The sequence below is a fragment of the Oculina patagonica genome, chromosome 1 (genome assembly GCF_052425735.1).
Source record: "Oculina patagonica isolate OP01 chromosome 1, crgOcupat, whole genome shotgun sequence".
Classification (NCBI taxonomy): domain Eukaryota; kingdom Metazoa; phylum Cnidaria; class Anthozoa; order Scleractinia; family Oculinidae; genus Oculina; species Oculina patagonica.
The window spans coordinates 34,630,612-34,912,577 of NC_135758.1; the positions used below are offsets into that span (position 1 = coordinate 34,630,612).

At 39.1% G+C, this 281,966-nt stretch overlaps 24 protein-coding genes, 1 long non-coding RNA gene and 2 pseudogenes across 36 annotated transcripts in view; 12 read left to right on the forward strand and 15 right to left on the reverse strand.

Moving 5' to 3' along the window:
- Window positions 1–5,325: 5,325 nt before the first annotated feature.
- On the reverse strand, window positions 5,326–15,690 carry LOC144666041 (uncharacterized). Its single transcript, XM_078527399.1, has 3 exons — window positions 15,542–15,690; window positions 12,491–13,511; window positions 5,326–11,440 (listed from the first exon to the last, which is right to left on the reverse strand). The coding sequence occupies exons 2-3, from the start codon at window positions 13,488–13,490 to the stop codon at window positions 6,711–6,713; spliced, it is 5,730 nt and encodes a 1,909-aa protein (XP_078383525.1). The 5' UTR covers window positions 13,491–13,511; window positions 15,542–15,690; the 3' UTR covers window positions 5,326–6,710.
- Window positions 15,691–19,465: 3,775 nt separating this feature from the next.
- Window positions 19,466–26,306, forward strand: LOC144666191 (octopamine receptor beta-2R-like). 2 transcript variants are annotated; one of them, XM_078527567.1, is made up of 3 exons: window positions 19,466–19,565; window positions 24,151–25,293; window positions 25,365–26,306. In XM_078527567.1, the coding sequence occupies exon 2, from the start codon at window positions 24,171–24,173 to the stop codon at window positions 25,251–25,253; it is 1,083 nt and encodes a 360-aa protein (XP_078383693.1). In that variant the 5' UTR covers window positions 19,466–19,565; window positions 24,151–24,170; the 3' UTR covers window positions 25,254–25,293; window positions 25,365–26,306. The 2 variants fall into 2 exon arrangements, with proteins under 2 accessions (XP_078383693.1, XP_078383683.1); XM_078527557.1 differs by having other exon boundaries at window positions 24,151–26,306.
- A 2,493-nt stretch (window positions 26,307–28,799) lies between these two features.
- Window positions 28,800–45,499, reverse strand: LOC144666052 (uncharacterized). 2 transcript variants are annotated; one of them, XM_078527414.1, is made up of 16 exons: window positions 45,360–45,499; window positions 38,504–39,364; window positions 38,265–38,312; window positions 37,963–38,115; window positions 37,533–37,665; window positions 37,264–37,349; window positions 36,691–36,732; window positions 36,038–36,147; window positions 35,196–35,380; window positions 34,801–35,085; window positions 34,083–34,296; window positions 33,305–33,524; window positions 32,610–32,924; window positions 32,277–32,323; window positions 31,720–31,882; window positions 28,800–31,628 (listed from the first exon to the last, which is right to left on the reverse strand). In XM_078527414.1, exons 2-16 carry the CDS (start codon window positions 39,302–39,304, stop codon window positions 31,191–31,193), a joined length of 3,240 nt encoding a protein of 1,079 aa, XP_078383540.1. In that variant the 5' UTR covers window positions 39,305–39,364; window positions 45,360–45,499; the 3' UTR covers window positions 28,800–31,190. The 2 variants fall into 2 exon arrangements, with proteins under 2 accessions (XP_078383540.1, XP_078383534.1); XM_078527408.1 differs by lacking the exon at window positions 45,360–45,499 and adding an exon at window positions 42,783–43,281.
- A 6,572-nt stretch (window positions 45,500–52,071) lies between these two features.
- On the reverse strand, window positions 52,072–71,587 carry LOC144666069 (protein zer-1 homolog). Its single transcript, XM_078527424.1, has 19 exons — window positions 70,802–71,587; window positions 68,483–68,718; window positions 67,911–68,032; window positions 66,758–66,904; window positions 65,423–65,481; window positions 64,541–64,612; window positions 63,608–63,662; window positions 63,105–63,158; window positions 62,031–62,141; window positions 60,926–60,976; window positions 59,934–59,975; window positions 58,926–58,977; window positions 57,623–57,693; window positions 57,399–57,446; window positions 57,150–57,211; window positions 56,295–56,427; window positions 56,136–56,188; window positions 54,863–54,960; window positions 52,072–53,779 (listed from the first exon to the last, which is right to left on the reverse strand). Exons 1-19 carry the CDS (start codon window positions 71,446–71,448, stop codon window positions 53,634–53,636), a joined length of 2,259 nt encoding a protein of 752 aa, XP_078383550.1. The 5' UTR covers window positions 71,449–71,587; the 3' UTR covers window positions 52,072–53,633.
- A 1,935-nt stretch (window positions 71,588–73,522) lies between these two features.
- LOC144666080 (uncharacterized) lies at window positions 73,523–75,995 on the reverse strand. The gene has a single exon (XM_078527430.1). The coding sequence runs from the start codon at window positions 75,736–75,738 to the stop codon at window positions 74,371–74,373; it is 1,368 nt and encodes a 455-aa protein (XP_078383556.1). The 5' UTR covers window positions 75,739–75,995; the 3' UTR covers window positions 73,523–74,370.
- Window positions 75,996–76,108: 113 nt separating this feature from the next.
- On the forward strand, window positions 76,109–81,609 carry LOC144666091 (selenoprotein F-like; annotated as a pseudogene). Its single transcript, XR_013573119.1, has 6 exons — window positions 76,109–76,376; window positions 78,859–78,922; window positions 79,216–79,265; window positions 79,720–79,787; window positions 80,535–80,913; window positions 81,105–81,609. The product of XR_013573119.1 is annotated as a selenoprotein F-like (transcript).
- Window positions 81,610–83,903: 2,294 nt separating this feature from the next.
- On the reverse strand, window positions 83,904–90,267 carry LOC144666099 (influenza virus NS1A-binding protein homolog B-like). Its single transcript, XM_078527452.1, has 4 exons — window positions 89,952–90,267; window positions 88,629–89,279; window positions 86,562–87,018; window positions 83,904–85,784 (listed from the first exon to the last, which is right to left on the reverse strand). The coding sequence occupies exons 1-4, from the start codon at window positions 89,970–89,972 to the stop codon at window positions 84,937–84,939; spliced, it is 1,977 nt and encodes a 658-aa protein (XP_078383578.1). The 5' UTR covers window positions 89,973–90,267; the 3' UTR covers window positions 83,904–84,936.
- Window positions 90,268–97,642: 7,375 nt separating this feature from the next.
- Window positions 97,643–115,274, forward strand: LOC144666161 (anaphase-promoting complex subunit 5-like). The gene is made up of 21 exons (XM_078527529.1): window positions 97,643–97,810; window positions 99,304–99,383; window positions 101,184–101,293; window positions 102,040–102,235; window positions 102,711–102,771; window positions 103,189–103,290; window positions 103,973–104,181; window positions 105,141–105,222; window positions 105,960–106,052; window positions 106,644–106,711; window positions 108,000–108,113; window positions 108,486–108,639; window positions 109,324–109,398; window positions 109,865–109,986; window positions 110,530–110,607; window positions 110,945–110,998; window positions 111,475–111,622; window positions 112,382–112,451; window positions 113,360–113,455; window positions 114,144–114,238; window positions 114,460–115,274. The coding sequence occupies exons 1-21, from the start codon at window positions 97,649–97,651 to the stop codon at window positions 114,577–114,579; spliced, it is 2,289 nt and encodes a 762-aa protein (XP_078383655.1). The 5' UTR covers window positions 97,643–97,648; the 3' UTR covers window positions 114,580–115,274.
- Window positions 115,244–125,933, reverse strand: LOC144666200 (ubiquitin carboxyl-terminal hydrolase isozyme L5-like). The gene is made up of 12 exons (XM_078527582.1): window positions 125,820–125,933; window positions 122,471–122,534; window positions 122,295–122,400; window positions 121,559–121,684; window positions 120,361–120,422; window positions 119,772–119,902; window positions 118,861–118,924; window positions 118,004–118,118; window positions 116,439–116,468; window positions 116,141–116,278; window positions 115,950–116,048; window positions 115,244–115,450 (listed from the first exon to the last, which is right to left on the reverse strand). The coding sequence occupies exons 1-12, from the start codon at window positions 125,893–125,895 to the stop codon at window positions 115,406–115,408; spliced, it is 1,056 nt and encodes a 351-aa protein (XP_078383708.1). The 5' UTR covers window positions 125,896–125,933; the 3' UTR covers window positions 115,244–115,405.
- A 42-nt stretch (window positions 125,934–125,975) lies between these two features.
- LOC144666133 (ribonuclease 3-like) lies at window positions 125,976–148,123 on the forward strand. Of its 2 annotated transcripts, XM_078527495.1 has the most exons (39): window positions 125,976–126,202; window positions 126,343–127,745; window positions 128,395–128,530; window positions 129,107–129,652; window positions 130,341–130,421; window positions 130,929–131,015; window positions 131,450–131,536; window positions 131,772–131,843; window positions 133,012–133,093; window positions 133,227–133,289; window positions 133,584–133,672; window positions 133,880–133,963; window positions 134,395–134,463; window positions 134,746–134,810; window positions 135,199–135,252; window positions 135,800–135,845; window positions 135,945–135,973; window positions 136,477–136,555; window positions 137,467–137,574; window positions 138,146–138,284; window positions 138,604–138,664; window positions 139,327–139,425; window positions 140,451–140,510; window positions 140,690–140,789; window positions 140,901–140,938; window positions 141,033–141,097; window positions 141,785–141,855; window positions 142,331–142,375; window positions 142,607–142,660; window positions 143,322–143,425; window positions 143,783–143,888; window positions 144,381–144,470; window positions 144,793–144,838; window positions 144,932–145,014; window positions 145,458–145,561; window positions 145,883–145,926; window positions 146,679–146,727; window positions 147,024–147,070; window positions 147,312–148,123. In XM_078527495.1, exons 1-39 carry the CDS (start codon window positions 126,155–126,157, stop codon window positions 147,749–147,751), a joined length of 5,073 nt encoding a protein of 1,690 aa, XP_078383621.1. In that variant the 5' UTR covers window positions 125,976–126,154; the 3' UTR covers window positions 147,752–148,123. The 2 variants fall into 2 exon arrangements, with proteins under 2 accessions (XP_078383621.1, XP_078383629.1); XM_078527503.1 differs by lacking the exon at window positions 139,327–139,425.
- Window positions 148,124–149,514: 1,391 nt separating this feature from the next.
- On the forward strand, window positions 149,515–169,370 carry LOC144666205 (ubiquitin carboxyl-terminal hydrolase 20-like). Of its 3 annotated transcripts, XM_078527602.1 has the most exons (31): window positions 149,515–149,798; window positions 149,917–150,054; window positions 151,022–151,075; window positions 151,235–151,297; window positions 152,429–152,566; window positions 153,572–153,632; window positions 153,851–153,920; window positions 154,149–154,262; window positions 154,927–155,005; window positions 156,088–156,265; window positions 156,986–157,348; window positions 157,951–158,048; window positions 158,304–158,352; window positions 158,854–158,974; window positions 159,419–159,489; window positions 160,050–160,083; window positions 160,328–160,373; window positions 161,121–161,235; window positions 162,379–162,459; window positions 162,786–162,863; window positions 163,318–163,366; window positions 163,750–163,813; window positions 164,254–164,320; window positions 164,754–164,792; window positions 165,175–165,256; window positions 165,356–165,407; window positions 165,527–165,583; window positions 165,730–165,829; window positions 166,222–166,290; window positions 167,079–167,242; window positions 167,764–169,370. In XM_078527602.1, exons 2-30 carry the CDS (start codon window positions 149,983–149,985, stop codon window positions 167,225–167,227), a joined length of 2,613 nt encoding a protein of 870 aa, XP_078383728.1. In that variant the 5' UTR covers window positions 149,515–149,798; window positions 149,917–149,982; the 3' UTR covers window positions 167,228–167,242; window positions 167,764–169,370. The 3 variants fall into 3 exon arrangements, with proteins under 3 accessions (XP_078383728.1, XP_078383736.1, XP_078383719.1); XM_078527610.1 differs by having other exon boundaries at window positions 149,515–150,054; window positions 167,079–167,252; XM_078527593.1 differs by having other exon boundaries at window positions 149,515–150,054.
- Window positions 169,371–171,937: 2,567 nt separating this feature from the next.
- LOC144666221 (sorting nexin-13-like) lies at window positions 171,938–176,345 on the forward strand. Its single transcript, XM_078527621.1, has one exon. It carries the CDS (start codon window positions 172,118–172,120, stop codon window positions 174,932–174,934), a length of 2,817 nt encoding a protein of 938 aa, XP_078383747.1. The 5' UTR covers window positions 171,938–172,117; the 3' UTR covers window positions 174,935–176,345.
- Window positions 176,346–177,828: 1,483 nt separating this feature from the next.
- On the reverse strand, window positions 177,829–179,245 carry LOC144666231 (torsin-1A-like). Its single transcript, XM_078527631.1, has one exon. The coding sequence runs from the start codon at window positions 179,234–179,236 to the stop codon at window positions 178,241–178,243; it is 996 nt and encodes a 331-aa protein (XP_078383757.1). The 5' UTR covers window positions 179,237–179,245; the 3' UTR covers window positions 177,829–178,240.
- A 139-nt stretch (window positions 179,246–179,384) lies between these two features.
- LOC144666238 (torsin-1A-interacting protein 1-like) lies at window positions 179,385–181,005 on the forward strand. Its single transcript, XM_078527643.1, has one exon. It carries the CDS (start codon window positions 179,710–179,712, stop codon window positions 180,655–180,657), a length of 948 nt encoding a protein of 315 aa, XP_078383769.1. The 5' UTR covers window positions 179,385–179,709; the 3' UTR covers window positions 180,658–181,005.
- Window positions 181,006–186,233: 5,228 nt separating this feature from the next.
- On the reverse strand, window positions 186,234–201,876 carry LOC144666257 (alkylglycerol monooxygenase-like). Its single transcript, XM_078527663.1, has 16 exons — window positions 201,729–201,876; window positions 199,857–199,970; window positions 199,160–199,287; window positions 198,634–198,785; window positions 198,217–198,320; window positions 197,716–197,811; window positions 197,010–197,076; window positions 195,900–195,932; window positions 195,724–195,756; window positions 195,451–195,533; window positions 188,879–188,938; window positions 188,417–188,491; window positions 188,084–188,200; window positions 187,443–187,525; window positions 187,003–187,091; window positions 186,234–186,510 (listed from the first exon to the last, which is right to left on the reverse strand). Exons 1-16 carry the CDS (start codon window positions 201,735–201,737, stop codon window positions 186,404–186,406), a joined length of 1,350 nt encoding a protein of 449 aa, XP_078383789.1. The 5' UTR covers window positions 201,738–201,876; the 3' UTR covers window positions 186,234–186,403.
- Window positions 201,877–203,217: 1,341 nt separating this feature from the next.
- LOC144666248 (alkylglycerol monooxygenase-like) lies at window positions 203,218–213,555 on the reverse strand. The gene is made up of 16 exons (XM_078527651.1): window positions 213,415–213,555; window positions 212,954–213,067; window positions 212,205–212,332; window positions 211,324–211,475; window positions 211,134–211,237; window positions 210,901–210,996; window positions 210,399–210,465; window positions 209,583–209,615; window positions 208,952–208,984; window positions 208,473–208,555; window positions 208,188–208,247; window positions 207,143–207,217; window positions 206,544–206,660; window positions 206,199–206,281; window positions 204,787–204,875; window positions 203,218–203,796 (listed from the first exon to the last, which is right to left on the reverse strand). The coding sequence occupies exons 1-16, from the start codon at window positions 213,421–213,423 to the stop codon at window positions 203,690–203,692; spliced, it is 1,350 nt and encodes a 449-aa protein (XP_078383777.1). The 5' UTR covers window positions 213,424–213,555; the 3' UTR covers window positions 203,218–203,689.
- Window positions 213,556–215,399: 1,844 nt separating this feature from the next.
- Window positions 215,400–221,046, reverse strand: LOC144650179 (uncharacterized). Of its 2 annotated transcripts, none has more exons than XM_078509847.1 (6): window positions 220,187–221,046; window positions 218,584–218,670; window positions 218,292–218,366; window positions 217,683–217,757; window positions 216,380–216,433; window positions 215,400–215,827 (listed from the first exon to the last, which is right to left on the reverse strand). In XM_078509847.1, exons 1-6 carry the CDS (start codon window positions 220,941–220,943, stop codon window positions 215,778–215,780), a joined length of 1,098 nt encoding a protein of 365 aa, XP_078365973.1. In that variant the 5' UTR covers window positions 220,944–221,046; the 3' UTR covers window positions 215,400–215,777. The 2 variants fall into 2 exon arrangements, with proteins under 2 accessions (XP_078365973.1, XP_078365966.1); XM_078509840.1 differs by having other exon boundaries at window positions 218,584–218,673; window positions 220,187–221,040.
- A 4,232-nt stretch (window positions 221,047–225,278) lies between these two features.
- Window positions 225,279–230,741, forward strand: LOC144666264 (calumenin-like). Its single transcript, XM_078527676.1, has 3 exons — window positions 225,279–226,027; window positions 228,289–228,455; window positions 230,097–230,741. Exons 1-3 carry the CDS (start codon window positions 225,427–225,429, stop codon window positions 230,286–230,288), a joined length of 960 nt encoding a protein of 319 aa, XP_078383802.1. The 5' UTR covers window positions 225,279–225,426; the 3' UTR covers window positions 230,289–230,741.
- Window positions 230,742–232,912: 2,171 nt separating this feature from the next.
- LOC144650195 (calumenin-A-like) lies at window positions 232,913–235,823 on the forward strand. The gene is made up of 3 exons (XM_078509852.1): window positions 232,913–233,458; window positions 233,899–234,074; window positions 235,008–235,823. The coding sequence occupies exons 1-3, from the start codon at window positions 233,009–233,011 to the stop codon at window positions 235,330–235,332; spliced, it is 951 nt and encodes a 316-aa protein (XP_078365978.1). The 5' UTR covers window positions 232,913–233,008; the 3' UTR covers window positions 235,333–235,823.
- Window positions 235,824–236,286: 463 nt separating this feature from the next.
- LOC144666271 (uncharacterized) lies at window positions 236,287–248,177 on the reverse strand. The gene is made up of 14 exons (XM_078527690.1): window positions 247,911–248,177; window positions 246,810–247,019; window positions 246,171–246,354; window positions 242,931–245,614; window positions 241,690–241,918; window positions 241,088–241,191; window positions 240,239–240,488; window positions 239,548–239,639; window positions 238,911–239,112; window positions 238,783–238,829; window positions 238,123–238,191; window positions 237,754–237,830; window positions 237,569–237,647; window positions 236,287–236,740 (listed from the first exon to the last, which is right to left on the reverse strand). Exons 1-14 carry the CDS (start codon window positions 247,917–247,919, stop codon window positions 236,453–236,455), a joined length of 4,524 nt encoding a protein of 1,507 aa, XP_078383816.1. The 5' UTR covers window positions 247,920–248,177; the 3' UTR covers window positions 236,287–236,452.
- Window positions 248,178–248,256: 79 nt separating this feature from the next.
- On the forward strand, window positions 248,257–252,709 carry LOC144666281 (uncharacterized). The gene is made up of 4 exons (XM_078527697.1): window positions 248,257–248,712; window positions 249,460–249,814; window positions 251,000–251,080; window positions 251,691–252,709. Exons 1-4 carry the CDS (start codon window positions 248,450–248,452, stop codon window positions 252,381–252,383), a joined length of 1,392 nt encoding a protein of 463 aa, XP_078383823.1. The 5' UTR covers window positions 248,257–248,449; the 3' UTR covers window positions 252,384–252,709.
- A 909-nt stretch (window positions 252,710–253,618) lies between these two features.
- On the reverse strand, window positions 253,619–255,254 carry LOC144650204 (uncharacterized). 3 transcript variants are annotated; one of them, XM_078509859.1, is made up of 3 exons: window positions 255,114–255,254; window positions 254,894–254,996; window positions 253,619–254,371 (listed from the first exon to the last, which is right to left on the reverse strand). In XM_078509859.1, exons 1-3 carry the CDS (start codon window positions 255,145–255,147, stop codon window positions 254,044–254,046), a joined length of 465 nt encoding a protein of 154 aa, XP_078365985.1. In that variant the 5' UTR covers window positions 255,148–255,254; the 3' UTR covers window positions 253,619–254,043. The 3 variants fall into 3 exon arrangements, with proteins under 3 accessions (XP_078365985.1, XP_078365990.1, XP_078365998.1); XM_078509864.1 differs by having other exon boundaries at window positions 254,894–254,967; window positions 255,114–255,251; XM_078509872.1 differs by having other exon boundaries at window positions 254,894–254,983; window positions 255,114–255,250.
- Window positions 255,255–255,617: 363 nt separating this feature from the next.
- LOC144666289 (ubiquitin-related modifier 1-like) lies at window positions 255,618–257,222 on the forward strand. The gene is made up of 5 exons (XM_078527699.1): window positions 255,618–255,791; window positions 255,888–255,958; window positions 256,281–256,362; window positions 256,937–256,985; window positions 257,083–257,222. Exons 1-5 carry the CDS (start codon window positions 255,721–255,723, stop codon window positions 257,149–257,151), a joined length of 342 nt encoding a protein of 113 aa, XP_078383825.1. The 5' UTR covers window positions 255,618–255,720; the 3' UTR covers window positions 257,152–257,222.
- A 2,373-nt stretch (window positions 257,223–259,595) lies between these two features.
- Window positions 259,596–261,723, reverse strand: LOC144646721 (large ribosomal subunit protein uL29-like; the record flags this gene model as incomplete). Its single annotated transcript, XM_078506405.1, has 2 exons — window positions 259,596–259,866; window positions 261,572–261,723. Coding segments are annotated over 2 exons (384 nt in total), but the record flags the coding sequence as incomplete, so codon positions are not given.
- A 1,049-nt stretch (window positions 261,724–262,772) lies between these two features.
- Window positions 262,773–263,798, forward strand: LOC144650228 (uncharacterized). Its single transcript, XR_013570051.1, has 2 exons — window positions 262,773–262,921; window positions 263,109–263,798. It is a non-coding gene; the product is annotated as an uncharacterized LOC144650228 (long non-coding RNA).
- Window positions 263,799–266,455: 2,657 nt separating this feature from the next.
- Window positions 266,456–272,623, reverse strand: LOC144666302 (uncharacterized; annotated as a pseudogene). The gene is made up of 3 exons (XR_013573164.1): window positions 272,118–272,623; window positions 268,531–269,649; window positions 266,456–267,689 (listed from the first exon to the last, which is right to left on the reverse strand). The product of XR_013573164.1 is annotated as an uncharacterized LOC144666302 (transcript).
- Window positions 272,624–274,322: 1,699 nt separating this feature from the next.
- LOC144666751 (transcriptional adapter 1-like) overlaps window positions 274,323–281,966 on the reverse strand; it is a 10,737-nt gene continuing 3,093 nt past the window's right edge. The window contains exons 6-10 of one of the 2 annotated variants that reach the window (XM_078528143.1): window positions 281,292–281,335; window positions 277,915–278,080; window positions 277,076–277,224; window positions 276,334–276,490; window positions 274,323–275,280 (exon numbers count right to left, since the gene is read on the reverse strand). In XM_078528143.1, coding sequence (XP_078384269.1) covers window positions 275,110–275,280; window positions 276,334–276,490; window positions 277,076–277,224; window positions 277,915–278,080; window positions 281,292–281,335 — 687 coding nt within the window. In that variant the 3' untranslated portion in view covers window positions 274,323–275,109. Of the gene's footprint in view, window positions 275,281–276,333; window positions 276,491–277,075; window positions 277,225–277,914; window positions 278,081–281,280; window positions 281,336–281,966 lie in introns of both variants that reach the window. The other variant, XM_078528134.1, reaches the window with a different exon arrangement.

A 281,966-nucleotide genomic window follows, 5' to 3' on the forward strand; every position in this document is an offset into this window, starting at 1 on the left:
TTTTAATTGTGTACGTGAGCAACCCATTTGAGCGCAGTGCAGCGATGTCAATCGTCTCTTTTGGAAAGAAATCTGTAAGAGGATTGCGACACTATTTTATATTGCTAGAAAGCAGAAAATTAACTAATAAGAAATTTCATTAACGCGCCATGAGTTTATTTTTGTCTGCCCCAACTGACTCAAGATAATTTGTTCTGCTGTGAGCTTTTTGTTGTGCGACACAGTGAGCGGTTAAAATTTTTCTAGCACCTATGGGCCACAGTATACTTTAAGTGCTTTGGCCACTTTTTTACCAGAATGGAAACATAATAAACACCAGTGAAAAATAAATAAATGGGGAGCTCCGCTTTCAGGCTAGCCTAAATCTATATATTGAATTTGTATCATAATTTATTCCGAAGTGGCAAAAAGTTGATGACTGTTTCGCGCCTGCGTTTGAAATGTAACTTGATTTAAAGACTAGCCAGCCAGGGATATGAAGTTTTATCAGAATTTATTTGTACTAGATGCTCTTGGAATCGTTGGAAGCGTCCTGTATCGCCATGTTTCAACTAAAATAATACATAACACGTTACCATTTACATTGATTTCTTTGCTGTTGAAACGCAGTTCTTGACCTTCCATAAAACCCTTGAGATCCCTGTGAATTAAAACTTGTATCTTCTTGTATTACGACAAAGCGTGTCCGTTACAAGAAAGAAGTGTTCTTATTCTTTCTGCCTCTTGAAGTCGAGGCGATAGTTGAGATAATGGAAATTTATGCACGGAATGCAAATCAATGATGATGATGATGATGATGATTACGCTGCTCTTCTTTAGGACAATTTTTATTTTTTTACTTCCGGTTTGCCCACCTTCATTCTATTAGTTTTCTTATTTTGGCGTATGGCAATATTTAGAGCTTCAAGTGCCGTTATAAAGGATGTAAGTGGGATTGACTGTTTAACGTATAACGTTTTATACTATCGTAACCGTATAAATAACAAATCTAAACTGACTAACGTAAAAAAGGAAGTCGCCTGTTTAGCGTATGCGGTACTCAACGGATCTTTACCTTGTTTGTTTGGAGATTTTCTAGGAAGAATAATTTCAATTCACTCTGACCCCTTCTACATTGTAGCTCTTTGTGAGAGGCTGTGTACGGACCTAATCGACCTGATCAGCGACCTGATTCTGTTGGATTTTCGCACCTTGCCTGCGGGATCTTGCTCCCAAATATTTAACTGGTTTAATATCCTGAAGAATTTTGCGGGTTGGAAAACCACCGTACCGAAAAAGATGGCGACTGGTACTTTTACCAATAATTCTTAGCGAGCGAAAGCGCTCATAAAAACGCAAAGAAAGCTCCAAGAACTTCAAACCCTGCACGTACAATGTTGTTAGTTCAAAGACGAATTTCGCAACAACACGGCTTTTAATCTGCCCTTTTGGCCCTGTTAGGTTCGCAATGTATTGTGGTACAACCGCTATAATTTTCCGTACAGTGGAATCTGCTGAATTATACCATAAAATCGTTGGTACATACAGAGGAGCTTTGCTTCAGTAGCGTACCCCTGGGGCATAACCCAGGAACACCCTTCGAGTGTACAGTCAACTCTCTCTTAACGGACACCTCTATAAGACGGACACCTCCATAAGACGGACACCTGGTTATGGTCCCTGCCGTTTTTCAGTCATTTTACTGTAAGAAAACTCTCTGTAAGACGGACACCTCTCTAAGACGGACAACGGACACTTTGAAACCGCCAACGGACAGGCACTAAAAGTTATTTTTTCGTGAATAATACTTCAAAACTTGTTATCGACATATAGCATAGCAGGTCAGCGCCTTTAGAATACCAAATTTACCAAAAACAATCCGCTAAAACGCATTACTTCTCTGCTTAAACTTGTAGATTTAGTTTTCTACTTACAGTATCACCGTTTGTTATTAACAAACAAGTCGAATCTCTGATATTATTTTTGTTCCACTTTATAGGTTTTGCTAACGTAAGCGACTAAAACAGACGTGTATTCGTTGTGCATAGCCGTTTAGCTTTATCGTCTCAAAGTTTCTGGTTTCACGTCACCTCCACTCTCTATAAGGCGGACACCTCTATAAGACGGACAGTTGGGGCCGGTCCCGACGGTGTCCGTCTTAGAGAGAGTTGACTGTATCGCGTTTGCTTTCCACTAGTAGCAACTTGAATCTATTTTAAACCTATAATAATTAACAGTTATTCCATGAAAAGGAGTTGGATGTGAGATGGTGGATAGCCAACTCGGCGCTACGCGCCTCGTTGGCTTTAACTATCTCATATCCAACAAGCGCGAGTGGAATAATGACAATAATTGTTTTATTAAGAACACCCAAAGAATTGCAATATTTGAGCTCCCCGAATGTTCTCGCTGACACGTACACCTACCATTTTTGTGGTCAATGGTATATGAGCTGATATACCATTGCCTAGTATTGCCTGTTAACCACTAAAAACTCTGGAATTGCAATATACTATTCTGACTATTGCTAGTTTTTAATAAACTTATTAATATACGTAGTCTGTGTGGGTTAATGCATATGTCTCCAGGCGGGAGTGTTTTGTGTCGGGTTTATAATTTAATTCAGTGTTGCAGTTGTTAATTACGTGTTGCAAAATTCGTTTTAAAAATTCACAACGCTATTAAAAAGACAGTTGAAATGAAAATGAGTTTGCTAGTTTTGTTTGCCCCGAATCTCGACATATCAAATGATATCATGTTCAGAAACTTTCCATTTTTCGTTATCTTATTTTGCTCCTTCATGGTCGGGGAACCCCGTAAAACAATTATCTTTTGTTATTGAAGTTATGGTAAAACATTTTAAATTCTTTCGATGAAAACGCATAAAACACTGACGAATTCATAGGTTTTAAACAAACTGTCTTTGAAACTGATGAATATTCGGCAGTGACGTAGTATCTGTGCTGTAATGTGCGCTTATACCGGCTAAACATGATCATATGAAACACAAGGTCTGCGACAAGCGGGGTCTAGCGCCGAGCTGATAAATGCTTCATTGCTTCACTCTCGATCAGGGTTTCAAAGCACACTAAAACAAACACACTAGTTGAGGTTTAAGTTTTACAGGATGCAAGTACTGTAACCCGTTTACAGCTTAAAAACTTTATTTTGACGACTGCATTGACAGGTTAACCCAAGATTTTAATTAGTGAAACACGTGAACACCTCAAAATCACACCTCTGCTTATTTCTCAGATAAGAAGGACATAGCTGGCAATGTTTTCTTTCTTTAGAGCAGTCTTTTGATATTATAAGACCTACCTTACAGCCTACATTTATAACTATTTCGATTACAAGGATCCAAGTTTTCGTCTGGCCTTTGGATTGGACAGATTGCATTGAAAATCGCATAACATCCAAAAGTACAAAAGTAATTTACCTCCAAAGAACGCCTGATCGCAGGTTAAGGAGTATTGGAGCTGAATGCTTTGCGGCTTCTTACCTTAAACTTGAAGTTCAAACCTCCTTAGCAAGCGCCGTTGCAATCTCCCGTTTTTCCACAAAAAACAAAGTCTCGAACTGCAAACAAGTGCAGATGCTTGAACATCTTAAAACTCGAAGTCACAATTGCGGAAGTGAAATGCAAATAAGATAACGATCGAGTGGCTCTGGGTACAGGAGTGTCCTTAGAGCCCCGGGGCTTAGAGCTCTTTTCCGTAGAGCCCCCATCGATTCTCGTTTCTTGTAGCTTTGAGACAACTAGTAATGGAGCCCTGTAGCCCTCTGTTTTCTATCTTGAATGCCTGGCTGCAGCTTGAGTATAAGTTATTCGAATTTGCCTTTGTTTTTGCATTACTTAGGTCATGTTCTATTGTAGCTTATGTGTAGCCGTACAACCCCCCCACCCCCCACCCCGAGGAAAAACGTTCTGGAGGTGGGTTCCGCTACACGTAAGCTAGTTCTATTTGGACCAGCCCGGTTCCAATCGCAACTGGTTGTGGTAAATATGGTGTACCCAACAGGACACTTTTCCAACCGTTTTCTGTTGAAACGGTTGATAACCGTTCGGCCCGTTTTCTATTCGGAACAACCGTTTTCGGTTGGCATGATTGTTGAATATTGATCAATCGTTTTACCGCAAATAGTTGAAAAGGTGTTCTACTGGGAAACTTCAACCCGATCAACCGCGTTTCAACCTGGTTTGATGCCTGTTAAAAAAGTTGACCAACCAAACCAATCGAAACGGTTTTTGATAGAACACGAAAAAATCAACCAATCTACAATGGCCGATTCCTCCAATAGAACACGACCTAAGTTTAGTGGTCTGTTAAAAAAAATACTCGCGCCACTTTATCAAATTATCAAAAGTAAAACCAAAACTAATGTTGGCTCACTCGCAAAAATTTTCCCGCGCTTCGTGCCGGCTATATATCTATTTTTGCTTCAAGTTTTGATTGGTTTACCAGATTGTCTGTGTCCTTTTTGTGATTGGCCAGAGCGATTACTTTGGTCACAGGGGACCCAAACGCTGTATTAGTTATTCATAATCTTAAAATAAAAATGTTCTTATTTACCTGCGTTCCTGTGTCTTTTTTCATCGGTTTGGGGCGATTTGAATCAGAGCGAAGGCGGTTTACGTTGCGAGTCTCAAACGGTAATCAGTCTGTCCCAATGTCAATACGACGCGCCTCAAGTTTCAGTTATTATTAACTCTAGTTACTAACACCATTAACTATTAACTCTCCTCGCGGGGAGTTTCGTGTTTCAATTTAACGGTGTTAGTGACTAGAGTTAATAATAACTGAAACTTGAGGCGCGTCGTATTGACATTGGGACAGACTGATTACCGTTTGAGACTCGCAACGTAAACCGCCTTCGCTCTGATTCAAATCGCCCCAAACCGATGAAAAAAGACACAGGAACGCAGGTAAATAAGAACATTTTTATTTTAAGATTATGAATAACTAATACAGCGTTTGGGTCCCCTATGCTTTGGTGTTGGTTTTACGACACTCATTCGCTCAATCGAAAATCGCTCTATATGACACGCCGGAGCCGCAAATGAATTTTCCTTCGGCGGAAACTACAAAGGTGGTAGTACTCAATCAACTGGAAAGCATCTGCGACGTCATTCTCGATTCTGTCATTAAGGGCAAACGGATAAAGTTACACATAGACTAGCAGCCACGTGGTACAGCACTCAAACAAAGTAATTGGTCATGTGCTTTAGTAGACAGAAAGAACCGTTCAGAGGTGACAAGGAGCATGGCGGGTAAATTTTGAGGGCTCGTGCAAAGAAATTAGAAAAAGAAAATAAATAGCGAACCTTCGCCACAGTTGCGCGAAGTTTTTAAACTGCCTTTAAACTGAGAATATAATGAGAGAACTAAGTATAAACGTACAAAGTGCGTTGTTCGCTGTTGTTCGTCTGTCATACTAAGTTTATGACGTTTAGTTTTTAACATTTAATACCATATTAATTCTACAGTTGCAATGAACTTAGTCCCCAACCCGTCCCGTTTATAAGACCACCAGTGTGTTGACAAAACATTTAATATTATATTAATTCTACGGTTACAATGAACTTAGTGTCCAACCCGTCCGGATTATAAGATCACCAGTGTGTTTACGAAAAACTTAACATCATATTAGTTCTTCACAGTTGCATTTTTGTTTTGGTGCAGACTTCCGTTTAAGATGAATCTTCGAAAGACTGAATAGGCTTGTCAGTGATGTTGTTCTTAATGAACATGATGTTTATGATGAATTCTGTGTGGCGTGTTGTTCTTGATGAATTCTCTGCGGTGGCTGAGAAGAGTACAGTTTTAATTTTGAAACCTTTTTTGAGCCAATTGACAATTTGAACGACGACGTCTATCAGGTTGTCGCTCAACAGACGCTGAAAGCAAAAAACTCCACTTAAGGAAGATGTACTGGATTACAAGAGGTTTCATAGTAGTCAATTTGCTTGAGAGAAATTCGATTCTTTGCATATGTGGTGAGCTCGACTGTAAATAAATCAGTAACCTGGCCCTCGCAGATTTCTTTAATGAAACCCTTATGGGGAAGGAATGGACCAATAGAAGCCACGTTGCATGTGAAGCTGTTGTATGAGTTTCCTAGTTTCAAAAAGATCAGAAGACTTTTTGACGTTGCTCTTTGTTTATCCCTTAGGTCGGTGTGAACATCAAATAACTGTAAAGTACATTTGTAGTTAGTTGTAATGCGGATCCGCCATCGTCGCATCCGAGATAATCTTGAAAAGACTGTCTATTTGTACATGATGCGTCTGAAGAGCCCGCCGTTGTTTGTCCGTGTAAACTGGAACGTAAGTGCCTTGCTCTATTCCTATCTGGAGAGTCTTTAGGTAGTCATACCGCCGAAAATGACCGAAGAAACGATTGACAAAAAATTTCAATGGCCACTCGATTAGAGGAAAAATATTAGCAACATGTCGAGGTCCAGAGCTGCCTGTAAACAGTTTGATTCGCTCGATAACAAAATCGGGATAATGAAAATAACCTCCAAAGAGTATGGTTTCCGAAATTCTTCGACTTCGGACGTGATGTACTATATAGTTTAGGAAGGCAAGCTGAAAGTCACTACAAATGTTGTTCAGGTAAAGTGATAAAGGAGGAGTTTTTTCATACTGCTGAATAAGAATCTTCAACCTTTTTCCATCTAAAAGTGGTTTAAACGTGTGAATTAGCGATTTAACACAGGCAAAACATTCAAACATTTCCTTGTGTCGTATCCGCATTTAGCAAGAGTAGATTTCTTTGCATCAAATTTAGCAAAACCAAGGGTTCCCAATTTCTCACCTTGAAAATGTTTTTCCAGTAAACCTGTTTATATAATGTTAATCTTGAGAGGTACGAGTTAAATTTCTTGTATTTCAGGAAACACCGTTTTATACCTTTTACCATTGAACACGGCGGAAGCTTTTCCAAATCTGAGAACTGTTCCGTCACCTCAGACCAAATCGATGTGATTAGTAAAGGATCTCCCATAGAATCGATTAGAGCAACGCTTTTTAATAGCCCGTCTAATCGACAATAAAATGAGTCGTTTTCAGTTTGTTCATACAAGAACACAAGGGATTTGACGAAATGACGAATATCTGGCCTAAGAGCTAAGGGAAAATCGGTAGGAATGTAGCCATATATGCGGTTGTGAATGACATTATACTCAGCATCTTTGGTTGGGTATCGCAACTTCCCCCCATGACTTTTAATTATGCTGATAATGTGTGCCCAAGGATTGTAAGTGCCACTGTCCACGTGATTTGCAAAAAGCTTTGCCAGGTACATCGGTGTTATCCTGTCGACATTGGGACAGTCTACGTTTAACTGGTGAGACGACCGTTCTTTAAATAATTCTTCTATGAACTCCACTAGACCACGCGAGGCTGCTAAATGATACAAAGTCAGTTCGGGTCTACTGGAGTCGCATCTGATCCGGTATCCACGTTTCTTTACTGCATGGCGGAGAAGTTCAATTGCTGCGTAAGAAGCCCGCGTTACATCCAGAAAATATTTCTCGGAGTTATTTAAGCCATATAATCGCCAAAAATTACTACCTGCGTGAAGAACAGCCAGCGATAACGCGTCATATCCATGCGGACTTAAAATCGAATCATCTGCGCCATTTGCAAGCAGGTAACGAATTGCTACTACATTGGCTCCTTGTGCAGCTCTGTGTAAAGGTGTAAATCCCTCGGCATCCAAACAGGAATTTATGACACTATGCTTCAAAGGGTGCCTTTCAATGGCTTCAGCTAGTGGACCCTTCCGCAGTTCATTTTCTGAATGTTCGCATTCACCGCCTTTGCCGAATCTATCGCATTTTTTGTACTCGAAGAAATTGTCGTCATCTATAGTTGGAGAGCGGTAACTTAAGAGATGAAACACTGAAACATTGAAAGGATTTCCACATTTTATAGTAACTGAAACGTTGAAATGCTTGAGAACCACATCTATCCAGTATCCGTCATTCTGAAGATAAACAAGAAGGGGTGTTCGACCAAAACTATCTTTGCATTTTAAACTCGCTCCCTTCAGCAGCAGTAGTTGTGCACTGTAAGGTTGTTCGTTTATGATTGCCCTATGTAGCAAGCTACTTCCTGAACGCTTACATTTCAAGAATGAGGCACCATGTGACAAAAGAAGATAAACAATCATCTCGTGATCACTTAAAGATTGTCGCAAATCATCTATTGTTGTTGCTAAAAAGAACGGTAATTGATTGGGTACGACCGTTGCATTTTCTACCGCGACTTCCAGTGCTGTTTTCCCTTGTTTGTCTCGTTTATTGAGGGTAGCGTTCCGCAGAAGAAGAACGTTGACAGCATCAGCTAAACCATTGTGAGCAGCAATGTGCAATGGTGTTCGTCCGCTTATATCAACAGCGTCAATGTTGGAACCTCTAAACACCAAACTGAGAAATGTATCTAACCAGTGGAAACGATCACTATTCTTGATACGATTACCCTTTTTAAAAAATCTAGTCAAGTGACCTCGTCGGTCTATTGTAACCAGTTTAAGAGATCCATTTGAAAGACTGTCATTCAGAAACGCTTTATGTTCAAGTTGGTTTGATTTTACATTGAGAATCGAGTAGTGTAATGGCGTCAAGCCATAATCATCAACAGCAGTGAGGTTTGCTTTCCAGCGAAGCAGATCATCAATGACCTCGACAGCGCCACAAGTCGCAGCACTATGAAGAGGGGTAGATCCGTTCAGCGTTTTGCTGTTGATATCGCCCTTAACCTCAGAGTGAGAAAATATAGGAACAAAGCCTCGCTGATTATGACAAGCTGCAACGTGGAATGGTGTCGCCCCACTACAATCCTGAGCATTTACTTGTGCCCCTCGGAGAATGAGGGATATACCGAGGTCTTCATGGCCATGCCGTGCTGCAAGATGGAGAGGAGTGTACCCACAATGACAGATATCTGTATGGTAATCAATAGACTCCTGAATACTAAGAAAGTCAGATAATAAAAATTTTCCTGGGGCAATTTGAGTACCCACATCTTGCCAGTGATAACACTTATAATGTATCTTGTGCGGTTGTTTTTCGAGCAAAATGTCAACTAACTTTGTATAGTTCTTGCGAACGGCTTCGTGTAGTGGAGATCTCCCTGTATAATCAAAGCAATTCAGTGCATTTGTTTCTTCAGAAATGAGTTTAGAAACAACATCTTTGTGTCCTGATGCAACAGCAGCATGAAGTGCAGTATGACATAAAATTAAATGTTTGTCGTCAAACAATTCTCCAAAATTAACGCCTTCTAGTTCTTCCCAATTTCTTTCCCAATCGATGCACATCTCAAAAATGCTAAGATGAAACTCCTCTATATCGGGGATACAGTTTTCTTTAACTGGGAAGTGAAACGGTGTTTGAGAGTTACTTTGTAGCCGGCGCTTTATCTTCAGCCAATAAAACGAGCCATCGCATCTCAGGCATGTATCTTTGACACCAATCTCTAAAAGGAAATTCACTACTTCCAGTCTATGGTTTGCTGCTGCATGATAAAGAGCCGTTTGATCTGCAACTGCCCCTGCTTCGTACAGAGCTTTAACAACCTCAACATGCCCATTTTCGGCTGCTAACTGAAGTGCAGTCTGATGGGCACTATTTAAAGTTGAAATGCAGGCATTGTTATCAAGGAGAAAACGAACAACGCTGATGTGCCCTCCCTGGGCGGCAGCGTGAAGCAAAGTGGCACCAAAAAATCTGGATTTAGATTGAAAGTCGGCCATGTGTACATGTATGTCGGGCATTTGAAATTGACTGGAACCATTGTTTGCCTTCTGTAAGGCTGCTTTTACATCCTTTTTGTACATGGCGATGACTGAGTTTGTTGTTTGATTAACGTTGGCTCCTTTTTTCACTAACAATGCCAAGTTGTCTACAAGTCCATGTTCTGCTGCCAGGAACGCAGGCGTCATTCCACGGTTGTCAACACAATCAATGGAGCTAAAATGCCGCAACACCAGTTCCAATATATCTGTACTATTGATTGTTGCTGCAAAATGCAAAAGAGTCCGGTTGCTTTGTGGATCTGAAGAATTGACAGTCTGTGATGGGAAATGCAGGAATTCTTGAACATATGCTTCTTTTAATCCCCCATAAGCAATGTGTTGAGCTAAAGTAAGAATGTGCTTGGACAATGTAGACTTATCTCCATCCCTAATGAGACTAAAGTAGTACTCACAGAATGTTTCGTGTCCTGTCTTTTTACTGACGCGAAATTGTTTGTTGTTGTCACTTGCAAGCCAGTTAGTTAAAGACAAGTGATACAGTGTTATTGTATTATTTTCTCCGTATCTCAGAAAATGCCCCAGTCCCTTCAATCTACTTTGAAATTCATATTCTTCTACTAGGTTCTTCTCTTTCATTCTAAGAATATCGAAGAGCTCTTTTTGTGTTAATGGTTCTAATGTAGCAACGAGTAATTCCAACACACGTCGAACAGGATTAAAACTTCCTTTACCAGTATCATGGTAAAGCCTTTCAAAGTAACTGTGGTACAGGTCTCCTAAGGTCTTTGGCAATGCATATGCATAATTTAACTTGTGTGTTGATAGTTCCCAATGAAGAAGCACTTCTTTAACAAACAGAAAGTTTCCTTGACTTATCGGCAACAAAGAAGAAACCAATTTTAAAGTACTTTTCACGCTGTCGTCTCCAAACCACAATTTAATATGATGCAGCAAAGGACTAGATTTAAAAAATTTCGAGGTCAAAAACAGCTCAATATCGTCAAGATTTCTTGGGTCTTCTGGATCAATTATTAACTCTTTAATTTTGCTCGAATACAGAGACGCATCAGACTCATTTCGTGATGTCATTATGAGCTTTAACCATGGAGGAAACCGAGGAATCTTGTTGTTCAGCAGATAAACAATGCTGTGACTTGTTTCACCTTGTGTAAGACATTCATCCAAGGCATCTATGACGATGTACCAATTTTCCTTTGGTCCATTCTTCAAGTTCCTTAAAGGGGTCAAAATTGTTTGTTCAAAACAACCTACAGGATCTTGATTTTGAATGCAGTCAAGAACAAATGAGCGCTGAATGTAGGAGTTGTTGGAAACAACATAGCCATACTCCGGCAGCCTGCGAGCTATCATTTCCGCTAAGTTTCGAACGAACTTTCCCGCCATTTGTGTATTTTTGTCGGAGTACTTGCACAAGTGGTAACCAAGAATATGAGCATGGATCACAGAACTTGACGTCCGCGAACAGATAAGTTGGGACAACAAGGCAGACTTTCCCGCACCCGGATCTCCTATTATCAGAATCCCAGAAACGTCGTTTCCATTGAATGTATTTTCCACTTCTCGGTAGAGCCACTGGCGTCCCATGAAGTCTTCAGCGCGCGCTGTATTTAAATAGTCGGACATGTTAATATCCTTGGTTTCAAAAGGTACGCTAGCGTCCTCTGCGGGGCAACCTGGGAGAGATGAGGTACATACATAAACAGTGCTTCTGGTGTTCATTGAAAACTTAAGCGCAGTCTAATTGTTTCTTCGTCCTGAAAAAGACTAGAACTAGACTAACTAGACTAACTCTCTACAGCCAATAAAAACTAAATTTGGTTTAGTTTACACTTCGAACGCATATTTAGAAAACAAGTGTGGAAGGATTGGGCAAGGAAAGAAGGTATCGAGGGAAATGCTAGCATGCTGGTTTTCAGGGAAAATTGAAGTCAGACGATCACTGAATAAAAACTGAAAAAGCAAGGACAAGGAATCAATGAAAATATCCAATGCAAAATACCAGAAAGCCTGCAGGGAAGTGAAACAGTGAAACAGCACGTCAGAAAAGACAAGAGAAGTAAGGCAAATAAACTGGCAGCTGAGGGAAGGAAACTTGAAAACACTTAACCAAGACTTTACCACATTTCAAACAATTTGAAAGGAAAGCTACAGAATAAGGAAAGACCAGACAAAAAAAGAAGAAAGGCTGTTGAAGACTGTTGATGAAGGGCCGAAGCGGTTGGGGAAGCACTCAACCTTCCATTGGAACCATCACGAAGCAAAGATCCGTGCGGCGGTGAAGAACTTGAAGAATGGGGAAGCACCAGATTAAGATAACTTAACTATAAGGCTCTAAGGTTGGAGGCAACAATAGGTGGACGGCTAGGAGAGTTTTTGCAATGTTTAAGCCAGTATGGACAACTTCTTCTTTTTCACAGCAGTAGCAGTAGCGGAACCACTACTGTTACTGTTACTGCTGTGCTGCTACTGCTTCTGCTGCTGCTGCTGCTGCTGCTGCTACTAAGACTGCTACTGCTACTGCTAGTCTGCCTACTGCTACTGCTACCGCTATGGTAGTGGTAGTGGAAGTGGTAGTAGAACTAGTAGTAGTAATGTTTCAGCATGTGTGCTTGTGGTTTCACTTGTCATGCAGAATACTTGATAAAATCATAGTTTGCATTTTCTATAGTTGCCTTATTTAATGACTAAAATCAAAAGTTCATATGCAACTCATTTCTGCTTACCATCGTTGTATGATCTTCGATCCAGAATGGTAAAACAGCCGCACAATAAGAGGATCACCAGCCAAGGAGTTAGCAGCCTTCCACTTATTCCACGAGAACATTTAATCAGGTAATTCCACGTGCACGACAGGCCATTTTGGACAAACCTTGTAAAAGTTAATCGAGCCTTCATTTTGTTGTTCACGTTTTCTAAGGTCTTTTGCATGTTATGAAGACGTCCCTCCAACTGGCTGCGTTGCTTTTTGTTACGTCTGGATTCCTTGGCCAAAGTACCCTTGATCCCAGACATTTCGTTTACAATCACCTCTTTAAACTGGGCTTGAACTTGGGCTTCAACGTTGTGCAAATCGGACACGCATTTGAGTGTCAATATCTCCCGCAGGGCCTTTTGAGCGTCTGGATCGTGGACTAATTGAGGGTCTTGGAGTAAATTTTCAATTGCGTCAAAGGCAGTCTTTTTGTCAGCATCGCTTAACTCTAGCTTTGGCACATGTACCCACTTTGTATTACGTGTTTCACGAACTTCGTCGATTAAGGCCTGTGAAACAGAAAACTTGTTGCACCAATACATGAGGTTCAAAATACCAGTGATATCCATGTCGTCCGCACTCTTTATGTTAGCATGTCCTCCCAAATTAGGAAGGAAGAGCTTAACAATTTCCCAAGGACCCACAATTGGATCCATCCATTTGGTAGCATCACTTTGTTTCCAGTTTGGTCTGTTTCGATGGTGATAACCCTCAAGGACATTAGCCCAAACGCAAGTGATGTCGTGGTACTGGTTTGGTTTTCTCCTTGGGTCATAAACACAGGTGCAGGGTCCAACAATCCTTGCCGTTACATTCTTGTAGAAGGTTTCGGTCTCTCTGTTTATAAATGGGCGAAGACCCTGGCAAAGCACGGTTGTTAAGGCATGGCCAAGAGCAAGCCAGTTACTATACTCTGGTGTAGTGAGTTTTTCCACAGGTACCACTGGTACTGGAGAACTTGATGCCGCCATGACCTTTCAATTTAGTTAAACCTTTGTATTAAGAAATAGAACATTTTAGACGTTCTTGCAGCACAAATTATGTATTACGCTGCTCATCTTTAGAAGAATGCTTGTTTCCTGATAACGGTTTGCCCACCTTTATCATGTTATTTTGGCGTATAGCAATATTAAGAACTTCAAGTGCGATTACTATAGAGGGTGAAATGGGGTTGACTGTTTGTTTAACGTAAATATCAAATAATTAACAACTATTTACTGAAGTGGAGGTGGAGACTGAGGTGAATAGTTGTTTTAGTATATACCCAAACAGTGAGATGATACAGCCCGAAAGGATGACTTTTGACTAGTTTATTACGTTAACGAGTACAGTTTTCGCGCGCAAGTTGCTCGGAGGTGAATAACAATATTCGGAGTTTGAGAAGCCAATCAGCGCGCGCCAAAAACGCTATCCACTGCCTGAGTATATACTAAAGCAAAATATGAACTGACTAACGTATAAAAGGAACTTAACGGATCTTGACGGCCATAGTTTGGTGATTTCCTAGGACGTATGCCGATGTGTTTGAGATACAAATGTAAATTCCAAATCACCCCGACCCCTTTTAGCTCTTCTTGAGACCCTTTGTGCAGTACTGATTACCCTGAGAGATCGGGGTCTGATAAACATGCTAAAGTAAGAGAATTCCTTTGCCCCCACTGTTGTAGTATACATTGGAAACGTATTGTTGTATGCTGTGTACTTTCGTGTGATTCCTTGTAGTTCTCTTCTTCACCCCGTTAGCCCAATTTTTCCAGATGTTGATCTGGTCAAATATTAAGACAGACAATTGCCAGGTGCTTCTTACTAAATTTATGATACATTACTTATAGCTAATGTAAACTTATAATAGAGTTAAATAAAGGTTTCCAAATAAGTTTGTTAAAAAGTAATGGCTAAGGTTTGTCCAGCTGTATCAAGAAACAAAATCTTCCATTTCAATAACATAAAATATGTATTTGTACGCTGCACTGTTACAAAAAAACCGTTAGATAAACTTATTATACTTATTGCTGAATTTGCATGAGTTAATTTGTTATAATACACTTGCCTCCGCCTGGGAACAGGTTTAACTATGTTGTTGTTTAATTTAATGTTGTTTTAAAGTATACGTAAGTTAGACAGTTCAATGTTACATTTATTTTGCTCATCCCTGGTCGGGTACCCCGTTGAAAAATTATCTTTTGTAATTGATTTTTTTCGTAAAAGTAAAACTGTTAGTGTAATTGTTTTGACGAAAACGTTTTAAACACAGGTAGATAACACAACTGTGTGCTGTGACGCGAGGGTCAGTGTAAACATTTATGACATGAAACACCGTCTGCGACAGGCGGAGTCTAGTACCGATGAATGCATCATTGCTTCAGTCTCGATCAAAGTTTCAAAACACGCTTTTACACTCAAACACAGAAGTTGAGATTTAGGTTTTGCAGAAAGCAAGTAACCTGTTTACAGCTAAACATCTTGTAATTTTGACGAGCGAATCGCACCCGCGAGCATCAACACATCCTATTGTGTGCTGTGACGTTGGGCCAGTGTAAACATGATCATATAACACACCGTCTGCGACAAGCAGTCTATTACCCATAAATGCTTCATTGTTGCTTCATTCCCGATCAAGGTTTCAAATAATCAAACACACTAGTTGAGTTTCAGGTTTTATGAAATGCAATTACACCTGTAACCCGTTTACAACTAAATAAAATATGACGAGCACATCAACGATTCCTAACATGATTAGTGAATAAAGATAAGTGAAACCTGCCAAAATCCGGCCACTGATCGAAATCCCTAAAAATGTTTCATTAAAATAGTCTTTCAATTAAAGACCTATCTTTTGGCCTATATTTAGATTAAATTCGATTACACGGATCTCTAACTTTTCGTCTGGCCATCGGATTGAACAGATTTTAACTGAGAAATATCGCGTAGCGTCCTAGAGTGTTTATATAAAACCTGCAAAGAATGCCTAAATCACAGGTTCAGGAGTATTGTACAAGCTAAATGGTTTTCAGCTTCTTACCCTAAACTTGAAATTAACACCTTCTCGGCAAGCTCCGTTGAAATCTACCTTTCTTCCACAAAAGCAACGTTCCGAATTGCAAGTAAGGAAGTGCAGATGATCCGCGAACGTCTAAAGCTAAAATGTCCTAAATGTGTAATCTCGATGCAGTCTCGATGCCACGGTAAAACCCGTGACGGTCTTACCGGACATGTTGTTCTTGACCGTCACGGGCCCGTCACGTGTCCTTCGCGTGTTTGTCACATACCCGTCACGGGGAGATACAGCAATTATCATGAAGGATATATATTTAGGACAAAGGAATCCGGTCACTGGCGAATCATTCAATCATTCTTTGTTAAGGTAGTGAACTTTAAAAAAAAATAATAAAACTTAAAAAATAAGTTTTTCGCAACCGCGACAATTTTGTGGACCCGCGACATTTTACCCGCGACACGCGACACGCGCCGATTAGATTATCTCATAATTTAGTCACTCTCAATCATCTAGCAGTCTAGTACCGATAAATACTTCATTGTTTCTTCTCGATCTAGGTTTCAAAACACGCTTTTATAATCAAACACACATCTAGCAGCCCGCACAAGGTATGTATAGCCTAAAAGCCTGTTCGCAGGCTAGGTATATAAGTCACGGATTATGACGGCCGTCACGGTTTGTGGCAGGCTTAGCCGCCAAGTGGTATGTATAGAGAGAGAGAAAAAGAGTTTTTTTATAGCTTTAACGTTTTTTATAACTTTTGCGAAAGTTAAATACAAATAATATACCGATCGAGTGACTCTGAGAACGCGACCAGTGAGAACGCGAATGGGTCAAAGTCCTAATCGGCCGAGAACAATAAGTTACTTTTGAGCCCGGGTACGCGGCCCAAGGACTCGCCCAGGGCTCGTCTTTTTAGACATTTTTAGAGCTAAGTGAGCTAACAACTATTCGTCGGAAATTTTTTCTAACATCCTAAAGAAGAAATTCTCCAATCCAACAACACATGCCATCCCTTCGCCATCAGAAGAACTTGTCCAAATGTGATGGGCTGCGCCTCAAGAGCATTCCAACACTTACGCTGTACTTCCATTCATCAATGGTGCCACGCAACGATCATGACTAATACACCACACGAGTACTACGAGTAACATACGGGTAACATACGAGTAACACACGGAACATACGGGTACATACGGGTACATACGGGTAACATACGAGTAACATACGGATACATACGAGTAACATACGAGTAACATACGGATACATACGGGTAACATACGAGTAACATACGGATACATACGAGTGCATACCAGTTCCTATTTCATTTCAAAAAGCTTGCGTGACGAGTCCAAAACAAAAGTAAGACACAAAACCATTTACTAGTAAAAAAAAGTCAAGATTTTGAAATGTTATAGGATCACGCTTATCAATCATACGATCGATCTTACCCGTAACATATGAGTAACATACAGATACCTACAGGTGCATACCAGTTATTTCATTTCACTCTATTTTATTTTAACTTTTTATTTTTATTTAATGCAACACAAGGAAACAAAACAAAAAACACGGGTACATACAGATAACATACGAGGTATAATAATCGAATAATAATAATAATAATTCCCCATTTATTAATGCAAGAATTTGTTGTATTGTAATGCTTTCCAGGCTTCGGTATTGGAAATTTGATAGACAATAGACACCATGTTAATCTAAATATGATTTACACATGAACAATAAATATTTTTTGATCCAGTGTTTAAGTAACGTCTAAAGTATTTGTTACAAGAGAAATACGGTTATTTATAATAAGTTATTCTGGTGTGATGAAATTCCTACCCTTTTCCTATGTTTTGAATAATTTTGACATTTCGTTAAATGAAATAAAATAGGAACTGGCTTGCAACCGTATGTTCCGTATGTTACTCGTCAATGGTTTTGTGTCTTACTTTTGTTTTGGACTCGTCACGCAAGCTTTTTGAGGGGAAGGGGGCGGGAGAGCATAAAATAAAAATGAAATGAAATAGGAACTGGTATGCACCCGTATGTATCCGTATGTTACTCGTATGTATCCGTATGTTACTCGTATGTTACCCGTATGTACCCGTATGTACCCGTATGTTCCGTGTGTTACTCGTATGTTACCCGTATGTAACTCGTAGTACTCGTGTGGTGTATTAGTCATGATCGCCACGCAACCACTAACAAGGATTCTTCGAAAGTACGACATTCGAGTTATTAATAAACACTACAAGACATTACAACAAGAATTCCCATCCCCTAAATATAGACCACCAATTGAACAACAACCGAACGTGGTTTACAAAATTCCTTGTGCTGACTGTGATTGGTGCTATGTGGGTGAAACCGGCCGATGTTTTGAAACCCGCAAAAAAGAACATGTCAGGAATGTGAAAACCTGTGCGAATGGCTCAAACATTGCGAAACATGCGTGGTCATTCGACCATCGCATAGACTTTGAGAACTCTAGTGTCATTGACAAAGGCTCTTTTCGCATTAGAAAAACTTTGGAGGCTTGGCACACCTATGCTACTAAGCATGCTGACAATAATTCAAAGCCCATTCCAAGCCAATACTGTATTCTTTTTAAAAAATAGCCTCTTAATTAGCACATTTTTACTTCGCTTTTGTTTTTCATTATTTCCTTTTTATCTCACCTTTCTTGTATATATTTCATTCATTTTGTATTTAATTTTTTACCCGTCGAAGGCTGTAGAGCGACAGCCGAAAGCTCATTACTTTTAATCTTTTTAGCCAGTGAACGTTTTTTGTTTTTTATTATGTCTCATCCTGGCTGCGCTTCAATCTTTAATCGAAAATAGTTACGTACAGAGCTTCACGCTTGACAAATTAATTACCGAATTTTTGATTAAACGCCGGGCTCCTGGTTCAAATGTTGGCGTCGGAATCACATGGTAAACATTTTTTAAATAATGCCCACAATGTTCATTCAAGGTTCCGGCGTTTTTATCATTTTTTTAACTTGAAATTTTTGCAGACGATTGTCGATAATCGTTAGATGTGCTCTTTTTAATACATTCATGAATTGCCCAACAAGAAATACCAGTTTGAGGTATTATGACAGCTAAAGGAAGTAACTGTACTGTGTGTACTCTACATTCACTTGCATGGTTCCAAATTTTCCCGCTTTGTTTTTTAAGTTTTTGTGACTGTAGACAAATCGACGTTGCTGACAATTTATTCGTGTTTTATTGATTTTTGGTTAATTTTGCTTTAAAATTAGCGGAATGACAAAAACGAGGCTGACAAAATTTTAAAAAAAAAAATCCCCGCTTAAATAATCGCCCGCATTTAGAATAAACACCCCAGGCTTTATATCAAGAACGTATGGAAGCTAAAATTAGCCATAACATCATGCAGAAATAGTTTAATACATATGTTTGCAATGTCTAAGACCAAAACATCAAAAATTTCATGTTAAAGGTTGTTTTTAATAAATTAAAAGCAAGCTCCTGTTCTGGTTCTAAAGTTGTCCGTTAATTACGAAATATTTGCCACTTAATTAACTGTCCGACACGAGTTTTCTTCCATCAATTGGCATTTTAAATAAAACTGGAGAATTATTTTGAAAATAAATGCAGGTGTCGGTGGGATATTCATCCCAATTGTCTGCACGAGTTTTAATTTTGCGGTTTTGAGTGAAGAACACGGCAAACCAATTAAATGTAAAGAGATCTTCTTTCATGAAATGTTAGCACGCGAGAGATTTGTCGTTTAGGTCTTTCTAAAGATTGGGGGCTTTTAGCGATCTCTAAAATGCAGCTAAATGGCATGTATCCCAGTAAATAAAAAGCCATATCATATACGTGTGGTGATAAGTGTGTCAAGTCTTTGTTGTAAATCACGTGAGAGTCGCGGACCAATTACAATTCATCGTCTTTTATTTGCAATTTGCCACACGAAAAACCAAATTATTGTGACTCATAGCGATTCTTGTCAATTGAGAAGCAATTCGTGCGCTACAAAGACAGAACAGAAGAGAGCTTTTCTCCAAGAAGAGGTGAGAAATTACCTTTCTTATTTTATTCCGAGAGCGCATTCGCGCCATGTCCCGTTGTTTAACAAGCGTTTTGTCCGGTATTAGTTTCTATTTTAAGGAAACTCCTCGTGTTATAAAAATTGGTAAGCCTGTTAAAATTCATTTGATCAATGCAAGTTTTCTTTCCTCCGATTTTCAGCATCGGTGCGAATTGCGAGCGTCGAAAAAGCAAAGCCAGATTGATATTTCCCTAGGCTACACGAAGTATATTTGGTATAGGCAAAAAATATTCGAAACGGCTGCAGATTTAAATATCGTACCGTTCTATTGATTTCAAAGTGCATTCTGTGCGAAATCATGAGTTGCCGTGAGATGGGAATTCAGTGTTTAGATCCGGTTGACAGTGATAGCTCTTTAAATCCGCTGGGAGCAGTCATTTCGCTACCAGTGAGAACTTATGTTTTGTTTTGCTTTTTGTACATTTGAATTATTCAAAAAGTAGGCTTTGAAGACAAAAAGTCATACCACGTAACAGCGTTGTCATGGTTTAGAAAGTTGTGTTAAAACAAAATAAAAATTACGTGTTAAATCAATAAATTTCGTGTTCCGCAGTCTTTTTTGGAAGTCTAGTTTTAGTCAAGTCATTTATTTTTGTTTTATATTTAAAAATTCACCCGACGAGTCGTCGGCAATGTCAAGTTGATTGTACACGAAGGCTTTTAAAAGTCCCGTCCCCTTGAAAAAGAAATGACTCAAGCCTCATCCATTATTGATGAACTGCAATTAACATGAACTGACAACATTAAATAGTAATGGCTTTCTAGTCGTCTAAATGACAGATATTAAAGAAACATTCAGTGGAAAAGCTATCAGCATAATCAGACGCGTTAAGAATTTAGCTCGTGCTGGGAACCGTGCATCGAAACGCCCTGCGGTGTTTTCTTCAATTCATTTCCTGACTTTTTTGTGACCAGTTGAATACAGCTCAGCGGTAGCAGCAAGCCTTTCACATGCTGTAATTATTCTGCCAAGATATTTGAATTTCTGATACTATAAAAAGAACGGGTTCAGCGCATAGCAAAACCCAGGTTAAATTTTGTGGCGGCGGGTTGAGATATCTTTTCGATCTTTTGTAGCTATCAAGACAGCACTGTTGACTCGGAGTGCATCAACATGCAAATTCTCTTTATTGGTCTCTACTTCTTTACTTTAGTACTATCTAGGAGGATTTCTCGCTGATCAATTTCTACAATTTTGTGATTTTCATGAACGGCTCACTTCGATTATCAGAATGTCGGGATATTCTAGGTGTTAATCGACCTCTTCTTTTAGGCGGGCATAAACTGCTTTAAGGGTTGACTGGTATCCAAACAACCACCCTCACTAACAAAGTATGTAAGGGACAAAAGACATTTAGCTGCTGTGTACACTACTCACTGAATTACAGACTGGACCAAGACAATTATTACAAATAAAATGGAATAGAGGAACTATCAGCTAACTTCGCTTGTAGGCCGTTTGACCCGGGTTGTATTTGAATGTGTCCGCCTGTATTTACACGTGTCCCAGTATTTATTATTTTTCTTAGTAAAACAAGCCCTGTCATACCGCTTTTCTTTCTAAACACCGAAAGCAAATAAGACTGATGATGATGAAAAAGTTGAAACGAAACTAGGCTTTTAACTTTGTTATCAGTTTTTCTGCAATGTAAATTAACCGCCTTTTGGGGGACAAAAAACCCGACATTTAGGCTGTACCATCTTTACCGATGCACCTACCAGCTGACTCCATAACGTTAATTGTTACTGTGGGGAATTTTTGACCACAAGTCAATTAACACGACAGTAAAATATTTGACATGGAAAATCCTTAAACAAAATAGTAATTAAACCGAAAGTAATCTGAAACGAAACACATGGGGGCTAGAGAACGTCTAAATTTTTTATTTTGTTTAAAGGAAACGCCACCGTGCAAATAAAGTCTGTGCGAAATTTAATTTGGTGTATTTATCAGTCATATACGACAAAATAGTTTTTAATTGAAGTTATATCATGCCATGATCCTCACTAGTTTCCTACATATATTATTGTTTCGAACGCAGACAGCTGTTTTGTTGTTGGAAACTTTATTGATATAGTCATAATAAACATCGATTCTTATCTACAAAAATTTTTTTTACACCCGACGTATTACTGTTCCTTCGTTCGCCGTTTTCTGCTCTCAATATTGCACTCCATCGATTTGTTCTTACGTTCGCCCATCACAACTAACATGTAAGCAGTAAGAAAGAGGAGGTGCAAGTTTTAGTTAATATTACACAAAGTTATATCTCGTGCGCGTAGCAAACTAAACCGCGAGAAACATTTTGCAGAAAAACGGCTGCTTTGATGTTTACACGACACACTTTGGGCAAAACGTTGTGGTTATGATGCCATTTAAAGGAACAGGTCCAGACGAACACTGTCGGATAAATTCAACCCTTTGCTGCACTTAGATAAAAATTAAAAATTCAATTCAGCATCAGAATAGAGTCTAGTCTCTTTACTCGTTTATTTACCCTTTAAGAAAAAAATTGAAGACAGTTATTTGAATCAATTAGTGGAATGGCCTCAGAATAAAACCATATCGTAATGTTTTTAAGCTGCCGATAGAGTTTTTACACTGAAATCATCTCCCCATTTTTCACAAGATTTAGAATTCGTGAACGCCTGCGAAATGGAGCAGTTGATGTTTTACAACCAGCATTATTACAATATGCAGTGAATCGCGCTGTTTGTTGTTTCTTTCTAACATTAATTTTGTAAATAACTTTTTAAATTTTGACTAGGAAGTTATCCAAAATAAAACATTCGAAATTAGAAAAAAGAGGGAGTGGCCTAGTGGTTAGAGCGCTGGTTTTGTAATGAAAGAAAAATAATGAAAATAGTCAAACGGTTGGACTCGACGGCAAGTCTGATAGCTAACTGGTTTGTAAGGGCAGTACCGAGCCAATTGTGTTGCAACTCCAGTTATAAATAGTTTTTCTATGGAAACCAACGATCTTGATTGTCTAAAATGTAAGGACTGTAAAATTACACCGACTCAATAGAATCAAGAAGGCCAATACAGCTGTTCGGAGAAGATAACATCACCCTTTTCTCTCGTTTCATTGATAGACACGCCCCCAATACCCTGTACGTGCTTCGGCTGTTATTCGACTGAATAAAACGTGCAGATAATGTTTCTTATCTGAAACGTTCGTAAAAGTACCTTATTACATAAAAATTTCGCGACACGTTAATTTCGCGATTTTTGAGGTGCGCATATTTCGCTTCACTTAAATTTCGCGATTTTGCGAAAATTTTGTATTTTGAATCACTTTAATTTCGCGTTTTTGGGTAAGACACAGTTTACATTTCCTTGGCAATATTATTTAACATGCCCTTGAATTAAATAAAAAGACTTCATCAAAGGAACAATAACGTTAAAATTAACAAAAACGCAAGGGCGAGACTAATTCTCGGCAATAGCAACTACAGAGCAGTTCTCAGAATGTCTATAAGTAGGTTATGCATGCTTGTACGTGCATGAATTGTTGTTCTTGAGTCAATTGAAGACAACATCCATTTACATTGAAAAATAATTCCTTTCTTCAGTGGTACAAAACCTAGTTTTTCTTGATTGTTGACATAATGTGAGTCACTTAATTTTCGCGTCATGTTATGTTCGCGACACTTATTGTTTGCGTCACTTTAATTTCGCGATTTTTTTGGAATCGCGAAATTCGCGAAATTAACGTGTCGCGAAAATTTCATGTAATAAGGTAGACACGTCTTCAGCCAGCTGCTGATTATTTTAACTTATCAACCCGAGGGATATGTATTAGCGATACTTTGCATTACAATTAGCCTGAAACACACTGGCAACATGTGGTTTCTAGAAGATCGCTGGCGTTCACTCGATCGCGTAAAAACTTAAAGAAATTCCAAACAATATTCTACCCCATGATATCCTTCCAGCATTCGAGATTCGAGATTGAGAAATAACTAAGCTCTTTCGCACACGCGCACACAAACGCCAAAGCGGCTTTTGTAGTTGTGAATAATTTAGGCTTCTTTGTGTCTGTGAAAAATAAAAAAAGTTTACAAGTCTTAACGATTTTAGTCCCAAGCTCAAAACACGAATTCTCCTTAGCTGATTGCTATACTTTTCTTGAAATTTTAGCACTGAGAAGTTTGTATTACATCAACGCGATATCACTTTACTGAAAATTTTTTTAACCTCTTGCCTGCTAGGCCAGTGTATTTGATATTAAAAAAAAGAAACACGGTTTTTTGCGCGCGCTTTCCTGCATTGTGTTTACTAATGAGGCCCTGTTAAGGGGGTTTAGGTTATCCCTTATCCCAATAATTTTGAGGGCAGTTATTCCTTATCCCTAAAATTACCAAAGCTGTTATCCTTATTGTTTTGTTTTTTATTATCCCTAAAACTTAGTTGTTAATGTGTTGTTATACCTTATCCCTATCATTATTTAAACATTTATCCCTTATCCCTAAAATATTTTTGTGAGTTATCCCTTATCCCTAACACCCCTCTCACTAATGTTTATTACTGATTCTTGTTTCAGGACCTAAGAACTCTATTTCAATGGAAAATCCAAACGCATCAAGGACAGAAGAATTTCACGCTTATAATCCTACGACCGACCGGTGGTACTGGACACTGCGAGTACTCCTGGCGGTTTTTACAATTCTCGGAAACGCGCCGTTGATATTCCTCCTCATAACAAGGCGCAGACTGCGACGAAACCTGTCAAACCGGTTTGTCCTGTCCTTAAATCTAGCGGACCTATGTGTAGGTTTGTTCGTGACACCGCCTGAGCTACTTTGCACATACTGGATGGAGTGTTCCAGACGGATTCAGCTTGCAATGTACGAGTTTTTCGTCTATACATCACTGCTGTGCCTGTGCGTGGTGACCTGGGACCGATATAAGTCCGTCACTCGTCCGCTGACCTACCCTGTTGTGATTGCCGTCAAGCAGTACATAATTCCCATCATCCTGTGCTGGAGTGTTCCTTTTGTGGTGACGATCCTTCACTTCACGTATCTGGTCGAAAAACCTGAAGATCAGGGGACGGGCATGAAGGTGTTTGCAATAGTTGAGACGGTTTTGTTTGTTGGGCTCCCTTGCCTTGCATTACCTCTGGCTTATTTACACATCGTCTGCATCATACAGAGACACAAAGAACGCGAAAAAAGAATCAAAGACCAAGTCGATTTTAATTATTCCACTGCCATGAGCGACGAAGATGCGTTAAGAGAAACGGAATTCACCGCTTCAAATCTAACCGCGCCAAACGCGAGGGACAGATTGCAAAGCGAGATGTCGAGTGTTGGACTGGACTCTGATATTGAACGCTCCACGGACGGCAGAACGGTGCCACTGAAGACAAAACCGAGACATCCGAACCATGATCGTTCTATCACTGTACTTGGTATTGTGATTATGGTGTTCGTTGCCTGTTGGGCGTTTGCAGCCTATCTTCATTTTAAACAATCTTTTAATGTCACAGAAGTGGCTGAGATCGCTCACTCAGCTGTAGACACGCCCATGAATTTGTCCTGGTTATTCCTTCTCGCTCACTCGGCCGTTAATCCTTTTATCTACGGGCTTGTTAAGAGAGACATAAAGAAGGAACTGACAAGATGTCTGACATGTCGGAAATAGAAGACGAAGAAATACATGCCCTTCAGGCGAAATTGAAAAAGTAAGACTAAAACTGCAAGGGACCGCAAACGATAATGCTGCTATTCCGCTATTCATAGGATCTACTGAGAGATCTGATCAGCAATAAAATGAAAAAACAAACAAGACTGGAAGGCTGATCATACTACGTGAAAAGTAGATTTTGCGAGACACTCACACGACTAGAACCGCTAGCGCAGGATTGCAATCGTGGACAGCTGTTTTGTTCTTATTGGAGCTCTTCAGCACGGTGTAGCAAATCTAAATGACACATAAATTGCCCAATAAGCCGTACATTGTATCAAGTTCCGTACTTTGAACTCACTCGCTTGTCTCCCGAATCACGCGTTGCCACATTACGTGTTTCGGGGGACAAGAAATCCAGTGTCACGATGTAGTCTTGCAAATAATAAATGGGCAGGATAACACCAGATAGTTGAAAAATATCAAAACGAGCTCCAGTAATTGACGGCGAATGAGATTATCAGATTACGCGAATAAATTATAAAAAGAACTTAATATATTCAAAATTATGCCTTCATAATGAGATATTATGAGATATCAATTAATCTTTAGATTCGGTTTCTGCATAACAACGAGAATATTATATAAATTCTTGATTAGCGCACCGAAACAGGATCCTAAACGCCAGGTTATTTAATCCTGCCTTATGCTAGAACGTCGAGTTTCGATGACTCGCTTCCCTGGACTGATTGCAGAATCGTGTTAATATTTAAAACTGGAGTTTTGTACAGTATAGCCGTTTTTGTCGTGCGTTTGTAAATGTTTTTCTACCAATTTTAGCGTCAAACTATAAAAAACTTGAATATTACTGAGCTTCGTTTCGGCATGTCGTGTATAAAACTGCGATGCTCTACACCATAGTTGATAGTAGAAGTCCTCTCTTCTAACTATGGTCTACACTTAAAAATAACATGGATAAATCTATTGCCTGTACATTGAATCTTTTACAACTTATTATGAGGAACTGAAAGAATTTGTAATATATAAACTATCGAATAAAGACGAGCATTAGAGAAGACGTGTTAAGAAGGGGGTCCATGTTATAACATGTAGTTAACTTGGACTTGGTGATGACACAAACTTTGACCAGGATGTCTCTCGCTACCATGCAAAACCTTTTCACTTTACCCTTTCAGTACGGAATTTACTCAAAAATACCGCATTTTTGTACCGTTTCAGTGTTTTTTTCCGGTGTTATGAAGCTTAATCTCCCTAAACTTCAATAAAAAACACACTTTTCTATACTAAAGCAAGATTCTAATGAAGAGTTACTGTTAAAATATACAATCAAAGAGCTCTTCGAGCCACGACTGAATTTTTTGCCAAGTTTAAAAGTTTAGTTTTCATTCCTTGTAAATTTATGAGCAGCAAGGTGATTCAAACATTCCTTTGATGCACATGATAACAGATAAACGGTGGAATGTCGATTACATGATATAAATATTTTCGTCTCACGTGACTAAGTACGTCTAAGTAGCGCAGTCGGGTAGGCAACTGACTGCGGATCGAAAGGTCGCGAGTTCGAGTCCCAGAGGGGGTTTATTTTTTTTCCTTTTTTTTTTCTTTTTTTAACCCAAAGCACTAAAATGGTTTTTTATTATATCGCTCCGTAGGTATGCATGCAGAATATTTACATGTAGGCTGTTAAGTAATAACGCTGTAAAAAAAAATATAATAGACTGATTCAGGTACAAATGTAATATTTGCTGTTTCATCTGAAAAGCTTTTCCTTTTCTTGGGAACAAGCAGCCACGCACTCGATTTTAGCCAACGCTCTGGTTTCTAGATAGATCCATCGCTTATGAAGCTTATGTGAAACCCGATTTAGTTTTCGAATGCTCCTACATTCGACTACATGTACTACGCTAGCTCGAAAGATAGACACGAAAGTCATCGATCGATTAATGCAGATTACTGGCTCTCAATGTTCACTTTTTTGGCGGTCGATTTCTTAATTCTTCACGTAATTGTCAGCCATATTTTGTTTCTTTGCTTCTGGTTTTTCTTGTAAACCCCTTTAAATTTAAAAGACCGCCTTTATACGGCCGCTTTTATACGGCCGCCTTGCTACACTATTTCTACAAGTAAATCTGCTGGTCAGCGGAGTTGCAATGAGAAGTCTACAGATGATGGACCAACCGACCAACCGTGGCTACCCACAATACTCCTGAATAAATTCAGTCGTAAAAATGTACTTTGGCGCACGCACATGAGCCAAAATGTTTTTGACTTTTTTTGGCTAAACCTTTCCGATATTTTTCTCGCTCCTTTTTCTTCCCTTTTCCTCTGCTTTCCTTTTCTCGCTTTCTTCTCCTCTCCGCATTTTTTCTTTTGCACGAAAAAGTTTTGACTTAGTCAGTGAGAAACACTGGAAATCGGACCTTGATCATCACAGGTGTATTGACCCATTTTACCAAGAAGTCCAATCACAGTTTACTCTCAGCGTTTTGTCAGGTTACCCAAATAATTCGCCAATTCCTATTTATATTTACATGCACCGGGGGATACTCGAAAAAAGTTTATACGGAGACGTCCCGCCCCGAGGTCTAACCCTTCCCCTTTCATAAACCATTTTCGACAAAAAAGGAACTCTTTCGTACATCTTCGATAGGAAAATATTGCCCTTTTCACATAACTTCAGAAGGGATACTTCATCTATTTTTTTAAAATGCTAAATAAATTTATCGTTCGGTTAATCTGTTTGAGATATTTTGAAATGGTCCTTTTAAATTCGTAAATTTGCTGTTTTTACCGTTCCCAAAATAATACATCTTGTTTATCCCCCCCCCCCCCCCCCCAAAAAAAAAAAAAAAAAAAAAAAAAAAAATGCATAAGCATTGTTTTCAATATCTCTTGGGATTTACAATGACGTTCAATCGTCCCAAGCGAAATCGAAAACAATACTTCTGCAAAAATTTTGGGGGTTAAACAAGGTGTATTATGGGATTGTGAAAAAAGCGAATGGCAGTTTTCCCTACCCTTTTATATACCTACAGCCTGGGGAGACCTTGACTGCCTAGTCCCCAGGCGCCGGTCAGCCGGCCGGTTTGGTAAGGCGGGAAAACATGGAGCGCGGGGGTTGATGGTCCGCATCAGGCCCACAACGCCAAGCGAACCGTGCATGACATTCCCACGCCATGCGAACCGCGGGGACGAGGCAGTGGAACCCAACCAGAGACCTCTTCAATTTTTGCTTTAGGAATGACCTTGCAAGTGTAGGAATCAAAAAAAATTCTGGTAATCGCCAGAATAACGATCTTTAAATGCAAATACGAGCAGGACGAATCACTGATTTGATCACTGTGCAGTTGGTTCTGTGGCTTATGAAAGGGGAGGGAGAGCTTATGAGAGCTTTTTCTGTAGTTGTAACTAGATTGCGAGAAGGTTGAGGCTCAATTTTCCTTTCAAAATTACTAACGATTTAGCGGTCGACGACGGCAAGCATTGGGATAAAACGATCCAAAATTTAATACCTTGAATACTGAAGGCAACAGACCATCTAGCTCACATTATCACCAATTTTATTAGTTTTTTTCATTGAGTAACAAGATACAAATTATTGTACAATAAAATATACTATTACAACGTGAGTTTACAATGGTTTTGTGATTTTTTTTCCAGCCGTTTTCGCGCTAGAATCAAGGATATTACGACGCAACCAATACGTTGCTTTACGACAGTTTGGCTTCCGTCTATATTCCAAAAAAAAAGAAAAAGCTTTCAGCAACATTCGATTGAAAACAAAGCAGCCTCCTACTCCTCCCTGCGAACAAAGGAAAGCCAACACGACGTAAAGCAATGACGAGTTGCCCAAATATGGAATGCCGCATACGTGCGACTTGCAGCGCCAAGTGAATTTTGGCGCCAAAATTGTCTTGAGCTACTTTATGTCTATTGAATACTAAATATTTTACAGAATTCACTTTAGCAATATTTAATCGGCTGACTGTTGCCTTTAAATCGCCACTTAGAATTACAAACCCACCCACTCAGAACACATGTACAGATCAGAGCGGAATAATTTCACGCCAGCACTGAAGTATTTTGTTAAATATTAAAAATTTTCAAAACCGTAAGATGAAATATGAACAAGCATTTGAGCATCTCGAGTCACAACGCTTCGGACAGAAATTTGTTCTGTTGTGAGAACATTAACCAACGTTACTATCCCTGGAACTATGAAACAATATGTGATTTGCGTAAATCCTAAATACAAACTGTGCTGTCTTAAAAACTATATATGCACTTACAGGAAAACAAACTTCTTGGAAAATTTAAGCAAAATAAAACCCCAACATTATCCAAATTATAAACACGGCAAAGATCCACAAAACTAATTTTCTTCCTCCTCTAGTTTAAATGCATTTACACTTACACAACACGCCTATGAAGCAAAAACAAGAAAATAAAATACAAAAAAGCAAAGCCAAAATTTGGGCAACCATTTGGAAAATGTTAAAAAAATTGTAACGAATAAGACATAATTCTTACTTGACTAAATCACCAAAAATTAAATTAAGACAACTGGACCATTGTTGACGTTATCGCTGACCTAGCCAAAAAAATTCACAATCTTATTTTACATACTCACTCGTTAGTACTAACTATCTAAAATGACGAAACACATCCATTGTTTAATACGACACGATAAATTGTCAACAAGTCAAATCACAACAATTTTTTTTTCACAATATATAAAATCTATGGACACCACTTAGTAAAGAGATTATTGATGATTCTTGAAAGAATAAACGAATGCCTTCGGTCAGTTGAAGAGTTATAAATATTTCGTCTACAATATCCCATACAAAAATCCCCTTTCCAGCCGTCATTTGCGTCGCAACAATTCTAACGAGTCAAACATCGACTGACAAGAAGACTAGCTTACATTAATTAACCACAAATTAGACGTCAGTAAATTCTTCAACGACAATACGTCATTGTCCTTCAAAACACTTTCGTTACAACAAATAATCCTTAATCTCTCATGGACTTTTTACACGAACAAATGTGCTTTCACGATTGAGAGGAAATTCGCCAGCGTCACGAGGCTTTCGAGGTCGAAAAAAGCGGCGTATGTTACTAGAAATAACATATGAGCCCTCATTCCAGGGAATTTCCGAACTCATTATACGAGTTACAATAGCCACTACAGAAATAATTTGATAAATTGCTTTACACTAACGGAAATATTATTATAAATCAGTACGACTCAAATTATTCGTTTAATTTTGCTTTACATTCACGTGATTTTTTCCCTTTGGTACCGATCACGTTAGAATCACGTGCAATCTTGGTCGATTGGCTAGTTTTTAAAACTAATCACATGACACACATGCACTCTGAAGCTTTTACCTCGTGTGGAACACACGCATCAAAATGGCTTCTCGGTTGGAATCTAGCCAGTTCCCATTGTTTTTTCTTCTCGCCCAAGGCATGAAGAGACACCCAAGCAGTGATCACGTGGAAAGTCAACGAGCAATTCCCTGAAATCTGCAGCCTCTGAAACCAGCACCTCACATATTTCTTCTCCTCTAACTGACCCAACAACCCTATACAGTCAGTTTCCTTGCAAACCTTGGGCAAACGTTTCATTGAAAACCTAAACCACTAACCGACACTTTATAAGTGCTTTGAATTTAAAACATGATTAGGAACAAACAAAAACAAATCCAGTTAAACTGGGGCATAATCAAACACACGGTAAGAAACATTCCATTTAACGCATAGAATAAGAAAAGTTTAACCACTAACTCGGTTTTGATTCGCTATATGCTCTATATGTAGTCTAACGATCGAAATGACACGAATATAACACACGCACTCTTACAAGTAATTACTTAAGCTTACAATCTGTACATAGAAAATTCCTAACTGAACAAAATTGACACGCCTTCACTCTTGCACGCGGATGTCGCCGCTACAACCTGACGTCATTTTTGACGTGTCGATGACCTCATCGTTGTTAGCCAATGAGGATGCACAGGAGCCTCGGTAGCTGTTTAACCCGCTGAATGCATCTCGTTCCCCAGGGATATCACTTCCCTTTCCACTAAATCCAAGCCCCATGGGGGCCCCGCGGGAGATAACATTTGGATTGTAGGGCTTCATTATACACCTGGGATCCGGTACTACTAGCCCCGCTTGCTGTGCATCTCTTAAGGCCAGTTCTTCAGCAAGTTTTCGGTCCTCTCGTTCCTGTTTTTCTCTCTCCTGCTGCTGGAGAAGCTGCCTACGCTCCTGAAGTAGCCTCATGTGTTCTTCGCGCTTTCTTCTTTTCATTTCAGCTTCGCTTTCTATGCTGTCAAGAGTCAGGCCGCGGTCAGGAGCATCCTGGAAAGAGAATGGACATGGTAAGATATAACCGAACTGAATTTTGCGATGAACACCGTTGTCTAATGTTTGAACTCATTTCTACTTGTACCTGTCCCATTCTGGCCTGCTCACTCCCTTGCTGATCTCCACTGACTCGGGTCTGTGGTGACAGATCACTGCATCTTGATTCAGGAGATGTCGAAGAGCTACCTTGCTCCTGCTCCTGAAGAACCCGAGCGAACTGTTCGTCCTTTTTGATTTGATCCTCTTTTCTGATAAATACAAGCAAACAGAAATCAGTTAGAGCTCCTAACCCCACAACAAAAGGTGCAAGGCATGGTGGCCCTATGGTTAGTGTGCTTGACTCCAGATCGAATGGTTCAGGTTCGAGCCCTTGCCGGGGCACTGTGTTGTGTTCTTGGGTAAGACAAGTTACTGTCATAGTGCCCCTCTCCGCCCAGGTAAATAAATAGATACTGGTGAATTTACTGCTGGGGTTAACCCTGCGATGGACCTGCATCCCATCCAGGAATGAGTAGATATAATTCTAGTCGCTTCATGCTACTGAAACCAGGATAAACTCTGGCCTGATCGGCCACTAGGCTCAAGTGCAGACTTAATTTATATGTTTCCTCGATACAATATAGTTACTAGCTTTTCACTCACCTTGACCACTCATCTATGTCAATCAACGGTCCCCAAAACTTGCGACCCTGAATCAGGCACAAAAAAATGATGTTAGACTACTACTTCAGTGGCTTCTAACACTGGACAATTTGTGTCTTTGGAGATGTGTCCCATTAAGCTTTCCTTTTAGATCGATTTGTCATACATAATTAATTGTGCGACCACCAAAAGAAGCCACGATTCATTAATTATTGTGGAAGACTATCAAGCTCTCTTTCTTGCATAACAAGTTAAAAATAATTTATGTGTTAACGTATAAGCATGTGAATCAACAACTATAGAAATAAACTGCAACATAGGTAGTAAACATACCAAGTCTGCACTTCCACGATGTGGACCCCATATTGGTGCCGTGTCTGTGAGGTTGGGGGGAGGTGGCAAAGCACTGTTGTCGTCAGAAAAAGTTCTCCAGATTGAGTCAGCCTCCATGCCATGTTGCCACCCAACAGGAGACTGTTGCCTTGGCGACAGACTAGAGTTTGATGATTGGCTGGCTGCAGGAGAGTGGCTGAGTGGGGACCCACTACTGACACCGCTGTCAGTGTCCTTTCTAGGGCTCCAGAAGTCTGCTAGGATGTCGAGGTCGAGGGCTGTGTCAGTACTCCGTGGAGATGATGAATCAGCATTCTGGTGAAATAAAATGTTAAGAAAACAGTTAGAACCAAATGACTTGCATTTTAACTTGAGAAACGAAAGAGTTAACAATTGTACTGAACAACATATTAATATGCTTTAAAATAATGTTAATCAAGAAGGAATCAGATTATTTTTGGGAAACATTTACAGTAGAATCCTCCAGGGGAAACAAAAATTGCTTTTAGAAATCAAGAGTAAAATTACAGAGTACTTTTCAAGGGAAACGAAAATTGGTTCAAGAAACGAGAGTTTGAGAAACGGAGGGTTTGAGAAATCGGGATTCCACTTTACGACTGTTGGAAGAAATACCTTTTAAAACAACCATGAAGCATCAACAACATTTTCTTTGATAGCTACAAACAAGTACAAACCTTTTCATCACTGGGTAGATCAGCTGGAATAAAAGGGCTTCTTCTCTGTGGCAGTAAAATGCCTCCTCGTCCAGCCATGTCAGGAGAATCGAAAAATGGTCGTGAATATGGCATGTAATCACCACGTCCAGGATATGGATAGCTCATGACACCCTGGTGATGGTCATAGGAATATGGTCTCCCAGAATAGTGCGAGTTATAATAGTCTCCTGCTGGTTGACTGTAATGAAAGGCACACAATATAATGACACAGTGTACTTGTTTATACAATGGAATCCTAATTTCTCACACTTGAAGGAGAAACAAGAAACAAGAAATCGGGAGGTTTGAGAAATTGGGGGTAAAATTACAAAGAAGTGCTATTCAAAGGGAAATAAAAATTGGTTCGAAAATTCGGGAGTTTCGAGAAACCGAGGGTATGACAAATCTGGATTCTTCTGTATAGTTAACCTGACAATTAGAGGATTTAGTGGGTTTTTTTTTTTTTTTTTTTTTTTTCCCCCTTGTTTAACTGACACCTATATAAGACCGACACCTGGTGTTGGTCCTGTCCCCAATGCTTCTCAGTCAATTTACTGTAACTAAACTCCCAAACCGTGGGACACCACATGTCCGTTGTGATTAACTTCTTAATAAAGACTTCTTCTATCTATAAGATGAACAGTTGGAGCCAGTCCCGACAGTGTAGGTCCTAGAGAGGGTTGACTGTATTTTGCCAACATTATAAATTTCTTGGTATAAAAAGGTGACAAGCACGTCTGAAGTACTGTCGACCTACCTGTAGGTGTAAGGTCCAGGATCAGAAGGATAGCCAAATGAAGGGTCATATGCCTGATAACCACAAGGCTGAGGCATTCGTTGCCGTGCTCTACTGTACAGGGATGGGTGCTCCACACGCCCTGGGTGGTGATCAATATGGCCGTTTGTCATGCCATTTAATCCTTCATCTGGCTGGACAGTCAAGGGAGAGTTCCGAGGTGGCGTCATCACACCTGTGAACGGTTGAAATGGTTGTCAGAGAAAAGTCTTTAATCCTGTATACCAGTATAGAAAGTCACCTTGAACCACGATGAGTGAAACATGACAACACCTCAAAGCGATTTTAGGAAAGATGAACAAATAAATGTTCATCTTTTCTATCTGTTTATTTGTTTGTCTCACAATACAAGTCTCAACACCTCAAAGCGATTCCATCATGAGACAAACAAATAAAAATATTGTTCATCTCTCCGATCTTACACCACGATGAACAAGAAACACATCCTAAATGACATGACAACTTTTGTCCTAAACAGTGATATGGTATGCAGTAAAACAAAACATACAAAGGAAAATAGAAGTATGCAGCAAAAACTGGAAGCCTTGCTTTCTTTCAAAAGGGTTCAGACCTTATGCACACCCCTGCACCCCTCACCACCCTCCTCCCTCCTTAGCCTCACATCCCAGTATTGCCACTACATAAAACGGACTTGGTTTGAACATGTAACATTTCTTACCGACAGGACCGTCCTTTCCCCTTGACACAACATTTGAATACGAATTTCCAGGAGGTGGAGCTGTTGGACTGAAATACTGAACATATCCTCCCCTGTCACTTCCTGGAGAAGAAACATAGGGCGACTGCACATGATCATAAGGAGACCGAGGTCCAGCAGCACAATAGCCGTCATTTGAATACAGTGTCATCTGCTTCATTCTCTGTGTAATAATTTGCTCTTGGCTATCTCGACGACTGAGTTGAGGTGCGGCTACGTAACAAGGGGTGGGTTGAGGCATGTCACCTGAAGAAAAAAGAAACATTCATCTTGTAAGAATAGTACAAGACAGAAAGACACTTTTCAATGAAAGCAAAGGTTGCATCAAGTCACAATAAAGACTTTTCAATTCTTACCAGAAGAAATGTAATGTGGGGAAGATCTTGAAGAGCCGTTGATGCCATTTGTAGGAGCCTGGGTAGCAGTGGGACTGGAGTCAGACCCATTCTCCAGCGGCGAGTACTGGTCTGGACCTGCACCCGACCCTGATCCTCTAGGAATAGCTGTGGGACGAGGCCGAGTAGGTCTTCTTTTACCAAACCTGAGAAGAAAAGTGCCAAGTCAGTCACTGATTTAACACTGTTAACTTATACATATCAGGCTTTATAAAATTTTAGTGGGTTTTACGGTATCTAAAATGACTGTCTGCTAGTTGTTTCAGAAACGTAGCAGCTCTCATAAGCTTGTTTGTAATTCTACTGGTCCTCTAGTGAAGCAGTTGCTACTGTTTTGGGGTACTAGGGGCATTGTCCCTGTTATTTGTTCCACTGTTTTCTCAAAGGGTAGTGAGCCATTCGTGTTAGACTTGTGGGAGCCAGGGTAGTGAGCCATTCGGTTAGACCTTGTGGGAGCCAGGGTAGTGAGCCATTCGTGTTAGACCTTGTGGGAGCCACTCTCCAACCTTGAGGTAGTTGCTTTGCACAAGAATAAGCAAACATGAGTACAATGCTACATTTCTTGCTTTACTTTTAGAAAATGTCTACATCAGGTTATCAAGTCAGTTTGGAAGCAACTCAAAAGTTCTTGTGTGTAACTTAAAAGCCATCCATAATGTATTCTCATATTTAGAAAATGTCTACATCAGGTTTCAAGTCAGTTTGAAAGAACTCAAAAGTTCTTGTGTGTAAACTTAAAAGCCATCCATAAGTCAACGTATTCTCATATTAGTATCAGGGAAATGTGATAAGGTAAGACTTACTTCTCCAACTCTTCCTCTGAATGTGCAAATGTGCAGTGCACTCCCCTGGGGCAGCCTCCTCTGGTGTGATCCCGACACATACTGGTTTTAAACTTGTTATTGGTGTGAGGCTGGAAGAAGAAAAAAGGTACTACCTTTTAGACATTTAACACGTGCATGTACATTATTGAGGTGTATCTTTCTTTGTCACACACAGTACACTGTTGACATTGCTGATCCTGTTCAGTATGTAGGACGTGTGTCAACATGAACCTAGTAAATGGCCTTGCTCACAATGAGTCTCTCCTTAGCTCAGTGGATAGAGCACCCACCCTGGGTTTTAGTAAGATGTCATAGAGTTAATTCCTGTCGGGGGCTCATATTTTTTCTTTGTCCCACGCTTGTGACATGATGAGCGGTACATCTTTCGCATTTCACAACAGAGCCTAAAATTTACTGTTCCATTTTTCTTTTTTTATTTATTTACATGAAGTTATATAGGAGAAAGTCAAACACAAATTACAATTTCCATTTATTTCAGCAACATTGTCATGTTACTTGTTTTATTATAGACTGGAAATTTAAATCATAAAATATTTTGCCGTCACTGGATAACTTTTGAAGGTTGTACATCACCAGCTATTTACATGAAAAACACTTTACAGCATACACACCTGGGGAGGATCACTTGAGCCTCTCATTCCTTTTCCATACGCCTAACGTGTTAAAAAGAAACAATACTGTCATGACTACTTCTACACAAGCATTGCAAAAGCTACTGAACCTTCTTTCTTTGAGCTGAGGTTTGTTTTGGTATTGTTGAAGTCTATTTCAGATTTAAGCAGCCATGTATCTCATTAGTGCTAGCTAGCATTTTTATCCTAACACATAAACAAAGTGCCATAGGATCACCGTTTTCTTTGCTTGCACTCTATGCAACACTGTGGTGGCAAAACGCTAGATGCTGATGATGATGATGATGACAATGAACAGTGACATACTCATATTTGTACATGGTATTTTACGTGATTTTTCTGAATACCGGTAGTTTCAATTTGAAGGAAACCTCAAAATAATAATTTTCCAATGTAGAAAAACATCAACAGAGTAATTGAAACCCAAAAATTTCAACCGACAAAGATTACGACAGATTATGAACAACGAACTTGAAAAACATTGCTAAAGTTTCAAGATCCACTGTCCATGCACAGAAGAGGTTTACCTTAATTTAAAACAATTGCACCTACTTTTGAAAAATCAACAAGTCCATTGACCACAGAATGCACTGAAGTCATAGCTTGTTCTAACTCGTTCCACTCTGGACATGTTGCCTCTGCAGAAGAAAATCAAACAAATTAATGTGATATTAAAAAATTATTGTGAATCAAATATATTTTGTAAAGGACGGGGCACAAGCAACACTTTCATGTTATGGTATTTATATTTCTCAATACTTAGTAAAGCAAAATTTGGTATCTTGTTTTCAGGTCTTGCAAAAATGAAATACCACACCCACCTGGCGAGGCATCAATCTGGGACAGTAATTCAAACTGGTCTCGCATCTGGCAAAGATCGCCAGGGTCCCCAGATCTCTGAAGAGCAATGATTAGTTCCTGAATGCTCTGAGAAAATGAGGCAGGAGATTGGAGCTGAAACAAAACAAAATGAGAATGAATATTAATTACAAGCTTCAAAGTATTTTTTGAGACTTGCAAGGGCAGGGAAAAAATGTGAGAAATGAGTAAAACTTTGTCTGCAAGTACAAAAAAATACCAAAAATACATTCCGGGCTTATATTTGCTCAACCGTCATATTAGGTGGGCTTGTTTTTGGCGAGGGTTTGTTAACAGGGGGGGGGGGGGGGGGGGGGCTTATTTTCAGATGGGAATTTGGGTTTAAAAAATCATTTTATCAAACTTGTAAGTAGTTAACAGTAGTTACAGTACCTTGTCAATGATGGATTGCATGTGAGACTTGTGATCCAGGTCGCCATACAGCAGTGAGGACCACTGGTCTGGGAGAATGCGCAGTCCTGCCTCTGTAGCAATTTGTACTATCTGTGCATCATGCTCCTTCCGCAAAGCATCATAGGTACGGTACTGATAAGAAGAAAATTTCTCATTAGACAAGTACTATTTTTCTCAACTGATAATTGCAAACATAAAATTAATAATTCCTTTCTTATTTTCTTGGTTTCTTATTCCTTTGTTTTTTGATCATTTTTCTCACAATGAAATAAATATTGTACCTGTTCTTTTAGCTGCATCAGAGATGATTCGTTGTTCTTTTTCTCAACCTGAAAAAACATATCAACATAAACACATCTTTGAGTAAATTCCACAAAATATACCTCTAGTTAACCCTGTACTTTTTTCATCAAATTGAAAGTTGTTGTGAATTAGCCACTGCAGAAGAAAATAAATATCAATGGCTGCACAACAACAAATTTTTAAACAGATTGAAGTGAGTAAAAGAACTTACATGTACCTTAAAACAGGATGCTCTGTAAAGCAACTGTACTACATGACCAATGCTTGTTTTGGAAGCCTGCGGAAACTGAGATTCCAACTTCTGAACCACAAACAGAACTAAAACTTTCCTAGACAAAGCCTCTCCTCCCTCAAGAGCCAACAAAATCAGTTTCAAAGCCTCTTCTTGCATTGCTGGTCCTAAAAACTGACAACCACGATTTCGCACAGCAGCCCATAAATTTGCAGAGAGCTGTTGCTGATTTTGATGTAATAATATGAGCTCTGTTACGGTCCTTTCTCCAAGGCTTCTAGCAGCACGCATGGCCCTCGTTCGTCCATCAGCCTCGGCAAGCTGACAGTTTACTAGTGTCACGAGCTTCCGTTGCATTGGTCTTGTGAGGATATTGTTTCCATTGCCGTTAAGAGAGCCATTACAACCATTGCTTGTTCCATTGACCGTCCCATTAGTGGCACCAGTGACGGGCCTTAAGAACAATGCAAGTTTTTCAATACACTGTTTGGCTTCTCTATATTGAGCAGCATTGTTCTGTACACTTTCTATAGGAGGAAGTTCGTCGTCTGGTACTTCCACTCCAACTAACTGAAGTAACGCATAATTGAAAGGAAGTTTGGAGATGTCTGTATCAACGTTAGCCTGATCAAATGGGCATTGTGTTTGAGACAGCTTCGACAAGCAGGAACCACACAATGTGTGTCCACAACCCAGGCTTATTGGTTTCCTGTTGTGTTCGTCAAATTCGTTGTAACATATTGGACACTGGAGAAATTCCGTCCACTGAGGTGTCTGAATCGGCATGACTGATATCAGCTATTGCAGATTTGTTGAAATTAATTAATGCTTAATACCATGGGTATCCTGCAATAAAACACAACATAATCACATGTGAAATCACTGTAGCATTTTTCTAAAATTTGAAGGAACACACATGAAGGTCACGGATTAAACGTCACACACACAACACTGTAACACAGCAAGGAAATACACTTTCTTTAAGACATTATTACCATTCAAAATGAATAACAGATTTGTAAGTGAAAAAAACAACAACAGATAACTAGACAGAAGAAGATATACGGGTACATGTACAGTGTGACATGAGGTAGTATACACCAATGAAACAATTTTAAAAACAATTACTTGAATAATAGAACTAAAGGTAATGTTTAAAACAAAAACATTTCACTTCCTTTCATGCAAGAATAAGTCAAAGCCTACGGAAGGTAAAAATAACCTAGAGTAAATATCTAGATGCACATGTAGATGTATACCAAAGGTCACAATGCCATAAACATGTTAATGCATGCTTGTAAAAACACAAGTTACTAGTAAATAACCAGTGACCCACTCATGAAATATAATTGATTGAAAAAGAAACAAAATGATTACTGTTATTTGTTTAAACATTGTACCACAAAATAAATCCATAAAGATTTCTTTAACTCTTCACCTTTTACACATTTTTCAAACAAATAATTAAACGGGATTTTCCAAGGTTAGAGATTTGATTTGACAATGAATTAACTTTGCAACTTTGAAAAAAAAACAGCTGAAAAAGAGTGCCTATTAAATTACAATATAAAATAAATCCATAGGTATCTAAATTCATTTTCTCGGAAATGTTGATTTTGGCAGTGCAAGTTAGAGTAATCATCCAGCAACAGGTCTTAGTTCATTAAGAATTGATTTTTCTGAAGATAATTTGTAATGTGACTAATATTTTACATGTAGGTAATTTGCTGTAATTCTCAAAAGTATTAGGGTGATGCAAACATAACCTTGCACCCAGAAAAGCAAGTTTAGACACTGACAAATACAATTCAAGTTTGTAAATGTTATTAGTTTTTGACTTACGAGTCCCACTGTATTATCTGTTAACGTTTATCCTTTGCATGCCAGTAATACAAGCCCGAAAACAGAAAGCCCTTAAGAAATATCTGTACATCAACGTGAATGAGAATGGCTGCTAGCCAATAACATTTAACTGCGCTGAGTCATACATACAGTCACGTGTCAAAAGTGAAAGCATTTCTTTTTCCATGAAGCTGCTTAAGCGGGTTTCCAGGAAAAAGGAAATGCTTAGCATAGTGATTTCCTACATCAACAACATCTGAAACTCTGAAATTTACTGAAAATTGGAAAAGTACATTACACAGCTACAAAATTTTAGAGCACAAAGTTGACTAAGAATTCTAATTTGAGAAAGAGTACATGTATGTATATGACTTGATGGTGAAATGTTATCTATGGATGTATAAGCTCTCTTTAATTTAGCAATTTGAAAAAATATGCTTCTGCTTCCTCAATTTTTTTTTAACCTACTGTTTTAACACATTGTTGAACTAATTTTAACTGGTTTTCTAATTTCTGGAAATAGATTTGAAATTGCTCGTTATATAATGACTAATTGACATCACTGTGGCTTAGATAAATTAAATGTTTTTGTAAACTAATTGTTACTGCAGTGGATTATTTAACAAGACTACAGGAATTTTTTCCATTTTCTGGAACTGTGCATTGTAAAATGTTGATGAATCAACGACCCTAAATTAAACATAAAAAAACAATAGAAACGAGGAAACAGCTTCATGTTTACACATTTCATAGTCAACCTTGCATAAAGGAATTTGCTTCACATAAATTACACCTACCCACGCTGCCAAAACCTACCTACGCTATCAGATACATTACAACCATGTACAACTCTAAAATAAACTGAAAGCATTTCTTATATCAAAAACTAAAATTGTATGTTAAAGGAAAATGCTATTTCAGTTCCAGCAGTTTTAGTTCTAAGAAAACTGAATTAAAATCATACACTTTCCCTGTGCACAAAAGAAATCAAAATTTCCTTTAGTCAGCTGACTGCATATTGGTTTAAGCTTGATGGTCTGAAAGTACGACGAGAGTAGAAACTAAATTCTTAGCGAGCGAGTCATCTACAAAAAAGTCATTCATGGTTACATAAAAACCTTCTGAATTACATATTTGAACATGAATGTGTTCTTTCCTAATAAAGATTACTAAAATTGTGTTCAGAATTAAAATCTAGACTATCTGTGATTAACTTTTGAAGTTTTTAAGTGGTAAAACAGACTAATTGCCTAAAAATCAAGCAATTCTTACTTTCAATATAACAATTTGACCCTGTGTTGTGTTGAGACTTGATACTCATGTGATATACAACGTTCAACCAGCAGAAAATAACCTTTGTGTATGTTGCCTTAAATGGCTACAAACGATTTTTTATCCAGTGTGTTAGAACATGTTTACAACTATTAAGTTTTGAAAACATGACGACGATGATAAACTACCTGTAGAAGTCGTGAAAAGCTAGAAAAATTCTTTAGAAAATATTACGGCTGCATCGTGGTGGCGACTGTTACGTAAATTATAATTTATGTTTATAATGAGATTACAGCTGGGAATGAAAATGAATTCTTTTCAAGTTCGATCAAAGCACTTAATCACAAGTTCGAAATGGCAGAATAAAGTTGCATTGAAAGGTTTCAAAGGATGTGTTGTCCGTACCTTCGATTCTCAAGCAAAACGTTTCGTGACCCGAGCCAGATATGCATTCATAAGCACAAACCAAAGAATTGAACTTCCTGTAGCAGAACGAGTAACAAACAACCCCACTAATATTGAACTTTCAGAGATGAACAGTGAAGAAGATAACAGTGAAATGAGAAGATTTTTTTCATCATTAAACTGTAGTAAACAATTTCCGCTATTTTACGTCGCCTAGACACAAAACAAACACTGGCAAAAGAGTTGGAGCTTTGAAATTCTTTTGACTGCCTTGAGGGTCATGCGAATTTGACGAATGCATAACAAAGCTCAATATGATCATTCGTACTCTGAATTTCCGATTATTCCAAAATAATAAATCATACATGTCGATAAAATGAGCACTGCTGAAACAGAATTACCGAAGAAACGACCAACATTGTTTCTACAATAGCAATCCTGCATAAGCAGCATATTTTCTATTGAAATTTCTGAACAGTTGACAAGCCTGAACAAAGACCCACAACATTACGACAAAGCGACAAATTTAGAACCGCTTCGTCGTATTCGAAATTCGCCGATTTCTTCCAAAATAGATCGCTTTTACAGTCTTGGGGCGCACAAATAAATACAAAAACGTTACGAAAACTCCACGAGGTAGATCAATGCCCCCTACACGTAAAACAGTGCAGAGCAACATGTTTCTGCACGTTCCCAAGACTGCAAGAACGACCATGATACGGCGCTTCACGCTTCATAAACTCACCTTAAAATATACAGAAATCGCTATCCAACACTGGAAAATACTTGTCTGCACAAACAATGCCTTAAGCTATCCACTAGGCTTTTCAAGAAAGCAGCAACTTTACGATCTATCACAGCAAATCGTCGTACGGTTCTCCTCGCAAGGAAGTCGAGTTTCGTTTCCACAAAGAGGAATTTTAAGCGTATGGACACACAAAAGATGTCGTTATTGAGTCCTTGAACACTCCCAAAGGAAGTATGATGAAATTTTCAACTCTGGTGAATGAGGTGAACCTTTCGCATTTGAAAATCCCTATTCAAGTCGGCGGATTTTATGTTGCGCTGTTCGAGAGCTTCGTCAGTTCCATGATGACCGATCGACTAGTATACGCCATGACCGGATAAAGCAACTGACGGTATCTCCCCCCGGGGTTAACGTCATCCCTGCTGGCTGCTACTGCGCTTGCTCACTCGCCTGTCGGAAGGGAAGCTCTCGTATTTCATTGGTTTGTTTTGCCAACAAAGGAAGTAACACAAACCCCAAAGGGGGAGGGGACGAGAAAAGAACCCCTTTGTTTCTGGAAAGAACCTCACGCAACGTAAAATCGGCAGTGATCACATCGAAGCTAATTTAGGCATTACATTTTACAAGGCGTTTCCTTTCAGCAAGATGCTTTTCAGAACCGTCCTCCGTGATATTTCATTTCTTTTTAATCGCTCTTGGACTTTGTATCTGAATAAATCGCCGAATATCAAGATATTTTCAATTTTTGAATTGTGCGCATGAATTGCCTGGATACAAGCCCAGACATATCCCTTTGTTTCCGGCAACGAAGAATACCTTACATTTGACATCTCGAAGAAACGTTTGTAACTCTGGATCAAAAGTACTTGTTGCTATGTCAATAGATAAATTTTTTGAGAGCTATGGAAAAGCGGGTCTTCTAGCAGATGTACAATTGTACATTTCTCGAACAATATTTATTAATGGAAGTCGTGAGTCCTGAAAATTTTCACCTGTTGTTTTATTTGTTTGTTTAATCGTGTGTTAACTTCAATTGACATGGTTTCGGTGTTAAAATTCGCAAAACCCTTCCGTTTGGGAACTCCGAAATATTGTTAGATTGTGAGTTTTTCAGAGCAAAACAAATCTGGCTAAAAAGGTAAAAGATAGCTCCACACTATAATTATTTTATTCGAATCAGGAAATGCACATAGAATGAAGTTTCTTTGTGAATAAAAAGACCTATTGAAATATTTTGCCCGAGTGGTTTAACCTTCACCCCGCACCCTTCTCCACCGGCTAAAATATACTCACCCCTCCGTGAAGTAAACTTTTTTGGCGCGGTCGAACCGTGGGTGTATGTATATTGCTAAATCGTCTGAGAGAAACTTTTCAACTTCCGCTGTATAAGACCCGGTGGACTGTTCGATATTAAGACAGTTTTATGAAGTCTCTACATTGTCCCGTGGGATACAGAAGTTACTTAACTTGAGAAACCGGAAATACGTTAGTGACAAAACGGAAATGAAACATAACAAATGCTTTCCTCGTTGGGCAATCGGCGAATTTTAAAAAATTTAATACAATTTAACTTGCTACACTCTAAACTGTCCAGAACTTAAATCGTACGAAACGTGTCCATTTTGCCGGTCTCAAGAATAAACGATAAATTACAGTTATTGGCTAAATATGGTCACTTAGCCAACTAAAGGGGAAATTGGGTGTTTCTTTGTGAACAAAACGGCCCACGCAAGATCGCCCAAACGTGTAAAAAGTACGGGGAATTAAAAAACAACTTCCGGTTGCAGTGGTAATGGAAACTACCGAATAGTAAAACCTATGAAAATTAATCGAAATTAAGAGATAGCTGTTCCAATTCGATAATTTTAAGACAATATATGTTTTTTGCGCTTCCAGAGTAGTGTCTATTTTTGCCGAAATTTGCAGGTCTTTTAGCAGGTAGCTTCAGAAATCGAGCCTGTTATACCCATCTGTTTTGATGCGAGTGTTTGCACGATCAAGCTCAAAAACTTTAAAATTTAGTTAACTTCAGGTTTAAAAATCAAGGCCAGCAAAATGCATCAAATGAACTTTTAGTAGAATTATTTTACTTTACTTCTCTCTTTTGCGAACGAATACGTTTACCCCAAGTCTTCATGCACACGTGGTAGGAAGACATTTTGCAATAGCAACAGGTGGTTGGCGAATTATGTTCCGAAGCATGAAGGCGGCGCGAAAATAATTTATTGTCTTCTTATATTAAAAAAAATCCTAGCTTTTAACGAGATAAAGAAACAGTGATGGCTACTGCAACACAATGTTCGTAGCAACTTAGCCTTAAGCCGGCGAAGAAAAACAGAAGAAAGTGTTTATAATTCGATATTTTTCTTGCATGTGAAAAGCAAATTTCTTCTGCCTACTTCAGTTTCGAAAACAAAGTGTACCCCGTTCTTAAATAAATATTCGCAATAAATGCTGGTTTAGTTTACACCGTGAAAATATGCTGCATTATTACGCTTTCACACGACAGAATTCAATTTTGGTGCCCCGCGATTCAACAGTAACAGCTGTAAATTTAGTTCTACTACAACTGACCTTGCTACTTGGCCTCAAATCCATCCACGAGGGAAAATTCCCGTTTACATCCAGTTCCGCACTTGATGAACACCTCGCCTTCCACTGATAACAGCTTTTCTCGATGTTGAGACTTATACGTCCCAACGCCCTATTCGTTGCTGTGAAAAACAAAAAAACACTTATAAAAAACAATTACGCCATAAAACTTGAGGCAGATTATTCACTTGTTTTTGTCCCCAATGCTCCAGATTAAGGTGTGGCCACTTGTTTACCGCGGTCATGTCACGGCAAAATATAGGCTGCATGTTAGACCGAGAGATTATTTTTTTTTACGATAATCCGTAAGGGCATCAGGAATTATTATGGAAAAAATAGTAAACAATCAATTGTCATTAATCGGGATTAAGGCGGATTTCGCAGCAATTTGAAAGTGAGATTTTGGCGTTCTCGCTTCTCCCTTACACCTTATTAAACAAGGCGTTCCGTTGAACTGGCAGTTCCATTGCTCGACAGGTTCTGAACAAGCTAAGTGTCAGAAAATCTGTCACTGACAAACAACCCTGAGGCTGTGAGGTCTGTAAGTCAGTGCCAAATATGCAAAGAGCGTCAAACAGTTCATTTTTCGAGCTTTAGGAGCTTTGCGAATTGCTAATTGAAGGTGTACGGGCTGGAGAAAATTTCGCTTTTTTCGGCGAATTTCATTTACCATGTAAAAAAATAAATCGCAAACTGCTCATGTTCTTTTTTGTTAAACAAACTGAATACAAAATTAGTATTCTTGTGTTTTACTCCCGTCTTGATAGTTGTTTTGCTATCAATTGCTTGTCTGGACTAAATGGCTTTCAACACTCGCAAAATAATATAGTTAAACAACAATAATTTTTAACAACAATTTAATTAACGTGATCATAAATAATTGGCATTAGCCTGATATTTTGTTACTTTCACGCAGCAACCTGTTCGAAACATCACTATACAGGTGTGATCAAGGAAGGTTCTTTCGGTCGACGCCCTATGCACTATCGCCTATGCACTTTTAACTCCTCTTTGTTTTAATGAAACATCACACAAATCGGAGGTAATTTAACTGAAAAGAGCGACAGAGTGAAAATAATCTTGTTCGCTTCGCTGCACACCTGTACATCAGTGTTATTCCAGATTAATGTTTAATGGGACAAGGGATAAGACTTAGGGTATCTTTAAACGAGTATCATTTGGGAAGTTTCTAAGATTACACTTGCATCCCAAATTCTTGTAACACGAGATCAAATATGGCCAGAATGATCGAGGGAAGCTGAAATCAGTTGTCCACAGAGCGTTCATTTATAAGCTGACTTCTTGGTGGTGGTGTATCGCGCAGACTCCTGACAGCTTTTCGATTTCAGTAATGGGCTCCTGTTTTAGTACTGTCCTCATAAATCGGTCAGGACTGTATAGGCTTTAAGCACAAGCTGTGCTTCAGGTTGAATTTTTTTTAGGCTGCCGGTTAAAGTAATACGAAAGCATATACAGTGGAACCTCGATTTAACGAAGTGCCAAGAGACGGGAAATTTGTTCGTAGTATCGAGGGTTCGTAATCAAACCCGAATAACGATTGTAAAACAACCAAGGTTCGCGAATATAGTTAATATGTTTCACGCGGCGGCACTACCCAGCATTATGATCTCGACTGTCAAAAATACTGTACATTTATCCACATAGGTATAAAATATGTCTTTGGAGTTTTCCGAAAGATTTTCATCTTTGTTGTCTCTACGTTCATCGTAGACTGTAGACGAATCGAGGACATACGTTGGGCTCGGAGAGGACGATATCGAGGTTCGTTATATCGAGGTCCGCCAACACCTGCGGGGGGAAGAATCGTTCGTATACCGAGGGCCGATATAGAGGTCGTTAAATCGAGGTTCCACTGTATACTGTTATACATTCAGCATTTTTAAATGCTAAATACGGATAACCATTGAAATTGATTGAAATGAAACCCTCTGGCAACAAAAATTAGCTTTCACCTGAAGTTTTGGCAACTGAACAAAATTTACCCCAGTAAGTCTGGTAACATTCGCATGCAAAATAAATTTGACCAGCCATTTGAGCTAAAAATGGTTTTAAACATATACTTTAAATGTATATTAATGCAAGAAAAAATTCGTAATTCTAGGAGTTGTTTATCTTTTTTCTTACATCTCTATTCTGTCTATTCTTGTAAAAAAAAAAATTATTTTGCCTGGCTAAACGAAATTGATCATTTGAGCGGGAGGTCGACATACTCGTAGGATCAAATTTTAAATAGCTTTTTAACATGTGTAAATGGGGTATTTTATCAACATCAGTCAAGTTTGTAATTGATTTTAACCGGAAACCAGACTTGATTTTATGTACCATGTACAGTTCTATACATCAAGTATAAACTTGATGCATCCAAAATACCAGCGAAAACTAAACTGATGTAAGAATTTTGTTCTACCGAAACTCCATAACCGTCTATTTTGTTAATTGCAGTTTCGACAAAGAAAGACAAAGAAAATAGCGACTAGGTCTTCTGAAAATACCTTAGTAAAACACGCCAAGAACGTATCAGAAAGCGACTTTTTCTGTCATTTCAGCTAGAGAGAGCGTTAACCGATCTCTTAACTACGATTGTTACTTGAATCAGTGTCTTGCATTATTACTGATCGAACTTAACATGCAGAAACCCCGTTTTGTAAAATGCGTGATACAGTAAAGCAAATATCATGTTATACTGATCAATACTTACGAGTCAGAATTGCAGCACGGTCCTGAAGTATTAACACTTTGAGTAAAACGTCTCGGCACAAATTGAGAATTGTCAGAAATAAAGATTTCAGACTTAGTGCATGCATTGTGTATTTATCACCCGATAATGAAACAGACTTTCCCAAATTAGACAATTACGTCTCAGACCTGAGTACGTGGATAAAGACGTAAAATGTGATAATTATCGCACTGAAATAAGGTTATTGCAACCGTAGTGCAATGAGTAATTTGATGGCAAAAAAGTAAAAAGAGTTTGCAAAACTAAAAGTACTTATTACTTAGATTTTTAAATGGTCCTAAATGGTTCCCTTTCTCGTCGTCTGCCTACTTTCACTCAGCTTCATTACAAAATATTTTTGTGATAGTCATTATAATAGGTAGCTAATAAACAGCAAAACGGATTTCAAAGTTTTGGTCCCTATTTCATTACAGGACCACTGACCCGGAACAGACCCAGAAAAGAGCAGAGACTGGGAACGAGCCATTTTGGTCGAAAAGCAAACAGTTCGGAAAGCAATGAGCGTAAGTTAATTAATGCTCTATTTGTCGCTGAATTTTTTGTTAGAAAAGAAATAAACACATAACTTTACAAAATATTCAGCAGACAGGGCTACTAGCTAACGGAAAAAATTTCACTAATATTAATTTAACTGTTCGAGTCATGAATCATGATTACCCTGCGTTTAATCCTGAAGTGACGTCAATTTTTTACAAACTGAACTGAAACACAACCTGCGATGCTAACTCTGCGCTTATTTCTTTGTCTCCATTGAACTTGTTTTTTTAACTGAGGATATATATCATAATGACTTCACTTTCACGTAATGCAAAACGTCACGTTTAAGCTTGGCTTCCGGTTCGAAACCGACCGGAAAAAGCTGTCCCGGAAGTCGACCGCAGCTGGAAGCACGAAGCTAACAAATTTCAAACGCTGGAACAGATCTGGAATACATCAACTTCTTGTTTAGAGACAATGCTAACACTCTGTCAAATTCCCCTGGCTTACAATTGTTTTTATCTTTAAATATCTTGGAAGTGTTTGTAGCTGAGAACAGCTTTTTAGTAGGTGGAGGTGAAATGGCAAGTAAAATCACTCGTTTACGGGGAAACCAATACCAAGGGCCTTCAGCTTCGCAGTACCTTCACTGAACGACGGCTGCTAATAGAATCTTATTTGCTAGATTATTATTTAGGTTTTGAATTTTCTATCATCAAAAGTATGAATACACAGTGATCTGCATGTCAGAGGTTAGACTTCCTTAACTGACTTTTTCGTTGAGTGTCCATTTGTGAAGAGAGATGGTCTATTGAAGCAAATTAAACTTTTATCTCCGTATGTTTGAAGTTGTGCGATCCAAAAATTGTTTCAGCGAATTCAAAAGAAGCTCAAAGACCAGTGTCGCTTATATCAAAAACTCATAAGGGGTTTTCTTCATAATCTTATGAAGGACATCTTTCTGTATCTTTAACTCAACAAGTCGACTCGTAAAAAACATCGTCCCATTTCTCTATGCTTGTACTATACACCTACCTGCGTGTTTTAATTAGTGTTACGCAGCTGCTGACAAATGTTGAATTTTCATGGAAACAAGGTTTAAATTCGAAGGGATGTTATATACATTCTCGGCTTAAAATCGCGAAAGACGATTGCATGTATTGTCTGAATTCTAAACAATTCAGAAAACAATGTAGTGCTGCAGCTGAGTTCTTTGACACGCAAACAGATCTAAAGAAACTGAGCCAAGATCCTGTTCTATAGGAATCAACACTTTTAACTTGGTTGGGTTTAAGTGTGTTCTGTTAACAAAAAATAAAAAAAAAACGTCTTTGTTTCGTTTGGTTGTTAAGTTTTTTAAGTGGCTGAAACTGCACAATTTTTTTTAGCGCTGAAACGTGCGTACTGTTGTTGTTTTTGTCAAACGTGCTGATTATTTTATTAAGACAGGACCGAAGAGTCCTCCGCTTTTATTTTCACGACCAGCCCCAGAAACCATAGGGTTGAACGGTAACGCGCGCGCACAGCGTGAATATTCATTTTGCTAAGTACCAATTTGGAAACACGAAGAATTTGTACGCGAATGCTTATACACGAAATGACACACGCATCTTAATTTGGTTTAATAATAAAATAATAATAAATAATAAAAGCTTATTTATCACGAAAATGTTTGAGCATAGCGATGTGGTCGTGTACAATAATGAATCAACTAACCCTAAAAACAAGTAAAGACTACACTAAGCATCCAACAACAACAATACACACCTCTAAATCCCTCTCAGCACCCGACTGCCAACGATCAGGGGGCCGCGTGGCCCCGGCGAGCGAGTCCCCGCGGGAGCCGGGCCTGCGGAGACCCAGCGGGAACGCCCGCGACAGACGTCACAAAGTGTTGAACCGACCCCCCGCGGGGTGACGCCGAGAGAGGCGAGAGAACAGGAGCAACCACGAGACGGGCGCGACAAGTAATGGCCGGACAGGTACATGGAGTGCACGCGACTGCGAAAAGGGAGGCCCTTATGGGTTTCTGCCAGCCCTTAATCAACATTGTCATTTAGTCGCAAGCTCAAGACACCAATTGGTGATGTTGCAAGAAGCCCTTGCTTGACTTTCCTTTTCTTGTTAGCCGTCTCATTGAATATGCCCTTTGTAATGATAAATTTAATGTCAATCGCTCTAACAGTACTCTTGGGAATTAAAGAGGTTATCGTGCAAGCATTTGCCAATTGCATAAATAAATCTGCTAGGACATGGTCTTCTAAAAAACACCATCACAGGTGAGTAACCGTTTAGGCGAAGAATATGCTCACTAAACCTTTTCTAGACTTTCTAGATTCACTTTCGGAAGCTACAGGGAAGTGGTCAGGGGTAGCCGCATGAAGCTAAAAGCTTGGGGCAAAAGCTGGTTGACTTAAATACCACAACAATGGGTAGTAAACAAAACTATTAGCCTGCCATGAAATAAATAGCAGTTCCTCTGTGTAAAATCAGTGCGTCTTTCCTGGGGCGTCTATGCACTAGTCCCACAGCGTACGGACAGACCTTTGAATTTGAATATGCTAAAAATGTTAACCTTTATCCTATAATATCATCAAGTTACCTGATTGTAGGTTTCTTGGAAAAGGGACACACTTTGTATTTGCTTCGACCTATACGTCAGTTCTCGAAACATTTATCTCTACGCGCTCTTGCACTCTCTTGCACAGAGTTTTGCAGAGAAGTGAACACTGAGTGTTGTGCTTTCACTTTTTATGAACCTCCCAAGTGCTTTCCCATTTGAATGATAAGGCACTCCTTTTCCGAGAAAGTCAATTTTCATTTTCCAAACGGCCCCCCGATTCCCGGATAACCCGGACGTCCGTTATTTCTGAGATTTGAAAGGGAGGTTAATTAATTCCTCTTTTAACAAAAGAGCGCTCTAGTTGCGGTGATGTTTGAAAGAAATACGAACACTACCTTACTTTATTGACATCGCTGTTGCAATGTCGACCACCTAAGGTACGCTAGGCTGCGAAGAAAATAGACTGAGAAGAGACGACTGATGCGCATGCCTGCTTACACTGCAGATTCCAAACAGTCTGTTGCGTGAGAACGCGGCATCACAAGAAGGACCTGGAACGAGTGTGAACTGAGGGCGGGCGAACTTTGCCCCTGCCGCTAAATCGTTCATGGTTATCTCGATAGAGAAATAATTGACTGTTTTATAGTCCATCTTCTGCTAGAAGCCGCTTGGCAAGCAGTGAAGCTGTACTGACCTGTAACAAGCGCGATCGAAAAATTAAAGTGGTCTGGGCTCAGCACCAAAACGCGGACTCAAGCCGGGCTCTGGAGACGAGATTGGTCTAATAGCGAAGCGCACTATTACTTGTTCGTGAATGCCTTGCACATGTGTAGACGGTATTTTAAAATGTTAATCTTATTTGCCCCGCCCGAAATTGACATCTTACAGCAGCGAAGTTTTATTTATTCCTTTCTTTATTGTTTACTTTACTCACAAAAAAGTACCATAATTATGCACTTGTCGTTTAGACAACAACGTAAGCATTCTGGATGTGGCTTTACAGATTTCATATTTGTTACAATTATCTTAGATAATACATCCACTTAAATTTGTTGAAAACCATTTACCTTTCAAATGTAAAGCGGTTAACTGGCTTTTAAGTAGCCTGTGTACAGTCGTCCCGCTCCGCTCAAAAAATCGCGATTTTTTTGACGGAGCGGGACGGCTGTACACAGGCTAGATTTAAATCTGGTTTCAATTTTCTTTGTATATAAATGTTGCCTACCGCAGAAAGTCCTCATAATAAAACCCAAGCGATCTGATTTCTTTTTTTTTTCTTTTTTAAAGTTACTTTAACCGGATTTAACTTAACCCGCGTAGCTGGTGTGAAATAGCTAGAACCTTTGGTTCCTAAAACTACAGAATAACAAATCATGTTATCCTCCCTTTTTTTATCCAACATACATTTATAACATTGATTCTGTTATTTACACAATAAATTATAGCCTTACCTACGAAGTGATAGCCTGCGAATACAGCCGCCTCTCACGCTCCGATCAGCTTGCTGCGTTCGGAGAATACGAATATGGTCTATTATGGGGTTTCAAAATTATGTGGGCGACTATGGCAAAAATAAGCGGTGTTTGAAGTCTTGAGTTAATTGAATTGACCGCGCGCTGCAGACTTGCCAATCACGTACCACGTGACCACGCACTGTTTGAACTGCGTTCCAATGTTCATGGCTATCACTCACGGAAAACACTCCAAGAGAGCTTCCGATTGTCCAATAAGAAAAAATAGCGAAACTGCGATCTCCGAGGCATAGGGACAAGTTATCCTATCGTTGGTTGCGTTTTAGCAAAGGCACAGCGCTGAACCTTACAGCCATCTTACCTTAGGTGAAGAAGACTGCTTTCTGACTATCATTATCATTATAATTGTCGTGAAAATTATTATTGTTATTGGTCTTGTTAGTATCGCACATTGTCCAAGTTGAGTTAAACATTGTAAAGCCGGCGAACAGGCTCACTAGTGTGGCTGAAAGGGCGAAAAGAAATCGGCAAGCGAAGTTAACCGCGGCGAGGAGAGAAGAACGGCTAGCTTGGCTCGCCGATCTCGGCTCACCCCACTCGCCGATTTTTTTTCACTCCACACCCAACTGAGGAGCCTGTTTGCAGGCTAAATGTTGCACGGTGTGCTCAAAATTGACGATTCTATCTGCATCTGGGAATAGTATGTCACATTAAATCACAAAATTTAGTCCCCTAATTAAGCCATTCACGGCAAAACTTGTATTCCCAAACCTTGAATACTGCCACCCATCGGTACCCTAACATTCCAAATTTCTAATGAAACACGCACTCCTTAATGTACGTCCTTGCAGCATATTTTAGCAGCAAAATTAAGCTACAACCAACGTTTCCTAAAAAGTGACAGACACTGATTGGGCCGAGGAATAATTTAAAGGCAAGTTTCCTCCTTTTTCTTCTTCCTGCAGTCAAAACCTGGCTGCGACAAGTCAAGCGTTTTCCGCGTGTTGGCGGCATTGGCTGAGGGTCATGTCGACGAGTTCTCTGACTCTCGAAGACGTTCGGGGATTATAGGACAGGGCTTGCAATAGCTCGACGCCTCCTTCTTCGGTGACAAGTTTGCAGTATTTTACAGCTGAAAAGGAAACAAATTATAGAGCGGTTTTCGCTTGAGTGTCGAAAGTAAATTGCGATTGCTTTGGTTTTGCATTACTACGCTTTGTGATTGGCTTAAAAATCTCGCGCCACTTTCTCAGCCAATCAGAACTAAAACCAAAACCAATCGTGACTCGCTCGCGCACGTTTTCCCGCGCCTCGTGCCAGTTACATGTATTTTCTTCGAGTTTTGATTGGCTCACTGGGATTGTCTGTGTCGTTTGTGATTGGCCAGAGTAATAACTTTGGTTTTGGTTTTACGACACTCAATTGAAAACTGCTCTATCGATATATAACAAGTCTCCTTCGCACTAGACTGTCCATAGCCTCTATTCTTCAACGCAAAAAGCTGGAGAATCGGCGAGCAAAGCAATCATGAGCAAAAAGAGGGGGGGAGGGGGGGGGGGGGGGGGGGGAAGCGAGCGAGAGAAACTCGCCCCACCCACCCCCTCGCGCCTCCGGTTTTGCATTGGCGTCCAGTTCTCTCGCCGTTTTTCCCCACGCTCATCGATCGAAAAAACACGAAATAAAAATAGAGGGCTGTGAACAGTCTACCCTCGCACCACCTGACCTCTAATGTAAAATAACGATAAAACTATGAAGTTTTTTTCCTTGTTTCCACATAAGGCAAACTACGAAAGCTACAAAATGATGGAAACAAAAACAGGGGTAGGGCTTTTTTTCTTCTGTTTCTTTTCTCGCGCGTGGTACTCCCGCTGTTGTCTTTCCTCTTTCGAGTTTTCATGCAGGCATTTTCTTACTGGGGTAATTTCTTTCTTGGTCCACGATCGAAGAATAAGACAACAATATCGACCTTCACGGCACGATTAAAAGTGTTGCTGGTCGAGGAAGGAAGAACGCAATTTGCACGCTCAGAAACAAAAACTACACGTCCAATATGCCCGGGAATATGATATGCCCAAGATACTTAGCGACTTTACAATTTGCAGGGGGAGGGTGGTTTTAATGTTATGTCTTCTTTATCCTCAACAAATGTTCCTGAATGAAGTGCACAGTATCTAAGTAATATTATTTTAAAGTGAACCAGCGTAGGCGAACTTACGGTCTACATTGCAGAGGTTAGCCAGCGCCCATGTAGCCCAGTAATGAATTGCAGGGGTATCACAGCCAGATATCAGCTTTAATATTGGAGCAAACGAGCTGGAAAGGAAAAGGAAAGAAACAGGATCAAGTAACACAACTGAAATAGAACACTGATAATCACAACTGATAAAGTGGATTTCAAATTCAAAACTTCTTAATTGGTCCACGATGTTCTAACCAATCAAGTAAGATTTTTACACCTTTCAGCCAATTACTTAGCCTGTCCGCCGCCGATCCCTCGAATTACTGTCCGTCCACCACAGAGAAGCTGTGCCTCTGACCGGCCTCCTAGTGTTGCATCTTTTTTTACCACTAGATTTTTAGATTTCTTTATTCTCTCCTTTACTTACCTTTTACCTTTACCGTCTTAGACCATTCACGAGAGCGTTTTACGAGCACGCCCTAGCCCGTGGAACTATGTCTATGTCTATGTCTATGTCTAAGTGCAACGAATCGCGGTTTTCGAATGAGTTTTGTACCTAATTCACTTGGGCGTTTACTGCGTTTGCTGGACTAAAAGTGCTTTTACCAAAAAACTGAAACACGCAAAGTTTTCCACAGTACACAGTACAACAGAGCTTTTTTATTATTATTATTATTATTATTATTATTATTATTATTATTATTATTATTATTATTATTATTATTATTATTATTAAGTGTCCTTTTAAGAAAGGTGTCCGCCGATGGCAGGTTAAAACTGCAGTGCTTGTATGAGGCTGCCGTAAACAAGCCGGTCTTTCAAGTGTTCGTTAGCGGAGGTTTGACCGTACGTTTAAAAATTTCAACGCAGAACTGCATTGCCCCCGTGATTATTAAAAGCAGTTACTCGACTTGGTGAACGACAGTCATATCTTTGGTGTTCGCAAGTCAGTCCCGCAGGCTAAGGAAATTTCCTGTGCAGAAACTTGGACATCGGTTGACTGGACAGGCAGCCTTCTGTCGCGGGTTCGCGGATCAGAAAGCCTCTTGTCGTGAGTTCGCGGGACAGGGGGCGTTATGTCGCGGGCTATACTACTGTCTATAGAATAAAATTCTTTTTTAGGAACATTAAAAAGTGTTTTAAAAATTCTTTATAGTGTGAAGAACTTTTAACGTACAAACGTTTCGGGCTAAGCCCTTCTTAAGTGTTGTGAAATGCTAAGCTTGAAACGTTTGTACGTTAGAAGTTCTTGACACCATAAAGAGTTTTTTAATCATTTTTCTATACTATTATCGATAACTACTATTACCGATAACTCATCTGACGGGGCGTGTCGATGTTCCATTTACCAATCGTCTCCACCTGTAGTAAAAACAGAACGAAGAGAATAAAAGGTTTAGTGTCTGCAGCACTGAAGTCGGTAGACACATACAATTTAAAGAAATCCATTTTAATGAAAGTAACGTACCAGTCTTTGCATGGCTTGTTCACGTGACACAACGGGGTTTGTCCAGTTATCAGGGCCGTCAAATACCAAGTGACTGATTATACCAGCGGCATTGTAAGTAACTTCCAATTGACCCTCAGTTTGCAACAGATCACTGGAAGGCACAACATTAGTGGAGGAATAAAATCAACTTTCTTCTAAGTTTAACATCGATCTTAGAACTGCTCATTGGTGTTGGCCGGAATTTGTGTCATTTTAAATCTCATTTCAAAAAAGAACAGCAACTTTCTTTTTTTTTTTTATAGGAAACGCTACCAGCAATACACTGTTTCAAGCGTCAATTTAGGCTTCTTCGCATTTTATTGACAGGCTGTAAAGAAACTTCTCCCCCCCCCCCGCCCTTCCAGGAATTCTGGGAAAATGGGGTCAAGCTGAACACGCTTGGCGCTGTGATCATCCCCTCCCCCATCCTTCCAAAAAAAAAAGAACGGGGCCAGTAAACAAGTATTTCTGGTTGTTGTAAGAGCTAAATCGAAACAAATCTGACGTAAAAATACAGTGAATTGCAAAAACCTTCGCGCCATTTTGCTCCCCAGTTTTGCTGCGTTTGCGTCTGACTGTATCCCAAAAGCACTCGTGTTCCAGAGTTTCTGAAGTGACGTTACGGCTAGCCTGCGCAGCAGGCGGGATTGATATTAAAATGAACTACAAGTTGCACTGTATTGCTATAGCATTATTTTTGCAAATTGCAATCATTACATATATGAGAAAAGCACTTGGTCGCGAATCCCGCCAATTACGCAGGATACGTAACGGCAAATAGTAGTAAACCAAAATGTACATTTACCCTAAAGAAATACAAAAAGTTCAACCTACTAGAAAACATGGGCGATTCTCATCAGTTCTGATCTTAGTTCAGCCACTTCTGCCACATTCCCCTGACAAGGAAATAAAATCTCCATCTAAATCACGTTCTAAATACAACACGTTCATTTAAAAAATTTGAATCACATTATTATTATTATTATTATTATTATTATTATTATTATTATTATTATTATTATTATTTTATTATTCTTTTTCAAAATCATGGGCAAATACCCGCATCCCGCGGGATCGTCTTACCATGAGTCCAAGCATGTTCCGCACCAGATCCCGTTGATCCCCCAGTTTCTGTCGAGGACAAAAGAAAAAAAATACTGAGATCCTACAATACTGTTTCAAAATACTTCTTTTCTTTGATTAATGTGGCCCTTTGGGCTTGTCACGCATGAGGGATTGTGTAACTTTATTGTGTGACAAGGTCAAATCTATCATTTCAGCTTTTTCAGCACATGTGAACAACTCACCATTTTACAATCCATGAAGAGCTCTATACCACCGTGGGTTATGAACAGTTCACAGTTTTCTGGAGTTTCATCTAAAAAAATAAAACAAAACATAACTTAACATCAATGCAATTACCTGAATGAATTAGCAGAGTCAGGAGCCCATTACCCAGAGCGTGCAACTTCCATATATATTTGTGCAACGGCGTTTTAACAAGTGAAGTTATTTTTAGCCAAGCCTTTCCCACGAAAAATGACTGTCTCCGAAGAAGTCAGCTACTTTGCGAGGAAATACCGCAAATTATTGCTGAAATACAGTCAGAACAATTCAAAGAAGATTCATCGCATGTTTCCTCCATGTTAACTTCCCTTGTGGTCGCGGTACTGTAGTTATGTATCAACAGTCTCTTACGAAATCGCTTGTGAGTGAAATAATTTGGCCAGAAATAATCTTCAGGGGCTATCCATTTATCATGTGTGGGCGTGGCTGACCTCATTGCCAATATCAATTTTGCAATGATTGGGGAAAAAACTAAATGGAACTTCTTTAACTGTTGTGGTACCAAGGATTAGAAAGTTTTAGTTTCCCAATGCCTTCAAATTAAAGGAAACCTCAAAATACATGTGATAGTATATTAAAGTTATGAATAATTACATTCAAAGGAACAAGAATGGTTGCAGTTAGAGAAGATTGAGGCAAACTTGAAAGATTTAGGCTAATTTTCTCAAGAAGCACCACGGATCCACAACAAAAAGTTATATAACGTTTCTTCAAATTATCCAAGCACGAATACTTTAATAAGATGTGCACCAGTGTTTTAACATTTTACAATAACTTGTTTAAAGGGACTGTGTCACTGCTAAGTTAATTTTATGTTATTAAATTATGTCAAATATGAATTCCCTATGAAACTAAATGTTTGCAAAGAAATTAATTCTATGATTCTAAATGACAAAACCATAGCTTCATTGCAGCCAAATGTGTCTCCCGGGCTTTATAATTTAAAGGTACAAGCCGGACAAGATTAACTTTGAAAACTGTTCCACCGGACCATATTTCAAAAACCCTTTTCGCAATCCGTTTCAATCTTCAATACTTTTGGCCATCCGTACCTTCTTTTTATTTGATGTGTTACTTAAATATTCCTTCACTGTTTTAAGAGGTTATTTTTTATATTTAAACGAGTTTGATGGTCATTTCCTATGCCTAAGTTTGGCCAAAATCCGTGACATGGTCCCTTTAAGTCATGTATCATGTTTCCTTCCACTTGAGGACTCATGCACAACTTGCTGGTCATCACAGTTTTTCCTTACAGTTGTTTACCTGTAACATTCCACAGCGCACTCCAGCAACACTCCAGAACTTGACCGTGGTCCTAGGCAAGATAATGTTTTTAATCTTAACAATGTTAAACCACAAACAATAATCTATGCACATATTGTGGTCCTACAATGCAAACTATTTGTAGAAACAGGGTGGAATTTCCATAAAGGGCTCTCATATCATCAGTGTATAATTAAATTTTAACACGATCGTGCTAGACATTTCTGTTCCTCTGTTTCCTCAGAAGATTGTTGAAAAATGACAGAGGAATCTAAGCTCCTTATACCCTTTCTACAACTCTCTGAAGAACAATGGTGGACTCAGACCAGTCCATGTACATCGACAACTCAACAATCATAAATCACGCTGCTCTCAGTAAAGGCTCAACTGTTTACTCCACGTAGCCCATGTTCCCGGGGGCCCATATTTTGGAGGGGGTGTGCCGCTAGAATGAAGCCCTACCCATACCAACCATGTTCAGCTGATTTTGCAACCCAACGACGACACAAAATCCCTACCCATCCCAGACTTGCATGTAGAACTGACATATCAGTGTTAATGGAAAACCACGTGAACCGATGCCGCGATGATACGTTTGGAGCCCACCCGAGCGGACTAATCGTCATACCGTCGAGCCCAGCAAATGCTACCCCAGACCAAACCCACACCCACCCAGACTAAACTGCTTGAAAACCAACCCTCACAGCAGCACAACCAAAGCCAGGGGAGTGCCCCCCCCCCCGGGCCCATGTTATTTAATGCACAGATACGTTAAACACTATTCAGTGAATAAGAGATCACAAAACCAGACACACTCCCTACTAAATAGTGATTTATCCAGTGGATCAGCATTAACCATCCTTTCTAAAACCAGGTCCTGGCCCCCATGCATTTTTCATTATAATTAGTCCAACTGGGACATGGAGCCTCTTCCCCTCAAAACAACATCGGAGGAGGAGAATTTACACAGGCTTGACAGCATCAAGAGAAATAACGAGTAATAATTACCGGGCTATTTCCCATCTTGTAGCGCATGATTTGTATGATTTTCTATAAGTAAAACAAATAATTATTATCACTGAAGATGAATTGTTCAACAATGACACGAGCATGGGACAAAGAAAAAATCTGAGTCCCCGATGAGAATTCGATTTTTTCCTCCCAGATATCTGAGAGGCCATGGGGTCGATTCCTGTGGTGGACTCAGATTTTTCTTTGTCCCATGCTCGTGTCATTGTTGAACAATTCATCTTCATTATTTACCAAAAAGCTTAAAATTTACCATCTTTATTATTGACCAAAAAATGAAGTTATCCAGGCAACAACATTGTGTCAATAACACTAAGATAGATCATCAAAATAGAAGATAATATTTAGGTATTTAATTAACAAGACAACATTTACAAACTAAGAAAAAAATTATTCCAACAGCCAGGATTTCCAACGATGCTTTAAAAAAATCATTTAAAAAAAAAAAGCACGGGGAAGAGCACAATTAAACATGTATAAACTGGTCATCTTTTGGGGAAATTATGGGTAGCGAACACTTTAAGCAGGTTCATCCACCAAACTCAGGAGCAACAAGTTCATAGAAGAGTTCATTCAAGAGGAACTTGACTTACATGTACATCATGTATCTTTGAATCACCCATTTAGCATACAACCTCTTACAAGAACATAATATAGATTTTCTGTAAAATCAAATTACAGTTACCGGTACCAGTAGCTTACTTTTGAAAGTACTTTCAATTTCGCTTCAGCAGTATGATTATACGGATCATAAATAATAAAAGACGCCAGCCAAGACGTTGAAACAGTAAACGTTAAACAGTAGGTCGTATAAACAGTAGTTGGGTGCTAAATAGAGGATGACTGCTTAAATACAGTGCCACTTTATACTAATGTAACACATAATTCTCAGACCAAAAATTAAAGGAAATGTAAGGAATTCTGTAAGGAGAAATAATATATTGAGCTTGTGGGAAAAATAACTTAGTTACCTCTACACCTTCCAGGTCTCTACCCACTACAAGTTTCTGTGAATCTTGCACCTAAATAAAAAACATTATAGGGTAAACACAATTACTGGTGTCACAGTAGTTTAAATAAACAGAAATGTGCTTAAAATCCCAATTGGTGGGAGGCTAACCCATTGGCTATATACAAAGCATGAAGGAGTTGAATTCAAGACCACCGAACACAAAATTGCTCAAGCTCTGGTGGAAGGGAGAAGGATTTGACCCCAGGACGTCTGGATTACAAGTCCAGTGCCCTAACCACTAGGCAATGCCATCTCCACAATGAATTAAAAATAAAAATCCTTTAAACCGAGCCTTAATCAAGTGGTTCAATAACAAACTGATAAAATAAAATTCAGAGATGCACTAGATCGTCTTTTTCTGACATTATACTTCCAAACATTCATTTAGATGTCGCTAAAAAGTCTTTTTATTATCATGGTGCATCCATTTTTAATTGTCTTCCGACGAACATCAAAACTATGCAGCCACAGGATTGTTTCCAAGCTATCTCTGCTTTTATTCTTAGGTTATTTTTAGAACATTTTAAATTCTTTTATTTTTTTTATGAGAACAGTTACTTCTTAAACTTTTTTTTTTAGCATTTTAGCGTATCTTTTTAAAGTAGTTTTTATAGATAGATAGATATTTTATACATACTCCTTTACTTTAATTTGTTTTATTTTACACAGGGCCCCCGTTGATACCAGTCCTGCGACTGAAGGGGTCACCCTGTTAAAATATTGATTTTTATTATTTATTATTTAATAAGATTATACTGTTTGGCATCATTAATAAGGAGAGCACTGGGATAGCGCAGTGGTGAGAGTGCTCGCCTCCCACCAATGTGCCCCGAGTTCGACTTCTAGAACCGGCATCATATATGGGTTAAGTTTGTAGTTAGTTCTCGTCCTTGCTCTGGTAGTTTTTCTCCAGCTCCCCTGTTTCACTCCCTCCACAAAAACCAACATTTCTAAATTCCAATTTGATTGGGAATCCAAGGGCCGTGACAGGTTTGTAAGTTGCAAGACTATTAAGTAAAATAAAGACAATTTATTTATTTATTTATTCATAAAAGTTTTCTCACCTGACATACTAGCATATTACACAGGCCAATACAGATCCTCTGTATGAAGTCATTCTTGTGTATCATGGCAGTCCTCAGTAAAACCTTCACCAACCTTCTGTAGTCACAAGACTGCAAGGTACACAAAGATGCTTAACACGGATAGGCACAACGGTAGCACCTTAACAATAAATTATGTAGCATTATAGGTATGCAATGCATGCATAGAGCCACAGGTACAAAGGTCTTTCGATGCATTACTTTCCTGGACTGTTATATAACTTGTAAAATTCATTAACTATTCATGAGGGTGCAAACCAATCCCAGCACTGTATTCAGATCACATGTACACAACTGTAAACCCCAATACAAATCAAACAATAGAATTAACTTTTGATACAGACTCCGGCTCAGCTAATTAGTATTCATTAACTTTTGAGACAGATCTCTACTGATTCGCATAACAAAACTTTGTATTCAATTTATTGTATTCATTTCACAAGTAGAATAAAATATTCGCGTCCGATCTGTATGGCCGTTTACAATGGCTCGCCTATCGGCTCGCCATTGTAAACGCCCATACAGATCTCCCGCTCATATTTTATCTACTACATAAAGTTCCCCCTGAAAGTAGCGATAACATTTAATGGTTGTAAGTAAATCCCAAAAGAGGCAACTCTCCAAAAGTAACAACCCTGAGAAATAATGAGTCCAGACGTACTTTGACCTGTTATATATGGGAAAAAAATGAAAATGAAAGATAGATACCAGAAGATCAAGAGGTAACATAATGATATCACTTTGTTTGATGTGACGTGTGGTTCCACAAAATATCCATGCCCACACTCCATGGGGAGGTAAGGATATTTTCTGGAACAACACAATACAAAACTAAAATTCTTTTCCACATTGGCTCACGTGTGGTACATGTTTTAGCTAATCAAAAATAGCAATCCCCTGAAAAATGCGAACCTCCAAGAGAAGGGATAGGAATGAATTGGACAGGAGCAATGGTACTCATCTCCTTCCACATTCTTTAAAATCAATGTGCATTCAATTACTGTAAATAAGAATAAAAATACAATTGTTGCTTACCATTTCACTCGGAATTCTGAAGTTGCATAGAGTGAGGCAACAATTCCTCTGCATCTGCAGGAAAAAAAAATATACAGGTCGCAAAAGATCTTACTAACCTACTGCTAACCTAAATTGATCTTTGATATCCTAAATCTGAAAAGATTTAGTAATAGCGCTCCAACAAAAGGGAAGTCTCGAGCCAAGCGGCCCATACTGCTGGAGCTTATCCTGGTTTCTGTAGCATTCCCCCCTGAATGGGATGCTAGTCCATCACAGGGTACCCACCCAGCATTATCATAATGTCGCTGGTACCCATTTATACACCTGGGTGGAGAGAGTCACCCCTTGCATTATTCATTATGATTTGACCAACTGAGAGTAAAGTGTCTTGCCCAAGAACACAACACAGTGACCCTGGCCAGGACTTGAACCCAGACCGCTCCATCCAGATTCCAGTGCACTAATCATTAGGCCACTGCGCCTCCCATTGCTCCAACAAACAACACTAAAACTGTGTTTACCTGTGACTCAGCAACATGATATTCCATGGCACTTAGAGTGACCTCAATAACACGTCTGAAAAAAGGAATTATTTTTATTTGGTATAATTGACAGTCAACTGTATCATAAGCTAAATAAAAAACGGAGGCAGACAGTAAAAGAGATCTTTGAGGATTTTTCTTTGGAGGGGGTGCACCAAAAAAACACATTTTTTGGCAGAATACCAGTTGTATTAGAAAACCCCAGGTCATTTCGGGGGGGGGGGGCACACCCCCTGCACCCCTGTAATACCTTAGGCCCAGGGGGTCAGGTCACGTACAAAGGATGTGAAGTTTGCATTTAAGCTTAGTTGCCCACATAACCATAACCATTATCAGAAGCATGAAGTGGCTAGGAGTATTTCTACTCCCCCATGGATGGAATGCTAGTCCATCACATATCAGCAACTTCGAAATGTAATGTAAAAACTACAAAATTTTTTGTTACAAAGACAGTTAACCGACACTTTGGCATGGCATGCAATTAGCACCAGCCCCTTGTTAAAGCCAAGTGGCTCATCAGGCCAGAGCGGCCAGGAGTTCTTCTACTCCCCTCTGGATGGCTGGTCCATTGCAGGGTTACCCCCAGCAGTAAATTCACTAGTACCCATTTATACACCTGGGTGGGGAGAGGCACTATGAGAGTAAAGTGTCTTGTCTTTGAACACAACACAGTGCCCCGGCCAGGGCTCGAACCTGGACCGCTTGATCTGGAGTCCAGCGCGCTAACCATCCACTGCCACTCACACACCTACCTTCTGAGATTGGTAATTTTGTGTGCACAATTATGTGTGTGATTTTCACATGCCAGTTGGGGTTGTTTAGTGTGAGATTTTGTGTAGAGTTTGTGCTTAAATCAACATCATTGTTTTTGCCTTGAAGAGTATCTGTTATTGCTTGTGAACAGTTATTTACCTCTTTAATTCAGCAGACAGCACCTGTGGTGGATCATCATCATCATCTCTGGACAGATGATACAAAGAAGCACTAACAAAAAACAAAGGATAAAACAATGAATCAAAGCTCCTTTCCACTTATGGAAAAATTATTCTTCATTTCTTGTTTATAATGAATTTAGTTACATACAGCTTGGGCTAACAGTTGTCTTTCTCCACACCCACAATTATAACCCTGCTTGGGAGGCATCAAGATATGACATCTACAGAAATCTATTTAATGTATCTGATCAGTTTGCTGCTTGCTGCTTGTATCTGATCAGTTGGTCGTGTTCTTATTTTTTATGGTTAGCACAAGTAACAACTTATCCTGGAGACTACATGGATTTCTGTTGAGCTACAACCATGGACATATTTTGTTGGAACACTCTTAAAAAAAAAATTATGACTGTTGCAACTGTTAAATATGTGACAGTACCCCTGTTCCCCTTTCAACGTTGTCAAATGGTAAGACGCTTTCATGAGGCCCTGCCACCAGGGTAAATTCCGACAAGCGTCATGGCCCAAAAAGTAGCAACAGCACATACAATAAAATCACGACAAATGACAAGCCTTTTGAAAAAAACTTAAATTCCCACAAGGACAAGTAATTTCCATTCAATTTCACTACCAACAGCGACACGAAGTTTGATAAAACAGCGACATGGCGCATTTTTGAATTTAGACAAGCGACACGGGAAACCCCCCCCCCCCTGGCAGGGCCTCTTTTATGTGTCAGATGAATGTTTTGGGACAACATTGCATAAGGGTGGGAGGGGCAACACTTGTGACCATGGTTGTAAATTTCCTGAGCAGGGAATGAAATTGAGAATGAGAAACTAGCATGAAAGATGGTCATTACCTTCCAGCAAGTTGAATATGTTTATCCTTGCGATGACTTTCCATGGCACCCAGCACAACCTGTTTTTTAAAAATAAGGAAATAAAACTTTCCACTCCCAAGGACCAAACTCAAGTTCACTGAAGACCTATGGACATAACTTCTACAAAACTGACAATCTACTATTAATAGCTTCTCTTTAGTATGTGTCAGTAAGCTGAAATGTACCGCAACAAACACTGCATTTAATAAGCCCATGTAAAATATAGTCTGCTATTCCAGCTGTTAAAGCATGTCTACATCCAAAGCTATTTTTAAAATGCAATGAAATTTATTTGTTGAACTGGTACCCAGGTGTCAAGCACCCCCAGTTCTGCCTGAGGGACCCAAGTCACTCACAATGTTGCAACATCCACAAAGAAGATTGATAAAAAAGTTGCAACAATTATTCTTTCAGCTCATAAAACACCTTGATATGTAGATTATAAGTGTCACTTGAAATCATAATTTTTGCCAAAATGGTTTCAATATTGTCTTCCTTATAGAGGCATTTCAAGGGTTCCATTCACTTCCTTTATCAAAATGTCTGACATTTCTAAATATTGCTACTTTTATGACTGTAAAGAAATCATTATGAGCGACTATTTAAATTTAAGCTGCTGAGTAGTATGCCCAGGGGGGGGGGTACTTGCAGTATACATGACGGGGGGGGGGGTCCGACGGAGCTTCATATTGCGAACCCAAAAAAATACATGAGCCTGAAATTTTACACCCAAAAATATACCTGACATCAAAATTTTCTACCCCAAAAAGTACAAGACCTAGCAATTCTATACTGATTTATTCAATAAAACAGACTTTAAGACCTAAAAAAATATATGACAGATCTCTTGACCCAAAAAAATACCGAGGGTGTAAATTTTCAACCGAAAAAAATACGTCGGACCTCCCCGTCATGTATACTGCAAGTACCCTCCCTGGGGTAGTATGTTCTTATCACGTTTTGTTTGTTCTTCAATAGCTGTAAATCTACCATGACGAAACAGATGGCGGCTGTACAACTTAATTTGTACTCCAAATTAATTTTTTTTTAAAAGGTACTGACAAAACCTTGCAAACCTAATGCAGCCAATAACTGAGCACGTAGATAAGACCCATTTTTGTGAAAATGTTCCTTTACTAACAGCATTCTGTACATGAGGTTTGAAGTTTTTAGAACTTTTCTGTGTTTTTTTTTTTATCAGCAATTTTAAGGGTCGTGCAATAAGAACTATGGGTAAATGCACCAGTTGCCATTATTTTTCTTATGAAGGATTGAATTGCAGCACTCTTGGGAGTGACAGAGTAAATGGCTTACATTGCACAGTAAATTTTTGTCCAAACCAGGTTCTCCTCTCCTTATAAGGTCAAACAACTCTCGCATAGCACTGATCAGAAATGTGGGTCTGTCATTGTAAATTTTCACTGACAATGTGACCTGCTTCACATTTGCATTTCCAGATACCTGCAGTGTTAAAAAGAAGTCATTAGAAAAAACTTTCAGTACCTGAGTATTTGCTTTAGCTTGTGAGTTAAGAATGAGACTAACTGAACAGGGCCATGAGCGCGATTTTTGTCGGATGGGTGTGCACCTTGAAGTTTTGAAAAATGAAGTTATTAAAGTCGACATTTCCTGCATTCTGAGAGTGATTATAACCCTCAGCCTAATGGTGCACCCATCGCACACCCCCCCCCCCCTGCTAAAGCAACTGATTTTAAGCTATGGCTGGACTATCATAAGAAGATACAAAATTTAAGTTGGTTTGAGGTCATTCACTGTTGGTTAAGTCTGCTTTAGGGACTTAATCAAGAAGAAGAAGTGTAGGGATGGACCCACCCCCCCAAAATTAAAATATAGAGAAGGGTTCCAGGAAGAGGGGTCAATCTAAGCAGTCATGGAGGCATCGTACACTAGAAGAGCTGAAAGAAAAGAACCTATCTTGGCCAGAGACTGGCAAAATTGTGCCACATAAAGTTTGGTGGAGAGCCATGGTGGTACCCTATACTCCCCAGGGACGGCTGAACATTTTCCCAACTGGGGGGGGGGGGCTGACTAGTGATTTGAAGTGGGGGGCTTAAGAGACTTTTTTTTGGAAATATTGAGGAGGCTTAAGCCCCCAGCCACTTCCCCCCAGCTCCACCATCCCTGCTCCCCTAAGAAGTGAAGATGGCAAAGAGAGAAGTCTGCTCAAGGGTAAACTACATGTAACCCACACAGTTTAGTACTTTTTATTATGTTCTATAACCAGGCAATGGAATTCAGGTTACATGCTCTTGTTGCAAGAAATGGCACACTTGGCATGTCAACACTGAGTCGACCACCACACTTCCAAGAGTGTGATAAGTAAAATGATAATACCAAATGGACCCTATCAGAAAGTTGTTAAAAATACACCGGAAAGATTAAAAATTTAGTAACAAACTTGATTGATACCACAAACATCATTGCAAATTTTAATACTGTTACTTACTTCGTCTGCAGGAATTCCTGGAAAAGTGCACATATCTGTCATAAACAATCCTAGAAATTTTAGCCTCTGAGGATAACATTTTTTAAACAGCTCCAGGTCCTTAAAACTGAATTTGGTATTACCTGATAGAAAAAGAAAATCAATCTCAGTTCTCTACTAAAAGAACATGTATAAAAGGTTTTGTTAAATAACTAACAAAGATCGTAAGGGAGATGTGTGATGGTCAATATTAAGGCAATTTTTTTAGGAGGGTTGGTAATGTTAATTGAGCTTATTTTGGAATTGGTTGGACAATGTTGGAAGTACTTAATAACAAGAAGTACCTCAGGCAAAATTGGCAATCTCTCAATCCCTTGTTTTAGTAGGCTGGCATCTGTGAAACAGGCCAGGGGCAAAAATAATAAATTGGTGTCTGATAACACAATATCTCTTTTAGTTAGGAGGAAGTAAAAGTTGCTGATACCATTGTTTAATTTGTTTAATTTGACATTATTATGCTTACAAGAAATTTATTGTAAACAAAGAATTTACCCATAACTGCATGTACATAGTACTCAAAATCATAACATCACCTGAAAGGTCCAGCCATGTTAAATTTGGAAGAGATGGCAGCAATCTTTCCAAGAAAGGAGTGTCTGCCAAAATCTGAGCGCATTGCAAGAATGAATGCATCCCAATTGGTTCCTCAGGATCATCCTTTGATAAGTCAAGATGCCGCAACTGGGTCAGTTCTTCTAAAGTTTCTATCAGCTCCTCGCATGACAAAAACAGTTCTCTACAGTTGTATAGTGACAACCACTGCAGGGTTCTGAAAACAAAGAGAATAATCTTTTATATACTAATAAAAACTGATAAATAAAGCAGCAACTGAAGTAGACCTCTTTAGCTTTGTATTTTTGTTGTCCCATTGTAGACCACGTGATGCTACCCTTGAGAATTATTTCTTTCAAATTCAAACAAATTCACGTGGAAATGAACGTATAATTACCAGAAAGACAAAGGAACAATTCTCTTGAGAGTGTCATGTGATCTACAATGGGCAATTTACATACGTAGCTAAAGAGGTATATTGCTTCTTATTTACGCTGTTAACAAAACCGGTTGATTTCAGTTGCCTGCTAGTGGCAAATGATAACTTATGACTTTAGTTAAGACAGCTGTTATCACAATCTCAAAACCAACACCATAAGAAAATTTCATGTACATCACAAATTGAAAAAAGAATATTCATACTAGACAACAGTTAGTTCAAGATGGTCAGCCATTTCTGGTCTGCCATTTGGGAGCTTAAGCACAGACGTTTTTGATGCATGAACAGTAGCCGAAAATGGATTGTTTTCATCTTTGGCACGTATTAGTGACATTCTGTTTGAAAATTCAATTTGTAATACCTGATTCCCTCTATAGCGCGCGCCTGCAGGGAATCACGGTAGTTGTATTCATCAAACCATGCGCGAGACTCAGCAACGCGCATCGTTGCTGAGTCTCGCGCAGGTTTGATGAATACAACTACCGTGATTCCCTGCAGGCGCGCTATAGAGGGAATCGGGTATTGCTAAAACAAAGGCTTTGCAACAAATTTTGAAGGTAAACGTTTGTCAAAAACATTAACATTCGCCTTGCAGGTGCTGTCTATGGTTCAAAAACGACTACCCTTATAAGGTGGCTATGCCATTTCTGCACTGAAGTAGCCAGCCATTTCCAGAAAACTCACAGATTTGACAACACACAAGGCTGACTTGAAACAGCCTTCACTATTGCTATCCATAGCACAGTGATTGTTTTTTCAACTATCAAGCAACTGGAGTTTCAATAAATGACTATCCAGTGGATAGCATATTACAAGTCGAAGCTCCAGTGAGTGGACACCTTCAGGAAGCAAAAGTGTTCGTAATTGGAACTGTCTGCTAACGGGAATGATCGTTTTTACTCAGAGAGGTTCTCAAAAACTTCAAACCTCATGTACAAAGTTGAACCTCTTTAATACAGACACCAAAGGGACAAGGAAGAGTGTCAGTGTTAAGAGTGGGGTTTGGTGGGAGGATTGGGGAAGGTGTCGTCTGCATTAGAGATAAAGTTTATTTTTAATTTTTGTCACTTTTGGGCCAGTCCGTAATAGGAAGGTGTCTGTTTTATAGAGGTGTCCATAAGGAGAGGTTCAACTGCATTACAATTCAGAGAGTAACTGTGCCCATAATTTCAAATAAGCCTCACACTGCATGTTCAGCAGATATTGAAATCAGTCACCGGCGCCGCCAGTTGCTTTGAATACTCGAAACTATAAACTTTACTCAATCCAGGCTGCATTCTGTGTAGATTTACCCTGAAGATCTTTGGTGTGGATTTCAAAATAATGGCTTGATTTATACAAGAGACAGAGGATCCATTTGGACAAACATGCATTTTTATTGGGCGAGCATTTTTTAGTCTGTCAGATAAATTATCTGTGTATATAAAATTATACAGGCAAACAGACAGATCATCCGTCCAGACAAACTATCCAACAAGTTCATCAGTTAGCAGATGAATTACGCAGATAGTTCGTCTCGACAGATTATCTGTCTGTTTGCCCGTATAAATTTATACACAGACGAATTATCAGATGAACTAAAAAATGCTCACCTAATTAAAATGCAAGTCCGTCCAGACGGATCATCCGTCTCTAGTATAAATCGAGCCAATTTGTGCAGCGTTGTGGTATATGATCATAGTCGGCATGTTTTAACTGGTGAACAGATGACTTATTTAAGCTAAGAATAATAAAGGTCCTTGGCATAGACTTACAAAAAACCTTGGCATATCTTTGGCGTGGTGTGTACACTAGCTATATATGTACTGAATGCAGCCTGGCACAACCCAATTACAATAATGTGATTAAAAATAGATCATACCCTTTTATGGTTTCCAGTGGTTCAATACTTTCAATCTTTCCACACTTTGATAAATCAAGATTGGTCAGCAAGGTCATAGTCTTTACAGGCCCTAGTGACATAATATCTGTGTCACTAACGTTTAAACTGCGGAGCTGGATCAGGGCTGACAGCCACTCAAAATCCCTGTCCTCCAAAAATGTCTCTGACACATCCAGACTCTTTAATCTGGTTAAATGTTGCAGTTCATTGAACGCAGTGATTCTACGACAACGGGACAAGTTTAGAGAAAACAGAGTGTTCTTGCATTTTATCAACGACACTATGGATTTTTCTGACACTTCCTCACAATTTGATACGTCGACTTCTCGTAGTGGGTGAACAGAAAGAACTGCCAACCCGGAATCCGTTATAGTGGCACCACTAACATGTATTTTTGTGATCCTACTTGTTTGTATATTAGCAAAATACGTTGCGACAAAGTCATCATCGCACTGTCCCGTCTTGAGCTTTTTATATATGAGTGCTTCGCATATATCCTCAGGCAAAAAAGTGTTTTCATTCCAAACCTTGGTAGATTCGAGGTATCTCAGAGAAGACTCAACGCACATCTTGGCCAAAGAAGAAACAGTGCCCGTGGCACCGTGAGTTAATGAGTCTTTTGTCATCTTTTACAATGACTAAATTTCCTTCCCTTCACGGCATAAACACACTTGATCGTACAAAAAAAGCTTTGAAGTGAAAATGAAATTGATTTGTCCACCAAAACGTAGAACTTTGCTGTCTGTACTGTTGATTGACTTTCGATTTACATCGTTCCCAGGCTCTCTCTTTATATCACCCTGGGATGTGTGACTTCTTCCATGTACACAAGTCAAATCATGCGAAAAAAAATTTAACAGTGATTTTTTCTAAACAGTGGTTGTACTTATATTTTATATTCACCCCATGCCCCACAGTGTACCTTAAATTTAGTAACTATATATTTTTATTAAAAAAAATGTGAAGGGAGGTTACTCGAAGCTACTTGATGGATGTTTCTTGGGACATAATAGTGAGGCTTACACCAAGTAGTTTCCCTAAAGGGAAGTGACAAAACACATCCCTGCGGGTCCCCCTGTGGTCATTCTCGTCCCAAGGGGCTGATCAGAGAACTGATTGGTAAATATCAGTTTCCGAAAGTAAAATTGCCTTGTGTGATCTTGCGTTGAATTGTCAAAAAAATTATCTAGAGCAACTTTACCCATTGAATTTCTCTATATTTTTGGTTTTTTTTTTTAATTTTGGTTTCTTTTTTATTATATAGGGTGGGGGTTCCCACAAAGCAATGATGGCTACCACTCTTCTCTACATCATGAGGCCCTGCCAGGGTAAATTCCGACAAGCGACATGGCCCAAAAAGTAGCGACAGCACATAAAATAAAAATTATCGCAACAAACTTTTGGAAAAACTAAAATTCCAACAAGGACAAGTAATTTTCCTTCAAGTTTACAACCGACAGCGACACAAAGTTTGATAAAGCAGCGACACAGCGCATCTTTAAATTTAGGCAAGCAACACGGGAACCCCCCCCCTGGCAGGGCCTCCATCATTAATCTTTATCGGCAAAAAATATCTCCATGAAGCTGCCAATGGCCGATTTTCAGGAGACATAGTTATTCCACTGTGGGGGGGGGGGGAGTGGAGGTAGAGCATTTACAGCAACCTTCTATCTCATCACTCAACTCTGCCTCTGCATTCCGACATGATCTAAGATTCATCCCAGAAATATCAAAACATCACGAAAACTGTAAAATTTCTCATTTATTAAATGCACAAGAAACGATTAACAATATTTTCCAAAGGTACACTACTATAGATAATACTAGGGGTGGTGAATGGTCCTTCGAAAAATACGTTTGTCAGAATTTTATCCAACTTTCACAGCTCTTGCTATTTCAGATTTTTGACATAATGCCTTTTCTGAGTCTCAACTTCTTTTGCTAGGCTAAGAAAATCTTGGGCTCACAGAAAAGAAATAAGTCTTCCCTCCTTACCAAGCTCAATTTCCCTTCACCACCCCTTATAATATTGTATCAAACCTGACCAAATTTTTTGCCAAAAATTAATAACCTTTCAAGCAATGTTTTTGTAAATTTGACATGACTTATTAACCACAAATATCACTTAAGAGTAACCTCCAACTGAAACATTAATCATTGTAATCTTGTAGTATGTCATCACATAAATTTAACAACTGTTTTGTTGGTTAAAAATTGTTGTCTATCTGTACTGAGCAATAGGATGTCACATGACCTTCATCAATCCCTAATGGAATTTTAAAGGGACCGTGTCACGGATTTTAGCCAAACTTAGGCATAGGAAATTACCACCAGATTCGTTTAAATATATAAAATAACATCTTAAAACAGTGAGGAAATATTTAAATAACACACCAAATGCAAAAGAAGGTACGGATGACCAAAAGTGACGAAGATTGAATCGGATTGCGATATGGGTTTTTGAAAAGTGATCCGGCGGAACAGTTTTCAAAGTTAATCTTGTTTACTTGTAACTTGGAATCAAATGCCGGGAAACACATTTGGCTGCAGTGAAGCTATGGTTTTGTCATTTAGAATCATAAAATTAATTTCTTTGCAAACATTTAGTTTCATAGCGGGTGTTTGGCAAAATTTAAAATTAACTTAGCCGTGACACAGTCCCCTGTGTTTGTGTTGGTGGTTTTTTTTTTTTTTTAAGAGCATGAGGCAAAAAGGCCCTGATTTTTTCTTATTTTTGATGGCAGTTAAAAAATGACAAGAGGTGTCTGTTTATCATGGCTATGGAACACAACAATATTTAAAACTACAACTAACAAAACCATGATAGGACTAGCAATGTTCTGGATCAGTTCAAACAATATTTTCTTTTTAGATAGGACCATACCAGGTGTAAGGATGGTCCACTACATGTACACACCGTAACTTGCATAAGCAACTTCAGTAATTTAAAGGGAAGTCCCCCCCCCCCCGACACACACCCAGACACCTAAAAAATTGGATAGTGCATTGTTGTAGTTTTTGGAGTCTGTGTAGCATAGAAGTTTTTAAAAAACTACATAGCTCTACGTTGACATTCAGAGAAAAAGTCTATCTTGTAAAATATATGGTACAATTAAAATGCTACTGTACTATAGTGGGATATTCAGTTACAGTCTCAATGTTCGTAACAGGACACTTTAGTATCCCCTTATGGAAACTTTCAACTGTACAGTTTAGTGTCTCAGGGGGTACTCAACTACAAGGAGGTGCAAACAAAGCTGCGATTTAAACACTATACTGATGAAAAAGACCCTAATATTTTGAACAAGAGCAAAAGGCAATTTCAAAATGTTATCACACACAAGAACTTCACCTTAAGTTTGAACAAACAAAGGAATCAATAATGTTTTTACCAAAACATGATTACCTCCAAAAATGGGGAAAAATAATTTTCCCCTCCCCCCCAAAAAAAAATCTACAGCACCTCCTTGTCACTTTTATGATGTTGAGTATCCCAGCCCCTCCCTCCCTCAGGTGTATGTAGCAAACATGTTGCTTCATCGGACAGTTCAACAAGCAAACTTGGTATTTTCGTAATAAGAAGTGATCATTTTCGTGATCTCTTCGCTAAGCACCTTCCACTTCATTCCATGTTCCTTTTCATCCACCTTGTCAGGATGGAAAACAGCCAACGCCTTGACGAGCACCTTCTTGAACTCCTTGGTGCCGCATTCAAGGGAATCCCATTTGGCCATGTCGTCATCACTTGGTTTTTCCCAGGAAGGAGTTTTTGGAGGATAGGTGTTGTACACGTGCTTTATCAGAGCAATAGCACTGGTGTTGTTTTCCTTGATATCTTCCAACTCTTTTGACAGTTCCCCTAGATACTTTTCGCGTACTTTTCTCTTTTCCTCTTCATCCCGCTGTCGGACCTCTTCCTGGTATCTCTGTAAGGTGGCAATGCACTCCTTGTACCAGTCGTGTGAGGTGAACACGCGTGGCTTCATGGATTCCACCAGCTGCAAAGTGTGATTAAAGTAGGTTTTGGCACGCTGGGTTAACTTTAAAACTTTATCGTACACAACGCCCAGCCTACACTCAGCAATTGCTTCCTGTTCCAATTCAACCTCTCTTGCCAGGACAACGGCTTGCTTGTACCAGTCAATGACCTCAAAAACCAAGGTCATGTCAAGTTCCTCCATGTCCTGCAAAGCCACAGTCAGGAGTTGGTCTCCATGATGCCGAGCCTGCATCGATGAGGCAGAACATGAATGATAGAACACATCTTGCTCCAAGGTTTCACTTTCACGTAACAGATCATCAAGTTCATCTCCGGTAACACGAGCCAACCGTTTCACCTCTTCGATGGGTCGATAACAATCTCGCATACGCGACAAGCACGTTTTATACTCGCCATCTTGAAGTTTGGTGGCCCCGTCGTGGAAGTACAGGGTCGCCAGTTTCAACTGCAGATCTGCTGCCGCCCGATCCACGGTTGTGAGCGAAACAAGTCTCTCGACTTGATGAATCTTCACGTTGGTGGGAAATGAATCACACAAATCGATAACTTCTTGTAAACAAAGGCTGAGTGTCCCCAGAACTTCACTTCGCCATTGGGCGGGCTTACAATCCTCGCTTCGATTGTAGGCAGCGCATAAGCCTTTGATTGCTTCGTGTTGATAGTGGAGAATGACTTGAAATCCTTCCATCTTTTGTGCGAGCACACTGGTTATCCGCCATGCGGCTTTGCCGATGTTCTTGGCAGCCGAGCACTCGTCCTCCGGATTTTCGGCCTTTTCCTTGGCTTGGTAGTAGCGTGCTAACGCTTGGTCAAACAACTCTCTTCTTTTCTGAAGGTCTAGGTTTTTGCCTTGGCTTTCGCAAGCTTGGCGAAAATATTCATTGCCTTGATTTCTAATAATGCTAGAGAGCGACATCTTCGCACGATTGCCTCACAGAAAAGGTGACAGAAAGTGACACAAAAGCGCGGGAAATCTGCACGTGTGAAATATGATACATCTTCGCTGAAAACGTCATCTCTCGTTTCCTGTCACGCAACGAGAAGAGAATGATCAGAAAGCGCTTTCAAACAGCGAGCCTTGAAACAAACCCTGTTGAGGAAACTTTGACAAAAGAACTCTCATAGAACTCTAAATTCTAAAAAAATCAATTCTTCATTCTAAAAGCTACAGAAGTCTTTTCTTTCTAACATTTGAGCAGCGAATGTTTTTCCCAATAGGTTGATCAAAATTTAGATTCTTCCAAGCTTTTGTCCAAGAAGACTGAGAGAGGTCTGGGGCCGATATTCGGTGCTCACTTTCGATGGTCGCTTTGTGAGTTGTTCAAAATGGATTGGACGAATTATATGTCTCCTTTCCTTTCCATTTTCTTGGCTCTTATACAGTTTACTTTATCAGAATTGACTCCAGAACAATGTAGAGACATGGGATTTTCGGTAAATCTACTTTGTAGTTCGTGTGACGAGTTAAAACCTTTCAATCTCACATCAGAACCATCGCTAGAACAGAATTGCCGAAATTGTTGTCACGCAGACGGTCAAGAAGAAGCCACAAAGGTTTGAATTACGTTTATTCATTGTTTATCTGCATAAAAAACTTTCTTGAAAGCAGTTCACTGTTCTAATGAAGTAAACTTTTATCTTATTTATGTCAGCAACAAGACACAGCTCGCTTTTTACCGAATGGTAATGAAGGTGTAGTGATCATTCTCGAAGTCACGTGTTTCCCTCACTCGACCACTCGCTCACTCCATTCTGATATTAAACCGCAATTAATTCATGCATTTAACAGTAAACGTGCTGACAGAAAGGTTCTTTAAAACGCCATTCAGCACATGTCAATCAAAAACAAATTATTCTACAACCTCGTTCCCAGGGTCTGTCTCTTTCAGGGAAAAAAGGTTGAATTTTCACAAAACAGATCGAAAGAGGATCAGTTACACTTATCCTCTGGTGATAAAAGAGAATATAATTCGCCGTACGAAGCCTCAGAGCATACGCTATCATGACCCGTTCGCATTCAAAGGCAAATGAAGTGAGATTGTGATATTACTGATACATGCTTGCCATCTGACGTGTTTACGTAAACACGACATTCATGGCACGTTTTTGTTTCGCGTCACGTCATCTCGTGTCACGTCATCCGTTTTTCATCTTTTTGAGTCCAGCAGAAACGCACATCAAGTTCTCTCTAATTTTATTCGCTGCTCAAAATAACGCTATACGTGCTGACAGAAAAGTAAACATATTCACAAAACAAATTTACTTAATGCCAAAAAGGATGGAATCAAAGGTTACACTTAAATATTTTACGGTGAAAAAATAGAATTCGTGCTACGAAACCTAAGAGCACGAACCATCAATGTCGCAACTTTCATGGAAAATAAAACATTCAAAGGCAAACAAAGTGAGATTGTGTAACATGTTTGGACGCTTATTTGAAAGAAAAAAAACTATCAATGACCCATTGGCGCAAGAAAACATTCAAAGGCAAATTAAGTGAGATTGTGACGTTATTGATAGCAGCTAAACGACATGCAGTTACGCTTGTATTATCAAAATTGTACGCTTGCAGTGTGACGTGTTTTAGTTAACACGACATCCACAGCACGTTTTTCTTCCGTGTCACGTCATCTCGTGTCACGTTAGTATTGAACGATAGTAATAAAGTGAGATTGCGTTACATTATTGGACGCTTATTTGGAAAAAAAAATTGGACGGTCGGCACTTCATCGAATTGCAGAATTACCATGAGGTTGCTCGAAGAGCCTTTGATTAGTTTGGGCTCTTACCTGTGGGGGGTGACTTTAATTTCAGTTGACTACATCCTCGTACCCAGGGTCTTCGTTCCCTTTGACCAACGGTCAGGAAGCCTGCGCAGAAGGGACGAAGACTCGAGGTACGAGAATGAGTTGACTATAGCCCAGCTAAAACTTCTCTCCACTTTTGTGCCAAACCTACTGGCGGGTAAAAAGTTGACACCGCATGTATGTATTTATATATTTATGCAAATCAAGCTAAAATTGTAAGAAACAGTGAAAACACTGGCTCTCTGTTGGCAATGTCATTACAACTGAACCTGCTCTAATTTTCATGAGAGATGACAAGAGCTTTTGCTTGTTTGACAGACAGATGAGATCAATTCTTTTGAACGCTTATCTTGTTCGTCTGGAAGTGGCAATCAAAGTCAGTGAGAGTTAAGGAAAACTCTTGTCAAACTCTTATCAACTTTTTTCTAATCGGATGATTCAGACAATCTACTGTACTTAGGTCATTAAACCTGAATTAATCAATTTTCAAATGTGATAAGTTTAAAATTATTATAATATATAAACTGATTGTGATAAAAAATGAGGGACTACTCGATCCCTGGTAGTTAGCATGGCTCAGATTGTTCACATGCAAATGAGCAAGTGGTGAAGGTGGTGAAGAAGTTAGTGAGCAGCAAAGCCTCGATGGAGGAGCCCGCGGATGTAGCCAAGAAAACACTAAGCCGGCTCATCAACAAGCCCAGCTGGCTTTTCTGGCCTTGGCAGCTAAAAAAGTTTTCCTAACTTTGTGGTCATGTGAAATTTCAGCGGGATTTAAATTCTATTTCAGCCGGTTGAATTAGCCAGCAGCCAGACCTTAGTGTCATCCCTGGGAGCTTAGGGAGGATCCTCATGGCTTTGCCACTCACTCATGCATGCACAACCCAGCTTAATCACTTAACCAGCTTAACCACCAAGCTATTCAGGCTAAATCCTTAGCGTTTTGAGATTTATCTTCCACCATGTTGTTTCAACATATGGACACCATTGGTCCGTGAACAAGGAGCGGTCTTTATTGACCAAATATGGTAATACAACTACAACTGGAATGCGTGACTACTTACACGACACAATGTCACGCTAGACTACTTATTGTAACACATGTACTCCAACGGTTTTTTTTAAATGTCTAGCCAATACTCTTTTTTACATAATATCTTTTCTTTTACTTTCACCCATGTGATATCGATGATCTGATATTCCTTGTTTTGTTTTTTTTTCCTGTGTAGAGGTACGCTTTTGGCACTCTTGAAGTGTGTCAGTGAAAATTGGGGAGGTTCCCTCAAATACAGGGTAAGAACAACATTGCTTTTAAAACTCAGTTTTTTATCATAGAATTGATAAATGATATCACATGATGAATTTTAAATTTTACAAGCATAAATAATAAAAATTGTGGTAGTTATCCAAGCAAGTTTCATAAACATGTTTTTGACTAAAAGTCATTTTAAGATGTAGGCTGCTTTTTAAGCTTTAGTAGGAAACTGAATTAGGGTCGTTACAGTGAAGTTAACTGTATTTATGATGCCACCAAGTAATGGTCATTGAATTATGTTGGATTAATTCTTACTGTGTTGTTTTTTCAGCCTTTGTCCGGAGTGAGAGGCCTGCTCAGTTTCCTAACCTTAGGATAAACGTAAGTTGTACAGCTGATTAAAATAATTTAGTTATTATTTTATTGGTAGAAAAGCATACTCAGGTTTTTTTCAAGGGAGTTCCATTAACCCTCTTACAGTAATTACTTCAGCTTTAGAGTTTCCTTAGTGTTCATCCCTGGCGTACCCACCCCACCCACCGGACAATCTGACTTGGTTAAAACCTGCCAGGAGCACAAAGCTCCTGCAGGTATTCAAGCTTCCCTGGCTTGTTAGGGAAGTAGTAATACTCCTAGTAGTGGGAAATCCGTGCAGTACTTAGTGGCTTCCAAGTAATTTTGCTTGTACGTATGAGATGTGAAAATAACGATCTTTACTTTCTTGATTGCTCCTTTTTTATATAAATTATGGCACCATAAGAGATCATATAAATATTATCATCAGGAAATTTGTCTACTTACTGATTATAACCCATGGTTATTTTCTTATCTTCAGTTTGTACGAGGGGCCGACCCAATTCTAAAGCTGCATGATGAAAACAATGAGGTAAAAGAGGTTTTAAGGTATGTGCAATTTGTTTTGTAACTTATAACATACAAATTAAACTGCTATATGACACACATTCAATCAGTCAGTTACTCTACTCATTACCATTATAAAAGGAATAAATTTACAAGCTTTGCTTGCCACCCAGTTACCACCGCAACTTTTCAAGCTTCTTTTTCAATAGAATTGTAAAACCTTGGAACACTATCTGTAACCTCGCCCCTCACGACAAATTTTCTAGCCCGAGTTTATATTTTCCCGTTCGCGCAATTCCTTTTGTCCTTTTCGTTTTCTTCTTTTATTTGTAAAAATTTTAAAAATTTTTTAAGACCAATAAAGTTGATAGACTAGACTATCATTGGCTGCTATATAGACTGTTCACAGCCCTCTATTTTTTTGTATTTTTTTTTTAATCGAATGACGCAGGGAAAGAACGGCGAGAGAACTGGAGGCCAGCGCCTCCTCCCCTTCTCCCGCGCTTCGTGCTGGCTTCGCTTGCCGATTCTCTCGCTTTTTTGCGATGGAAAATAGAGAGGCTGTGGACAGTCTACTTACTATTTAAAGCACTTAGCTTTCAAGGAGGTCTTGCATTTGTTAGAGTTACAAAAGAGTCTTTAAAATCTGTCAGTGAAAGTAACATTTTAGGCTAAGCATTGATCATTAAAAACTTATTTGAATTTTCTTGTGATTACATTTCGGTCTCACAATATATTTTAGTAGATGATTATTACTTATTATTTTTTGTGGTTTTTCCTAATTTTCAGCATTGAAAAGTGGAATACAGACAGTGTTGAAGAATTTCTTATTGAGAGACTTGTAAAATAAAAATTATAATAATATTACAATGAATGTAGAAGAGGACACCTTGTACAGTATTATGAAGACTTCACCTAAAAACCCTTGCTTGGTGTGTGAAGTTGGAGGACGCACTGTACAAAGGACTTCTGATACCGTTATTTAAAGACAAAACCATTGTATAGATCTTCAGATATTGTTTTCTCATGTAACACTAGCTGTGCCTATCACTTCCTTTCGCCATAATTTATGTAAACTAGCTTAATATTGTAGGTGATTCTAGAATGTACAAAATGAGAATTATTGTACCCTTTTTTGTGCCTGGCAAAATACTAGGGGTGCCGAATGGTAAATGCGAGACGGCGAGACTGATATTTTTTCTGTGAGCCCGAGATCTTTTTATCCTTAAAAAAAAAATCGGGGGTGAGAAAAAAAAAAAAAAAAAATTTTTAGAAGAAGACCCCCTATATTTTTAATATATTTTTCAGACACCTTTTTTAAGAACCCTCCCCCCCCCAATACTGGTCTTCACACTTGAGAACAAAACCAAGATTGTTGAAGTAAGCTGTTTGAAAAATACCACTGAGATAATAACTGTGAACTGGTTGTTAAGTGCCTTGTTCCCTGGTGTCACTCGTTGGTCATGTGTGGTACATCTGTAGTCATGCGACTGATGCAAAGAGAGTCTCCTTCATAGCTATTTTTGGAATGTCACGCAATACTCATAACATTGCGAGACATCCTAAAAAATAACTTTAAAGGAGACTACAAAGAAGAAAGCTTTAGTCTGCATGATCAGTTTTCTTACATTTTACCAACGAAATACAACAGCACCTGGGAACAAGGCAGTTGTATGTTAACAGCTGATTCTCCCTCTGTTTTTATGATGACTTTACTGTAAACTCTACATAAGCTTGTAAAGTTGGAGGCTTTTAACAGGAGGATATCAATGCTGTGACTTAAATCGTTCAGTTCCACTGGTATATATGAACTTCAATGCAAATAGGTATTAGTTAATAAATTACCGGTACTGTTTCTTGGTAACCGTTGATGCGTGTTGAGTGTGTAAAGATTCTGTAATGACTTCTTCATGGTACTTTGTGAAATTGTCTTTTTCAACACGGGTTTATGTGGACATCTCTTTAAGATGGACACCTCTTCAAAACAGACACTGGTGTTGGTCCAACCCCTGCCATTTTTCAGTCATTTTCTAACTAAACTCCCTTGCGGGCGTCTGATGTTGGTCCCATTTCTGCTGTTTTTCAGTCATTTTACTGTAACTTAACTCCCTATAAGACAGACACCTATAAAATGGACAGTTGCAGCTGGTGTCCATTTTAGAGAGTTGACTGTAAATCTCTTCTCACCTTTAAACTTCTCTAATAAGACAGTTCCCAAAATGGTTACTGTTGTGGCCCTAGTTCTTCAGAAACACATCTACAACTTGCATGGGGCATGGCATTCCCCTTAGTGCAGCTTCTTATTACTAAGCCATGCCATTACTCGCCTCCGAAACAGGCTTTTACAGGGGATGGGGGGGGGGGGGGAATCAGTAGAAACAAGAAACTTCAAGCAGTTTAAAACCGTGGTTAATGCTTGACCACCTCTTTCAGTTCTTTGGCTAGAAAAGGCACAGCGCCGCACAGTAAAAAATCTTCAGAAAAGCAGTCACTTGAAAAAACACACAAATCGTGTTTGCGTGAGTCACAGAGTGTGCGTGACATGAATTTCCTTCACCGCATGCCGGATAATTTCCTGCTTGCGCATGCAAATATTTATTTTGTTCCGAATGTTCAATAAAATAAACCCAAACGGTAACCGCTTCATAAATGGCATCAAAAAGAAGTCCAATTCACACCAAAATTAAGAGTAGACTTAGGCCATCCCGTGGTATTTCTTCATTTAGCGGCGTCCAACGAGCTTTTGCAAGTATAAATAAAGGTTATCAAGCAGGTAATTCCCCTGGCCCGATGATGTGTTCCCATGTCTTGACACATTCTTGATGAGCTTGCAATTTTCGTTTCGATTCCCAAAATAAACTCAAAACAAAAATAAATAATAAATATCCAGAAAACAAGTAGTTGTTTTGCAACATTCAACACGTCCCGGCTAAATTGCACCACTTGTACTCGCTCTGAGCTAAATGCTTGCTTAACACAAAAATAAATATTTCACACAAACAGAGCACAGAGTATTCGTAAATATTTTTAAAATAGGTGAATGATTATTTATAGCTACAGGCGAGCGATTGTGTGGCTTGGGTCTGACGTAGTGGTAGTTTTAAATAGTCTTTGGTTTCACTATGTGTTTAGATCTGTTTATTCAGTCCTCTCCTCTGGTAAAACACTCGAATGACACAAAAATATACATTTCACTCTAAACAGAGAGCAGAGTGTTCATGTTAAACGAGTGATCGCTAGTAAACATCAAATCTTGCGTGACGGTGACCAAGGAGCCGGCCGGGCCCGGTGGGTCTGGAACGATTTACTGACAAAACAACAAAAAAACGCCGGCCAGATTATGAACCGGCTTCGCATGGTTAACAAGAGCTGAGAACAAGACAAGAAAGTAGAGTAAGCAGGAAGCTCAAGCAAGCTCAAGGGGAGGGGGGATTTTCCCTATGCACCCCGCTTTTTCCCAAGTGGAATTTTAATTTCATTTTCTGTTGTGTAGGTGACTGGGGACAGGGCAGTGTCATTCCCCTAAGGTGAAATCCATTTTGGTCCTTGCCACACAAAAGCCGTGGTACCTGTGTTTTCTCGTATTTACGATGAAAATTCCCTCAGTGACTATGGACCTTTTTTAGCTCTGATGTAAATTTAGGTGAAAGTATGGTTGATACAAGAACTGTTGTCTAAGAACACATGAAAGTGATTCCAAAGTTGGTATATTTCACCAATGGGGCAGAATAGTACGAAGCATTTTTTCTGCCCAATCAGGAGTCTGCATTCGCAAATCTGTTTGGAAATGGTCTGGAGAGACTCGGTCAAAAGGGGCTTATTCAGCCCTTCTTAAAAACTTTCACCACAATGAGTTTTCGCCAGGTTTACTTCATTTCGCCAGACTTACTGCGCCTGGGTCTCCATGGATGGTTTTCTAACAGATTCATTATCTTCTCAACTTATAAAAATAACCCTGAAATCACTGTTAAAAACTTGTTGCTGAGGACAGAACTCATTTTCATTGAGTGAATTGTGTAGTTTTTTTATTTTTTGTGTGTTTTTTTTTTTGTAATAAAAATGGGAGAAAAAAAAATTTTATTTTATAAAAAAATTTTTTTTTTAAAAAAAAATGTGAGCAATACAACAAGCGTGATTAATTGCGTAAAGAAATCACAATTCACACTTCAATAATTTAATTCTGTCATCTAATAAACTTTACAATAATGAAATAATTTCATTAGTACACTCAGATCAAGGTCGTCTTCAAACAAGTCCACAGCAGATTGGAACAAATCTTTTAAAATATCAAATTCCTCACTCCTTTTATAGCAGCAAACTTACAAAAGGGTTTGTCTATTATAAATAATTTCTGGGAACAATAAATTAGTAAAAAAAATCTCAGTTTAAGTGTCTCTTTTGTATAAACTTTAGAATTATAACTTCTTGTTTTTGCACAAACAAAGCAATAAAAATTAATGATTGCATTTGGAAAACAAATTCTTGCATCATAAAATTACAGCAAGAAAGCAAACATAAAAAGAAGGCAAAGTATATAATTAAAGCTGATGGTTACTGCAGTACTTATTTATACATGCATCTGCTTTCTTTATCAGTAATACCACCGTTCACATTCCTCTCGAAATGAACATCAAAATTAACGAAAAATAATATATCAAGGAAAATTTAAATTTAACAAAATGCTGTCACTCTAGAAATTTTATCTCATGGCTTGGCATTCGCTGTCCTTGCTTGAATCTCTTCTACTCATAAAAAATAACTCTCTCTTTTACAAAATGCACATGGAATCAATATTAGAAAATTTACATTATCAGTGATGGATCAATTGGTGAAAGGAATTTCAAATAACTTAAAATGTATTCCCCTCAATGAAACTCACAAGCCACACCACTTATTGACAGGGCACTGCTAAAGAACTGCCAACTTAATTACTGTATGTTGAATGGGTCAATGTAACCATTTAGCAACGACTTAAATCTGTAGTCATAAATGTTACTTACATGTTTTAAAATCAACTACAAAATCATATGAATCAAATAAAAACCACTAATAAATATTTACTGAATAACACTAGAAGCTCAACATGAACAATAAGTCATTGTTCTTGCCAATCAGTTTATTTTTCAGTCAAAATTAAGTCACTTTCTTCTTGGCCTGTCATGATTCACACAAAAGCTTCTGAACTGACGCCCTACAGTTTTGTATTGACAAAACAGTTCCATTTGTCACTCTTAGCATCATAGTATTCAATGCTTTTCAAAAACGAAGTGCCGCCAAAACCACCAACAGCATAAATGTGGTCTCCAATGACGACAGTCCCAACGTTATGGCGTGGAGTGTTCAAGTTAGCCACGGCTTTCCACTCATTTGTGTCGGGGTCATAGCACTCGACACTGTTCAGGAAATTAGTGCCATCAGAACCGCCAATCACATACAGTTTACCATGAAGTGATGCGACACCAGCACCACGACGATGAATTTTCATTGGTGGAATCAGGTACCAACGATCTTCTTCAGGGTCGTAACACTCCACAGTATTGAAGCAGGTCCAGCCGTTGTAGCCACCAATGGCATAAAGCTTGCCGTTCAAGGCTTCCACACTCAGGTTGTTCCTTTCTGTATTCATGGGCGCGACTCTTGTCCACTCTTCCTTCTCGGGACTATACACTTCAACACTTTTAAGGTTTCTGGGTCCTTGGTAGCCCCCGACTGCATAGATGTGCCCATCAATCACTCCTGTTCCAAAACTGCAGCGGCACTGCAACATGGGCGGAGCAAAATTCCAGATGTTTGAAGTTTCATCGTAAGTTTCAACTGTATTCAGTTCCGTATGTCCGTTGGAGCCTCCAATGGCATATATCTTGCCATTGACCATTTCAGACTCCAGTCGACCCCTGTGTGAGTTCATGCTTGTGACAGGCATCCATTCATTCGCCTGAGGGTCGTACTGCTCCACTGTGTTCAGACAGTCACCCCTGTCATAGCCACCAATTGCATACAGCTTTCCATCAAGCTCAACTGCTCCCACACCACAGCGACCTGATGAGTAAAGATTATACAAGCATTAACATGTAGCCCTTGCTTAACCATCAAGACCTCTCATATACACTGACCATTTCTAGCAGCAATGTTAGAAAAAAATTAAGGTTGTTTTGTCCAGATATAGAAGCATTGTCCTTGTATTTTTTATTATAAGCAGTCCACAAGTTTGTCCCTGTTGACATGCGCAAACTCACCCTGACATGCTTGATCAGTAACCAGTACCACCATCCAAATGGTGTTATGGGAGGGTGGTGACAAAAGCAAAATAAACAAAAAGTAACTTCCCTTGAGGACAAATGACTAAAGCAGTAAAGTTAGTGCAAGTTTGATAAAAAAATATTCAGGACACAGGATTGTCAATGTTTCTACATGTACATATAGATGAAAAACCTCTGACTCTAAGGTCAGTGTAACCACTTTTTTACACCCGCTTTCAGTGTTAAATCCATAGCAGTACCTTTCGGCTCCTTCTTCGTGTAGAATTTTTTTTTTTTTTTTTTTTTTTTTTTTTTTTTTTTTTTTTTGCTCTACCTTTCGACTTCTATCTTTTGACATGCTAAACAATCAAGATCGATCAAAATCCACCAATCACAGCCCACTAACGTGAAACAAACTGCAATGCATCAGTTTTGATTGGCTCATGTCAAACAATATGTCAAAAGACGATTTCGAAAGATGGATATAAAAAAGATAACCGCTATGCATGTAATATGGAAAGTGGGTGTCAGATCACAGGACCAAATATCACCAGTGGATCTACACATAACTACATACCTCTACTCATTGGCGCTATGAGTACCCATTCCTCTCCAGATGTTGATTCTCCAGAGTCCGAGGTATTGGCACAAGTTTGGGCTTGTGTGTGAATCGATATCGCCACCAACATCCCTCCAACAGTTGCCACACCCGCACAGCCACTCTCGCTGGTCTGCACAGCACCAATCAGCAGGAAATCCTTCTCAGTCATCCAGGAATGTTTCTTCTTATTGTTATTGTTTTCAATCAGAACAATCAACTCCTCTTCATCCTCGCTGCTGTTTGCCTCTGCTTTGGATAACTGTTCTAGCGAGGTGTACCGAATGTATTCACGTTGTGCTTCTGTCGTAATCAGCTTGGACTTCTCATCATCAGTGTCCAGATCTTCCATCGTACACACTTTCAATTCATCGTCTGCAGTCAAGAACATGATGTGGGTCTTCTCCAGTAATCCTCTCAAGTTAATACTTCCCTCCTGAAAACACAGAAGATAGTTGCAAAACCAGAGGGATTAGCAACTTTTATCTTTTTCACAATTCAAAATTCAACCTCGTATTTTAGTCACTTTGATGCCCACACGGGGGTTTTCCCAATAGTGGACTATTAGCACCTTTCCTAGGGAAAATGCACTGTCAAACAATATGCAATGATGTGATTGTCTTAACGAGGTAGATTTCACATAGATTCAATAACCTAAGTCCGAAAATTAAGGGTTGAGTTTTTATTTACATTCATGCTAATTTTCCAATATGATATTTACCAAAGCCAACAAAATGCACTGTTGAAATGAGTGAATGTAATGACAACTTGGAATTCAAAGTAATCCATGCAGTTATGACCTGTCAATGGTATGGATTATGGTAGATTTGATGTTTGAGTTCAAAATTTAAATCAATCAGACATTACGTAGGTAACAAAACAAAAGGTTGGGTGACATTATTTGAAAACAGCCTCAGGGAAGAATTATGGGACCACAATTAGTTGAATTAATCAACTATGATCAAGTTACTCTCATTAACAATTTCCTGTATAATATCGCTTTAAAGTCGCCTGAAGAGGTGTCTAATTGGACTTCTTTGCCAACTTATTACCGAGCTCTGACGAGGCCGGGTTGTTTCCTTAATTAATCCTACAAAATTTATAACTTTTTTGAAGAAATTGTTTGAAAGCAAATAAACTGAAGATTTCATAAATAATTTAAAGAATGCACACTGTTTGATAAGTGGGCAATGTAATAAGTTGTCCTTCATTAAAATTAATAAAAAATATTACAGAAATACGCCTTAATTGGTGACATTGGTGGATTTCCAGAAATACAGAAAAACACAAACAAAGAGAATAAAATCTACCATAAGCTGTTTCACTCTCGTTCACAACAGAGAAAATAGAATGCTTTATTATGATGCAAATAAAAAGGGTGAATGGTTTAAGACTCTCTCTTTGTAATAAACATAAGAACAACTGAATCCTTGGAAACAATTGCCCTCCACCAAGCTAAAAATTCGATCCTAACGCTGCTAATTTAGGAATACGGTACAGCTAGGTAGTGAATGCAGCCAGGGACAAACAGATCGACATGTAAATGACCTCCCTTTTCAATTTCAGTTTCTTTGTTTATTATTTCTTTGCATAACACAATAGATTCTCTAATTTTCTGTCTCCGTCTGGGACACATTTCCACAACAAAGTTGCCCGCGAACTAGTTAACACACGCAAGTGAAAGACATATGAAAATCAAGCAAATAACAAAACATCCACAAATCGAAGGACCCTAGCTAGCTTAAATTATGCACGCACTTCAACTCTGATATCAATTACAATATTTGGCGCTAAACTGGTTTCCCGCGAAAATTTGTTGTTGATATTTTGCGCGCATCAAGACGCCGAAAAACTTCACGAAACCGATTTTTTGTAGCATTTGGGTTCAAATGATTGTCAACGATTTAAATCATTCGTTAAGCTATTTTTCGCTAGACTGCGCTACTTGGCAGGAGCCAGATACAAGATAAACATGAATGATGAAGAGATGTTGAAACCCGGCAGGTGAAAGGAAGTCTTTAAAGTAGCTAAAAATATTTTTCTCACCTCTAACTGTTTATGCGCCCAGCTTATAGCTACTTTGCAAAGCTTCTCGGAGTCGATGGTTTCTTTCTGCCGGTCATTCGTGGCAGCAAGCTCGATCTGAAGTCGCGGCAATTGGAAAAAGTCCTTTTTGTGGTAGATTTCCTCGACGTTCTGTTCGATGAATTCGTCCACTGCGGACATCAAATTAGGGCAGTCGTTCATCTCTGCAAAAGCTCTCACAGCCATCCAATCCAAGGGAAGAACTTTCTCGCGGATAAACTGCTCAGCCAAATCTTGAACTTCTCTCATGCCAAGACTTTTGGCGGCATGGAAGACCGTCAAGACAGCTTCAGCAGGCACGTTGAGCTTGCCTGTGTAGGCAAATTCCACCAACACTTCAACAGCATTAGGATCTAAACCTTCCAAATCGATTGTAACCTCGGATTCCCCATTACTAATTTGATTTTCTAGGATCTTGGGAATTGCCGCGGCCAAAATAGAGCGGTGTCCTGTGATCTCTCTCTCGCCTGCCTTTAAAATTGCGTCGCAAAAGCGCGCGCACTTTCGCTGCTCGTTCAGTGCTTCGAAGATTGTTCGAAGATGACGATCATTTTCGAATGTCAACCTCCCAGCAGCCGTCAAGTTCCTTATCCTGTCTATTTCTTCAGTGTCCTGATAAAAAAAGAAAACAGTTTATAAATTACAGTAACGGAACTTTCGTTTAAAGATATCGAAGCTAAAATATAGTAAACAAAGATGGTTTCGCAATTATTGTAAAAAGTCGTGAAATGGCTTCGATTCACTTTCGAAATGAAATTTTTGTTTGGCAAGCGATTGATGAGACGAATATCGGAAACTTTTCTCAGTGACTGCTATGACAGGACGCCACGTTTCTTGCAAAAAGCTCTGTTTCGTGAGCTTACGTGTAGACTGTACGCTTGTGTGGCCCGGCCAGGAGATCGAAGGCTTGTAAACAGCAAGGAAGAAGACTCACTTGTAAAGTATGCTCACGATTTTGGGAGAAAAAACTGAGTATTTTTATTATTACTCTTTTGATTTAAAGATCGGGCAAAGTAAATAACTTGGTGGTCAGTCAGTCATGGCAACGCTTGCCATAAAAAAAAAACAGAGATTACAGATTTTACTGTAATACTGTAAAATTTCTTCCGACTCGCGCCGGTAGGCCAATAAACTGGTTGAAACCATGCCACTCAGAAATTCGTCTCTAGCTTTCAAACGTTGTCCTGTTTTACGCAGCTAAGCCTGGCTGGTCGAACAGCGGAAGCAAAATGGAGCACAAAACCAAAGAGCGAAAAGATAGACATTTAAAATGATGAAACTTGCCTTCATTTGTGCTGATTTCATGTCGATGTCAGTAATGAGTGATGACTGTTCGCGTTCTGTTAGACAGCTGCCTCATCAAATGACGATGTAGAATGGTGAAGGCTTCTAACAGCAAGTTTTTCCTGCATGTGAAAACTCCCCAGCACTAAGACAAGCACCATTCGACGATGTTCGAACGATTACAAAACAGAAAGACGACTGTCAGCACACAGTTCTACCTGGTACCACGTGAAAGAATCTAACCGAGCACACTATCGTCACGAATTTCTATTGGTTAACAGAGACAATGGCTTCTCTCGCCGGCGCGCGCCTTTGTCTAAATTTGACGGTAATTTTGACATCCATGACATAACAAACAAATAATACGTGACGCAAGTATCGTCTCGGTCAGCTACAGGGTTGGAGTTATATCAAGTCAAAGAAATCAAAGGATTTTTTTTTGTGACAGTATGAAAAAGTGAACCGAGAACGATATGTGTATCTATGCATGTATTTTTTTCAAAACAATTTTTTGTGGACTGGTACTTTGATTGAATGCGATAAACAGTGTGACATTAGTCACGTACGAATGCATTATAGATGCCGAAATTAGAAAACACCGGCATATTTATCTCAGGGTTTCTAGTTCTTAGTTCTAGAATATACGACTCATAGAGAAAGAAAAATGATGAAGGAAATAAAATCCTAGGAGAGTGTTTCGACAGTTACGGTCTCTGCTAGGGCCAATCATATGGCCCAAACCAGCTAGCCCAAACCCGGACCGGGGGGAGGGGTACTCAAAATATTTTATACGGAGCCTGAGGTACAAACCTTTACCCTTTTATACACCATTTTTGGCGGAAAAGGTAACCCTTTCATATATTAACGATAGAAAATGGACACCCTAGTGGACACTCTAGCTGATTCAGCGGTCTTCACCTGATAAAGTTTATAAAACGTTCACGATTGATTTCAACCTGTTTCGATTTTTCTAAAAAAAGAAAAAGAAAAGAAAAAACATCATGAATTAACATTTCCTTTTTTCAGGTGGTCAATTAGCACTAGCATTTGCCAACTAAAAAAATCAAAGTGAAAGTATTTGAAACTATCTAGTGATTTATAAGGACACCATTTAATATGGGCACGTGGAACCCCACCTAGAGTCTGCACTACTGCTGAGACTCCTGCGATCTTCTCTCCGGTGAGTTTTAGGGTTCACTTTTATCCACGGATCGGTCATCTGTTACCCTGGACCCGAAGCTGTTTTCTCCAGGCATGGCGAGATCGTGACCAGAACGAAAACCGCTCAAGAATGTCAATCTACTGTTGCACAGCAGGCGGTTCTGCGGAGTTTATCATTGAAGCGTGAAGTCACGTTCTTCCCGCGCGCGCCCCGCACACGACTCGCGCCGGCTCACACTGTAATCCTCCAAGCCGGCACACAAATATAAAGTGTTGAGCAGGATGGTAAAAAATTACATTCATACGTTGGTTAGTGGTTTTAACATTTCCAAAACTGATGGAATCCTAATTACGCCAGGAAAACGTTACAACAGTGGAAGTGCTTGAAAAAATTACGCGCTGGAGTGAATCGAAGTGCAACTGCGGTTAACACCAATAGCGGCAAGAGGGGTCTGCAATATTTCTAGTCTGTAAATTTCGTTGTGAAGCGCTGACAATCGAGCTCTTTTAAGCATGAACTTATAAAAATGACATTACTGGGTATTGCTTCCGTCTTGGATTAGCTAAGTTGCACCCACTAGGCCTTGTACAGAAGACTGCCACGAGACGTTTATCACAAGGGAAGGACCATTATTTTTTTGAGGGGGGTATTGAAAATTTCCTCTGCAAACTTTTTTTTTAGTTTATGCACCACTGCAAACATTTTTTTTAGAAATTCCATTGTCTTTCTATGCCCTGCAAACAATTTTTTCAATATTTTTCATACCCGTCCAAAAAAAATTAATAGTCCGTCCCTTAGAAAGGTGACTGCCAATTTTAAAGATGGTTTGAAATTTTGAAAAAATACCGTTGAAAGATTTATGTCGAAACAAGTTGCTAGATGACAGTACCGTGCAGCAATTTTTCGCCACAAAAATCGGGCCACATTTATTTGTCGTATTTCATCGAGGAGCATGGTAGTAGTGGGCAAACCAAATTGGTACAGTGATATTCCGAGCAGTTCGTTAAAAACCAGAAAAGAGGAATACCTCTGAAGGTATCCATTTTTTCGAAAATTTTTCAATGGAAAAGATCGTTCCATTTGATTTTTCACCGGAACAATTGGCTTCTCCGTGAGACGGAAAGTGCTCAAAATTCGCAATCTTACTAACTTCAACACGCCCTTTCCATTTCTGTCATCCACTTTGCAGGGTCGTAACCAGGTATATGGGATCAGGGATCACAGCCTTGGGATCGGGATCACAGCCTCGGGATCGGGATCATGGACCCGGGATCCCGGGTCACGAGTCATGGGTCCGGATCGGCCTATCACATGGGATCAAAATGGAATCAGGGATCAAATGTTGCCACATTTTGGGGATCAGGAATCAAAATTTAGAGCTAAAATTTGGGATCAGCGATGAAAAAATATACCTGGTTACGACCCTGACTTTGCTACCACGACCACTTTTATATGATTTACTAGGTCGCAGGTTTTGCAGGGAACTATTCAAACGCCACACAGGGGCGTGGCCAGGTTTCAGTAGGTCCACATGTGAGCAGGACGTACTTGGCATCAACCATTTACAAACTCCACATTCCTTTCGCACGCATTTGGGAAAAAAATGATTAGTTTCTAAAGAAAAACTTTGGTAAAACAAACTTAACCGCCATAGCGAATTTGTAAAAGCTGACGTTTCGAGCGTGAGCCCTACGTTGGAGCCAAAGTGTCGGACTATGGAGGATTGTGGGTTGCGTGTGTTAATAAACTTGTGTTTGGAGTTACGTTATTGAAGTAACTAAACCTAACTAGTGGTAGTGTTTTAAATAATAAAGATGGTAAATTTTAAGCTCAGTGTTAAATAATGAAGATGAATTTTTCAACAATGACACGAGCATGGGACAAAGAAAAATTCTGAGTCCCCGACGGGAATCGAACCCATGGCCTCCAAGATACCGGTTGGGCGCTCTAACCAACTGAGCTTCGAGAGACTCGTGGTGAGCTGGGCCATTTACTAGATTGATATGTGACACGCGTCCTGCATACTGCTAGGATCAGCAATGTCGAAATCATCATGTGTGTTGTAAATAATAAAGATGGTAAATTTTAAGCTCAGTGATAAATAATAAAATTTTTCAACAAGTGGTAGTGGTAGTTAACTAGTATGTGCATAGTTTCATTTCGTTCTTCTGAATATCCAACAAACATTCAAAATTAAAGTATTGTTTTCTGAGCCCCCAACTTCTTTCAACTATGGTGTTGACTGGTACTACAAATAAATGAATGAAATTATTTCCATGGCGGAGAGAAAGGAGCATTGGCACTATCCTCACCGTGAGCCTGATAGGAACTCACAAATATTTGATTTCCAGAAAGAGACAAAGCCAGCAAATGGGCTAATTGTTAAATGATGAAAATAAAAACCTGCTCTGCATGCTAGCTGTTCTGACACATTGGTTTTGACTAGGAATGAGAAACAGTTCAAGCTTTTTAAACACGAAAAGACGGTTTTTGAAAACCACCACGTGTCAGGTTTGAGAATTTTTAAATTTAATTTAATTTGTGCCAGGTTACTTAGGCCTATTTGGGCTAGACACTTCACTCTCAAAGTACTTCTCTCCACCCTGGAATATAAATGGGTGAATAAATGCTGGGGGGGGGGTACATCAAAGGGGATCAGAAATACTTCTAATCACTTCACCCTATACTATGGAAACTGGAGAGAAGCATTGGCCTCATGGGGCATTTGGCTCAAATGCAGTTTTAAGTTACATTAGGCCAATAGTCCATTTTACAGTTGCCTGCCAAGTGACCTGGCCTTTGAATGGTAGTGAGGCTGGAGGTGACCTTGCATTGATACAAACCTCTTTGCTTTATTATGTAAATGCAAACTAGTTAGCATCAGAACAAAGTGATTAACACAACAAAAACAGAGAGGTCTGTATCAAAACAAGGTGACCTTCAGCCTCACTTCCATTCAGAGGCCAGGTCACTGAGCAGACAACTGTAAAATGGCCTATTTATGCTACATTTGGGATTTTTGTACGGCTTGAGTGTTCGCTGTAAATGTAACTACAGTACAGAAAGCATTAGGCCTTAGATGAACAGTGAAATTTGAAGGGGAGGGGGGGGGGTGCAAGGGGGCTGCAGATCAAGATGAATAGTGAAATTTGAAGGGGGGGAGCTACAGGGCTACTTCAGGTTCATGGATAGATTTAATTTTTAGTATTTTTCTTTTTATTAAATTAATTAAAAATTGACTTTAACACGGACAAAGAAGTAATTCAAAGTCTCTTAAATATTGTGCAATATTATATCAGTAACACTTTTTACATAGACTGATGAGCATTCAGTGACCAACAATAACAAGTGTGCAGATACTGCTGGTGCATGTGTGGATATTGTCTCTTTTCTAGATTTTCCTGTTTTTCATTTACAATAATATTGTTATGGTAAAATCTCCACTCACAAATGCTTGCTAGTGGATTTATTTTTGGCCCACAAAATTCGAAAACCAAGTTTGCGAGTGTAAATGTTGAGCCCTGTTACCTTGTATGTCCTTTCAGCCTTGTTTTCTGATAGTGAATCCTGGTTAATATTAATAAGGTCAAAAGACTCAACAGCTTTCCTTCTTTCTTACTAAGCAGCTTATCCTCGACCCCTCCTGGTAAGGTACATGTGATAAACACTACACTACAGAGGAAAGCAACTCCCACTATCTGAGCCATTCTTAGCCAAAGACTCTTATAACATTGGTAATTGCTTTGAATATGGTAGAATTCCAAGAAATTGGCTCCATAACACTCCTCTGCTTTGCTACAGGACATGCCAATAGGACCTGTAATCATTTTATGTCAGCATAACATCTGTGAGTCATACATTACCGACTAATAAGCATGGTACCATGCAGTACAATGCTAAATTACATCAGCTGTAGAGGTTCTCCTAGTAAAGCTTGATAAGAGAAAGCATGCTTAGGCATCCTCCAAGTTTTCTATGTACGCCCAACCATCATGCAGGGTACAGATTTGTTTAATTAGCCACAAACACAGGTGTTGGGTCACGAACTGATCCTAAGCAGTGCACAAGAGGACTGTATTAGAGATACCCAACCAATGAACAGGTATCTCTGGGACAAACAGATGAGCTTAGATAAGATGCCAGGCAAAAGGGAGGTGGTGCCAGGTAATGCGAGCCTCAAGCAAGGCATGCAGGCTTCCATGGCAACCCTGAGAGCAGCAACCACCACCAGGCACTGTTACACTAAAAAGAACAGTGGAGATCAAGGCTGTGCTCTAGGAAAAATTACAAGGAGCCCAAAGGTTCCAAACTATGAGATCCAGGGTGAATGAATGAATCACTTAATTTAAACACGATAAATTAATCAGCAGAGCTGGTGGGGTCGTGTACTTAAATTAGTTAATTACAGGTGTTGGGTCACAAAATGTTCCTAATCAGGACTGTATTAGAGATACCCAACCAATGAACAGGTATCTCTGGCACAAACAGATGAGCTTAGATAAGATGCTACGGCAAACCGGGTACCCAGCATGAAGCTTATATGAAAGAAATAAGATTATCTGGTCGCCCAACGACAAAAGTTAGTCGCCTGAGGCACCTGGGCACCCTTAGAACACAGCCCTGGAGATACTTACCAACCAACATACTTCTGGAGTACACCAATGAGAGAGGAAGCGTGAGGTAGCCATTGCATCACACAATTATTTTTGAAGTTCAAAACAAGTGTACAACCTTGCTCAGCTGGAACTCCAAACACGTAAGCCCTGCAAAACCCTGTATGTTGCTCCACGGCACACGGTCCCAAGGTCGCTGCTTACAAGCATTGGCTTATTCTATCTTAGCCCAAATTTGATTTAGCCACATTGAATGAGCATACTGACCAAAGTAAAAATGTCCCATTGTAATCTTTCATTTTTCACATATAATGGAAAATTAAACATAATTTTTCACGAAAGCTAATTTTTTTCAGTATGGGATATTCATAAATTTTATTGAAATGTTAGCTTATTTGGTATTGAAAATTCTTATCACTTAAAGTTAAATTCTATTTTGGCAAATGTACATATGTTCATTAATTTACATCAAAACTACACAAAACAGACCGTTCTTTGGCAAACTGTCTTGTTCCACAAGCCATGCATCGATATGATGATGTTATTTTCTCTAAGACAAACATGGTTTTCTATTAAAGGGGCTATGTCACCCAATTTTTAGCAATTTCGGCACTGACCAACTGGTCATAGAATTAACTTAAATGTCACAATAACGGCTTTAAACTGTAGAACTTAAAAGAAACACAAAAAAGCCAAAAAGCGGCATGGATGGGCAAAATTCAAGAAGATTTAAACGGATTGCATTCGGGTAAACTTAAAACCTGGGCCCGACTTTTTTAAAGTTTATCTCAATAAGTATGAAAGTGTCATTTAAAATGACTTTTGCTCTGCCAATTTGAAGTTTAGAGCTATTAATTAACAAAAATAAATAAAAATAAAATACCATGACATAGCCCCTTAAAATGTTTCAAAGGATTGCTAATTAATTATAACCATAGTCGAGTTTTCATTCATGGACAGTATAATATAAGTTAATTGTCTACGACTCTCAAAATCATCCATGGTGTGTTTCACATATCGATCTGTTTCTTGTTGACAAATCACGTGATCTGATAAGGCCAGTACGACACATCTCCCTCAATCAAATAATTTCTTGGAATTCGCATCAGTTTCATCATCAGTAGTCCACTTGACAAGCCCGGACTGCGAGCATTTTTAAGAGAATGAACAATGGTACATGTATAACAGCATAATCTATTTCTCGAATGCCTTCCAAACGTTGGCAGAGAGTTATTTTATAAGTTAGCAACAAAGCTACCACAGAAGCGCTCCATAACGTTCTCATCGCCGCTAAACGTCTGTCACCTGCCAAATAGAGTCTTATGAACACGATGGCTGAGAAGTAAGCCACGCATCCGTCGCACACAAACAAGGGAATAAATACAGTCCACCATGACATTGTTCCGCCTTCCAATTTCACGGCCACCAACACCGAAAATACAAAAATTGCTACAATGTGAAGCCATAGTTCGAATATCGATAGTCCCAACCATTTGATGACTTCCTTGAGCGTAAAAATCATTCTACGTAAATCGCTTTACGTTGATGGAGAAAGCCACAAACTTGTGCTTGTTGTCATGTACCAACTCTCTTCCAAGATTCCGCCGCCATTTTCACTGTCGTTTTGAACGCTACGCGCCAGGACTTCTGGTTAGTCAATATCCTACTCAGGGGGATGGCATAAGGATGTTAATTCTGAATGAAATTCAAGACGACCCAGATATTGAATTGTAATTTTAGTTGTAATTTAATTGATATTTTTCCTACTAAATTCCACAGAGACTCTCAGTTTTGAATGGCAAAAGCTTGTTTTATTTCTCCAACAATATTACTTTTCCTTACTAAAGTACCCCTCCCTAGAGAAAAGAAATGCCCCATGGGATAGAGGTTGGCGCTAATCTTTGAACTCGAAAATTTTCAAAATGGCGACAAAGTCGCAGAAAGATTGGGTTTCGCCGCACAAAGTATCTCTCTTGATCCTTATCAAGCACCTGAGCTCCACGGATGAGGAACATGAAGAATACTCAGACTGTATAGGAAGATGTAGACAACAATTATCTTTGCTTTTGTTGGAATTCTTTGAGGTACAGAGATCACAGTGTACAAATAATGAGCTATTTTTCATGCATAAACTAAGTTACTTTAAAACAGCTTAAGAACTTAAGCTTAAGCTTGTGTTTTGCATTAAGCTTAGTAATAAGCTTACGTTTAAAGCATTAGCTGTTTTTGATATGTCACAATATGTTAGATGATCTAAATGATTTTGTAAACACTTAATACAGGGTGGAGGGAAATCAAATTATGGTAAGCCTTTATATATTGGTTGGGCAAGTGATGTTGATGAGGAATGGTTTTTGGGAGGCTTATTTACTGGTGAGATAAAATCTGTGTCAAGCCTAGTGGCCTACCTTGCCGGAGCTTATCCCGGTTTTGTGTAGCATGAAGCAACTACGAGTTTTTCTACTCCCCCTGGATGGGATGCTAGTCCATTGCAGGGTTATATATAATGAGGCCCTGCCAGGGGGGTTCCTGTGTCGCTTGTTTAAATTTAATTATGTGCCATGTCGCTGTTTTATCGCTCTTCATGTCGCTGTCGGTAATTAAATTGAAGGAAATTGCTTGTCCTTGTCGGAATTTAAGTTTTTTTCCATAAGGGTTGTCGTTTGTCGCAATTTTATTAGTATGCTGTCGCTACTTTTTGGGCCATGTCGCTTGTCGGAATTTACCCTGGCAGGGCCTCTATAATAGCCCCAGCATTAGTTCGCTGGTACCCATTTAGATGCCTGGGTGGAGAGAGGCACCATAAGAGGAAAATGTCTTGCCCAAGAACACTACACAATGAACCTGGCCAGGGCTCTAGCCCAGACTGCTCAATCAGGAGTCCAGCGCGCTAACTATTAGACCACGATGCCTCCCACCTGGTGGGCTTGACGTATTTTCTTTTCTTTACAGTGACACCCTTTTCCCCATCTCCCAGGGGGAGGAGGGTGCTGAATACAGGGACGGCGGAGCCGGGGGGGCTGGGGGGCTTTAGCCCCCCCACTTTTTCCGAAAAAATAAAGACTTATTAAGTCAGCCCCCCCCACCTGGAAAACTGCTCCGCCGTCCCTGGAATAGCACTCTGGTTAGCCTGAATAACACCCCACCTAGCCTGCTTAGTGCTCTAGTAAACCTGTTTACAGTTAAAGTAGCTCACAATAATGGCAACGGTAATACAACATATATTTATGTTATGCAATTAACTTTGTCATCTGCACATGCATGTTGTGTTTTAATTTTACCCTTCAGTTGGTACAATTTGGTATTTTTCTTTTTTTCAGGTGTATGGTAATATATGGTAATGACTATAAAACAAGGAAAAATACCAAATTGTACCAAGGGTAGAATTGAACCACATTGACAACATGCATTTTAATAAAATAGTTGTTTGTTGTATAGATTGCAGCACTACTAAAGGTAACTAAAGCCATTTATAAAGTGGAAATATTAACAGGAAAATATTATTATTTAATTTCTAGTTGAAGTCTATGTTTAGTAGCTTAAGACTTGTTTCATAAACATCGTGCCCTTCTTTCAGGCTCCAGATTTAGAATTAACTGAGTTGTGCAAACGGCTCAAGACTGTGGACGTGAGCTTGCCTGACCTGCTTGTGAAAAGGTATTTTTCAACTTTTAGTAGATTTTTGCAGAAACTTGTGAGGTGATTTAGCTTTTGATTTATATTATAGCAGCACACTAGTGGACCTTGTAAGCTAAAATAGTTTAGTATTGATTTTATTATGTAAGATGTTAAACGCTGACTAAACAGAGACAACAATGGCTCAACATTTAAAATTTTGGATGATTCCATGAAATTATATACAGTGGAACCCCGATATAACGATCTTCGATATAACGATACTCCCGATATAACGATGAATATGTTATGTCCCGGCAAAAGTAAAATGTATGGGACGGAACCCCGATATAACGATTCCTTGATACAACGATATAATTTTACTGCCCCCTTGGCATATCGTTATATCGGGGTTCCACTGTACCAGTAATTTTTGATAGATTGTGTTACATTCTTGAGTTTTTTTTAATGCTACCCTTTAATTTGTTTTGTGTCGTTTTTAGCTGTGGCCTGTCACTGCTTGTTGATAATACTTGATATTAATTTACTTACAATAGGGCATGTGCAATTCCAGGCATCAGAGGAGTGGGCTTTAATCTCGTACCCAGATGTCTACTTACCACGGTAGTACACATCTGGTCAAGTGCGTTCAGTTCGCCAATCTGATTGGTTGATGAACAGCTTCAGCATTTGCGCGCAGAAGATGCAAAATTTGTTTCGCACGCGACTCACGTGCGCACCGTACGTTAGCTAGTAAGAAAATATTTGGATTTGAAGGTTTTGTTAAAAACGCGTTCGTGTTTTTAACGTTACTACAGTCGAACCTCGATTATCCGGACTCGTTGGGACTAGGCTAAATAGTCCGGATAATCGAGAGTCCGGATAATCGAAAGTATGTAAACTTCAATATAATACAAGTAAGCAAAGACAGAAAGCAAATTTATTTGTGTGAATGTTTTTATGGCTAGTGGAAACTGAATAAGGAAGTTACCTGCCGAAGTATAAAGTTTTGTTCGATTGGAAACTACACATCAGAGGTTTTCCAATGTTTTTTGACAGGTAAAACACCTTGAAATAACGTTTAAATCGTCGTAGAACTTAGTAATATCTGGTCTTGAATGTGACTAATTAATATTCATGAAAAAATTGGGACCAGAGAAGGAAGTCCGGATAATCGAGAAATCCGGATAATCGAGGTCCGGATAATCGAGGTTCGACTGTAATGCGAATAAACTAGAGATACAGTGTGTAGTTCAAGCTTGTCAGAACAAAATGTTGTAAAAAGACGATATTCGTGGGTAAAAAGATGGGTAAAAACTTTGCAAATCTGACGCGTACTTGACGCGTACAGCTAGCTTGTACGCGTCAAACACTGCGTGCGCTTTTCTCCGCCGTTGAAGGCTGGGTTGAATGTTTTAATTTAGCAGCAAAACATGAGTGGCGGCTTTTTTTCATCTTCAATCTCAAGATTGTGTTACTTGTCTTTCCTTGTATAGGAAAGAAGTTCATGAGCTATTTACAGTGGCCAAGTGAGCTTTTCATCCAAGAAAATTGCCGAGCATGCATAGTCGCGTCGTGTGTCAGATTTCGGACACATTTGACGCGAGAAAAATCCGACTTTACCAGATGTTCTCTCCGAGGGTTGAGAAGATCTGGGTACGAGATTAGACTGGGCTTATCAGCAATAGCCCCATTAATCTTTAAGGAGCATTAGGAGTTTTTTCCAATAAAAGATGTGAAATTTAACTATCAACCTCTTAAACTCAAGTTCATTGCACTAACCATTTGACCGTCATGTCGGCTTCATCTCTAATTATTATTCGCAATCATGTTATGTTACAGTTTACACAGCTTTGTGGAGAATGGAGTATCTGGCTTTTCAGAATTCTTTCAGTCCCTGGAAAACCTGCTTACTGGACAAGAACCTGCTTTGCACAAAAAGAGCTTGTTTGGTATGTTCTCAGTTGAAAAATTCACCGCAATATAATTGAACTTTTTTTGTATATTTGTATATTCAGTGGAGCTCACTCGTTAAGATGTCTCTTGTAGCAAAAGTTAAAGTAGTTCTTTATTAGAAAAATACTGCATCATTAAGGTTTGTTGTTGTTGACTGGGTGCAGAATTCCTGTTATTGATTCAATGATCAAACACTTAGTACCTTGGGTTAGCACTTTGAGGAAATCATCAAGAAAATGGACCTAGAAATAATAATGCAATGCAAAACATGTTCTTAAACTACATGTATCTGATGAGACTCAGTGAATAACTCATTTTCAAAACATGGCTAAAATCTTGGAGTCAATGCAATTAAAGTTCTAGGGACATAACAACATCATGTCAGAACTTTTTTAGGTTGTTTTTTGTTTTGTTTAGATTTGCCTCGATTTTTGCATGTGACCTACAAATTAATGGCAATATTACTTTTATTAATCTTCAATTAGATATTAATAAGAATCCAATAGTTGATGGTACTCTTTGGCTCACTAGCAGTAGTTCCCTTTTTGACATTTTTTTTATAAAATAGGACACCACACTCCCTTGACTCAACACCACCTGTCAATAAGGCTGATTTATTAAGCTTTACTATGAATTAGTGCTACCTTGACAAGGTGAGACATAAATAAGTACCCTGGGTGCTTAATCAAGGAAACACTATGTATGACACACATCACCATTAAGAGTTGAATGTGTTTTCTAGGCCTGTTTACAAGGCGAATGGCCCTGTCATTCCATAAGATGAGTTTCAGCCAAGTGAGTCACTTTGTGGACCTGCTGAAGTCTTATTTGAGCAGCCGTGAAAATGATAATGACAAAGAGGAGATGGATATAAGCTTAGATGTCAGCATGCAGAGTGTGGAAAGTGAAGATGAAGGAAATGTCACTGACAAGTCTAGGTAAGGTTTAAATTTTAAACACTCAGAATTTTAAAGAATACATTATGAGTATCAAAATTAATAAATCTAAATAGTATTATAGGCATGCAAGTGGGAGGCATGGTGGCCTAATGGTTAGCACACTTTACTCCGAGTCGAACAGCCCAGGTTCGAGCCCTGGCCGGGGCGCTGCGTTGTGTTCTCTCACAGTGCCTCTCTCCACCCAGATGTATAAATGGGTACCGTCAAATTTACTGCTGGAGGGTAATGCTGCGATGGACTAGCATCCCATCCAGGGGGAGAAGCAATACTCCCAGTCGCTTAATGCTACAGAAACTGGATATGCTCCGGTTGTATGGGCCACTAGGCTCGGACACAGACTTTACCTTTATAGGCATGCAATGCATGTAGAGGGAATTACTATGTAGCTGTTGCATGAACATGCCAGTGATGCTGGTGGCAGTTAATTAAGCACATATTTTTTGACTCTTTTCAGAAATCCTATCCTTCAAGGTTCGGTGTCAAACAGACAAGCTGAGTTCTTCTTGGCAAAACAGGTAGTTTTTGTCACCTAGCTTCCACAATAAGTTTTTCTTCTATATTATCCAAACATTAATGGGTGTATGCCCCGAAATCCAAAATGGCGGCTCTAATGACGTCATATGATGTCACAGCCAAGAAAATTTATGTAATCTTGTAGAGTATTCTAAGAGCTTTCTACACAGTGCAAAATAATTTTGCTGTGCCTTAATAGAATGAAAATCGTGGGGAGGGGTTCCATCCACCCCTCCCCCCCCCCCCCCGTTGTACGATGGTGGGGGTTTGAGTTTGCTTGTACATCCAATGGTTAAATGCCAATTGACTTGAGCTTCACTTTTCACCTAAGTTAAATATAAAATCAATACCATATATACAATATAAGATATTTTTTTCAAAATAATATACCGGTAATAACACCTTAAATTGTGTTCAAGGTCTCTCTGATGCAGTCCACTGAAGAAGAAGCCCTGCCACCTCCTAAACTACAGTCGAGAATAACAGATATTTTAACAGCTTCTCCTAACATTGCAGAGGCTGTAAGTTTTGTTTGTTCAATTTGTAATCTAGCTGGAAAGATTAGCTGTGGACCATACACCAAGAGTTATACAGCCAATGTTACAAAAGGGTGATCTGCTGCTGTGGTGCAGGGTGTGGGAACAGGGAGGGGAGGGGGGAGGTGGTGGGGTGTCTGAACTTTCTGCTTCTCATACCTCTTTCTCCCTGCTCCTGTCCCCTACTTGTCAACTCCTGTGTTCTTTGTGCTATTTCTATTGCATCATATGGTGCAATGTTGTCAAATTTCTTGCAATTTGTGGAGGGGGACAGGGGGGCCAAAGCCTGGGAGAAAAGGGGTGGGAAGTGGGAGAAGGGAAGGGTGGGAAGCAGGGATTCCTAAGGTGGCAGGAACTGGGAGAAAACGAGTAAAATTTCGCAACCTTCCATTATATTTCACAATACATATGGGACAAAGAGGAGAGAACAGCTACAGAAAGGGGCAGGAGGCAGGAGTTACAACAACGGGAAGATGGAGTAAAAGGCATGGGAGGCGGCGGAGGTTTAGACCCCCCTGTCCTCTTCCACCAATTTTCTTTGGCAGAGTTCCTGTCCTCTTTGCTCCCAGGTTTCCACCAACAACCCTCTTCCTGCCTCCTTTCACCAACATCCTTCAGTGTTACTTGTAACCAAGGAGTAAACCATGTATCAACCTTTATTTAACAGCATTATACAAGCTTTCTTAACTGTCTGAGGACAAAGGAATTTAAAGAAGCATTGGACAGTCTGTATCATTACTTTGATCGACAACAGTGGCAAGGTGAATCTGCTATAAAAATAGCTTCAGATTCAGAAGAGGTTGAGGCTGAAAGGTGTCACAGATTCAGATATGCTGCCTTGAACTTGGCTGCTCTTCACTGTCGATTTGGTCACAGGTATGGGTTTGTTTAGGTCTTGCCTTAAGATAGAGAAAAAGTTCTCCCCTCCCCTAGACCTCAGTAATTGTCTTCTTTCAAGAGCACTGTGTAGGCCCCCAGCTACATGTATTCCATAGTATTACTTATCATTTTACATCAATTTAAAATTGTCCTTGTGTGCCTTGGGGTACAAAAAAGTATGGCGGAGCTGAGACATTCTTGCAGTTACCATTTGTATTACTTCCTTCCATTTTGTTTGTTTTTTTTTGTTTGTATGTTGGGACATCTGGCCCATCTTTATACCCCTGAGTCTTACTTACAGGCTTTGTTATGCACCTTACTCTCACTGTGCCTCTCTCCTGGCCCCCATAGGATGGTGTAAATGGGAACTGGGAAATTGTTGGAACAAAACTCCCAGGGGTTATAGTGTACCTGTGGACTAGCATCTCATCTGGGGGAGTAGCAGTACTCTTAGTCAGTTCACACTGCAGAGACTGGTTGTTAAATACCAGCACATAAAAATCATCTGAATACTCCAATGCCCTGGAGTGCTTTCCATTTGTGTGGAAAAACCTGATGTGTGAGGAGTTTCCTTCAAATTGAACAGTACAATTTTTCAACAAACTCAATGGTACAGGCTGATTGTGTACCATTTGAAAACTTTCAAGTGGAAAGGATCATTCTATTGCATTTCCCACTGGAACAGCCGCGTATTTTATCAAGGAGCATGGTAATAGTGTGAAAAGCAACGTGGTAAAGTGATATTCTGAGCATTCCGGTAAAAACGACAAAAGAGGAATATCTCTGAAGGTATTCCATTTGTTCGGAAAGTTTTCCAGTGGGATGAACTGTTCCATTTGATTTTTCACCAGAACAACTGGTTTCTCATATAAATGGAAAACATTCCTAGTCTTTGACCAGATTTAAAATATAGCCTTGGCATACCTGTAAGTAATCTACTGTCTGCTGGTTTTCAGGCGCGAGGCACTGGCAGCATTAAAGGAAGCCATTCAAATAGCACAAGAGACAAATGACCATGTTTGTTTGGAGCACTGTTTGGTAAGAAGTATTTTGTAACTTTTATTTTCAGGCTAGAAATTTAGCTCAGAGAAGCTGTATACTAGTGCATGTCTATACTATAGATAGTGTTAGTCCTGGGAAGAGCAGAATAGGAAAAAGTCTACATTGCTTATCATTAGACAGTAAATTTTTATTGGCAAACAGGGTCCAGTTGTTCGAAGGGTAAATTATAACGCTATCTGCCAGATAAATGGCTATCCAGTGGATAAATGCTAACAAAACAAACTGGCTACGCTATCCACTGGATAGTGATTTATTTGGCGAATAGCGTTATCCTCCCTTTGAACAACTGGGCTCAGACCAGTAATGGAAATAAAGAAAATAATTAACTACTGAGGGGATATTGATTTAAGTTCTGGGGACTTAAGGCGCGTTTACAGGACAGAGAAATTTGGGTACGGACCTGTCACAAAAAGGGTCCACACCTAACCACTTTTGTAGAGAAACAGTCAATCAAAACGGGGCCATAGCCGCCTTTGGCCCCGTTTTGATTTGACTGTTTCTCTACAAAAGTGGTGAGGTCCGGACCAATTTTCTGACGGGTTCGTACCCAAATTTTTCTCTCGTGTAAACGCGCCTTTAGATGACATAAACTAACACCATAAAGTTATTGCAGTCAGTCAGGCGAGGCAATATTCCAAACTAGGGACCAAAAGGGGTTCGATTTTGCTGTCTTATAGGTTTTAATTCATACTATATATCTTTGTTTTGTGTAGGGATGGCTTTATAGGTTGGAACAAGATGGCAGTACTCAAGCAAAGCTTTTACTGGATAGATTTGTTGCCAGGGCTGCTGAGCTAAAGATCCCCGTATGTAGCTGTGCCATCACATACATTAATATAGTAAATACTTTAAAGGGGAAGAACCTCAGTCGTTTATGTGGTGATGAATTCAAAACATGGCATGGAAAATCTGCTGATCAGTATTTCATCTAAATTTGTATCTTTTGAAAGCTAATAGAGCTCTTTCTCCAGTGTTGACCTTCAAATTTTTGTTGACACTATGTTAAATGTTAGAAAATTTATTTCAACTTCTTACCTTAGTAGATGTTTTTTTCACCACAAAAGTGTATTCCCTCAGTTTAAAATCTAAAGTTGCACAACTGCATCAAACTTCTTGTATACAAGGTAAAATTTGCTACTGCATCCAGGAGTTGGGAGATACCCCAACCCAGGGTTGTCAGAAAGTTTTAAAGTAATGGCTGATTTTAACGAATCAGAGGATACCCAAGCAGAATAGCTGACCAAAAACACAAAATTGGTGGTGATTTTCGCCAGCTGCTGACTATTTTTGTCAACCCTGCCCAACTCCAAGTTGGTCATAGATATCAATAAGCACAGGCTAGGAATACATAAGTTTGATTTTGTCATACATTAAACTAGCTTTTGTTGTTGTTGCAGTATCTGACATCCCTTGGAATGTTAAATCATTGTCAGTACGACACCATGGCAGGTGCTCCTCCTCCCAAGTAAGACATTGTGCGTTTGTTGGACTAAGGCTGTTTGTGTACATGTAGAAAAGCTCTGGCCAAATAATCAAATATTTTCACCGGAAAGGTTATGAGGGTTGACCACCTTAACAATCAAACCAGGGCTTCAAAAAAAATTAAATTCCAGCTTTCCTTTTTGACAAGCAGCCCTCAAAGTTTGCTTGTCGGGGGTAGTTGTTTACTTGTCTTAGTTAACGTTTTTATGATTTAGTTGACAGATAACTTGCCTGGGTACTTACCCATATGCAAGTAAGTATGAAAAAGTTACTTACCTGACAGGAAAATCTGCTTGTCCCAGAAAAATGGACAAGTCTTTAATATTTTCAAGCCCTGCAAACACTGGTTTTTAGCTGGTCAATACTCATAAACTGTCAGATGAAAATGTTTGATTTAGTTCAAACCTTTCTTGTGTGACTAACAATATTTGATTGTTTAGTCAGTTCCTCCGACATAATTTTTTGCTGGAAAGTGTATTACTGCAGTAATTTGTGAGATTGTTCCAGTGCAAGTTTCTTGAATATGATTGATTGTCAAGCAATAGTTATACACAGACAGTGTCACTTCAGAATAGAACTAATTTAAAGTTTAATGGTTGCTGGATTTTTAAAACTAACAACCGTGTTTGATAACCATAATATTATTATTATTAGTATTTATTATATAAACATCAGTGAAATACCATGAAATCTTTTGTGCGAAAAAATCATATCTTCACACGTGAAAATAACATGTTATTTTCACATGTGAAGATATCGATTTCTAAACATTTTCTGACAAGTTTGCCCTGTTTCAATGCTGAATGCGCCAAAGTAAATCGATATTAAGTCGAAACATCTTCGGATCTTCCTGAATTTCGGCAATCTTCGGATATCTTCAGAAATTGAAATTCGGGAAATGTTCGGAAACATTCGTACGACCTTCGGACGACATTTTGCAAATCTTCGGAAATCTTCGTAAAATGGTCGGCAATCTTCAGAAAATCGTCAAAAACATCGTAATTAGTAGGTTTAGATAATAAACAGAATATTACATGGTTGCTTGGAGATATGAAATTTATCTTCTCGTGTTCAAATCGATATCCCACTCGTTCGCTGCGCTAGCTCGTGAGATATCGATTTGAACACTCGAAGATAAATTTCATATCTCCGCGCAACCATGTAATATCCTCTATGTATTTTTTTATACATTTCTCTTGTAGGGCAACTTTTTTTCAGTTTAACAAACTCAGTGTATAACTATGCTTACTTTTTTCTTACTTTTTTTTCAGAGTTTTACAGAACCTTTCTCAGGTCAACATCATCAATTCCCAGAATTCTCTGGGTGATCTGAACGCAGCAGCACATGTCCAGCAAGCAGCTATATGGCAGGTCTATGGTAAAGAGTAAGTCATATCCAATGTTAATGTACTATGATTGGCGAAAATGCTGGTGGGTAAATGTCATATGAGATTGTGAATGGACTTGAAGGGCATATTGTCAAAATTAGGAATTAGAATTTTTTTATTGAAAACTTACAAGTTGTGCAAAAATTGCCACTCTTTCCTTTCACCGTTCATCAAATGTAGTACCACAGTTATAGGCATGCTCTCCTTTTTCCTTTTTTTTTTCTTTTCTCTTTTTTTCACGCGGAGGGCCTGCTTGCAGCCTAGCACACATAGGGCTTTGTTGCTGCAATCAATTTTCATGCATTACCTCATTTACGTGACCTTGAGTCAGATATTGTTGTTTGACACAGTTGCTTTTTTTGTTTTCAGTTGCATTGCAAGTATCTTCACCCAATTTCCACTCCATCAAAACACCTCAACAAGCAGTGAATCAGTGTCGTCAGTTGGTAGAAGCACAGGGATGCAAAGTGCCGAAGCTGTATGCCTCTCACTGTGTAGTCTTGTAGAGCAGCATGCTGACAGGGTAAGTTGTACTGGATGACTTCTTATATAGGTCTTTAGACGATATTGTCTTGCTTGCATTTCATTCCTTACACAACAGTTTCTATGCCAAAACATGGGCTCCTGGCCAAAACCAGACGTGTATTTCATTCCTGGAGGAGGGTTTGTTAGCCCTTGATGTATATGTCAGGTATATGTTATTTTTGTAAGCACCTTGAATTTCTCCTTTTGATAATCTTGCTTACAACATCAAGGTTACTCTTTTTAATAACAATTTATAAGTAGGATCCTCGTGCACCGCGTGGTACTTCACGGCCTTATGGCTGCTTACAGATCAAACAGAGGTGGACATGGTAAAATAATACCATGCAGAACACTCTATAAAGAAGACTCTGAAGCTACATTCTGATTGTTCCATTATAAAGCATATCCATTTCTGTAGTTGATATAAGGACATTATTTATTTGGATTTGATAACTGATTGATCCCCACTGAAGGTGAATAGAGGCCACCAAAAATTAAGTGAAAGATAAAATTACAAATCTGATTAAAGGGACTCCGGTCGCGTTCCTTTTAAATTCCTTCCAGTTTTTTTTTTTTTTTTTTTTTTTTTTTTTTTTTTTTTTTTTTTTTTTTTTTAAGGGGGGGACTCTCAGTCACTCCAATAATGATGGTAGCACTTTTGACTGTGTATTTCTTTTCACAGGGAATGATTCAAGAGGCCTCAGACATCCTATCATTTTGCAAAACAAAGTTTCCTGAACATTCCAAGCTTTCTCGGGTTGGTATAGTAGCTGCTATGTTAGTCCGAACAGTGTTAACCCAGCGATATACTGTATGGTCTCAGAAATTGATGCCCCCCTGGTAACAGCTATAAAATTTCAAAGTACAAATCCTAAAAGAGGTGACCCCAGAAAGTAACGGTGCTCTGAATGTAGCGATCTCAAACATAACTGACTTGACTTGGGCTGAACTGATGATAAGGGTTTTAGATGAACTTAATTGAAAAGGCAATGCTGTTCTGATGTAATATAAATTCGTTTTTTCCACGTATAAAATAAACGTTTTTGATTTATTACAATGGATCGGCCCACATATGGTACATGTGATAGCTACCTTAAAACAAGGGACCCCCTGGAATTTGCTACACTCTGAAAGTAACAATAGAAAAAACATGCTAAATACAAAACTAAGAGGGTCGTTACTTTTGGAATTGACTGGGATTATTGTATTTTGTTTTTTTCTAGCTATGGATGGCAACAGAAGCCAAAATAGAGCACAACAGAGCCTTACTTCAGGGGAACTTGGAAAGAGCAAAAACATGCGTAGAACAATTAACGGCAGTGGATGAAACTGAAGCAGAGTACAGGTAAACAATACAAGTTGAGTTGGTCTTGTGTTTGTTGAATTGACATGGTACATGTTCCACGATATTGGCTCAGATAAGAACGAAAATAAATATTGTTTGTAGACACTGCAAATCCATTTCCTGAAGTTTCCCTACCCTGCCCTATGTAGGGTTGAACCCAGGTATTTTTAACCCCGGCCTGGCTATGTGGGACAGGGTAGCCGCCACAACTGTGTTTAGAGATAGACTTGTGGTTTCATGAGAAGTTAGTGAAAACAGCTTAGGCCTGGCCAAACAGAGACGCAAGTGGACGCAAGTACTTGCGTACAGACTTGCGTTGGGTGGCCAAACGGCAAAAAACTTGCGTTGACTTGCAAATTTGATCTCGACCAAAGTGATCGCAAGTCAACGCAAGTGCACGCAAGTCCTGGCCAAACGGAGACACAAGTTGAAAACTTTCGTCTACTTGCGTCTCCGTTTGTCCAGTTCTTTAGTTCTTTAGGTGTACAAAGAATAGTAGTATTGTTAGGCTGACAGAGAAACTTTGTTTTTTCTCTCATTTAGGTCAGCTTTAAATGTGCTTTATTCAGGAGATTATACTGCAGCCTTCCCTTTGTTACAGAAGCTACTTGAAAGTTCCAGGTAATAAGATAGAACAGCCATTCAAGGTTTTAATTCTGCACGAGTGATCAAGCTTTATAATCCTACATATGCGGGGTGTAAATATATGATGACTATTTTTTTTATAAATGATCCAAATGAACAGTTTACAAACTGGTAACTTGAAACTATCCGTCATTCTGACTGTGAACCTTAACATTATCCTGTACGTTGATCACTAGTGTGTGGCACAGCACTGCATGCAGGTCGCATTTTATTATTCATTTCACTCTTGGGATGCCTATTTATACTGAGTTTGCTGGACAGTTTACAAAACTGGTCGGTCAACAAAGTTGATATTTTGTACGATTTGTTCCAGAGACAAAGTGTTCATAAATGATGGCAAGAAATCAGCTGCTGAATACCAAGCCAGGTATTGTGAAAATGCGTAGCTTTAGATTTCTCCAACATAATGCTTAAATATCTTGACCACTTTAAGCAAATATCATCATATTTCTTCACGTGAATAATTTTCCGAACCCCCTCACTCCGATCGCATACCAACAGGCGAAAGAAATATGGTCGTGTCAACGTGATGGCTGTATTAAGGCTTCCTATAAAAGGAAGTTAATGACTGACTGGGCAATTTATTCTGGGACCGAATTCATGAATCCTTCCTAACTTGACGTCTTACTTAAGATGCGTGCTAAGTATTGCCCCATGGTAAATCCGGACCAACAATAGGCTAAAGGAACCACTTAGAATGCGTCTTAACATAGGAGGTCTTGGTGAATATGGTCCCTAGTCAAAATAAAGTGGCCATGTTTTACAAGATGGTCCTAAGTTAGGGTTTCACTGCAAAATGATCATTTGTTTGGGAGATAATTTATATTTTATTTTTACACTCAGAATTCTTCTGGCTCTGACGCAGCTGTTCATATTACTGGAAGACCCTGTTTCTGCCTTACCATACGCGCTCAACTGTCTAACTATCTCGTGTGCGCACTTTATGGACAATGCAGCTGCCTTAGCATCACTCTACATCGCACAAATCCAGGTATGTTATACAATGCAAAACACTACTTGGCAATGTAGGTCAACTGAGTGCTGTTTGACGTCCGATTGGTTTTGTCCTACATTGATGCATGTGTTGCTGGCTGTGGGTACAAGGTGTAGTCTGCTTGTAGAAGGGCCAAGGGAGCGCACGCAGCCGGAGGTTATAAAAATAAATAAACGAATAAATGGAGGAACGAACGAGCAAGCGAACAACTTTATAGGGTAGACGCAATTACTGGTGTCCGAAAAGTTTACATTGTGGCCTTGAATAAACGAACAAGCAAAAATGTAAATAAACAAAACTTGTGAAAAAAAAAAAAAAAAACTGGCGGCGAGAAGCTGACCAGTTGGTTCTTTTCTTAGCGTGGACAAATTGAATTCGGGACCACCGAACACAAATCCATCCAGTGGTAGGGAGGAGTTTGAACCCGGACCACAAGATTTCAAGTCCAGCAGCCTAGCCACAATTGGCTCCCCTACCCCGGGTTTTGAAGCAGAAAGTGACTAGAGTATTGCTACCCCTCCTGCATAGGATTATTACCACAAACCCATGGGTTTCTGTTATTACCCATTGCAGGTTACCTGTATGGCTAACGGGGGGGACGGGGGGAGGGGCTCTCCAATTTAGTTTTAGCATGTAAAGATGTTGGACAAGTCATATCATCAGAAAAGACTCCGAGACCTTGACTTGAACTCGGTCATAAATTTTCATTCGTCATTTTACAGACCCTAACAAGGAATATTTTATTGTCTCTTGAAGCTTTCATTAGGCTTACCAGCAAAAGCCGTTACACTGATAAAGAGAACCATGGTCCAGATCCTGTCACACGGTGGGTTCTTTAAGCAGTTATAACTGTTAAGAGCAGTTTTCAATTGAGTGTCGTAAAACCAAAACCAAAGTAATTACTCTGACCAATCACAAAGGACACAGACAATCCAGTGAACCAATCAAAACTCGAAACAAATACATGTAGCTGTCACGAAGCGCGAGAAAACGTGCGCGAGCGAGTCACGATTTGTTTTGGTTTTACTCCTGATTGGCTGAGAAAGTGGCGCGAAATTTTTAAGCCAATCACTAAGCGTAGTAATGCAAAACCAAAGCAAACGCAATTTACTTTCGACACTCAAGTGAAACTCGCTCTAATAGACTGAGGTAATACAGTGGAATCCCGATTTCCCGAGCCTCCAAGGGAAACGAAAATTTGTCGGAGAAATCGGTAGTTTGAAAAATCAGGGGTAAAAAATGCAGTGACTGAATGAAGAAAATCCAAGGGAAACGAGTTTTGGTTTAATCCCGGGCCTCCTGAGGGGTGCTTGGAAAATGAGATGATTATTATTTTCTTGTCCTTGTAACTTGTTTAGGTAAGTGTTTTTTTCTATCGTAAAAAAAGTGGAAGAAAGGAAAAAAAGGAAAGCTATTTTTCCTCTCTTTCACTTCCCGTGAACCTTTTTGCGCTATAAAATAAAACACGGAAAAAAACTTGAGCAAGAAATAGAAAGAGCGTTGGATTGCAGGTTAGTTTTCTCCTTTCATGGTGAGTGCATTTGAAGTTGAAAATAATTTCGCTATTATTTCGGCCTGATGTACGAGTTTGATGTACGTGAAATACATTTTATATGAAAGGTTTTATACCAGGCCACATTTTAAACCAAACGGAAAACTCGCAAATTAACACAAGCCAAACTGTGATCATTCTGTGCTTCATATTGCCTACTTACATTGTTATTTTGTATTCAGGTTCTCTGTATATACAGTGCTGTGCTCGGTTTTTATTGGTCAAGTGCCAGTTGACTGCATCATCACAGCATCAGGATAAAGCCCGACGGGAAAATGGTAGATACAGTTTCTTCATGCCACAATATATTTTAAAGGACATTATTGTCTTAAAAGACATGTTTTGAAATACAAAAGTATTTTTTATCGAAATATACATCAAAATAATAGTTTACTAGGGTTGAAAAACTCCAATAAAGGGGAAACAAACCGACAAGGATGGTTTAGATTGTGAGATATATCCAGGATTGAACGCTAATGAGATGTACGTTCCTCAAGACAGACATCACAAACTGTCTTTATTAACAAAAATTCACCAAAACACACCAAATTTTGTCAAATATGAAGTAATATGGAAATGTCAAATAACACAGTCAAACATGAAGTACTCATTAAACAATACCAGCGTTTAATTCTGGACATAAGTGTAGATTGTGGGAGAAAGACACGGATTAAAAACGACAAACTTGAAAAATCTAGGCGCCTAAACTTGATGCACCATCTGCGCCATAGCCATGATTTGAATAAATGGCACAAACCTATTGCCTTAGATGCTGCATTTAACTTGAAGCAATGCGAAAAGCTAATCTTGATATTGGTAGTGTTTTCGCTTCACCGCCACATCCGCACGCAACGCCCGCAACATCCGCACCGCACGTCAACATCCATTGCATTTTGACGATTTGTTTCGATATGGGATGCAATCTCATGTGACGTGACTCACTTATCTCATTTCTCTACATCGTAGATTTGCGTTCTGCTTTGCCAACCCTGGACAGAATTGTGAAAGGATTTAGAAAGTTAGGCGCTGTCAACAAAACAAGAGATGTCTTGTACTTCCAGGTGACTTCTGTGCACGATCTATTGCCTGAAAAGAAACTTAACATGACAGGCGGGATGGGGGCTACGACCAGAAATTTTTCTTCTATAATAGGAGTGTGGGTGTGGAGAGGCTTATACCGGCATTCATTTGAACTTCAAATGCACTCACCATGAAAGGAGAAAACTAACTAGTAGTGAAAGCCAAAGCAGTAAATGCTAACCCTTTGCTTCCTTTTTACCAGGCAAGGATATATGACGAGTTAGGCTTCACTATCGAAAGAAACGCCTGTGCTGCGGAGTGCTGTGAAATCCTCCAAAGACAACCCGAGAACTGCACTCGCTCTTCTCTGTTTGTATTGTAACACAACTGAACCTCTTCTAAGGAACTGAATAAGAAAGTGGAGAAGCAAGCTACAGCCAACTCACGGAGAATGTCGCACGCTTGGTGAAAAAAAAAAAACACATTTCATCTGGGCGGGCTCGAGCTCGGGCACAAGATATCAAAAGCAAAAGGTGTCACTTCTAGAAGAAAGGAGCGATTACTGTACAGCTTAAAGGCCAGGCTACTGCAGAGCCAAGCCTCGTGTTGAGTTGAAACAGTTGAGTAGGATCTCATGAAGGACTCAACTATGTAGTTTTTCGTATTTTTCACCGTGAAAGATAACTAACACAGGACATTTTAAACGTTAGACAATCGACACGGGATGCCCCCTCCCACGTTTGCCTTCTGATAATCTGTCCACAAAGTGGTCACCAAAATGCGCGCGTGGACGTATTAAAGGGATTCATAAAGGAAGAAACTAACTGGGTGAACTTTTCGTCAGACTACAAGAGGCCGTTAAAACGTGGTATGCCACGTAAATAAAGTTTTTGATTGATTGATTGACGCCTGTAATAACGGGTCCAACTGTACTGTTCGAAAGAGAAAATGTAAATGAAACAGAGTAGAAAGCAAACGTCCCAAATGGTAGTATAGTTTTTATAGACAATTATTGCAATACTACATTGAATAAACCAGTCACAAAATTATCACACGTGTACAAGTGTTTTGTACAAAACATATACAGAAACGTTTTATTTACTTTAATTGCTGCTGTACAAGTAATGCAAATTATAAGATTGACAAAAATCGAATGCAGAGATTTCTTTGATCTTGGTGACAGTTGTTGAGACATTTTGTGCTTTCGTTCATTTAGCTTGTTCTGTTTTCTTGGCCTGTACTTCTTCTTTTGCCTGAAAGAAAACAATGCATTTTGCTTTTTAGTTAGAAATAAACAATATCTACTAAGCAATTTTCGGCCTTCAGCACAATAAACATACATACTTTGGAAAAGTAGGGTTGTTAGTCAAAACTATCATCTGAGTATTCTTGCATGCAATCAGTAATCCAAAACGAAATGCTCAGTGTTAGGTCATTTAGATCACTAAACCGATGTCATGAAGTAGTTGAAGAATTCAGTATTATAGCCAAATTGGAATGCGCCTTGAAGGATATTTACACAGACGGCTGCGCTTTTTTACTGGCAATGGATTGGACCTTTGTAGCTGGAGGACATGTGACCTAAAGGTGAAAACCGTTTTGTCCTTATTCTATAGCCTACTAACAGGGCTCCATACCTATCCCCCCAAGGAAAAACGTTTTTCCGAAGGGGATAGGTACAGCTACACGTGCACACAGGCTACTTATTCTACAGATTGAAGAGCTAGATTGTTCAGTTGAAGGTAAACATACTTTTTCCACCAATGGCACCAGTTTTCCTTCTTTGGCCAAGACTTTTAAAAGTTCCATGATCAAAGGCAGGTAGTTGTGTTTTCTTCGGATGTTTTCAACCTGTACAAAATTGAAATAAAATCTCATCACTGTTCACATACGTCAAAACATTTTACAAGAGTGAAGTTTATTCATATAGTCCCAGACCCTACCTTGTATCGTATCATTTTGTCATCCTCCCCCACAATAAGTGTCTGCAGTCGAGAAATTTCACTGTCGATGTTCTTTATAATAGCTTGAAACTCACTGGCTGAAGATGCCACCTGGTCTGTTTCCATTCCCTCTCCTCCCTGAGAACAGTAACCCAGAGGATTTTAAACATTATAATACTACTTTGTGCATTAGACGCGTATTATACATCCATAAGCTCACTTGAATACTGATAGTTAAATATGAAACAGTTGAGAAAAGGGTCATATTTTTTTATAGACATGAGACAATTCATCACACCTCTGAAGTCTGTCTTTTTAATTCTTCCAACTGGAAAACACAAGGAGAGAAAGAAAACAAATGTTAATTTGCTGCCAAAACAAAAGTCATGGCAACCCAAGGGAATGGTAAATTGCCCTGGGTCCAGTCTTAGGGGTCAACTTTTTAGATCTCCACTGACATCTGCATATGCCATAAAGGTCGGCACACACAAGTGGACAAGTCCCTTTAAGTGAACTACCCTTTTGTCAAAAATCTAGTCACAATAACCAAAATTTGGTCACTGTGACTTATCCCTTGAATTCAAATTGGTTTTAACCCATTGGCTCCCGTGCTGGCCCAAACCAGCCTTGACGATCGTTGCTCTTTCTTCCACTTGTGACGTCATCATCTTTGATCAAAAAAGGCATCACTTACACTCAAACTCTGCAGGAGGAAAAGCTCTTTCCAATGATGCCCTAATTAGAGTGATTGGGTCAATTGTGCTTGAAATATACACAAACATGCTTAAAAATTTAGGTGAAAAACTCGTAGGAGAATTTGCCTCAGCCACCCATGGCTCATCAGTGGCGAGTATTTCCTGTTTGGATGGTACTATCTCGAAAATTCCTTTACTGCAAGCAAGCCCAGTTATAGGCCAACAACTGCAGCAAAAAGATAAGAAAAGGGAAAATGGAAAGGCAAGAAAAAAAATGAAAAACGAAAAGCCTAGAGTAGTAGGGCACTTTCTCAAAATTGTGATTTGTGCGCATGCCTGAACAACAATGACCTACATTCCAATGATTGTGGACCTAAAGGACCTGAGTAGTTTGGAGCTTACCGTATTTACTCGAATAAGCGCCGCGGCGCTTATTTAATTTTTCGCGCCACAAGTGCGGCGCTTATTCGAGGGCGGCGCTTATTTGAGGGCGGCGCTTATTTAAAATTTGGACGTCGCAAAGAATCTAATCGAAACGAAACTTCTACAGTAACTAAAAGAAGGTTCTTTTGATTGCTAGGATCCGTCTCTTACGGAAGAGAGTAGTTGCGCTTGCTGTCCCGACAAAGCTCATGGCCTTCACAACGTTAACAGAACTGCGCATTGAAAGAATTTTGGATAGAAAATAATAATAGGCGAGCGGTAAAACATAATAACTTTGAGCTGCAAAACAACGCTTTTGATGAAAAGGAATTTCCAAGGCTGTTTTAGAGTTTCTTTGTAGTGCTATTTTTCGTTATAAGGAATTCCTCGAGTAAGCGCCGCATCAGCACTGCGGCGCTTATTCGAGGGCGGCGCTTATTAACTTTTTTGTCCCGAATGCGGCGCTTATTCGAGGGCGGCGCTTATTCGGGGGCGGCGCTTATTCGAGTAAATACGGTAATTGACTCATAAGTGACGAGAAAATGTCAAAAACGTCCAAAAAATGCGTTTTTTTAAAAAATCTCCGGGAGTCAATGGGTTAATTGAAGGGTCAAGTCACAGGGATTGGACTTAACATTTCAAAACACATGGGACAAGTCCCTTTGACTTGTTCCCTCATGTCACCTCATCAAGGGACTTGTACAGGTACCAGCCCCAGAGACATGTCCCTTCTTAATACTAGTACCTGATCTAAAATCTGTGTTTTTCTTTGGTTCAGTCTGTCGATATCTTTGAGGTGAATTGCCTTTCTCGACGAAACAATTGCCATGAGATTAAAATGGATTTCCTCTGCTGAGTATCTGAGGCAAATGATCATTAAACAACATTAAAGGCATGTTTTAAAGCATCACCCAGTATCTAAACATTTTAATTTCAAGTTAAAAATAATATTCTTAGTAACTGACTCAAAGTTCTCAAAGATGTTCTTGTGACAAAGTAATTATCAAACAGAGATCAGAGGCAGTAAAATAATTATAGTAAAACACAATAGAACCCCCCTCTCCATTTCTAAGATGGTGACAAGTAAACAAATAACTTGAGGTACTTTGTAACTTAGTATATGTTAGGAGTTATCTGCTCACCACAATTAGGGGTATCGAATGGTCTTTGCGAGCATTTGCGAGCCTGCGAGCACAGCGTTTTTCCTTGCGAGCACGAGCATATTTGACAAAAAGGTTAGCCTTGTGAGGAACTAAATAACGAGCATGCAAGCACTTGTAAATTTATGCTAGCACGAGCAAACAAGCACCCACTAAAATTTTGCAAGCATTCTGAGCAGAAGCCTAATTTTGCGAGCACTGCAAAATTTTGATAGACCATTCATGACCCCTACAATTACTTTTTACTGTTACTGTTTTGTGGGGATGTAAACTAAACAGCACGACATCTCACTATAGAGTTCTTTAAGCCCTTTTCTCTTAAGTTTCCCCCCTCCACTTGAAAGAAATAAGCCTCCTTTAGTTACTGGAAGTGGCAGAGACAATAGCAACGGCTTTTAGACTGATGAAAGTGTTAGTTATTAAATGCAATGGATGTACATACTTCTGCATTCTTGTTTCTATGATTGGCTTGCAGACACTGAGCCAGTTCTCTGGTGTACAAGGTCCTGATAAACAAGACACAAACAAAACATCTGATTACTGGCCATTGTGTATCAATGAATGTTTCATTCACCAATGCAGCGTTTACCATGACAATTAAAATTAATGTTCTGTACTACTGCTTTTGAACTTGGAGGAGGGATAACCAAAAATATTATTTATGGTTACACTCTCAGAAACAATGGAACAAGGACTTAAATGTTGCTTTCTCTTTTAACTTTTTCTAATTGTGTGGTTTCAGAAAATGTCCATGGACACTCCTCCTACAGAAGGGATTGGAAATTCCTGGTGGGTGGGGGTTCTTAAAGGCCAAAAATTTAAGGAAATGTATGAAGCTTAATTGGATTTTCCAGAGGGGCTTGGGTGGGGGAGGAAAAATCCCTCATGTGGGGCAGGAATGAATAATTTGTGGACTATGCATTTTCAACTTTCAATAATAAGGAAAATCAATTTTGGCTATGCCAAACAGCCCACATTATTTTCTTGTACAGTAGCTGTTGGTTGTGAGAGTTTTGGACTCCACTATTGGATAAGAAACCTGTGAAAAACATGAACTCCAAGAATTCTGGTTTCTTCATGGGGTGTGAAAATTTAAAAACCTGTGAACATGGCACTTTTCACAGGGTCAAAACCGCAAGTTCTAAATTTTTAAGACAAATTTAGCCCATACAAAATCCATGTCTTATTAATTATCGAAAGGATTTTTTGCCTCTGAAATTTGAGGGCTTTTTTGGAAGGTGGTTAGGGTGTAAAGTCGGTATTATTGTATTCATTAAAATAAAATAAACCAGTGACATTGATTAAAATATCCATATTAAATAATTACAAAATCTAGTTTAATTAGAGTGTTACCCAGATCAATAGGGCCATCTCGTAAACCATCCAGCTCATAGAGTTTGCCATTCATTGGAACATATGCCACAAAGTGATATACATTTTCATCTTTCTGAGGGAGTTTAGCATCAAATTCAAACATCTGTTGTCTAGAAAACAACGAAACAGTAATATTATAATTGGTATTGCCTATGGTGGACTATATGGCAGGGGGTCTCTGCCCAAAATGGGAACCTTCAGGCTGGAGGTATATAAAAAGGCAGGGATTTCAAGAAAGGGTAAAAGGAAATGTCAATGTGGGTAAGAAAGACAGACAATTAAGATGTTAATAACGACTGGCCAATCTTAATTATTCATGTTGTTGCTAACATAATTAATAATGCGAGAACTCTTGAACACTACTAACAGTGATTTGTTTGCCTTATGTTATCTCCTCCAATCCGGAAATCCCTGTTTCACATGACTGGTAAACTAAAACAGACAACTGCATGTATATCATAACAACATTGGATGACCAACGTTTTATGTCTCTTCAAAGCAATTACCAGTACTAATTCCTTACAACAATAATAAGTCCAGTATAAAATTTACAGGCAAATATACAAACCTGGCAAAACTATTGTGCACTTGTCTAATAACATCAGAGTTACTCAGGCTGAGTCCCTTTAACTGTTGACAATAATATCATGAATCTATTAGTTCTTAACTTACCATTGAATAAATTCAATAGTTAAATACAGTATGAAATAAATAAACAAGCATAAATAAAAAATAAATAAATAAATACAAATTCAATACAACTTTGCATGACCTAAACAGAGTCCATCCTAAAATGCCAATGGACTCTGGATTGAGTGGTCTGGGTTCGAGTCCTGGCTGGGGTCTTTGTGTTGTGTTCTTGAACAAGACACTTAACTTTCTCAAACTCATTAATAATTCATCTAGTTAAAACAAAGGAAATCAGAACCGTGACGGAGTTTGGAAATCTGATCTTAATTAGCATAGATTTTGACGATTTTATTTTCCCGTTTTCGTTGTAGTTTTAGTTTCGATTGAGAAGATATATCAACCACTCGACAGAGTGTTTCATCACATTTCAAAACACCCCGAAGTTCGTCAAAAATACTCCGCTGCGCGTCGTACTTTCAACTCTCTTCTGGGTGTTTGGAAATGTGATGAAAAACACTGTCTCGTGTTTGATATATTACGCCACAGTGCCTTTCTCAACCCAGGTGTATAAATGGATACTGGAAAAAATGCTGGGGGTGGGAGAGTAATAATTCTCTGACTGTGTTGCAATGAAACTGGGAATCCACCATGTAAACCCCTGCATGAAGGGCCACTGGGCTCAAATGTAGACATAACCTTTATTCTTTATTCTAATTACAGGTTTTCTGAATAGAAAACAATGCCACCATCTGGTCCAGGTTGGACAATCTATGATAGTGTTTTTTTAGTAAATAGTCTTTGTTCGAGCCTAGTGGCCCATCAGGCCAGGGCTTATCCTGGTTTCCACCCCCCCTGGATGGGTTCCTAGTCCATTGCAGAGTTAGGTACCCCCAGCATTAAATTTGCCAGTACCCATTTATACAACTGGGTGGAGAAAGACACTATGAGAGTTAAGTGTCTCGCCCAAGAACACAACCACTTGATCTATATACCAGTGCAATAACCATTAGGGCTCCTTGCCTCTAATTTAAATTTCATCAAATGCACAAATTTAGTTTATAATCATAACTATGTGAATAAAGAATGAAGGAAAGCTTGGAACTTGGTTTTGTGCAGACATGAAAGCTTAAACTTACTGATGAATCAAAGGTTGCTGAAAACTCTTTGAAGCTTGACAAGGTGGGTCCAAGGTCCATGTCTGGATGATTGCAGTTGAGAAGCACACTTAAAATAGCCTGAGTTGCACAGGCATTTGTAATCACCTAGTAGTAAAAATAGCATTCAAGAATCATGAGTTTGGTTCAATGCTAACACTGAAGATGCTTATGCAAAGATAGCCTACTGAAGGAATAATTATTATTTCACGGCCACAGGCATAATTTTGCATGGGTGGGTGTAAGTACCAGAGGTGTGAGTGTCTAGGGGGGTCGACGTCTGGGGGTATTCTCCCCTGGGAGATTTTGGAAAATCAAATTGTTGAATTCCACATTTCCAGCATTCTGAGAGTCATTTTAGCCCTTACTCCCTGAGTAGCTGGACCTTTGTGGCCAACAAGGGAGGGGGGGATGCGGATGCATGCATGCACCCATCGCACCCTGTGTCTACGGCCCTGATTTAACTACAATTTCAGTGACTTTTTATCTAATAACAAAGAAGGATTGGTGATTGAAGACAGAAAATAACATAAAACTCTATTAACCTCGAGGTTGGTGTGAAATTCTCATTTGTCTTACCTTGGTATGTTTATTTTTCTGACATGGAGACATATTTTGAGGGGTTGTTGTATAGTCATCAGCAAAAATCTTACTTTCTACTTCTATGAAATTTTCAGCCTGAAGACCTCTCTATAACTGCTTTTGGCTTTTTACTTACTTGCTTGGCAAAGAATATTCCAAGGGAGCGACTTTCATGCACAATGGGTCCAGTTGGCTCTTCACCAGGCTTCCATTTAAAAAGAAATATAAGACCATGAACAGGCCTAGGAATGAAAGTAGAGAGCTAGATTAGATTCAAATATATAAAAAAGGATAAAAATGAGACTATTATACCTTAAATCCTCTAGGGATGCCTCGTCAAGACTGTAGATCTCTTCCACTTGAATGCCAGAACATCCTTTAGAAAAGCAAACAGTACAAGGCATTATTTTCTTTGTTGGAAGGGGATCCAGTTGAGTGGTAAATGTGATCATCAACAAATCATTACAGCTTGTTGGCTAAACTACAGAAAACAGGGCCACTTATTTGCATGTCATTGAATACGAATAGCATCTTTTGTGTTTTGCCTTGTTCTATAAAGCGTTTCGACATTGTAATAAACTCAAAATTCATGTCAGTGTTGAAATCTACAAGACACAAGGTACTCTATCATGGACCATTCTATCCCCCTCTGCCACTATCGAGGAGGAGGGAGGAACATATATGGTTCCACAGGACACCAGGCTAATGATAGGGGCCACAGGACCCTAAGAAGACTCCAGGGGGGAGCACAGGGGGTATTAACTTTAACCTAACATTCTGGAGAGGTTTCCCACACAACCAATGATTTTCTATTTGGAGGAGGTTGAGAGTGGGGGTAATATTCTGGCACAGTTTTCATTTAAGGGGTTTACAGGTTAATTTTCAATAGGAGGGGGCTCGAGCTTTAAACTACACGTGTTACAACGTTAAAAATTTTCAAACAAAATTTCAAAATTGTGACTTGCCACACTAAGTTAAGTAAACAGGTTGACAACTTGTTCTACAATCCCAGACATAACCTCTTGGGAAGGTTGCACATATACACCGCAATTTCAAAAACTTCGACATAAATGTAGTCTCTAGGTAGCTACACAAGATGTTTGGCCCCCCCTCTCCCCCATATCAATGTTGAAGTATTTCTGAACATTATGATAGACAATATACTGTGATTGAGGTCTGTAGGTAGACTTCAACATTGAATGAGGGGGGAGGGGAGCGCAAACTTGACGACCTTCCCAAGGGTATTGACGGGGATTGTCTGAGTCGGGCATAGAGCATAAAATATTCCATAACCCAAAAACTATGTACGCTATAAAGCTGAAGTTTGGTGTGGTCAAGGGATATAGTATATTCTTTCTTTTGGTCAAGTTGTAAGCTGAAGCAATAAAAACTTCCGATTAGGTGAAAGACGGTTTAAAAACGGTGTTGTTATTGCGTGACATGTTCTGATGTTTATAAACATTTACTTGTATGGAGTGTGTAACTTATTTGGTTAAGACGTCAAAAACCGACGTAAAATACTGAAAATACTGAAACTGTTCTCTTCATGTCTCATTTCTCCGAACTAACATTGAAAGAAATGTATACAGCCAGTAAGGAGAATTAACATAAACATCTTCGGAGTAGAAGGCTGGAATTATTCGTTTTTGGGATTTGGTATGGTTAGTTCAGTTTTATTGCGCTCTTTAAAGAACACTAGAGACAATGTCATAGTTGTTTCTAAGTGACATTATTATTTACCGTATGCGAACGTTGTGAACAGTTTCCGTGACTTCTCGCAGGCGAGGAATAGTAAACTTAATTACACTGTAAACATTTCGTCTGACAGTACTCCACAGTTCTCCATGAGAAAATCGCGCCAAAGAACGCTATTTTAAGATATTTAATGCAGCTTTTCTTAAATATAAGCTGGTAGGCAGTGAAACTCCAAGCAAGTGAGACGAAGCTTTTATCTTGAAGTTACGTTTTTGAGTGATTTTGAACAGTACTCCATTGAAAACTCGAGTTTAAAAGATAATGAGAATGATAACATTTCATTACCTTGTTTTGATGGAGTACTGTGTGTTTTCCCCTTCATAAAGCAACATGTACTTCAAGTTTCATGCCAACGAAATATTTCTTTATAAACATTAACCACGTCCGCGTACTTTCCTGTTAAATCAACTCCGAGCGCTGTAATTTCGGAAACATTAATGGAGTACTGTTGTATTTTCCCGGAGTACTGTTGTCTGCGATACACAACTTGTTAACAAGGTGTTGACAGCTGACAATAGAGATAACATTTATTATTCGACGTTGTCCAAAACTAAGCGAGCAAAGCAGTGTCCACACGGTACCAAGTTTAACTGCTCAGCTGGTGGAATTGGTCGCCAAAACCGTATGAATTTCCATCTCACATTTAACATCTCTTAATTCCAATGTTGTGAACACAACAATAATTTCCAACCGTCAATCAACTCGTCCAACTCCAATTTTATTTAATGAAAAATTAATTATGTTTACTTTGGAGAAAGTGCCTGCAGCTAATACACAACATCGTCTGAAAATTTCATCCATTAAGATGGCATGTAACACTTTCAATTCAGTCCGTAAAGACCCCAAGATGTACTACCACACCCAGTCATTTCACAGACAATCCCAGACATAACCTCTTGGGAAGGTTGCACATATACACCGCAATTTCAAAAACTTTGACATAAATGTAGTCTCTAGGTAGCTACACAAGATGTTTGGCCCCCCCTCTCCCCCATATCAATGTTGAAGTATTTCTGAACATTATGATAGACAATATACTGTGATTGAGGTCTGTAGGTAGACTTCAACATTGAATGAGGGGGGAGGGGAGCGCAAACTTGACGACCTTCCCAAGGGTATTGACGGGGATTGTAGCAACTACAAACACTGAGATGTGGATTAAAGATGTAGATAAAAAGCTCGCTTTTCCGGCATTAGATCTCGCACTCAATTGTTGAATATTAATACTATTAATATGAATCTAGACATGACAACCACTCGAACGTTCACAGTTGGGTTCAGGCAAGGTGCAGTCTAATTTTATCGATTGAGCAATTTTTATACATGAAAGTCATAAGACTACTGCAAGCCAATAATGTTCAATTACGTATAAAGTCACTTAGCGATATTGCAACATACTTTGTACTTGATACTTTGTAGTAATCTAGCTATTTCATTATTAGTCTAACTACCGAGCATTACAGCATCAGCATTCGCAATTATTAGCTTATTATAGCACTTTTAGTCAGCGTTCTAGCTTCCCCACCCTCCCACTTCCATGGCAGTTATGATTTTATCTATGTATTGTAGTTTTTCCGTAATTTAAAATTTTATAATTTTCAGTGTTGTTTCTAATTGTACAAGGCCGTTGGGCCTTTAGTTATCGTAGGTTTATTTCTGAGATTGTATTTTGATTTTACATATCGTTCGTGTTGTATGTAAGTGTAGGATCTTAATAAACCGCCTGATCCCAAAACGTAGCTCTGGAGTGTGTTACTGTGTTTAGTGACATGTCAAACACAAACTGACAAAGGAAGTCAAAGGGAACGTTCATGATCACCGTAAATAAATTAGAATATTCTGGTTATGCAGCACTGTTCACACTCCAGATTAATACATGGTATTTATCTTAAATCACCCTACGTACCAAAACCACGGATTAATTCAGTGAAAACTCCAGGATCGCTTTCAATCAAACACCATTCGCCTCCTCCAGCCGCCATGTTGGGTTTCCGGAAGAAAAATATGTACTAGTTCCCAGGTTTTATCTTACTAGACTAGACTAACAGGGACCTGGAAACAAGAAAACAACTTTAAATTCAAGATGGCGAATGAGGCAGCATTTGACAGGCTTTCAAAAGGTTTCATCTAATTCTCGATCATGAAGCAAAAAAACTTTTATTATTTTGACGCTGATGTTTATCAACTACATAAAGATCGCATGGGCAAGAAATAAAATTGCTTAACGAGTGTAAATCGAGAATGTGGCGACCTCCATCTTGGCAGATCACGCAAGGTTTCTCTCCTCCGGTAAGCATTGTGCTTGATCACCTGTTAAAAACCTGTCATGGTCTTTTTCTTTTTAGGGAAGATTGCTACTATTTCTTTTAACCAGATAGTTGCTGAACTACTTAACGAAATCTCCTGCACTGTAATAAATTTATTTTCAGCCAAACCAACAGCAGATGCGTCCAGGATTTCAAACACAGATTCCACAAGCAGCTCCCATGCAACGCTTAATAACCAGCCCTGGAGTAGTGCCACCCTTACAGCGTTTGGGATCTCCCCCAGAGTTCCGTGGTTCATTTAACCCAGCGACAGTTTGTCAAAGCCCGCCAAGGGGTATAACCCAACCCTCCACAGCTCAGGTTACAAACATCTGGTCACCATTACAGCATCCTTCTCCATTGTCCTCGCCTAGAGGAGTTACATCACCAGTTCATCAGCCATTTATGCCAACTACTCTGCCTTCACCTAGAGGAATTTCATCCCCAGTGTTGCAGTCTTCGTCTTTTAACAGCCCGTCTGCTTCATGGCAAGCGAGATCTCCTCAACCTTCTGTATTCGGCTTAAACCAGGGACCTTCAGTTATGGCACCTACTGTACCGTCACCTAGAGGCCCCCCAGTCCCAGCCCAGCAGCGACTTGTGTCCCCTACTTTGCTTCCTCCTAGAGGCTCTCCAACTCCAACCCAGCAGCCACCTATGTCTTCTACTTTGCCTCCTCCTGGGAGGTTTCCATCGTCCCCAGTCCAGCCATTGGTGTCCCCCACTGTGCTGTCGCCTAGAACAGTCTCATCCCCAGTACTTCAGGCTTCACCTTTCAACAGTCCAGTCCATCAGAAACCTCCCGTTGCTGTATCTTTCCCACGACCATTCATGTCTCCCACTTCACCTTCATCTTCACCTAGAGTAATCCCTCCCCAAACCCAGCAGCAATTTGTACGACCTACTTTGCCTTCACCAAGAGGAGTCCCATCTCAAGTAGTACAACAACAGTCCAGTCCTTTCAACCATCCATCCATGCAAGTAAGAAATCCTCCACCTTCTGGTTGTAGCTTAAACCAGGGATCTTCTATTGCTGCAGCTTTGGATAGACACATTCAAGATAAACAGTTGAGGGGCATAAGCTCTAACTACCAACAGCCCAATAACAGTATAAGCTCAGGTCTACCTCAACCCAGGAAGGAAAGCATACTGCATAACATGCCAGTTGCCATGACTGGACCCAGTGGGCTGCGGCCTCCTATACCACAACAATTTGGTGGGTTGCAGCCTCCTGTATCACAACAGTTCAGCAGGTTGAGGACTCCTGTACCACAACAGTTCAGTGGGCTGAGGCCTCCCGCAGCACAACAGTTAGGTGGGTCAAGGCCTCCTGTACCGCAGTGTTTCAGTGGGTTGAGGCCTCCTGTACCACGACAGTTCAGTCCTGTCAGAAACAGAATGCCTGATTTCAGTCCTATAAATCACAGATCTCCCGGTGGTCAGAAAACATCCAGTCCATCCGTTCTACACCAAAAGACTGGTTTTCACAGAGATGGGGATAGAGGAAGAGAGCGGGGAAGTAGGAGGTTAGTAAAAGATATGATGTACAAAATAATATTTTTCCATAAAAAAGGTCTGATAAGGTAAACAGGTTGTATAGTGTGATAGTCTGGGTGAGAGAAGTTCTGCTGACATTTCAACAACCTGAGCAGAAGTCATCTCTTGAGTCAACTCCGAAGATAACTTCAGGTTGTCGAAACGTCAGTCACCAACAGCAGTTCTTCTCAGAACTACTCTCACCCGGATGATCACACTATACGAACTACTGATACTCCTGGGTTCAAGCCATTTACTATAAGGTAAACAGTTACTGTGATTATAGTTCAGGATGAATTTTTTCAGCTATAGCTCATTTTTAACTGATTAACCAGTCAGGGGAATAAGTGCCAGTTTTGGCAAATCTTTGTTAAAGCACTCGAAGTATTTCCGAATTATTTCATCCAATCAAAAACTAGCCCGAGTGCTCATGAGTACTCCGAAAGCAACCATGTGTACAAATATGTCATGTTGCTTAGCAACTTCTGGGACGAAAACTGCGGGCTCAGTCACTTCTCAGAGAAGTGATGTCGCCATCAACTGGCGCTTGTTCCCCTACTGTAACAGTGTACTCCAGTTTAGTTAATATCTGGACACAGTGATATATATTTTTCTGTATTTCTGTTTTTCAAAACAAAGGAACTTTAGCCCAGGTGTTGGTGGCAGGAGGAGTCCTAGAGTTCCCCGTTGTTTTTCTCCTCCCCCTCCAGATGTTGAAAGAGTGGTAAAATGTGTTGTGCCAGAGGAGTTTTATACCAAAAAGCAGAGTGATCAGGTACATGTATATGTTGTGGTTCAATTTTACATTTGGTTTCAAATTTTTCAAACCAGTTTGATTTTTATTTCTCATTGTCTTATGTTCATTATCATAATCTGAAACAAAAGGAAATAAAAATCAAACTGGTTTGAAAAATTTTAAACCAAATAGAAAATTAAACCACAACATATATGTCTGTGTGTTATTTTGTACACATTCTATGGCTCATCAAAAGTCAGATCTGATATAGGTTGTGGATTAATCCAGCTTTGCTAGCCCAACAAGCAAGTTATGTTCTGTGACTTAGTTTGCTTTAATTTCTAAGTTAAGGTAACCTCTGAACTAGTTGATTCTCCTTACCTAGTACAGTACTGTACATTTCGTTTTAGTATTTCTGAGAATTTTGTCATAATACATGAGACAATTTTTCCTAGTTGATGATTATCTTTATTCTAGTCACCTATCTACTTGATAATTTATTGAACAAGCTAGGAGAAACAAGATGTTGTCTCAGAAAATTACAGATCTCTACAAAACACAGACATTCAAGTTTAAGCCCAGTGTTCAATTAACTTGAGTTGTTGTTTTACTTAGGATGATAATAATTGCAATGTCCAAGGGACAAAAAAACTCACTGAACTCCAGAACAGATTTCAGAAGGAAATATTGAACATGGTTTCCGTGGAAGATGATGATAATGAGAGTGTTAACAGCAGGCAAAGTAACCATGCAAATGCAGAACTTAGTGATGTGGAATCACTTGTTGACACCAAGACTAATGAGAGCCCAACAGAGGTTGATGAAAGCCCTCCAAAATCAAGGCTTAGACAAAAGTCAGATGCAAGTAATTATGCAGAGTTTCTTGGCATAAGTGATGAGGAAATTAACAGCGATGAAGATGGCAGTGAGATTGGAATCCAGGGCTTGAGTGACAGCAGCTCTGAATATGATGATGATGATGACGGTGATGATAATGAGGACAGTCACCCAAATGGAGGCTTTGATGATGATGATGATGATGATGACCTGCTTGTAGATGAGCATGACCATAGAGGTCCAAGTGTAGCAGATGTCAGGAGAAGGAAGATGGAAGATCTTAGACGACTTCATCCTGAACTTTGGTTTAATGAAGCAGGAGAGGTATGAGCAAAGATTTTACCAGGTTTCAAAGGGCTAGGCTTGATTATCAGCCATTGTTTGGGAACATGAGCCCATGCTCCTTCCCCTTCTGTTCCCTATCAGAGGGGACTTTCATGTAAGGGGGGGGGGGTGCTTGTTGTCTTGCTTAGGGGTGTAAATTTTGGATGCTTGTCTCACTTAGGGTGTTCCAGAGAAAACGCCAATATTTTTAATGGTCAAGGTCTCATTTAGGGTTACACACAAAGAAATAGACAAATATAAATTCTGTTTTTAGTATTTTGGTATCTCTTCTACCCTGACGATGTCAGAGAGTTCTTCCTTCACCGAGAGGTGTGAAGCTTGAGCCATGCCCAGATTGGTCTCTTTAAGGGGGGTCATTTTAAAATTTCCGACAAGCATCCCCGACCCTTTCAAATGGGAGTACCCCCAAGCTCCCTCCCCTTTCTTGAGGTGGAACAAAGACTGGACAAAAGATCAGAGAGCGATGGAAATCGAGCCTACAAAGGGCTTAAAGTTAAGATTCTGGAAAGTTAACTTAATTAAGGGTGGTAGACATTCAATTTACTAACAAATATAAATGTGAGGTGTTTTCACAAAGAATCTTAAAATTATAACAAAGTTTGTAAAGATCAAGACATTGAGTTTGGATGATTTTATCCATTTGTGTTTGCCCCATACTCTCTCATAGACAAACGATGGTCCAGTCTGTCGATGCAGTGCATCTGACAAAAAGCAAGGAATTCGCCATGGTGTTTATCCTGGTGAAACTGTAAGTACAGAAGGAAAGTTTGTGTTTTCTCAAGTGTAACCATTGAGCATCATGGGAGGCACGGTGGCCTAATGGTTAGCCTGCTGGACTCTGGATCGAGCGATCTGGGTTAAAGCCCTGGCTGGGGTCATTGTGTTGTGTTCTTGGGCAAGACACTTTTCTCTCATAGTGCCTCTCTTCGCCCAGGTGTATAAATGGGTACTGGCGAATTTACTGCTGGGGGTAACCCTGTGATGGACTAGCATCCCATTCAGGGGGGAGTAGAAATACTCCTAGTCGCTTCTTGCTACAGAAACTGGGGTAAGCTCCGGCCTGATGGGCCACTAGGCTTGTATGCAGACTTTACCAACCATTGAGCATCATTGGTATCTCATTCGACTTACATTGGTCTTTTTCTTGTGAATAATTTAATTAAATTATTTTGTATAACTAATGAAAGAATAAGTGTCACTGGTAGTTGTTCTCAAAGTATATTTTCTAATAATGTGTAACATTTATTGTTATAAGGTCGTTGCAGCATGCGATCCATTAACAAACAATGCGGATAAGTTGTATCATTACTGGGTGACAGTTACTCCGCACACCAATTTCATGGTAAGTCTGCATTATATACTATGATGCTAAGATTTTGCTTTAAGGTCTGCATTTATGTGTACATCATCATCATCATCATCATCGACTCTTTTCTTTTCGCTAACTGGGAAATAGGGCCTGTACATGTACATGCTATTACCATACCATAAAATTCCGGTTATAAGCCCCCCCCCCCCCTCGTACATCTGATTATAAGCCCCCCAGATATTATCCCCCTCTGCCAGATTACAACACTGAACAGGGCTGAATGATGCTTTATTATGCGTTTTTAACTTAAAAATGTATTTCGATCAACACTCCTGTGGCTCATTTCGAAACATATTTTTTTCATTCCGCTTATAAGCCCTTACGACGGTATTTGGAACACCTGAAAAACTTCACTCTGAGAGCTTCTGTATTGTCAGTCTTGAATGTCTTGTTTGTTTATTTTACAGACAGAGAATCCAACCATTATCCACTTTGAAGGGAAAGATTACACTTTTGAGGGATTTTCTATGTTCTGTCATCACCCACTAGAACATGTGAGTTTAGTTTGATCACCATTATATATTTTGCCAAGTCACGCAATTCATATGATTATCATGGCCAGTGTGTCTAATTCTCTTTAGTTACAATTTACAATATTTTTATTATCTCAGTTACTGATAACACACATGATTTCCAATCAAAACTCTAACAGTGTACAGCATTTTCTTCACTTGAAACTGTTGCCAAATAATCTTAATCTTATATTATTTGTTAAATTTATCTTACTAGGTGCCTCTATGCTCTGTGATTCGATTCAATATTGAATACTCTCTTCATTTCATCAGTCAACCAGTTCCTGAGGTGAGTTGTTGTTATCCTGGCTCCTGTTTCCAAGCTAAAAACTGTTAGCCCGGAGGGGGGGGGGGGGGGACACTTCCTTATTAGGGCTTAACGGGGACGTGCGGCCCGATAGGGTATGGTTTTCAGGCTTTTTTGTCTTAAACGGGTATCTTTACATGGACCAATGTCAAACAGGATAGGCTTATATGCCTGCAGAGGTGTAACAAGCCAAATTTTCACAAATTCTTCCGTATTGCTGACTTACCGGTACGTTGATTTTGCCATTGATACTTACTGTAATGATTCGATTTAGTGCCCTCCTTCCAATAAGCGCCCCCTTTAAACTAAGCGCCCCCCTTTGAATGTGTTTTTGTCAATAAGTGTCCCTATTCCAAAAAGCGCCCCCATTCTAAAAAGTGTCCCCATTCTTATAAGTACCCCTATTCTAACAAGCGCCCCTATTGTGGATTACTGCCCCTATTGAAGTCATGGACGTTGAATAGATAAACTCATGAACATTCACCGTACCGTACATGTATATATTTATTGCTAAAATGAACAGTTCTTTTAAAAGTAACCGAACTTTCAACAATTTGTTACTGGTACAGTTTCTGTTGTTGTTAGTCATTTTGATATTTATTAAAGTTTTGTTTTAAACATTTGGTTGTTTTTCAAAAAATTAAATAAACGTCCTGTCCCAAATAAGCGCCCTGTCTCAAATTAGCGCCCCCCTTGAGGTGCCAAAAGTAAATAAGCGCCCCGGGCGCTAAATCGAATCATTACGGTAGCTTAATTCACAATCACAACAAAGCCAGTGAGGTACTTACTGTTTTAGACGGGGTATCAAAAATCGGCATTCTGTCTTAAACAGGGTAGGAAAATCAGAGGTTTGTGTCTTAAACAGGGTAAGGGTTTAGGAGGCCAGGCCGCACCTCCCTACCCGAAATTATGTCCAGTACCCCTCCGGGACTGTTAGTTTCTTTAAAGTTCATTCTGAGAACATATTGTAGTACCCCAACCCTAAAACTGACCTTAAGCTCTATCTCCTGTATGAAAAACTGGAATTTTACCTGTCACGAATTTGTTATGTAGTTCATCCAAAAATATCATTTATTTTTATGATACTTATGCTTCTAAAGTCCTTGAATTTTCTCTATTATTTTTAATGACTCCTGAACATTTATTTCAGAATTTCTGTATCAAGGATCTTGACTTGTTCTCACAATTTCTGTTTTACAAAATCCTTGAACTGGCAGACTGGGACTTAAAAGGTATGTACTCTCAAGTAACTTACATCTGCACCTGGTGCAATTTTGGAATGTGGTGAACACTTACAAGTGCACATTTGTTTGTACTGAGTAAAGAGATTGCTGTGAGATGCATGTTTTTATAAATGTTTTGCAGGAGATATGCAAGATTCCTGTCAACGATACCATTTCATGCCAAGATTTGTTCATAGAACTACAGGTAAGTTGTAACTCCTTTCCCCCAGCTGGGGGGAGGGGAGACCAGATGTTAGTAGAACAAGTTAAAGAAGAAAAACTCATCAGCTGCTAAGTCAGCATCCGTCTGTCTCTTCTCTGAATTTTGCTCTGCCACTGAAACACCAGCCTTGAAGCTGTGAATTTATAACTGTGTCACAAACAAATTATTTAATGGAACTTGTTATAAGCTTTCAGTACCCCCCCCCCCCCTTTCCTTCAATTTCCATGTCCCGTGGACTTAAATTCTCTATTTAAAACTGTATTTTCCCATTTCTAGACCATGACAATTCAATGAAGGACCATAAACTTCTTTCAATGAGTCAAGTGTTGTCTCATGTTTTGGACTCTGCCAAACTTCTTGTAAAGGTAAGAATTTACTTTGATATCATGATAAATAAAAAAGTCATGAATGAGGGCAGAATGTATCACTCCTTGCTCTGGAATTTTTCAATGATGTTATATCAATGTTTTATTCTGTGCAGGTACACTGTAAAAAAGATAATAATTTAAAGTAAAGAAAAAATGAAAACAGAAATAAAAAAATAATAAATACTTTTATTTTGTCTCTGGCAGTCCAGTGATTTAACCCTTAGTGCTGATAAATTGGAGGAATATAGCAAGTCTTGTGTCAATTCTATTGTGATGAATCCAGATAAGGTAAGCTGCATTTTATGTGTGGAATGTAATACTTTAAGTATGTTTGCTATGTACAAGTGGGTATGAAATAGAAAAAAATGTGTTTGTGTAGAAGACAGAGTCCTTTAGACGGTGGTAGTAAAGTAATGAATCAGACCAGTTTTTGAAAAATCCTTATAAAGGACCTTGAAGGAGTTTTCCTGTTTGTATTTTCCAGTCAGTTTTAGCACCTGTGACAGCCGACATATAAGCTTGTTACCATCATGAAATCTTACTTGGCCCACCATGGAACTCATCAATTCTCAAAGACAGATTTACCACCAAAATCATCAAATCTTGTTTTACATGCAATATGCACTCCTGAGCATCCTTTGTTTGTAAAAGTTCTTCAGTCTGTAGTTCTACTGTATTTAACTGGTTGCTGACATATTTCCTCTTTGTGTTAATAATAGAAACCTGTAGCCCTTAGGGTTGATGACTTGCAGTTCTGTAAAGACACAGAAAGATTGTCTAAAGGCAAGGTAGGTGGCTTTTTAACACCTAAAGGAGATGTCTGTTAAAAGGGGCTAAGCCCCTTCAGCTAACAACCAGAAAATGGTAGCTTGAGGGATAAAACACGAAATGACGACATAAAACATACGGTAAGCTTCAGTTTTAGAGTTGATGAAAAGTTCATGCACAGGTTTACGTTATTATTTTCTCTTCTTCAACACTCACTGTGAAAAAGCCTTGTTGCAATTATCCTTAAATTTGTACATATTGTTAGGTTTAATCATATTTTATTTTATGCAATTACATTTTAGATGTACCCTTATATTGTTCACCATAGTATTAGGCCGGTACAGATGAGCTTTGCTGGAGATCCTAAGTAAGGTTGTGTTGCTGCAACTATCAAAAAGGAATAAAGGGGAAAAAAATCAGCCAGCCCACATGTATAAAATTCTCAAGAATGATCATACTAAATTGGAAAGCATTCAAAATGTATGTGACATGACTATTAACTGGAAAGCCTTGCTGCATAGCCATGCGTAAGGATAAACAATAGTTGTTAGTGAAAAAAGGTATCATTTTCAACCCACTATACTACTTGCAGTTCTTTCAATCTTCACTTTTGCATTGGTTATCCGTTACTGCCAGGCCTTCTCTTGTTGTTTTATCAACTCCCATGTGAATTTTGTGAGAGAAACAATCACCCGTCCTTTGTAAATGTAGTCAGTCACTTTTAATGAAAATCATCTTCTGTGTTTCATTGGCAGGTATCAAAAGCTACAGAAGTCATATGTCAAGTTGAGAAGCCTCATCTCGAACACGTAAACGAGTTTTGCTTATATTTCAATCATGATTGATTGCTAGAAAATATGGGCTGTCGCTTCATTCATTAGCTATGGGCTTTGAAACACGGCATTTTCGTTCTTTTACATTCCTTTCATTCTTGCGTTTAGGGCCTGTTTTAAGTTTATATGAAGAAACGTTGTCCCTGGTGGGAGGGTTACCCTCTCCATCAAGCCATCTTATCGGTGTTTGGAAATGTGATGAAGCACTTTTGCACATTTTCGATTCTTTATGTAATATATCAATCACCAGATGCAGTGATTCCGGGTTATGTTGAATGGGGTGGTTTTTTTGTGGATTTGTGTGTTGGTGGGTGTGTTTTTTTTTTTTGGAAAAAAAAAAATAAGAAGAAGAGAAAAAATATTAAAATTTTTTTTTTCCTATTTTTTTTTTTTTTTATTTTATAATACCTTGAAAAACGTTCGCATAACATTGTATACAGACCATCCAAAAACTTCATTACAAACTTAACAGTAGTGTCATTACAAATTTTCTTTTTTTTTTATCTCATTCACTGTCTTTCAGACCAGTACCAAGTCGTAAGAACCAAGACAAGCTTGTTAAACTCAAGGTAACCAAATAAGAAATGAAATTATTTTATATCGCAGGGTATGGTTAGTTTGTTAAACTTTTTTTTAGCGAGCTTACTAATATTTTATGTCTTTTTCAGATCGAACTGGAAAAGATGCGTCTTACTGGGTAAGCTTTTAAATGCAACATTTTGTTGTGTATCTAAACCAAAAAGGCAGCAATAAATACGTCATTTCATTGGAATTGATTTCAAATGAAAGTTATTTTGCTCAATGCGAAATTACGCTATTTGGTTTGATTAGAGACTAGATACAGCCAAGTATTGTCGGGTTTTCCGCTTAACGCCGTCTTCGTTGCACTGCATGCAAGTTCATACGGTGCCCCCCCGGTATTTGTAGGGTTATCAACGCAATGCCACTCTGTTGTTAATCGGGGGAGAAAGGGGGAAATTGACCTCACTGACGGTCGTTCAATACCGGTATAGGGGTAAAATTTTTTTCAACGAGCCTTAGCCGTGTACAGCCATTTCCCCTCTCACTGTACACAGGCTAAGCGAGCCTCAGATTTGACTTGTATGTTGGAAGCCCAGCTGGAAGACCTAGTGAATACATCTATTTCAACTTCACGTTCAGTAAACGACGTTCACGCTTATCTTGTTGTTTTTCCTTTAGTTCTATGCGGCGTGATGTGGTGGTGGAAGTGAGCAGCAGAGGAATGATCAAAACTGGGCTGAAGTCTGACATCTGCCAGGTTTGTTTAGCTCTTATTCCCAAGAGTCATCAATACTGACCTGGCATGCGTTTCTCAAAAGCCCCGAAAAGCTTTCGTGCCCGAACAGTTTTCGGGACTTTGAGAAACATACACCTGATGTCTCCTTACGGTATAGAACAGTTTTCAACTGAGTGTCGTAAAACCAAAACCACAGTAAACACTCGTATCAATCACAAAGGACACAGACAATTCGGTGAACCAATCAAAACTCGAAGCAAATACATGTAGCTGACACGAAGCGCGGGAAAACGTGCGCAAACGCGAGTCTCAATTGGTTTTACTTCTGATTAGTTGAGAAAGTGGCGCGAGTTTTTTAAACCAATCACTAGGCGGAGCAAATGCGAATTACTTTTGACCAGTCACGTGAAAAACACTCTAAATGCATTGTCAAGGAGACAGGTGATGAGAATATGGAAAATAATAACTATGGGATACTGTCAAGATGAACCAGAAGAAAATAACGCTTACATCAGTGTGTTATTGGTTATGACAGCAAGGACATCAAAATTAAAGGGGCTAGTCACGGATTTTAGAAAATTCTTTTTTTCGTTTTAACAGCTTTAACTCAAATTGGCAGACCAAAAGTCATTTGTTGCAAATCACGGCCACATACACAAGGATGATTTTCGAGCATTCGTTATCCCGAATTTTGCCCATCCATGCCCCTTTTGTTTTCTGTGTTTTGAGTTATTCTTCAGTTTTAGCCGTATTTGATTTTCAGTTATTCTATGACTAGTTGGTCAGTGCCGAATTATTGGTGACATAGCCCCTTTATGGATCGGTTTCAATGGCGGCAAGTTGGCCTGCTATTTGTAACTGTACCACTTTTAATAACAGTACCTTTATCGATTTGCTAAAAATGTCTCTTGTTTCCTTTGGATATTTTCCAGCACGCGCTACTGCTTCCTGTATTGGTACATCATGTACGCTACCACATGTGTCTACAAACACTGGACGAGAAAATGGGCTACGTGTTCAAAGATCGGTGTTTACTTCAGGTAAATTACGAGCTAATAAAGTGAAGTAACAAAGTCAAGACAGTTACAGGTTGTAATTCTATTGGTCTTCTTTGTGATTTTTTTTTGGGGGGGTTGTTGTTGTTCTATTGTTCTCTCGAGGGGTAGCGAGCCGTTCATGTGAGACCTTCAGGGTTTCCACGGTCAGGGAAAAGTCAGGGAAAAACAAAAGTTTTTCAAGGTCATCAGGAAAAGTCAGGGAAAATCCCCGCCCCTTAGTTCTTCGTTATTGTCGGTAAAAAGTCAGGGAATTTTGTTTTCATGCCGTTCAAAATCACCGTGAAAAACGCTAATAAGATTGAAAATGAAGAGAAGAATATCGATGGTCTGCAGAATTGAGCTGAAGCATGTAAAAGTGGATTTGGCTATTTGATAATTCTCTTAATGCAAGGTCAGCTAAAATTGTTTTGAGGTCAGTGAAAAGTCAGGGAATTTTTTAGGTTCCAATAAGTGGCAACAATGAGTCCTTGCGACGGCTGGTACCCGACCCAGTCAAGAATAGTCGAAGATCTGTGATTGGTTTATTTGTTTTTGCCTTTTTATTTGTTAACAGCTTGCCTTGACGCATCCCTCATATCATCTCAACTTTGGCATGAACCCAGACCACGCGCGGAATTCTCTGTCAAACTGTGGAGTGAAGCAGCCAAGATACGGAGACAGGAAAATACGACATCTGCACACCCGCAAGAAGGGTATGTTCATTAAACCTGAAGGGGTTTACGCCTCAATACGGGACAGGACGATTAGGCTAGTAACGGAATTACAATCGCAGTCAGAAATAAGGGAATACAAAAATGTCAATTCTCAATTGAATATGTTAATTCTTAATAACTTCGGAGGTTCTCAACACCATTTTCTCAAAACTAACGTCGGAATCTGGTTCGTCCCCAGAAGTTGTAGACAGGGCTCAATACCATTACAAGCCTGGGATTAGAAATAATCAACATAATATTATCGTTGTTGTTTGTTGTAGAGGTTTTTCTTAGTTAACCATTCTATTTGCTTTTAAAGGCATCACCCAGCTGATACGAGTCATGTCAAACCTTGGCAAAATGGAGGAGTATCAGTCCATGTAAGTATCTTGATTGATTGTCTAGACAAGCAACTGGTTAATCATCCATCTATTTCTCAAAACCATTTACTTAACCCCTAAGTCCCGAGAGTAATTACCTACTTATTAGCCTGCATTTAGTTGCGTTTAGTTCGTCTGCAACGCAGGATACCACTTGTTTTTCCCTACAGTATCAATATTACGAGACAAAAGACAGTAATCAACTGAGGGAATTTGTCTTGATGTACAACCAAATCTTTAGAATTGAAATTTAACAAATTTCATGGCATTCAGCTAGAAGAAATCAATTCATATGTTAAGCGTGGAGCTAATCTGACAGGGGTAATTTCTTTTTTTCCTGTTGGCCATTTAAGGAACACAAAAGAAACAATACAACATTTTACATCTTGTCGGGTCCTTGGAGAAGAGATAACCAGCACTTTATCTCAGTAAGTGAGTTTTCCAATCATTTAGTAAGCATAAGAATCATCTTTACCCTTGGGGGTAAAATGCTTGTCCATTAAAGTTTATCAACTTACCCTAACTGTGTTTAAATAACCGTTGGTACACCTTAGCGAAAATAGGTTTAGTGTGTATTAATCTTCACTGGGTTACGACAGCCAAAAGTGCGCACTTTATTTGTAGTACAGTCTTGCTGAGCTTGGCTTCCAAACTTTCTCTAGTTTCGCTGACGATACTGGCACTCTCGCTAAATCTAAATCTCAAAGTAAAGCGAGAAGGAGACTAATAGGAGGGAAGACAAAGGATTGGCTACTAGACAGGTAGAGTAGGATAAGTCAGGTAGACAGCTAGCTAAGCAGACAGATAGACAGATAGACAGACAGACAGACATTGAAACACTCAAACACTCAGCCAGACAGACGACAGACAGACGGGCAGGCAGGCAGGCAGGCGGACAGACAGACAGACAGACAGACAGACAGAAGACTGACAGACAAAAAGAGTAGAGTCAGACTCGTTCCAAGTCGAATTCGGTGGAGTCAGAGGAACTGATGAGCACAGATACGCATGACCTGGGGAAGGATGATCAACAACAAAAAAGGACAAAAGCCAGTCCATCCCCAGCTCGACCTGCAGAAATCTTGAAGGGAGTCTTGTGTAGAGCAGTGGATTAGAGTAGATTTAGTTTGAGCTAGATTAAAAAGAAGGAATTTTATAAACAACGTAAGTACCACGAGTTTAGTAGGTAGTTATAGAAACTGAAAGACAAACTTGGCAAATATAGTGAAGACAACTGAGCAAAGCTTGCAAGGTAGAACAAGCAGGATTTCTTCAAGGTGATTTATGCGGTAGAGCATCACTCAGAAGGATTATTCGTAAACCGTCTCAATATTTCTCATTCTTATCCGTCCTTGTCAGTTCTAAATCCCGCTACAGGGATCTAAATTTACCTTGATCATAATCCAAGTATTCCTCTTGCCCACTGACGCAGTTTCGTTAGCAACTATTTCCCTTGTCCCTTTATAATTTGTTATCACATCTTTGGTGTTTTTATTCGTTAACGAGCTGTCATTTTAAGACTTACTAGAACTGAGTGAAATAGCTGAATAATGCGCAAGGGTTCCAAGTAAATGTGCTCTCAACTACAGCATAACATTTTCTCCTCTTTACTTCCACAGGTAGAACGCTGTATTGTTTAAAACAAGAATTTGTGGCAACTTTTTCTGGATAATGACACTGACCTTAGTAGGAAATGGCTTGTTTTAATGAAAGCATTACCTGTTTGCTCGAATACAGCATTGATTGTATCCTCTTTATAGTGGGCATTTTCTCGATTGTTTTTTAGGATACGACACAATGAGAGGCTTGAATTCCTTGGAGACGCTGTTCTGGAGTTAATCAGCAGGTTAGATACGTTGGATAATATTTTACTACCCTCGGTTTATTTTGCTCACAAAGATCCCTTTATGTAGTTCGAAGAACAAGTAGGTTGGAATCGTCCAGCCTCGGAGGCTGTACCTTTTCTCTTGCACTTGTATTTATTTTTCATGTTCATTTGTCCATATTGTTTCTGTTCTACTTCAGCGTTCACTTGTATTTCATGCTGCCATCCAAGACTGAAGGAGGTTTAGCCATGTACCGCTCAGCTTTAGTACAAAACAGGCATCTAGCTCAGCTAGCAAAGGTAATTCATAGGCACGTATGGGCGTGCAGAGAACTAATAGTCTTTCGCGTTCCTCGTTTATTGGTTACCTCTGGCTCGTTCTTCTTATGTACACTTTCTTTAACTCTCCAGAAACTGGGATTGTCCGATTACATGCAGTTCTCTCACGGGTAGGTAACCTGCTTGTCAATCAGCATTAGCAGTGACCTTTTACTGGGTTTTGTGCACGAGTCTTGTTAACGTTTTTCACTTGAATCATTTCAGGCCTGACTTGTGCATGGAAGAGGACCTTAATCACGCCATGGCAAACTGTTTTGAAGCTCTTCTCGGTGAGTACTGTTAACATCCCTGACACTTTATAGCGCAGGAGTTTAGAAGCGTACAAAGTTTAGGCTGTGGTCTTGACTGAATGTTTCTTGAAAAGATTATCTTCTTGTCGAGATTGTTGGAAAGTTGATTTTTGTGGAACCCTTGTTGATCGTAGCCAAGAAGAAAAGTGCTCCTTTTAGCTGATAGTCATTATACAGTCGTCTTTGTTTCTTGAAATGGTCACAACTGTAAGGCGGACCGTGACCTCTCTAACGCGGACATAGTGGCTGGCTGATTCTGGCCGAATCACTTGTTTGCGTGTTTCCTAATCCTCTTTAGAGCGGTCGAGTGCGAGTAAATTGCGTGCTATACTACGCTAGTGAGGCAAAATCTCGCGCCACTTTCTCAGCCAGAGACGAAAACCAACGGACCGCCGCGCACGCCCGCGGGCCGGCAATGTAGGAGGATGGTACTGGAGCGGCCCGATGGCCAGAGTAATTTGGTTTGGACGACACTCAATTGAAAACTGCTCTAAGACGGACTTGCTTAAGTTGTTCCCGAGGGTGTACGCCTTAGAGAGAGTTGAAGGTAGACGATGCACTTGGATCGCATGTGTTTACTCATCCTCTCAAGTTATTTTCCCTTGTGGTAACGCACAGTGCGGAAATATCGTCAGTTATGTTAACGAGTGTTGTTATTTTTCCTAGGTGCTATGTATTTGGAGAGTGGTTTAACATCAGCCACGGTACTTTTCACCAATACGGCTTTTGAGGAGGAGGTTAGTTTGTGTTTCTGTCTCTTTAGATGTTTGTAGTGTAAGCTCTCAATACTAGCTGCGATATACTTAGTCTCTGTCTAGACCAAGCGAATTGCCACTCATCCCCCCCCCCCCCCCCATACAAACACACACGGACTAAGTGTCCAAAGTTGATACTTTTGATGGTTTGTAGTAAACCACACAGGAACAACGAAGGCTACGAATAGGAAGATTAACACGGAATATGAACCACAAACTTAAAAATTTTTTTTTTTTTTCCCAAGGTTCTTAAATTTTTCCTCTCCCTTTACGGTCCCCCCGATTCCCCCCCCCCCCCCCCCCCCCCCTCCCTCGTTTTTTTTGGGGGAACCCAAATTTTTTCCCCCCGTAGGGGGCTGTTTTTTTTCTTTTTTTTGCGAAAAACACCTTTTTTCCCCTTCCCTTTTCCCACTTACCCCCTTTTTTTCTTTTGTTTGTATGTTTGTTTGGTTTTCAGGAACTTAGAGATGTTTGGACAAACTTGCCAAAGCATCCTTTGCAGGTAAATAATTTGAATGGTTTCATCATTTTGCACCTTTTTCATTTTCCTCGTGCACTGGCTGCAAATTTCCACTTTCGACAATCCCGAAATTTTGAAAGTCGTGGTGAAAGAGAACAGATTAGTACACTCTCCTCAGACAATGCCAGGGGAAGGGTGTGAGAAATGGAGTATTTGATGTTTTTTTTCTCGATCATTCAAAGTGAGTGAATCAGAATATTTTTCACCTTGCAGGCTCAACAACCAGATGGTGACAGGCACCTAATATCTTCATCATCACTTCTTCAGGTTTTTCATTTCATTTTCTATACTATCTATACTCGTATTACTTTGTTTAAGATTTGACTGAGGCTGCAGTTTCTGTGAGTGAGGTTGCCAAGTAACGTGACGTAATTGATGGCCCGTGAGTGCTCGTGCTACTTTCTGATTGGAAAATCATATTCGTACGTTCTCCGGCCACGTCCGCGTGAATTTGCCGGGTGAAGACCCTACTTGTTGTCTAGACTCCTTCACACCCTCTTTTTATTACTCGTTACGCGAGAAGCGTTGGGTAACGACCCAAAAAAACAGCTGTTAATTGCGAAGAAAGACTAGTTCATAGGGTCTGGACATTCTAGTACGAACCCACTGTTTTGAGCAAGAAACTGGGCGCCTCTCTCTTATTGGGTTTAGTAGTTTGTTCTTGGCTAGCAGGTTGTTGGGGCCAGGCGAAAGTCCCCCGACATAACGCGGGAAAAAGAAAGGACAGGACGTAGGGGAGCAGGTTGTGGTTCGTTTATTATTGACAGTACAAGCTCATCATTCTATAAACTTGAACGACTCGTGTGGTGCTTTAAGTTAATATCTTTTGCATTCTATACAGCCTTTATCTATCAGCTGTGATGCTGTGTTTGTATTAATTATTGTCTTGTTAGGACTTACAGAGATTCTTTTTCGCTTTTGCCTTTAGAAATTAGAAGAGTTTGAACAAGCGAGTGGAATCGAATTCACCCACATTCGCCTGCTAGCGCGAGCTTTCACTCACCCACAAGTCGGCTTCAACAATCTCACACTGTAAGTAGCAGAGAAAGCACGCTGTAGTTAAACAATGACGTGCATTAGAGTTAAACGCACATATCATCAGGCTCAGGCTTATAATTGCTTGTAAGGATTATAATTTGGGTTTTTTCAGACTTGAAAACAGTCTTCTGTCTTTTCCATTGCAACTGATTTGCTTCATGGAAGCAAAAATCTGCTGCGCGATAACTAATTATGGTTTACTCCACATAAGTAATTAAATAAAAAATCGGACGAAATAAGCCAGAGAAATGAGAACTTAGAGAGCGTTTTTACGCATAAAGCTCTTCAGTTTCAAAACCATGGCAAAGGGAAGAGAACATTTTCTGATTCTTATGTATCGATTCCTTTTAGTGGTAACAACCAGCGTATGGAATTCTTGGGAGACTCTGTTTTGCAGTTCGTTGTGTCCGTGTATCTGTTCAAGCACTTCCCTGAACACCACGAGGGACACCTTACGGTAGGGGTTACGTAAAGGTGCACACTATCATCACCACCACCACAATTCAACTATTTTCCTCCACCACCACCACCACCACCCCATAGCCCTTTTCGTTTCTCTTAGTCGACAGGGCCTTGGAACGTGAAACGAAGGGCTCTTGAGACAGGATTTTTGAATTAATTCGCATTTTTAGATTGGCTGTTTGAAACAAAGAAATCTTGAACGGAAGTTAAACGCGCCATGACTCTCACACAGTATCCAGAAACATCACGACTGCATACATGAAGACCAGAAGTCCTAGAATCTAGGACTGAAAATCCTGTGTCTCCAGAGCCCTTCGTTTCTCGTGCCAAGGCCCTGTCATCTAAGAGATGCGACAAGGGCTCTGCGGACTAGAATGTCTTCTTAGCTGTTCCAAGCCTAAATAATTGGAACTCTGAAAATCTTGATTTCATATTGGAACTATTGTTTTGTGCAATTCTGCTAAACGACTCTTTTGTGTTATCACAGTTGCTACGGAGTTCTCTTGTCAATCATCGTATCCAGGCGACCCTCGCCAGAGAGCTGGGACTAGACAAGTTAATTAACTTTGGAGGCCAGGTGTGTGCTTCCTCGTTATATTTCTTCCTTTGCGCCATATTATTCTGGCCTAAATATTGCTGATCACTTGTTGCACATCAAGACTCCGTAAACGCGCGGATGTTCTATAATATTCATCGAGTAGAAAGCAGGTTTTGTGTTGGAGCCTTAAAAACTAGCCGTGAAAATTGTCGTGATCTTGAAATTGCTGACCACAGTTTTTTGCTGAACTTCTTTTTGCTTGAACTTGAGCGATTCCTCGTTTTCGTTGTTGTGCCCTTTTAACGTGACCAACCCTTTTCATTAAAATCTATTTATTTTTTTCTTTTTGTTTCAATATCAGGGTGTCAAGGCATTTCGCGAGAAGCTCCTTGCTGATATTCTGGAAGGTAAAATGTTTCAGTATTTTCGAACGCGCAGTCGCTTTAGATTCGTTTTAAACAATTCATTGCGACTTACTTTTCTTATTTGATCTGTTATAGCATTTGTCGCTGCGCTGTACGTGGATAAAGGTCTCAGATATGTGGAGGTGTTTTGCCGAGTCTGTCTCTTCCCTCGACTCGAGGTAAAAAACTATATCTTATCATTTTACTTATTTTGACACAAGTTCTCTTTTAGCAGTTCGTCGAAGAAGCTCTTGAAGCTCCTCTGCTCTTCATTCACCAGTACAAAATATAGCGCGAACACTCTTTTGACCACTGCGAAAGTTTTAACTTGCGCTTGGTTGCTAATGGATACGTCATGATTTCCTTAGCAACGTCTAACGATAATGGTGGGCTTGGGGACTTCCCGGCGGAGACGGAATTCTGAAAGAAAAGGTCTTTATGACACACACACACACACACACGTCTGTAAACGAGAACCTATTCTTTTTTGTCTTCCATGTAGTGAACAATCTCTAATTCATGTCCTGGATCGAATCCCTTTTGTTTAATCAAGACGCCTCCTTTCTCTGTCTCCCCGCGTGTACCCAGTTCTAGAGTAATTGTGAACCTATTTTGTCCACAGGAGTTCATCATCAATCAGGACTGGATGGATGCCAAGTCGCAGTTACAGCAGTGTTGTTTGACTTCACGTGAACAGGGAAAAACACCTGATCTTCCACAATACAAGTTAGTGAAATATTCTACAGTTTATTGGCCTTCAACTACACAAAATTTGCTGCACGTTGTTTCACATTCCGTATGTCAGATATCTGTTGGAGAGCTACCACTTGTTCAGACTTGCTGGAAATGCAATGGACTCTCTAGTTTATAGAATATGAGCTGTTGTTTGCAAACAACTTCCACATTCTGTAACATTTTCTGTAAAACGAGTGTGAGCCAATTCAATTCCTGAGTTGCTTTTATCATATGTACGCCGATTCGCTTTTAGCTTGCCTTTCCTCGCAATGTTGATTTACTTTTTTGATTCCGTTCTTTTTTTTTTTGAAGAGTTCTACAGAACAAAGGTCCTGCTCATCACAAGCATTACACAGGTGAGAGAACGAGCAGCGGCTGAGAATTCAAATTAAAAAGATCATTTGATACTGTAGTGAAGAAATTATTCAACATGACACGGGGGGGGGAAAAAGAAAAATTTGTGTCCACATCGGTTGTGGGGGGCGTGGGTTTTTTCCGGGGGGGTTTTTTTTTTTTTTTTCCCTCTTTTTTTTTTTTTTTTTTTTTTCTTTTTTTTTTTTTTTTTTTTTTTTTTTTTTTTTTTTTTTTTTTTTTTTTTTTTTTTTTCTCTGTTGGGCGCGGCCCTTTTATTCTATTCCCCCCCCTCTCACTTTTCTTTTTTTTTTCCCCCCCCTTTGGGGGGCCTGTTCTTCTGGGTTTTTTTTTTTTTTTCCCTTTTTTTTTTTTTTTTTTTTTTTTTTTTTTTCCTTTTTTTTTTTATTTTTTTTTTTATATGATACTGTATCTTGTAACTCTAGAAATGTGTACGGGAAGGGGAACAGCTTACAAGTGGGCTCATCAATTTTTTTTATTTATTTCTTTTTCTTTCTTTTAGTATTTCTGTTCCAAAAAATATAGTTGGAACCATTCCAGCCGCAATGCTCACAAACTGGCCACACAGTGGCAATAAACATCTGTATTCGAATATCTTTTCTCTTTATTCTAAAGATGCGTGGTAGTGGTGTATCTCACAGCTTGCTTATTAAGAAGCTGCAAGTTTAAACTTTTACACGTAAGTAACTTGTTCTTTGTGAAGGCCTGAACTTACTCTTTTTTCCTCTGCTATCAGTTGCTGTTTACTACAAGGGCAGAAGACTGGGATCTGGCGAAGGCAAAAGGTACCTGTTATTTAAATTCATGGTCGACAGAGCTCAGTTAAATTTTGAGTGATGTTTCTTCATTGTAAGAGACGTGTAAGCTTATTGTGAAAAATATAACAATGTCAAGGTTTTTGCGTTACTATCTTGTTGGCATCTTTTTCATTTTTTTAATTGATTGGTCTTGTTGGTTTGTTTTCTTGTTTGGGTGCACTTTTGAACAACAAGTTCCAGTTTGAAACTGTGCATTGATTATTTAATAAAACACCCGCGTTTTCTCAACTTATCTAAAGCACCCTTTCTTCGTCTCCTTGCAGCATTCAACAAGCAGAAATGGCGGCAGCAAAAGACGCTTTGACCTCTCGTAAGTACTGGACCCCAATACGGGAGTTGGGGGGGGGGGGGGGGTGGTAAGCGGGTGATTCATACCCGATGTGTGGAAAAATAAGAACTCTCACTTCATGAACTAAGTGCAGAATAATCACTCCCGGGGATGAACAGGCGCACACGAACACGTTGCATTCTTTTCTTGTCAGGCAGAAATTAAAATATATGTACGTCTTCGACGTTATGAACTCTGATTGATTGTCTATATTTATTGACAGACTATTTCCCAGAACTGGCGCGACAGAAACGTCTTCTCGACCGAAAACACCAGGGGCGACGGCGAAATTACTGGAACAAGGTGCCGCGTAAAGAAAGAGAGAAAGACGAGCAGGATGAAGAAGATGCAGAATTCGAACCGTGCTGGGAAGAAAAAGAGGCTTTTGAAGAAAACGAGGACGTCGACGAGAAAGAAGACGAAAATAACTCACAGGAGGACCAAAACGAAAATAGCTCACAGGAGAAACAAAACGAAAATAGCTCACAGGAAGAGGAAAACGAATACGTCGAAGTCGACATCGACGTAAAACAGGATGAAAATAACTCCCAGGAGGTACAAAACGAAAATAGCTCACAAGAGGAACAAACCGAAAGTGGCTCTCAGGAAGAGGACAGCGAACCCGCTTGCACAGTGGTAGAAGATGACTTTAGTGTCGCGTGACGCGTGACTCATAAATCCGTTGCGTGACATGTTGAGAAGCAGCATTACTTTGCTGCGCTGCAAGAGTGGTCAGAAAATCTCTGCTTCATTATAGTTGCAGATTTTTTGAAAAGAAACGTCGAGTTTAATTAGATTTATCACTTTTATCGTTTTAAACAACATGTAGCAAACGACGATGTTTCTGCATGCCAGATTTAAATTGTTTTTAGTCGTGAATGTAAGAGTACAATTTTATTTATCGTATAGAGATTTTTATCTTTAAAAGCAAAGCTATTGTATTTATCAAGAAAGTGTCTACAGTTATAGACAAATGTAAAGTTAAATGTACAGTTTGACGCGACAATTCTTATTAAAGAAAATAAAAGACGTTTATCAATGCGCCGTTTTTTCTGGTTCAAATTTTCCTAACCAATCACAACAAACGTAACGGGCCAATCATAACTCAAAGCAAAAACGCGCAACCGGTGTTAAGCACGGGAAAACGTGCGTCAAGCAAGCTCACGGTAGGCTTTAGTTTTGTTCCTGATTTGGTGGAAAGAAAAATGCGTTTGCTGTGATTGGTTAGAACAAGATCAAGAAACAAACCCTCCCCCGCTCCCTCCGGAAACACGAAAGCAAACAAATACGCGAACAGTTCCGTCATCCAATCAAAACCGGACTATACTGGCCTCGTTAATGTTATGACGTTAATTAAAACTGAAAAATAAAGCGAATCAAAAAGGTAACCTGTATTAGACTCTCCCAATTTTCCTAGGGAAAAAACGAAGAAAGCGAAAGACAGGGAAAAGAGTCCATTCAAATTGGTTGGAATCAAAAAGAAGAGATTAGAAACCCTTCAATTTCATGGTCTTTATATTGTGATAACATTAATTGATTAATTTATTAATGAATTGAGCAATTTAATAAAGGAAGAGAGCGTTTTTCGTTTGAGTGTCGTAAAGCCAAGACCAAATTAATCACCCTTGCTAATCACAAAGGACATAGACAGTCCAGTGAACCAATCAAAAATCGAAGCAAGTACATGTAGACGGCGCGAAGCGCGGGAAAACGTGCGCGAGTAAGTCACGAATAGTTTTGGTCTTACTTCTGATTGGATGAGAAAGTGGCACGAAATTTTTTAGGGCAATCACTAAGCGTAGAAATGCGAAACCGAAGTAAACGCGAATTGCTTCCGACACTCATGCCCGGGTCCCCAGCATTTAAGTGAAAATCGCTCTATACCCTTATTTGTGACAAAATGTTCTGGTGCATACATGAATACCACGGGGTAATGCAGAACCCCGGCCCCCGACCCCGGGACAGGGGGAACGCGTCAAGCCGGGAACGACCGGGGTGGGGGGGGGGCATGTCAGAGACGGGCGGAGCGGACAGCACGCGACAGAGGGGACGGCCGGGAACAGGACTGCCTGGGTCCCGGCCCGCCCAGCCCCCCCGGAGAGGGGGGTAGGGGGGGCGGGGACGCGGGGGGGGGGCGGGGGGGGAGGGGGAGGGGGCGGCGGGGGGGGGGGGGGCGACTGATGATAAAACTCTCTAAACAAAAGGATATGAAACCCAAAATTGCTTTGAACATTCTCTAACAACTCAAAATACAAAACAAGCCCAACCTTAGGGTCTTCCAATCGGAATTTTTACGGTAAAGTCACATTTGGGGAGCCTCAAGAAAGTTTCTTGACTCACAAAACACCCCCTCCCTCCCCTCCCCCACACCCGTTGGTTTCACTCTATAAGAACACCGAATTGCATTATGGGTTTAAGCAATTCGGTGAAGACAATATGGCGGACAAGAGGAGTTCTTCTCTTTTCCTCATCGAAAACTAACTGTTTAGTGACGTCAAGTCGTCATGTAACTATTTTCAGGGATTGGATTAGAAATGAAGAAAAGCTGAACCATCAATACAGTGTTTGGAAATCCATTAGAAAGTTGTTATTGCCCTAATCAGAACTCTTCTAGAAGTTCTTCATCAATGGGACAATGTGACCAAAGACTAAAAAAGCGTTGTTTGGTGTAGAGTTTAAAAGCTTAAAACTGGTTCTCGTTTGTTAAACAGTAAGAAAACACCAGAGGCCAGGAGGCCATAACTGAAGATTCTCATCAGCTGTTTGGATCACGCGAGACAGGCAAAGTGTTCTTCTTAATTTCTGTTCTCTTGATCCGTATATCGCAGGCACCGATACATGCTCTGCAACGTTTCCTGGTTGGAATTCATTTTGTGGCTCTAGCTTGCAAGAAAATGCCGCCTTGTCCTCATTTAAATTCTATCGAAGAAGTAAATGTGGAAGAGATCAAGAGGAAAATGAAAGAGGTAAACTAAAATTACTATGTTATATTTACGGTTTGTGTGATGGTAATTTATGCTTGGTCATAGTGAATATGGAAATCATTTTATTTTTATTACACTGTTTTAGAAATGGAAGGATCAGCTTTGTAGTTAAGAGGTTTTATAAAGATTAAGTTTATCTTCAAATCTGTGTAGGAAATGCCTGTGTGTCTGAATTAATACTACTCTAAGTTATGCCTCTTATTTTGCATGTTACAAATCTATTGATAGAACTTGTATTATTTGTCAGTCAGTGTAAATATTTAGACAACAGGTGCTTTTTGCCTATATCCAGAGTAAATTTGTTATGGGTATTTTTAGAATTTGAAATTAATGTTTTGTACAGATGAGTGCAGCTGTGTTTGATTTTTCTTTGACGCACACAAAACAGTCTAAAAGGTTGTTTTGGAAAGTTGCTTATGAGCTGTTTGTCAAGCTAAAGCTGATAAATGTAATGACGTATGTGACCCATAAGTGGGAAAAACAATTCTCCATCTTACAACATGGAAGCATTTTTTGGTACCACTGATTATCCAAGAATGAACCAAGAAATATGTTACTGGTATGATATATAGCAGACATGTTGCCTTTTTTGTTGCTGTTATCATATTATTTTCTAAAAGGGATTTAAACACTATGAGAACCATTGTGTTTTAATGGAATCTATGGTCAAAGGATTATTGAAAAAATTTCTAAAATTTTCACAGTCTGTTTACCCTGAAAAGACTTTTTGAACTGATCATATTTGAGGAGTAAAGCTGTGCTGTGAAGTATAGAGCTTCACTGTCAGTTGTCTTTACATTTGTCTTTAAGAAGGCCTAGACATTATATTAATGAACGAACAAAGTATCTACTGGATAACCTGAAAAAAGTTACCAAAGGGGTGTCTGTATTAGAGGTGTCTGAACAGAGAGGTTCGACTGTATTTATCTTCCATATCCTTTCTTTTCAGGGAAGTTGTGATAATTGTGAAAGGTCTGGATCAGACTTGTGGGTCTGTTTACAGGTTAGTGAATTCCCAAGAGTGATCAATACTTAATTCTCAAAAGTCTCTGCTTTGACAATAAAGGGAATTAATATTTCAATCACACGAGGAAAAGGGTCAACACTTGCCTGTTTATAATTTATTTATTGTAAACTGTACTTATAACTTTGTATCTTTCAGAAGTGCTGTTCATTTGTAGGGTGTGGACGATTTGGTAACAATCACATTGAGCTTCACAGTCAGGTATAAAAACCTAAGTTAGAAAGAAACACAGCTTGGTAAATGCCTGGGGTGCGGAGGGGAGGGGAGGGGGGACTCCCTACATGTATCTGGCACTCACAAAATGCTTGTTGTACCACCCAGGGGTGGAAAATGAAGGTTTTTGTACCACCGAGGGAGGTTTGACTTCAAATCTCGGGCCATTTACAGTTACTGTGATACCTTAATGTGTGATACCTTTACCTAGTTTTGTGGTCGAGTTTAGTTGATTTTAAATGACAAGATCAAAATTAATAAACGTTAAAAGTAACCAAAAATATGTAATAAAATTTGTTGTTACTTAAACTGGTATCTTTTCGGGGTCAGAATGAACTTGAGCCACTTTCAAAAAGCTTGTCTGAGTCTGGTATATCTGGCTGCACTCCCAGGGGGGGGGGGGTCCTCCTTTTGGGGGGGGGGCCCCCCGAGGGGGTTTGTATAAAAGGGGTTTTTTTATTTTTTTTTAAAAATTTTTTTTAAAAAAAAAAAATTTGTTAAAATATAAAAAAAAGGGGGGGGGGGGGGCCCCCCCCCCCGGCTGCACTATCTTCAGTGTGGGTGTTCCCCTCCTGGCTGGTACAACCACCAAAAATACTTTTTAAATTTGATGCGTAAAAAGTTATTGTTAAAGATTGCTGTAGTACTTATGTTTCATTTTCTTTTATTAAAAACTAGCAAGGGTACCTATATTGCAATTCCTGCATTTTGATTGGATAGCAGGCAATGGTATATGAGCTCATATACCATTGACCACAAATTTGGTAGCCAATAGACGTCAACGAAAATAGCTGAGGAACTCAAATATTGCATTTCTTTGGGCGTTTTTAATAAAACAATTATTCCACTCGCATTTGTTGGATATGAGATCGTTATAGCCAGTTTGGTGCTATGCGCCTCGCTGGCTATCTACCATCTCATATTCAACGTGCACTCGTGGAATAATAATATTGTTAAATATATCACTGATACATGTTTTGCTAAACTAAACAAGTGAAAACAGACATACAGTAAATCTAATCCAGATTTCTGTTGTTTGTACTGTATATTGTAAATATTATACATCTAATCACAAAGCTGTTTTGTTTTAACAATATCTTGCTCTCTTGTGATCACCAGGAAACCAACCATCACTTGTGCTTACGCTTAAGAGATTTTAACATGTGGTGTTTCAGCTGCCAGGCTGAAGTACAGCCATCTGACAGTTCAACAGAAAGACCAGGCACTGGTGATGTAGCTACTCCATCAAGGCCCAAGGTAACAATGACATTTAATTATCGTTACTGCTTGTATGGGTGGTATGTGTCAGCCTAGATACCGGTACAAAGTGGTTCTGTGTGCTGACTTGAGCAGGGCTGAAGTAACTCGACAAAACGCTCGGCTACCTACAGTTGGTTAGTATGGGCATGTACTAAACCTGAAACAATGAAACAACTAAACTTCCAAAATTTATGAAACGAAACCTGACCAACAAATAAAAGCTAATTGCAAGCAAACCAGAGTAGAACTAACTCCAAGCAAACGAGATTGAAAGCTAACCGTTTCATCCCATTTTGTTGCATTTGGTTTCGGAATTTAGTATACAGTCAACTCTCTCTAAAACAGACACCGTCGGGACCGGCTCCAACTGTCCATTTTAGAGAGGTGTCCGTCTTTTTGGAAGTTTAGTTACAGTAAAATAACTGAAAAACGGCAGAAAGGGGACCAACACCAAGTGTCCATCTTAAAGAGGTGTCCATCTCACAGAGGTGTCCGTTAAGAGAGAGTTGACTGTATGCTGCTAGTGTGCTATCAAGGAGGAGTCGCAATGTGCCCAGTCACTAAATCATGTCATAGGAACCATACTTAAGGAAACGACACTAGAGGAACAAACAATGTTAGTAGTGGTAGACATTAGAAAGCTTACTGAACTCTTATTACTTTTGTGACAAATGTCAAAAAAATTTTACCTGAATAATAACCGTGAGCTCCTAGTGCACTTGTTCCCTCTAGAAGATTTAAAATACACACTTTAACCACTGGTTCTGGAGACAGTTTTAAATTGTCATCATGTGGCAGGTAAAGTTAAATCTGACTACTGTATAATCAAGAAGTTACCAAAGAGAGCGAGGATCATAGATCAAATCAAATTCCAAAAAGAGCGTGTTAATAAATTTGGCACTGAATATCTATAAACTATTGAAAGGAGTAGCTTTTTTGTTGTTTCTTAAAAAAATGAAGTACTAGTAAGAACAGTCATTTTTGTTTCTTTTCTTTTTTTAGAGACATGAGGTTTTGGATATGGAAGATGCTCTTGAATTAGAGAAAGGCTTGAAACCAAGAGGTGATGTCAAATTTTTCATTTTTATTGAAATGAGAACAAAAACTGAACTTAAATGCAAACTAAGAGAAATAAATAAAGCTTTAGAGCTTGATTCACGAGCATGAAATAAATACAGTCGTAAACACTGCTTACCACTAAGCTAGGAACTATTTTTTTGTCATCCTAATCTGCTAATCTTTTGTAACTGTTGTCATATGGTTCTGTAATAATTATTTCAGGCTTATGTGGCTTGTCAAACATTGGAAATACATGTTACATGAATGCCGCCCTGCAGTCTTTGTCAAACTGGTAGGTTGATTACACACACTGCTGATAAACAATGCTTGCAAAAATGTTCTGTTGTTTAAATCTGTAAATTGCATCAATAAATGTTGTTTGATTTCAGTTCAAGTTTTCTAAAATCACTCAGACACATGCTTTGATCAGGCTATGTTTAAACATTATGTGCATGTCTCCTTTTTCTCAAATTTGATGAATTTTCACTTAGTAAATACTGGATCCAACTTTTTTTTTCAGTCCACCTCTCACCCAATATTTCTTGGAGTGTAGTAGTTTTGCAAAAGAAACCAAGAACTCCTCTGTGTCCAGAAACTATTCACTTTTGATCAACGAGTTATGGTCTCGAAAAAGGTACTGTCAATAATTCAGTAATAAAGCATGATGATTTTTTCATTATTTAGTTATCTTTATTTTACATTAAAACCACTATGGCTGAAGCAGAAAGATAAGTAACCTGTACAGTTTTGATGCCAAAAGTCCACAAGTTACTCTGGCTCATACAATGGACTTGGACAATGAGTTTGTCCAATACAGTTTTACATGTAAATTTACCTTTGTACAACATTGTCGAGCAAACAAGGTTCTAGTCTTTAGTGCTCTTTTAAAGTTTTTCTCTTGCATTTCCCCCCTTAAAAAAATGTTTTATTATTATTATTATTATTATTATAATAATAATAATAATAATAATGGTTTATTAACACTTATATCCATACTATATGGCTCTTCTCCTGTTAATATTAATTAAATATATATATATATATATATATATAAAAAATTACAATTCTATATAAAAGAAAAAAAAAAAAATTAATAAAAAAAAAAAATAATAATAATTAAAAAAAAAAAAAAAAATCTCTATAAAAAAAAAAAAAAAAAATAATATTATAAAAAAAAAAAAAAAAAAAAAATTTATTTAAAAAAAAAAAATAAAAAAAAAAAAAAAAAAAAATATTATTATAATTATTATTCAAAGACATGTCTTGTATTTTATAACAAACATTTTTATTATTTTCAGACCAAAGTATGTTGTGCCCTCACAACTCTTGCGTAGTGTTCGGTTGATCAACTCACAATTCAGAGGCTATGGACAACAGGTAGGTAGTCAATCAGCAGTCGTGACCAAGAAAGCCATCTTGATCAGTTCATTGTAATACCGTCAACTGATATCACTATCCAAAAGGCTGTCAGTGATATACTGCAAAATTCCGGTTATAAGCCCTGAGTTATACAACTTCGTAAGGGGTTTTGGGTGGGTGGGGGGGCTTATATCCGGGAGGGCTTATAAGCAGAATAAAAAACGTTTCAAAACGATCCTCCGGAGTGTTGATCGAAATATGTGTTGTAGTTTATAACGTATAGTAAAGTAACATTTAGCCCTGTTCAGTACTGTCACCCGACAGAGCGGGGATATCCGGGGGGGGGGGGGGGCTTATAATTGGATGTTTTTTTTTTGTTTCCAGGTAGATAGGCCCATAACCGGGGGGGGGGGGGGGGGGGGGCTTATAAGTGGAGGGGCTTATAACTGGAATTTTACGGTATATGTTGAAATAAGTTATTTTGACTTACAGGGCTTATGCCTTCCTAGTTGGGAAGTCTATAAACCATCTTCACTATTCCCTTAAGCAACCATGAAATTTATAAATCATCAAAACAATGTAATAATTATAATAATAATAATAATAATAATAACATTTATAGTGCGCAAATTTCATATATAAAATGTTCAAATGCGCATTACAAGATTAAAAACGGAATAAAAAATATAAAAAATAAAATTATAATTAAAAAAAAAATAAAAATAAATAAAAAAAAAAAAAAAAAAAAAAAAAAAAAAAAAAAAAATTTTTAAAAAAAAAAAAAAAAAATATTAAAAAAAAAAAAAATATAAAAAAAAAAAATATAAAAAAAAAAATTTTAATTTGGGGGCCCCGAAAAGGTGGTTGGGGGGGGGAAAAAAAAAAAAAGGGAAAAAAAAAAAAAAGGAAAAAAAAAATAAATAAAAAATATCATCATGATGTAGTGATATTGAACCAGTGAACTACAGATAATTCTTTCTGTGTGTCAAACTTGAGAACTACTACAGGAAGGTGAATTCTAGGCTACCAGAAATTGGTTTTGGAATAATCTTTGTATGCTTATACATTTCTGCATCAGTTTCTTGTTTTGTTCATCGCAGGATGCTCAGGAGTTCCTGCGTTGTATCATGGATCAATTGCACGAGGAGCTGAAGCAGCCAGTGCCATCAATGGAAGAGGACTCTGAGTCATCGGACAGTGATGATGACGAACCTAACCATCATAACAAGAGGCTGCTGGGAGGGACAAGTCTACCTCACAGTGGAAACCTGCAAGACGGTATGTCTGTAGATAACTTACCCTTACCTCTAAAGTTTTGCCAGGGGAAGAGTTTTTTTTTGAAAAAAGGAAAAGGAAAAATATTTAGCTGTAATATTTGTTTTCCTTGTTTACATTCTCAAACTCTGGTTGGTGTCAGGCAGGGCTGCAAATAACAGTCAGCATCGGACATTGGCCGACCAAAATTTGCTCATATCCGACGAAATCCCAAGTGTGTTCGGACATAATGTCTGGACGATTTTTTGATCATTTATCATTTTACGACAATGATGAATAGAAATCTGTCCGACCACAATTTTGTTTTGTCGGACCAAGCTGGTTTCTTAGTAGGACATATGTCCTTTCAAGTGAAAAAAATTTTTTTGCCGCCCTATGTGGAGGGGGGGGGGGGGGGGGGGGGGGGGGGGTTTTTTTTTTCCCCCCGGATGGGGGGAAAAAAAAAAAAAAGCCGGGCCGGGGGGGGGGGAGAATTTCTTTCAAGGGGAATAACAATTTTTTAGCCAATTCAGGGCTATGGAAACCTGGATTTAGCGCTGGCCTGAAAAGCCATTTAGACTTGTTGGTGTTTCCCTAGACAGAAAGAAATTAACTTAGATGTCAGAATTATAGAACAAACTGATGTTCAACCTTATTCCAACCAATGAAGTGCAGGTACAAGTCTTAACAGTCTTAAGATTTTTAAATAATAACTAATGTTAGTAACTGTGTAAGTTGCTATAGGAGAAAGTGACGTGGACATGTATTCAGATAGTGGTGAAGATGCCACAGATGATAAACCACTTCATGTTAACTCAACTGAAGAACAAAACAACCAAGATGGAAGCCCTGATGGGGCAAGCAAAGCCAAACGGCGGAAAACCAGAGAAGATCCTGTTGATCACAATGATGTGACAGTGTCAGTTGAGGATGAGCCAATGAGTGACAACCATGAAACAGAGCACCATGATCAAGAAGATGAGAATATGGACACTGACGATGTTGCATTGATCAAGGAAGAGAAGCCAGTGGATCACGGTACAAAGGAGAAACTGAAGCAGACATCTCATTCAGAAAGAACCAAGAGGCAGCAAGTGCCTGAAGCAAGTAAGGATTTTAATATGTGCCCTGCATATCTCTAAATATTCTTGATGGTCTTACCCTAGGGTGTAACTTGAGAAATGTGTTGTTCCAGAAAAATAATATCTATACCCCTCCCACAGAAGGCTTTTTGGTTTGAATCCCCCACCCCTTTGGAAATTCCAGTCAAGCCCCATTCTTCCCTTTTAAAATTTTGGCTTTTGAGACCCCTCCTCCTCCCTCAAAATTACCGGAACTTCCTTGGGACGAGTATGGATATTTTCTGGAACTGCACAATTTAAATCTCTTATCAGGGCTTAGTGTTCTAACATTTTGTAGTTGAAGATCATTTACTTTATAGAGCTAAGCAGGGATGTAGCTAAGAACTGGCTGGCTACCAGCTTATTTTATCAGTTGAATGAGAGCTTTTCACCGGCTGAAATTTCACTAAAAAACAAAGACTTGGAGCAATTCTCAAGGTACAGAGGCTGGAAAAGCCAGCTGAGCTTGTGAATGGGCCTGCTTAGTTTTTTCTTGGCTACATCCCTGTCTAAGTAATGATTTTTTTATTATTAGACAGGTGCGATTTTTGTACCGCAAACTTATCTTATATTTAATTTATTCTGTAGGAAAAAAGAAGAAAAGACCAGTGAACTACAGCAGCATAGTTACAGACTTGTTTGACGGCACGATACAGAGCTCAGTGCAGTGTTTAACATGCCACAGGGTATTTCCCTTTTTCCTTGGATTTCTTAATAATACAATATTAATTTTTTGTCACTTGATAATACAACAGAGTGTTTAGAATTGTCCTGGCTCAATTTTACCCTTGGTACAATTTGTTATTCCCCTTTGTTTTATATTAAATTTTATTATCACATAGCATCAGACACCAGAACAAAGGAAAATTATGCTGAATTTAACCATGGGTGAAACTACACCCCAACATTATTACACATATATTTTTTTTTTTGACATGAAGGTTTCGTCAAGAGCAGAAACATTTCAGGATGTGTCTCTGCCAATTCCAGGTAAGAAAATGGTAGTTTAACTTAAATAGTGTTAGTTGCAAATTCAATTGGAAGATAAAAGTTTGTAAACCTTCATTTTCTGTGTTAAAACCATACAACTTAACCTCCACTAAAGAACACCTGGTAAAGGACATTAAGTTTTGCTTCTATTTCTGTACCTCAAAGACGGCCACCTTAGAGCTGTTGGACAACTTGTCTTTTTGAAGTGGACATTATTCTGGTCCCAAATGGATAGTGTACTGGACTCCAGATTGATCTCTGGCCAGGGTCTCTGTGTTGCGTTCTTGGGCAAGATAGGGGGGAGTAGAGAAACTTCTTGTAACTTAATGCTATAGAAACCAGAATAAGCTCCAACCTCATGAACACTAGGCCTGGCTTTACCCTACCTACCTACCTACCTACCAAAGGTGTCTGCTTACAAGAGGTTTGACTGTCACTCACAACAACTTGAAGGCAATTATTATTGGTGAATAGTCATTATAATTATTATTCCACTCACAGGCAAGGATGAGCTGACAGTCCTTCATGCATCACAGTGCACACCTCTGGCATCATGCTCATCTGTAATGGACAAAGATCAGGACAGAAGCTGGATGACAACAATATTTGAATGGCTGAGAAGGTACTGTAAGGAATGATATAGGTGTCAGACTTATACAACTGAACAATCTAGAAGTCTTTTTTGTGGCTGTTTAGTATCTATTTTATCTGACTTTTTTATAGATTTGCCTTAGAACTTTTGTGAAGGCGCTATTTAAACTAATTTATTTATAATTTATTTTTCTATAACTTGAATGTTGAACTTTACATTGTTTGTTCTTATAATCTTAAAATAAGTTTTCAAATGGATTAACCAAATGTGATGTTATGTTAGTCATTTATATTCAAGCTTGCTTGCTTGTTTGGCTGACTGACTGACTGACTGACTGCTTGGTTGGTTGATTGACTGCTTGATTGATTGGTTGGTTGATTGATTGATTGATTGATTGATTGATTGATTGATTGATTGATTGATTGATTGATTGATTGATTGATTGATTGAACTGGATGTTTTGTTTACATGTAGGTGGTTTCTAGGTCCACAAGTCACACTTCATGATTGCTTGTCAGCATTTTTTTCAGCTGATGAATTGAAAGGTATGTTGCTTTTTATGATGGAATTTGATGCTCCAGGAAATAGTGGGGTAAGGGAGGGGGGGGGGGGTCTGAACACCTGATTCCAGTACCATTTACTCCCTGAACCCACCCCCTCCTTAGTGGTTCCTTCTCCTTTGTCTCATTTCTATTGCTAAATATTATGAAATGTTGCAAAATTTCTCCCAGTTCCCTTCACCTTGGAAATCCTGCATCCTGGCCTCTCTTCCCCCTCCTGTATTCTGCCCACCTATATTCTCCTGGGCTAGAACTTCCCTCCTCCACATTCCCCGACCCCTCTGGAAATTCCAGTTAAAGTTCATACTTTCCTGTAAAACGTTTGGCCTATGAGACCCTCTTCCCCATCATAATTACGAATAACCTTATGTGGGGGGAGTAAGGATATTCTCTGGAAGCATGCAATAAATTGTCAGTGACATTTTTTTCTTTTCATATATCTTGCATAGTTTAATCTGATTGACATATTTCAAGGAAAATAATCTTCTGGACTGTGTAAATTGTGTTTGTAATGATCATTTTGTTGATTGTATTTTCTTTATCAGGAGATAACATGTACAGTTGTGAGAAGTGCAAGAAGTAAGTTTGTTGTTGATATTGTTCCATTTTTATTGTCATAAAGCTTGTAACTAAACACAGTTTGAAAATTTGCTGCACAAAGTATTTGCACAAGTAGTCTGGGTGATGTTTGCTAAACATTTTGCACATTTCCGCTATTACTGTTGACATGTATATGATCATTTTCAGTTGATGATTATTCAGGAGGTAGTACAATAAGTTTCTAAATTCTGTTTAAATATTGCATTTACCTGTTTGCTTGCAGGCTGAGAAATGGCATTAAACTTTGTAAAGTAATGCACCTTCCTGAGGTTTGTTTGTTCTTACCAGTTGTACAGCAGCATATGGTCAACTCTTTCTTACAAAATTAATGATAGATGCCTGCCCCATTTAACGTGATGTTACATGATACGATAAAATATTAACTTTTAACAGCAATTTGTAGTCCTTATTACATGAGACAACTTTAACACAACTTTGTGACGGCAATGGCATGTTATGTACACAAAGACAATTCTTAAGGAAATGTTTCAAATATGTATAGCAATGTTGCAGGTTTTAGAAAGCAGTTCAAAAAATATTAATGTGCAACATGTTGCTCCCACAAACTGTTACCTTAAAAATTGTGTTACAGGACATTGATTTTTAACACAACAATGTTGCGTTTAAAATCGTGGTCAGAAATCGACTCATGTGACATCACCTTAAAGAGGGAAGCTGTCTCAGAGACACTGCTCTAAAACAGACACAAGGAGCAGGTCCCTAGGATATGCTAGTCATTAAATTCATCTCTGCAGTCGGGATATTATATGATTTACACCAGCATACAGTCAGTGAGCTGGCAGTTTGTAAAAAGAGTAAGGAGTCATTTAGTATAAGACTTATGCATGAAAGTTACCACTCAATAGTTTCCATTTTCATGTAAATGTTCAGACACTAAGGATTCATTCCCAGTGGAAACATGAGTCAGGTTAATTGAAAAGAGATAAATAGGAGAATTAATTTTATCTCTAGATTGTTTTATGTCTGAATCTGTTCCTCATATTTGTGTCTTGCAGATTTTGTGCATTCATCTGAAGCGTTTTAAACATGAAATGTACTTTTCATCAAAAATCAATCACTTCATTTCCTTTCCTCTGACTGGACTGGATATGAAACCTTACCTGGTTAAAGGTGTGTAATAATAATCATGCAAAGTAAATAACTATAATTATTATATGGCTACAATAGTACGCGCGCTCTGAATAGCTGCTGAGCGGGCATTATTCTCTTGTAATGACCGGGCATTATGAAAATTTTTCTCGGCTCGACGGTTTTTTGAGTTGTGAGTAAAAGCTACTAGCGAGGGGGCAAAAAAAAACAAAAAATGCCAACAAAATATAACTATCTTTTCAATAACTGAAAGAAAAACTAAAGCATACCGATACTTCTTTAGTATGAGCGACGAAGAGAGCCACAGAGAGCGAGAGCGAGTTTTACCTCCAGTGTTTTTTCCCTTGATTTTTTTGAATAGTGCTTAAAGGCCATATAATAAATAACTTATTAACCTCGTCCGTTCAGTCATTACAGGGGAATCTCAGACCTCGACCTTGATGTATTGACCTCGCTGTCGCTCGGTCAATACATCAAGACCTCGGTCTGAGATTCCCCTGTAATGACCTCACTCTCGGTTAATAAGTAATATATAAATAATCAAATCAATAAATAAATCAACTTTGTTTTACGAGGGTTGCACATAACAGTCTTTCGACAGTCAAACCTGTGGCCCTCGGATTCCCAATCGAATTGGAATTTAGAAGTGTTGTTTTTTGTGGAGGGAGGAAAACCGGAGAACCTGGGGAAAAATCCTCGGAGCAAGGAAGAGAACCAACAACAAACTCAACACACATATGACACCGGGTCCGGGAATCAAACCCAGGCCACATTGGTGGGAAGCGAGCCCTCTTGCCACTGCGCTTTCCCTGCTCCCCCTTAACTATATGTTATGTAACCTTTCCAAATGTGTTAGCATAGGGATTGTTTTCAAGGGGCTGAAAGAAGAATTTAGGGTTGCACATGAAGAAATTAAAAAAAAAAACATCATATTGTGTTGCAATTGATGGTCTAGAACGATTAGTCATGAAAAATCATGGTCTCTTTAAGGAGTCAAAAAAGGCTTAAGCAACACCCAGATGGTCTCCTTTTGGGGTTTGATTCTAATCCATCGACTAAAATCCCCTTCCCTTTCCTTTCCTTTCCTTCCCTTTGTTTCTCCAAGGAGAAACAAATCAGTACTTTACTAATAATTATAAACAAATTATACATCTGCATATTCAGATTTCAACCGACTAGATCCAAGTCAGAAATGTACAACATATGATCTTGTTGCTGCCATCACCCATCATGGCAGTGTTGGAGGTAAATGTTCAACTACAGTTTTTCTTTGTGTATTTTCTGTCTTATTCAAGCTTTGATTTTAGTTAATGCTAGCAGCCGTGTTTCCACAAATAACATTGTGTTTTCTATTCTCCTGTTACAGTGGAACCCCGATATAACGATCTTCGATATAACGATATTCCCGATATAACGATGAATATGTTATGTCCCGGCAATAGTAAAATGTATGGGACGGAACCCTGATATAACGATATAATTTTACTGCCCCCTTGGCATATCGTTATATCGGGGTTCCACTGTACCTGTAATCATAAAATGAAACAATTACTATGTTTTGTTTCTTCTAGCTGGACATTATGTGTCCTTTGCCAAGAATTATATCAATGGTAAATGGTACGAGTTCAATGACTCCTGGGTCAGTGAAGGTAACTAATAATGATGGTATATGAATAAAATTTTAAATAATCTTGTTCGTGAAACAGTCTTTAACCTTGATCGAAACTTGATGTGACTTTGCTGTTAGCTTTGCACTTTGATTAATGCCCTGGGAGACTCCCATATGAAAGGGATGAGGATGCTTGCCGTCTCACTAAGGGTGTAAATTTCGGATTTTTGGTCTCACTTAGGGTGTTCCGGCCAAAATGCCAATATTTTTAGCCGTCTAGGTCTCGTTTAGGGCTGCACACGAAAAAATATAAATTTTAGTTTTAGTTTTTTGGTATCTTTTAGGGGTCAAAAAAAGCTTGAGCCATGCCCAGATTGGTGTCTTTAAGGGGTTCTTTTCAAAATTTCCGACGAGCATCCCCCTCCTTTTCATATGGGAGTCCCCCCCCTCCCAGGGATTAATGCAAAGCTTATTAGTATTTTTTTACATTTTAGTGTCTGATTCATATGTTGCTGACGTGGAAGCCTATGTGTTGTTTTACAGGTCAGTTAGTAACTATCATTCGAAATACTTTACCAACCTGATCTAACATTTTGCCATATACTGTAGTTTTTGGAATATTATTTTCTTTGCATTTGTGTGTGTGTTGTCTTGACATGACCCTGAACTATAGGATGCTTGTAAAACACCAATGGTAGGGAGAGAATAACCTATTTTAAACTACCCCCTCCCCAAGACCCATTCCGAAGTAGGATATCCCAAAACTTTTTTATTTTAAATTGATAACATATTCTGTTTACAGAATTAACAGTGTTAGTATTTAAAACCTTTCCACTAATACAATGCAAGTCCCTGCTATAGAGTAAACAACAAATAAAGAAATTTCAAATTATTTTCCTTGAAATCAGGCTTAATTCTCTTTGCAGGAAATCAAGTGAAGAAGCCACTAAGGAAAGGCAAACATTTTTTAATCTGCTGAAAGATGCACAGGTACAACCAGTAGTACTCTTTCAAAAATCTACTTATATCAGCATAATTGCGGGTTAAAATTCATTCACTCCCTGTAAAGGGTAGAAGTTTTCAGCTTGTTACAGCAAAACGTATATTGCTCTCTGATCAAACAAGGACGGGCACATACTTCAAATCTTACTCAAAGCCTTGTATTGACAAATTGTCCGCCTAAACGTGATTAGTGTGTTAGACTCCTTACAACTGTTGGTTTATGTTGCATAAGCTCCCACACTGCTTCAACCTTAACTCCATGCATTTCATTATATTTCATTCCATTCTTGTTTTACATGGATGTATTTTTAGTTGTTGACCAAGTGTTGGCTGACTGTTGATTAGAAGACAGCTAACAGTTGTCAACAGTGGTTTTGGAGGGGAGAGCTGTTCTTCACTTTTACTGATGTATTTTTCTTTTCATGCAGCCCAGTGAATTCAGATACTTTGTTTCCAAGAAATGGTTAACAAAGTTCCAGTCATGCATGGAGCCAGGTAATGAAGGTCAAATGGCAGCTGTTTACTGACTGACTTACATGTATTTGTTACAGATTTACAATCCTTAGCCATGGTCTTTTTACAGAACAGGCTTAATTTTTGACTTATAGAGACGATATATAGAAATATAATGAAAGGACTGTGTGGCGCCTGTGTGGATAGGAATTAATGAATATTTATGAGTATTTTGGTGTGCGGGTACACCAACCCCCTCCTCCCTCTCCCTCCCCCCTAATCCGGAGGCTGTGGGTTCAAATCCCACTGGGGTCAAGATTTTCTTGGTCCTGTGGGAACCCTCCCATAATCCTTTTAAAGGATAGTAACCCAGGGGGGGGGGGAGTTTGGCGTGTCGGCAGCATTGCCTACTACTGGCACACCATAAAACTCATAAATATTCATTAATTACTTTTTGTCTTGTTTGTTTTTGCAGGTCCCATTACAAACTCAGACTTCTTGTGTCGCCATGGAGGTAAGTGGTAAATCAGTTTAAAAGTATTTTTATTCCATTACACTCTTCATTCATAGATGCTCCCAGGTGTGATCTGCAACTTAATTCTCCATACAATATCAGTGCATTATCAAACAGACAATTGTCAAGAATGAATAGCCTGTATTGCAGGATTTTTGCTGGGTGAATATGTTTTTTGCATTGTTAATAGCCACCACCTTGGATTTTAGAAGGGAGGCAGAGGGTTTAAGATTTCCTTTGTTTATACTAGTTTAATTCTTGTTAATATCATTATTATTATAATATTATAAACAAGTTTGAGAATCATTAATAGTCTTACCTTGCATGTCTCCCTCCCTCCAGGAACAAAACCTCAATGACAAGATTTCTTTATTTCTTGTAGCCATTCATCCATTAAACATGGAAAAAATTCATGACATCACAGTTCCTCTTCCTGAATCTGTGTGGAAGCATCTCCTAAGGCGGTGAGTTTTTAAACCAATACATAAATGTCCATTAATACTGTGTGTACCCACAGAATTTTGGTGTCCATTTAAACTGATCTCTTGCATGTGTGTGTGTAGGTTTGGAGGAGGTCCCCCAGCCACAACATTGAACATGTGCAAACACTGTAAGGTGAGGAGGAAGCTTGTGTGACATAAAGTCATGTTAAATGCAACTACAGCTTCTTTGCAGTGTCCTAGGAGAGCTAAATGTGCATTTTTAAATAACTTATATTTTTTGTGTCACTACAGAAAGCTCTAGATGAACTTGAAAGAAGAAGAGAAAGAGAAATGGAAGCATTCAAACGGGTTTGTGTTACTTTTATTCTCTTACACTGCCAGACATTTTGCACTGTATACACTTGTAGAAATGCAAGTCCTGAAATTAGTGATCTTACCAGTAGTTCTATCATATAGTTATCAATCTTCCTTATGTTAATTTATTGCATCCTCAGTTAAACCATGACTATCCAGCCAATGACAATGTGGATATGTACTGCATCAGTATGCAATGGTTTAAACAATGGGAAATGTTTGTCAAGGGACAAGAAGACGGTATGCCTCAAATTACACTCTCATCGACTCTCTATTTATTTCCTGTTAAAAGAAGCTTTTATAATTGTAAGATGCTTTCTTCATCCCTGGGGTACCCATCCCTCTAGCAGGTTCTTGTTAACTTCAATTCCCAACAATTTTCCTACTTGGCTTACTTTGTGTCGCCCTGACTTACCACCTCTGGGTTCCCCGAGGATGCAGGTACCAAGAGATCAAAAAAAATATTTCAAAGCACTCTCACACTTTGTGTAAACTATCAATTGCTGTAATTTTGACTTGAGGTGACCTGCTTGCTTATGTATCAGATTGTGCATTTGTTAGTACCACCTAACAGCATGGTTAAATTACGTATACTAAGCAGTGTAACAACAAGAACTTCTTCTTTCTTTCAGACCCTCCTGGGCCCATTGACAACAGTAATATTTTATTTGTGAAGGGGAATACTAAAATACTAAGAACAAGTGAGTATTTTGAGAAATTTGTAATAACAAGAGAACTAGACAAATACATTACCCTTCATTCCTCGCTACTTAAAAGATAAAGTTTTACGGTCAACTCTCTTAATGGTTAGATACAGAAATTCAGTACTAAGATAGAAAGGGAGGGGGAGGGGGGGGAGGAGGGAGGGGGCGAGAGGGAGGGGGGCGGGGGAGAGGGGGGGAGGGGGGGGCGGGGGGGGGCGGGGGGAAAAGAAATATTAAAAAAAAAAAACTAAGATAAAAAGAGTAAAAAAAAAAGGATCTAACTAAAACATGCAATTATTAACATCTATGACTAGGTTAAAAACTATTACAAAAAAGAAATGTTTTAAGGTTCTTTTTAAAAATCGCTATAGTCTCAGACTGCCTGATATAAAAAGGTAGCTTGTTCCAAAGTTTCGTGGCGTAAAAAGAAAAGGATTTTTGACCGTTAGAGGGAGTTGTCTCCTTTTATTTCCTTTGGGGGGTTTTGTTTTAAACCAGCAAACCTACATGTGGGATGTCCAGTGGCTTAACACAGTTAACAGTTTGTGAGCTGGAACCCCAGATCAAGTGATCTGGGCTGGAGACCTTGCCAGAGTCACTGCTTTGTGTTCTCTGGCAAGACAACTCTCACAGTACTTCCATCATCCAGGAATATAAATATATATTAATACTTATTTAGTGCTGGGGAGTGGGAGAAGGGGAAGTAGAAATACTCCTAGTGCTACAGAAACCGATAGATAATCTCAATGTGCCGGTACTATTCTTCTCATAATTTTCCTTTTTAGACTCTGACTATGGCCAGCTGTCATTGGAGACATGGACTTTCTTGCACGATATTTATGATGGAGGTCCTGTGTATTTCACTGAGGGAGAAAAAGAGAATGAAGAAAAAGATGATCAACAAGAACAGGAGGATAATGTTCAACAGGAATAAATCACAAATCAAATGGTCAGTTTTGGTAATGGAAATTACCGGTATACTTATTAGAGGACTAATAATTTACGTCAGCCTGTGAGTTATTTCCAATATTTTAAGTTGGACCAGCTATAGTTTGTACAGCTTTGATTTCAACTTAAGTCCTGTGATACAATAAAACATGCATGCTTAGGACTCTACTCCCTCCCAGATATGTCCAGGTTTGATTGTTATTGAGATGCACGTTCCTCTTAACAGGCATCGCAAAGTGTCTTTTTTAAAAAAATTTCAAAAAAAAAAACAAAATTTTTTAAATTTTAAATTTTTTTGAAAATTTAAAATAAAAAATTAAAAAATAAATTATTTATTAAAAAATTTTTGCCTTAAATCCTGGACAAAAGGCTCCCTCCATATTGCCAAGACCTCAGGGGTAAATATTTTCCCAAAATTACCTTCACACCCTAAAGTCATTGCAAAATACTGCCTGCATTGGCTTGACAAACTGCAATATATGGGGTGGTAAGGTAAATACAGCTTTCTTATCTTTCTTTCAGGTCCTGTACAGTTCAATGTCCTGACCCTCAAGTCTGTTATCAGACCAAGCAGAAATTGACACAGCCTAGTTCTAAACGAGGATGATTACCATACACACATAAGCCTTTGATTTGCAGAAGGCAGTCTTGGTTCTTTTTTTTAATTTGTAGTGGCTACATGTATAAAGAAAGGGTAATGACAATGGACCCTCATTTGTAATATTTAGCCAATGGTGCAGAATTTAAAACCACTGAATGCTCTGTTATTTACATGTCCTGGGAGAGAGATTTGTCAACTTGCAGTTAAGGGCATTTTCAGGGATGTCTGTATTATGTTTCATTGAAAGATTTTTTTAAGACAAACAAACTTAAGGTACTTTGACAACAGCCAGGGACATGGGGATTGGAGGAGTTTTTTCAGTGGCCTATGCTCCGAAATGGATTAGAAAGGCTTCAGATCAGATCAGACTTTTTTAACAAATCTAACTATACAATTATTAATCAATACAATACATAATAAAAACTATATTTATCTATGGTCAATTAGGACCCTGCTGGTAGACAGCTAGTATTACATGACAGCTAGTATTACATGACAACTACAATCATAAAGGAGAAAAATATTTCCTTTGTGCTAAGAATTATTCTTAGCATTTTCAATGAAAAGTATGTCTTCAAATGATGAAAAGGTACAATATTAAAAAGTGTAACATAGTTACTCAACCCTGAATAAGGAATGCCACAGATCAAGGAAAATTCTAAAAAAATATTTCTTGGTGAGGAAAAAATGATTAATATTCATACTGATCAGAAGGAGTCAAGAAAAAAGCCCATTGTAACTGGCTTCGACATTTCTCTCCTTACATTAACCCCTAAATTCCTCATACCTTCCTTCCTTTATTAAGTCTAGCCTTTTTTCTTATTTGATTGAGTACTCCTTTATTCGTTTAATAATTAAAAATACACCTAATAAAAGCTACATTTGTTTCGGGTGGCAGATGGTTCAAACTATTCATTTAACTACAAAGAATTATCACCCGAAGTTATGACAGAAAGCACACCTTAAATCTGATAATGAGGAATTTTGTAACTACCCATTCCCCGAATTGTACATAGAATAATGACAACAACAATATTCACTTCATGAACGTTTGGGTTAACCTTTCCCTGCATAAAAAAACAGGTACTTTTGTTGACGAGTAGAATGAGTACACATGACTGGAAAGAGATATAGTTTGGTATCGCAAAATAAGAACATTTTAAATGTGAAGTGAGAGAAATATCGACTTAACCTGCAGAGTGAATTTATTTGTTAGGAAGTAGTAAAAATTGAGAATATTACAAAGTAAAAAATAATAAGACTGGAAGGCACAATTCCCCAAGGTTCAGTTAATAGTTAAGTAATATAATTATTGTTAAGGTGACATTGTGAATTATAACTTTGAAACAAAAAACCTAACATTGTTAAAAGCAGTTTGCAGTCTGTAGAGCACAAAGTTTGCATTACATTGTTCCCAAGTCTCCCACTGAATTTTATTTCTATCTTGCGCTATAATATCACAGCTATACATTATGGCTTGTAACAGAACATACTGTCGACAAATATACCCACATCACTTTCTACACTGCCACTGAGCATTGTGTAGTTCTGTGCATTATCCAAACATCCCCTGTAGAAGGGTTTTTTCCTAAGACCCCCAACCCCTCTGGAAATTCCAATTAAGCTTCATACATTTCCTTAAAGTTTTTGGCCTTTGATATCCCTCCCACCCTTAGGATTTTCCAATCCCTTCTGTTGGGGGTGGGGGGAGATATGGACATTTTCTGGAACCACACATTTCACATGATTAGTGATTGATTATAGAAGCTGCATTCACAGGTTTTATTTTCACACCCAAGACTGAGTACGGTAACCCCATTTTTGTTTTGCAAAATTGTTCACCAAACAGACGAGTGTCCATTCAACTGAAAGCAACGGAGGGGCTTTAAAAACCATGTTTATAAAGCACACCTCAGTTGCTTTCAGTTGAATGGACACTCGTCCAGAATTAAAAAGTCAAGCATTCTTATGGACCGCTGGTTGCTTTTGAGTCATTAATTTTTTTATAGTTAGGTCATAAATGTGTTGCTTGGTCATAAGCAGACAGTTGTGAAAATATTGAAATATATGGTGTGATGTTATCAACATTACATAATAAAGAACTGTGTTTGAAATAAAGAGAAGTATTACAAACAACAACAAAATGTTAATGCTTGTACTCTTTTGTGGGTTAATGTGTTTTGCATACAATGTTTCCCAGTTGCTACATACTACGGTACCTTATGGTGTGTTTTCAACGCAGAGGTAGCAGAATGTTTTGAAACGGGGGGGGGGGAGGCATCTAGTCAAGCCAAGCACATACCCCTCCCCCAGGGGGGTTTTTTATCCCCCTACACAAATTTCCCAAAATGTCTTTAGTAGTGTCCGTTGTGTCTGTAAACGATATAGAAATGCATTATCATTATTATACAATCTTAAAAGATTGCGGACCTCTCCTAGTATCGTTTTGGGGAAATGAGTCTCATTGAAAGTCCCACACCAAATAATATTATCCTGCCAAGCATGATCCTGATTAAACAATTTGTGTCTTGATAAACCAATATTATGCTGTGCTAGCGACACTTTTGACACTAAAATGTGAAGGAGGGCTGACCCCCCTCAATTTAATTTTTTTGTTTGTTTGAGGGGGGGGGGGGGGGGCTACAACTCTGCTGCCTATGCAAAGTAAGCCAAAAATAAACAGCAGCAAATATAAAGAGTCTGTGTTAGTATCTCTTAGATGCAGATATTTGATGCAAGGGTGTTTTATTAAAAAATTCCAACAAGCATACACATCACTTTTTATGTAAACAGGAGCCCATTACTTCATTACTAATGTAAATATTTTGGTATCTCTTAGAGGAAGATATTTGCTTGATCAGGGGTGTGAAATTCCACCAACAAGTATCCCCACCACTTTTATCTAAACAAGTCTTGATGTCCTCCAGACCAACTTGCCCCCACTCGAGCAGTCTTTATGACCCCTCCCTCCCCCCTCCCCCCAAGAAAAATGTATGGTCTTTTGTATAAAAATTATTCGGTCAAGGTCACACCTGCCATACGGTACGCGCCAGTAATTAGCCAATCAGAAGCCGGTGCGGGGAAACTGAGCCTACCACTACGCCTCTGATTGGTTGTGGTGAACGAGGACGAGTGGTGAGCGCCCCCGAGTCCACTCCGGGAGCAGAATATGTGGAGCTGTGTGTGACTGCTGGAAGGCGCGCTGGGTAGATTATGTTTTTTGAAGACTCCGAGGACTCAACAGAGGACAAGACAGCACTCTCCTCTCCCCCCCATAAGATCCCCTTTATGTACACCGCCTAACCAGGAGGAGTGCACTGGAGATTGTTTTACTTAGTTCAGGTCATGGAGTAATTAAAAGGACATCGAGTCTGTTTCAAGGTAGGGCCTTCCTAATTTGGGCCTCAAACCGTTGTAGCAGGGTAGACAAGCTGTCGGTAGATGTATGTATTTGTTTTTGCGATTTTGGGGAAGGGAGATTGCGGGTCACGAGCTGGAGTGCGTGACAACAACAAGATCCATTAAAAAAAAAGAGCTCATTGCGTAAAGGACGCAATCAGCAAAAAGCGTAAATTAATGTTGATGTAGTTTTGTAAGATAGGGGCTGTGGTGTGAGGTCTGATACAGGCAGCCATGGACGGGTGGGGAAAGGAGAAGGAGAGGGGGAGGGGCATCGCGCGTGGAGGGAACAGAGACAGGGGACAGGAAAAAGGCTTGAGTTTATTTTTATTAACTTTGGAAAAATCACGGGTTTCGAGCCCCCATCGAGTGGCGAAAAACAATGGCATCACATATACCTCACTTAGTCGACAGTGAAGTGTCACTTCATGTGAAGCGATGACGAGGAAACAGTTTTGCCCGCCGCTCGTATTGCGGGCTCAACCCCCGTATGGCAGGCAGGAGTGGTGGGTCATCCATAGCTGATCAAGGGGCCTATGCAGCCCCCAAAATGATCTTGTCCCCTAAATGATCCTTATTTTTTTCAAATCCATCATTTTAATCAGCAATTATCATAAAATATTCAACTTCAAATATTCAATTAATGTAAAATATTTAGCCTGTGTACAGCCGTACACGGGACCATTTTTGGGGCGGGGGATCATTTCAGGGGGTTGTTCCGAAGGCGTCCCAGAAGGATCCTCTCTTGGATTCTTCCCCAGACTCCTCTTGGTCGTTGGTCTCCTCGCATATCGCCACGGCCATTCCTTACTTCACAATATGTGATAAATTGCTCTAATTTGTTACTATATCCCAAGACTTTAAGTTCACTAAAGGATGGAAACTAGCCAGCTTCATGTTCACAAGATAGGCTGGGCAGTTCTGGTTATTGGTCTGTTCCTAACGACCTTTGGAATATGGTGGACATGTTTCATTCTGTTGTATGCGTTGCTGTTCGCTTTTGGATTTGCTCTTGTGCTCGGCTACTGGAGTTACTTGATGTCCCAAGAGCTGAAGAAAAACACTCTGCAGGGAGATTTTGGTGCAGTTTCAAAAGGACTTGAAAAAGTGATTCAGGAAATTCAATTGAGCAGATTGTCACTTAAAATGGACAAGCGACTTACCGGTTCTAGTATCATAGATGAACCTCTACAAGAAGTTCTACAGCTCTTCTTTCGTGATTATGTCAATGGGTGGTATTACAGTGGTATCAGTACAGATGAAGGCTTCTTGTATGATCTACGACAGACCCTACAGAGAGCACTGATAGCTTTTGCAAACAGATCCAAGGATGTTGAATGGGTAAATTTCTTGACAACACGCCTTGTGGATGATTTAACAAATCATTTGAAAATTTACCGTAAAGCCAAACAACGAGTGGACGAAAGTGAAGGTGATAGTCCTCCACTGGATATAGAAACGGCATTCTTTCAAGTAGAGCACGAAATGGAAAAGGAAATATGCAGGGAACAGATTTGTTTGTCAGAAGGAAAGGAAAAAGACTATCTCTCAGACATCAGTGAAATGCTGTTATATCTTCTCCTGCCCCCTGAAGACTTTCATAACAAACCATTCAGGTATTTTTTCAGGGAAATGATTGCCACATGTGTGCTGTTCCCAACCGTTTCCATGGTTTGTGACCCAGACTATGTCAATCAGACAATTGCGTGGCTGTGTTATGACTCGACATTTACGAGAGAGGCCTTCTTGACAATGATAAGGGAAGGACTCACTGCCATTGAAGATGTTGAGGGTACAAAAGAGAAAGTTGAGCTCGAGATTGCTAAATTGAGGGCGCATGATTCTGAAACATCTGATGCAGCTGATGTTGCAGTGAGACAGCAGTTAAGCAGTCTTTTGTTCGTAAAGAAGATTTGCGAAGCCAAGATAAGGACTTTGAAGTATGGCGATGGGGAACTGCCTTCATTACCCTTGGAGCAGCCAGATGAACTTGGCAAGCTACTTGCACCCAACCAGCCCCTGCCAACTCTTCCTCTTCAAGTCATTTTGGATAACAACACAGCCTTGTCTTATTTTATTGAGTTTATGAACAGCATCAACGGACAAGTGTACCTTTATTTCTGGCTGGCAGTTGAGAGTTATCGCGTAACTGCCGAGCAACAGTTGTCACTCTGTCTGGAACAGCAGCTGATGAAGGAAAGTAAAGGTGAGGATAAAGAGGACGTCGGCATTCCAGCTGCTGATCTAGAAGTGTTACGAGTAGCGGCTCAAAGTATTTTTGACCAGTACTTGTCAGAAGCAGCCAATCCAAGAGTTGTGCTGTCAAAGGAGATGCCGAAGAAAATTTTTAAACGCATTGCTCAAGAGGAACCATCACCGAGTTGCTTTGATGACTGTCAGGCTCAGGTGTATGAAATCCTTGGGCAAGAACCATTTTATGGAGCTTTTCTGAAAAGCCAAGCTTACATAAGATGTCTGTTGGATTTGGAAATACCTTTGGAGAAGTCAGATGATCAAGAAACCGCTTCTAATGCAGGCGATGACGATGTTGCAAGCATTGACAGTGACTTGTCCCAACCAGAACAGGAAGGTGCTCCAGGGAGGAAACTATGGACCCCTGATGATGACCTCAGACTCAATGCTACCATTACAGAGATTGGTTCATGTAAAGATGACGGCAAAACCTATGCAGTGTACACCATCAATGTTTACCGTGCAAGTTCAGAAGGAACAAAATCCTGGACAGTTTTCAGACGATACAGTGATTTTGATGATCTGCACTTGCATCTCAAGGAAAAGTTTGGTTCGATTCCTACTCTTCTTCTTCCTGGGAAAAGAACATTTCACAATCTGGACAAGAAATTTCTAGAGAAAAGACGAATTGCATTGGATTCATATTTACAGAGCCTATTGTCCACAGAAGTTCTTGGCCAACACCTGGGCATGTTTGAAATAGTAAGCAACTTTCTGATACCTGGGGCATATGCTCGCGAGAAGGGACAGTTTGCTAGAAAGGTTGATACCCTTGTAGCCCCAATTCGTCGTGTGTCCCATAAGATCATGACTGTGCCAGACAGCCTATCAGGAGGAGTGCACAAGATTTTCACCAAGCCAGGGCAGCGACATGACCTGAAAGAAGATGCCAGACAGTTGTATGCTGACATTGATCTGGAGGAGGATGACAATATTCCTCTCAGAATCTTGTTGTTGCTCATGGATGAAATATTTGACCTGAAACACAAAAATTTGTGGCTGAGGCGCCGAATTGTTGTGTTGCTGAGGCAAATAATCAAAACCACTTATGGAGACACAATCAATCGGAAAATTGTTGACTATGTGAACTTCATGACTTCAGCAGAGCAGATAGCAGAATATGTCAAGTTGTTCAGAGACTCCTACTGGCCTGGTGGAATTTTAGCTGAAGCTTCCCCAGAGAGAAAGAAAGATGTAAAGATCAGAACAAGAGTCGCTGCTAAAACAAAGATTTTTGGAAGTATACCAGAGGAACTGAAACGCTTCCTTGGCTCTGAAGTGACGATGGCGGGAGTATGTCGTGTGTTGGACACTTTCCAGTACTGCAGCTTAAACAAGCGTCTTCTGTATGTCTTGTGGGAAGGGATTCTTGAGTTGCTGTTCCCTAATAACAAGTTCAATGACATTTTCCACAAAATTCATGCAAAATCCAAGGTGTGATATCCCTGGTAAAGTCATAGCAGATCAAACATCTCATGAAACCAAATCTACATGCATGTAATTTGACCTTTTTAATAATGCTGTCACAATGTCAACAATTTATGCAACTTTCCGGTAGTACAGTTGAACCTCGCTATCTTAAACTTAAATTTGTTACCTTTTGATTTGCTTCTTCAGTCATTTACTATCTGCTATTTCAAACACCCCACTTTCTCAAACCAATTTTCATTTCCCTTGAGGGTGAAAGATAGCAGGTTGCCCTGTACTCCGCTAGTGCTGTACTTGTTGATTAGAATGAGAAGTTTTCACATATAATCATTCATTATTTCGTGTTATATGAAGAATCCCTTTCAAACCTCCTAAAAGCTTGAAATAGAATCAATAATAAAGTTGCAATGATTTGGGTTTATTTGGAGGAGGAAAATATCATTTCTTAAGGGGAAAAAATTTGGAGAGGATAAGGGCTGTGTCACAGATAGGCTTGATTGATGCCGCCTTATCAAGTCCAGTCTTTGGGGATGACCGCGGGCTCATTTTCCTGAAAAAGCAGCTAGAAATCGAGTCCATATCACAGATGCCTTACCCTGAAACATAACTTTAGTTATTGCAGTTTTCAGTGATGTGCGAACTCTGAAATTCAATCCTCAACCAACGGTTTACGTTGTTAGTTGTGATTGGTAGATTTCAATCCATTTTGTGTTTCTGTTGGCTGTTGCCATAATTATGATTGACGGCAGCAAAAAACGTAATCGTTAGTTGGATTTTTGAATTTCAGAGTTCGCATTTCACTGAAAACCGCAATAAAATATAAAATTTATAAAATAAGCCTAATATAATTATTTTCTGTATTATTATACCAAAGCATTTCTTGCAATAATTGTAATGGACTGAGGTGATCAGGCAACTCAAATGTATTTCTATTCAGCCCTCACACTAAGTATCAGTAATTGCACGGGCAGTGTTAAAAAAATTAACATCACTGCCACTACAGTTGAACCTCGCTAATTCGAACTCGGTTATTTCGAATTCCCTGTTAATTCGAACTAAAACCCGTTTCCCTTGGATTTGCCCTTCAGTCATTTACTATCGGCTATTTCGAACTCCTGCTATTTCGAACTATTTTTTGTTTCCCCTGACGGTTCGAAATAACAGGGTTCAACTGTATTTCAGAAATTTGTAAATTCTAAAAACACATTTCATAAATCCTTAATTTTATGAGGAAACATTCATTTTGATGGCAAAAATAAGTGTGATTAAGACAATCTTGGTTGCAAGGCAATGCTTTTCTATTTCTCATTAAAATAGAACTTACCGGTAAAGTGATAGAAAATTTTCCATACAGTTTTGATTCATATTCAATTTCACAAAACACAAAAGCACAGCTCTTTTGTCAAAATTTTAATCTCCAATTAAAATACTGCATCACGACGCACGCGCACATGTTCAATGATGTCACGTCAGCATGGTGTCAACGAAGGAGGAGAACGGCCGAAAACACATCCGGCAATGGAGAAGAAGAAGAGAGATGATGCTGACGTGTCGAAGCAACACAGGCACTGAACAGGAGCGCCCGAAGGGTGAGAGAGTGCAGCCGGTCGGCACCACAGGACACCTGAACGCGACGGACGCAGAAAACGGCGCGCGCACAGGAGAGCACGACAGTAATATAATTATAGCTATGAATTCTTTTGTCATTGTTAGTCACATAATTAACATATAAGTAATTCTAATGTTCACAGTGTTACAGATCACACTGTTATATTTTACTGTATTTCTTCCTTTAGTTTTAATAGAAAAAACACATGGTTGTGAAATAAAATTCTTTTAACAATAGAGATGACTGTTGTTAAACATTAGCACACTCAGCTGGTACTCCATATTTCAAAAGATGGGGCCAACTAACTCAAAATTTGCAGAAAATTGAACATTTCTGATTTGATAAGGGCCTCCATTCGTAGAATGTTTGTTGACAAACCATAAATAAGGAGTGAACATATACGCTGTACATCAAAATATTATCATATGAACTACTAATCCTACATCACTTCGCCTGTCTTTAAAGCCTGGGCAAAATGAGGCTGACTATCCTCAAGCACTAGGATGAGAGTGCACAAGAGTTGAAAAACATCAAACAGTGCACAAGTGAAAACACTAGTTAACTCTCTTGAAATTTTTGGCAGGCCAAATTAGATGGGAATCAATGAGAGTGCCCCCACCCCCTCCCTAAGAATTGCCGGCCAAACTAACACTGGGGGGATACTCTGGGAATTGAGTGGGGATGTGCCACTGGGACTCTGAAACCCTAACACTATACCAGACCATGTTCAGCTGCAAATTGCAATCCCATTCTAGATCAGGCACAAAAAATGCCTACCCTTCCCCAATCACATTTTTTTGCTTAAAAAGTTGCAAGAATGATTTGTATTATTACTTATGTAAGATTCTTTTAAATTCCAAGTGTCAAAGATAAAAGTTTGTCACACCCTGCTCTGCTCAAAGTTGACTTCAGATTAGGTGAAAAGACCAGGAGGGTTGATGGCCCTAAAATAGATAAATACTGAAATGAAGGAAGCCGGTCAAAATGTATGGAGTCATAAAGTTAAATTCAAGAAGGCAGGAACCACCCAGTCTATTTTACTGAGCTCCAACTTTCTCCCAGTACTGGCTCGGTGCCAAGTGCATGTGAGAGCAAGATCACATGAGAGGACTAGGAACAAATTCCAACCTTTATAGCATGAAGGGGACATTTGAAAAGAATGCTGTGGCTAAATGACTGGCAGTCAAACATTTAACTAAATGACCAGTAGTCCGATTTGCTTTAGAAAATAAGGAACGTTGAGGGAATTATCTAAGTTGACTTCAGATTAGGTGAAAAGACCAGGAGGGTTTTATCAAAAGTTAATAATCTAATCAATTTGGACTTGCTCTTACAGCAAATTTCAATATTGTGTTATGATTTATTACCATTATTGAAAGTTATATTGTAAACAAGCCTACTGGTAGCCTCCCATGCAGTTGTTCTTAGGGGCGATCGTGTTATACTCCTATAAGAATGACTGCATGGGAGGCTAGCCTACTGGAGGACTATCCAGGCTAACCAGAGTGTTATTCAGACTATCTGGGACATTATTTAGGCTAACTTGACTGCTATTCTAGCTTACCGCACTGCATTAACTGGACCAAAGTGCAATCAGAGCTTGGGAATTTTTTACTGCCAGTCACCAAGTCTATGATAAAACTTTCTCCGGCTACTGGTCATATAAACACTTAATTATAAAAAGAAATGCTACACAAGAATCTATGGCCTTATCCCATGACATAGTCTACTTTGCTTGAAATTTTCTTACAACCAGACTGGGAAAAGACCTTCAGGTCGTCTGGAAAGTACAGTAGCTCGTCGGCAACACTGTTTAGGACCAACTCCGTGATAGGGTGTCCCTTCTGTTCTAAGTCGGCTTTAGCGCACATTTTGATGTGAGATCTCTCCAACGGCATAAATGGAATGAAGTAATCAATGAGATTTTTCTCAATTAAAGATGAATGCCAAAATCCACCCTTGTTGTTAAATTCACCAAGGTTTATAACCTTGTCCATTTGTTTGATTTTTATATCTTCCCTTTTCTTTCCCTCCTTCCAGTGGGTTAGGACGGCATTGTTTATGAGATGCCCCCCCGTATTGCTGAGAAATATGAAGATACTTTTGCGATAGTCTATTTTGCCCACATCAGGGTAGTGGTCTAAGTAGGGCTTGAGGACATCTATGAGCCCTAATGGCATTTTATCCATTTCATCAAATATAAACAGTGATCTGGAGCATATTGACACGGATCCAGCCACCAGAGTGCGAAGCTGGCGCTTGTAAAAGTCCACATCAGACTGATGAGGGAAGTCGTGAGTGGCGATAATCTGATGAACAAAGCTACTGTCCATTCCTTTCTTGAATATATGATCAGCGATGATTTTGCTCACAAAATTCTTTCCGGATCCCGTCCAGCCATTAAAGGAAAGCGCCAACGCTTTGCTGGGCGACTTATTATTTAGATGCCCGACAACTGCCTTTAGTACGGTCTCTGTGACTAAATGCTGTCCAAATACACGTCTTCGGAGAGCTGATTGCAGGCCAGTTATGTTGGGTGAAATCCACTTGTCCGTACAACATTCCTTGAACTGACAATACGCTTTACCTCCAAGGTAAGCTAACGTAGGAACTGCAACAGTCAAAACGGCACTTTCAATAAGAAATGCGCTTATTTGAGACGCAAATAAGGATATAAACAGTGCCAAAAGCTTGACCTTCTCCATTTTGCGCGAGAAAGCTTTCCCAGGTTCCAAGAAAAAATCGTACAACAATTCTTATTGGCCAGGCTAGTTCAATCGACCAATCAACTTCCTTGTTAGAACAGCAAACTAAATGAGCGGCTACCAAGCGATGATTTTCCAGGAAAACGCGCGCTACTTGTAATATACCTGCGTTTTGTTCTTTGTTCTTGTCGAGAAATATATTTTTTGCATTTTCCTAGATCAGAGAATTCACATAAATAGCAAAATTTCAACAAATGGCTACTCCGATCTCTGGCAAAAATGACGGTAGTGAAAAGGGGAAAAAGACAACAGGGAACACTGACTTAGAAAACACAGACGATACAGATAAAAGTCCGTGATGGGACACAGAAGAGGACATAACAGAAGATGACAAGCTTACTAAAGTTTGCCCGCCTCCAGTGGACAGAAAAAAAGTGGTCAAGAAAGAAAATGACGATCAACCGACGAAACTTATGTATGTATGTACTAAATGCAGCACCAGCGATGAAGATAAGCATGAAAAGCTTACTAAAGTTTGCCCGCCTCCAGTGGACAGAAAAAAAGTGGTCAAGAATGAAAATGACGGTCAGCCGACGAAACTTATGTATGTATGTACTAAATGCGGCACCAGCGATGAAGATAAGCCGGGAGATGATACTCAGTCCAAGCCAGGTTTAGGGAACATATTCAACTCGGTGGGATTTCTCCTTTTCCTTGCCATTGCATGCATAATCGTTGCTGCCTGTCTCTCTCCTGCTGAGCCTGAAATGAAGAGCGACTTTGATTTAGTTAAAATATTTGGAAATGGTGTTGACAAATTGCAAGAATCATTTACCAATCAGACTGAAAGATTCTGGAAGATCTTAAAGAATCGTGGTTTGGCACACTTGAGAAACAAGCATCCTTCGCAGCCACTGGTGTTCCTGTTGGCTGCACCCCCACCAGCTCACGAGTGGGTGGATTGCTTGGCCAGTAAACTCGCTGAAAAGTTAGATCCTAAACAGAAAAGAAATTTAGCCAGGATTGATGGAAAGAACGAAAAAAGCTACCCTGCAGATAAGACCAAGAAAAAAATGGATGACTTACTAAAGGAAAAATTTAAGGCTGGTCACAGAGTGGCACTAATCAATCATCTTGAGCTCCTCCCACCCCCGTCACCCCTGTTGTTTTACGCTTATTGCGACGATCAGAATGCACCGCACAAGCATGTAGCCATCATTTTTACGGTGCACTTGCCAGTAGAGCCCAGTCCATCTCTGCCTGCAAAAGAGGCGGAAGGATTTGTTGAGAAATACCTGTCAAATGAAGTTTGGTCGAGGGATGATATGGATGCAAAGGCTGCTCTTTTAAGCCGCATTGCAGACACAGTGGCTCTCATGAATGGTGAATCTAGTAATTCATTGAAGGCCTACTGTCCTTGAAAAATATTGTATTCATGGATTAAGGAGGAACTAGGGAATGGTAACTGAACTCTGGTAAAGAATCCAGTCTGAACAATGTGTTTATGATGGTCAATGCAACCAACATGTCTGGTTGTTGTCAGCCCACAATCAACTATTTGTTTTCCGATAGTAATGATTAAATTGCTTTTTGGCAGTGTCAGTGCTGTAAAAATAATCATGGCTGATGTTGTCCAAAGGCATGATAATTTTAACAAGTATTGACTGTGGAAGACCATTCCATTTGGAGATGTTGTTCAATGCGTCAGGGATGGGGGAAGCGGGAGGGGGAAGAAAGTTAGCCTCCCCAATATTTCTGAATAAATAAAAACTTCTAAGAGAAGAGTTTCTTAAGCCCTCTTCAAGTCACTAGGCCCCCCCCCCCCCAAAAAAAAAAAAATTGGAAAATTGTTCTGTTGTCCCCGTACATTGATACTGTACAATGTGTGTGGGTCAGATTTGATTGTTTGGCCAAGGGAAAATCATTCAGAATTATTTTAGGCAGTTCAAATTTGCCTCTAAAACTTTGTAGTAAGTAGGAGAATTGATTGAAGAAAACGAAAACCCGTTAGACTTTTTTTGTATGCACAATTCATTTTATATATGATAAATGCAAATGCGTCTTTACACTATTAAAGACCTAAAAAAAAATTTTCTTGGGGGGGGGCCCTTTTTTTTTTTTTTTTTTTTTTTTTTTTCTTTCTTTTTTTTTTTTTTTTATATTTATTTTTTTTTTATCCCCCCCCCCCCATCCATTTCACAATTCAATTTGCAAACAGTTGGTCTCAGGCTGACTTTTAATATTAATTTTAGTTGCTCTTGTTATAATCTCTCCTATTTATTTGACTAAAAACTAGCAATATAAAGAATGCATAGTTATTTTATTTGTAAAGCAAAGCCTGGAAAACTGGAACAGTTAAGTCTGAGTTGAAGTTTTAAAAACTTAATTTCTTGCCCAGTGTAACATTACTGCATTTAGATTTTGTTTTGTCTTTGCATGGTTCTTGTAGTTTTTAATAATAATAAAAAACTTTACTAGTATTTTTAGCTGGAGTTAAACCTGCGATCAGACTTTCATTTTTTCACATGATGGAAACATATGTGAAAACTGGTCGCAAGCTAAGCTGGAATTGACTAGAGTTTATTGTTTACATTTTAAATATACCGGTAACAATGTCAACAATTTTTATTAAAAATATGTGTGTAGTATTTACAAGTTGCATGTAATTGCATCCCTAAAGACAGGCGTTTGTGACATTGGCATCCTTTGGGATTATGCAACAGGGACATTAAGCTAGAGAGAAGAAGCTAAGGAACCCAAAGATTACACCATTCTGAAGCTTGTGTGTCTTAATGATCCCAAGAGCTAAGCTGGCTGGGGCCTTGCCTCCTGGTGGGTTCACCCATGTCAGATTTGTCAAAGTGGTGAGACTTGTCAAAGAAAAGCCCCTGCCCCTTCATTGATTTCAAAAACCCCTAACAACTAGCCTGTGTGCAGCTGCCCTGCCCTGCTGGATGGCTGTACACAGGCTACCTACCACAAAGATCCCAATAACAACCCATCCTTGGGCAAGAGAAAGATGCATGACACATACATGACACCTGGATGGGAAAGTCACCTGGAAGCATCCAGACCAAAACCTCTACTGACCCCCAAGAAAACGCTAATACCAGCAATGATAGGTTGCTGGAATGTCAACACCATGTTGACATAATTTGGGCCTGGGTGAGGATTTAAAAATAACTGCTCAAGACAGAGCATTGGATGAATTTGGAGAGGACTTTATGTGCCACTTACAGCAAGTGTAATGAGGCCTAAGTCAGTCAGGCAGTAGGTAATACAATATCCAGAAAACATATTTTGACATCTTTTTATTCTCTTTGCCTTTTCATCTTCTAAATAAACTACATTAATATTTTGAAATATTAGATATTTCTGTTTGTGCATATAAAATACAGATGTATGTACACTAATGATCATAAAGATAAATAATTGTCTCAACTCCTCACAAACTGCTATAAAAAATGTGGAGATTAGTACATGTAGGGAAAATTTTTAACACAACTGCAAGCCATGCAGGGCAAAGTTGACAAATGTTCTGCTATAAACAGAACTAAAAGTTCACAGGGTGGGTGGGTGTGAGTTCAGGTAAGGGCAGATAGCGTAAATGGAACTGAAACTGACATAGCACCCACTCAGCAGCTTCAACTGAGTGAGAAAAACATTACTTCATTTCTCAGCTAGCAGAAAACAACACTTGTGTGTTGAAATAAAAGACCATTCCTATCTACCAGCAGACAAACAAATTTGCTCTAAATCACATGACACTTTTGAAACTTGAGTTTTGAGTCATGTTTATCACTGACAGTTTAACCTCTCGTCACCAGTAATAGTTTTGCTGGCTAGATACAGTAGTGCAAAATGAATAAATACAAATTAGTACAATGTTTGATAATACAATAAATTATTATATAATTTGATTGGGTTTTTGTGAAACACAGAATGATCCAGGCCTCAGTCACTGTCATGCAGCAGGGGTATGTGTCAAATGGTAAATGCGAGACGGCAAGACTGATATCTTTTCTATGAGTCTGAGACCTTTTTAGCCTTTCAAAAGAAGTGGAGACTCCGAGAAGGTATCAAAGAAAATTTCAAGACAACAAGACCCCCGAAATTTGGCTAAAATTTTGCAAGACATGCATTTTTTGTTTCGTTTCCTCAGAAACGATACGGTATTATTTTGGCTTCGATGTGAACTATTTACACAGTGAGGGCTACTATCCAATCAGAAGAACGGTCGTAACCACAAAGTAAATACGTTTGACTGAAGGCAATTAAGTTCGTAAAAACATGTTCTTCAAATATCGGAAAGATATTCTCAGCATGATAAAAAAAATATTGAGAATCGTTGCAAACAGAAATATCTGGCGACTGCAATGGTTTTAAGTTTGATTAAAGCGATGTATTGTAAGAAAACTAGAGAAAGCTCTCGTAGCGTTTAATTGTTAAGTAAACATTCTAGCGATTTTCTGAAACGGAAGTAAATTTTCACCAATCAGTGTTTGCAAGCGCAAACAAAAAAGGGATGACTTGTCGTGTTTGCTCGCACGGGGGGCTGCTATCCAATCACAAGAACGGTCGTAACCACAAAGTAAATAGGTATGACCGATGGCAATTAATTTCGTAAAAACAGTCATGTTCTTCAAATATCGGAAATATATTCCTCAGCATGACCAAAAAAATTTAGATTCGTTGCAAACAGAAATATCTAACGACTGCAATGGTTTTAAGTTTGACTAAAGCGATGTATTGTAAGAAAACTAGAGAAAGCTCTCGTAGCGTTTAATATTATTCTGAAACGGAAGTAAATTTCCACCAACCAGTGTTTACAAGCGCAAAGAAAAACGGGATGACTTGGCGTATCTCGTGTTTGCTCGCACGGTAGAGCTTAAGTGCGCTACAAAGAGAAGTGCATATTTGCAGGTGACTTACAAAGTTAATTTCACTTCATGTAACAGAGGAATGTATAAATGTGGGAGATTGCCCTATTCTATTTGTACAGGAAAATTTCACGGCATCTTCGACGTCACAAACAGCGCGAATACACGCAAAATCGCGTGGGTTCTCGCGTGGATGTACCCGGACTTGCGTGATCAGTGTCACGTCGGCGTCGCAAAAACATTCGAGTCTGCACTGAAAGTTGATAAGTTCTGCTCAAAGTTTAAATTTTGTATGGACAGTATCGTATAGCAAGGTGTGCAACTGCCGTGTCGAACTAAATTCGTCTCCTTAGTTGATGTAACGCTCAATGTTAACTACCGTTGCAACTGCTGGTGCAGATTTCTGAGATTAAATTAATGATATAAACATTATTTGGATTATTCAAAGCCATCGCGGTCTGATCGAAACTCCACAGTATCGCCAAAAATGCAAATCGTTATTATCAGCGTTACCAATGCAAGGCTGTTACACTAACAACAGAAGCAACTTGGCTGTGTCTTATTCTGTGGAGATAATTTTATATTTGCCGGGAGAGCGTGCAGCGCGGATCGAGCAAAATACAATCCTGGTACGACTATATATAACATATAACTTTCTTTAAACTTGAATTTTGCTTAATTTAAAATCCTTGTTAAAAATCTGTGTATGGTAGCTTTTTACATTAATTTGCTTTGGTTGTTTACGTGTCTTTGTAAAGTGACAACAGGCATTTCATTTTGAAGAAATGGCTTCGAAACAGTGTGCTTATCTCTGTTCTTGTCGACCAGGGTTTTGGTTTGTATGAATTTGGCATTTATTTGATTTGAGCATGTGATCAACTCAGAGAAGTATATACCTCAAGCTTTTTGTCAAAAGGTAATAATTTCATCTTCGATTAAAGTGTTGTTTTGCATTTTATCAGAGATCAGTAGTCACAAAACACTTTATTTATGGAACTGATTTATTTAAGGATTGTTTGTTTCAAAAAATAAACCATTTAAATTAATTGCATTACTCTGATCTTGCATTTTACTCTTGTGGTTTCATGTTTCCCCACATTGATAGGAATATATTTATTCTTTCTTTCTTGGGAAGAATGTATTTTGAAGAGCGCATCCAAAGTTATGCTATCGGGTGCCATTTTTAAGCAAAAAAGTGTTCTGCAGAAATAAAAAAAATCATTTTAATTTCCACTGGATGAGTAAAAACGATAAAGGCAAGCTCCCTTCACTTAACTTAATTTGGAGAGAAAGACATGTGCTATTTCTATAAAGAGAAATATTTATGTGTTACTTGAACTCTTGAAAGCCAAACTGCAGCAGGATGTAGTTTATGTCTCCTTTACATAAAATCGACAGTAGGTGTAAAATGAGAATTTAAGTTACTACTGAATATGAAGTTCTTCTTTTCATTCTGCACTCGTGCATAAATTCGGCAAATTTAACATACACTAGGACCTTCTCCAAATTAAAGTAAACCCCAAACCCACCTCTCCTTAAGTGTTACACTATTCTTACCCTTCCGCAGTCAGGAAACGAAACACTATTTCTTTTTGAAATAGCTGCTTGTTTGAAGGACCATTAACCACCCCTATCAGCAATAACCAAAGACTGAGGCTGATAACAGACAAAATTGGCTAACCTGTTTACATTCTTGTTGCCACCCAATTCTGATTATGTGATGATTTATTTGGGAGGTTACAATAATCTGTTGTTCTGTTTGTACATACTCCCATGGAAGCACTCACTGACGAGTGTCAAATCTAACCTTCTAAATTAATCATCACTTGGTCTGAAATGGGTGGCAACAAGGATGTAAACATGCTTTCCAATTCTGTCTATTTAAGCTTTGACATATTTACAATAAATTATTTGTAGGTATAGTGAGCTGGACTCCTGATTGAGTGGTCTAGGTTCGAGTCCTGGCTGTGGTCACTGTATTGAGTTCTTTGGCAAAACACTCCTCTCATATATAGTGCTTCTCTTCACCCAGGTGTATAAATGGGTACTGGCAAATTTAATGCTGGGGTTACCCTGCGATGGACTAGCATCCCATCCAGGGGGTAGTAGAAACACCCCAAGTAGCTTCATGCTATGGGAATCATGATAAGCTCCAACTTGACGGGCCACTAGGCTCGAACACAGACTCCACCTTTTTTTACCTAAAGTATTTACAATATTTATTAGCTTTTATCCAGTACTCTAGTAAGTAAATGATGGTAGGGTGGTGAAACATTTGACTGTGTGTTCACTCTATCTTGGCTTTATTCTTGGACACCAAGGAAGTGGTAATCCAGAGAAATGCTGATCCAATGAAAATCGCTCTGATAACACCAATGTAGGCAGTTGGAAGAACTGAAAAGATATAATACAAATAAAAAAATAAGAATTAATGATTTCCACTTATTAACAATTGGTTCATGCTTTAGAGTTATGGTGCACGTGGAAAGTCTGGAGAGCGTGAAAGAAGCATACGAGGTGTGCTTCAGGTGATAGTTGAAAGCAATTCTTGCCTCTTGAGTGCTCTCTAAACTTCTCAAGCGTACCATAACTTGATAGTGCACAGCTAAAAGCAGAAACCAATCCTTTTTGTAACAAATGCTGGTGGAAATGTACATCAAAACCCAAACCAAAAAATGCGTGAGAAAACATTTTCTGGCAGAGTGATTTGCTCACATTATCAGCATGGGATTGTACTATTGGATTATGGTGCAGGGTTACGTATACTGAATTTGATTGCACAGCTCTCCTTTCTATGTTATATCATAAACTAACAGTCGCCTGGTTACAAATATCTATGAAAACATAACTCTTCATGTCAAGGAAAATTGATCACTGTGAGTTTACCTCCAGTATCCAAATTTTGGGATGAAAGAACAAGGTCCACAATCAGGAACAAAAGACAGCGGAATAACTCCATGTATGGGGCATACCACCTTCAAAGAAAAAATAAAAGCAGAGAATATTTAGCAGTGATAGTACTAAAACAATGAGCAACATACTTTTTACAAATTGTTCTACCCTGATCTGGCAAGTTCATTTATTAAACTTAACTTTCAAATGCCTAAAACCAACTTGTCTCGGCCATGACATGACAATTAAGGGTAATATTAATTAGGTGTGCAACAAGTGCAGAGGGCAGACCTATGGACTTGCACTCTGATTAGCCTAAAAATGCCTTGGTTAGACTGATAAACAATCTGGTTAGTCTGAGCTGTGTATGGTCAATTTTAATGGGCCACAGTGGCCTTATCAGGTGTAATTCATTTAAACCCTGCTATACTTACTTGTTATCAAAGAGGGCTCCAACGCTTGAAATGGTGAAAATGAAATATGAAATAACCCCAAGAGCATGAAGCTGGGACAGTACCTGAAGAAAAAAGTCAAAAATTCTATAATCATGGATTGCAGATTTTTATTCCTTTTAAAAAACTTAATTTACAACTGTTTAACTGAAAAAAAACTCTTCCCACCCTCTCACCTCCTGCTACCCATAGAATTGATGTCCTGTTCCCTTTACCCTGCTGCCCTCTTCCCTAGTCCCCCATAGAATTCTAGGGACCTGAGAAGGGGGGGGGGCAATATATGAAGGACAAACAACCCCTCAAGGGAAAAGGCAATGCTCCTGTCCAGCACTTCATGCTATATCTACAATGGGCGACAAAAGCAGTTCAGTCGGTTGAAATGAGTGCTAATTTCAATTTTCCATTATTCCACTTTAAATCTGATGTAGATTGCGGACCACCCTGTCCTCTTTAATGTTGTACAGAAACGGGGGGAGGGGGTAATATCAAAGAGGTAAGGGGTGAAATTTGTCCAAGGTACTCAAGAAGAGGAGTGTATCTCAACACTTTGTCACCCACTTTAGAGTTACAATAGGCTTTATGGTAAGATCTGCATAATATTTGTAACACTGACTGCAACCTACCATTCTTCTCGCAATGAGGATCTGATAAGCCACAATGGCAACAGTAAAATGCACAAGTACATACAAGTTCCCCCAGTATGACAGGGAGCTGTCATATTTCTGAATGGGATACTCAATCTATAATAGAAAAAAATGTCATTAGATAGCCTTTAATTTTAAGATGAGATTATGGTTAGACACCAGTATAGGTAGGTCAAGTCTGCATTCAAGTCTAGAGATCAATCATGCCGTAATTTATCCTGGTAACTGCTCAATTTGGAGTCCAGCACACTATTTACCATTACGCCACTGCACCTCCCACAGTTAAGTATAATTAGTAGTTAAGCTAATTACCTCTGGAAGATCTGCAGGGTCACCCAAACGAGGCTTTTCAGGTGTCCATCCAGGACCTTTGAGCAGCACGGAGAGCTGGGGAAATAGGGGTAAAATTTAATATGTAATGTATAACTGCTGTACTGACAGCAAATCTTCATTTTGTACCTAGTAAACATTGTGAGTCAGGTTTAAAGAATGACCATTAGAGGCTTGTTAAGAGATCTGTGCAAATATCTGTAAACTTAAACAAATTATTTCCTTTCGCTAAATAATCATGTCATTTTCAATGACAGGTGATCTCAAACAGAAATTAATACCATCATGCTGAAGAAAAGCCACAAATAAGCTGTATGATATAGCACTGGAACTTAAATGTTGCACAGGACTTTTTTTTAAAAAATCCTAGTTTATGATAATGACCTACATAACATTAATTTTAGTCACAAATTATGAGTACTGTCAAGGCAAAGAACAGCTTACCTTGTCTTTGATTCCTGGTGTTTCCCGAAAGGTTTTCCAAATGTGAGAGAAATGGAAAAACTATGAAAGGAAATTATGAGACAGCCATTCAAAATTTAGAACAGCATGCAAGAGTGTTATCTGAGCCTTTCACCAGGAACAACACCAAGCCCCGGGGGGGGGGGGGGGGAGACTCCTATATGAAACGAACGGGGATGCTAGTCGGAAATTTTGAAAAGAACCCCTAAAAGAGACCAATATGGGTGTGGCTCAAGCTTTTCTTGACCCCTAAAAGATAACAAAAAACTGAGAATAGAATTAATATTTATAAATTTCAAATGTGTCCCAAAATTGGATACGATATTTTGGTGGAGTTTTTTCTGCCTCGACTAACTCGACCGGCCAATCAAAGCCTATATAAAAGGGATATAGGAATACTAGTCTACAGAGAGAATTATAAGAATCTATTACCACCACTCATCTCCGCTACAATCTTCTTCGCTACATTCTTTACTTCACTACTCTACTCTATTCTACTCTTCTCTACTTTATACTGCTGTAGTCTACACCACTCTACTCTACTTCACTTCTACTCTATTCGACTCGATTCGACTCTACTCAAATCGACTCTACTCTATACAACTGTACACTACACCACTCTACTCCACCTCGACTCAACTCGACTCGACTCAACTACTACTATACTCCACCTCTACTCGACTGGACTCGACACAACTCGACTGGACTCGACTCCACCTCCACTGGACTGGGCTGGACTCGACTCTACTCTACTCCACTCTACCTTATACTACTGTACTCTACACCACTCTACTCTACTTCACCTCTACTCTACTCGACTCGATTCGACTCTACTCGACTCTACTCTACTCTATACAACTGTACACTACACCACTCTATATTACTCCACCTCGACTCGACTCGACTCAACTACTACTCTACTCCACCTCGACTCGACTCTACTCGACTCTACTCGACTCTACTATACGCTACTCTTCTCGACTCTACTCTACTCGACACTACTCTATACTTCTGTACTCTACACCACTCTACTCTACTCCATCTCGACTCGACTGGACACGACTCGTAGGGCCGTAAAAGCGTAAAGTTAAGCAGGAAAACCGGCGTAGGGCCGTAGAAGTGTAAAGTGTTAAGTTAAGACTTGAAACGTAGGGCCATAGAAGTGTAGAGTTAAGAATGAAATGCACTAAAGTTTAGAATGAAAACGTAAAGCCGTATAAGTGTAAAGTTTAGAATGAAAACGTAGAGCCGTAGAAGTGTAAAGTTTAGAATGAAAACGTAGAGCCGTAGAAGTGTAAAGTTTAGAATGAAAACGTAGGGCCGTAAAAGTGTAAAGTTTAGAACGAAAACGTAGAGCCGTAAAAGTGTAAAGTTTAGAATGAAAACGTAGGGCCGCAGAAGTGTAAAGTTTAGAATGAAAACGTAGAGCTGTAAATCGTAAAGTTTAGAATGAAAACGTAGGGCTTTAGAAGCGTAAAGTTTAGAATGAAAACTTAGGGCTTTAAAAGTGTCAAGTTTAGAATGAAAACGTAGGCCCGTAGAAGTGTAAAGTTTAGAATAAAAACGTAGAGCCGTAAATGCGTAAAGTTTAGAATGAAAACTTAGGGCTTTAAAAGTGTCAAGTCTAGTGCACCTATCAATGGTTTGCCCCAGGATGGGGGGGGGGGGGCGGGCAACCCACGGGAATTTGACATCGTGAAGTTCTCCCAGGGTAGGGATTTTGACATCTAAAATGGCTGGGTTAGAAATTTAAGAAGAGATATGGGAAATTTGACATTCACTAGGTGCCCAGAGGTGGAGAATTCGACTTTGGTTTTCAAAAAATTTCAAATTCCCCGGGGGTCGCCCGCACCCCCATCCTGGGGCAAACCATTGATAGGTGCATAGAACGAAGACGTAGGGCCGTAGAAGTGTTAAGTTTAGAATGAAAACTTAGGGTCGTAGAAGTATAAAGTTTAGAATGAAAACGTAGAGCCGTAGAAGTGTTAAGTCTAGAATGAAGACGTAGGGCTTTCGAAGTGTCAAGTCTAGAATGAAGACGTAGGGCCGTAGAAGTGTAAAGTTAAGAATGAAAACGTAGGGCCGTAAAAGTGTAAAGTTTAGAATGAAAACGTAGAGCCGTAGAAATGTTAAGTCTAGAATGAAGACGTAGGGATTTAGAAGCATATAGTTTAGAATAAAAACGTAGAGCCGTAGAAGTGTTAAGTCTAGAATGAAGACGTAGGGCTTTAGAAGCGTAAAGTTTAGAATGAAAACGTAGAGCCGCAAATTCGTAAAGTTGAGAATGAAAACTTAGGGCTTTAAGAGTGTCAAGTCTAGAATGAAGACGTAGGGCCATAGAAGTGTAAAGTTAAGAATGAAAACGTAGGGCCGTAAAAGTGTAAAGTTTAGAATGAAAACGTAGAGCCGTAGAAGTGTTAAGTCTAGAAATTTTCAATGAAGACGTAGGCCTTTAGAAGTGTAAAGTCTAGAATGAAAACGTAGGGCCGTAAAAGTGTAAAGTTTAGAACGAAAAAGTAGAGCCGTAGAAGTGTAAAGTTTAGAATGAAAACGTAGAGCCGTAGAAGTGTAAAGTTAAGAATGAAAACGTAGAGCCGTAAAAGTGTAAAGTTTAGAATGAAAACGTAGAGCCGTAGAAGTGTAAAGTTAAGAATGAAAACGTAGAGCCGTAGAAGTGTAAAGTTTAGAACGAAAACGTAGGGCCGCAGAAGTGTAAAGTTTAGAATGAAAACGTAGGGCCGTAAATGCGTAAAGTTTAGAATGAAAACGTAGGGCCGCAGAAGTGTAAAGTTTAGAATGAAAACGTAGGGCCGTAAATGCGTAAAGATTAGAACGAAAACGTAGGGCCGCAGAAGTGGAAAGTTTAGAATGAAAACGTAGGGCCGTAGAAGTGTAAAGTTAAGAATGAAAACGTAGGGCCGTAGAAGTGTAAAGTTTAGAATGAAAACGTAGGGCCGTAGAAGTGTAAAGTTTAGAATGAAAACGTAGGGCCGTAGAAGTGTAAAGTTTAGAATGAAAACGTAGGGCCGTAGAAGTGTAAAGTTAAGAATGAAAACGTAGTGCCGTAAATGCGTAAAGTTTAGATTGAAAACTTAGGGCTTTAGAAGTGTCAAGTTTAGAATGAAAACGTAGGGCCGTAGAAGTGTAAAGTTTAGAATGAAAACGTAGGGCCGTAAATGCGTAAGGTTTAGAATGAAAACTTAGGCCTTTAGAAGTGTCAAGTCTAGAATGAAGACGTAGGGCCGTAGAAGTGTAAAGTTAAGAATGAAAACGTAGAGCCGTAAAAGTGTAAAGTTTAGAATATAAACGTAGAGCAGTAGAAGTGTTAAGTCTAGAATGAAGACGTAGGGCTTTAGAAGTGTAAAGTCTAGAATGAAAACGTAGGACCGTAGAAGTGTAAAGTTTAGAATATAAACGTAGAGCAGTAGAAGTGTAAAGTTTAGAATATAAACGTAGAGCAGTAGAAGTGTTAAGTCTAGAATGAAGACGTAGGGCTTTAGAAGTGTAAAGTTTAGAATATAAACGTAGAGCCGTAAAAGTGTAAAGTTTAGAATATAAACGTAGAGCAGTAGAAGTGTTAAGTCTAGAATGAAGACGTAGGGCTTTAGAAGTGTAAAGTTTAGAATGAAAACGTAGGACCGTAGAAGTGTAAAGTTTAGAATGAAAACGCAGAGCCGTAAATGCGTAAAGTTTAGAATGAAAACTAAGGGCATTAGATTAGAATGAAAACGTAGGGCCGTAGAAGTGTAAAGTTTAGAATGAAAACGTAGGGCCGTAAATGCGTAAAGTTTAGAATGAAAACTTAGGGCTTTGGAAGTGTTAAGTCTAGAATGAAGACGTAGGGCCGTAGAAGTTTAAAGTTTAGAATGAAAACGTAGAACCATATATGTGTAAAGTTTAGAATGAAAACTTAGGGGTTTAGAAGTGTCAAGTCTTGAATGAAGACGTAAGACCCGGTAGAAGTGTAAAGTTAAGAATGAAAACGCAGGGCCGTAAATGCGTAAAGTTTAGAATGAAAACTTAGGGCATTAAAAGTGTCAAGTCTAGAATGAAGACGTAGGGCCGTAGAATTGTTAAGTTAAGAATGAAAACGCAGGGCCGTAAACGTGTAAAGTTTAGAATGAAAACGTAGAGCCGTAGAAGTGTTAAGTCTAGAATGAAGACGTAGGCCTTTAGAAGCGTAAAGTTTAGAATGAAAACTTAGGGCCGTAGAAGTGTAAAGTTTAGAATGAAATCGCAGAGCCGTAAATGCGTAAAGTTTAGAATGAAAACTTAGGGCTTTAAAAGTGTAAAGTTTAGAATGAAAACGTAGGGCCGTAGAAGTGTAAAGTTTAGAATGAAAACGTAGGGCCATAAATGCGTAAAGTTTAGAATGAAAACTTAGGACTTTAGAAGTGTTAAGTCTAGAATGAAGACGTAGGGCCGTAGAAGTGTAAAGTTAAGAATGAAAACGTAGGGCCATAAATGCGTAAAGTTTAAAATGAAAACTTAGGGCTTTAGAAGTGTCAAGTTTAGAATGAAAACGTAGGGCCGTAGAAGTGTAAAGTTTAGAATGAAAACGTAGGGCCGTAGAAGTGGAAAGTTTAGAATGATTGAAAACGTAGAGCCGTAGAAGTTTAAAGTCAAGAATGAAAACGTAGGGCCGTAGAAGTGTAAAGTTAAGAATGAAAAGGTAGAGCCGTAAAAGCGTAAAGTTTGGAATGAAAACGTAGGGCCCTAGAAGTGTACAGTTAAGAATTAAAACGTAGTGCAGTAAATCGTAAAGTTTAGAATGAAAACGTAGGGCCGTAGTCGAGTCGAGTCGACTGGACTGGGGGAGTTGAGTCGAGTCGAGTCGAGTACAGTCGAGAAGCTATTAAGAGTAGAGTTAAGTCAAGTGGAGTAGAGTCGAGTCGAGTAGAGTATAGAGTAGAGTAGAGTCGAGTAGAGGTGATTCAAGTCAGTCGAGTCCAGTAGAGTCGAGTCGAGTTTAGTTGAGTCGAGTAGCCTACAGTAGAGTAAACTCGAATCAAATATAGCAGAGTGGAGTTGAGTCGAGTAGAGCAGCGTCCAGAAGAGTAGACTCGAATAAAGTATATTATACTAGAGTACGGGTAGAGCAAAGTAGAGTACAGTACAGTAGAGTACAGTTGAGTCGAGTGGAATAGAGACGAGAACAGTCACATAAGCTTATATAAACGCACAGTGGCGTGGCGGAGACGAATAAAGAAGTTTTGAGAGTAGAGACCAGTCCAATCGACAATCGTAAAGTAGAGACGACTAGATTATTGTTAGTAGAGTAGAGTTGAACAGAGTGTAATCTAGTAGAGATGAGTTCAGTCAAGTAGCGTACATGTACGTAGATGCGGGAGTAGAGTACATAATAGTAAAGCAGATTCAAGTGGTGTCCAGCTGAGTAGGATACAACAGTTGGGTATTCACGTATTGCGTCGAGTTGAAAAAAGTTGTAATGGTGTAGTAGAGTTGAGTCGAGTTGAGAAAAGTTGTTATGTGGTATATTTGACTTGAGAGATAAGAGTAGAAAGTTTACTCGAGATAATAAGAGTAAAGATGTGATGTTAGTAGTTGCGTAGAGTTGAGAAAACCTTTTATCATGTGGTAGGGTTCAATCAAGATAATGAGAAGAGTTTTGATGGCCTAATAGACTTTATTGTGGTTGAGAGTGAATCGAGTATAGTTGAGTACTTACAGATCAACCGGAATGTTACTAAAAGAGGACTAATAACGTACAGAATAACTTAATGTAAAGGAAGTCGAGCTAGTCGAGATACAGAAAAAACTCCACCAAAATTTTCTATCCAATTTCGTGCCAGGTATAATAAATTTGTTCGTGTGTAACCCTAATCGAGACCATGATGACTAAAAATTTTGGCGTTTTGGTAAAAATATTGGCGTTTTGCCCTGAACACCCTAAGCGAGACCAAAAATCCGAAATTTACACCCCTAAGCGAGACGACGAGCAGCCCCGTCACTTTCACATACGAGTCCCCCCCCCCCCCCGGGCACCAAGCACCATTTCAATACTTGCCAACTTTTTCTAACTGAGTGGCATAAGATTTTTTTTACTGAGAGCACCAGGATTTTGGTAGTCTGAAATGTCAACCATCCTCTTGTCCAACCTCCCAAGAGGACAGCTGACATTTCAGACTAGGATTTTGGATGTCATCCTAACAATTTCCAAATACCTTTCGAAGAATAAAAATTCTGAAGACTTTCCAACCCTAGACCTCTATTTAATGACATCTAGCAGTTGCCATAAAATTTGGAAATGTTAATTAGGACTTTTGAAAGGAGCAATATCCAGTTGTAGATTTAGGGGAGGGGCCTGGGGAAGGGGGCTCCCCCCCCTTATTTTTGATAAAACACATTTTTAATTTTCTGGGGGGTACACACACAAAAAGGGCCCCCCTTTGTTGAAGGTCTGGATCTGCCGCTGATATCATGAAGGTCAAGGTAATGAAGGTTTCTGTGGACATGATCCCATGCCAGACAGTGACAAGAAAGGCAAAAGAAATGAACCTTGCGATCTGTCTTGTAATTTTCTACTTTCTAACCTGAGTCCAAATGGGGTCCCAGCTAGCCAGTGGATGAACCAGACCATATGCTATTTCTTCATCTGTTTCAGCCTGAAATGTTCCTATTAGAAAAAAGACAAAATGTCAAAAAAGAGTGGCATGAAGTCCGCCGCTTTATTATTACAGCTTAATAAAATGACCACTGTTCACAGTCAACCTTCTTTTACGTTAAGACAACAAAACTTAAGTTTGACTTTGGAACATGGCATGCATGTATTCCATGCAATATGCCATGCACAATAAGACACTTACCAAACATTCTGTCCCAGATAATCAATGTTCCACCTAGAAGGAACAAAGTATACATTAATTATTTTTTGTTTCAGTTGTAGCCCTTAGAATATATAATATAGGAGAAATTAATGTAAATATGTTCATATCATGATCAGACACAATAATGTCCATCTCTACCAAACCAATCTACTTACCATAGTTTTTATCAATACAGTATGGATTTCTTCCTGAAAAAAAAAATCAATGTATGCAGATTTTATATATTATCATTGTTATTGTTTTCTTTTAAAGGAGGGGGGTTGGAGTTGCTAGGTTTAAGGTTCTAGGTTTTTTTACTAGCATAATTCAATCATCAAGGAAAAGAAAGGGAGAGAAAGAAGGGTAGTCCAAAGAACTCCTGGCAAGGGGTGTAAAGGCTGAAATGAGAAGTTGGGAACACACCAGGAAGGCTAGCCCAGGACAGAAACAGATGGAGAGCAGCCCAGGGGGGGTACTCCGGCTTGTAAATGATGGGGATGATCGAACGGAGGCAAAACTCAGGACCCAAAAAAATCCCTAAGTCTTCCGACATTACCCAAAAAAATCCCTGGACCAAAAATAACCCCCAAAAAATCCCTTGTCAAATTACCCCTAAATTGCCAGCAGGGGCAATAATATAACACAAAGAAAATCATAAAAAAATTGAACACTCGTGTTTGTTTTATTCATCATACTATAAATACGCCAAGACCGCGCCAAGGCACTTTAGTTCGTTTTTAATACCCAAAAAATCCCCTTTTTATATCAAGTCACCCAAAAAAATACTTGCCAGATTTTCCAACCCAAAAAAATCCCAGAATCGAAAATTTCAAACCCAAAAAAATCCTTCGATCATCCCCGTCATTTACAAGCCGGAGTACCCCCCCCCCTGGGGAGAGCAGACCGAGAGCTCAGCGGCTAGCCTATGCTCCACCCAGGGAAGAGGGTCTGAGTGCATGAATGATGAAAAATTATACATGTGTAATCGGTTAAAAAAACTTGTGGTTTTCTAAAAACCTTGCCAAATTCTTACAGGTATTTATTGTCTTTTTTAAGCTTGTATTGATAAAAAATAATAACTAATAAGCTCTCTACCAAAACTGATCTAAAACGTCATCTCGACTTTTCCAGATAATTTATGGGTACCACAGAGTGATAGCAATATTTTGATTGTGTATGCCTTGAACAAAAAATATTGCTGGAATAGCAGATGCTGGTATGGTCATAATGTCACTAAGCCTTTGTCGATACAAATTAACTTAGTAAAAATAAAAAATTCTTATTACCATGATGTACACGATGATGACTTGGGGTGTTGAGAATGTACTCAAGAGGTCCAAGAGATCGCACTATCTGTGTTTAAAATAAATCAAAAACAAGTGAAGACCACGGCTTGAAACAGCAAAGCCACCATTGCATGAACACAGTCAGATGGATTTCTGAAAAACGACTGGGCAAAGAAGCGAGGCATGCAAGGCAAGGTAGCAAGCCATGCGAAGCATGTGAGGCAGAAATCCTTTACCCCAATAAAAAGGCTAGCCAGAGTGCTTTTTAGGGGAGCAGGGATGGCGCAGTGGTGAGAGCGCTCGCCTCCCACCAATGTGGCCCGGGTTCGATTCCGGCCCGGTGCCATATGTGGGTTGAGTTTGTTGTTGGTTCTCGCCTTGCTCCGAGGGTTTTTCTCCGGGTTCTCCGGTTTTCCTCCCTCCTAAAAAACCAACACTTCCAAATTCCAATTCGACCTGGACAGAGGACCCGCATGAAAACCAGCTAGCGCTGATGTGGCTTCCTCTCTAAATATAGTAATTTATTTATTTTTAGGCTAACCAAAGTGCTATTTAGGCTAACCGGAATGGCTCGCACTTTGTGATGACCCGGAGAAAACCTTTCTGCTTTTGCAGGGTACTGCCAGCAGGCACCTTCAAGGGTGGAGCAACCTATCATAATTTTTAATTATTAGACCAAAGCTTGTTAGAATGAAATAAAACATACCTCTGTATGAATCCAGAACTGGTAAAGCAAGTTGAACTGAATATGAACAAAGAAAATGGAGGGAGGTACACACAATGCTAAAGGCGTGTAAAATATCTGCAAATAAATCAGATAATAATTAATTATCATTATTAAATATGGTTTAACAGTCAAAACAGCTCAAGCATTAAATTCCTATCAAGGGTGAATTAATGAATTCGCCAATGGTGAATTTACATGTTTATGATAAAGAAGATTTCCTGGCAATAAAGTGATGTATGTACCATGCTAAGTTATGCTTATTTCTGACAAACCCCTATTAATCCGCCAACCTCTATTTAGCAGCCACTCACCATTTCTCCAAGGGTGGCTGCTTAATAGGGGTTCAACTGTAACTTATATGAATTTTCTGCATTCGGTAGCTTGCATATGTAAGCTGAGCAGTCCATACAAAGAGTAAGAAGTTGTATGCTCTAGCTACTGGCTATAACACATGGTAATAACTAGCTATAGACTACTTACGGCAGAGGTGTACTTCTGCACAACTGATTGCCTCAAGGCTGTCATTAGATTGTAATCCTCTGAGCTGTGGTGCACTTGATGGGCTGCCCACAAAATGTTGATTTCTAAGAGAAGAAATTATAATTCACTATATCTTGAAGGGAAGGTGTAGTGAGCACAATAAATTTCCTGCTTAGTGTTTAACTTTATATTTTCAATTGAAAGTGTCAACAATAAAGTCACTGAGTTGAGCAAATGTATGTCTAAATTAATTGTTCATTTATTTATACATTTATTTATTTTATTTGATCACTTAGAGATAAGAACACCTCTCTCCTCTCTCTGCATACTACAAGTCAAGAAAAATGTATATAATATTTTATTAAGAAGCCAGTAAAGAGGACCTCATAATAATTATTACTGCTGACATTTATTTACCATGTGCAGCTCTATGGAACCAGTAATAGAGAAAATCCACTCCAATAAAACAAAGGTACCATGTCCCAGGAGAGTCCCATGCCAGTGGCACCAGATGGAAATTGTCATAAACAAACACGTAAATAGCGAGCTGAACACTTGCTACCACTACCCTGAAGAAAAGAATTCAAGGTATTAAATAAGGGATTGACTGACTGACTGATTGAGATTAATTGATTGATTGATTGATTGATTGATTGATTGATTGATTGATTGATTGATTGATTGATTGATTGATTGATTGATTGATTGATTGATTCAGGATTCATCCAGAGACATCTGATAGGCTTAACCCAGTTTAAATTTATATAACTCAGTCTTTAGTCAATTCAGTCCAAAACTCAAAAATTGTTAAATACTAATTAATCTCCTTGAATTGATTGCTAAACAATTCTTGTTCTGAGAAATTGTACCAATAGAGTGGCAAAAACAACAGATCCTCCAGCTCATCATTTTCTGAGAGGCATAACTGTCTTATCATCCTTACTTAGTCAACTGAGAAAACGCTCCTGCTGCAAGTGAACTGAATGCATCATTCAACCTTATCAGCGGCAGATTGGTAAGAAAACATAATATGTACTCCACTGCGATGGCACCAAAGAAAAATGGAACAGCCTGCAGGAAAGAGGAATGAATCAAAAATAAATGTCACTTTATAAAATGTTTTTTTAAAAACTAATATTACTAGGAAGACAGAACGATAAAGATCAAAGCTCTTCCTTAAATAATTAGTAACAAGGACCCAGCTAGGACTTAAAAGGTGGCTCATATTCGTTTCAACATTCCACTCTTTGGGATTCATTTGCACAATACCCTAATCGTGTTTACTGATGAAAGATTATTTACTGGTCTACAGTTGCCCTTTCATATACTTTCAACAGAACATGGTAGCCCTAACACATATCTACAGAAGGCATACAAAAGTACCCCTTTCAGACAGTACCTAACCACATAGTTCACTATAAGGAGTACCCCCTGGGGTAGCTTCGTATGACGGAAACAGGATTCAGCATCCTGAGAAACTGATTAGCCACCATAGTGAATAACAGCTCAAATATGATAAAAATCACAAAGAAATTGATAATGTATTAAACAATGGTTGAACATTATTTTATTACCTAAACAATAAGGAAAATAATGTGTTTGAAGAGCAGTTAATATTTCTATAAAATTAATATCCTCACTTCATTCAGATAATCTGGCACATCCTTAGCTTTTGCAAAAGATGCTTCCTTTGGTGTCACAGCATATAGAAAGCGGCGTGCCCCTTGCATGAATGTAACATTGCCAAGCAGTGACTGAAAATATATGTTGAAAAAATATATCATTAAAAGTTAAAACAAAAAGTTTGGTCAACATATTCTGAACAAAATTTTAAGCATATTTTCTCATAACATGGCTAAGAATTGATGTGGGCCGTCATCTGAGCCAACCTTGTCTGCTGAGCCTGCCTTTCTTTTGGTCAGCACCAAGAACACAGACTCTGTCGACGACTCTGGCCACTTCCATTTTGAAAGTATGTGATTGACAGACTTCTGCTCAACTTTAATATCAGAAAATATCAGAAATTAGTAGAAACTCAACTGTGTTCTATTGGAAATCCGCAAATCTGATTGGTTCTCCCACTGTTTTCTATTCGCCGATAGAAAACAGTCGCACGCGCGTAGGTCTTTAAGCGGTAAATTTTCTTTATTTTCGTTTTCAAAGTGTACAATATTGTAGGTTTTGGACTACAATCCTTTAGAGTTTCTACTAAAACAATTAGTCTACTCGCCCTCGTTTTCTATGAGCGATAGTCAACTCGGCTGCGCCTCGTTGACTATTTGCTCATAGAAAACTCGGGCTCGTAGTCTAATTGTTAATTAGAATTAGCCAGCATTTGCCTTCTTGGTGCTAAAAGGGGTGGTGAATGGTCCTTCAAAAATGCATGTCTCGTAAAATTTTAGCCAAAATTCAGGGGTCTCATCGTCTCAAATTTCTCTTTGACGTCTTTTTGGAATCTTGACTTCTTTTGCAAGGCTAAAAAGGTCTCCGGCTCACAGAAAAGATGTCAGTCTCTGCGTCTCTCAAAGTCTCGCATTTACCATTCAACACCCCTGCTAATCGATCAAAGGAAAAACAAGGCTCTGAGAACAAGATTGGATCCAGGCCAATAAAAGCTGCATTAATTCGGGTTACGACAGGGATATGTTACGGAAAAACAACATTGCTACCCCTTTCCCTCCCACCCTTACCCCACCCTCCACCCAGCCCTGGTTGCTTGGGTGGTGGGTTATAATCCCTAGTAATAGTCTGGACGAAATCCCAGACATTTGCCATATATGATCTGCAACGGGAAAGCTCCTGAGAGCTGATGCATAAATTTATCTCTGGAAATACAAACTGCGGAAAACAACAACAACTGTAGTTGGATCCTGCCAGTGTACAGAATATGTGCCGCTGGCCTCTCAGAACCCCTACCCCATTATAGTCTTATTCTATGGCCAATTATAGACCCCATCTTAGTCACTTTTGGGTAAATTTAACTTTTACGACCCCAACTTAGTCACTTTATGGGAGCTGTTTGTCAAATATTGAACAACAGCAATAAATACGGTAACGGTTTTTTCGGCGAATATTTCCGTTCATAAATCACAACATGCCAGATTTTCGTACTCTCAAAATCCCGGAAAAGTGTGACCCCATTCTAGTCACCCTATAAAAAATGCTTGAAAATGCGACCCCATCCAGGGGCACACACATCCCCATTAGTTCATTTATAGGAAGTGCCCCCCCCCCCCCCCCGGCAGCAGACTTAGCATAAACATTGGAAGCGAACGAACAAGCACAATAATTTTGATCAAGACTCCAGATAGTACCTACAGGCTTTGTTCCCGTCCCAGTTATTTTCAATATAAATCTTTCATTAACTAAAAGCGTCTCTTTTAGACTCGAACTTCTTGTACATATACGTAATCACAGCACAGTGTATTTCTTCGTTGCTCCTGCACGGTCCAGTCAATGTCATACCACGAGACTTGATTAATAATCGTCGGACCTCTCTGTACTGTACCTACCGTCTCCATAGCAGAAAATAAACTTGAATCCGGGTTAGTTTTTGCTATTTAAACGTCTCAAGATTGACAAATCGCTTAAAATTTGAAGAAGAGTTATGCAGTGAATGATAGCTCGCTTACTGATTGACCCATCGCCTTCTTGTCTGGAGACCGGTGTTCTGCGGTAGGTACGTCATGTATGGGGACACATATTGTGTTCAGTGTAGGGAGAGAGGGAGAAAAGTTGGGAGAGTATACGAAAATTCTTCCCTTTATGGTTTAATTCAGTTTTCTTGCTTGCTTTTTATAATTAATAGTTGATACAGGAAGGGGATAAAGTCATTTGTGGCTCGGATAATAAGCTGGGGTTTTCCACTTTCAAATAACAACACCGGTACAACTAGCAGTTGGAAAAATGCGAGAAGATGGCTTTTGAAATGTCCTAATATTTTTCTGTGAAATGATACTAGTACTGGCAAACTTTAGTTAAGGGAAAATTTGTTTTGATTTATGACTGCAGCAGGCAGCAGCCAGGACTTTACGTTTTCAAGTACGGTTGCTTAAATCCTGAAGCAAGATTGTAATCTCTCAAGATTGTAACTTTTTTACCTTTATGTAACTCATCATTTCTATGGCATCCGCAAAAGGAACTTGAATACAAGGGTAAAAGTAATAAAGAACTTTATTCTGCAATGTTTGTACAAAACAAAAATCAATAAAACAACATTAATTTTAAAACAGTTACCGTGTAACATTGCAAACCATGCATGGATGAATGACCATCAAATTGATTTTAAAAATGCAAGAGTCATCGACAAAGGAGACTATCGCGTGCGAAAAACTCTTGAGTCGTGGCACACTGCCATGACAACTGAAGCGGACAACAATGCTAGGTCATCTCTTCTACAATATCCTATTCTTTTAAAATAGTTCCCTTTTATTATCAAATTCTCACTATTTTTCTTGTCACCTTTTTACGCATTTTTATTTTGTAATTTTTTCACACATTTTTACCCTATATATTTATTCATTCGCGCCATTTTTATCATTCGTTAAAGGCTGCAGTTTGGCAGCCGAAAGCTTATATTTTAACAAAATTTTTAACCAGAGAACGTTTCAAAAACATTTTACTTAATTATGAATCCTGGTTACTCTTCCATTTTTAATAGTTACCGTGTACATACTTTTAACAACAATAAATAACACAGTAATCGTATCCAGATTCAATTTAAGCAAAGTTCGTAAGTCTAAGCTCACAACACTTGGCATCCCGATTTTTAACTGACCAAAAGTCAGTTCCCTTAGATTTGCTTTACTTAGTTAACACTGATATTCACTCTGGTTAACATTTACGAAACCAGCAAGAAAGATGCTAAACAAATAATACCGCGAACTAATCTCGTCGTTTTCTATCGACCACCAAAAAAGAGCTTAAAAAAGCTTAAAATGCACGTTGTTTTGTTTTGAAACGGCGCGAAACGTCAATTTAACTAAAATACGGAGAATTCAAATTTTGTCTTTCTCTCGCGGGGTCAGCTTCAGAGCTCGGCTTTTGAGCTAAAATTTCGATAAAATTTTTATAAGTGTACTAATACTGTTACCATGCTAACGGCTTTTTTTGATAGCTTTATTTTTGCCTTTATTGCTCAAATATTCCGCGGAAACCGTCTTAAATAGTTTTCTTTAAGACTTACTAAATCCCCCGGGACTAAATCCTCTTCGTGAGTTTCTGCGCATAAGGCCGTCCTCTATAAGAAATAATATATAAGAAGAAAGATATTTCTATATGTTTGCATTTCTTCATCTGTATCTTAATTGTCCGTAACAAAATGTTCTCTCGTATTAACGGCTCCTTTCACGATCTGTTGTGCCTTTTACGCCATCATTCTATAAATAAGAAATGTTTCTTTAGGTTCATTCATTCGCAAATCTCCAATCGACCGAGACAGGACTCATTTCCCAGTATACACTGGTGACAAGTTTTACTGTTTCTTCAATTTATTCTTGGACACCAACGAGCCAGCAATCCAGAAAAAAGCAGATCCAATGAAAATCCCTCTGATAACACCAATATAGGCATTAGGAAGAACTGAAAGCATCAAATAAAAAGCAGTGTCAACAATATCCTCTTTCTCTTTCTCCCTTGCGTTATTCAAGATTCTCAGGTAAAAGTAGTTTATAGGTCTTCATAAGCCAATGGTGCTTTACATAAGTTTTCTGTGGCAAGTCTCTGAAGCAACTAGGGGTACTGCTACCAGTACTTCCGGCCCCTGCCTCTCCTAGCCCATCGTATATAATTCGCTGTAGCCTCTTGGAATCTTTAAACTCCATTTGCCTTTTTTGTTAAGTTGCAAAGGTTAAATTCTCAAAGTCAATTTACCGTAACCAGGAGTTACCGTATTTACTCGAATAAGCGCCGCCCCCGAATAACCGCCGCCCTCGAATAAGCGCCGCATTTGGGACAAAAAAGTTAATAAGCGCCGCCCCCGAATAAGCGCCGCAGTGCCAATGTGGCGTTTATTTGAAGAATTTCGTTTAACTTAAAACGGCACTACAAAGCAACTCTAAAACAAGCTTGAACATTTCTTTGCATCAAAAGCGATGTTTTGAAGTTATGAGTGATTGTTTTACCGCTCTCCCATTAGTTTTTCTATTCAACACTCTTACAATACATAGTTTTGTAAATGTCGTGATGGCCGCAAACAGTTTTCCACGACAGCTTAAGCGCCACTTCTGTCTCAGCAAGAGACGAATACTGATAAGCAAAGGATGCTTATTTCAATTGCTGTTAAATATAAGATTTTTTCGGCTGCCAAATTTTAAATAAGCGCCGCCCTCGAATAAGCGCCGCACTTGAGGCGCGAGAAATTTAATAAGCGCCGCGGCGCTTATTCGAGTAAATACGGTAGTCATTTCATGCTACAGAAAGCACAGGCAATGAGGAGCCAATAGGCTTGAGCAGCTATTTAAAATAGGAAATAATAAATGGACCAAAATAGCTCACTTCCTTAAGAATTAAGTTATAATATTGCTTGACGCATTTAAAAATTAATGCGCAAAAATTAATTTCATTATTTACCTCCAGTGTCAAGATTTTGAGATGACAGCACAAGGTCGACAATGAGGAACAGAAGGCAGCGAAATAGCTCCATGTATGGGGCATACCACCTTGAAAGAAAATTAAAAAGAAAACTCAGAGACTCAAAGGACAGTGCAGAATGCAATGGAGTCGACAATTGAAAGTATTGTTTTATGTTCGTGTTTATTTTTCCTTATTTTACTTGCAATTAGATGTTGAAACACCACTTGTATTCCTTCCCGGGGTTTTGTTACGCTATCTTTGCAAACGTAACACGATACTTCTGTTCGTTTGTAACAAGATACATTTGTTGTTTTCCTTGAAAATGCCGCAACGTGACCCTTTGTTCGTTTGTCTCTTTTTTGTTTCACGGCGACATCGATGGCATTTGTCTTCCTTTCAATAATAAAGCCAATTATTTCACTTTAATTTAATTAACTTGCGGTTTAAACTGCACGAAAGACGTTTCTCAAAAAGTAAAGAGCAAATCTGAAAGGTTTTTTTAAAACGCAGTACAGCTAGGATATTTGTTTCCTGGTTATCAGGAGTTTCACGCCGAAAATACCGGTGCAAGTTTTTGCATTCCTAATTACGAAAGCGCTGTGAAAGTCTAAAAATCTAATTTAATTAATTTGCGGTTTTCACTTGGCGCCACGAAGTCTGCAGGAATCCTACCACAAACACGCAATACAACTTATACAAGCGATGTTCATGAGAGTTCCAGCAAAAAACGTAGACTAAACTGCGCATGCGTTTGGCGTAAAGTACGTTGCCCTAGAACGTTGAGTAGTACCACAAGGAGAGCAAAGGGTTTTCTGAAACAAATATATACCTTTGAGATCTTCATATGAAAGTAACGTAGATGTGCTCCAGGTTTTATTTAGGGGTACGATCAGGTGCTCCCCACCCCCACCCCCTCCACAGGAATAATTAATTAATTGATATTAATTAATTAATTGACTATTAAAGTTTACACCATAGCGCTTTAGGGGTTTAGGGGTTTAGGGCTTTAGGGGTTTAGCGGACGACAGCCCCAACAAACCATTACAATAGTGCATTCTGCACTAAAAACAGAGAAATATTGACTCAAGCTTTCCACACGCGTAAGCCATCTATACATTTTCTCTACTATATATTTCACTACGTACGTAAAGCACGGCAGTGTTTCGTATGTAAAATAACGCGACAGAAGCCGTATCCAGCGATACACAGGCACATACTAGTAAGAGGTCCTTTTCCAACCAACATGTTTTTGCTTGTATTTGCGTTTTATGCGGTTCACAGTTCAAGTTAAATGACGAAAGCACAGGCAGGAGCGTAACTCTTCCATTCCTTGCGTTTGCGTCAATGTTTAGATTTTAGCTTGTGTTACACAAGTGAACCAAGCTTAAATTTTGAGTTGTGTCACTTACTTGTTATCAAAGAGAGCACCGAGACTTGAAATGGTGAAAAGAAAGTATGAAATTACACCAAGAACATGAAGCTGACCCATTACCTGAGAAAAAACAAAAAAGGAAATATGGCATTACCAACATCGGTCCTCTTTACCGCTATTGGACGCATAAGGTTTCTTCAGTCTCTTTAGCGGGAGCGGTCTTGTGTCCGGATTTCATTCTAGGTCAGGTGCAAGTTTTTTCTCCGCTGACCTTCGCAAGTTGTTCTAGGCCTGATGTGGCATTATAGAGTGTTTTTTTTTTTTACTTTATATCAATTCGCAGGAAGCTGTTTAGGGAATTTAGATTTCTTACAAAACCTACCATTCTCCTTGCAATCAGGAGCTGATATGCAACAATGGCAACACCAAAATGCACAAGAACATACAAGTTTCTCCAGTATGACAGGGAGCTGTCGTATTTCTTAATAGGATACTCAATCTATATAGTAGAAAAGAAAGAAGTATCGTTGTAAATATATTGCCTTAATGTTAACACATTACAACAGAAATACTCATTCGACTGTAAAATATTGCCTTCATTAAAAAAAGATATTCTAAATGGCTTCACATTTTCTTGCGCTCCAAGCTATTGGTGCTGTCTATACCTGATTGAAAAAACGTTGACCCGTGAAAAGCTGAAACCATGAACGATAAGACCGAATAGGATTATTGTAGACAGCATTGGTAAGCTTAGTAATATTCCATTTATTTATAATCGAGGCAATATTTTCTTTAAGAGCTTTAAGAGCATGATTTATGCAACCTGTCGTATGATGATGTTCATTCTTTCACAGACGATTACTTTTTCCGATTTCCCAGTAAACATTTGGGTCGCATTGTTTATCGTTTAGGCTTTTCACGGGTCAACGTTTCTTCAGTCAGGTGTATTTATTCTTGTGCCTATTACGTGCAACTTGGTACCTCTGGAAGATCTGCAGGATCACCCAAACGAGGCTTTCCAGGTGTCCATCCGGGACCGTTGAGCAGCACAGAAAGCTGGGGATGAAATTCAATTTAGGTATGGACAGAAATAACTTGGAATAAATTAACTTCCTACTTAATTTAAAGATGAATTCCAGTCCGTACTGCGCAATCTCGGCTGCAATGTTTATGTGAGCCCACCACGAAGGAATGTTTACATGCAAAACTAAAAATTCCGTGACAAACTTACCTTTTTCTTCATTATTAGCACCAGATATCCTTGCAGAACAAATAATAACGTGTAGAAGAACCTTGACGCTATTTCAAACCGACGTTTCAGCTCATCGGAAATTCTTGAACGAAACGAACTGTAATGGCGGACTAAAAAACTTCATGTATGCTGACACCGAAGTGTAACGTTTCAACGAATTCAAAACAAAAACGAAAACAAACGCCGAGTCTGCGCAGTACGGACTGGAAATCATCTTTAATCAATAGTCCTTTAGTCAACTTCTGTTTTAATTTTATTATTAAAATAACTGTACCGTATTGAGTCAGAAAATCATTAGGGAGAAGTGTACCGCGAGTTCAACTTGTCCCCTCATTTAAACTCTTCAAAGGACTAGTCGCAGGGACTTGCCCCCTTGCCCCCTTTTTAAAAGCGAAAGATGAAAGTAATAACCCATGATAACACCGACAACAATTATTTATCAGAGCCTGAGAAAATGAATTTCAAAGTTCACAGTAAACTATAGGAAAAACCTCACGTGTAGCTATTTTGTAAAATCGTCTTTTAAGTGATTTAGTGGAACTCAGTGGAACTCCAAAATTTCTTTTTGATGTTTGATGTTGTTAGAAAAGATTTCTTTTGATAAGATATTTGAAACAATAACACTAAAGTTTGCAATATGATGTAAATAATTTTGGTAAAAAATTTTGTCCAATTAATACTCAAGGTCCTGGCAGATTCCATCTTAAAATGGGACACCCTAAGCTAGGCAAAACATGATTTAACTGGGGGCGGGGAGAGGGGATGACAACTTACCTTGTCTTTAAGTCCTGGTGTTTCCCAAAAGGTTTTCCAAATGTGAGAGAAATGACAGAGCTGTGAAAAGTTTTAGTAAGAAAAATTAATTTACATCTTGTAAACATAAGTAGTACAGTACAAGTAATAAATTAGTATTTACAAACCAACATTAGTTTTTTTTAAGCAATTGACTGATAACATTAATATACTGATGCAAAAACCATGCTGTTGTATTTATTTGCATATATTTTCTTGTCTTGGGGTCAAGTTTATAATCATGCATGGTATTAACATTGTCCTTACCTGAGTCCAAATGGGGTCCCAGCTGGCCAGTGGATGAACCAGACCATAAGCTATTTCTTCTTCTGTTTCGGCCTGAAATGTTCCTACCATTAGGAACAAATTTCATAAATAGTTTGCGATACAACAGTTACACTTAAATCTCACTGACTGAAGAGGAAACCACTCTCATATCAGTGGCAATTTATATCTCTTATTAAGCAAACCCCTCTTGATTCTTAGGGTGGGGTCTTGTAAGAGATTTAAATGTACCCCAATCGCGACGATCAGAAATACATCATTAACAAGAAACTTAGACAAATTTCCAGCTTACAGATGATGTAACAGAAATACAAGAGTATTTCATTTTGGAAAAGAGGGTGGAGTGGTGAGACAGTTGAAAAGAGAAATATTTATGTTTTTAATGACTTTTGGTCTTTGGGAAATGACACAAATCACACAATTTACATGAATACTTATTATTCTAATAAAATGTTACTTACCAAACATTCTGTCAAAGATTATCAGTGTTCCACCTGAATAGGAGCAAATGTACTTTAAGTGTGATTTTAAACAAATAAATTATTATTAAAGTAGTTTGTATAGTGTGATCGTCCGGGTGAGAGTAGTTCTGAGAAGAACTGTTGTTGGTGACTGACGTTTCGACAACCTGAGCGGAAGTCAAGTGAAAAGTTGTTGTCAGTCGATGATGTTATAAGTCTGGTCCGTTGAAGCTGATTGGTCAGTTAAGCCGTGATGTTATTGGCTGTAAGACTCGTGTAAAGTTTGTCATCAGTAATTGGTCAGTTTCGATCCGTCTATTGTTAGTCTAATTAAGTCATTCTGTTCCGTCTATTGTTAGTCAAATTAAGTCGTTCTGTTGGCGGTTCGTTTGTCGCTTCTGTTTACGTCATGAATAAGTCGTTTGTAAGGTTTTAAAGTGTTCAACAAATAGTACGGTACTTGAGTTCATTTCCATTTTCATTTTGAAGTACCGTAATAAACTTATTAAATATTTATACTTGTATGTCATATGAAGTGTTTTAAAGTGTACTATAAAACAATATTTACAACACTACCATGCCTGCATGTACCCAAGGTTAACCACTATATTAAACAAAATGGTCCACTTACCATAGTTTTTGTCAATACAGTATGGATTTCGTCCTGAAACAAAATTGAAGGTTTATACAGTCATGTAACTGTGATTTAGTGATAAGGAAAGGTTAAATGTCAGTGACTGATTAAGTAACAATTTTTTTAGAGTTTAATTGAAAAATCTTTGAAATGTGGGGCTCTCTCCTCCGCAGAGGCCTCTTTCGTGGGGGAAGGCGAAAAAACACGGGGGGAGGAAGGCGAAAACACAAAAAATGAAAAATAGGGGGAGCGCGGGGGAGTGTGGGCAGTGTGCCCCGCGCGCTTTGGTTTCGATTCTCTCCAGGCTCCGCGCGCTTACTTTTCACCTCTCCCCGTTCCTCTCCCTATTTCCCAGCCCGTACGAAACACGAAAGAGACCTCTGCGGAGGAGAGAGAATGTGGGGTCAAATACCGGTAGTTCTTTGGCAGTGAAATAAACTAGCTTTTCACTACCATTTCTGCAAAGAATTTTTGGTACACAAATAGGGGTTAGAGACCTTGAAATGGCAGTCATTGAGAAAACTCTCAAATCTAAAGCCTACCACACACTAGCCAATTTTTTGTCAGTCATCAAAAAATCTTCACTTTTGGGATAGTGTGCAGTGAATATCTGTCAGTGATAGATCACAAAATGTCTTGTCGGGCCTTGTTGGCTTGTGTGCAGAGTAATAAGTTAAGTGACACTATAAGTAAAAATCTTGACTGAATTTAAAAATTTTTTATTAATAATGGCTAAAAAATAATAATGTGGTAAATAGACTGAAAAAAGTTAAGCGTTGAGGATACGATGATGGGTGGTTAAATTAAACTTACCGTGATGTACACGATGATGACTTGGAGTGTTGAGGATGTACTCAAGAGGTCCAAGAGAACGCACCACCTGTGTACAAATAAAATCCCAAATATCATAAATCATAAGGAGTGATCACATTTGATCAGCCAATCAAATGTTTGTGTATGATTATTTATTTTGGTAACAATTTAAGTACAAGGACCATGTGTGGGTGTAACCTTTGTGTTCTGTTTTCGTTCTTGAGTGCTTTTACACAGTATCTATTTTTCTACACTGACTGACATGACTGATTGACTGACTGACTGACTGACTGACTGTCTGACTGACTGACTGACTCACTGACTGTCTGACTGACTGATTGACTGACTGACTGACTGACTGACTGACTGACTGACTGACTGACTGACTGACTGACTGACTGACTGACTGACTGACTGACTTTCTTGCTCAATCACTCATTCACTCTGCATGTGTTATTGATTTTTCATGCAGAGACAACTGCAGTTACAATATACAACAAACCTCTGTGTGAATCCAGAATTGGTAAAGCATATTGAACTGGGCATGGACAAAGAAGATTGAAGGAGGTACTGCTAAGGCTAAAGGCATGTAGAAAATCTGTGAACAACAAGAACTACAAATTAGACCATGTGCTGCCAGCATTCTCTAAAGTGGTCTCACCTGGCCTGAGTACAATTTATTACATAATTTTGTATCAACTCAAAGGGTACCAAGTAATATAAAGAACTACTTACTGCAGATGTATAATTCTGCACAACCGACTGTCTCAAGGCTGTCGTTAGATTGTAATCCTCTGAACTGTGGTGCACTTGATGGGCTGCCCACATAATGTTGATTTCTTAAACAAATCAAATCATTGTCTCAGTTTCTGAACATTTTTCCTACAGTGGGATTTTCATTCAACAACTTCATTAACAGTCTTACCATGTGCAGCTCTATGGAACCAATAATAGAGAAAATCTACTCCAATGAAACAAAGGTACCACGTCCCAGGAGAGTCCCATGGCAGCTCCACCAGGTGAAAATTGTTATAAACAAACACGTAAAGAACAAGTTCAGCACTCAGTACGATTATCCTGTTAAAATATTAAAGAAGAGAAGTTATTAAATAAAGGATTTGATTTTGTAGGCAACAAGTTACAGGAAGGCACCTCAGTTTAAGTGTGTGTGGATCAGACCCAGAGGCCTACAGGCTACTGGAGATTCAATAATCATAGCTACTTTATGCTTTTGAGACTGGGTTAAGCTCTGGCTGATATGAGTGTTGCTAGGCTCTTGAAGACTTTATCTTTACCTTTTCTACCTAAGTGTAAATAACAGGTACTATACAGTGTCCAGATCTAGGGGGGGAGGGACCAGAGGAACCAGGCCCCCTCCTTATGCTTGATAAAAGACATTCTTTAATGATGCTCCCCCCGCTAAAAATGTTTTGGGCACACACACCAATAAAGTTCAAGGCCTGGATTTGCCACTGTTATACCATGGAAGCAAAGTTAACCCTTTGATGGGGACTCTACTTGTTGGGTAGAGGAACTGGCAATAGGCACCACACCATTCCTACTTTGAAGTTTTTGATTATTTTTGTGACATCTTTTTGGCAACCCTCTCAAGCATGGAACTCAGATGAAAGAGAAACACACCAGGAGGTTATCTATAATTGCCATGACAACTCCACGCTCCAGAACTCAACAGTTAAAATGACAGCAAAAATATTGAGAACCAATCAAATTGAGCTCACACGTGGAAAACATATACCGGTAATAAACTAAGATAAAAAACATTTTAATTAATATATTCTGCTTTACTTGGACAACTGAGAAAACACTCCTGCAGCAATTGAACTAAATGCATCATTCAATCTCATCAGCGGTAGATTGGTAAGAAAACATAGTATGTACTCCACAGCAATGGCACCCAAGAAAAATGGAACAGCCTGAAAAGAGAGATAAAAAAACATTAACCAGGTAACCACACATTTCCACTGGTTCAGTTGCCCAGTGGTTAAGGCATCCGACTGGTAATCTTGAGACCCCGGTTCAATTCCCGGCCGGACCACATTTTCACTCATTTATACCCGTGTAAAAAAAAGACTGGGATCCCAGCGGGATCCCGGCAGGGATCCTGCCACGAACCAGGATTCCCGCCGCGAATCTTGGCAAGTTCCCGGCAAGATTTCAAGGTTCCCGGCGGGATTATGGCCGCCCGGAATTTCGTTTCCCACCAGGAATCCCGGCGGGATCCCGGTCCCGTCCACCAGGATCCCCGCCGGGATCCTGGCAAGATCCCGCCAAGATCCCGGTTGGTTTTTTATACGGGTACAGATGTGTTTATTTCTGTTCCTAATTTAATTAACTGTGTATGTGTTTATTTGTCAGAAATAGCTGTTAATTACCTTCCGAACAGGAATAGCTTGGTGTTCCTATATAAATGAGGCAGTCAGTTGTCAAGATTCCCCTCCCCACCATTAACTTAATAATATTATTTATATAAATCAATAAATACCTGTATATTTTATACTTAATAATAACATTATCAAATAATTTGAAGTGCTCACTTCATTCAGATAGTCTGGTACATCCCCAAGTTTTGCAAAAGATGTTTCTTGCGGCGACACAGCATATAGAAAGCGGCGTGCCCCTTTAATGAATGTAACATTGCCAAGTAGTGGCTGAAAATAAATACATTTCGGATACATTATTACTTACAAATGATTTAGTCGCAATCGTTATATAAGTGTTAAGTCATGCCCAGGTATCTAGTCTTCAACTGTTAATAAGAGATGACATTTTACTGTAAGAATAAAAGCTCGTTTCTGAGACAACCTTCAAATTAAAGTTTGGTCTTAATTCCTTACAGTTACTAAGGATTCGTTATGGGCCTACGAAGAGTCAATTTGAAATACATCTACGCACTTTCATTGATTTGCATGACAAATATCAACCGCGAAATAACAACGAAAGCTACAAGCCCAGCTGAGTACAGGAACAGGCAATCTGAGAACTTTACGGTACTTACCTTGTCCATGACAGAAACAAACCCAGATCCAAGATTTCCTCTTTACCGTTTACACATTAAAGCATTCCGTAGTCCTTTAGCACCAGACTGAAACGCAGCGAAGGACCAAAAGGATAATATAAATGACTTCGGTCATTCAAGGTTTTGTGAATTTATTTTTCTACTTTGAGCAACCGCCGTACAATGATGCGGTAACCTCTCGGGGTAGTACGCGAAAAAAAATCCACAAATTTCACCATCTAAAACCTGATTGTGTCATATGAAACACAATCGGGTTCAGAAAAAGATTAGAGTGGAAAAGGTAGCTGCGTTACAAAAAGAAAAACATTCTACCGAAAAGCTTTATATTCATTCAACTTTAGTGCACATTGTCACCCCACCCTGCTTGGTAAAGAAATTGCTACTTTACACCGTGTCCTTGAGTGACCTTGATAGAGGATTGTTTGGAATGTTTGCCCTTGAATGAACTTTCGCATATTTTCGTTTAAGTATGCGTTTTGTTGTTTTACGGTCAAGAACTGGGAGGCAGTCACAAGACATCAGTGGAATCAAAGCCATCATTTCACATGTGAAACACGAAAGAAATACTTCGAGAACCCACGGTTTTTTTTTTTTGGGGGGGGGGGGTGGGGAACCAAACGTCGTTTCTTGACTCAGTTGAGCACTGCAATCTTACCACCACCCCCTCCCTCCCCCCAAATTTTGAAACAGTTTTCGTTTCCCTTCGAAGTTCGAGAAGTCGGGATTCTACCGTATGTGGAAGTATACTGGAGTGCGAACGTTGGGGAGTTGAGGGCTGGATGCACGTGCTGCAAACTCTCGAGCTCGCATTCTGGGGTCGCGCGAGCACTTTTGGGATCGTTTGCTCAAAATGGCAGCAACATCCTCTGTTGTATGATCAATTTATCAATTTCGAATCGATCAAGTTTTTGTCTTATATGCTACTCGCTGACCTTTGGAATTCCAATAACACTACAACCGAGAATAATTTTTGACATTGATGCGCGAAAAAGGACCCTACTACGACCCCTACTACACAAAAGTACAGCCTTCGCTTGACATATTCAGACTATTCAGATGTATTCAGGGCGCTAAAAATAATTATTGTCAGGTACGCGTATCTTGCATGTTAACAAAACAAGGGCTCGGTTGCCTAAAGAATGATATCGCTATTCTCTGGACAAATCACTGACTGCCCAGTGTTAACGAAACCAACTACGGTGTAGCGACTTATCTGGTGGATCATATATGTAGTTAGTTAGTCCTCTACAGAGTGCTTCCAAATTGGCGTTTATTCTGCTCGACGAAGCCATGTACTCAAACAACTAAATCTGTCGAATGCGCCTAAAAGTCCTAAAAGGCCAGTGATGGAGTTTAGAAACTCTGGGTGGATAGAACTATCCAACCGTTAACAACCAGGAGCTGGGCTCTTGACCAAAACTCGTGCCAGAATACACGGCTCCCTCCCAACCAATATCAGACACATCTTGTTACAAAAATCACCGAAATCCGTCGTTCCTCCCCATTAGCTTTTTGAACGCTTTTTTTACAGGGATTGTCCGCGCTATATACCCTGTAGGTAAGGTACGTCCCGTGTCACGGTTAGTCGCTTTCAAAGCCTATAGTTTGTCGGTTTTCGCTTCCTCTGGTAGCTTACTTTTTGGAGAAAACAGCTGAAATTCAGGCTACAGCCTGTTTCAGGCTTTCGGTAGGTTTGAGAACACCACGTAAAAAATGACGATCCCCGACCAACCGAGCTCGACCAATCAAAACTAACCGCGCAACACGCACGCACCCAAAGACTGGTGCTTTATGCCGGGAAGAAAGACGGTGTTTTGGCTTTAGTTTCTTTTTCTTCTCTTCAAATTTACTGCAAATTCGGGATTAAAAATACGCACTTTATCATCTTGGATATAATTCAGCCCTAGCACAGTTTAATGAGAGCATAAAATAGAATTCAACTTCCATACGTAAAACTGACAAACAGTGAACAAGGAACAGGAATTTAGCCAACGTTGATCGGACACAACTTTTCAGTACGACCAAATGAACATTTATGTCTTAAACAGGACAAACGGTGCGAAATTATTGGTTATCGAAGTCTGATATGACTTAAGTAACAATCTATTACTATCGATCTATCTCCTGTTTAAAAATAACAAAATGGTTCATAGATTCATCAAGTCCAACAATGTCGTTCTTCTCTTTAGCGGGCATTACACACCCATAATCTTTGCATGGTCTGAAGTACAACATTTTGCAACGTCTTCTTTTTTTTTCAAAGAATTTCACCAACAAACATTTTTCAACGGTAGTAATTTAAAGAATTTATTCCGCGAAACGTGATTTCAACACCAGACTGACTAACAAACTGCTTTTCCGTCTGGACCCACTTGCAGAAATTGCTTTATTCCTAAGAAAGAAGAGAAACGAAGAACATGTTTAATAATACAGTATTTCAAACGTCTTTCTGCGAGCGCTCTATCCCCAACCTCACCTCCTACTAGTGAACAAGCGGAGAAACATCAATTCCCCTAAGTAATCGTTACGTTTAAGTCTGAGTTCAGGTCTTAGTGGCAGCCTGTAAAGAAGTTAGAATCTGCTAGCCTGGGGCAAGTAGATTTTGTGGTCGGGCTAGTGGACTTGGTCCTTCACTTGCTCAACGGGCTAGCTATCATTTATAAGCATCGTGCTAATGAGATGTTTTGGGCTAGTAAAAATGACTTTCAGGCTAGTACATCGCAGCTACAGCTTGCCTGAAGTGCAAGCTGGAAAATTCAATTTCTTTGCACCCTGTTAGTTAGTGGCCTATCAGGCTGCAGCCTATCAATGTTTCCGTTTCATGAAGCGACTGGGGGTATTTTAACGCCCCCTGGATGGGATGCTAGTCAAAATTGAACATATTTTCAATTTTCAATAAAGCATTTGAAACTGCACTCAATATATAAAATAAATGTTATATTACCCTGCAGTTTGTCTTCAAGTGCTTGCCTCTTACTATTCAACATTTGCAATTCCTCTGCAAGACATCAGCATTAACATATCAATACTTTTACACTTCAAATATAATCACCTATGACCACTGGCATTAATATGGTACTCGTATGTGAACCTATACTAACAGACTTAAAAGCATTTTTCCTTACACAAAACCTTTTTTTATCTTTTTGTGAACAGTGTACGTATAATAATAAAAAACTGGACTCAAGGATTAAGCAGGGTTATAAACATGTGGTTAATACAACTTACAGCAATACTCACTAAGGAAAAATTAAAAACAGGTCTGCAATGCATACGTGTTTCTACCACAATGACCTTTGAAAATTATTGGGAAATCATCCACATGATATTGCATGTGTCACAAGATTACTTTGTTATATGTCGTGACATCCATATACTCCTCACCCCCCCCCCCCATCTCAGCATTCCCCGGGCATTTAATTCATTGATGTGCCCAGTGGGACAGAAATTTGGCATTTATTTTGTGGTTGTTATTGGAGAGGAAATTTTCACAAAAATGTGTCACTTTGCGTTTTCTCAATATTTAGCAGAAAAATCATAGTGGTAAATATTTCATTATGTCCCTAAACTGGGGAATTTGAACACCATTTTTGATCTGGGAGATAGGAATTTAAACATCTTAAACCTTAAATGCCCAGGGGTGGATGTCAAAGGTTCAATTACCTGCTCATCTCAAAAATTACATAGTACTTAAAAATGTTGGGTTGTAGCCAGGCATGTTAAAAAATTTGAATTAATAAGTTGACACTGGCTAAAAATATTGTTTTTGGACGTTTCAGCCACTAACTGTTGCCTTCTTCAGCAAGATAAAAATGCAAATGTTAAACGGCGTCCTGTTAAAATATGTAACGAATGTGTGATGAAAACTAAATGAACTTTCAGAGTGCAACAAAAGTCTCTAGAGCATTCTTAATGCGTCAATGAATTCTTAATGCTATTGTAAACGTTTGGTAGCACTATGTGTTCGTTTATAGCGTTCCTATCTCGCACAGAATGCCAAGCTTCAAGAATTAGTCGTTGTTTCCACATCCTTGACGTGTCAACAATTTTGACACTCTCCAAATCTATTTGATGCTCGTTAAGCATATGGTGTATTGCCAACAAAGAGTTTTTATCCAATGTTGCGATGGCCTTTGCGTGTTCTTTCATACGTGTTTTAAGCGCGGGTGATGTCTGGCCAACATAGTACTTCCTTATGTATGCATTTTTAGACATTTTAACTTTTTAAAATAAAACTGCTGAATCACCTTGAAGAGCTTTTACTTCATTCTCTTTAGCTTTCCTGAGTTCTCTTTCTTCTTGAAGTTGCTGTTTGAATTGATCTTGTGGACACAAGTAAACAATGACCATTTTTTTTAAAGAAAATGAAATTATGAAGAACATTCAAACCTCCTAAAAATAACCACTTGCCTTGTTTTGCTTACATGAACAACATTTTTGTATACCAGTAGCTCGAAAAAGAAAATCTAATACCTTTAAAAGTGCAAGCAGGAGAGGGATGTCCAATACACACGATATGAGACTGGTGGTTTTACGTCGAAGACGACCAGACTCACCCAAGGTCAGGTCACATGGTTTAGAGACTTTTAAATTTTTTTTATTGTTTTTGTTGATGGATCTTGAAGATCTGATTGGGTTGTGACAACTCAAAGTAGCAGCAGTCATCCCGATATTGGATCAACTTTTGCTATGACTTGTCGCCGCAACTTGGTCACTTGAAGGAAGGATGACGTGACTCAGTTCATTGCATATTAGACAGAAAGGGGTTGTAATTTTGCTGTAACATAGTAACTACTAACTATATGGTTGTGAGTTGCACTCATCAAATGGAGAGATTCTGTTTAATTGATACTAACCTTCAAGCTCTTTCAATTTTTCTTCAGCACTCTTTCTAGACTTCTGCTCCTCTTCAAGTTGTTTCAGGATCCTATCTGAGTGAAATATTAAAACAGCAACTAAATAGACACAGCTATTTCTGAAGAACAGCAAGAATTTGGAAACTCAAGATAATATATAAGTACACTACAAAAAGAAGATTGTAAACATTGCACATAATGTTACAGAAGTCAGTAAAAATGTTTGAAATTTTTAGGACAACAAACTTTAAGGATCAGCTTTAAAAATGACAGCAATGTTTCAGTTCAATACCTTTTTCACACTTTTTCTTTCCTACAAATGCCTTTGTGAAAGTAACAATTGACTGCAGAAAAATATCATCTGTGTGTGGGCAGCAGTCTTCTGAGTGAGAGAAAACAACAATGTTCAAATCCTGAGAACTAACAAAACAGTTAAATCAGTTATTGAATAGACACCCCTCCTTGCACTGCTCTACTCTTTTATATTCAAAGCAAAAGTCCCAGTCTGTAGGGTATATCATGTTAACATGCTGATTTGTTCATAATTTTTTGGGGTGTGCACACCAGAATCTTGCTGCCACGCACCAAATACAGTTCACTTTCAAGTACTGAATAGTTTAAAAAAGCTAGCCTTTCTACTTATTGGAGCATGCTTGTAGCTTCAAGTTGAAGAGGCTGACATTGCAGGCAATGCACACGTAGCCTGTTCCTGTTAGGTGTTCAGGGTAGGGGAAAGGGGCACACCATTTTTTTCATCTGCCATTTGTCCCAAATGTCATGCTGCTCCCAAACCAACCAAATGCCTGGAACAGGCTAATGCACACCAGGAAGAATTCCCCTGCCTAGGCATCATAATCATTGTGGGAGGTGCTGTGGCCTAATGGCAAGGGTGCCGGACTCCAGATCAATTGGTCCAGGTTGGAGCCCAAGCCGGGGTCACTGTGTTGTGTTGTTGGGTAAGACACTTTATTCTCATAGTGCCTCTCTCCACCCAGGTGTATAAATGGGTACCAGCGACATAATGCTGGTGGGGGTTCCCCTGGGATGGACTAGCATCCCATTCAGGGGGGAGTAGAAATATTCCTAGCCGCTAAATGCTACCGAAATCGGGATAAGCTCCGGCAGTATGAGCCACATGGCTTGAGGCTTTCCTAGGCATCATAAAGATGAAATAAATAAATAAATTACCTCTATTTATACATGGTTGTGTTTGAAGCTGAAAGCTTCCCGATCAAATTGGAATTTGGAAGTGCTACTTTTTCAAGAGGGAGGAAAACCAGAGAAGCCGGAGAAAAACACTCAGAGAAAGGACAAGAACCAACAACAAACTTGAGCCACATGATGCTGGGTCTAGGAATCCAATCCGGGCCACATTGGTGGGAGGCGAGTGCTCTCATCGCTGTGTCATCCCTGCTCCTGATGGTGGTGGTGTATAAATCCTCCTCCCTATGGGTAGATTTGTGTTTGGTGGTCCCGAATTCCATTCCAACTGGTCAGCCTCCTACCAGTTGGGATTTTTAACAAGTTTCTGTTTGATTTACAATATTTGTTTCCTTGTATTTACAGTGTCAGTGGATGAAGAGCCACTCTGTGTAAATGCCACTGCAAATTCCCATTATTTTATCATCATCATCATCATCATCATTATTTTAATTCGAAACCAACTTTATGGATTTAATTCATTAAATTATTAATTTAGGCAATTTAATCAACAACTTAAATCTAGGATCTTTAAAGGAGACACAAAAATTAGGATGCTATCAACCTTTGACGGGGGAGGAATGGGGGACCGAAGGGAAGAGTGCGGTTGAAGGCCGGGGGGGGGGGAGGTTGGTGATGCCATGCATTGAAGCTCTTTCTAATTTAATGAAACAAAAACTAAGTTTTCAGCTCACCTGTATTTCCAATCTTTCTTTTCTTGTTGCTTTCCTCGCTTCCACTAGCGCAATCTAACTCGTTCAGTGCTCTTTCTCCCCTTTTCGAGCTCCGTTGTTTTGCGCCCTTGCCGTCCACCTCGGGTGATTTCTCACAGGCATCAATACAATCATCGTCAGAGGGCTCTCTTGAACAATCACTGTCTGACTGCGGTTCTATCGTTATTGTGTCGGTGATCGGTATGCTATTTCCTTTTAAGATCGGGTTGAAGACGCGGAGAAGAAGTTTCGTCTGCTTAATCAAATGCTGGCTGATGAACTCTGCCGCGTCGTTGAATGGCAATAGTATCATCTGGTCTTTCGCGATCGAAGTGTTTTTAATCAAATCCTCCTCGCTGAGTGATAGCTGATACCCTACACGGCTCCACAAAGTGATAAACGCGTTCATGGAAAAGGAAAAGTAGTCTTTCAGAAGGTCCTTGTCATTAATACGAGCGACATCTGCAAGCAAAACCAAGAGCTCTCCACGCCGTTTGAAGCATGTCCATTCTCCAAGCAAGGGAGCACTATTCGGTCTCTTTCTCAGGCAAGGTGATCTCGATATCGTTGCACTCATCTTGTCTAAGGCTTTGCACAAATGTTGTTCTTTTAAAAAAGAATGAAGACTGTTCTCAATGAAGCCAACTGTCTGCAGAATATTCAGGATATTGGAAGACAACACTGCAGTGTCCACTGTTGTTTTTGCGCGCGAAAGTGAGAACCCACAAAAGTTAATCATTTACCCATCAGTCATTTTTCGCGCGAAAAAAGCGATAACATCGTCTCCAGGGCGCCGGGCGCTTTCGATAAAAGGTACCCCACCTCGAAACCCATCAAATGATCGCCCTGATCGTTTTTATCGCATCGATTGTTTGCAAATACTGAGACGATCGTAGGCGATCGAAGCGATTGGAAGTGATCGGGGGTTCTCATATGATCGTCCCGATCGCCTGGTATGAGCGAAAACCTACGAAAATTGATGAAAGTTCGTTGAGCGAGCATGGCTCGAATTCTTCTTCAATACAACATGAGTTCATGTTGCTTGTCAGCTGATGTTTTAACTGACTTTATTCCTCATGATCTGTAGAACTGCGGTCCGTAAAATGCTCATAAGAAGCATCCTGGCCTGAAACCCAGGATGAAAAACTGGATGATCTTTTTAAAGGTCCCATACATTCTCTTTTCTCTATCGAATGGACACCTTTTTAAAAAAAGCGTTATTAAATTTGGAAGACGATGTTAAAATCGCAATTTTATTGCGTTACATATCAATAACGTGTAACATGGCGAAGCGGGCGATTTTTAACCGATAACCAAGCCGATTTTATAACGCGCGCATTATTTTGTTGCGGCAACATGTTGCAGGATTTGAACTGCTTTCGACACCTGCAACAGTGTTGTTCGAATTTTTAACGTGTGCTGATTTAAAATACAAAACAGCCCCTAATACAAGGGAGCTTTATACTCGAAAAAAATAATCGAAAAGAAATGTAAGCTCAAACTGACTAAACTAAATATAAGCCCAGAATGGTTGGGGGATTTTTAATTTTTTTTTCGAAGAATTTTGTGACCATAAGGCGGGAGTCACGTGAAAGACGTTTTTCCACCGTTTAATGTGGGTTTAATGCAAATATTTCGTTAGCGTTTCAAGCAATCCAAAAACTCTCTGCTCATTTCACAAATCTATGTTTTGCAGTGTTTTGTGAATTTTTGAGTGATTTTTGGGATTTTTTGGGAGAAGACAATTTTTCTCAAAGTATTATCAAAATTTAGAGAAATAAGAAATATTGTCATATTGGAGTCTTTTAATGTGATTTTAATGTGATTTTAATTGGAAGGCGGACACCAGCTAGTCCGCTTGACAACCTGGAGTGCTCTTACGTGGGGGTCAACTGTCTGGTGGTGTTTCAAAAAAAATGTTCTTTCTCCTTTCCTTTCTTTAAACCTCCTGATATTTCGCTCAAATTCGCATTAACCCTCGCCTGAACAACACTTTACGGCAGGTATCGTATGTACTCGATTAAACGCCGCGGGATTAATTAAATTGTAAGCGTTTCCGATGATTATATGCTTGTTCATCGGTACAGCTGCATTTGGTCGTAATCGTAATTTCATTTAGTAGCTAAACATCCTAGCTACGTGGCGTTTATTCAAGAGCGGTGTTAATAAAGGGTGGCGTTTATTTAAGGTAGTTTTTACGATTTAGTGGACTGAAAACTGTAGAATCAATTTTTCTGTTGGATTATTTTTATATACTTAGTTTTTACAGCAAAGCGAATAAATCAATAATTTCCCTCCTTACAGAAGAGCTGGAGAGGGCGGGAGGCAGGATTGGCGGGAACCGGGGAAAAAAGCATGAAAAATTTCGCAATATTTCGTTAGATTTCGCAAGAAAAAAGACAAAGAGAAAGGAACCACTACGGAAAGGGGCGGGAAGCAGGGTTAAAAGGTACGGGAGGCGGGCGGTTCGGACCCCCTGCCCCCAGGTGAGCAATGCTAGTGAGTGCCCTTCACTGAATACCGTACGGTGTAACGAGAGGAATTTCAGTTTTTCAGTCATTTCGGATTTATACCATGCATTCTAAACCTTTAAAAAAACAACGATAGTTCCTGTTCAAATAGAATTTCATTTTGTTGTTTGGAAATCGTAAATTTAACATTTTCTTCGCTTCTACATCCGGTACAGCTGTATTTGTTCGTTATCGTAATTTCATTTGGTAGTTAAACATCCTTGGTTGCATTTTTTTCCTTGAATTCTGTTCTTAATTGAAAAATTATCTATGCAGTCATTTTCTATGTTGTTAGCCCTGGGAACGTGGTTGATATATTGGAAATATTTTAAACTAATATTAGCGATTTTTAACCTATTTTTAGTATTTTTAATTAAATAGTGCCCCCACCCCCCTTAATGGTTTTTTACTGCTTTTTTCAGTAGACACTTAAATAAAGGTTTAATCGTTCATATACCTCATTCATTCTTGAACGTAAAACTTTAAATATCTATATTTCGCTCTGATAAGTTGTTCAACAATGGCACGAGTGTGGAACAAAGAAAACATGAGTCCCCGACGGGAATCGAATCCATGGCCTCCCAGATAGCGGTTGGGCGCTCTAACCAACTGAGCTACGAGAGACTCATGGTAAGCTGGGCCATTTACTAGGTTGATATGTGACACGCGTCCTGTGTCATTGTTGAACAACTTTTCGTCATTTATGTACCATAAAGAATTTCGTTATTTATGTAGGACGTATGTCACATATCAACCTAGTAGATGGCCCGGCTCACCACGGGTCTCTCGTAGCTCAGTTGGTTAGAGCGCCCAACCGGTATCTGGGAGGCCATTGGTTCGATTTCCGCCAGGGATTCAGAATTTTTCTTTGTCCCATGCTCGTGTCATTGTTGAAAAATTCATCTTCATTATTGATCACCGAGCTTAAAATTGACCAAATTTATTTTTTACTACACACTTGATAATTAGGACATTGCTGATCCTAGCAGTATGCAGGACGCGTGTCACATGTCAATCTTGTAAATGGCCCACTCACCATGAGTCTCTCGTAGCTCAGTTGGTTAGTAGCTCAACCGGTATCTGGGAGGCCATGGGGTCGATTCCCGTCGGGGACTCAGATGTTTTTTTTTTTTTTGCCCCATCACGCTCGTGTTACTGTTGAACAACTTACCTTCATTATTTATCACCGAGCTTAAAATTCACCCCATCTTTGTTATTTACTACACACTATAATTTACGTTTTCTACTTCAGTCAAATCTCTAAGTTTACTCTTAAGTTCCCTATTTCAAATTTCAAGTTGTGTAATTTAATTTTAAGTTTATTTTCTGCACTAGGAAAGCTCCGTTCTGAAAATTTTGTGCGTGGCTTAGGCAATCATACATATTGAAGTAACCAACACTGTATAAAACCCTTTTTTGATTCACGAATGTGGAAGCAATAGGCTCTTCTTGGAACCAAGTTCTGTCTGATCCTTGTCGTCCGAAAGAAGACCCTAGAATTTAATAGATCTTGCGTGCTAGGAATTTGTGACGAAATTCCGTTTTCGCAAGCTAAGTAGTGTTCTACCGAGCTATTCCCCCCCCCCCTGTAATTCAGAGTGTTTTCAAAGTCAAGAAGTTGTCCATTTAGTCCGAAAATTCAGTGCCAAGCCAAAAAGCCTATCGTCACAACCATTAACTATGTCACAACGGTGAAAAGAATGAATGAATAAATTAAACAAATTAATGTGGTACCTTAACTGATTTACACATGCCAATGTTCAAATGAAAAAAGGCTTGTACTTCCTATTCCCAATTTTTTGGATGACTATCCTCTGTGAAGTCCTAGCTTCCCCTTCTGTTTACCTTCTCTTCTATTCGATAAGATTTTTCTTAACATTTTTTTTTTTTTTTTTTTTTTGGGGGGGGGGGGGGTTGGGGGCTTACCTTCGAGGGAGTCGCCACTACCTTTCACAACGAGACATATCAATGGTTCTTAAAAATAGCTAACAAGTCACAATGAGCTTAGCCCTTGCATAGTAGTGTTCACAACAAGCGAATGAAAATAGAGATTCCAGAACGGTAGTGGCTTACTGCTTCAAGGGGGCGGGAGAGGTTATTATCAAAATTTTACGGTATGAACAATCACGTTAGAACTGGCTAAAAATGACGATCCTCAAATTTAATTGAGAAAAAAAACAAAAAGAAGAAAACCTCTAAACATGTAATAGTGAGCCGGGAACTAGCGTGCCACTTTTCCACTTCCGTTTTTGTCTGCAAAATTAAAACTGAGGAAAACCCCGAAACAAGATTAAAAATTTCGACAAATAGAGGTTATTAAATGTCAACAGCCCCCTCAAATTATTTGCTCAAAATAGGCAATCTGTCCCGCTCCTATTGGTCAATCTGTGTACGGTTAAACACCGTACTTGTCAGGCAATCTGTCCCGCTCCTATTGGTCAATCTGTGTACGGTTAAACACCGTACTTGTCAGGCAATCTGTCCCGCTCCTATTGGTCAATCTGTGTACCGTTAAACACCGTACTTGTTCAAATATAGATTATCCGCTGACTTGTTTTATCACGGGTTCTTGCTGGGAGAAGCCTGCTAGATTTTGCCACGTTGAGTTCAACGTGTTTCGTCTAGTTTAAAAGATACTGCTGGTGTTGTTTTCCTTTCGTTACTCACAGCCACAAGAACGCCATTGATCAGTATTCTTTTGCAGAGGTAAACATGAAAGTATTGTTGTATGTTGCGCTCTGTGCACTTCTTGTAAACAGCTGTATTTGTGCAGCTACTACCGGCAAGGAACGGCCGAAGCCCCATCATGAAGATTTGACACTGTCGGAGAAAGAACACGAAGTACATGGAGAACACAACCCGGAGTACGACCACGAGGCCTTCCTGGGCGATATGAAAGACGAATACGACGATCTCTCACCAGAAGAAGCTGCTAAGCGCCTGAGAGTTTTAGTCAAGAAAGTGGATACCGACAAAGATGGGTATGTGACCGAAGAAGAGTTGACAAAATGGGTAAGAGATGTGTTCAGCAAACGCCTCGTGGAGGGAATCGATGAAGATGTGAAAGGAAAAGACACGGACGGTGACGGCAAGATAACCTGGGATGAATACTCAAAGGCCTCGTACGGACCGGAGGAGCTTGAAGATGGCACGGATGAAGAAACAAAACAAATGCTGCGAACGGACAAAAGACGATTCGACACAGCTGATAAAGACAAAGATGGAGCTCTATCCAAAGAGGAGTATGTGCACTTCATGCACCCAGAATCATCCACAGAAATGGGAGATATCCACGTTTTGGAAACTATTGAAGGTTGGTAATTAGTTTCAAAAAAATTTAGGAAATTTGTTTGAAGAACTTTAAGTCTTTCTCATCACACACGCGTGCTTTCATAGAAAATCACGTTAATTCCAAAACACGTTAGCTCTTGCTTCTCTTTGAGTACCGGTAATTATTAAACAGTTTTAATTAATTTTGGCTACACAATTTATGGCATTTATCTTTTTTTCGAACTTCGCAGTAAAACACTTCGCTTTCTCTCTCTCTCTTTACTCTAAAAACTTTCTGAAGTACATTTTCTTGTTGTTAAGAACTTTCTAGGGAGCTTTGTTCTTTTTTTCCTTTAGAACGTTTGTTTAAACATTGAAGTCTTTGTCTCTCTTATGTTAATCAGGGAAATTGTGTTGGCATAATTTGTCTTTAAATGAAAAATAATATTTTCACGACACACAAAGTGAACATTGAAATCCACACAATAGATTATTGTTGTTTCCATGGAGTGCCATTGGATAAAGAAATATGAAGAACAACGTGTAATCACTACCGTGAAAATAAGCAGAATCTGAAATGCTCATTTGGGAAACAAAGCCAAATAACTTGGTCATCAAAAGCAGTCTCAAAGAGAACATCAAACGTACAATAATTGTATTTTGGGAACTTTGGAATGGTTATTATTCATTCTGTAAGAAAACAAAACTTTTTAAAAATAGGCTACATGTAAATTTAAATCAATATTATCACTAGAAAAAGATAACCGTTTTTTTCCCCTGATACCTTGATGTAGGTTTAGGTTCCCTAGATATCAGGTGACTTGTGTATTTATACACTAAAAAATTGGGGAGATTGTTTCATATGCTCTTACTGTTCAATATTGATGAGAACCTGCATTTACTGGTACTTTTAAAACTCTTTAGTTGTAGCTCTTTCAAATAAAATATTTACTACATATTTTTTTTACTTGCAATAATAGAACCAAACAAGCCCATATTTGATCTTCTGTTTTAAAAGGGAATTTTTAAAACATGGAGGTTGGTCTTGACACCAGTCTCATCATCTTGATAGGACATTTAATTTGGACATAGCAAGGTGAAAAGAAATTAAAAACAAATAGAACACTTCCATGTTACCTTTTGACTTGGTGTGAAAACAAGTCTGTGTGTAAAACTATTCAAGTGAAAATGTGTTTCACCTGCACATTCATTTTCATGGAAATTAAGCTCATTTCCATATGAAAAGTTTTGAAACAGTGACAAAAGGCAATTTGGGGAAAGGCATATTAAAGCACTTGTTATTCAGAAATTCCTCGCATCAGTCACCTAAAACATTTTTTTTCTTTTTTGGGGTGGTTCAAACTTCATAATCATGTATTTGAAACATTGACATAGGCAAAAACACTTTTTTTCTTGATATGAACTAAATGTATATATTAACAAAAGAGATTTGCTGGCACATACAAAGAAGAACAAAAGCACTGGTATGGACAACCAGAATCACTTTTGTTATAAAATATTGCAGAGGGAGGTGGATAAGTTATTTGTGATGGGGTTTGAACAAATTTAGCCAAATTAAGTAATAAAATCAATAAGTGAGCCAAAGAAATTTTTAGAAGTGAAATGCTCTTTGTGATAGGTTAATAAATTATTTATAAATCATGTTTGCTTGCAATAATTTTTCAATAATGATGTAAGTGACTAAACATTTTTGTTTAGACCATGTTGTTCAACACTGTAGTACATGACTACCTTATTACATGAAATTTTTACGACACATTAATTTCGCGATTTTGAAGTGCGTATATTTCGCGACACTTAAATTTAGCGATTTTGCGAAAAATTTTGTATTTTGAATCACTTTAATTTCGCGTTTTTGAGTAAGACACAATTTACATTTCCTTTAAAAAGGACTTCATTAATAAAAAATAAAGTCAAAAATATAAACAAAAAAAGCAAGGATGGGACTAAATCTCGGCAATAGCTACAACAGAGCAGTTAATGTCTACAAGTAGGTTATGCTTGTAAGTGCATGAGTCATTGTTCTTATTTCAATTGACGACAACATACATAATTTAGATTCATAATTCCTTCCTTTAGTGGCACTAAACTTATTTGTCTTAATAATTGACATAATTTGTGTCACTTAATTTTCGCATCATGTAATGTTTGCGACACTTATTGTTCGCGTCACTTTAATTTCGCGACTTTTTTCGAATCGCGAAATTCGCAAAATTAACGTGTCGCAAAAATTTCATGTAATAAGGTACATACATAACGAACAAAATTGTTTTTTCCCTTTAGATATTGATCGTAACAAAGATGGTTTCATCAGCTTGGATGAGTTCCTGGGAGACTACCGTGATCCTGATGACAAGGAAGCAGAGGAACCAGAGTGGGTGAAAGAGGAAACAAAAAGATTCAATGAGGAATACGACAAAAATCATGATGGCAAACTTGACAAGGACGAGGCAAGTTTGTTTCTCTCTGCTTCTATCTAAATCCAGATTTTGCAATAGAAAATTAGATTTCCTGTTCCATTTATGTATGCAATCTTAGATTGCAATCTGAACGATCCACCTCTAATGGTGGATCGTTCAGATTGGTTACTGGAACTGGTTTCAGACCCGGGGGGGGGGGGGTTTACTCAAAAAGTTTTGTACGGGGAGGCTCCGCCCGGAGTTCCAACCCCTTACCCTTTTATATACCATTTTGATAGAAAAAGGTACCCCTTTTGTATACCTTTTATTGCAAAAAGGCACCCCTTTCATATACCTACACGACATCACATTTACCTAAAACGGGAAGTTTTCTTGTTATTTTTATGTAGCGCTTAATAAATTAAAACGATACAGCCAAAAGTTGCGTCTGCTCGAAATATATGATATAAAGGCCTTTTAAAATAACATTATGGCAAATGTCCCTACCCTTTCATATACCTAAACTTGTGAAATCCCTACCCTTTTATATACCTGGAGCCTGAAAAAGGTACCCCTTTCGGACGGAGCCTCCCCGTATAGGCCATTATAGGTAGTACCCCCCCCCCACCCGGGGTTTCAGATTTTTGTTCCGTTCAAGTGAACTTGGTCAGGATCGTATTACATGGTCAGTCAGCTTAGCCCCTTGTTGTGGCTCAATCTTTTTTTAGATTTTTGTTCCAGCTAACATGATGATTCAAACAATCTGAATGAACTAGATCCGAAAAATGGATTGGTTCAAAAAAACGCTACCAAACTATTTTGTGGTTTGGACTTGGAGGATTAATTTAATGTAGCAATATTTTTTGAGCCTGTTGATGAAATCCTGATATGTGATCATTCAACTGAAAGCTGTCGAGCAGAGAACCCAACATAAAAAATGGAAATCTGGGAGATATATACCAATTTTGCATTAATAGGGTACTCTTCCCAGCTTTGCTGATTCATCCACAAGAATGTAACATGTCAAATATCTTAAAATTTTCCCAAAACTGACCAAAATAAGCATGAAAAAACAAGAATTTCAAGTACTTTCGCTCATACCCTGGAGGTCTGGTGACCCATACCATCAAGATCACTAGAGTGGTAAAACCGCCGTTAGGAATTTGACCCTGCGGCGGCAGAATTTGATCATGTGATTGAAAAAATTGCAGGGGACACCTCTTATTCATCGAGAAAGACAACTAAAATCTCCATGATTTTCGGAAACTCTCTGCTGCAAAACAGCATGGAACGCACTTTAAAATTAAACGAAACCTGCTTTTCCTCAAGGTTGAATACATCTCATGAGTTTTTGTCGACCCTGTTGCCTCAATATGGTCATTATTGTTCATACAAATTATGGAAAAACGATGTTTACATGGCCATGGAGGGAGGTTATAAGTTTATTTTTTTTTTGTGTTTGTTTTTTTTTTTTTTTTTTTTTTTTTTTTTTGGGCTTTCTGGCGGTTGATCACGTGATCAGAATTGTGCCGCTGCCAGTTCCAATTCCTAACGGTGGTTTTACCACTCAAGTGATTTTGATAGTAAGGAAGACCAGGAGATTCCATCTGTATTGGGAAGGTTCCCAGATACTCCAGGAGTGTTGGCATAGATGAAGGAGTGATTCTAATTTTGTAATCATTATTTTGATAGGTGAAGCTTTGGATTCTTCCTGAAACTGATCACATGATGGCTCAAGAAGAAGCACGGCATCTGGTGTCAACAGCAGATGCAAACAAAGATGGCAAACTGAGTGAGGATGAAATTGTGGATAACCACGAAACGTTTGTTGGCAGTGAAGCTACAGACTATGGTCGGGCTTTACCAAAGCATGAAGAGCTTTGAGTGTTCGTTATGGTTGTGGTACTTGTTAAAGGAAGGATTTAGGTCTTGATGAAAGTACCCTTCCTGCAGAGACATGTTAGTTTACAAAAACTAAGTTCTAAGGACCTTCGAGCTTTCACTAGCCTTCAATCTAGACAATTGCGTGACATGCGCAACCATCTTTTTTTTATTAGATCAAGTGGGCGAGTTGACAATTGTTTACTTTGGAGGCTATTTTTGTCATGCCTGTTTTATTTACTGGGTGTAGTTTAGAATACAAAAGTGTTACATTATTATTCAAGCAGTTTATATGCCCTTTGCAAGGAGAGATTGGCTGCTTTTGCCATTTTTTAAAATTATTATCATAAACTATTAAAACTATTAAAGAATGAGAGGGAAATACATTTGTCAGAGATGATTTGCGGGAGAACTATTACAGAGAATTTAATCAATAAAACTGTTTTAAAGATTTTATTTAAAACTTGTGTCGTAACTTTGTACCTGAGCCCCCTCCCCTAGGGCAATAATGAAACTACCAAGAAACGATTCTTTTTTTTTCTCTTTTGTTACCCATTCTACCTACTTAAAAAATGGTAATAGGGCTGAAAAGAGTCCAATTTGGTCTGAAATCCCACGAGTGATTTACAAATTCAGACGACCGCGTAGCAGGAGTCCAGTAATTTTGTTTAATCAATAGTATGTTCACAGACAATTTGATGACACGAAGTTCTATTACCAATTGATCATAACTATAACAAAATTCATGGAAAAACTTCAGACAAATTGAATCCTTTTAACGACTTATGACCTCTGATAAAATTTGTTGGGACAACGCCGTTTCTAGAAGGTTTTGGGTATATCGATAAGGAGTTTCACTCACAAGAAGGAACGAAATAAAGAAACGCTGTTATCTGACACCGCTTCGTTAGACTATCGGACACCTTGTTATTGTAATTGAGCCTATTTGACACTTCAGCTAACTACCCTTTAATTTGGTGAAAAATAGGGCATGCTAAGAACCAATCAGATTCGAGATATTTGCTACAGTTATGATTAATAATAGTAATAGGACTGAGTGGAGTCCAATTCGGTCTGTAATCATACGAGTCATAGTAGATTTACAAAATCGGACGACTCCTCCCCAATTCCCTCGCGAGTTCGCAGCTCGACTCCGCCGGTCTTCCCCGCCGTACGCCAACAAAGCTACCGTTCGCCGGGCCGTGAATCCCGCCAGCCACGCAGGCTAGCGCTCTTATAATTTGCCGTGCAGTTGTAGATGTCCTGTTTTACTAGTAACCAACTACAACGGACAACTAATCAAGAAAGAAAGGGTGGAAATCGACGCACAAAATGCAACAGGTGGATTTGCTCCCAGCCCGCGCCCGGAAAACGCGTGATTAATATCACGCAATGTCAAGCAGCCACTACACTTAAACGAGATAAAAATAGCGGTTTGACCATTTATACGTTTTAAAAGCAAACAGTTTCTGTTTTGCAGTTTATATTTGAAAAAAATAAGGCTAAATTACCCGAAAACTATGTTCGCTGAATCATGCGTTGCGAAAGAAAATCTCTTTTCTAGCTTAAAAGAAATGTTCTGAAATATATACCTTTCATAGCATTAACTGGTAAAATAATTTCTTTGACTTTTTTGAAACTGGTAAACTCGGGACTCATCATCGATCATCAATTTGGTCTTTAAAAGAATATAAAAAGTAAAGAAACTCAAAACCATTAACCTGTGTATCAGGCTGAACTATAGCTCAAAATTTCAAAAAGTTATCAATAGCTAGTTTCTCCTTACAAGTCAATATCAATACATTTTAAGGCAGACAGGCTGTGAGAATAAGATAATTCATCAACAAGAGGCTACTGTCTTGATGTATGAAGAGTAAGGAGAATTTAAAAATTTGGTAAGCTCGGCGGTAAGATAAGCGAGTGAGTGAGAACTGAGAAAATTTGCTTTACATGTTGTTCTTTTATACAGCTGTGTTAACAGAGATCAAGAAAAGATATTTTATGAGAAAAATCAGGCTTCTAATGAGATAGGATTTCTTCTGTCAATGAAACTGATGCAAAAGTAAGAAATAAAGAAATAAAACCTACATATAGTATTGGAAGGGATTGCTGAACTGAACTGCCACCCTCGGCTGAACAGTGATTCCGACTGTCTCCGCCCCTGTCTGAAGAAAATTCATGCTATCAGTATGGCTGAAAGTGAAGCCGCAAAGATATTCTATGATTACTTGAATAAATATAGATCAACAAAGGTAAAAATGTGGCCAAGAAATTGTTACGTTCTCTAGCTATACCATGATTCGCGCTTCGGCTTTGAGAAACCTCACTAAACATTTTTACCCAGATCGTGACCCAGTTACGATTAACAGTAAAGATTTGACACGTCATTGGTTCAAGGCTTAGTAATTAGTCATGTATCTAAGCTGCGAATCTAACTGTTTATTCATAAACTGTAACAAAGTCATAATTAAAAATACGTAATGCTTTGATTGCACAGCTGTGATGAACTGAACTCATGGCATGAACTGATTGGTTTTATCAAAGCCCCAATAGCATTTTACCTCGTAAATTTAAACATTGATTTAAAAAAGCCGCAAGAGATTTCTCTACAATTCCCGATAGAGTATTCAAGAGCTTTAGTTTCTTTCAGCTCACTACGACGTTAAAATCTTCAATCCAAGACCTCAAAATTCACTTGTTACTCGCTAATTATCTGATGAACAATGCAAGCTTTTAATATCGCGTTATTATCCGTTATAGCATTTTCTGCGTTGTTAAGTTTAAATTCCCGTGTTTTCGCCACGGTTGAACCGCACAAAGATAATTTTCACAAGCACGAACATTTCGGCGCAAATCAAGAACACGACGTCAGATATGACCACGAAGCTTTCTTAGGTCCTGAGGCCGAGGAATTTGAGCACTTGACGCCTGAAGAATCCAAGAAAAGACTTCGAGTTATTGTGACCAAAATGATCGATACCAACAAAGACGGCCTGGTCTCGTATGAAGAGCTGTCCGTGTGGATCGAGAAACAGAGGAAGGCATTCATGTATGAAGACGTGGACAAAAGGATCGCGGACGAAGACAAAGATGGCGATGGGGAGATTTCTTGGGAAGAATATAAAAGAGCGCGGTTTGGAGAATGGGATAACACTAACCTCCCAAAAGACCATGTGAGTCAGTTTTTAAAAAGCTTGTTTCTTTAAATCCTATCTCGTCCCAATTTTTCTATTCCGAGTGTATTCGGTATTAATATGTGGTTTGTCTTAATGCAACAAAAGGAATTTTAGTCTATCCTTGGCTATTCTTTGGTGACGTTCAGTTAATTAATAGATCCATGCTAATAGTTTTCCTTAGTCCTTTTGACTGCTTTTGCTTGTTGTTTGCTATAGCAGACCGATAAAAGTACAACACGTCAATTTTATGCCAAAGAAACCCAGCCATGGATACGTCGTAGTGAAAATACGAGGAAAACTCCTCGCGAGGAACGCGCGCGGTCATGATCCCAATCAAAAGAAAGATTGTGCGAATAGAAAGAAAAATCAACATTTCGAAGAAAAATTAATTGTATAAATCACAAATTTTTTTTTTAATTTTATTTCGAAATCAACAGAATCTGCGCCGTCAAATACGTAAAGCAGAGTACAAGTTCAATATGGCGGATGCAGACAAAAATGGCAAAATGAACCGAGACGAGTACGTGGACTTTGAACATCCTGAGGAAAACAAAAAGATGGAAGAAATTGCCTTAGATGAAGTCATTGAAGACGTGGATCAAAATGGAGACGGGTAAGGCAAATGACACTGATTTACAGGTATTTTCTCATTACGATATTAATGCATTTATAAGCAAACAGGTGATAAGAATAAAAAAAGATTCGAAAGTGAACATCATCCTCATACATCTAATGTTTCTAAAAGAAATGTATACCTTATTCTTACTAATTTTCGCGCGATTTCGCGAAATTCGGGAGCCGAATTTCGCGAGTACAATTTTCGCGAGAAGAAATTGTAGAAGTGTATAATTTCGCGATTGTAGTGTGGAGAAGTCAGATAAGGAACACTGGTCCTGGCATGTGGGGAGCGATGTGAGGAAGAGGTTGCCAGGGGAGTAGTGGAAGGGACAGTGAGAGGGGTTGTGGAGGTGATGTCGGGGTGTCGTGGGATTTTTTGAATCGCGAAAATAGTAAGAATAAGGTAACTGCAATACGTAGGGTGAATTAACATTTTGATCTTAGGACAAAAAGGGTGAAAATTCGAAAGGGCCATGCTACTTACTAACTTTTTTTTACTTTCGGCTGCCCACCACCGGAAGTAAAAAAAGCGATAAGAGGTTTCGATTAGACGAGATCTTGTACAATCATCTTTCAATATACGAGTTAATAACTAAGTGACTCTCCACTAATCTCGTTTGGCACGAGAAACAAAGGGCTTTTGGGGACAGGATTCTGAGTTAAGTTGAATTTATTTTGAATAGCTGTTTACCGAGAACATAAACTGTTAAAACACCCTTGATTAGCTTTGGAAGTCAAAAACGCTACCACTCTCCCACACAGTATAGAAACATCACGACTGCACACATGAAGACTGGAAGTCCCAAAATATAGGACTGGAAATCCTTTGATTCCAGAGTCCTTCGTTTCTCGTGCCAAGTTTCCACCGAAAGGGTCTATGGGGACGAAAATGAGTGAGCTCACAAGCGATAACTACTTTATATTTTAGGGTCATCACGGTTGGTGAATTTCTTGGCCAGTACCATGACGAAACCGACCCACCAGCCTGGGTAAAGCGCCAGCGACAAGAATTCCACAAAAGATTCGACAAAAACGGCGACGGCAAAATGGACCGCGAGGAGGCGAGGCAATGGGTTCTACCAGAAAACCTCGACACCCACGACGAAACAGCACATCTGATTGACGGTACAGACGAGAATGCTGATGGGTTTCTGTCTGTTGATGAGATTATACTGCACTGGAATTTGTTTGTGGGAAGCCAAGCTACTGATCATGGCCGCACTTTGAGAAAAGTCCGACACTCCGAACTCTAGTCTAATAGATATATTTATTTCGTAGTATAGATCTATTTCAATTTACAGTTCGACACGGCTATTTTATCGCTACCAAAATCGTTACAATATTTGTTTTTCAAGTAAATACAATACGTATTAATTTTAACATAAGCTAAGACTGCTTTCTTTTACGATCCTGGGGTTAGGCTGGAGTTAGGATATTTTTTCGTTCTCTTGAAAGCGAGCACCGGTAGGCTGTGCACTGTATGATATCGTTCATAAGGAAACAAACCTTTTTCAGGACACTTGTTTAATTTGGAAGTCTTCCTTTGTATACCGCTTGCAAGTAAATAGTTTTAGAGTATAACATTTTTGTTACGGCTGGGAAACTGTCTTCTATTATCTTGGGTTAATACTGCCACTTAGGAATCTTTTAATAGTAAAGAATTTCATTATTTCATTAATTAAACATTGTAGCCTTTCGACTTTGGAATTTTTTTTTTTGTCAAATAAAGCTTTAAACGACTTCAGATAGAGAATTTTTTGCATTTACTGATTTTCTCCCTGTGTTCCCCAGCTATCAACATCAGTATTATCACGAGTGTGGCTGTACTAAGTCTCGTCTATAAAGTAAAGGTACCTTCACAAAGATGGGTTCGTGGAGATCTGGAACAAAAATAGTTTCTACGATATCCCACACTCCTCATTCCCAGAGCCATTAAAAGGACCTTTCTCGCTCGGAAATTGGCTGAGCCTGCGGGCGGTGTTACTGAAACAAATACGTTGGTTACTAACAGGTGGAGCATGCTGACGTGATAATTTACGCAATGCTGGCGAATGCTTTTCTGTGTTCTGATTGGGCAAAAAAATCACATACACTAGGATCGAAAATTTGACGACACTTTTCGACACGGGCGGGACTGTCCAAGGGGGGGGGGGGGGGGGGTTAAGTAATGAGCAAAATAAAATACAGAACAAAATTGTTCAAACTCACACTTTGGTCATTTTTATTTCTTTTTAAATAACGAATAGGGTCTGACATTCGTTAAAAGTATTTACAATAAACATTATTCAACTTTTTGTTTATAAATAAACAGTTCGCATAGCAACTGTAATGGAGGAAAACAAACACACTCTAATTACAAAGGACCGATTTTTGTTATCCATGATCTTCAATCTGCGACAAGAACAACTGTCGGACCTTATGTCGCTTGTGCATGGCAATATCATCAAACCGCTGAGCATAAATCCTGTAGATCTCGTTGCGCCTCTCTCTGGTGTCGTTGGTTGACAGCCTTGGCTCCTCCTCCACGGGCTGCCGGTTGCAAGACGGTGTCATGCCGGCCAGCACCTTCACTTTTCCCGCCTTTTGCGCGGTTCGCTTTTTTTCTGAAGGCTTGCTCTGAGTCTTGCCGCCAATTACTGGAAGTTTTGAACCGGGAGCAGACTAGGACAGTAAAAAAAGGAAATGTTAACAACTGTTTGCGTTTGTTTAAGTTACAAAGTAAAAAATTACATAAAAACTTAATCACAGGTTTACGTTCGCTTTATAGCTCTGAACGCGACAATTGAAAGCGGTTTATATTTCTTTTGTACATTGGGCTATCATCAAACTTGTTGTCGTTGTTGTTGTACTATTTACTGTCAGCAAAACAAAAACGTGCAATGCCGGGTTAATGCGCACATTGTTCATAAGTCAAAAGTGCATAACGGACCCTTTTTAGAACCCTTTTTAGAAGCTCACTCAAACAGTGGACAGCGTCTTTCGCGCGCGCTGATTGGCTACTCAAACTGGATATCCTTTTTTATTATTCAACACATGCGCGCGCTGCCATATATGGTCAATTTTATTTTTCTTTTCGTATATATTCTTTTGTTTAATTTGTTATTTTACTTTATATTTTTTTTTTTTTTATTTTTTTTTTTTATTTTTTTTTATAAAAAAAAAATTTTTTTTTTATTTTTTTTTCCCCCCCCCCCTATTTCCAAAATTCACCTCCGAGCAACTCGCGCGCGAAAACTGTACTCGTTAACGGAATAAACTAGTCAAAAGTCTTCCTTTCGGGCTTTATTATCTCATTGTTTAAGTATATACTAAACAACTATTCACCTCAGTGTCGGTGGCTAGTTGTGGACATTTACCTCGCCACCTCCACTTTGGTGAATAGTTGTTAACTAAACACCCACAACGACGAGTACGCCATAATCTTTGCACGTTGTTCAAAGCTTACTATATCATGTAGAAGGGAAGATGACATAACATTAGCATTTTTACCTGGGCCCGGAGTAACTGAGCGTGCCAGTAATTCGATCTTGTCACATGACCAGCGAACTCCTTATTGATTCCTTCCAATCTGTAAAAACGTTTTACAGAAATAAATTATTTAATGTTAAAAAAAAATCGTTGTGACAATTGCATTTACGAGCATCATTTAGTAACTAAAAGCCATGGAAACTTACTCTCTAGCAAGACCCATCTTTAAGTCATTCTCGCTGCTGTTAGCCTTAGTTGACATCCACGGCGTCTCCATTACGATCTACAACAAAAACAATTAGTCTTTAACTTTACAGTAGTCTGTGAACTGGCTTCTTAGTGGGGTGGTGTAGGGCGGGTTTAATATGTTTCCAGCTAAACGGGCAAGTTAAAGGGATAGTATGACTTCTCCTAGCAGTTAAACTCGTTCACAGGGTCTTTAATCACAACCCCCCCCCCCCCTCCCCAGTCGACATAACATTAGCATCGTTCTACATTTTTTTAAACAACTGATGCTCCGTAGACATATAAATCTATGAGCAAACTGAATTACTGGCTACCAATACAACACTGACCTGTTTAGAGGGGGTGAGCTGGGGCGAGAGAGAAGCTAGTTTGACAGGTAGCCCATCTGAAGATCGAGCCTGAAACAAAAAACACAAGAGTATGGTTAGCCGGGTGCAGAATATGAAAAATAAATTTTTTTTTTGCATGAGTATGGCGGAAAGGAAATACAACTTTATTTCCTAGGACAAGCATAAATCAAAGGAGGAATCGTAATTGTCATGATGCGAACAACTGACATACTGAAAACATCTCATGTGACAAGAGTGTGCGTATGCTATTATTATCCTACTTTAGAACTTCTACGGTCTTTTGTGCGGAAACACACGAAGAGGATTGAAGTGAAGAATTAGAACTTCTTCTTCAAGTGACGTCACGTAGCTCCTTCCACACTTATGCGTTTTCGCTTATCGTCCACACTACGAGCGAAAACGCTCGTGGATAACGTATTAGTGTGTACGGGGCTAGAAACACCTTTTTGACTCGCTTTGTACGACGTCAGTTTACAATCCTTTTACAGGCCCTGAGTGACTTCAAATCAACGTGCAATTTTTCCTTTCTGGGTTGCATTCTTTTTTTTTACGTTATATATATCATCAGTTGGAAGAATTATTTATTCATGAACTAGAGTAGTTTTTGTCAAAATCAGTAAATAACATCAATGATTTTACCTCACGAAGGGAAGAAGGTGTCCTTGTTTTTCCTTTCTCGATGTAATCTATGAAAGAGAGACAGAAAAATAGCAAATAAGATTTCTCTAACCTTTTCTCTGGTGCTAGACGGTGATTTCCTAACTTACCAAGCATGGTTGAGACAACGACCAACGTGGATTTAAGTAGGATCTGGTTCCCCTCAGTCTTGTTAAACAGCAATGACTGCCCTACTTCATAGAAACCCAGAGAGGCAAGAAAGCGCTGAAGTTCAGGGCTGTACCACAATGAACGAAGAACAAAGTCACTCGTCTTCATTATCCGCTCGGGATAACGACTACTGAGGCTTAGCTGAAAGGGACAGAGAAACGCATAATTAACATGATTATATGCTGTTGTTATTAATTAGTATAATGTGGGGGGGTATGCCACGAGGAGGGGAGAGGAAAGGAGCGGTATTTGCGTCCTATGGCCGAATACGGCGGTGGCCTAATGGTTAGTGCGTGGGCCCAGAGCACGGGGTCGTCATGTTGTGGTCTTGGGCAAGCATTTCAATCTCATATTTCCTCTCTCCCGCGAAGATATTAAAAGCTACAAGCATGTTGTTGTAGAAACCGGCTGGAAAAATGCTCAGATCCACCTGCAGTAGACAGGCAATCATCTCCCCTAGGACAAGTATTACGCTCCTTGCCGCAATTTAAATTTGCTTTTCTCAAATTAAGCACGCATCTTTACTAGAAAGTTCAATGGTGTACAATAACCAAAGCGCAGATCTGATAAACTTACAAATTCTTTTAGCTTCTCCATAGTGTTTTTCTTCAGGGTGTTTGTGATCTTCGCCAAAGCGTAACCTCCACTGGAAGAAACCTTCAAGATATCTACATGAAAAGAACAAAAATGGTCACGCAAGATATATCACCAACCACCGCCTGGTTAGCTCAGTTGGCAGAGCGCCGGACTGCTGTGCGGGAGGTCGAGGGTTCGAACCTCTAGACCGGACCAACATTCAGGGTCTTAAAATAACTGTGAAGAGAACGTGCTGCCTTTGTAATTACATCTGCAAATGGTTAGACATTCTAGTCTTCTCGGAAAAGGACGATAAACTGTAGGACCCGTATCCTGTATCCTCAGTCTTATAACAGGGGACGTTACGGTTTAAGAGCCCACACACTATTCGCAAAGAGTAGGGCACGAAGTTCCCGGTGTTGTGGTCTGACCTTAATGTGTAGTAAATTACAGTATGTGTACAGCGCATTTGAACATATACATATGGAAAATGCACTATGTATAAATGCATTATCATTATCATTATTAGTAGTGAGCGTAACATAAGTAAACGTATTTGTGTGACATAGTGAACTGAGTTGGTAGTGAAAGTCACAGCCGTTACTAGGATAGTCACGTCACACAACGCCTCCTTTGTTCAAAAATACAAAATGTGAACATTTCAGAATAAACAATTTTAGTTTTATTTTACCACAAACTGCTTGTAGAACTTGTGACGTCATAGCCAGAGTCCCGTCAGGGTCCCAGTGGGGAAACACAACAAATGGATCTTTGTCATGTGCACCATCTTTTTGGAAGTCGAATCCGAGGAACGCAATGAACTCTGTAGCGCAAGGGGCCTCCAGAACATGGGAGCTTAGCTGTGCACACATGGTAAAGTCCTCCGTCAAAAGGAGCTCGGGGTGGTGATATGATAAGAGCATTTGATGGGCCAACTGTACCTAGTGTGAGTTAAACAAAACAAAAACATGAAAAGTGCTGAGAAAAGATTATCGTTCCTTGACAGTGCAAAATAAATGTTTAGTCAAGGTGAGTTTCTTCCACATTTAAATATAATGCACTGATGATTGTTATTTATACTAACGGAAACAAGCCAGCAGGGGATCTAGGGGAGGGGCCCTAGCGTTTTGTCCCCCTTATTGTTGAAACGTACAAGGGCCCCTTAACTTCGCCTCCCCTCCCCTTTTTTAAGCAACTCTGGATCCCCCTGGAACCCTGGCTGCATTTTGAAAAACGATCAGTTTTTGTCAATAGTGTTTTATCAAGCAGAAAAGTTGGTAAAACCATTGACTGGCTCCTCGCTGACGTCTCAAATATCAGAGATGAACTTAAGATGTCATAGATCAATCAGGGAAGTCGGCGGTGAAACCCATGAAAGTCACACATATGAATGTTGTGGAATTTTTTCCTGCCCTTTCCAGTCAGAGATGTCTCCTTTGGCACAAAGTGCTTTAGTATACTATTGAGGGGGGTGAGGGGGCGGGGGAATGTATGCAGCAGCAAACGTCACAGTGGATGTGAAGTTGATTCATTTTCTTACCACATCTTTGAGAGCTGGCAGTACATGTGGCAAACCACTGTGCTGTTGCAGGAGCTGTGTCAGCAATTCTTGAAATCTTTTCATTTTAACTGCAACTGATGGAACTGTGAAAAAGATCCTTGTGTTAAAAGGTATAAAGTAGAAGAAACTTCCACACTTCCAAATGCAACAAATGCTGGGTCAAAAAAGCCACCCTTGATTCAAAGTCCAGTGCCCTTATCTGAAAACTGGAAGTTACACATCAGCAGTCTTTGTGACTGTGTTACTTGTCAAATTTAGAAGAAAAAGTTACCTCACTCCAAAACTGTATTAGGGAGTTTAAATTAGTTAAATGCTATGTAGAAGTTTCTGTTGTTTTTCTTTTTTTTCGTCCTCCCTTGGTTTAGTGAGGAATGGTGGCCTAATGGTTCAGTGTGTTGGACTCTAGACAAAGAAGTCAGGCTTCGAGCCAAAGCCTCTTTTTTTTTTTTTTTTTGGGGGAGGGGGGGGGAGAGTTATCTTCTGTTTTGTTTTTTCCCCTAGCAGTTGAGCACTGGGCTGTTGACACATCTGATTCTGAAAAGGGTTAGCTTTACTTTTACTTGGCACATTATTTGTTTAACCTTTGTTGTCCAGTGTTTCTGTTGTGACAAGAGGAAACCTCTCAGGGGAGGACCTCTTCACCACTCGATCCAGTACCCCATTAAACAGCTGATGTCTTAACTTCATTAAATTCACTGGAGTGTCAAATCCAACATGAACAAATGACGCCCAGGAGTCTGGGGATGACATATGCTCTACACTTCTCACTTGGGTCCAGGCCTCCTTCAGAGATTCACTGACAGTTTTACCCTAAAGACAAAGTTCAGGAACAGCAGATGTTAGATTTACATAACTTTAGAAAAAGACCAGTAAACAACTTATTATATGAGAGAGTGTTTTACTGACACCACTTGTGATTCCTACGCCACTCCATCCGGGACCCGAGTGCGTTTTCCGTGACACCTTGGAGTGACTCGCTCTTCGTCCGATTCGCGCTTGTGTTGCACGACACGAAGTTTTGTCCCATGACGCCCCATTTTGAGGGATCTCCAAGGACCGCGCCTCAAAGAGTATTTGGGCGATAGATGTAACTGTCTTAAAAAAGGGTAAAACGTTCCCCATGGAGACCCCGGCGGAGGACGCTAGGAGGAGAAGGAGGGAGCCCGAGGGTGGGACAGGGGAGGAGGGCAGCCGAGAATGCGACTACAGGGGGAAGGCCACGAGACCGTTGGAGGTAGTGGAAGTGGGGGGACCCCCACACAACTCGCCGACGGGAGACCCCCCCAGGAGCCGCGTGACCCGCCCCAGTTCGATGTTGTTTTTCGCAGAACCCAGCAGAAAAGAAGTGGAGTAGGGTCGCTCAAGTTGAGTGGAGCCGTGAGACGCCCCGCACCAATAGGAGAGTGAGGGAGGGGCGACGGGCGACACGAGATTGCGCCCCGTCCCAGGGAGGAGGAGGGGGGGGGAGGGGAGCGGCGGACCGTGAGGTCCCCCCGGAAAGAGACGGAGAGAAGGGTCCAGGAGGTTCTCGCCACGTGTAATATCCTCTATTTACACGTAATTAGGTACAAGTTTTTTTCTTAAATTGTGGTTTTGAAATTTACTTGAAATGTAATCAGTTCACATGTTATCTAAAATCTAACCTTTAAACTTGTTAAAATACGAAATGTGCTTAAGCCTTAGTTCTTAAAGAATAAAAAGTATTGAAAACACCTATATACCTAAATGTCCAAGTAGTATGAAAAATAAATAGGTTTACATGTATCACATTTTCCTTTTTTAAATATACATGTACAATCAAGACTATATGCTATGTACATACCATTTCCAAACCAGAGTAGAACTTGTAAAACAGGTTTAGCAGTGCAGCCTGAGGGGCAGACCACAGCGGCATCACCACAGACTGCACACCAGCTGCCAAGAGAGCTGTTGCCAAATGGAAGCTTGCATGCTTTAATTGACAATACTGGTGGCCACACCCACAACATGCATTCAACACGACAAGCTTAGTTGACACTTTCAACAGAGCAATGTCTGACACCGTAACCAAGAACGACTCTTTTGATGAAGGGTTGCCATGGTGATGAATTGCCGGGGACAGTGCTATGGATGCCTCTGGCCAGCTTCCATATGTCGCCAAATGAACCACAGATGTTTCAGGCAGCGTCTTCAGGAAGTGTTCCTTGGTTGCTTGGCAACCACTGATTGGATCCACCCCTAGCAGCGAAGCAATCATGTTTACCTCCTCTTCTGCTAGATCTGATTGGTTCTTTGGACTCCAGATCTTTCCATTGAAATCTACACTTGTAATCTCTGGATTTCCTTGTACAAGAATCTTTGGAGAATCTTGCACTTGGTTTTTAGCATTGGGTGAATGTTCGGCTGCTTTGGTTTTCTGTGAAACTGCTCTAATACAAGGTAGAATGCGGACATTAAACTCTTCATGCAAGAACTTCCCTTCTTGGTCTTGCAAACAAGGAAAAGGAACTGAATTAACTTCCAGATCTGGAATAATTACAAGTTCATTAACACCATTCCCAAGTTCAATTTTCAGCTCATCCTCCACTTGACTCAAAAGCAAATGATACAACTTTTGAAGTGGTGTGAGTTTAGTAGAGTAAAGGAACTCACAAGAGTAGCAAGATTTTTGGCTCTTCATTTCATCTGATGACTCACTGAGCTTTCCCGTAACTGCATCTGGTAATGCTCGATGGTCACAATTGTAGCTTCCTTTGCAAGTACCGTGTAGCTCTTCGATGCACAATTTAATTTTGTTAACAAAGGTAGAATGACCACAGCTCTTGTGCCAGTGACATTTCACAATGCCTTTCCCTGGCGACAGCATCCACAAGAGGAAACCAGATGGAATTGTAGAGAAGAACAAAAGTATTGCTTGTTGAGAGTTAACAATGTCAACAATATCCTTTGCTGAGTATGGCGTGACAAGAGGTTCAGAAGACAGTGATAATGAGGACTCTGCCATTGCAAGAATGTTCTGATGTCTTAAAATGTTAACAAGAATTCTTGATCTACAATGTTCAGCAATTTCCAATGCCTCCTCTTCTAAATTCATTTCAATTAAAGCCTCTTGCAAGTCCTTGTAACACTGATCCAGCTTTTCAAGCAAAGGATCTTTATAAATCAAACTCTTTCCATACTTTGACAACAGTTTGTCTTCTAAGACTGGAATGGCCTTGTTGAAGTACTGCCAAGAGGTTTCAAAATTTCTCATCGATTTTGTTATCTGCGCAAGGGCAAGCCTGCACTCTAACTCCTCTTCCAAATCACTGTGCTCCACTGCCAACTTCAAACACATCTCGTAATAATATTGAGCATGGTGAAACTGATGAAGCTCCCTGTAGCATGCGGCAACAAGGCTGAATGCTTTGTACTCCAGCTCCTGCATCTTGTTCACCCTGGCCAGCTGAAGGTGCTGCTCAAAATAACTAAGAGCTTTGGTGTGTTCGCCCATGAGTTTATACAGACATCCAAAGTTCCTAAATGCCATAAGTTCTGAGACTTTATCATTCAAGCTCTGTGCAAGCTGCAAGTGCTGCTCATGATTGACAGTTGCCAATTTAAAGCTCCCCATGTTTGCATATACTGTGCCGACGTTACCATAGGCATAAGCTGCACCGTGACGATCATCAAACTTTTTACAAAGCTGCAGCTCAATTTTGTGGCATTCCAAAGATTTTTCGTAGTTTCCTTGTAAGAGTTCAAGATCACCAAGGTTTGCATATGCTGTGGTCAGGTTCTCTTGGTCAATAAACTTCAACACTTCCATGTACTCCTGTGCATGGACCAAAGCTTTCTTGTAGTCTCCCATGAGTTTGTAGGCTGCAGATAAGTTCCATACTGCTCTACGTTCAACATCACTGTTCCAGTATTCCTGGTACGTTTCTCTGTCCTCGTTGCTATTTTGCAGATCTCTTCCAACTGCTAACAGCTTGCCATTGTAAGACACAGCTTGGACATACTGTGTGAGTGTGTGATAGATATTTGCAAGTTTTACGTAAGACTTGATTTCATATTCTCTGTCGTTGAAATCTAAAGCTATGGAAAGACACTTTCTTGCAACAGACAGTGCTTCAGTGTAATGGTACAGGCTGTAATGAGCTTCACTCAAGATGAGCAGCGCCATCATCACTGCTCTGCTATTCTGGGATGACACTCCACCATGATCCACACTCTTTCTCCCATCTCCAAATACCTGGCTACCAGTTGCGAGATATATAGATGAAAACCCAGAGACTGGATTGGGAAGTGTTGACTGCAACTCATCAGCAACATGGTTGCAACTTGCAGGATCCTGGTCTGTCTCCTTTAAATCTTTGTTACCAAAAAGGTTTGCAATGCTCGCTTGTGAATACAACAGCTGTTCATTCCAGCCGTAATGTGCTTTCAAAGCTGTTGAGATGACACTGATGCAGATTTTGTAATTTCCAGTTTCGTACAACCTTTTTCCAAGTTGAACAAATCTCTCAAATTTTTGAAAGCTTGCACCTGAAATTAATCAGTTAAAATTAATTTGAGATTTTTTTTTTATTATAAATAAAGATACCCTTTAGCTAAATCCTTAGTAGTGAATTTAGTGAGCAATGGAAAATCCTGGAGAGGAGGCTTGAAAAGATTCAATTTAGGTGTTGTGAATCTCTGATCGACATTTATATAGTAACACTCAAAGAAAGAAATTTACCTGTAACTTATATGGTATGTATTACGTACGTATCATGTATAAATAAAAGATAATGCTCAGGTCTAAAATTAATGACGTCCTTGCACATCTCTGTTACCTTTTGCCAAGCCACCCCTTTTTAATTTTGGCTGAATTATAAATTATCATCAAGTTACACCCGGGGGGGGGGGGGGGTCTCTTTTTGGGGGTTTAATTTTTTTTTTTTTTTTTTTTTTTTTATAAAAAGAATGGGGGGGGGGCCCCCCCCCCCCCCCCCCCCCCCCACACCCTTCTTCCCTGCAGATACTAAAGGTAAACTAAAGTATTCCACACCTATTCAGTTCCTTTACTTTTAATTCTTTATCTAGGGATCACAAATCTTACCTTGGTCGGAGAGAGTGAGCTCCTCTGTTTCTGACATTTGACAGATACATCCAACAGCTTCAATAATCCTTAACAGAAGCTCAGTAGGCTGTGCTGTGTCCAACTCATAAGCCTTGAGGTACGACTTTAAACATTCTCTGTAGTTTCCAAGGTTTTCAAGTGAGACAGCTCTCAAGAAGTGGCCCTGCAGACCAAATTATATTGATAACTATTAACCGGTCACGGTCTATAGCTACCTAAGGGCCCAAAAAAGGCGGTGAGAGAGGAGTGGAAAGGGTACACATTATAGTGAACAAGACAGAGAGGTCTTACCTGAAAGGGGTACCTCTTTCAGGCTGGAGGTGTATATGTTGTGGTTTAACTTTATCTTTGGTTTAAAATTTCTCAAACCAGTTTGATTTTTACTATCATTTCACATTTATTATCACGATCTGAAATAATGGCAAATGGAAATCAGAGCAGTTTGAAAAATTTTAAAGCAACATTTACCATAACCAGCAAACGCTAGTCATGTAGTTAAGTATCTCAGCTAATTATTAAAAAAAAAAAAACATTGCCAGTTCTTTAATTTAGCAACTTTATTAAGAGTTAAGCTTTGGTTTGCAAGTCTAATTAACAATGAATCCAAAAAGTTCTTACCTTTGGTTTGTGTGGAATGATACTTATAAGACTTTCAGCATCTTTCTTGGATTCATTAAACATGCCTAACTTGGCATATACTGCTGATCTACAGCCAAGAACATCTTCATCATCAGGCGACAGGGTCAAAGCATCAGAGTAGAAACTGATGGCTTGAAGGAACTGGTCATTTTGAAATGCTTTATCACCCTTGATGGAAAGTGCTTTGAACTGAAAATTTATACAAATTTAGTTTTTCTTTCATTTTAATAAAACCACCAAATGAAATCTTAGCATACTTGGCTAAGTCCTTCTCTCTGCAGTAAAAGAACGATCTATTAATTATCAATTATTTTAATTAATTATAATTGATATTTATAAAAAAAAATAATAATTGATATTTATTAGACTACATGCAGAGTTTTTTTTGAATGAATAGTATGAGGACTGTGTTGATTATATTCTCTTTAAAGTTGGAATGGGGAAATGGTGTTTGTTTTTTTTTATTTTTTTTTTTTTTTTTTTTTTTTTTTTTTAAATTTTTTTTTTTTTTTTTTTTTTTTTTTTATTATTTTAAAATTTTCAGTCTGCAGAGTATGGCAAGTTCGTGCGCGAGCCTTTTCTCTAATTTTTTTGCCACACCGGTTCGTTTCGGCAGCATGACCATGCACACTTGAGTTCCTGACTACCGGTCGTATTGCACGCAGTGCACGCCGCTAGAAATGGCTCTGCATGCATGAGATCACATCGAGTTCCACCATACTCTTCAGACTGGCCAGAGACAATTAGCACTTTTACCACACCCACATCATTTAAACCCATATAACAAACTAAATGCTGGTTTTCAGACCCTTTCTAGTTTCTTACAGCTTGGACATTTAATCTTCTATGCCTTTTCTGCTTATTTCATACGCCTAGAGCCCCAATACTGTACCCCTTTTGATCTTGAGCAGGCTGAACCCCCTTACACCAGTCCTGGTGTTAGAATATCTAAAGTGAGAAATGAACTAAAAGATACGCTTTAGCTCTACTGAAATAATTTACTAAACTATCTATGGCCTGCTGGCCAGCTTTGAACAAATTAGGAAAGATTTTAAGCTACGTTTAGAACAATTCACTTACCTTTTCCATACTTGAAATGACTTTTTTGAAAAAATAATAAGTTCAAGAGACTATCAAGGAATTCAACAAGTCAACTACTTTAGAAACCACAAAATGATAGCCATTTGCAGAAGAAAATTGGAAAAAGGAAAAACCTAATTGAGATTTTCAACTTATTAAACTTAAATTTGTATAGTTCATTGAATAAAAAGACAACATTATCACCAATAATCACATAAACTCCACATAAATAGTCTTGTTTACAATCTGACACGATCACTCCGCCATCTTGATTTGCTTAGCAACCAACCATACTCGGCCCTAGTCTCTTTCCTTCAAATTAGTAGCGCCTTGCAAGAATTAGCCTTTTGCCTGCTCATAAGTGTTAAATTTTTAATAAGACTCTTTTCTTTTGATTTTAAGACCATTTCACTCGACAAAGGTGCACCTTACCTCAAGCCACATTGAATTATACGTCTGTGCGACTTCGTGAAACGAAATCGCTATTTCATTGTTCAACTACCCAAAGATTCCGTGGTTTCATTGTCTTCAACAAAACTATGGCAGCTAAACGGATTTTAGCGATCATTCTTGTTTTGTCTCTGGGTTTCTTTTGTTTTCTCAAAAGCGAGGAAGTAGCGACAGATGGCGACTTGGATGACTTCCGAAAGTGGTTTGATGACCACGGTGGAAGATGCCGTTGCAGATTCATGAGAAACAAAGACTACAAGTTCACTGCGGTGGCTGACAGACGGATTGTGGAAAAGGAGTCAATTCTTATGGTCCCTCAGTCTCTACTTGTAAATTCTGCCACTGTTGAAAGGTACCATATCATTATTTCCAGTTATCATTAAAATCTGATTGCTATTTATGTGGAACAAGAATTGTTTCCTCTTTAAAATCAAAGGTAGATCAGGGAACTTTTTACAGTAGTGAGTTTGTGGTGAAGCTGAAAACGTGCTTTGACCTTGTTAGTTAAGTCACTGATCATGTGTGACAGTACATGGTGCCCTCAAAAGTACCACAGGTAAAGCCTGACTTGGTGGTACCGTTAACAAAAACAAAAACTCCCAAAATATCCAAATCTGGGAGATTTCTAATTTCATGTTAAATTACCTCTTGAAGAAGCCAGAAAATAGTGAAAAATAGTCAACCATAAAATTAAAAAAAAAACACTTTAAATAATCAAAATTCTCCCTTGTATTATTCAAAATATACCAACAATAAGTGTAAAACTCGGTAGGTATTTCTAGCACTTTTGTTTTCCAGTGGGTTGAAGTGACCTGTACAGGAGACTGGGAGATCTGGCCTTTATCCAGGAAACTCCCAGATAATCTAGAGCAGCTGGCATGTGAACTTTAAGTTGTGTCTCCCAGCCAGAAAAAAAAAAAAAAAAAAAAAAAAAATTTTTTTTTTTTTTTTTAAAAAAAAAAAAAAAATATTTTTAGCCTTGTAATTTTTGCAATCCATTTAATCTTAGCTGGTATCCAAAGCCACTTGTTACCAACAACACCTTAACAAATGTTTTTGTTTGAAGGAAAATATTCACAAACTTTTGTTTTTATTTCAGTTCAATGATAGGGCCAACCCTTGAGCAGTTTTCTCTTGTGGAACATCAGATCCTCAACCGTCCAGATTACATGGAGCGACGTGTGATGCAGTTGATGCAGTTGGCCGTATTTGTTCTCTATTCTGTTCACACAAGAGATGAACAGTGGCTTCCTTACTTCAAGATTCTTACAAATCATAAATGTGATGCACTGTGGATGTGGAGTGAAGAGGAGCTGAAAGAGCTTCAAGATGAGAAATTGGCTCAGAGAGCTCTCAAGTGGAAGAAGATGGTTGATATGCTTGCTGCCAACATCACACCAAAGCTGAATAGCTTTGGCTTGTTTGCTGGAAAAGATCTTGATCAAGAGACTTTGGTAAGATTCCAATCAGAACTTTATTTTAAATTCATTACTGTAGTTGAAAAACAACTAGAAAAAAAAAACAACCTCTATGCCCCCCCACCCCCCCCCCCAAAAAGAAAAGAAAAGAAAAGAAGAAAAAATAATAAGGAGGACATGAGCCCATGACTTAGTGATAATGGAAAGGTGCAAATGTTCTACCAGATCAGCTATATATGAAGGCACTGGGAGCAAGCTTCTTTATAATATTTTTGTTTTTGTCATCTATAACACTCATTTGGCGAGTAAATACTTTCAAATGGCCATTAATTATTTTCACGGTCGGCAGTTTAATAAAACACGCCATTTCTTTTTAGTGCTGAAACCACAGCACCGCAAGACGATTCATGAGTGAAACTAGGTGAATGCAGTCAGCGCCTGTGCCAGATATGGGCGAAGTTGGCGCATAGTTTGTCTCAATATTTATTTTCGGGTTCCTGATAAATTGTTAATTCTATAAAATGGAAAAAAGGATATTCCCAAAATATCAAGGAAATTTTTCAATTTTTTTTTTTGTTTTTTGTTTTTTTAAGAATATTTTTTTTTTATATTTTTTTTTTTTTTTTTTTTTTTTTTTTTTTTTTTTTTTTTTTTTTCTCCCCCCCCTCTTTTTTTTTTCCCCCCCCCCCCCCCCTTTTTTCCCCCCCCCCCCTCCCCCCCCCCCCCCCCCCCCCCCCCTTTTTTTTTTAAAAAAAAAAAAAAAAAAATAAAAACCCCCCCCCCCCCCCCCCCCCCCCCCCCCCCTTTAAATTTCTGTATTATGTGCTGTTAGCAGTAGGAAACACACCAGCAAGACATTGAGTAAACTTAAATTTATTCTCAATGACATGAAACTTGTGACTTAATTACCAGTGGTTTCTAGGACAATACCTAAATAAAGAAATATATTTCACTAAGAACAGAAATAACGGCATGCAGCAAAGGAAATACGATACAAATGAAAGAAACAACATATACCTGACGATTAAGATACATGGCGAAAACGGAGGTACAGCATAAACGAACATAGCTTCGTTAAACGTTAACTAACTTCTCTTCGCAGTTAAACAATATACATAAAATGCGTGAAAGACTAGACTATATAAACATGACTGCGGTAGGCTGGGCCGAAAGTCCACGGCCGATAAGGGATGGGTTCTTATATGTGCTGTGATATTTCAGATAAATGCAGTTTGTGCAGTCCAATCAAACAGTTTTAACGTGACAAGTGACACAGGACGCCCAGTCAGGACTTTGGTACCTGTAAGTTGTGCCATCTTTTTACATCTGATAACCATTGAATTTTAATTAACTATCATAAATACAAGCCCTGATAAGTATCTTCTGTAAGTTAATTCCCTGTCCCTGTTAAGCAAGGCTGGAGGCCAAGCACCCAAGGATTGTGATTTTATCAGCCCAAGAGTTCCTTTTGTTTTGGTTTTATGACACTCAATTGAAAACTACTCCATTAGGTATAGTTTGCAAAGACAATAAAAATTTTAGAGATTTATCACACAGAATGATAGTTAGAAAGTGTTCTTGACCGGTTCTTGACCCTATGTGCACGTCCTGTCATTGGGACCACAGCTTGTCATTTGGAAATGCAGCATGAGTTGCTTGGTAATCCATCTTGTCAAGGCTCAGGAACGTCTCGCCATGCGTAGCTTACAATTTACGCGTAGTCGGCGCCTAGACAACCCCTATTTACATGCAGGCTTATAAAAATTGCCATCAACTTTTTTGGGCGTTACACTAAAAAGGATAAACGCTTTTTGCCCACGCTCGCGTTATATGATACTTATACTATAGGATTCTGTTCATCTTCAAAACTGTAGCACTTATCTAAGATTCGATACTGAATTCTGCTTTCCAGGGCTTAAATATGTTCACATATCGTCCCAATGCTGGAGGCACATGGTGGACCAAGGGTGATGCGCTTCGATACAGACATGTTAACGCCTCGGTTGAAGAAGGTGACGCAATCTTCATTGATGTCAACCCAACTGGCGACAGCACTCAAACACTTTTGGAATATGGCGTGTTCGTTCCTGAAGGAAGCAAATTCTTTAGTCCTTTACCAGAGCAAAACAGTCGAATGCGAAGGAGACTTATGGAGATGTTGAAACTCAAGAAAAGGGTAAAATACAGCGAGAAGTTCACTTTTAAGGCTGCTGGTCTTCCGCATTTCAGAATTCAAGCGCTTTCAGACAAAGAAGTGGACGAAATAGTGCGAGCAGGAAGCAATCCTAGTAAATTATCCGAGCTAAAAAAAGTATTCAGTAGTCCCTCGCTTCATGTTGAAAGCAACCCCTTGTACTCGTGCAAAGACGAAGTGGTCGCTTTAAATTTGTTGTCGTTGCATCTGCGAGATGAAATGTCAGGTAGATCTACAGGAATGCCACAAGACGAAGACATCTTGACCAAAGACATTCCTGCAAGGCTGCGCATTGCTGTGGAGTTTAGACTTAAGTTTAAGAAACTTGTTACTCACTATCTTGATATTACTAGCGCCCGAGCGATAGAGACAAAAAGAGAATGTCTGTCTAGGAAGAGGGACGAGCTGTAAGATTGTTTTAACTGTCCAATCTGCTGTGCAAAAGGAGCGTTCAAACAAAAAACTTGATGTAAAACGAAGTCTAGGTACCGAAAACCTTTACAGTTTTTTAACATTTGAATTCACTGTAACTTTAGTCCACTTTAGTTTCGACTGAACTCTAAATCTTAAGTCCTCAGTTAGGTTTCATATTCTTAGTATAGGCTAGTGTTTAGTAAAATTTGGTACTGAGTTCTGCTTGTAGGGAACAGATATAAAAGAAAATTTATTTAGCTATTTATTTAAAAGTCGAATGTCATTATTTAATTAAATAAAATAAGTTTACTTAATATATCCCTGTGTTCAGTACACTTTTGAATTAACGAAATGTTTTTTGTCTTTCTTAATTTCTTCACGATTGACTGACCTAGCCTGTTCCAGGTGTTTGGTTTAATAGTCACTGAGGAACAACGCGAAGAACGGCGAGTGGAAGAAAGAAGGCGGAGGGTTTCGCCCTCCTTACAGGGTTGTTCAGGTCTTGGAAAATTGAAATTTTGTTTTTTTTTTTTTTTTTTTGTTTTTTTTTTTTTGTGAAAAGTATATAAAATTTTTTTTATAAAATAAAAAAGTTTTTTTTTTAAAAAGAAAAAAAAAATTTTATTTAAAAATTAATATAAAACCCTTCTAAACCGTCTATTCTTTTGCACTCCTCGCCGTAATTCGCTCTGCTCCGTAACTAACCACACCTGGGCGTCTTGAAGGAGCAATACCTCGCCGGGTGCATCTTGCGCATTCGGTTAATTCGTCTCAAACTTCTCCAATCAACGCTTATCATATATTGGCCCGTTTCCTTCAATTTAAATGTAGTTTTAAACGTTGCAAAAGTGTCTTAATAGTATACTTCCGTCGTAGCTCCTTTTAAGGTACGCTTCGCGAGGTTTTGGTAATGTTTTGCAAGTCTAGCTCCATCATCCTCCGGCCGGACCCGAGATCACACTTAGCATGCAAAAAAGCGTTGAAGACATTATAGAGCAGCCAATATCATTTTCACCAATACCAACTTCCCAGGTTACAAGGTCCGTCACAACTGTTGAATCAGTTTACCTTTATCCTCCACCCCCCACCCCGCCCACAACCTACAAGAAAACCATGGCGCTTAGAGGCAAGTTGACATTGTGGGGGGGTAACACTGGGATTCAGCAAAATATGTCGAAGCTTGCAGGTCACACTAATGAGGTTTAGAGAAAAAAATGAAGATCGAACATCTATATTTTACGTAAACAGAATAGAATAAAGTTTTTTATTTCTGTTCCTTGTATTAGAGGCATTTTGATAGGATTTGAAGGATCAAGAGTCGCACGGGATATGTTGAATGAGTGGTTCTGAACTCATCTATCGAGAGAAAAAATTTTACATGTTTAACTTGACCCCTATCAGTGGTAATTTGCTTGTGATAGAAGTAGGAACTTATGTATAGTGTATGCCCGAAAAGATTAGTCGCGAACAGTACGATCCAATTCAAGCGATTGACCCAGTACACAGAATGTATACCAATCAAAGGCCTAGATATAGCTAGCTGAGAAGTTCACCATTCCAGTGGCTGAGAAACGACCATCATTTAACTGGCAGATCCTCTCTGTCGTTTTTTTTTTCTCGGCCATCCTTCGTCCCCCCCCCAGTACATGACCAATGTTTAGCGGAAAACTATCATTTCAATTTCGATAGGCCCGTCGGTCTCAGCTGATAAACTCCCTGGGTTTACTGGAACAGCTTTTATTTTGAGTTCCGTGTTGCTGTAAACAGGGGGTACGTCGTCCAACTCTTCCTCGTCGCTTATAAAACCTGAGGATTCATCAGCTCCCCGGCTGCTTCCGCGTCGTTTTGAACTAAAGATCTTTTCTATGCTACTTTGGAATCGTTCCAGTTTCCTGTTAGAGTCACGTGAGAGTCTAAGGCGGGTAAACACCCGTTCCAGACCTCGTCTCACTGCTCGTCGAATCCTTGAGGGAAGTTTTCGAATTCTGCAGGACAAATTATTAAACAGGATGATGTTAAGAGAATACACACGAACATATAACTCTTCAGATTTTTCTTTTCTTTGGGGCAAGGGGGCGGGGGCGCTGGGGTTGTGACTTCTGAATGTTAAATTCCTTTTCAAACGCATTCCTATGAACGCAAACTTGCAAATGATGATGTAGATAATTTGATCGCAAAAAGAAAGTCAAGTATACCACGCATTAAACAAAAAGAAAAAAACCTCTGTAACTTTTATTTATTTTTATCCTAACACGCGATGAGAATCTCCTTTCCTAGCTACATTGTTCTTAAATATGGCCTGACCCTGTACAACTCATTCAGCACATACAACCAAAAACTGAAAGGGAAGCTAACAATCTATGGTGGGACTGGTAGAACTATAAATTATTTAAAATTTATAGAAATACAAAATTTATTTTGTATTTATTTTTTATAGTTGATGTGATATCTTAAAAAATGTTATCAACTTAATAAATGTAGATGTAGATGTAGATGTTCCACTTAACTGTTTTCCAATAATGCGCAGATTCCGTCGCAATCTTGGAAGGGCAACGTCCATCTTGATCAGAAAAGCTAATCTCTGACAATAAAGATGTCTTGTAAAATAAACTTAACAATATAAAAATGAAAACAAAATAAAATAAAATCCTTTGTTTTGCATAAACTGGGAAACTAAGCAAGTTGGCCTCAAACTTACTATCAAAGTTAAAGTATTACACAAAATACCTTTAGAATTGACGCTCTTTGTCTCGAAATGCATTTCGAAACGCAATTCCAAGAGTAAGCTTATCTTTCAAAAGCCAGGGTATCATTTCGTCGGTTGGTAAGACGATTCTTTGCGTTGAAAGGTTTACGGACTTTACGAGGATTTTTAATTGAATTTGACGTCACAATTACGCGGATAACTCAATGATTAGTGGGCGTGGAAGGCCGCAGGTTGTAGGTACCTTAAGGCTAATTAAGTTGGAATCAACCTAGATTCTTGACTTAATATCAAATGCTTAGACTTCATCCTTCTAAAATGACCGAAAACAAGATAAGGTATCGCCTGTTCCCAGACAAGGAATTTGAATAAATAGAATCGCTAGCTAGGGCGCATGGAAGGGGGATTCCCTTGTCATGTGCGTGAGTTATAGAACGCGCGCGTTAAAATCATAAATTTCTAACGAGGCAGCTACGAAATTTTATTTTAGCAAGAAATCAAGCAAATTTACAGAATGCAGTATATGCATCATACGCTGTGGACCTTGGACTTCTTCGAACAACCCACTTTGCAATTGGGAGGAGCAAAAACGCGACAAACCATTGGAAACCGCGAAATTTTGTCCAGCGGATGAATACGCGAGAACTGTGCGCGTGGGCTTGTAAAATGGCGGACGGTCTCAAGATCTCAGTTCAGTTCAGGTACTTTCTTCTGTTCTACTGTTTCCTGCAGGTTGAAATTTACGAAGAATGTTTTATCACGGTGATAATACTAACAAGATATTATTTCTTCTTCAGCGGTGGGGCCGAGCTGCTATTCAATAAAGTGAAGGAACACGATGTTGTTTTACCGAAGGATCAAGATTCATGTGAGTATAATGTTTATCTACCATTAATTTACTGTTATTTCATAAGTGAGGGGTAAATCAATAGATATACTCTAGATCTTGATCTTATTTTCGCTACCTGGTCAATTTGTTATTGTATAAAGAAGAAATTACATTTTGAACTATTATATACCCGGGTTATATATTAAAACTCTTGGTACCTTTAAAGGTTCATTCAATAAGCTTAAAAATACCACAAAATGTACATATTCTTTACAATTAATAACCGCTTTGATGCAGAATATCTGATCTGTTTTGTTTATTGTGATGATTTTTATACAGAAATCCTTTTTTTCTCCAACAGGGACTATAAGAAGATTACTGATATGGATCAAAGATAATTTGTTAAAAGAGAGACCTGAACTGTTTATTCAAGGGGAATCAGTGTAAGAAATATTTTATTATTCACTGTTGAACTGATTGGCTTATAACAATTTTGATAGTACCCTTCAGAAAATTCTTGTGCACTCATTTGTCAAAAGCTATGGTCAATGAGAGTATAGACCATGCCTGTAACGCAATGCAAGGCAAATTTTGGAAAACTTGAGAAATTGTTGCCACTCTTTCAAAACCAAAATCTGACAAGTTGAGAAATGTGTAGTTCCATAAATTATCTATACCTCCTCCACTGAAGGGATTTTTCCTAAGGACCCCCCCCCCCCTCTCTGGAAATTCCAATTAAGCTTCATAACTTCCTTAGTTTTTGGCCTTTGAGATCCCACCCACCCCCAGGAATTTCCAACCTCTTCTGGACGAGTGTATGGACATTTTCTGGAACCACACAATGGAAACTGGAACAGCTTCAAGTGGAACACCGTAATCTTAAGAGCTGTCACACATGTGCCACTTCGACTTATTTTCCCTCTTGCTGGTAAATCTTCAATTCTATGCAACCCTTGTAAATCAAAGTTAATATATTTGTCATTTGATTCGTCACAATTTTTTTTTATTTCTTTCTAGACGGCCTGGAATATTGGTGTTAATAAATGAAGCAGACTGGGAGCTAATGGTATGGAAAAACGTTAATGACCCCTTTTTCCAAGCTTGGTATATTTAAGGTATTTTTGGGCTCTCTTGTACTCATTTAATTGTGGTTTCTTCTACAGGGTGAATTGGATTACGAACTGCAAGAAAACGATAGCATTGTTTTTATATCTACTCTTCATGGAGGATAGTATATTTTCCAGACAGAAAGAGGAATCAAATTAGAAGCTAACCACTTGAAAGGAAGAACATCGCATTTTATTTTAATGTATATCAGTGCCAGACTGGAGAGAGCTCACACTTCAAAACAAGGACCTATTGAAGACTTGCAGAGAAGGCAGATAATTTGCACAGAAGTATTAGTAATAATTATTGATGTCTTTGTACTTCACGGTGCAACAGTGATCAAAGGCTCTTCGAGCAACCTCATGCTAATTCGATGAATGAAGTGCCGACCTCCGCATTTTTTTCTAAATAAGTGTCCAATAAAGTAAAGCAATCTCACTTTGCTTTATTTTTCCACGTGAGTTGCGTCATTGATGGCTCGTGCTCTCAGGGGTCGTAGCGCTATTTAGTTTTCACAACCAAAATATTTACCGGTTAGTGTATTACCTTTGATCCTTTTAAGCATTAAGTAAATCTGTTTTGTGAATATGTTTACTTTTCTGTTAGCACGTATAGCGTTATTTTTGAGAGCGGAAAAATTTGAGAGAAAAGATACGCCCGAGCATTTCGTGTATCTGCTTGACTCAAAAAGATGAAAAACGGATGACGTGACACGAGGTGACGTGACGCGAGACAAAAACGTGCCGTGGATGTGGTATTAACTAAAACACGTCACATGACGAGCGTAATAATTTTTTATAACGGTTCAAGCGTAACTATATGTAGTTTATAGGTGCTATCAGTAATGTCACAATCTCACTTAATTTGCCTTCGAATGTTTTCTTGCGTGAATGGATCATTGATAGTTTTTTCTTCAAATAAGCGTTTAATAATGTAACACAATCTCACTTTATTTCCTGTGAATGTTTTATTTTTCCATGGGAATTGCGTCATTAATGGTTCGTGCTCTCAGGCTTTGTAGCGCGAATTCTATTTCATCACACAAATTAAGTGTAACCTTTGATCCTTTTTAGCATTAAGCAAATTTGTTTTGTGAATATGTTTACTTTTCTGCCAGCACGTATAGCGTTATTTTTAGCAGCGAATAAAATTTGAGAGAAAGATGCGCGTTTCTGCACGACTCAAAAAGATAAAGAACGGATGACGTGACACGAAGATGATGTGACGCAAAACAAAAACGTGCATGAATGTTGTGTTTACTAAAACGCGTCTTTGAATGTTTTCTTACGTGAATGGGTCATTGATAGCCTATGCTTTGAGGCTTCGTTGAGCGAATTTTATTCTCTTTTATCACCAGAGGATAAGTGTAAGTGATCCTCTTTCGATTTGTTTTGTGAAATTCAATTCAGTTGCCTGAAAGAGAGAGACCCTGGAATGAGGTTGAAGAATAATTTGTTTCTGATTGACATGTGCTGAATGCGTTTAAAGGACCTTTCTGTCAGCACGTTTCTCGTTTAATGATGAATTAATTGCGGTTTGATATCAGAATCCAGTGAGTGACTGAGTGAGTGAGTGTTCGAGTGAGAAAATGCGGCCCATAACATAACCTCATTACCATTCGGTAAAAATGACGAAAATACATAGGACACTGCATAAATATCTTCAGTCATGTGATCAAACATGACAAAATCTGCTTGCACGATACAATGAGCAATACAATAATAAAGATATGTGCACTAGAATCACACTAAGATAATGGTCAAAATGACTAGAAAATGTAAAAACTCACTCCTGTATTTTCTATATGCCCCAAGTTATTGTATAAATTTCTATAAGGTCAGATAAAATACTGGAGAACATGCAGGGAAACACAATTTTAAAATAATATCACGGCATCTGGAATTGTTTTTGAGATGAAAGATAAAAGCTATTTCACACATGCACACACATTGTAGTTGATCCAGTATGCAGCAATGCAGTGCATTTGTCTGCAGCTCGTTATAACTTAGTCTCTGAGCAGTTAGATAGTATTTGGAAAAAAGCGAGACTGCTAAAACTTGTCCTTTTTTCCCAGCTCAAAAGTGAATGTTATAAATAAATGGAGAATGCAAAAAACTGTGTTTAATGGGTGTGCATTTATGAGGGGTACTCATTTTAAAGAAAGAGAATGTCTTCCACCAGAAACCCATAAGGGTTGAAACGTGTAATGCCCGCGCACAGCGTTTGAATATTCATTTTGCTAAGTACCATATTTGGAAACACGAAGAATTTGTACGCAAGTGTAGAAAATAAAACACTAAATTGCTGGAAAAAGGTCATCAACATCATCTGACTCGTTCTTTGCACCAAAATCATTTGTGCTAAATTTACCCTTTGTTCATGCCAAACCTAGTCCATCCCGGGCTGGCTCAGCTCATGTAATACCGGGCTGGAAGTCTGCCTACGTGGCAAGCCGAGCCAGCCTGGCTAACCAGGCCAGCCTTGCTCATGTAATCAAGCCAGTAAAGAGTGTTACCTGCAAAAGGGAAAGTAATAGAAATTCCCTCCAAAAAATAAATACAGAAAGCAATTTTTATCTACACAAGATATTTATTGACAGACAGTTGATTTACTCTTTTACAGCATATTTTCTCAATGAGAAGTGTGTTAGCTTCTTCTGCTGCTTCAAGGTCTTACGGGAAGCCTCGTGCTTGGTGAGGGCTCGTCTCATGGCACGGGTCTTCTTTGGCCTGAGGTCAAGAGGTTTGAACTTCTTTGTTTTGTAGAACTTGCGCAGGTTCTCACGCTGAGTCTGGCTGATAACAGTCAACACCCGGGCAATGGATTTTCGGACAAGTTTTCTGCAAAAGAACAAGTAGCACATCAGGGATGACAATTGACCATAAAGCAGCACTTGTTGCCCAAATATATAGAAGGAGAACTCTTTGAACTAGAGATATTGCCTGTGGTTGAGAATTTTTTTTTTATAACAAATTCAAGTTTCTTTGGAATGACAAGAATGAAACTGAACATGTCAAACTTCTTTGACATTTTGTAATGTACAAAATTATCTTTGAATTGGCCATTCTGAGGTTGCACAGGGAACTGGGGCGAGTTTCTAATTTTAAGCAATCAATAATCTGACACCACCATATGAAAGATCCAGGTTAAATTGGTCATTTGACCAAGTTTGATGCTTTTAAGATGGACTGAAATAACGTTTTCCATACAAACGCAAAGAAAGATGATCGAGATCATGAGCTGCATATACTTCCATATCAAAATAATTTTCACCTGATAAAATGCTACAAAAACAAACTGCCCTTCACCCCCTCTCTCTGCCTCCTCCTACTCTAGTTAGAGTAGGAGGAGGATCATGCATTTACGTGCATTAAGGACGTTTGCGCCAAAATTTTCTACTCAATAGATTTTTTTACATTTTTTTCTGCGGTCAGATAATGAGTTACTTGTGTCAGAAATGCAAAAAAAAGTTAGGGTCACCGACTTAATTTCAGAGAAAAAGTGTGTAAAAACCTACCCTGATTTTGAGAAATTGGCGCACGTAATTCAGCATGATTTACAGGGTTTATAATTAAAAATATCTAAGATGAGTAAACGAGCTAACGATCCTAGTCACATTTTGTAGAAGTGCGTCTGTTGCGTAAATAATTCTTAGTTTTGCCATCTTTTTTGTAAAACTTTACCCTGGAAAAACGCATTTGAAACTATCGTACGGCAAAAAGGAAAGCTTAAAAAGTGGAATTCCAACCGTCAGTGTGCCAAAAAAAATCACACTTCCACTCGATAGATTTTTTCATTTTCTTGCAAAACGTAGATATTAATTAACAAAAGTGATCCGTTGAGAAAAAAGTAAGGATCACCGACCATTTAAGAGAGCAAAATGCAAGCAAAGCTAGGGGAACGGCAACTCACCCTATATAATCTTAGAAATTTTACTCAGTGCGCACGCTCAAAGTGTGACGTGGCATGGTGTTGCGACATGAATTATGTGTGCAGTAGGGATGTGCATAAACAATTAGTGCGAACGTCCTTAAGTTCTCTATTGCATCTGATGCTTGGTTTACAATGGCCGATTCTCTCTATGGTGAATCAGCAGGTCCTATTCATCGTTGCTAAGTCTCAAGCATGGTTTGATGAATACAACTACCATGATTCCCTGCAGGCGCGAGCCATGGAGGGAATCAGGCATTAGTTAGAAATGAAAGAAGTTTGTCTGGAACTATACCAGTCTACCAATAATGCTTACAGCTTGCAACTGTGTAACTGACCACACTACAGACTTTTCAAACTATGGCTACTGGTGATCTGGAGATTTATAAATTAAAGCAAGGCATCTGCTGAAATATGGAGATCCAGCAAATACACACAACATTTCCAACATAAGAAAGAAAATAAGTCTCTTAAATTGTGCTAATTTTCCGTGAGAATACCATGACACAACTACAAGAGGATGTCAGTCAACACAAAGGGGACTTGAGAGGTCTGTGATCATACGCAACAAAATTGAGCTTCAAGACTCAAGGTCACATTTCAATTTTAACTTACATTTTGGAGAGTTTAGAAGCAGCCCCTCCAGTCACCTTAGCAACTTCCAGCGCAGACAACTCAGTCTTGAGTTCATCAAGCTGCTTCAGAAGCTCTTCCTTCTTCTTCCCGCGAAGCTCGTGAGCTTTTACTTTCACCTGCAGTGCCACGAATCAAAATAACAACACGAATGAAACCTTCGCCAACCCGTTACTTTTTCGTAAAATTTCTGTGAAAATCGTAGTGGCTATGTCTCTAAATACAGAAGATTTGGTGTTGAATGACAACACAAAGATGAAGATCGAGAAATCGATTATTGAGTTTCGGAGTTTCAGTTAGAACTATCTGTCCAATGTTTATACGGTATGTAGCGCCATTTGAGCGATAACAGAAACGCTTTCACTAATTCCCAACATTATCAACAGCAAAGTATATCTTAAAATACAGTAGCTATAAATTGTTACACCCAGCGATGTCTACGACAAAGATAATAAGAATGGAGGTCACGAGTGTAATTTTGTTCAATTCTTTTTCAGCTACAGCGGTATAAAAATAGGGAAATAGAACAATCACCAAAAAGATTGATGTTTAGTATTTTGTTTGCGGAAGGGAATAGTGACATAAATACAATCAACGATACGATGGAAAGGGATGTTTACTACGTATATTTTCACGAAAACCCACCATTTTGGATGTCGGCTTAGAGAGAAAGTCACAGGGCTTCTCGCATAGCCTTATGGGTGATAACACCGGTAGGCCGCTCAATGTTGCTGTGGAGATCGCGGGCTCAAGGCAAGCAGCGCTTTATGGCTTTGGGCCAGTCTTTGGGCTTACAAACATGCCTACAAACTGGGACTGATGAATGAAATTATTTTAAAGCCAAGAAAATTATGGAAAAAGTGCAATATCTTGTAGTGAAAGATTCCTGTAATTATGAGCAAAAAAGAAAATATATCCTATAAAAATGTGACTGGCACTAGACTACAAACCAAATGCGCTGATAGGACAGTTGTTCGGGAGCCCATAGGCTCCTGACAATTCTAGGAACGCAATTTTTGGATTCTACTTGTCTCAAGAGGGGTTTACCATCACTTTTTCCCCAACGTTCTGAGGGTTGCTGGGAAGTGGGAAAAGAAACTTAAAGTTATTAAAAGGCAAGAATTATATCAAGAATAGAATATGACGTAATTCATTGTTATGACGCATAATTGAGTGGAAGAACTCCACACATTGCAGGCAGCACCAAGCTATTGGCGGGATCATGAAATAACAAATCAAAACTTAATCTTACGTTTATCACATGTTTTCATTATCATTCCATTTAATCCTCCTCGCAGATGTCCTAGGAAATCAGCAAATATCAACGTGCAAGTGAGTATTTTTTTGGTGGGAAATTCAATTAATTGCGCGCGCTCTCGCTCGGGGACGAAAATGACTTTTGCGGGCTTAGCTTTTTGGACAAAAATTGTATATAAATTTCCCCATATTTAGGTTCCTTCTTGAGCTTGAGCGAATCTTAATTATTGACTGACCTTGCTGTGATAATACATTTTTTTAGATTACTCGCGCCATGATTGAAAGCGATCTGCTTTTCCCGTGGCTGGACCCCAACCTTCACGCCATGAGAGACCAGCTGAAGGACTTAAACAACTGTGAAGCGATGAGTAAAGTGAGGAAATGCAAGCAATTTGTCCAGCGACACCCAGTCGCTTCAGTCTTCCTCGGCACGTTTGTCATTACTGGTTTTCTTCCTTTCTTTCTATTCCTGGCCTTCGTGGTCGGATCTTCTGTATTTGTTCTGTTCTCCATTCTTCTCTTTCAAGGCGGGGTTCTTGCAGTGGGAATGTTATGTCTCCTGGGAATGTTTGTACCGATTGTGTTATTTGGAACCAAAATAACAGCCTTTGTGTATTTCATCTATCTCATCAATGCAATGGTCCTTCGCGTGGCACACATCTTAACAAAAACAATTGTGTGGTTACCATCCACAATTCTCAAAAATGCCAGCCAAAAATTCCACGATATATTTCCGTGTTTTGGAGACGGAGTCAGAGTGGAATTACATCGTCGCTCGAGTTCATATTATTGTGACAATTGATGCCATGCAACGAGAAAAACTGATCAGCCCAGATAACCTAAAGAAACCCAAGCGAGCTGTGTTACAAAACCTTCGCGAAAGTGTACGTAGGAAATTTCAGGACAATTTGGAAACTGTAAACTCCAAGACGTATTAAACTATAGATGGCAATTTAGTGTGTAGTTATTAGTTATATAAGGGAACTCCATTTTTCTATAAGCGGTAATGGACCGTCTATAATGGAAACATTGAAAATACGATTTTATTTTTGATTCAGTTGAAAGAACTAGCTACCCATTATGCCGAACCGATGGCGAACCACAGCCAAAAGGGAGGCGCACTTATGACATGTCAAACGATAGAACTAGATTCAAAGGGACTAGAATCGAACTTTTTCTTATCCCTGGAGATTTTTGTTACTTACGCTGAGTTTCTTCTCTCTTCAGAGGGAAGGGTGTAGAATTCCCTGGGAATGAAGTTGCCAGCCATGGTCGATTTTGCCACTGTGCTCGCGCGCGCGTGTTGAACCGATTATTATCTCATTTATACGCAACATCCTTTTATTACAAAGGCAAAAATCGAAAAAAACTGACCAGGAAGATGCCATTGCTATCACTAAACTGAGATTATTTGGAGTTTGCACGGTTAAAAATATCCTGAATATACCAGGGTAAGATTTTAACTAAGTTAACTAAGTGTTCTTTCACTAGTGAAGGTGTTTTTTTTTTTTTTTTTTTTTCTACTAGTTTGGCCCCTTGTCAGAAGACTACTCGTACTGTTAAAGTATTAGCACAGGCCATTAAATCTGCCTTTTTCCTTTTTCCACAGTGAAAGCCTTGCATTTTAAATTGTCCTATGTATTCCTTATAAAGTTGATCTTCTCTGGAAGAAGACGTAAAAAGTCAATTTTCTTTTTACTTTAACAGGTAAACTTTACTATGGGTGACATGGATTTTGCGTTTCCACGGTGGAATGACTATATCCGTCTCATAGAAGATACATTGGAAGACACTAAGAACGTTGTCTTGTTTGTGCCCAAAAAAATCCTGCAAACTGCTCTTAACCATCCCATGATCACCTTAGTGTTGAGTGTCGCCGCACTTATTGGGTTTTTCCCGTTTCTACTGTTTGCGTCTTTCACTATAGCATCCACGGGTCTCGTTCTACTCCACGTACTAGTGGTTCAAGGCGTGGCAGGGTTCATAGTGTTGGCGGGTTTCTCCGGCGTGCTATTACTGGTTATGCCGTGTACAGGTGTGGTTGTTGCATTATTGTATGGTGTGTATAGCTTTTGGATGAAGGTTTATAACATTTACAGCTATGTGGCCGACCTTTTTGCTTCGCTTCGAGTATTTATCAAATCTTTCCTCAACGCATTGAAGAATCGATTGACATGAAAAAGCTAAGAGGTGATCCAGAACTTATCGACAGAAACTGACTTTTTAATCTCTCGATTTGCATTTTCTAACTTTGTTAACATTTTTCAGCAAGTGTATTTTTGGCATAACAAATTACAGAATTTTAAATATATACCTATACAAATCTGATCTACTCAGTACCCATACGTAGAGGTAGTTTTCGACTGATTTACGCTGCGCGTTCGTATAACCAGGGTGTTTTTGGGAACCTAGCTAGTCCAAAGGCTTTTTATATTTTTGGATTTTTCTCGGTGTATATTTGTGTGTATATATTTTTTTTTTTTTTTTTTTTTGGTTTTTTTTTTTTTTTTTTTTTTTTTTTTTTTTTTTTTTTTTTTTTTTTTTTTTTTTTTTTTTTTATTTTATATTTTTTTCGGAGCCCATTCTATCTTGTTTCGTTGCCATATAAATGAAGCGCCAAGCCAATAGGGAGTGTCACCTCACTTGAGCGCCGAAGTCACATTCTCCTCCCAAGCCTTTTTTTCTCAGGCTCTTTTCCAACAAAACAAGCTAGAGTGGCTCAGAAACAACTCACCTTTATGTTGGTCTCACAAGCAAAAATGAGGTGACTGATTGCAAATATTAATTGCGAATTATCTAACGATCAATCGAAATTACACTTTTGCTTGCCATTCTTGAGAAAGGACGAGTCTTGTTTACACAAGCCAAAAACCAGCCTTGATTTCAATTGCCGCGCCTATCTGGATTTCTATAGCTTTTGGGGTACTGGGATTTTGGGGAAAAACAAGGGCGGAAGCTTAAAATTCAGCCGCTCGTCGAATGCATTCCGCGAGCTACCGGGACAGCGTTACTTTCCTGACAAACTGATTTTATCACCTAACTCGGGGATAAAAATTCTAGATCGACTCGAGGCGGTGACTGTAATTCAGGTTAAAAAAGAGACTACACCTTCTGTTCCAAAATTTTTGAAACGAAAAAAGTGTAATACACGAAAAGGTGATCCATTCAGTTCGGTAACTGGCGCGTTTCATTTAAACGGTCAAACTAAACATAAGGAACATGGAAACGGACCCAGATCAGATGCCACCATTAGAATACCAACACTGGGAGCCACTGTTTGACAATCGACAAACAGGGCAACAACTGACTTCCGAATCTTATGACACGAGCATGGGTCCCCGAAAACATGGGGTGTCCCCGACGGGCGTAAAACTTAGTACCCCGGTCGGATGCTCTTACCACTGAACTCGTGATGAGCTAGCCGCCAAGCTCATCACAACTCTCTTTCTTTGTCACATGCTCGTGAAAAACTGTATACAGATGCTTCGGTACTGGAGTATGGCCGAGCTTAACATTTATCGTATTTGTATCTCTCAATACATCTGATTCCCGATTAGCCCCCCCCCTCCCCCCTGAAATAAAGGAAGTTACCTTGATTAAAATGAGAAATCACTCACAGAAGCGCATAGCTATTGAGTTCAATTGCTTTCAGTTACTTTAATAAATATTACTTTCTCAATATGAATAATCCAATAAAATCTATATTTACACAACGAAATGACGACAACAAGCTTACTTTAACGTCACCGAGTCTAGACAAAGCGTCAGTCAATAACAACCGAATCAACAGCCGATCTTTTGGCCTGTGTGGACAGTGGCGGTGAAACCATGTCGAGAGTTCTTTTACCAAGTATTTGCCGCTGTGTTTCTCGTTCGCCTTCACCAACTGCGTTTTTCGAGTGGATATCATTCAGCATATGCCTTGGAACCAAGACAGGGGTGTGACCGTCGGAATTCCCCCCTGTGGAAGCTATGAGGCGCTTAGCATCCTCTATAGTCGGAACAAGGACAACGAGTCCCTGAGGAATGTTCTGTTCGCTACTACGAGACGAACGGCGCGAGAGAATGATCGGTTTTTTCGGCGAGGATGTAATTTTTGGCGGATTCGCTGAACTTTCGACGTTATTGGGTAAAGAGATAACGGTCATGGGTGGAGCCTGGGAACCAGTCGCGTTACAAGCAGTTGAAGACTTTACTGGGGCATGCTCTAGATCGGACACGACCGCTGCCAATGAAACAGGCTCAACCACACTGTCGTTCAATGTGGTGACAACGGGTTCAGTTTTACCACAGGCGGAGCTGTGCGCCGTGAACGGCATGCCGATATCTGAGTTTAGCGGACTTGTCCCAGTAAATTTTTTCTTCGGACTTAGGGGCGAAGAGAAACCGTTATTGTCCATATGAATATCCGTCCGTTGATTTTTCTCAGGGGTAGATGCAAGCGACACATAGCCACGAGAATCAATGCTGGGCTGTGTTTTGTCACCAAATAAATGCCTCTTGTAGGAGCCCTCTTCACCAGTTTCCTTTCCACCTCGAGAATTGTCATGCGATTCCACTGACGTATGCGACCGGGCCGCGGAAGAGACTGGTACAGAGGCCGTTGTCTCTTCCCGCGAAGATGATGACGACACAGCCCTGTCGGCCAATAGAGTTTCAGTAGATGTTTTTCTCTCCCCTTTCCTTCCGTCTTCCTTCCCACGGCGATCAGACGCTGATGAAGGGGGACTATCATACGAGAAACTGCTAGATGGTACAACAAGGAACTCAGGTTCAAGAGTTGACGCCAGCACTGGGGCTGGGACTCTCATTAGCTCAGGGTACTCTCTGTTCACAGTTTTCACTACAAAAAGAAATAAAGACTCCATTGAATGATCGTGTTTGGGAATGGGACAAAGGAGTGAGTGGCCTGTGAAGACGTTGGCTTATTAATTATCATCAAATTAATAATTATCAAATGAAGTAATTAAAACTTCCACTGGACCACATTGCTTTAAAAAATTCTGTGTCCAGTTTTTTCCCACATACTCCCGGAGTTTTCCAAAATATTCAGGCATGGAGCGATAGGACTATTTCAAGTTCTCCTAGGTGGCTGCCATTTTGTCCATGACGTCAGATGGTTACCACACTGACCCAGAGTTCAAATTATATTATATTTATAGCATCTATTTCTTTATTTTCCATGAGTGTATTACGAACTCACAAAGTGACCAGCTCCCAGTTGGCTTGATAGCTCAATTTCGGACTCTAGACCACTGGCCATAGGCCAGTCGCTTCCACTTGGCGTTAATTAAGTGTTTCAAATCCATTCAAGCCTGTGAAATTCTTTTCAGGTTTTCTTTTGCCAAAATCGGGTTGTGACTACTTAAGTTGCATGCATAGCTGCAATGATCTTTCACGTATCTAAAGAGGAACTATTGTTTCCTAATTACTGGTTTTTTGCATTTTGCATTACTAAGGGTAAGGAGAATTAAGACATTAATGACTAACTAGCTTTATAGGTGTATGTGCAATGTACGAAAATAGCAACAGCTTCATAGCCCTCTGCACGCACTGCAAGCCAATATAATGCTTGCAAATAATTGGCTTGCATAGTTTTTCATTCCGACCTTCTCATCTCTCAGGTCAAGGCATTAAAGCAGTAAGTGACAGTTTATCATAAATTATTTAATAGCAGATGTTACCTGGAGAGTTCTTGTCTTGGGACACTGTCGTAAATGATTCTGAGGACACTACCTTCACAGGACTCATGTTCTGTTTGCGATTCCGTCGTGAAATCTTGTGCAGTGAGGAAGCGGCACTTCCATAAGGAACACCATGGGGACCACCTGCCATGGCATATCCAACAGGCGTACCATGTGACATGGAAGAGAGGGAAGCTGCAGAAGACCTGCGGGTGCTGCCATCATCATCATCGTCATCTGCTTGTAAGACATCAATGACCTGAAGTAGCTGATGTGCCATTGGAGAAGTAGATGCAGACTCTTTTTTCACAGAACTTCTCTCATCACTTGAGCTGTCTTTGTTATGGTCATGACTTGACGCCTCTTTCCTAGATGTACTAGAGTGTGACGAGCTCGGTTGGACATTTGCCCCTTCAGTCACCACCACACTGATGGCTTGACGAGGTGGTGGCAGCATTTCTGGGCTTTCTTGAGCAATAGTTCGTTCCTGCAGTAGCATGGCAGGAAGAATGAAACGACTGAGGAACATGAGAAAGGCAAGCTGGACAATGACAATGAACTGGAACTTGATGTACAACGCATGGCACTTGAGCATGCTCATGATGTGTGGCTGTACATTCTGATGCGATTGCAACTTGATTCCCTAATGAGATGCTTGACTTACTCAATGTGTACACCTTAGGTCCTTCACTGTCATGGACAATCACTTTTTGTTCGTCTGCCGATGCAGCTGAGGCAGGACCCCAAGTAGGGCGGGGCCTACTTGCCGCTGATGGAGGTGCTGTACCATGTGGCTGTGGGATGGCTAGTCCAGCTGCACTACCTTCCGTCAAATTGCTAACAGTCCTTTGTGCCAAGTCAACTTGATCTTGAAGAATGTTCAAAGTGTCTGAGGCATGCTTCATCTGGTTTCGAAGAAGACTTAGACACTGGTTTGCAAAGGAGACCTGATTCTTAAGGACACTGATGCTCTCTTTAGCATCCTGAACTTGACGCAACAGAGTTCCTTCTGGTGCTTTAGGTTCCTTTGCAGTGCTACTGGATTCTGCTTGTGTGTCAGCTGATGTGGAATAAACATAATCCCCTACAGTGCCTGGCTCCATGACTTGATGAAGTTAGCTGATTACAATAAAAAAAGACAGAAATATTAAAATTAATCAATAACTATTATTTCAAAGTATATAATTTGTGTAAACTTTCCAATAAAAAGATCAGGAGTGGGAAAAAAAGTAGGAGGAGCTTGCCAATTCAGGATTTTAACGGTGAATGATTCAGTCTTCATGACTTAGTAATTTTTCTATACCGGTATGGCTACTGCTCAGCAGGGCTACATGACATGAATTTCGTGCATGTCAACTTGTGTGTGGCCCACACCTCTGGATCTTACCCCAGTTTCCATAACATGAAAAAACTTTCAATAACATGTCAAAGCATTGTGAGAGTAGTGTCTTGCCCAAGAACACCAAACTGAATGCTTTCATTAACTTCAAGTGGATTTACTATTGCCAATGCGTGGTAAAGCAGACAAATCAAAAGTGTATCACTACAACCTGAAGGCTAAACATCATTCACGAGCCATTTATGTTGTCTACAAAGGAGAATGTTTACATGCACAGGAAAATAAGTTGGCAAAAAATGTGAAACATTGTATTATGGACAGCTGAACACAGTTTGAATTTTGAATTTACGCCATAACTTTAAGGGGGGGGGGGGGGCTTCTCAACAAAGCTTTACAGAGGAAGGCTCTGCTGCAATACAAGGTCCAAACCCTTATCCATTTATACACCATTTTTGACAGAAAAGAGTATCCCTTTCTCATATTAAAAACCTTGAGTAATTTTGTACTCTGAAAAAAATCTGAGTTCTCTTGACTTAGTAAGGCTCCATTTTTCAAGAAGTTCCATCTATAAGCAAAGCTCTTCCCATTAACACCCCCTCCCCAAAAAGACAATAAACAAAAACTGAGGACACCAAAGAGAGGGGCCTTTCTGAACAAAAAATAAGCCCAGTGCCGTAATTCCTAGGATTTCTCTACAAGTCAATGAACTACAAATTCGAGGCCAGAAAACTTATTGTTACCATTTAATATTTTGTATGGTCAGGATATAAAATTGACCTAGTGCTACTTAGAGATAAACATTTTGAAATGTTTTTATTAAGATTAATTTTTATTTTGTTTAAGCAACATATATAGGAATGATAAACATGGGTTACTTAAAATAATGAGGATAGGATAACCACAGTGAATGGCACTATAGTCATATGTATTAGTGGAAAAGCATATTTTATTTAAGAAATTTTGGAAAAAATTAAATTAATTTAATTAATTAACATAATGACAATGGGATGGTGACCCAAACTGGAGGGCACTAGCTTAATGGAAAAGTAAATTTTGTTTTAGAGATTTCAGAATAATAAATTATGGGATTTTTTAGCAGGCAAATGGTATAATAAAGGACTTTGTTATTTCAATTATTTTGGACCTCCCATGCCAATCAAAGCAGCACAAATATCTGTCAATCGAAGCTGTGCCTGCAACCAGGCACTATATGTGGTTTCTTGCTTGCTTTTAGCATTTGTTCACTAAATTAATTCAAGACATTTGACTGTATAGTCAAATGAAAACAGGTTGCAGTGATTTTTTGAATCCCCATGACAATAAATTGATTAAAAAATATTGGTAGCTTTGAAACCAAAATGGTGATAAAATCAGTATGAAATCAGAACTCAGGGATCTCTAGATAGAGTCTGAAAAGAAAATACACACTCTAAAAATGCAAAATGCAGACTGAAATAAACTCTGAAGGAAAATTATAGATGTGTAAATTGAGCAAATTTAAGCTTAACTGAGCACAAAGATTTTACAAAAGATTATTTACTCGTTTATACCAACACGATGAAGTAAACATTTAGACGTAGACATCTTTTAAGGCAAAAAATCGTGTGTTATGTTTTGTGAAACTGCCTTGACTGTATGATCACCACACACAGAGGTTCACTACACAAAATGAACAAACATATGATATTTTAAAAACCCTACAAATTTAAAGTAAGATTTTTCAGACGACATGACCTTATTGTAGTACTGAACTTTACCAGGCCACTTGAATTTAAGCTACTCTTTCAAACATTCTAAGAAAATAAAGCTTGGGCTTTACAATCACGCGGTCGAAAACAAAACGTATCATATTTGTAAAGAAAAACCCTACCAAAAATAAGTACATTGTACTATATTTTCTGGTGCTTCCTATACGTTTTTCGCACCTGTTGAGTAAGGCCATTCAAGATTCACTATAATTGCGAAGCGAATGCTTTTTGTCCGCACATTTCAACTCGATCGAAAGCTTCCGAGTACATGGACAGAAAAAAACTTTCATAATGATATTAAATTTCCCGGGAACATATCAATCGGTCAATCGCATGATGAAAAGCAATTCAATTTTAGATTCGGAAGCGTTCGACCGATAAGTGTTCTTTTAGAAAAGCAACGCGAATCAAGGCAACAAAGAATATTCAATCGCACAGAATTCAGCAGACACGCTAAGTGACAAACACGCAGTCTGTAGCATATCGGAAATTATTACTACCTTTTCACGCGATCTTGTTCCTTCCGTCGCTTCAAATTTGAATCCCTTTCGCGCCCGTCTCGACCCGTCGACACAGACTCCTCCAAGAAGACATCTACACCAAAGAAACGTCAGCTACGAAACCAAATTTTCGCGTCTAGAGACGAAATCTTCGTTTGAAAATCGCCTTCTTTGGGTCTTCGTTACAGTGAAGGCAATTAGAATATAAAGGACATATTAGCCGCGGATTTCATTTTGCAATTAGGTGCTATTGTTTCGTGGTCCAATCAGATTTCAAAACTGGACAAGCGGCAGTCTCGTTTATTTCTTGGGCAGACCGCTTATTGATTCGAACCAATGATAAGCGCGGCCTTCACAATAAATGCCAATCAAGTCGTTTTAATCACGGTCAGATAATGAGTCAGCCAGCCAATGGTACCCTTCTCAGCTCATTAGCTTACTGAGCTATCAGCGTCGATTTCTCTGAACTGAGTATGTATTCAGCTGAAGTTTCAATTTTTGATATGAAACTGAAGTAGAGATAAATGTGATATATCAAACTTGACTTCGTGCAAGATAATATACGAATACTATGCGTTTATTAAAATCATATCTTGCTAGAAATGTATGGGTAAATTTGTAATTAAATTCTTTTAATTGTTACAATGCACTTCGCGGGAGATGAGCTTTGAGCTGCAGAACACCTGCGCATCTTTGATTAACAGGAAATGATTTGGAGGGCGAGACCGCTGGTCGATCGGTCAGCGCTGATTATTAAAATGCTCTTCGAACAATACATTTTAAGAGACTTCTGTACCGCTTGTACAAACAAGAACAATTTGTAGCCTGATTTTTTGTGGATCACTTAAATGATTAAACAAAACCAATCTTTATCGGGGGTTAGGAAAGCTAGCCCCTAATGGTCCCTAATAAAGATTAGTTTTATCCAAGTCTTGCTGAAATTGGGTCGAAGGAATGAAAAGAAACTACAGTCTTCTACTAACAGTGTTTAATCAGCCTGGCATTTGTTTTGAAGTTTGTTTGATATTTTGAAATATGGCCACTATTTACACAATAAAATGAGGTGCTTGCACAGAAGGGTCCTTGTCGCTGCGTGTTTTCGTGTTCAGTGTGCTTGTTCCGCACTGTCCCTTCACTTCGTGCCAGCACTTTTTAATAAGGCTCTGCGCGCAGGGTAATACTCTTCTGTGATTACTTGATTAAGTTGTTTGCGGGAACCGCTTTCTTTTGAAGAGTTGATTTTCTCCATCTATACTTATTTGCTTAATTACTTTTAAATTCAGACAAAATGGGTTGGAATTGGGTGGATTGGTGTGGGGCCATGGGATGGTACGCTGGATACGCAATTATGCACTGCTGTTTTCTAGCCCACAATTTAAAAAGGTCAAAACCTAGGAATGCCCAGATGTACTCTGATTTGGTCCAGTCACGGGTAACCAAAGGGTACCATCAGTGTGAATATCGAGTAAGAGTTTGTATGGATTTGAAATTTGATAGAAGATATTTTCACTTTTCCTTCGAAAAGTTGTAAGTTAAGTGAGTAAGTGATAAAAAACTTCCCCTTTTGTCTCTTTGTAGCTCGCCCAAAACGGCCTCCTGGGACCTTCCAGGGGCGATAAAAAGAACAACAAGTGAGGTTTTAAACACTTCTACTCACTTTATTAACAACGTTTTGATGGAAGAGTGAAAATATCAGTTTCCAATTGACTTGCAGATCCATACAAACTCTTAGTACACTGATTTAACGCTGTGGTTTCCTGTCGAACAGTAAGCTTATAAAAAAAGCTGGACCCCCTGAGTGGCTACATAACGAACAACGTAGAAAGCAACATTTTGGTCGTTCCTCTTCAGGATCAATAATTTGTTTTATTCTTTTTTATCTATATAAATAAAACAATGGTGGCATAGGAGATATTAAAAAAGCGTAGAAGCTACAAATTGACTGATGTACAGTATTTACAAAATAATAACTAGCTATAGTATATACTAAAACAGTGGATAGCGTTTTGGGCGCGCTGATTGGCTACTCAAACTCCAAATATCTTTTTCTTTTCCCCTCCGAGCAACGGGCGCGAAAAAATTTATTTTTGACAGAAAAAAATTTGTAAAAATATTTTTTTTGGGTTTTTTTTTTCTCTTTTTTTTTATATATAAAAAAAAAATTTTTTCTTTTCTTTGGGGGGGGGGGGGGGTAAATATTTTATCATTAGTCAAGACGAAGACTCTAGCGAAACAAAACGAATAGTCAGAGTTACACTTTCATTTTCCTGTTGTTTTAGTATGTACATATCGGTCGTGATAACACGAACATTAATCAAATTTATAAACGCTTTTCTTACAAATATATATTTGGGTATCAACTTGCTGAGATCATGTGATGATATAAAACTCTCAAAGGCGGAGAAGCTTATCTTATATTTCTGACAGGACACGCAACATTCGCGCAGGCATTCAACCCAAAACACTAAAACCTTAAAATAACCATTCTAGCAAATATTTCTCACTCCATGTCATTTGTGCGGTTTTCATTTGAGTGTCGTAAAACCAGAACTAAAGTAATCACTCTGGCCAATCACAAAGGACACAGACAATCCAGTGAACCAATCAAAACTCGACGGAAATACATGTCGCTGGCGCAAAGCGCGGGAAAACGGTGTGAGCCAGTCACGATTGGTTTGGGTCTCACTTCTGATTAGATGAGAAAGCGGCGCGACTTTTTTTTTAAACCAATCACAAAAAAAAGTAATGCAAAACCAATGAAATTCAGGATCACTTTCGACACTCAAATGAAAACCGCTCTACTCAGTAATCAAAAGAAAACTGAGCTTGCGATATGATTTCTTGGCCAGTTACGGTGTCAGGGTGATAACGTAGTAATTTCTGTCCTCGTTTCCTCGCATTCAGTGGATTGGATGGAAAAAAAAAATCACGAAAATTTGAATACAACTGTAAGTGCCCAACTACTGAAGATAGCACACGCCAAGACGTTTATTTACAGTCTCAAGCTCCTCTGTTGTTTAAGTCTTTCATATCTCCGCCTCGCTTCCAGTTTGTGTAATTGGTTCTGTTCTAGTTCATCATGGCTCGGGTGGCTCATGTCTGCTAGTGTTCTCTCGATGTTCGCCGAGTAAACGGTGTGCGAAGGAATTACTCTTCGATGAACCTAAAAGAAAATAAGAGTAAAACTGTGTTAAGATTCAGCAGAGTAATGCAGGGTATAAAGGCCCGGCAAAAGGAGGAAACATGTTTCCAGAAACATTCGTAGCGCGCGCATGTTTCCCCAATGTTTCCCGGTTTTGCTACACGAGAAGCATGATCAAGCATTGTTTCCAGCGTCATTTTTTGTCTCCAAAAAGCAAAATTTGCTTCTGCTGCACGGCAGAAACATTCCGTGTTTCTGTGCGGCCTGGAACCATGGCAAAACGACGAAACAATTATGAAAAGATATTTCCTCGTTTTGCCGGGCCTTTACACTGCCTTTTTTGTCACCTTTCCTCTTTGTTTGGCATCCCTCAATCGAAAACGTTGCCCTTCCCTAAATCTTAGAGTAAAATCATGGACCGCTTCAGCGAACGATAGCCCTTTAACGCGAAAAGCTAACGACATCGCTATCTTTTTGTAAAAATCTATCATAAACCAAAAATCAATTACCTTATTGTTACTATTTTCGGGGAACTCGCGAAAATGGAACGGGAGCGGGACATCGCGAGGCCAAAAACGAAAAAATGGGGCAAGGATTGAAAACCGCGAAAACGCGAAAATTAGAACAATAAGGTACTATTTACAGACTGCCACTTCATTTTCCCGTTTGTTTGGGTTGATCGCTTTTTGTACTAAAAGTGACCGGACTCCTGCCCTTGTTGGTAAGCAACTTGTTAAACGGGAAGTTGCAGCAAAAGGCAGCGAATGGAATGGGATTTTGTCTGTAATTGGTTCGAACAACTCGCGAGACATGTTCTGACCAATCACAACACAGACGTCTTTCTGCCAATCGGGTGCGAACGGCTGTGCGAAGGAAGCAGCCGTGATCTTTCCCGCGCTTGCCTCGAGTTCTGATTGGATTATGCGCCTTTTACCGCCGAAGTGAGTCGGTCTGTGATGAATTCAGAACATACAACAAAACAGCTCTAAAACGAGAAAAACAACCTGAGAAAAAGATTCAGAAACAGAAGACAACAATGTCTTAATTGTTATCACAGATAATCATCAGCTTCACCTGTAGTGCATCTCTGAGATCCATGAGTGACATTGGTGGTTTAGTAGCACCTCTACTGTCACTGGAAGCCACCGTGACTGCTGCCTCGGCTTCAGCTTGCTCTAACGTTCTACCACTATTACCGCTACTACTGGAGCCATTAACACAACCTAAAGATCTGCAACAAGTAGGATTTTCGAGTCCAAATTAGTTTCCACCATTTAAGTTTACTTAATACCTATAATCAGTCCCGTTGAGAGAATAATTAGGGCCATAATTTGCGCAAAGGCTTCTCGATAAAGGGAGAAACGTTACGTGACTTTTCGCTACAGCGTGAAACGTTGCGTGACTTTTTTTACTACAGTGAGAAACGTTGCGTGACTTTTTACTACAGTGAGTAACGTTGCACGACTGTTTACTACAGTAAAAAACGTTGCGTGACTTCTCGCTACTGGGAGCAGGGCTACCTAACCCCTTACTACAGGGAGACGTATTGCAAGATTTCTTGCTACAGGGATAGGCGTTGTGTGACTTATCATTATGGGGAGGAAGGATAGATAACCTCTCACTACAGGGAGGTGTGTTACATAAAACAGGAAGAAGCGTTGTGTGACACCATAAAAGCAGCTATAGAGACTAGTCAAGCCCAGATACACCAGTAGCTTCTAATTACCTCTTTTTGGACTTTTTTCAAAATTCTCCTGGAAGTTTGACCAACAGTCATTGTTTAAAAGGTGCACCAGTGTTGTCAAAAGAGACTCACCTTTCTGAGCCTGGTGGCCAGGGACTTGTACTATTTCTCAGGTGCATTCTGGGGTAGGTGCCACCCATAGCATAGCGAAAATGTCCATCTTTGAGCCTGAATGTACTTCTCATTGAACAGCAAACTGCCAAAATATCTTTCACTAGATACTGCAACAAGATTTAATTAGAGTTAATCAAACTTTAGTCAGCAATTCACGAAGAATACACATGTGAAAAAAAGCTCAGCATTAAAAGTGTTTATCAACAGCGTTTATAACTTTCATATCAAAGAAGTACAATCAGAAATTAGACCAAAGCTATGTGACTTTTCCTTCATCTACTGCCAGTATTTGCTTTACAATCTGATATCTGTGGCTTATATGAAGGATTGGAAAGAAAAGAATGATCTTCACAGTGAAATTGCAATTAAAGAAATGGGCCATTTCCGAGTTACCTTTGCCTCTTTTCAAACGAGCATGCGAAACCATTCATCAAAATGAGTCACCTACATTCCATGAATGGTTTGCACGTAGACCGTTTGAAACAGAGGAAAGGGTAACTCGGAAATGGCCTATTGCAAAGAAAGAAGCCTGAAAAAATTCACACCAGTATCATGGAGGTCAGGTTCAAATCCCACTGAAGGCCTAGATTTTTTCAGGCTTCTTTTTTTGGCAATTTCTTTATTGTAATTTCACTGTGAGGATCATTCTTTACTTTACATCCAGCCCCAGTTCAAATGTGAATTCTTTCAAATAATTCATGTCATAAAATGATTAGTTGTGAGTACATTGGTTTCAGGGTTAAAAGAAACCCTCTCTTCTAATGACACCACTATCAATATATCTAACAACATGCTACCTCTGTTGCGTGAAGCATGAGGTTGACTGTGTCATCCGCAACATTGTCCAGCCCAGCATCCCACGCGCCAAGAAACAACCGACCATATATGGTAGCAGAGTCGGGTAACATCATGTCATATGAACAAAGACCAAATTCACTGTCTTCCGAGAGTTCTGTGAAAACCGTAAGGGGAAAAGAAATTATTAAGACTGTTGTTATCAAACCCTCAACAGAAACAACCATTCCTTCCTTCATAAAACCAGTTCTTTCTGTCCTAAAAACTACCAATCTTCATTCATTTCTTCCCCTGCACAAAAGTTTTCTCTTAAATTAAATTGCACAATATGGATACCCTAAAGACTGTGGTTTCTGCTGTCCACATAAATGGGGTATGACTGAACTTGCGTTACTGGTAAATTATACTAGTAATCACAACAGGTAATTATAACATTGGTTGAAAATACTTTCGCCAAACAATACTTACCCTGTGCAAGTGACAATGTGGTAACATAAATGGAGAAAAGATAGAAACAAACCAAATAGTTAGTTAAACATACAAAAAAAAAAAACAATTGAGATACTTTCATAATTTACTGAATCTTGACTTAGAGCAAAATGAAAAACAGTTATTACATAGTAAGATTTCTTAACCCTTTGACACCCAAATTTTCCCAAAAACCACTTTTTTTAGCCGCTAAACTGAATTTTGGTACTATGTCTTGAATTTACCTCAACTTTGCTAAAGAAGCACTTTTTTACACTTTAGCAACATTTTGATAAAGATTTTGTGTAAAAACATACAATATTTTACTTTGGTGCATGCGCATAAGCCAAATTTGGACTTTGCACCAAAAATGGATTGTGCTTTTCTTTGATTAGCTCTGTCAGAATGCAACCAATTTTCAAAATGAACAGTCCTGTAGAAAGGTCGATCCAAGCCTGTCAGATTCTTATCACGAAACCACTGATGTGCTTATTGATGAAGTCACAAGTGATCAATGACTGCACCTCCAAATAGCGCCTGAATGCGGTTTAGGAGTGAAAGGGTTAAGGTTGCTTTTGCTTCTTGCTCAAAGTTCCATGTAAGAAAACCTGCTTGCAGGCAACTAAGTTCTATGTAAGAAAACCTGCTTGCAGGCAACATTTTTAAGTAGGGAGTCCCCCTTGGGGAGAAGAGACTGTTTGTAGTATGTTATCACTGGTGTAATTACACAACAAAAAATATATTTCTAATTAAAAAACAAAACAAAAACAATTCCAGACTGACAACAAGGTGATGCAATGATTTTCAGCATGCATTTGGGAAGCTCAAATTGCACGGCAAAGTCCAAATAATACTTTGATCTGTAAAACAGCACTGAAGAAATGACAGGAATGTGAACAAGTGAAGCTAATGATAGCGAGGACCTCACTTTAATTATTGTTACCCTTAGCTAGCACTGCTGAAGGTAAACCAGAGCCCCTCATCAATATACTTCCTCTTGGTAGTGAGTAAAGCTGCGTTCACATTTAACCCGAAACGTGTTTAGAATAAACATGTTTCAACGGAACATGTTTCACCTAAACATGCTTGTTATTGCATTGTTCACATTAGGTGTTAGTTTCAAACACGTTTCATGCCTGGTGTGTAATTTATGCAGCTTCGCGGTTCTTGCATAAATCTTCACCGTAAAAATATCCCGGAAAAATATAGCTCGAAAATTACAATAAAGTTTCCATAAAATCTTTGTCTTTCTGTCTATTTTCAAGCTCTTCAATGAAGCAGGGCTTTCAAGCGTTTAGAAAGAAGACAGTATTGTCCGAATTTGCGCTATCGGTCGGTGGCAGAAGATTTTTATTTTGTGAAGTTTGTTTTTCAATTGCAATGCTGCAATGCTGTGCGCTTGTAGCCGCCGTCATAAACTTTCGTGGCGATATTCTGCCAAATATTCTGCTTTCTATCCGTCACCGATAATTCATATTGTATCGCTTTATTAGCCCATATTTTAAATAAACATTTGGTCTCATAGAAAACCCAAATTTGAAGCTTTTAGGCACTCGCCTTCTCACCGCATGTCCGCCATTTTAACTTGTTTAGTCTGATCATGATTGAAACTACCTCGTAAGGCAGTTTCAATAATGATCAGACTAAACATGTTTCAATCATGATTCGCACAATGCACTGCCTGATGTGAACACTTTTCACAGCGAAACATGTTTCATTCGTGATCAGACTAATCATGTTTCGGCATTATGTGAACGCAGCTTAAGTCAAACAGATTTTCTAGTACTATTTCAAAAACGAGTGCGAGTGTTTCATCACGATTTCCAAACACGAGAAAACAGATGAAAGCACGAGGCCGCTTCGGCCGAGTGCTTTCATCTGTTTTCGAGTGTTTGGAAATCGTGATGAAACACGATGCACGAGTTTTTGAAATGACTTCTCTAAAGAAACAATACAAAATTATGCAGTGTCGTATTTTTTCCCATTTTTCTTTAAAATGCCTTGTATGTGTGATTTGTTGTATTCAGTCGGCATTCATTGTATTTGTGAGCTTTTGTTTTTAATTATCCAATAGTTTCGCGTTGCACCAAATTTGTATTCTAAAAGCGTTGTGAACTTGAAGGGATTTACATATTGTTTTTGCCATGGCCGAAGGAAGGTTTCGCTCCCCGAAAACAATCGAGGAAGAAGAACTTTGCGTAGAGAGAGCAGTACCGAAGTCTACCAGATATAAAAATAAGTGGGCAATAGGGATTTTTGAGGATTGGCAACGAGTGCGAAGTGTCAATGTTCCAATACTCGAGGTTGGTGGAGTTTTTAAAGAGTATGAATTGCACAAAGTTCAGCCGCTTACACTAGGCTAGCTAGTAAGTGCGACAATTAGTGTCGATTCCAGCAGTGAGTCCGTGTCACGGAAGGTAGAAAAAGTTTCTCAGAATGTGGATATGGATACTATGCCAGTCTGTTTTGGCGACTTTAAGAAATGTACTGTAAACTTTAATTTCAAATGACTTAGGCTTGTCAGTTTGTAATTTGAAATGTTTTTCCTGGTCATTGTTTATTAAAAATTAATGATTCATGTAAAGCTGTGTTTGAGTAATATATGAATATGCAGATTAAGAACAATTTTTTCACTAGTGATGAAAACGTGATGAAACACTAGTGATTTTCAACTGGTGTTTCATTGAGTTTCCAACTCATCCACCTGACCCGAATGGGGCGCTCTGGTTGGCTTATAACGTCATGAATTATTAATGAGTTTGAGAAGTCAAGAGTGAATACAGCTCCTGCTCTGACTATTTTTTTTTTCAGTATAAAGTATAAAAGTAATATTCTAATCTAATTAAATTTAAAATGGACAGAAAATATATTTTTTACCAGAAAGAATAATTAGGCACAAACCTTAAGGGAGAGCTGAGGAGAATTTTGTAGTGGGTCGTATGGAGTGAATCTTTGCTGTAATAAAAACAACAAATTATAAATCAGTATTATGTATTACAGGAACAAAGACTATGGTATTTATAATTTTTCAGAGAAACAAAAAGTCTGTGCACTTTATGAAACTACAGCATTACAAAGGGGGGTACTCAAAGTATACATGACTGAGGGGGTCCAACATATTTTTTGGGTTGAAAATTTACCCGCTCAGTATTTTTTTGGGTCAAGGGAACTGTCGCGTATTTTTTTAGGTCTTATCTCTGAGCGAACTTGTCGTTTCGGGTTTTTGTTGCGATCAGTGAATCAGGAAAATATTCATTTGATGTGTGTTTGGGAAAAACTGTTAATATTAACCCCTTGCCTACCAGAGCCAAACACACCAAGCGACCGGCGGCCATATTGAATTTTTAATGAGATTCTACATTTGGCTAAGCAATGGCATCTTTTCAGATAAAATATTAAAGTACACCTAGATTAAGCATTTACAATGAGTCCCTCTGCCTTTTCCGCATTCTCTTACTGTACTGTTGACTCATACAGCTCCCTGGCGAACTCCTTGACCATGTGCATTTGGAGGTTCAATTTCAATTTCGATCGAGGTTTCTTCTTCGCCACCTTCTTCTTCTTTTTGTTCATACTCTTCACAATC

What these genes read in the sequence shown, in the direction of transcription:
- LOC144666052 (XM_078527414.1), bottom strand. Translation starts at nt 39,304, where the DNA reads ATGCCGATTCAGACACCTCAGTGGACGGAATTTCTCCAGTGTCCAATA. An exon ending in GCTCAAGTGATCCTCCCCAG is followed by an intron (nt 36,148 to 36,690) that starts GTGTGTATGCTG and finishes TTCTTCTTCCAG; the next exon opens with CCTCACACCAATAACAAGTT. An exon ending in CCTGGACCTTACACCTACAG is followed by an intron (nt 33,525 to 34,082) that starts GTAGGTCGACAG and finishes CTTTCATTACAG; the next exon opens with TCAACCAGCAGGAGACTATT.
- LOC144666289 (XM_078527699.1), top strand. Translation starts at nt 255,721, where the DNA reads ATGAATACGCGAGAACTGTGCGCGTGGGCTTGTAAAATGGCGGACGGT. An exon ending in AAGATCTCAGTTCAGTTCAG is followed by an intron (nt 255,792 to 255,887) that starts GTACTTTCTTCT and finishes TTTCTTCTTCAG; the next exon opens with CGGTGGGGCCGAGCTGCTAT. An exon ending in ACCGAAGGATCAAGATTCAT is followed by an intron (nt 255,959 to 256,280) that starts GTGAGTATAATG and finishes TTTCTCCAACAG; the next exon opens with GGACTATAAGAAGATTACTG.
- LOC144666264 (XM_078527676.1), top strand. Translation starts at nt 225,427, where the DNA reads ATGAAAGTATTGTTGTATGTTGCGCTCTGTGCACTTCTTGTAAACAGC. An exon ending in CGTTTTGGAAACTATTGAAG is followed by an intron (nt 226,028 to 228,288) that starts GTTGGTAATTAG and finishes TTTTCCCTTTAG; the next exon opens with ATATTGATCGTAACAAAGAT. An exon ending in GCAAACTTGACAAGGACGAG is followed by an intron (nt 228,456 to 230,096) that starts GCAAGTTTGTTT and finishes TTATTTTGATAG; the next exon opens with GTGAAGCTTTGGATTCTTCC.
- LOC144666238 (XM_078527643.1), top strand. Translation starts at nt 179,710, where the DNA reads ATGTATGTATGTACTAAATGCAGCACCAGCGATGAAGATAAGCATGAA.
- LOC144650204 (XM_078509859.1), bottom strand. Translation starts at nt 255,147, where the DNA reads ATGCATTTCGAGACAAAGAGCGTCAATTCTAAAG. An exon ending in AAAGAGCGTCAATTCTAAAG is followed by an intron (nt 254,997 to 255,113) that starts GTATTTTGTGTA and finishes TATATTGTTAAG; the next exon opens with TTTATTTTACAAGACATCTT. An exon ending in CTGCGCATTATTGGAAAACA is followed by an intron (nt 254,372 to 254,893) that starts GTTAAGTGGAAC and finishes TTTGTCCTGCAG; the next exon opens with AATTCGAAAACTTCCCTCAA.
- LOC144666248 (XM_078527651.1), bottom strand. An exon ending in GGGACCCCATTTGGACTCAG is followed by an intron (nt 208,248 to 208,472) that starts GTAAGGACAATG and finishes AACTTTTCACAG; the next exon opens with CTCTGTCATTTCTCTCACAT. An exon ending in TCCTGATTGCAAGGAGAATG is followed by an intron (nt 206,282 to 206,543) that starts GTAGGTTTTGTA and finishes GTTTTTTCTCAG; the next exon opens with GTAATGGGTCAGCTTCATGT.
- LOC144666041 (XM_078527399.1), bottom strand. Translation starts at nt 13,490, where the DNA reads ATGGCGGCATCAAGTTCTCCAGTACCAGTGGTACCTGTGGAAAAACTC. An exon ending in TCGAAGATCATACAACGATG is followed by an intron (nt 11,441 to 12,490) that starts GTAAGCAGAAAT and finishes CATCTCTCCCAG; the next exon opens with GTTGCCCCGCAGAGGACGCT.
- LOC144666200 (XM_078527582.1), bottom strand. Translation starts at nt 125,895, where the DNA reads ATGGCGGCTGGAGGAGGCGAATGGTGTTTGATTGAAAGCGATCCTGGA. An exon ending in GCATCCCTAGAGGATTTAAG is followed by an intron (nt 122,401 to 122,470) that starts GTATAATAGTCT and finishes TTTCATTCCTAG; the next exon opens with GCCTGTTCATGGTCTTATAT. An exon ending in GAATATTCTTTGCCAAGCAA is followed by an intron (nt 121,685 to 122,294) that starts GTAAGTAAAAAG and finishes TTTTACTACTAG; the next exon opens with GTGATTACAAATGCCTGTGC.
- LOC144666191 (XM_078527557.1), top strand. Translation starts at nt 24,171, where the DNA reads ATGGAAAATCCAAACGCATCAAGGACAGAAGAATTTCACGCTTATAAT.
- LOC144666080 (XM_078527430.1), bottom strand. Translation starts at nt 75,738, where the DNA reads ATGTCGCTCTCTAGCATTATTAGAAATCAAGGCAATGAATATTTTCGC.
- LOC144666221 (XM_078527621.1), top strand. Translation starts at nt 172,118, where the DNA reads ATGGAAACTAGCCAGCTTCATGTTCACAAGATAGGCTGGGCAGTTCTG.
- LOC144666161 (XM_078527529.1), top strand. Translation starts at nt 97,649, where the DNA reads ATGGCGACAAAGTCGCAGAAAGATTGGGTTTCGCCGCACAAAGTATCT. An exon ending in TAGAGCAGCATGCTGACAGG is followed by an intron (nt 108,640 to 109,323) that starts GTAAGTTGTACT and finishes TTCTTTTCACAG; the next exon opens with GGAATGATTCAAGAGGCCTC. An exon ending in TCTACATCGCACAAATCCAG is followed by an intron (nt 111,623 to 112,381) that starts GTATGTTATACA and finishes TGTCTCTTGAAG; the next exon opens with CTTTCATTAGGCTTACCAGC.
- LOC144650179 (XM_078509840.1), bottom strand. Translation starts at nt 220,943, where the DNA reads ATGATTAACTTTTGTGGGTTCTCACTTTCGCGCGCAAAAACAACAGTG. An exon ending in AAAATTGAAAGAGCTTGAAG is followed by an intron (nt 217,758 to 218,291) that starts GTTAGTATCAAT and finishes TGTGTCCACAAG; the next exon opens with ATCAATTCAAACAGCAACTT. An exon ending in TGAAGTAAAAGCTCTTCAAG is followed by an intron (nt 216,434 to 217,682) that starts GTGATTCAGCAG and finishes GATGTCTTGCAG; the next exon opens with AGGAATTGCAAATGTTGAAT.
- LOC144666231 (XM_078527631.1), bottom strand. Translation starts at nt 179,236, where the DNA reads ATGGAGAAGGTCAAGCTTTTGGCACTGTTTATATCCTTATTTGCGTCT.
- LOC144666069 (XM_078527424.1), bottom strand. Translation starts at nt 71,448, where the DNA reads ATGACAAAAGACTCATTAACTCACGGTGCCACGGGCACTGTTTCTTCT. An exon ending in CCACTGGAAACCATAAAAGG is followed by an intron (nt 68,719 to 70,801) that starts GTATGATCTATT and finishes CTTTGTTTTCAG; the next exon opens with AACCCTGCAGTGGTTGTCAC. An exon ending in ATCATGTTGCTGAGTCACAG is followed by an intron (nt 63,159 to 63,607) that starts GTAAACACAGTT and finishes TTTTTCCTGCAG; the next exon opens with ATGCAGAGGAATTGTTGCCT.
- LOC144666257 (XM_078527663.1), bottom strand. An exon ending in AGTTCTGGATTCATACAGAG is followed by an intron (nt 197,077 to 197,715) that starts GTATGTTTTATT and finishes TTTTAAACACAG; the next exon opens with ATAGTGCGATCTCTTGGACC. An exon ending in GGAGCCCTCTTTGATAACAA is followed by an intron (nt 187,092 to 187,442) that starts GTAAGTATAGCA and finishes TTTTCTTTGAAG; the next exon opens with GTGGTATGCCCCATACATGG.
- LOC144650195 (XM_078509852.1), top strand. Translation starts at nt 233,009, where the DNA reads ATGCAAGCTTTTAATATCGCGTTATTATCCGTTATAGCATTTTCTGCG. An exon ending in CTAACCTCCCAAAAGACCAT is followed by an intron (nt 233,459 to 233,898) that starts GTGAGTCAGTTT and finishes CGAAATCAACAG; the next exon opens with AATCTGCGCCGTCAAATACG. An exon ending in GTGGATCAAAATGGAGACGG is followed by an intron (nt 234,075 to 235,007) that starts GTAAGGCAAATG and finishes TTTATATTTTAG; the next exon opens with GGTCATCACGGTTGGTGAAT.
- LOC144666281 (XM_078527697.1), top strand. Translation starts at nt 248,450, where the DNA reads ATGGCAGCTAAACGGATTTTAGCGATCATTCTTGTTTTGTCTCTGGGT. An exon ending in AATTCTGCCACTGTTGAAAG is followed by an intron (nt 248,713 to 249,459) that starts GTACCATATCAT and finishes TTTTTATTTCAG; the next exon opens with TTCAATGATAGGGCCAACCC. An exon ending in ATCTTGATCAAGAGACTTTG is followed by an intron (nt 249,815 to 250,999) that starts GTAAGATTCCAA and finishes GTGATATTTCAG; the next exon opens with ATAAATGCAGTTTGTGCAGT.
- LOC144666133 (XM_078527495.1), top strand. Translation starts at nt 126,155, where the DNA reads ATGTGGCGACCTCCATCTTGGCAGATCACGCAAGGTTTCTCTCCTCCG. An exon ending in AAAGATTGTCTAAAGGCAAG is followed by an intron (nt 134,464 to 134,745) that starts GTAGGTGGCTTT and finishes ATTACATTTTAG; the next exon opens with ATGTACCCTTATATTGTTCA. An exon ending in TACATGCAGTTCTCTCACGG is followed by an intron (nt 140,939 to 141,032) that starts GTAGGTAACCTG and finishes GAATCATTTCAG; the next exon opens with GCCTGACTTGTGCATGGAAG.
- LOC144666271 (XM_078527690.1), bottom strand. An exon ending in TGCCAGCTCTCAAAGATGTG is followed by an intron (nt 240,489 to 241,087) that starts GTAAGAAAATGA and finishes AACTCACACTAG; the next exon opens with GTACAGTTGGCCCATCAAAT. An exon ending in CGTTGTCTCAACCATGCTTG is followed by an intron (nt 238,830 to 238,910) that starts GTAAGTTAGGAA and finishes TCTCTTTCATAG; the next exon opens with ATTACATCGAGAAAGGAAAA.
- LOC144666099 (XM_078527452.1), bottom strand. Translation starts at nt 89,972, where the DNA reads ATGAAATCAGCACAAATGAAG. An exon ending in GGGCGCATAAACAGTTAGAG is followed by an intron (nt 87,019 to 88,628) that starts GTGAGAAAAATA and finishes CTGTGTTTTCAG; the next exon opens with GAGGGAAGTATTAACTTGAG. An exon ending in CATAGCGCCAATGAGTAGAG is followed by an intron (nt 85,785 to 86,561) that starts GTATGTAGTTAT and finishes TTTACTCATCAG; the next exon opens with GTCGCTGTGGTGTGGGAGCA.
- LOC144666205 (XM_078527610.1), top strand. Translation starts at nt 149,983, where the DNA reads ATGCCGCCTTGTCCTCATTTAAATTCTATCGAAGAAGTAAATGTGGAA. An exon ending in TGACTCCTGGGTCAGTGAAG is followed by an intron (nt 162,864 to 163,317) that starts GTAACTAATAAT and finishes TTTACATTTTAG; the next exon opens with TGTCTGATTCATATGTTGCT. An exon ending in ACATGTGCAAACACTGTAAG is followed by an intron (nt 165,408 to 165,526) that starts GTGAGGAGGAAG and finishes GTGTCACTACAG; the next exon opens with AAAGCTCTAGATGAACTTGA.